Here is a 288,358-nt window from a genome sequence, read left to right as displayed (position 1 = left end):
TATGAAGGAGAAAAGGGGAGCACATTTCTGGTGTTCTAGCTTTTCAGAGAGCTTCAGAAGTGGCTGGTATCCCTCTCAAATGACCCACATGATGACAGCCAGCCAGCGTATTTTTGATGCCTAGGGAGTTCTGAGAGCAAAGAGTGGGTTGGCTTGCTGCTGGAACACCAAAGAACAGATTTTTCTCCAAAAAAATATACAAATGGTCAGCAAGCATACAAAAAAGTGCTCAACATGACTAATCATCAGGAAGTACATATCAAAACCATAACGAGATATCATCTCACATTCATTAGTGTGAAAAATGTTAAAAAAAATAGAAAGAAAATAAGTGCTTGTAAGAATGTGGAGAAATTAAAACACCCACTGTTGTTAGGATTGTAAAATGAAGCTAGTATGGATAACTATATGAAGGTTCCTCAAAAAATTAAAAGTAAACCTATCTATCATATGAGCCAGAAGTCTCATTCTAGGTATATAACCAAAATAATTAGAAACAAAATTTTAAAGAAGTATTTGCATATGCATGTTCATTGCAGCCTTATTTACAGTAGCCAAGACATGAAAGCATCTTACATCTACATGGATGAATATATAAGGAAAAAGTGATATACGCGTAGAATGGAATATTTTTTAGCCATAAAATGTAGGAAATCTGTGCTCTAACAGTAGATGAATTTTGACAACACTATGCTAAGTGAAGTAAGTCAGTGACATTAAGAAAAATATCACATGATTCCACTTATATGAATTATCTAAAGTAATCAAACCCATAGAGACAGAAAATAGAATGTTGGTTTCTATGGACTGGACAGAGAGAGAAATGGTGAAACAGAGACTGGTTAATAGGTATAGAGTTTTGGTTGTACAAGATGAAAAAGTTCTAGAAATCTGTTATATAACAACATGTATATAGTTAGTAATACCTTAAAATATTTTAAAAATTAAATGAGTATAATATATATACATATATATATTTCCATATATATATAAATGAGTATATATATAATTCCAAGTCTTTTGTTGAAAAATGTGTTAGTCACTCAATTGTATTTGACTCTTGGTGACCTCATGGACTCTGCAACCTCCAGGTTCCTCTGTCCATGGAATTCTCAAGGTAAGAATATTGGAGTAGGTAGCCATTCAGGCTACCTTCTCCAGGGGATCTTCTTGACCTAGGAATAGAACTCAAGTTTCCTGCATCACAGGCACATTCTCTATCATCTGAGCCATTATGTATATAATTCTAAGTCTTTGAATATATTATGGGCTTCCCTAGTGGCTCAGATGGTAAAGAATTTGCCTGCAATGCAGAAGATGTACGTTTGATCCTTGGGTTAGGAAGATCTCCTGGAAAAGGGAATGGCTACCACTCCAGTATTCTTACCTGGAGAATTCCATGGTCAGAGGTGCCTGGTAGGCTACAGTCCATGGGGGTCACAAAAAGTCAAACATGGCTTTTTATAATATATTATAAAGATTATACTTGAATGGGCAGATTTTCCCATTATATCGACATGCCATAAATGTCCATGTATGGACAAGCATGCTTTAAATACTGGAATTTCTCATATTCTCCAGTGTTTACAAGCTAAATAATAATTATTGTAATAATCTTGTACTTAATAATTTTTGTTTATCTCTGATGCTTTTGTTAATATACTTATAATTAAGTCCCCAAACTTCTTTTATATATCATATATTTATTTCATAATGCCTCCTTTTGTATCCTATAATGAAATTCACACAAACTATAAGAAATCTACATAGCAATTTTAAAAAGTCTGCATATCATACTGTAATATAGTGGAAAAATAAAGGAAAGATAAATTTTACAGAAATAATATAAATTTAAAATATGTAAATGCTAGAGAAATGATGCAATAGAACATAGGTGTACCCACTTTTTCAATAAAGGGTCAGTTACTAAATAATTTTTAGCTTTGTCAGCTGATTAGTCTCTGTTGTAACTGTATGACTCTGGCATTGTAACACATAAGAAAGTGATAGACAATATGTGAATTAACAAACACTGCCATGTTCCAATAAAACTTCATTTGCAAATTTAGATCACGGGCTTGATTTGGCTGGGATCTTAGTTTGCCTATCTCTGCACAAAAAGTTCGGAGAAGGCAATGGCACCCCACTCCAGTACTCTTGCCTGGAAAATCCCATGGACGGAGGAGCCTGGAGGGCTGCAGTCCATGGGGTCGCTAAGAGTCGGGCACGACAGAGCGACTTCACTTTCACTTTTCACTTTCATGCATTGGAGAAGGAAATGGCAACCCACTCCAGTGTTCTTGCCTGGAGAATCCCAGGGACAGGGCTGCCGTCTATGGGGTCGCGCAGAGTCGGACATGACTGAAGCGACTTAGCAGCAGCAGCAGCACAAAAAGTATAATTGAACAATCAAATTTATTACCTGAATATAAAATGATTGCATATTCAATAATTTTAAATAAAAATTGATAAAAGTGCATATGTGTACTAGTGTGTGTATTGGCAACTCAAATGACATCAACCTGGTGATCACCTGATATTTTGAAATTGGGATATATATATATTTTAAACCAAATAAAGTACAAATTGTATACATAGTCTTTGTAGTCACATGAGTACTTAGTAAAATTATTTGAAATTTCTGGAGCCATACCAATTATTGTGTCAACCAAAAATGATTCTATACATTTCCAAAAAGCTCCCTCTATGGTAATACCTGGAACTTTCTTTTTGAGCAAATTGTTGAAAAATGGAAACTCTGTATCAAAAAATAAATAGCAGGTTGTTTATTATGCTTTGTTTAGATACACATACCCAAGTACTTAACCCTCTTTTTGAACTAGAGAATGAGATTGCAACTTTCTTAAGCGTTCCTAGCAATTTCTTTCACAAAGCACTTAATTAACTTTGCTAGATTTGGTACTTAACCATCATATAAATTTATAAAAAATATGTGTTACTTTATTCACTATTCATGTTTAAAATTAAAAGTCATTTTATTCACATGACTGTAAATCTATTTTTACAAATATAGCTATATTCCTAGTAAAAATATAATTATTTATATCTTAAATAGAAATAAACACTAATAAACATTCCATATCTTCTCACTTATTGTAATTTACTATTAAGATATTTTTCATAAATACATTCTGAAAATTAATATATTTCTATTGAAAAAATTCAATGTATGATAATTATGCACAGTATAATTAGGTGAATCAAGATCTCCAGGATTATAATGCATTAAAAGGCTTGTAAAATATCATTGCCAAGCAAAACAAACTGTTAACATATTTATAATATCATCAAAACCTTGATACTGAACTGTGGGTATGCTGCTTTGATTGAAACTTGCTATAAGAATGGTTATTTCTAAGGAAGTTTTACTCATTATGAATTAATTTCTACTTAAACTTTTTGAAATTGTGGTTATAGATAAATTTGATAAATCAAGGAGTAAAACCCTCAGCCTTTTGCCATTTTCTATGATATTGATAAATTTGAAGATTGCATGCTGTAATTTTGCATATGCCCCTCAATTCATTTGTCAGATCTACTATCATCAGCAGTCAGACTTGAACTGTAGAAGGGCATAAGTTTCATTATGTTAATTCTTTGTTGCTATGGTATTACATTATTAATTTGATTCTAAATGTAATACCATACTTTGATTTTTAATTTTTCAATTTCGTTTTCCTCAAGCAGCTTTCCTCTGTTCTTTCCAATGCCTCATTGTATGGGCTCCAATAGGCTAACTGTTTTGACCATCTTGACAACATTTTATCCCTCTAGACAAATGATTACATATATTTCCTCATCAGTAGAGTCAGATCAAATATATTTGGCAGGAATAAATGTTTCTCAGTGTATCACATTCAAAAGGAACATTTTGTCATGATGTTAATTTTGATTGCTTGGTCAAATTGGCTCATTAGATTTTACACTATAATATTATCATTTTTATCTTTATAATTAATATCCAATGTATGAGAAATGCTTCAAGACTTTGTAAGTATCATGTTTCTCTTCAATTTTTTATCCAAATGGTTTATTAACTGTTGATGTTTCTTGCCTGAGTCAACTGATGCTGTGAGAGCTGCAAAATGATTATATTCTAACTCTGTTCTTCTAAATTTTGGTAACTTGAAATTCTAATATAATGAAGTTCTCTCCCTTCTTATTTATTCATGAATTCTTATGTTTTCAGTAAGAATATAATCCCCTACATGAGGCATTTTGACTAAACACAATGTGGATATTATATTGAATCATGAGTGAGTGAAAATTACCATGAAGAACATTGAAACAAACATGTATATTGAATATTAATAAAATTATTGTACCAAATATATAACAATTGTTTAGATTTTTTTAAATTCAGAACTATGGGTAAAGTGATGACATGTCTACAACTAGTTCAGTAATGTGCATGTTTGTGTGTACACAGAGAGAGAGAAAATGGTAAGAATGAGTGAAAACACCATGAGAAGTATTCCTGCAAATAGGAACTACATAAATGTAGTCATGAAGAAACGTTCAGTTCAGTTCAGTCGCAGAGTTGTATCGGACTCTTTGTGACCCCATGAATTACAGCATGGCAGGCCTCCCTGTCCATCACCAACTCCCGGAGTTCACTCAAACTCATGTCCATCGAGTCAGTGATGCCATCCAGCCATCTCATCCTCTGTCGTCCCCTTCTCCTTCTGCCCCCTATCCCTCTCAGCATCAGAGTCTTCCAATGAGTCAACTCTTTGCATGAGGTGGCCAAAGTACTGGAGTTTCAGCTTCAGCATTATTCCTTCCAAAGAACACCCAGGACTGATCTCCTTTAGAATGGACTGCTTGGATCTCCTTGCAGTCCAAGGGACTCTCAAGAGTCTTCTCCAACACCACAGTTGAAAAGCATCAATTCCTCGGTGCTCAGCTTTCTTCACAGTCCAATTCTCACATCCATACATGACCACTGGAAAAACCATAGCCTTGACTAGATGGAGCTTTGTTGGCAAAGTAATGTCTCTGCTTTTGAATATGCTATCTAGGTTGGTCATAACTTTCCCTCCAAGGAGTAAGCATCTTTTAATTTCATGCCTACAATCACCATCTGCAGTGATTTTGGAGCCCCCCAAAATAAAGTCTGACACTGTTTCCACTGTTTCCCCATCTATTCCCCATGAAGTGATGGGTCCAGATGCCATGATCTTCGTTTTCTGAATGTTGAGCTTTAAGCCAACTTTTTCACTCTCCTCTTTCACTTTCATCAAGAGGCTTTTTAGTTCCTCTTCACTTCTGCCATAAGGGTGGTGTCATCTGCATATCTGAGGTTATTGATATTTCTCCCGGCAATCTTGATTCCAGCTTGTGCTTCTTCCAGCCCAGCATTTCTCATGATGTACTCTGCATATAAGTTAAATAAGCAGGGTGACAATATACAGCCTTGACGTACTCCTTTTCCTATTTGGAACCAGTCTGTTGTTCCATGTCCAATTCTAACTTGCTTCCTGACCTACATATAGGTTTCTCAAGAGGCAGGTCAGGTGGTCTGGCATTCTCATCTCTTTCAGAATTTTCCACATTGTGATCCACACAGTCAAAGGCTTTGGCATAGTCAATAAGGCAGAAATAGATGTTTTTCTGGAACTCTCTTGCTTTTTTGATGATCCAGCGGATGTTGGCAATTTGGTCTGTGGTTCCTCTGTCTTTTCTAAAAGCAGCTTGAACATCTGGAAGGTCACGGTTCACGTATTGCTGAAGCCTGGCTTGGAGAAGTTTGAGCATACAGTGGAAGTGAGAAATAGATTTAAGGGACTAGATTTGATAGATAGAGTGCCTGATGAACTATGGACTGAGGTTCGTGACTTTGTACAGGAGACAGGGATCAAGACCATCCCCATGGAAAAGAAATGCAAAAAAGCAAAATGGCCATCTGGGGAGGCTTTACAAATCTCTGTGAAAAGAAGAGAAGCAAAAAGCAAAGGAGAAAAGGAAAGATATTAGCATCTGAATGCAGAGTTCCAACAAATAGCAAGAAGAGATAAGAAAGCCTTCCTCAGCGATCAAAGCAAAGAAATAGAGGGAAACAACAGAATGGGAAAGTCTAGAGGTCTCTTCAAGAAAATTAGAGATATCAAGAGAACATTTCATGCAAAGTTGGGCTCGGTAAAGGACAGAAATGGTATGGACCTAACAGAAGCAGAAGATATTAAGAAGAGGTGGCAAGAATACACAGAAGAACTGTACAAAGAAGATCTTCATGACCAAGATAATCATGATGGTGTGATCACTCACCTAGAGCCAGACATCCTGGAATGTGAAGTCAAGTGGGCCTTAGAAAGCATCACTATGAACAAAACTAGTGGAGGTGATGGCGTTCCAGTGGAGCTATTTGAAATCCTGGAAGATGATGTTGTGAAAGTGCTGCACTCAGTATGCCAGCAAATTTGGAAAACAGCAGTGGCCACAGGACTGGAAAAGGTCAGTTTTCATTTCAATCCCAAAGAAAGGCAATGCCAAAAATGCTTAAAATAGCACACAGTTGCACTCATTTCACATGCTAGTAAAGTAATGCTCAAAATTCTCCAAGCCAGGCTTCAGCAATACATGAAGAAACATTAGATAAACTGAAATCAAATTATGATATAGCTCACAAAACCACTCACTTGTATTCCCTCAAAAAGTCAATATTATGAAAGACAACTGGAGGATGAGGAGAGAGAGGGCATGTGGCAAAATATTAACAGTTACTGAATTTATTGGGGTAAGGAGTCTACAGAATTTTTTATACTATATGTATGACTCCTCTGAAAATTTAAAATTATTTCAAAATAAAAAGATAACAATTAGTTAAAGTTAAAACTATTATTGAAAAAAATAATCATTTCAACACAACAGAAATGTCCACAACTCTTAAAATTTTGATGTCTTATCATTTAGAAGTCCTTATTCTAAAATATTTTTATTATACTTTGTAATTTTATCAGCCTCAACCTTCCTATGCATTCTACTATACATTTAAACTATGATTCATTTGTCCAACAATTGAGCTGATGATGTAAAATACTTCCCCAAGCTAAGATACAGTTTTGTTGCAAAGGCTGATATGAAATATCATGACACCCAAAAATATCGATAAAATGTTTTTCCCCCTATAAAGATTCTCACCATTCCATCCACATTTTTCCTTCAATGCTAATCAAGTGATTTTCTTTTTTTTTTTTTTCTTTCTATTCTGTTCTTTTCCATTAAAAATTTCATTTATCCTTGCATGGCCTTTTTATTTTTTTCCAATAAATAAAATGAGGATATCAGACTTGTCCCACAATAATTTTGCTCATAGATCAAAGTTAGTATAGAAGACAATATTCTTCTAGACATGCACTGTAAGTAAGAGAGTCACCTGCTGTGCAAAATGCCTCGTTGCACATAGAGGTTATATTTCTGAAAAAGAGTCCCAAGGCAGAGAAGACCCTAATTTAGTAAGGAGAACAGTAAAATATCTTGACTTTAGATAGAAAAAAAAGTACATGTTCTTCTATGATAAGAAAAATAACTTTTGTTTTTCTGAGTTGCTAGGTAGGCATTTTAGAATATGATAACCCTGCTCATACCCAGAGTCTGAAAACATAGATAAGAACTTAAGTCTAGAGTTCCTCCCATCAGTTCCCATTTTGCTTTTCTCAGGGCACCTCTTAAAATACCTACTTAGATTTAAAGTCTCAAAAACCACCACCCCAACCATCTTCCAAATAGGAGGTAATTGCTACCCTGCTCTCTATCTCTTAGTCACTTGATTGTCCACACCCCCAGCTCATTGTGTCCAAATTCCTACCCCATCCCTTTCTGTAAGTAAAAACCACGGGCTTCTTCCTCTGTATGAGTGTGTGAAAACTGCACTTTAATCAAAGCCCCGTGAGTTTCATTTCCCCAAAGTGGGAACTCAGATGCTGGGGGAGCCACCTGTCCATTCTGTGTGGGTGGCTTGTGCCCTTTCATTCACCAGGTTCATAATTTGTATATTCTTAATTTAATATTCCAGATATAGACCTTGCCCCAGCATATCTTCTTATGAGAGCTGAACAAAGAGTGAAGCACCTTGGGTTGACCAGAAGCCCACAGGATGAGCTGGAGTGGGAAATGTTGAATTTAGGTTAAGGATAGCTAGAGAGACTTCTACTCAAGCTTGGAAGACAGGGAAAGAATTTCCACTCACAATTGCCTCTTCATCCACCCCTCCTTCTCTCCTAGTTTCACACACACACACACACACACACACACACACACATATATATATATATATATATACTTATACATATATGTATATTTGTGACTATATGTTCATTTGTGTATGTGTTTGTATATATATGTATACACACACACACACACAAGAAGAGGTTCAGCCTGGTACTTTGGAATGCTTCATGTACTCAAGTAATCTTTCTTGCTTTAGGTTGAGTGGAGTCCAGAAACTGAGTAGGAGGAAAAAGGCAACAACTGCCTTCTGCATTGGGTTACATTTAGGTTTAGTAGTAGTACTTGATTCAGATGATTTTGTGACATTTTCCTTTGCATTTTTACCTCTGTTGTGTCAGTCATTAAGTTGTGTCCAACTCTTTGCAACCCCACAGACTGCAGCATACCAGGCTTCCTTATCCCTCACTATCTCCTGGAATTTGCTCAAATTTAGGTCCATTGAGTCAGTGATGCTATGTAATCACCTCATCTTCTGCTACCCTCTTCTCCTTTGGCTGTCAATCTTTCCCAGCTTCTGGGTCTTTCCAGTAGGTCAGCTCTTTTCATCAGGTGGCCAAAGTATTGGAGTCTCAGCTTCAGCATCAGTCCTTCCAGTAAATATTCAGGACTGATTTCTTTTAGAATTGACTGATTGGATCTCCTTGGAGTTCAAGGGATTCTCAAGAGTCTTATCCAACTCCACAATTCAAAAGCAACAATTCGTCAGCACTCAGCCTTCTTTATGGTCAAGCTCTCATATCCATACATGCCTACTGGAAAAAAAAGAATAGCTTTCACTATATGAACTTTTGTCAGCAAAGTAATGTCTGTGCTTTTTAATATGCTGTCTAGATTGGTCATAGTTTTCCTCCAAGGAGAAAGAGTCTTTTAAATTTCATGGCTGCAGTCACTGCAGTGATTTTGGAGCCCAAGAAAGTAAAATCTGTCACTGCTTCCACTTTTCCCTCTTCTATTTGCCATGAAGTAATGGGACCAGATGACATGACTTTAGTTTTTTGAATGCTGATTTTAAGCCAGCTTTTTCAGTCTCCTCTTTCATTCTCATCAAGAGGCTCTTTAGCTCCTCTTCACTTTCTCACATTAGAATAGTATCATCTGCATTTCTGAAGTTGTTGATATTCCTCCCAGCAATCCTGATTCCAACTTGTGATTCATCCAGCCCAGCATTTCACATGATGTACTCTGCATATAAGTCAAAATAAGCAGGGTGAAAGTATGCAGGCTTGACATACTCCTTTCTCAAGTCCATTGTTCCATGGCTAGTTCTATTTCCTCTTGATCTGCATACAGGTTTCTCAGGAGACAGGTAAGGTGGTCTGGTATTCCCATCTCTTTAAGAATTTTCTGCAGCTTGTTGTGATCCACACAGTCAAAAACATTCACATAGTCAATGAAACAGAAGTAGATGTTTTTCTGAAATTCCCTTGCTTTCTCTATGATCCAGTGAATGTTGGCAATTTGATCTCTGTTTCCACTGACTTTTCTAAACCCAGATTTTACATCTGGAAGTCCTTGATTCATGTACTGCTGAAGTCTACCTTGGAGGATTTTGAGTATAGCCTTGCTAGGTTGTGAATTTTGCACAATTTTCTGGTAGTTTGATCGTTGTTTGCTATTAGCCTTCTTTCAGATTTGAATGAACACTGACCTTTTCCAGTCTTGTGGCTACTGCTAAATTTCCCAAATTTGCTGATGTATTGAGTACAGCACTTTAACAGAAGCATCATTTTTACCTCTATATAAGTCAATTATATTGTAATCTTAGCTAAGTCAGTTCATAAATTAAAAGTGAAAATGAAAGTCACTCAGTTGTGTCAGACTCTTTGTGACCCCAGGGACTATACTGTCCATGGAATTCTCCAGGGCAGGATACTGGAGTGGGTATCCTTTCCTTTCTCCAGGGGAGCTTTCCAACCCAGGGATCAAACCTAGGTCTCCCGCATTGCTCATAAATAATTAAGAAATGACCATTCTTAACTCATAGACTTAAGAATGACTTTTTCTTAAGGATAACATCATATTTGTTAGAGAGTCTATGTGGTCAGTGGTTGAATAATCTAAGACCCTGTTTTGGCAACATCAACAGTCTTATTTGTGTCCCCCACCTCCCGTAGAGAATATATATCCTTTGTATTTTTGTTTTGTTAGAATATTATCAAAATGTATACAAGTGTCCTAGTGTAATAACATACACTTATTTCCACTCTTCATTTTTATATTTTTAGCAATATTCCTCAATTCTTCCCATACTCACTCACTCTATGGGCTCCATAATGCAGAGATTTTGTCCACCTTTTTTAGCATTATATTTCTAAGGCCAATTCCTGCACAAAGGAGGTATTAATACTTAAATATTTTTAATGAAGTAAATGATTGTGTAAATGGCTGAATATTTTTTGCATGCCAATAGTTTTGATAATTTTGTGTTAAAATGTATCATAAAACAACATGCTGTGGGAAATACAATTTAAAATGTTGAGTGGATATTTTCTTAAGAATATAATGATGTGAGTGATATTAACAGTATATCTATACACATTTAAGAAGAATTTTAAGAGATCATTGATCATGTTGCAAGAGGTGAGAAAAACAAAGTTTACATAACCCTCATGGGTTAAAACTTTTGCTTCTTTTCCCCAGACAAATTACTTTCTGGGAAAGACTGCCATTTTTCCAGCAATTAAAAACAGCTTTGTCCAGTTTTGGAACTATGCTTGTATGAAACTTAGAAGCTATTGCTTCTTAAGATCTCCGATGTTACAATTCATCTGAAATACTTATTTTATATTGTCCTCTACCAATTGGTCTGAGTTGGTACAATGTATTTACTAATATTACTTTGCGGTTTTGTTCAGTGACAGTCCGTATGGCATATTGGTGAGGGCTATGGGCTCTGGGGACACATAACCTCAAACCAAGTTCCAGTTACCTGAGGGATGGTGAGTACACTATTTAGTCTCCTTGAGCCTTATCTGTAAATGGGGATAATAATTAATTATGAATAATTAGTTTGTAAAGCACATCAAGTATCAGAACCATGCCCAGCACTTCAGAAGTACTTACTAATATTGTAGTTTGTTAGTATGTGGAAAGAGTATATGAAGAATATCAATATGTGGAGAGAATTAGTGTGAAGAATTAGTGAGAGAGAAGATAGATTAATATTAATATGGTATGATGTTCTCTGGACGTTCTCTATTTCTCAGAATGAAAGTCCCTATGAGTAACCACTGAAAAAGTCGACAGAACTATGCCTATGTGGGTGTACGTTTGTTTTATTTTCCTACTCAGTGGAAGAGTGTATCAGGCTTTTAGGTTACTGGCACAATGCCCAATCCATTAGCTGATGATATAATTTCTTACTTTATTTTTAGATAATTTGGGGTAAACTTTTTTACTTATTATAACCTTTAAGTTTTATGACTGAAACAGAGTGTTCTGAATGTAATATTGTCCTATTGATATTTTTTACTCATCCTGAGTAGCATGTAATGACACTGAAAGCTCACAAAACAAACTTCCCCGACAAATTACCTCATCACTACATTTCTCCTTCTACCATTTTTCTAGGTGAAGTATTGAGATCAGGTCACTTTCAGTTGCATTGTGTAGCCTTTTAATTCTACTCTTTTCTATTTAACTTGATGCCTTCAACTCCTGTCCTCTCTGATGTTATTAGAACAACAGCAACAAAAAAGTGTCCTAAGCCTTTGAGCTTTACACACTTAACTAAAAGAAGAGCTTTTGCAAAGACCAGAGACATCTACAATGAAAAGTTGACTTTTTGATCAACAAAAAGTGAATGTCACTATGAGAGGAAAAAAGTCAGAATTTTAAAAGAAGTGAATAACAAAAATATATATAAAAATGATATAGGATATGTGATATTTGTGAAATTGTAGAGAAAATGTTTTCATGTTGCTGTACAGTTAGGGCTTTCTGAATAGAACTAAAATGGAAATTTGGGACCTGAATTAAATGACAATTATTTCATTGAATGATGACTGAATAGACAGTAAGGGTTTTTTACATTTGTGAAAGTGCATTTTTCACTAAATGTCAAAGGGGGATAAATCCAGAAATATTCCAAGGTTTGAAGGCCTTTCTGCCTATCTTTCCCTAGAAAGATTTATTTACATTGCAAGAGTAAGAACCAGGGTTCTTCCTCATTTTTCCCCCAAAGGCAATTTATTTTCATTAAGGAGATTGAGTTTCTCTACTTCCTTTAGAAGAAAAGTGGGACACTGCATACATAAGTTCACAGATGAATACCTATAGGGTTCCTCTGTTTCAGCTTAACCGTGTCAGTCTAGCTCTTTTTGCATTGATCCAGAAAGGAGAAAGATTGGAAGAAAAGGAATCAATGTGGCTATAAATCATGCATTTACCTTTAGGACAGTATGAGTATAGATATTCAAAACTGATCAGTATCAATTGAATAGAAATGGGAAAAGACCAAAGCACTTATTTATAATTATTACTTACAAATCATTGATGACACAAGAACTGTTTGCATTGCTGTCTCCCCTAAGGTAACTCATTTTTTTGAACTGCTAAATATGTTTTCTAATGAGAATAAAACATGGGGACATGTTGGATGGAAGCAGCTGAAGATAAACATTGTTACTTAAAATGTAGGTTAGGGATTGTTTGGGGGAAGAATTAGTTAAACTCTGTTCTTTGGAAGAAGAAAGAAGATTCTGTACCCTCTTCCTTATCTAGCTCTGGGCAGTATAAATTTTGAAACTCTGTTAAATGACTTGGTCATTTATTATCATACTTCTTGTCTGCAAAATTTTCCTCAGCTTTGATCATAAAGATTTCTTCTTTTAGTGTCCTGTGCTTTCAATGTTGTGTCTAACTTGATTATCTCCATCTCCTTTTCTTATACCGTATTTAAATATACATTTAGGAGAACTAAAGAGAATAATCTACTTGATCCTCTTTCATCCATGTAATTTCTCCTGTTCCTATAAAATAGAACAGAAAAGAAATTTATCACCCTATTCCAACAACCATGTAAAGCGTGATTATGAAAGACATTCATTCTGCTAAACTCTTATGTTTATTGTGATCAGTTCAGACAGGTTTCAGAGACAGATAGTAGATGTTAGAGATTTTATGAAATAAATGGGTCATCTTTGTCATATGAGTATCTACCTTTACATTTAGATCTAAAAGAATTAAACTGTTTTTTTTTTTTTTCCTGTCTTATCCATAGCTGATGAGTCTTGTTTGTAAATAGTTGTGTTCTCAGGCAAGATATAAAGCTCACAGACATTTTCAGTTTATTAGAGTTTTCAAAAATATTTCAAAATATAGGTACTTGTTAATAACTTTTAAAAGCTGGAGGATTTCTTAACTTATACCTAGGCATGGATAGAGTTTATATGTAAGGGACAGAAGAGAAAGAAGACATTTGAAAATAAGGCAAATAATGGGAAGACAGAAAAAATTTTAAAATAAAGGGATACATCAGCATGCATCTGCCATGGGTTGATGTATGGCAAAACCAATACAATATTGTAAAGTAAAAAAAAAAATAATAATAATAATAAAAAAAGAAAATGTGCAAAAAATAAATAAATAAATAAAAATAAAATAAAGGGATACAGAAATACAGATATAAAATTCAAAAGGAAAGAGGTGAAAAACTGAAATGCATACTGAAGTATCACAGAAATATATTATTATTCAAATTGCATTAGTTTGAATAATGACAGTGTTCTTTTAGTTTTGTTTCCTTTATAACATTCAAAGTAAAATATTATTCAGAATAAAGTACATCTGAGTTGTATATATGGACCAGAAGGAGAGTTTTAATGATAAATGATGATTATTTGATTAATACTTATTGAGAATTTACCATGTTACAGATACATTGGCTTTTAAAATATGTTATCAATATACTATGAGATAATGTGCTGTTCTATCCTCCACTTTTGGGATGAAAAATGAGGCTTAGCATCTTCAAACTGTGAACCAACAGTTTTATCACAAATCTGATAAAAAATGGTGGATTTGAACTCATATTGTCTCTTTTCAGAACCTGAGATTCTAAACTCTTTGTGAAACAAAATTTTTATGAAGTTTTTTTTTTTCCCTAGCAGACACAATATCATATTCAAGTAGAATTTTCCACTGAAATCCAACAACAAACTAGATTTTCTTCGCAGTAGCAGTACACTCAAAAAGGATGGTGCAAACCTAATATTGTATGTTTAAATCTCCTCATCCACACCGGACATTTAAACTGTGGTGACACTGGAGGAGGACAAAAATTTGTTCTGTTCTCTTTTGTTTTTTTAAGTGAAGTTTAAGTGAGAGCCAAATCTTGCCCTAGGTATGGGTTTATTTCTCTGTATACTCGTTCAAGAAACAATTTGACCTTTATAGGGACAATTCAGAAAGTTTCAAAATTGTCTTCTGCAGATTGCTGTTTAATTCATGCCTGAAAACACAATGGGGCAGGGAAATTTGCATACTCAGGGTAATCCTGTGCCAAGAATGTGTATGATCCTGTCTGGAGGAGAAATTGTGGCTTGCACATACCAGCAGGCTGTGTACAATACATTCAGTTGCTCTCCAAGAGTACAGCTTCCATGGCAAATGGGCCTCAACAAAAAAGAAGCTACATCTGACTCTGGGTGCTCACTGCCTAAGGCAAGAGTGAGCCACCAGCCATAGTAGACAATGGAACTACAAATGAGAGATCGATGCAAAAGAAAAACTCACAAATGAGTTCCATTATTAAGCTATCTTTCAAAAATATGGCATTTAAACATGTATAATATCATATATGAAACGATCGGCCAGTCCAGGTTCGATGCATGATACAGGATGCTTGGGGCTGGTGCACTGGGATGACCCAGAGAGATGGTACAGGGAGGGAGGTGGGAGGGGGATTCAGGATGGGGAACACGTGTACACCCGTGGCAGATTCATGTTGATGTATGGCAAAACCAATACAATATTGTAAAGTAATTAGCCTCCAATTAAAATAAATAAATTTATATTAAAAAAAAGTAGTCAACCCAAAGTTGATGACTTTGTACCCCTACAATTTTAAACAAGCTGGAACTTTTTGTCCACTTTTTTCTCCTGTTCCTCCCTGTCTCCCGCTGTGAATCTTTTATGCTCTTGTGCCCCTGTCTATCCTGGAGGGATATAAAATAGAATTTGGCAAGCAAATGAAGGAGCATATATTTGGAAAGTGGAACAAGATAAAATAATCAGCTTCCACTCCACTTTACCATACACAGTAAGGCTTATCAGGTCTATCTTGGGGGAAGGGGAAAGTTTTGCCTTGAAATGAAGTTCAAAATATTCATTATTTTAATAGTAATGGACATAGTCGTTACTTTTAATGTTTTTATTTTAGAGCAGTTTTAGATTCACAGCAAAACTGAGCAGTGATTATGGAGAGTTCCCCTAAACTTGCTGTCTCTACACACCTACAACCTACTTCACTATCAATGGTCCAAACTAGAGTCGTACATTTGCTACAGTTGACGGCCCTACAGTGACACATCATTATCACCCAAAGTCCACAAGTTCATTAATGTTCACCCTTGGTGCTGTATGTTCTATGGCTTTTGACAAATGTATAAGGATTTGCATCTACCATTATAGTATCATGAAGAATAGTTTCACTGCCATAACAATTCTCTGTGCTAATCATGTCTCCCTCTTCCTAACCTTTGGCAAGTACTGATCGTTTTATTGTCTCCACACTTGTCTTTTTTAGAATGTCACATAATAAGAATCACACAGAAGGTATATCTTTCAGACTGACTTCTTTCACTTAGTGACATGCATTTAAGGTTCTTTCATGTCTTTTCACGGCTTGATAGCCCATCTCATTTTAATGCTCAATAGTAATGTGGTCTGCATGTACCACAGATTATTTTCTATTCATCCAATGAAGGACATCATGGTTGCTTTCAAATTTGGGTCATTATGCATAAACCTTCTAAAAATATCAAAGTATTGGTTTTTGTATGGATATAAATTTTTAATTTATTTGGGTACATACTGGGAAGTACAATTTCTGGATCCTGTGGAAAGGGTACATTTAGCATTTTAAGAAATTGCCAAATTGTTTTCCAAGGTGGCTGTGTCATTTTGCATTCCCACCAGCACTGAATGAGAGTTACTGTTGTTCCACATTCTCACCAGAATTTAGTAATCCCAGTGTTTTGGAGAATTATTAATTATTGATCAGAGGATATTTTATACCAGGAAGTGATTAGAAACTATGGAATCTCCCCACAATTTCTTCTAGAAATATTCAAGAATTAGCCTAACAAATTAATTAAAATGAACAGGAGAATTAATAGTAGTTCCTAGATACTTATCCAAAGGTGATGCTTATTCACTGAATTCCAGAATTAATATATCTCTAGTACACATAATTCAAATTGCTTTAAATTCAATATTGTCAGACTATATATGTTTTAATGGAGATTTGCAGACTGAATTCAGTTTATCATTCATTAACTTGGGAACCTATAAAAGTATTCATCTAAGATGGTCTTAAGGACATTTATTAGTTTTATTCTTTGATATAACATTTACTAAGTACCTTACCTAAAATATGCTAGGCATTATGCTAAAATTTGGGATGCATATATAAATAAATCATGATTTTTGTTTTTAAATAATGTATTGGTCAAAGTTATTTTGATTAAATGTGACAGAAATACCACTCATACTACTTAAACATAAATGAGAATTTCATTCAAATAACTGAAGAGTCCAGCAATAAAGCTAACTTTAAGACCTCTGGGTCTCAGAAATAAACCTATGGACCTATGGGTACCTTATTTTGACAAAGGAGGCAAGAATATACAATGGAGCAAAGACAGCCTCTTCAATAAGTGGTTCTGGGAAAACTGGAAAGCTACATGCAAAAGAATGAAATTAGATCACTACCTAATGCCATACACAAAAATAAACTCAAAATGGATTAAAGACCTAAATGTAAGACCAGAAACGATTAAACTCTTAGAGGAGAACATAAGCAGAACACTTGATAACATAAATAAAAGCAAGATCTTCACTGACCCACCTCCTAGAGTAATGGAAATAAAAGTAAAAGTAAACAAGTGGGACCTAATTAAACTTATAAAATTTTGCACAGCAAAGGAAACTACAAGCAAGATGAAAAGACAGCCCTCAGAATGGGAGACAATAATAGCAAAGGTGACGACTGATATAGAATTTCTAAATATACAAGTAGCTTATACAACTCAATACCAGAAAAACAAACAGGCCAATCAAAAAGTGAGAAAGGGACCTGAAGAGAAAATTTCTCCAAGGAAGACATACAGATATCTAACTAGGACATGAAAAGATGCTTAACATCACTCATTATCAGAGAAATGCATATCAAAACTACAATGAGATACCACTTTACACCTGTAAGAATGGCCATCATCAAAATGGATACAAACAATAAATGCTGGAGAGGGTGTGGAGAAAAGGGACTACTCTTGTGTTGCTGATGGGAATGTAAACTGATACAGCCACTATGGAAGACAGTATGGAGACTCCTTGAAAAGCTAGGAATAAAACCACCATATGACTCAGCAATCACACTCCTAGGCATATACCCTGAGGAAATCAACACTGAAAATGACACACGTACCACAATGTTTACTGCAGCACTATTTAAAATAGCTAGAACATGGATGCAACCTAGACGTCCATTGACAGAAGAATGGATAAAGAAGCTGTGGTACATATATACAATGGAGTACTACTCAGCCATAAAAAGGAACACATTTGAATCTGTTCTAATGAGATGGATGAAACTAGAACCCGTTATACAGAGTGAAGTAAGTCAGAAAGAGAAATATAAATACCATATATTGACACATATATATGGAATCTGAAGAGATAGCACTGATGAATTTATTTTCAGGGCAACAATGGAGAAGCAGACATAGAGAACAGATCTATGGACAAGGTGGGAGAAGAGAAGGGAAGATTTATGAAGAGAGTAACATAGAAATTTACAATACCATGTGTAAAACAGATAGGCAATGGGAATTTGCTGTATGACTTAGGGAACTCAAACAGGGGCTCTGTGACAGGCTGAATGGTGGGGTGGGGAGGGATATGGAGGGGAGGTCTGAGAGGGAGGGGACATGGGCGCACCTATGGCTGATTCTTGTTGATGCATAACAGAAAACCACAAAATTCTGTAAAGCAATTATCCTTCAATTAAATTAAAAAAAAATCTTAAAAAAAAAACTTCTGCGTTTATTACAGGCCTTTCTCTGTTTCTGTCATCTCATTGTATCTCTCTTCCAGAATTTATCATTTCTTTGCATATTATCCTAATCACCCTTGATTTGCTACAGATAAATTCCATGAAGATGATAAAAGTGAGAACATTGCTGTAAAAGTATTCTAGAACTACATCATTGCTATTTATAATCCCAGAGAAGAAAATTTTTCTCTGTTTCACCATATCCTTTAAAATCTGATTGAAGTTTTGGGGTGATATGTTCTTCAGTGTTATTTCTCTCTGTTATTATGCCTTGAGTTAAGAGATGGGATCATAGTTAAAGAGCCCAATGACTGTATCTGTACAGATAATTGAAAAGACTCACAAGACTCTGCAAGATGTACTTATATAAAGACTTCAATCAAGATAAAGTTATAATGTATTAAGAGAAAGGAAGCACAGGCAAGAATTGCTGGCCCAAAGATTTCAGCATCCTTTAATAATTGCACAGAAAGTGTTTCACCTCTGGATTTTGTAGGACCCAGATATATCCAGGGAATCTTGGTTTAAAGAGACATGGGAAAAACCATACTCTATGGAATTTTTTTGTACCTCTGATTAGGTATCCGAGCCAAACTGTGAAGCATTAAAATAGGAATAAGCCAACATCTTCAAACAATGTAAAAAAAAACAAAACAAAAACACATACTCTCAGTGCCACCAGGGGAACTCTGAACTTTAAACAGAAGATTATAGATTTTTACCTAACTCCATAATCTTATCTTGGCCAAGAGTCTGAACTAGGCTTCCAGATATCCCCCAAAATAAGCATAGAACTCTCCCAGTTCAACTGAGAGATAATTTTATTTTACACAAAGAGTGTGTTATAGAGTACAAAGAGGCGATCTTATGATTGGGAAATGTGAACAACGTATGATATTGGGGGAAATGTCTAACTTTGTTCTGGGGAAGAAATAACAAAGAAAATGTCAGACTGTGACAAGCACTTGTCATTTTGAGTATGCACCTGGAGAAGTTCAAGATAGAAGTCAATTCCAGAAGAAAAAGATGGTTTATCCTTTGTTGTATTGTAAAATGGTTCTCTTGGCTCTCTTTGAGAGGAGACAGAGTTGTGAGTAGGTGGATCTGTCTGTCAAAAATGTTCTATCTGATTCAGTCTTTGTAAGTATAGACTGGCATATAAATATTTATACATCATGACTTAAAGATAGCAGTGAGAGGTTAAATGATAGATGGGCTTGAGACATCATTTTGATGAATCATTCTGGTCCCTCTTACAATATTAATAGTACACAGGGGTCCCAGAAGTCCTTGTGTTCCCCAGTAAAGAGACATGGAGAGGCTCAGACTAGAATAGGTGCAGAGTTTTGGGGTTAGAAAGAAGAGGCAGAAGTCTGAGCCCTGTGGAAAATATACCTACACATACTATATATACAGAGAGTGCAGGGCAGCGACCAATCCATGGAGCTCACCAGTCTACTTACTCTAATGTTGAGCTCACCAAGTGTCCAGAGAACAGGACATAGCCCCCTGCAGCCATGTTGTTATTGTTGCTCAGTCATTAAATCGTGTCTGACTCTTTGTGACCCAGTGGACTGCAGCACACCAAGCTTCCCCGTCCTTCACTATCTCCTAGAGTTTGCTCAAATTCATGTCCATTAAGTTGGTGATGCTATCTAACCATGAGAATACAATAAATCCCTTTCAAGCAAACATTTGCCATCCTATGGAAGAGAAGGAATATTGCAAATATGAAAAACTCATGATTTTCTTATAAACATGACATAAAAAGTCATGCAAAGATGTTATTTAAAGGGGTACTAAAGCTGTTCAAGTAAATATTTAAAATGAAAACTGAAAGTTGTTTGAACCAAGAGTGATATTTAGCAAGGACAATTTGCCTCTACATCTCAAATGATGAAATGGGAGAAAAGACTCTGTGTCTTAGCAGGATAATTGTCTGAGCTTTATGTTGATTGATCGTGTCCTCAGTTACTTCTGAAAACAAAGGTCTCAGTTTTGAAAGAGCTAAAATTCTTTACAATCCCCATGGACTGTAGCCTGCCAGGCTCCTCTGTCCATGGAATTTCCCAGGCAAGAATACTGGAGGGAGTTGTCATTTCCTACTCCATTCAGATATAATATGACTGTGTGTGTGTGTGTGTGTGTGTGTGTGTGTTAAGTCCCTTCAGTCAAGTCCAACTCTTTGTGACCATATGGACAGTAGCCCTCCAGGCTCCTCTGTCTATGGGAATTCTCCAGGCAAAAATACTGGAGTGGGTTGCCATACCCTCCTCCAGGGGATCTTCCCAACCCAGGTATCAAGCTCAAGTCTCTTAAATCTCCTGCATTGGCAGGCAGGTTCTTTACCATTAGCACCACCTGGGAAGCCCCAGTATAGCCCCATAAATACTTGAGTTTCAGGGATAGCTGAGTAATATCACAGACTTTTGTATTCTGAGAAAATTCAAATTGCAAAGGTGTCTCTGCACATCCTAAGAATTTATCACCTGTACCCTGTCTTCACTATTGTTCAAGACTCTCATAAATTACCTGTATATACCTCCTCATTTTACTTGTCTCTATAACATTTCAGGTTCCTTTCATTCTCTTTGAATTATTTCTCATTAATGAAAACCACCCTATTGTAATAACCCGAGTAAAATAATTTTCTTAATTGCCAAAGCATTTTTATGTCTCATAGCCTAACCTAAGAAATATTTTGATATAAAAATGTCAGAGTATAGAATCTGAGTTTCTTTGAAAAAGAATGAACAGAAGAAGTTGCAAAATGATTTTCTAAACTCAGATAGTGAGCAATTTTTTTCCCCCAAATCAGAAAGGCTCTGTACTTATCTCCCCATGAAACAAAATGTTGTTATAAGAAAAAAATCACTTGTATTAAAACCTAGCAGCTTGTCCCAGGTTGCTATGCAGACTATTTGGAAATTACCCTGAATTCAATTGAGTAATATATAACAGAGCCAAAAAAATGGATTTATATCATCTTTTGGCTTTTTTGTAAGGCACAGAAGCATAGGTACTAGGTCACAAAGGCTCTAATGATTTATTAATGTCAATAATTATTAATACATTTGTAGGAAGAAGTATGTATTTTCTATACATCAAATATTTTCTAAAAAAATATATTTTATAAAACCTCATCTTCTTTTAAAATTCTTGAATAGTTTGAAGAACTTTTAGAGAGTAAAAAGAAAGTTGGTGTGAATGATTAAATAATTTTAGCAAAGCTTTAGTGAATAGAATGTAGTGCTAGAAACAACCACAATTTTACAACATATGAGTTCAGCCATTGGTTTTTTGAAAAACATATTTTAATGAATTATTTGGATCCTAGAGAACAAATATAAATTTTATTAAAATGACAAGTTCAAAAGCAGTGTGGTATAATCATTCCTTTAACCCTGACAGGTCTTATTTTCATGATAAAAAATAAGCGGCAAATTTGAATTGAGACTTTCTGTTTTGGTTTTACATCCTAGATTTCAGATATTGCCTCCACTGAGGTAACTAGCTGCTTTAGACAAATTAAGATAAAATCATTTTTTCAGAGCAGACTTTTGATCTTTTCTTTACCGGCTATAATTTAGCATTTTCACAAAGTCACAGAATTGTAGCTCTATATAATTCCTGTTGACTCTGATAGCAACTGTATTGATCAGTTTCACAGTGTCTGTGACCTTTGGATAAAATGGAGAAATCTAAGCATAGCAAGAAGTGGCTTAAGACAATCCAGACATAAGAGGCAATTTTTTTCTAGATCAACAATAAACTGTCAGTTACTCTAAATAGATAATGATTTTACAATATAGGTAAATATACTCCTTTTAAAAACTCAGCTACCTAAACTAGATTGTTATCGTAACAGGTTAGTTGTTATTTGATAAAAATTCACACAACCAATGAGACTATCTATTTCAAACATGTGTCTTATTGCATCACTAGATATTCCTTCTCAAGGCTCAATAGTCAATTCTCCTTTCACTGAGGAGACAGCTGCTACGATAGTTAAGGGCTTAAATCAAGTAGCTTGCCTGATATCTTTATCTAAATGTCATCAGGTATGAATTTAGGTGTAACAAAATAAAAATAAAAGAGATGAGATCAGATTCAAGTAAAGAAAATAATACAAAATTACCCTTGGTATTTAAAAGGTTATTTAATCAGGAAGATAGTTATGTAAGTTGGGACTTAAGCTTTCCTAATGTTAAATATTCTCTGCATGTCCTCTCCTTTGTCATTTCAAGGAGTAAGCAATCAGCACTTAGAAAATCTGTTCTGAAAATTGGGAAGGGGAAGACACCAGGTTAGCTCCTGTATTTTTATATCAAGCAAAACATTCATCACTTAAACCAAGCAAAGTTTCTAAATGCCAATTTGAAAACCATGAAAAGTCTTCAACAAATATATTACAATCAAGAAAAGTGGGCTAAATATTTTTTCACATCATTTACCAGTGATTGTTGTAAATGTACTTCCACCTTAATTAATAAAAGATGATTTCAGAATGAATAAATCACAAAGGATTTCCTTCCAGCACTTGGCCTAATGATGAATAAATGAAGACAAGAGAATTCTATTGAAACATAAAGACATTTTTTTTTCCCTTAAAGGTGAGCTAAAGTGGCTTTTAAAATATACAAAGAAAATGTGTTTTACTGAAAAGAAAAATCTTCATTTTCACTGTGTTTGGCATTAAAGTTAAGAGGAAACTGTAGAAACAAAGTTTCTCAAAGACGTCTTTATTTGTAGGCATTCTGATTAACTGATTGAGAACAGGACAATAATATTTTTTCTTCTCAGATTAAAAAAAAGTTAAAAATAAATGCAGTTATTACAACTGCAACAAAGGAGTCAGTCAAGTGAAATAGTCAATACTATAGAACAGTAAGATAGCAATAATCACAACAAAAGAAATTTTAAAGCAGGGAAAGAAGTAAAAAATGAATTTATTATTGTATTAAGAGAGGACATTTTATATGCTAATGAAGGAAAATATCTCAGCATATTTTAGGCATTCATGTATATTTCCATGTTGAGGGTAACTATTCAGTTAAAGAGAATATTTTAAGGAGTTGGGATGTTGTTGTCTCCACATTAATATTCCGTGTTGTGATTAACCAAAGGTGAAATGAACATTGTACTTGGAATAGGAGGTCAATCTCCACTCTCTGTCTATTAAAATCTTGATGATCTTGTGCAAGTCATTCACATCTCAAAGCTTTAGGTTTATAGAAAAAAATAGAGCAGTTAAAACAATAATCACTGTTCTTACTAGAACTGATTTTTCACTTAAAAAAAAAAAATCCCATGGCATGATATCAAATAACAGAGAAACAAAGAAAGCTCCACACACCATAAGATACCAATGCAACCTTGTATGGCATCATTTAGTTATAGCAACTTTGCACTTCAACAATTACAGGAAGATTGTCAAAGCAAAATAAAGCAAAGCATCATTTGTCTACTTTTTTAAACATAAAAAGAGGAAAAAAGGGTTGAGCAAGCTCAGCAGAAGTATTTTCATTCTATTTAACTGAGATGCAGTTTTTAATAGAAATAAGTGATCTGAGTTGACTTGAGAAGAACTGCTGATAAAAAGCTGATAAAAAGAACTGCTAATAAAAAGTCCAGCATATGATGGAATGTCACAAATGAAAACACAAACTTGGTATCACAGTCACACAAACTCAAATTCTATATCACAGTTAAACTTTTTACATCATTTTTCAAAGACTAAGGAAGCATTATCAATCAGAATAGTGTAAAGATTTTTTACTAGGTCTGGATTGAAAAGCCTGTTGAAGGTTAATTAGCTACTTCATCTTTCTCTATTTCAATGACAACTGTTCTTTGCAAAAATAAAAGATTTCAGGTATTCAATTCCAAGTCTTCACTTTGTGGTTCATTGTATTTAGAAAGTAGTATACTTGAATAAAATTTCAGAATTTGGAAGAACTCCTCAGCCTGCTAATCCTCTACCTAGATATAAAAATTCAAATTTATCACATACTTCTTCCTTATATTGTACATTGCAAGAATTGTTTGGGGATCAGAAGTGCAAATTAAAAAAAAAATCTTATTTTTTATCCACTTTTACCCTATTCTAAAGTAATAATCTTAATCAATCTTTTGGGACATAAGTTGCTGAAAACTAATAGAAGAGAGTTGGCAGATACCTTTCAACACCTTTCACCTTTTCAACAAAACCTACAGTGTTGTGTTAAATCTGTTGAAAAACTTTCCTAAATAGAAACTAAATTAGTCCATCTAAAGAGACAAATAAAGACTCAGGCTTTGAAAGGTCCCTACTTTTGATATGTGCAACAAATTCACAATTTGGAATTGTAAGGAAAACAATATCTTAGCTTCCAAGTTGTTCTGTCTAGAATTAACTAATTAAACAACATTGTTAATAGAAGTTTTTGCTGAAATTTAGAATATAATTGATTTCTAGTCACATGTTAAAACTTTGAACAACCTTACAGTATAAAATTACTTAAGTAAAATAGATAATAACAGATAAAACTAATAGAGATCTGAGAGGATTCAGCAGTAAACATTTTACCATCACTACACACTAATTATTGAAGCAAAATTCCTAGACAATACTGCAGCTTAATACCATATATATATTTCCAATCTACCCATGAGTTTTACTGTATTCCAGAAATATAGGTGATTTCTTGACCTAGGATAAATTTATTTTAATTTATTCTGGGCTTTCATTTTGAGAATGTTTTATGCAGTTCCAATCTGATTTTTTCTTCTTTCATAAAAAGAGTCTTTAATTGTCTAAATTTAGATATACTGGGAAATCATCAGGAAGAATTCATCAGAAGTACTTGCAAGAAAAACAAAGTTTATTAGATTTGACTTTTGGAAAACTGGAATTTCTAAATGAAATCTTCTGAGATAAATATTATAAAATAATATTCACTAAAGTAATAAACTACAGCACTCTGGGAATTTTTAGAAGAAATGCAATCATGTACCGAAGTATCAACACTGTTCTTCCATTTTCTATTATTTGTTTTCTAATTTTCTATTTATTTCTCTTTCCTTAACATATTTGTTTTTGCACCCAGAGATTTCCATTAAAATATATACTGTGATTTTGTATAATAATTTATGTAGCTTTTTATTTTTTCCCCAAATTAACTCATATGATAGTCTTCTTGATTTCCTATTGACTGTCTAACTTCCTGTCTCCTCACTTTGGTGGGAAATACCATACTGCTTCTTTAAGGAAGGAAAAAAAAGAGCAGAAGATATTACAAGTAAACAGCAAAGTATCAGATGAGAAAAAAAGTGGTAGAAAATACTTTAGAATGTAAGCTCCATGAAAGTTAAGGTTTTGATTTTTTCCACTGTTTTATACCCATTGCACCATTTATATGGAAGATTTTCAGTAGGTGTTTTAAGAATAAATTAATTTATGTGTTACTATTTTGCTCATTTCCTGAGTCCTTCAGATTGTCTAGAAGTATTTAAGGGAAACACTGATTGCACTTAAAGTTTTAAAGGATTCCAACTTTTAAAGGAATTTTTGACCAAATACCAAGGGAGAATTCTATTTTCTAATCTACAAATAATTGGTAGATTTGTTTGTATAAGGCAGTGAATAAACATGATCAGGGATCTTAAGTGATAGACATCGTTTAGAAGGGCTTTTCCCCAATGCTTTTTTTATTTTCTATTCATGATAATAATAAATATGAATTCACTCTTTGCTGGGAGACTTCCTCTCCTGAACTGCTTCATGGGTCTGAGAAATGCTGTAAACCCTCCCCTTCCTTCCATATCTCCTTAAAAAAGGGATTAATAGATATGTTAGTCTATGGTCAAGATCCATGAATAGCAACTGTTCAGTGCTTCACTAATGTCTGGGATTAACATGCACCCATTATTTAGACTTAAGAATTGATGAAAATGGCAATCATAACAGTGTTTTATTTCTTATTCATGTACAAAGTTCTATTAATCTAATTGAATTATTACAAAATGGCAAACACAATAATTCTCATGGCATAGTTAAAGTATATAAACATTTCTGTTCTCTTTTTTTTATTATAGTTTTTGTATATTATTTCATGAGGATTGAATAGCTTAGCATCATGTTTTGCTCATAAGAGTTTTAAAATTCCATATGTTAAGAGACAAATAAGACATTGCCAAATGGTAAATGGCAAAAAAGCCTATTGGGTCTGTTGAAACTGGATTTGCCACATGTCCCTTGGCACATCAGCTGTTGTACAGGTACCACTTAGGTTAATAATATGTTTTGCCCCAGGTTTCCCCAAACTGCTTTGTTTCTTCAACTTAAAACAAGTGTTACAAAATTCTAATTTTGGAATATGGTTCTGCTCCATAGAGACCCAGCTAATTGAGTAGTAGAAAGCAGTTATATCTAGAAGCTTAAACATAGTAATCTCTAATGGTGAGAAGCCTTCATGATACTAAGAAGAAACATTTAAATAATCATTTCATGATCACTAATCAGTCTGACAATTAACAAGCATTGCTTTGTAGATAGGAAGATGGTGTATGTTCTCTCCTAGACCTAATAATGTATCTCTTTTGTTGACACTTGGTGATTTAAAAATTACATGTTATTTTGTTGCTCTACTAATTGTATAAGGAATGTAACTCAAGACTCTGCTAGCACATACTTTTATGTAAACATTAAAAAAAAAACTGAAAAATGTATTGATGGATACATACATTTTATAAGGTTTAGATATTAAAAATAAAGCGGTTTGTGAATATTTTCAAAGCGATTCAAAAATCTATGTGGAGAGGTAAAAGACCCAGAATAGTTAAAACAATGCTAAAGCAGAAGAACAAAATTAGAATACTGACACCCTTTCAACTTCAGGACTTGGTATACAGCTCTCGTAATCAAGACAGTGTGGTACTGGCAAAAGAACAGACAAATCAATGGAATGGAATAGGAAACCCAAAAACAGGTTTCCAAATAAACTGTCAACTGATCTTTGGCAAAGGAGCAAAGACAAAGCAGTGGGGTCAAGACAATCTCTTCAACAAACAGTGCTGGAGCAACTAGACATCCACATGCAAGAAAATGAATCTAAACACAGACCTTATACCCTTCACAGAAATTAACTCCAACTGGATCACCAACCTAAGTGTAAAATGTAAAACTCCTAGAAGATAACATAGAAAAAAACCTAGATGACCTGAGAAAAAGTCATCTTTTTTAGATACAACACCAAAGCCATGATCCATGAAAGTTCCATAATTGAAAATTGAAATCCATTCAAATTAAAAATGTCTGCTCTGTGAAAGATACTGTCAAGAGAATGTGAAGACAGGCCACAGATTGGGAGAAAATATTTGCGAAAGACATTTCTGATAAAAGACTGCAATCCAAAATACAAAAAAGCATAAAACATTTTTTTTAACTCAACAATAAGAAAATAAAGCAACACAATTATAAATGAGCCAAACTCCTTAACAGAGACCTCACCAAAACAACATACAGATGGCAAGTAAGCAAGTGAAAAGATGCTCCACATCATATGTCTTCAGAAAAATGCAAATAAAATAACAATGAGATACCACTATCTATAATGGTCAAAATCAGGAAAACTGAAAACACCAAATGCTGATAAAGATGTGGTGCAATGGGAACTCTCCCTTGCTGCTGGTGGGAATGCAAAATGGCACAGCTACACTGGAAGACAGTTTGGCAGTGTCTTATAAAACTAAACATACTCTTCCCATATGCTTCAGCAATTATGCTTTCTGGTATTTACTGAAAAGATCTGAAAAATTATGTCCACACAAAAACCTGCCCATGTATGTTTATAGCAGGTTTAATCACAATTGCCCAGAGTTGGAACCAATCAAAATGCCCTTCAGTATGGAAATGGATAAACAAACTCTGGTACTTCCAGGCAATGGAATGTTATTCACGGCTCAAAAGAAGTAAGCTATCAAGCCAGAAAAGACATAGAAGAAACTTAAATGCACATTACTAAGGGAAATAAACCAACTGAAAAATACTACATATTGCATGATTCCAATTGTATGACATTCTGTAAAATGCAAAGCTATAATATGAAGATAGTAAGGAACCCGCCTGTAAATGTAGGAGAAATGGGTTCGATCCCTGGATCAAAAAGATCCCCTGGAGAAGGAAATGGCAACCCACTCCTGTATTCTTGCCTGGGAAATCTCACAGACAGAGGAGCCTGGTGGGCTATAGTCCACATAGGATCACAAAGAGTTGGACACAACTTAGCAAGTGAAACAACAACATGAAGATAGTAAAAAGACTCGTCATGGCCAAGGCTTTACTGAAGTGGGGAAGGGTGAATAGATGGAGGATTTTTATGCAATGAGAATATTTTGCATGATACTATAATAATAGATACATGTCATTATACATTTGTCCAAGCTCATAAAATATACATCAGGGTTGAAAACCATGATTGAACTATAATGTAAACTACAAACATTTGGTAATTATAATGGAGGTTCATCAGTTGTAACAAATGTGTCACTTTGGTGGGGGGCATTGATAATGAGGAAGGCATTATATGTGTGGGAGCAGGGGGCATATGGGAAATTTCTGTATCTCTTTTCACTTTGCTATGAACTTAAAACTCTAAAAAAATTAAGCCTTTTGAAAAATCAAAGCATTTTGAAAGTAAAGTCACATAGAAATTTCATTTAAAGAAAGAGGCAATACACAGGAAAAATATTAAAAAGAGAGCTATTCTGTAGGCCCCCCTTTGGGGTTAGAATATTGTTGGGTTCAAAACAAAACAAGTTATGGCCAATAAAATGTCCACTAGCAGTGTGGCTTACAGTTTCTCATGCTGCTGCTGCTAAGTTACTTCAGTCGTGTCCGACTCTGTGCGACCCCAAAGATAGCAGCCCACTGGGCTCCCCCGTCCCTGGGATTCTCCAGGCAAGAACACTGGAGTGGGTTGCCATTTCCTTCTCCAGTGCATGAAAGTGAAAAGTGAAAGTGAAGTCGCTCAGTCATGTCCGACTCTTAGCGACCCCATGGACTGCAGCCTACCAGGCTCCTCCATCCATGGGATTTTCCAGGCAAGAGTACTGGAGTGGGGTGCCATTGCCTTCTCCGACAGTTTCTACATAGAGCTACGTTAAGTATGGGATGAACTGAATGGTATATCTCAGCATTCTATTTTAGGGAATCTCATCTTCTTAAAAAAACATCTATTGTGTACTTGGGGATGGTGGGGGAAAGAAAGTGATACTACTCAAAAACGCATATACTGGCAACTCAGAAAATAGATCTTAGTGCAAACCCAATAAGTAAGTGGAAGGGACCATATAAGGCAATAGCGGCCATTCTTACTAGCCAAGAGCACGTCATTTACTTCATACATTGAATAAAATCCTTCTTCAGGAAACATATTTGAAAGTGTCTTCCCTTACTCAGTCTGATCAAGGGCAAACTGCCCTTCTTGATTTCCAAGCAGTCAGTTTACTCAGAGGGAAAATAAAACAAAATGAACCAAAGCAAGACCTATTTCCACAGATCATCTGTGCATAAGCCTTTTAAACCAGTCTTTGCTGTTTTCTCAATGAGACAATCTACACAATTGATCTTCATTTGCGAGTAAACTTCAACTGCACTGTGCTTTATATCAGAGTAATTCTCTACATTATTATATGAAAATAGTAATTTCTGAGTTATCCTCTGAGCAATTCTTTGACTCTCTCACTATATGTATTTATTTATATACATATATATATATATATATATATATATATATATATATATGTATTATACCGGAGAAGGCAATGGCACCCCACTCCAGTACTCTTGCCTGGAAACCCATGGATAGAGGAGCCTGGTGGGCTGCCGTCTATGGGGTCGCACAGAGTCGGACACGACTAAAGTGGCTTAGTAGCAGCATATGTATTATACATATGTATACTGTAGTGAGTAGCCATTCCCTTCTCCAGGGAATCTTCTAGACCCAGGGATCAAATCTGGGTCTTCTGCACTGCAGGCAGATTCTTTACCGTATGTGCCACCAGGGAAGCCCATGTATATATTTATATATGTATTTATGTAAGCTTCCTAGATGGCACTAGTGGTATGGAACCGGCCTGCCATTGTAGGAGACATTAAGAGATGTGGGTTATCTCCCTTGGGTTGGGAAGATCCCCTGGAGGAGGGCATGGCAACCCACCCCAGTTTTCTTGCCTAAATAATTCTATGGACGCAGAAGCCTGGCAGATTACAGTCCACAGGGTCACAAAGTGTTGGACACGACTGAAGTGACTTAGCATGCATGTATGCATGGTGGTGGTTGTGGTGGTTTAGCTGCTAAGTCATGTCTGACCATTGCAAACCCATGGACTGTAGCCTGCCAGGCTCCTCTGTCAGTGGGATTCTCCAGGCAAGAATAGTGGAATGGGTTAGTGTGCCCTCCTCCAGGGGATCTTCCTAAACCAGGAATAGAACCCAGATCTTCTGCAGTGCACTCAGATTCTTTACCAACTGAGCTATGGGGGAAGCCCCTGTATGTATTTCTTAAAAAAAAAAGGTTCATCACAAAAACAGAAAAATATGTGCTAAGAAATTAATCTTTTGGAGTTGTGGATTCTCAGGAACATGGCTGGGAAACATCTTGAAAGCTAATTACTGTATAAGGAAATGGACAACTCTCTCTCTCTTAGTTCAGTTCAGTTCAGTTCAGTCGCTCAGTCGTGTCCAACTCTTTGCGACCCCATAAACCGCAGCACGACAGGCCTCCCTGTCCATCACCAACTCCCAGAGTTTACCCAAACCCATGTCCATTGAGTCCATGATGCCATCCAACCACCTCATCCTCTGCATCCCCTTCTCCTCCTGCCCTCAATCTTTCCCAGCATCAGGGTCTTTTCAAATGAGTCAGCTTTTAGCAACAGGTGGCCAAAGTATTGGAGTTTCAGCTTCAACATCAGTTCTTCCAATGAGCACTCAGGACAGATCTCCTTTAGGATGGACTGGTTGGATCTCCTTAGTCTTCTCCAGCACCACAGTTCAAAAGCATCAATTCTTCGGTGCTCAGCTTTCTTTATAGTCCAACTCTCACATCCATACATGACTACTGGAAAAACCATAGCCTTGACTAGACGGATCTTTGTTTAATACATATAAATAATAACTTCTACCTGTTCATGAAGTTGGACTGTCTGTGACCAGGTAGGCATGTCTGAAGATGACAGGATTCAGAATACAGCATGTTTAGTAAAACAATCAGCCAGGTAATTAAAGAAAGCTGTCCTTTATTTTTAAGATAATTGCTGAAGCTTATAATTATCCATAAGTATTTCCAACTTAATGAGAAGACTTTATATAAATAGAAAATATGTTTATAGACAAAAAGGTTAGTGGAAAGAGACTGTCTAAAGCGAGCAGATTTTATTTTAAATCCTGGCTTGACTTTTTTATGTGCTGTATGATTTGGGGAAAATAACATATTTCCTTGAGCCTCAATTTTCCACATGTGTGAAAGAAAAAGATTGAGAACTTACCCACTGACTTATGTTAATGATAGGAGACAATATATCTAAATGGCATTAGTGCCATTTTGCTTATAGAATCATCTTATTTATTGGGTCTTTAAAATAACTTTCTCTAACATATAAAGTAGTGATAATGTATATTATTTTTTCTGTATTACATGATTCAAGTAAGGCATTCTATATAAAAAGTACTACTCTGTATAATTATTTAAGCTATAATCATTTTAGTTTTTAATTTTTACTTCTATTACTACCTGCACATATTAGCATAAGATGCATTTCAATAGTATTCTATCACCTGCTTCTGGCATTATCACCACATTTTCTGTGAAATCTAACTAATCTTTCCTATCTTTTTTATCCTTATTGCTGACACTGACATATCTAATGAAGATTATATTCTGAAGCAATTTGAATGGCAAACATTAAAAAGGAAAGGGAAAAAACTAACTGGGTCAGCAAAAATAAATAACTCATCTACTCAGCATTGTCTTTTTCCCTATATATAATTCTATCAAAGATAATACTACTGTTTCATTTTTGAGACACTTTTAAATAGTTAAGGATTAAATGTCATGCCTCATTATTGCTTAATGTGATAAGGTTTTTATTCCAAAGACCATCTTAGTAATGATACATATTTATTTAAGTTTGTGTGTGTGTATAAGCATCTTAATTTTATATTTTCAACCTATTTTTTATCAGAAGACTCTTTGCTTTTTAAGCATACAATATTAAACAGAATTTACCAATATTAAAGTTCAACGGGAAATGCATTTAATATGTGATGCAAAATGCCCTTTATCTGTGACACATTTAAATTTGCTAAAATAGAAGACTCAATATCTTTTTCTACCTGAAGGGGAGAGAGGTTAGGTGACATAGCAAATTAACTTTAAGTCTGTCTCTTTTCATCTCTGAAGACCTGAAGGTCACATTTACTTATATTGACTTACAAATGGGAAGTATAGTGGTGCCAGAAATCACCCATGTACTGCACAAATTGCCAATCATGGAGATCTACATTCAAAAGAGTTCCAAAACAACAACAAGGGGAAAATGCCACAGATAAAAAATGATATACTAAATCTTTACAAGGAATTTTCATAGGAGGCATGATGAGTTTTAACTGCATTTCTTAATGCCCTCCCTAATGTTATATAGTGATAAGACTTAGTAATCCTTTTTCCATTTATTCTTTTCTTTTTAATTTATTGAGAAAACTATGAAACAAGAAAATCCAAGTAAGCTAGTCAAGGTCAAGGTCACAGAGTAAATTAGAGCAAGACTCAGAGGGGCCATGATGTCTGCTGAATCTCTTTGTTGAAGTTAGTGGAATCACTGCAATACACCGAAACTATCTGTTTTCTGCTTTGTTGATTTCTCTACCACTACTTGTCAATCTTCTAGTTAAAAGGTGAACTTTTTCTGTCCATCATTCTTTATTGTGAATTATTTAAATTAGCATTACATTTTCACATCCAGTTACATAGTAAAGATAATAGAATATATATCCATGATTATTAAGAAAATAAGATATCTTGAAGAGCTTCAAGTGTACAACTTTAGGATATATAAAGGACCATAAACCTGGAGTTTATTTTCTTTTCCTCTGAACCCTGAAAAACCCTTTTCTTAAATTCCCATTTTCTCTTCTTTGTGAATCAGAGACTATGCTGACTATGCTGTCCTTAAGCAACCTGACTTAGAATATCATCTCTTTATAGAGTTGTCTCAAGTGTGGGGACGATTAGGAACATTACCCTGGATACAATAATTTAGAAATATTCTCTTCCATAAGTAGCCTTTTGAGACTGACTCAGGAAATTTAGTGGTGAACTAGAGAAAATGATAGTGAATCTTCAAACTTGTGCTAATAATTCCAGAAGCTTATATATACCATAGTCAGAAAATAATATCCCCTCCCTATCCTCACACAATCATGAATATGAAGCAAAGACAAAATTCCACCCCTTCCACACATTTTCCTAAGGGAATAGTTGCTTTGAAATCTTACTGTTCTCTTTTTAAGTATAGTTGGTATATAATATTGCCTTAGCTTCAGAAGCACAGCATAGTGATTCAGTTACTTTGTATTTTCAGTTTCGTGTGAACTGTATTCTATCATAGGTTTTTAAAAGATAATGAATATAATTGCTTGTGTTGTATAGTAAACCCTTGTTGCTTATCTGTATTATGTATATTAGTTTATATCTGTTAATCCCATGTTCCTGATTTACTTCTCTCACTCTCCCCTTCGGTAGCCATACGTTTGTTTTCTATGTCTATACGCCGGTTTTGTGTATAGATTCACTTGTGTAATTTTTTAGATTCTACATAAAAGTGATATCATATAGTATTTTCCTTATTCTAACTTATTTCACTAAACATAATATTCTCTAGGTCCCTCTATGTTCCTGAAAATAATAATATTTCATTTTTTGTGACTGGGTATTATTCCATTGTAAATATATACCACATCATCTGTTGATGGGCATTTAGGTTGTTTTTATGTCTTGACTATTGTAAACAGTCTGCTAAGAATATGTGATTTCCTTTATTCAAACAATGAAATGAAATAATGCAATTTATCTTCTTTATCTATTCACCTTACAACTTTACCTGTGTTCTTGCTCTTTAATCACTTCAAATAATGAATGAATGTGTGTGTGTTAGTTGCTTAGTCGTGTCCGACTCTTTGCAACCCCATAGACTGTAGCCCACCAGGCCCCTCTGTCCATGGGATTCTCTAGGCAAGAACACGAGTGGGTTGCCATTTCCTTCTCCAAAAGGAACTACAGAAGGAAAGAAAGTGAAGTCGCTCAGTTCTGTCTGACTCTTTGCGACTCCATGGACTGTAACCTACCAGGCTCCTCCATCCATGGAATTTTCCTATCGCACAAGATAAATCAGGTTATCACTTTGCAATTGTATTAATTTTATTTATAAGAAAAATTTGTGCTTACTCATCTAAAAAGTCACTGTACAACAATGTTAATTGCAAAGGTAGAGCTTCACAAGAGAAGGATATGGATTTGAACATATATATTAAATATCCAGATATCCTCTATTTGATACAACTTTATATTTAATTGGAAATATACATATTGTTTTCATATTACAAAATTAAATAGCTTGAATTTTCCCTATTTTCTGAAACTAAACAAATCTGAATTTATGAGTGGGTAATCTTTCTTTTTTCCCCTCTACAAGTAAAGACAGACTGAAGAGTAAATAAATGATGATAGATACATACATATCCTTGCATGCAATTTTGATATTTTTATGTTTTCAACATTTTGACTTGTCCTGTATGTTAATAGACAGTTTGTCTCCAGCCTAGATCCTTGTGTCAGTCTTTATAAATAAAGTTTTTACTGCATACCGATTTTCTTTCAGTTACTACTTTTCTGCTTCCTTTATCATACATGGACTTATTTTTCTCTAAAGACCCACAGTTAATTCTCTAAATAATATATTGCAAGTACCACAGTTATTTACTTTTCTATCACTGATTATTTTCTAAGCTTGACACATTGTGTAACCCTGAATCTCCAGAGAATGCTTTTGCTTCCAGTCTGTTTCTGAATGTTTTTGTTTGTTTTTATTCTTCTACTCTTTATGTGTGTGTATGTATATATAAACATACAGAGAGAGAGAGAGAGTTATACGCAAAACTATAATGGTAAACTTCTTAGTGTCTTTTCCCCTAAAAAAAGATTATATTGAACAATGTATCTTAAAATTTTAAATCCCATCATAGTAATTTTCCCAACCCAAATCTTAACAATGTATTTATACCTATAAAAACTCAAATGTTTCGGAAACATTCACATAACAAGATACATTTATTTCTAGGGTGACTGCATCAAATTCTCTTATGACTAGAGACCTAGATATATTGTACTCTGATTCTTCCGCTTACAAACCTGAGAGGATGTGAAACTTCTAAATTCCCTGAATTTGTTTCATCCAAATTACATTCAGTGTTTATTTGAGCTGTGTTGCTACCCACCAAAGTGATTTGTTTTCCTTGAAATAAAAATAGGAAACTTACTCAATACAGAGAAAGGCACTTATATTTTCCCCTTAAGTTCCTAGTCAACATTGTATGCTCTTCATTTTTGTTTGTTTCTTTCAATGGTTACACAGTATACAATGTTTTTGACATTTATATAACTTTATTGAGTTATATTTATATAACTCAATTATGCTATAGGATATCAGAGTAATGCTCTTCTAAGACTTAAAATTTCAGATTTATTTAGTGTGTTTTTTAATACTGCTTACAGAAATCAATTATCTTAAGTTTATATATATATATATACACACACACATATATATATACACACTCTCTAATTTCTACCAAGTTCTTTGACTTTTGAGCACATTTGTAACATAAAAACCACTTTGCCTGAACCCCATATTCTTGCAGGTCATGGTGTAGAAAGATGTAAAATTGACTGCAAACTTATCAGAAAATTCAGATGTTCTGCCATTTTTAAAGTAGGCAAATTAATTTGTTTTCCCATTTCCTTTCTTGTTAAAAATATATTTATATTTACATTTGATTGAGCTATTTACTCACTAAAGCTGTCTGTAGGAATAAATTGTTCTTTTTCTCTTTCTTGCCAAATTGCAGATTAGAGCAATCCCTATTGAAAGTTCCTGGCTAAATCTCCTAAAAAATCTTTGATTATGGTTTAAAAGGATTTTTATTAGCCTTATAAGAACTCCATTTTTGGTACTTTTATTTCTTTGAAATACTCATAACTAGGTATATATAATTAAGTCTTTCATTAAAATTGTCTTAATTGCTTTGGTCCCAATAAAAATGACAAACAAATACCTTGAGACTATTTAATGCCTTAATTGTTTCCCATGAGTTATATTCCAAAGTAAGGACCAGATTCATAAAGCATTTTCTGCACCATTTCCTTCAGAACTTTAAATATTTTCCTCAAATTAGAGATTTATGGGCAAAATACAAATAATTCTGATTTACAACAATTCCTAGGGAGAATTTGCTGCTGCATTTACTTTTCCCTTATTATACACCTGATTGTGCTATGCATAAATTCAAAGGGCCAATTCATTGATAATGAAAAATTAATGGCTCAAGTAACATATTGCTGCAAATTCTTTCCTTTTAAATTGTAGGGTATTGTAGACAATAAAACATAGGCTTAGATATAAACATCAAAAGAGATTAGAGAAATTAAAAGAGAATTTGAAGATAAAATATCAGAGCAACATGGTGATGCAGGTTGGATTTCTTAAGCATTGACTCACCTCTGCAGGTTCAGAAACACTTTTCTAAGATGGAAGTAATATCTATCCTTGTTCTTGAATTACATTCATACTAAACTATCAGTTATTATAAAAGAATTCATTTTCTTTTCTCTTTTTTTCCTATCTTGCCTGTAAAAAATTGCTGGTTTCCTATTACCTTTGCTAGATGATTAGCTAAATAATTTGATAAACTCAATATGGCCTAGTTACCAATTCATGTTTGACTCTGTGCTCCCGTAGACTGTAGGCCACCAAGCTCCTGTGTCTGTGGGATTTCTCAGGCAAGAATACTGGAGTGGGTTGCCGTTTCCTTCTCCAGGGGATCTTCCTGACGCAAGGATTGAACCCACACCTCTTGTATTGCAGGCAGAGTCTTTACCAACTGCATGCTAAGTCACTTCAGTCATTTCTGACTCTGTGCGACTCTATGGACTATAGCCTACCAGGCTCTTCTGTCCATGGCATTGTCCGGGCAAGAATACTGGACGGGGTTGCCATGCTGTCCTCCAGGAGATCTTTCTGACCCAGGGACTGAACCTGTGTCTCCCATGTCTCCTGCATTGGCAGGAGGGTTCTTTACCACTGGCACCAGCATGGGAAGCCCAACTGAGCCACAGGGAAGCCCAAAACTAAGTGTAGAATTTCTCAATTACCCACTCCCCCCCTTTTTTTCATTGTAAGAAGGCTCTTCAATATTTCATGCCAAAATTAGGACTGCTTTTGAGACTGTTATGTAGGCTGGTAGAAAAAGAAACCTATTTGAAAGTGAAAGTTGTTCAGTCGTGTCTGACTCTGCGACCCCATGGATTACACAGTCCATGGAATTCTCCAGGTCAGAATACTGGAGTGGATAGGCTTTCCCTTCAGGAGATCTTCCCAATCCAGGGATGGAACCCAGGTCTCAGGTTTGCTGAGTAACCTATTTAGCAGAGTGCAATTTTGGGGTTAAAGTAGTTGTCTAATTGCAAAAGAAGAACTTCGATGGATGTGTCCCCTCCTTTCTTCCTTTGTCTGCCTCATTTTATTGTCTTTGCTTCTATCATTACCTAAAAACCATTACTTATACCAACTCCAGTAAAATGTGAATGATACTTAAAACAGAGATTTTTTTTTTCTGTTCAGTGCTGTAACATCAACAACTACAATAGTACCTGACATTCCTATAGGAAGTTAAGAGTTTAGAGTCTAAATAAACTCAACCTTGAAATAAGAGGAGAACAAGGCTCATGCATTCATATTGCCCCAAAAGAAACTTGTCTTCTCATAGTTATACCAATGTTGAATGCGTTTCTTCTCATGTTGAACTTCTAAATCTCATGTCTCATGCTTGTCATAGTCATGCTACTATATTTCCCATATAAGGACTTTCTTTCCCTAAATTCTCTTGAACTGCTGACTAAGTCCAACAGTACTCCTTATAGATTTGTATTTCCAGTATGACTTAATGAATCAACCAGAAATACACTTTCCTCCTTTTTCTCTAGGTTCAAAGAGAGCTTTCTTTGTTTTCTGTGTGAAATGTTGGAGTATCAAATTCTAGTGACAAGTGCAGGAGATTTACAGTCAGAGAAACTTGTATTTGAGTCTGAGCTATATCCTTTGTTTCCCACATAATATTGGGAAATCTGTATCTCCCCAAGAGGCTCAGTTACATCTTCTGTAAAGCTGGAAAAAAAATCCTCACTCAAAATACACCATAGAATCAAGAGAATGAGAAACGTTAAAACTGCTTTATAAACACTAGAGACCCATTTTTGTGTCTTTTTCCTATCATATCAACTACTGAAACATTTCTTTGAAACATGTGAGAGAGCTTCGATTTTGGCATTCAACTGATCTATATTGTAATTTGAATAGTTGTATTATTAAATGTAAATTAATCAAGGACTCTTATTTTGTATAAACATGTATATTAATTTGTTATCATTTTACAAAATTTTGCTAAGTGCTTTTGGGGAATGACAAAAAAGATGAGGATTTTCTTGCATAAAGTTTAAAATCTAACCTGAAAAACACAAGAGAAAATGAAATAAAAGTGACAGATAATCCAAGATGAATTTAAGAATTGCCATTTATCTTTCCAGCACTTTCTCATTTCAAATATAATAATAAAGAAAAACCCAATAATAAAGGAATTTTAAGTGCAAAGAATCCGAGGTAGAATCTAATGGCAGGTAGGTAGATCCAAGAGTTTTTAATTTTAAGGAATTTCAGATTGCCATTATTCACATAATAACTGATAAAAACAAGTTAATAAAGTCAACTTGGAATTCATCTTCCTGAAAATAAGTCAGACAAAACAAATGGAATAGTTATTGAGTTAAATACCACCTGTTTTAGTACGATGAAAGATGGTGATGATGATAAGTCATAAAAAGTTGATCATTCCACATGACTTTTTCTTAGTGTGATTTAAAAAGAACCATTGTGTATGCAGTTTTACAATAGTTATGTATAATAGCTATTATATATACAATACATTGTATCAGAGTCACAGACTACTATACCAGGCCAAAGGATATTGGTGACTTGGGAAATTATTCTGTAAAACTCTTTTCTATTTCAACAGCTAAATTATCTAGACAAAGATCAGGGAGCATTGTTAGGTCACTGCACTACTGAAAAATATAGCAGTTACCTCTTATGAACTGAATTGTTTGTCCCCCCAAATTTGTAGGTTGAAACCCTAATCTCCAATGTGACTATATTTGATGATTAAGGTTAAATGAAATCATGAATTTATGACCCTAATAGAATGAGATTTGTGTCCTTACAAGGAGAGGAAAAGACATCCAGTGTGTGCACAGTAGAAAGACCATGAGGACATGGCAAGAAGGTGGCCATCTGCAAGCCAGAGAGAGAAGCCTTCTTCTCAAGAGGGAAGCCAGTCATACAGCTTGATCTTGTAATTACACTCCATAAAAAAGAAAATTCACTTGTGTGGTTTAAGCCACCCGGTCTATGGTGTTTTATTTTAGCATCCCTTACAGTATAAAATATTACCCAACATATCATTGAAGTAATAATGACATTTGAGAAGCTGACATTTTCCTCAAAAGCAGAAGAGAAAAAGGCAGCAAGGCCAGTATCAAAAACTAAGGGAATAGGACAGCTGTGACCAGAGGTTTGGGAATAGCATCAGCAAGACTGGTTACAAGGAACTCTTGTCTAGGTTTCCCCAAACCACCTCAGCAAGATCAAAGCAAATATGTGATACAACACAAGGCAGCACAATAAAGGAAACTACACTTGCCTTGACATTTTCACAGTATTTTCATCCAAACAAGAGATAAAAGTGCTAAGCTCTAGAATTTTCCTCTTTGGATATTTGTGTCTTCAACTTTCTCCTTATTTCCCTGTTTCATTTGAACCTCTGAATATTTACTTATCTCTAGACTAAAAGGATCAGGATACTAGGGTAGAGCAATGGGGAAAATCTGCTCACATTAGTGAGAAAAAGTTACCCAAGTCTAGATAGAATTATAATTGATCATTAAGAAATAACCAGGGAAATACTGAAACATTTGTGAAAAATTCTATACCATAAACAAATAAGACACATAGAACTCAATAAGTGGTTGAAAACATACTTGTGAATGTATTTCCTAAAGGAATAAGAAATAAATTTAGACTGCAATATTGTGTACTCTAAAGTGAAACAAAAACTCTGAATTGTGAGTTAAAGACAAGATAATAATGTAGAATGAGAATGAAAGGTAATTGGCAGACTGTGTGAAAAACAATTTTAAAAGATGAAAATAAGGAAATGATAACTTTTATTAAAAGCACTAAGAATATTAAAAAAATGAAATTGGGACAATAAGTAGTCATCAACATAGTAAGTCACTTGCCTACAAGGTGCTCTCAGAATTCAAATAATCAGGGATATAATAACTATGGGAAGGGCATACTAGAAATACAATACACAAATAAATGATGCTGTTCATTCATCTCTTTAAGTCAAATCTCTATTGGCCATTGCCAATTTATAGAATGTGTAATCCAGGGACTATGCTTGTTACTGGGGCTTATGTTGTAAGCATTACCAACACAATTTTTCCTGATACTGTATTGCATAAAGTTCCAAGTGAACAAAAATATTAATCTAAAAATACACACATATACATACATATATATGTACACACATATATTCACACACACACACACACACACACACACCCTCAGTGAATGAAGCAGAGGTCTGGAATGACTTCACTGAGGAAGTGATAGTCTTAGTGTCATCTGAGACTAAGAAGGAAATAAACAAGTAAAGTGAGGGTGGTAGAATTTCTCGATAAAAGAGACTTGTTCAGTAAAAGCAAGTCTCAGTGATCAGCTATTACTACTTCTCACTGTTCATGTGAGGGACTTAAAGAAGTACAGTGGGTCTGGGTCAAAAAAAAAAAAAAGGTGTTAACATGATAGTAAATGAGCTGGAGGTTTGGATCTAAGCCACTGTAGGATATCATAGAGGTTGGTCCCTCCTTCAGGCAATAGAAAACCATCAAAATGTTTTAACAGAAGGAGGAAAAGGAGATGAGTTGTGGAAGCAAGGAGATGTAATTATAAATTTGAAAATATGTTTTTGGCTGAGGTTTGCAAATTTGACTAAGGAAGGGCAAAACTCATGAGTGGATTAATTCTGAGCATATTGCTAAAATCCATTTAAGTTGTGTGCTAGTACTTAGGTAGCAGCAGGAGAGAAAAGTGTATAGATTGGAGAGGTACTGAAGAAATAAAATCAATAGACCTTGGTGAAAAACTGTCTATGAATCTGATGGAGTAGGAAGTGTCAACCTTCAGTATCTTGGCTGTAGCTCTGCTGAATTTGATGCAGTGGCCTTGAAATTCTGATTCTATACCTTTGGATTCCTTTATCCTTGGGTACATTTATACCCAGTAACTTAGCACCTTCATCTTCTTGTCAGAGGGTTGCCCTCCAGCTCATGAAGAATTCCTCAAAATCAACCCACTTCTCCTGATTCTTAGATACAGTTTCTTATAACTCCTAAGAAATGAGATTGATTTGAGCATAGACTACGTCAGCTCAGATTGGATAAGAGTTGTCTTCCCTTTGACTTTTAAAACCCTAATCATACAGTTTCCTCAGGGTCATGTGACAAGCTTTCTTTTTTGGATGTGTTGCAGTTGCATTTATAGCAAACAATACCAACAGCTAGGTAGTACCATGTGCTTGGGTTGATTGCTGGAATAGCTCACAGAATATAGCACTCTCCACAAGACCTTCATTTACCTTAGTCCACACTCTGTTGTGGGGTTTCTCAGATGGCACAGTGGTAAAGAATCTGCCTGCCAATGAAGGAGACAGAAGAGACAAGGGTTTGATCTGTGGGTTAGGAAAATCCCCTGGAGTAGAAAATGGCAACCCATTCCAGTATACTTGCCTGGAGAATTCTATGGACAGAAGAACTTGGTGGGCTAGAGTTCATGGGGTCGCAAAGAGTCAGATATAACTGAGTACAGCACAGTACTCTCTGTTATATATCTCTCAAGTCAATGATGTAACCAACTGCTAATTAAAGGTCAAATTATCAGGTATTCCTGAGAGGGAAGGAAACAATGCTGCTTTTGATATTTTAATTAACTTTATTCAATCAGCATGTGTGAGTGCTCAGTCGCTTCATTCATGTCTAACTCTTCGTGACTCCATGGACTGTAGCCTGCTAGGTTGCTCTGTCCGTATATTTTCCAAGCAAGAATACTGGAGCAGGTTGCCATTTCCTCCTCCAGGGTATATTCCCAACCCAGGGATCAAACCTGTGTTTGATCCTGCATCTCCGGCATTGCAGGTGGATTCTTTACTGCTGAGCCACCAGGGTAGCCCTTATTCAACCAGATGACTGGTTAAACATTTATAATTTTCTCATGCATACTTATTATTTATGTAATAGCAAATTTTCCAATAGTTGATTCATGAAAAGAAGTATGGTAAAATATTAATAATCATCAAAATCTGAACCATACAATAAGGCTTTGGATTTCCCTGTATAGAAAATCAGTTTACTGTGGCCATATACCCTATACTGTTACAATTTTTCTGAAATGATTTTCACTCTTTGGATGACTCCATCACCACCAACACACACACACACACACACACACACACACACACACACACACACTCATACACATACACTCTCTTCTGCATTATTTCACCCAGGAGAGGATGCTGCTTCCAGTTTTTGCCCATCCATTTTTATTGAGCTACTTAATTATGCTTTGCAATCAAATTGGTACCATACCAGTGGCAGGACAGGTGATTGCCATTGATGTGTGCTTCTTAGTTAAGTTTTCGTACTGTGGAAGTGGTAAAATGTACATTTTTCTAGTGAAATGTAATCTTAAGAGGTGGTAGAATTTGTGCACAATCCATTATTGCAAACTCCTAATTATTCCTCTCAGCTGTCACTTGGATTACAGGGTAGGTGTTGTGCAAAATAGAATAAGTATCTATTCTGGATAAAACCAAAAAGAAGAGTCCAGTTAGGTCACACAACCAGTCTGATGCCTTTACTTATGCCTATTGTACAGAACTGCCATACCCTTTTCAACAAAGTTTCAGTGTCTGCACTGCAAATGATGAAAGATTTACCTCTTTCAGTCTCAGGAAGTTCCATCAATAAACTGGGCAGCTTTGTTTGGTCTGGAAGAAAGGGAATAACAGCATTTAGATTCACCTAGAGAGGCCATCAGCTTTTCTGGAAGTTCTATCATCAGTTCACAAGACAGCTTCTGCATGTTCATGGGTGCTATGTACGCTCCCAGACTGCCTATAGTGATGTCCTTCTTTGAATCCATTTCATCATTCAGTTCTGAGGAACTGCTCCATTTTAAAGACGTCCCTTATTATCAATAACATGCTATTTATTTCAATTTTCATAATTATTTTAAGTGTTCTCATGTTAATTGTTATAGAGAAGAAAACTGTGAGAATCAATGGCTGAACATTTCCAACAACACAAAAATTTTATTCATCTCAAAAAAATGATTCAAATATAATTCTACGTGTATATTAGTCCTCTTATTTGAATTCTCTTTATTCCTGATGTTGAAGCACATTGGGATATACATAATAAATATTAATTTGAAATAAAATACATAAGCTATTCAAACAGAGATAATTTTAGGAATTAGGGTTGTTATCATACATTAAAGTTAAAATTGTCGATAATCTCAATAATTCAACATTTTAGGTACCACACAAATGGATATTATTAAAAGTCAAAAGTTTGAATGCTATTCTAGGGCCATTCAATAGATGGTTTTGGAGAAACTTTCTTTCAAATTGAGGTATAAATTTTATTCAGTGAAATGCGTAAATAATCATAAATGTACAATTTGATTTTTGACAAATGCTTACATCTGAGTAATCTACATACCTATCAAGATGAAGATGTTTCTTCTTACCCTTTCACATTCAGTTCTTATCTTCTCTACTCTTCTGATTTTATCATACTGGATAAAATTTGCCTTTTCCAAAACATCATTTGTGTTCAGTCATATAGTGGGTACTATTTGAGGCTAGCTTCTCAGCATGAATGTGTGAGCATTCAACCAGGTTGGTGTATGTATTAGTATTTTATTCCTTTTTGTTTGGAAAGACTATTCCATGATATGAATTTACTACAGTTGTTTATCAAGTCTCCTGTAGGATTTCTGCTTCATGTTGGAGAGTAAACCTGACTTAGTTGCTGCATCTTGTTTGAAAAAAGTGACCTATTAAAAAAAAAAGGCCAAGAATCCCATTATGTGTAGCATCAATGCAATGGCAGTCTTGTGACTCTCAAATGTATCTCTAGAACCCAAGCAGACATTGTTCAGAGTTATGTTTTGTCTTGACAGATGAGTAATTGAGGCAAGATCTATCTCAGCTCAGAAAAACAAATCAGTGGTGTTCTTTCAGCTTTCACCTTTTGCTCTTCAATACAGGTTATAAAATAAACAACCTTGAAACCCTCAAGTACAGTGTGTTTGTGCTCTAATTTAGAATAGTGTAGACTACGTAGCAAGAAAAAAAAAGTCCTTGCTTATTTTAGATCTGCTTCATTTCTATACATTAACTGAGCTGATTCTGAAAGTTTAACCAAGACGCAAAGTTGCAGGCATCCTCAAGGATGGAGATATGCCAGTTATGGGGTTGTATCACTTGTGCATGCATGCTCAGTCACTCAGTTGTGTCCTACTCTTTGCAATCCCATGTACTGTAGACCACTAGGCTCCTCTGTCCATGGAATCCTCCAGGCAAGAATAATGGAGTGGGTTGCCGTTTCCTACTCCAGGGGATCTTTCTGACCCAGGGGCCAAACCCATGTCTCCTGCATTAGCAGGCAGACGGCAAGCTGCATCACTTGTATCACTGTGTCTTCCTTCATAGCATAGACTACTGTTCAGCTGCAAGGAGTTCAGTTAGCCTCTAAGTGTTTGCACCTTTGGGACCTGCTTTAGCTTTTGAGCAGGGGCTGAACTTGTCTGGGGCACCCCTAGCCATTTGGCCAGTGTGATAGGAATCTTCATGCTGGTTTATTTCTGCATAATGCTGGACTCTTCCATTAGGTCATCTTTGCTCTGAAACGTCCTTTGTGTTGACTGTCATATTGTCTACTGTCTTGACATCCATGCACATCTTGCCCACCCCTTCAACCTCTTGTCATTTTATCTAAGCCTAATTTTATCTACTTTATACTGTCTTTTCGATGCCCAATCTGTTCAAGTTTCTAAGTGTGTCAAAGGAATGTACAACACTAAAGCCTATAATCTTTCTTCCTGATTTAGTTGGGTCATGCAGGAAGATCATGAAGCATACACTGAGGCAGCTAGAAGTACATAAGGTTTTTTGGAGAGGAAGTAGGAAACCTATAAAAGAGAAGAGATAAAAAGCTGAAATGAGCATGGAAAGTTGAAATTTGATCCATAAATTTAGCACTAATAATTTAAAAAAATCTAATTACATCTGGAAGATGACTAACGCCTTTCTTCTGTATTAAAAAATCCAACATTTGCTAATTTCTACAAGATATTCTCCTAAGTATACTATTGTAAAATCTTAAAACTTGAAAATGAGTTTTGTATTTTCACTGTGAGTCTTACCCTGCTAACTAAACTTTTCCTCTAGTTCCATGGATACTTGTCTGACATATTGTTTTTAAAAACCAAAGAATAGCAAAATAGTTCAATTGTTTTTATTAGCCTGGGATCTTAGAAGACAAGGCAAAAGAAAGTAATACAACTAATACTGTTGTAAGTGGGTTTCTAAGCCTGGTTTTTACTTTAAAAGTCCAAGTGAAAGACCAGCGAGATTCTACAACACCCAAACAAAATTTCCCTTCATGAAACATTTAAAATAGTCTCTGATTCCCAGAGGTTTCTTTGTGTTTGTTAAAATTCTAAGAGGAAACTCCAAACTCATTAGCTTCCACTGTTTATCCCTTATTTTCTGGATGAGTACTGTAATCAATATTAAACTTGCTTTGAAATGCCTTAGTCATGTAATAATACATCACAAGGGTAAATTCCTCATAGCATACCTCTTCAGAATCTAAAAATCTCCTAGCATTTCCTGCATGTCTCTCATGACTAATAATTATATATGGTTCTGTGTAAAATATGATAGAAAGCCAGTTAGCATTCTTCCTTGTTCATTTGTTCCTTTATTCATTTATTTAATAAGCATGCATTGAGTGTTCATGATGTGTCAATTATTTAGAGATATAGTCCCTGACATCAAGAAGCAATTAAATACCACTACCTTTTCCTTTGGAGCTTACAATGCTATTTAAGCGAATATACTGCTTCTTTAATTTATATACAATTGCTTGAGTCAGTTGCATACAGCAGTCCTGTCATGTTTAATCATCTTCACTCTTCTTCATAGCCTTGAAAGAGACACAGATCTAGTAATGTGTTTCATATGTAAAATTCAGTCATATGCAAGATGTCTATGTTCTTCCAGCTCTCAGAAATCACAGCCTAATTTTTTTTCTGGTCCCAATCCTTTTTAGTCAAGGATTTACACTTATGTCATCATAATCCATTTAGGCACCTAGAGCTACATCCAGAGATATCAGAATTCCATAGTGTAATATTATGATTAGGTCTCAGTCTTCAGTGAATCTATGCCTCTGGACTTTGAATTTCACAAGAGTTTCTTAGTAATTTTTCCCTTTAAGTGAAACAGGATGGCTAGAATAGGCTAGAGTTGGGTATTTTCTTTCCCTCAGTTTAGTTAGGCTCTGATAATACCCCGCAGGTTAACTTAGGGCAGGACTTGTTAAGCACAGTGTGTGTTTCAGAATGGTTCTTTTTTTCCTTTCCCTTGCCAGAAACTGAGGGGATTTTTCTCAGATAACTACTGTGGGCATCTGGTCAGGCTTCTGGTGGTAAATCTCATGATAGTGTGAGGGTTCCCCCTATGCCTGGTTTCCCATGGAGATTTTAACTCTCAGACATGGGCATGCTGAGACTCCAGCAAATTGTCAATTACAGTTTGAGTTTCCCTACCTTGGCACTGGCTCCCACAGTGACTTCCACCTGTGAGCAGCTGTGCTGATAAGCCACAAATCCCAATGTTCTGTTGCCTTTCTGTCTCTCCAGTTTTAAGGATACTGGTTTGCCCTATGTTTTCCCTTCTTATGGATTTGAGTAGAGGTGTTTATTTTTCAGTCTGGTCAGTTTTTTACTTGTTTTTAGGACAGAGTGGTAAACCCCTAGCCTCTTATATAAGGAGCTGATAAATGGAAATCCACAAATCATAGAACTTTAAAACTTAGGGGGAAAAAAAGTGTCTACCTCTTGGTAAACAGTAATATTTCTTGGGTCCTTTGGACAGGAAAGCAAAGCATCTTATATGTATTATCTATATATTCCAGTCTAAAGTCTTCCCTTTATCAAATATATAGGCAATATTTCATAAAATATCAAATTTACAGCCATTTATCCAAATTTATATTCTTTGATATTTTTAAAATTTCAACTTGTTAATTTTTTTCCCAAAAAATTCCCTTATGGAGTTAGATATAGAACTAATGGAAAATAGAGACATAGGTTAATTTAAGATAAATAAAAATTAGTTATTTTGCAAGGAATTTTATTGCCTTTTAAACAGTCTATTTCTTGGTAAAAATAAGAAATGCACTCACTGAATGGGATCCTTTTCAAAAAGAAAAAGAAATGTAATTAAACTAGAAGTGATTCTGAGTAAAACACATTAAACTGATTATACTCATTATTCTCTCTCCAAAACTTACACAAAAAATAAAGGAATAAAATAAAGAGGGTGTTTATCCTTATGAAGAAAGAGTGAGGTTTCCCAGGTGACTCAGTGGTAAAGAATCTGCCTGCCAATGCAGGAGACAGGAGACACAGGTTCTATACCTGGGTTAGGAAGATCCCCTGGTGGAGGAAATGGCAACCCATCCAGAGTTCTTGCCTGGAAAGTTCCATGAGCAGCAAGCTTGACAGGCTACAGTCCATGGGGTCACAGAGAGTCAGATGCTGTCAGTCAGTTCAGTCACTCAGTCATGTCCGACTCTTTGTGACCCCAAATTGCAGCATGCCAGGCCTCCCTGTCCATCACCAACTCCCAGAGTTTATCCAAACTCATGTCCATTGAGTCAGTGATGCCATCCAGCAATCCCATCCTCTGTTGTCCCCTTCTCCTCCTGCCCCCAATCCCTCCCAGAATCAGGGTCTTTTCAAATGAGTCAGCTCTTCTCATCAGGTGGCCAAAGTATTAGAGTTTCAGCTTCAGCATCAGTTCTTCCAATGAACACCCACGACTGATCTCCTTTAGGATGGACTGGTTGGATCTCCTTGCAGTCCAAGGGACTCTCAAGAGTCTTCTCCAACACCACAGGTCAAAAGCATCAATTCTTCAGCGCTCAGCTTTCTTCACAGTCTAACTCTCACATCCATACATGACCACTGGAAAAACCATAGCCTTGACTAGACGGACCTTTGTTGGCAAAGTAATGTCTCTGCTTTTCAATATGCTATCTAGGTTGGTCATAACTTTCCTTCCAAGGAATAAGTGTCTTTTAATTTCATGGCTACAATCACCATCTGCAGTGATTTTGGAGCCCAAAAAAATAAAGTCTGACACTGTTTCCACTCTTTCCCCATCTATTTCCCATGAAGCAATGGGACCAGATGCCATGAACTTAGATTTCTGAATGTTGAGCTTTAAGCCAACTTTTTCACTCCCGTCTTTTACTTTCATCAAGAGGCTTTTTAGTTCCTCTTCACTTTCTGCCATAAGGGTAATGTCATCTGCATATTTGAGGTTATTGATATTTCTCCAGGCAATCTTGATTCCAGCTTGTGCTTCTTCCAGTCCAGCGTTTCTCATGATGTGCTCTGCATATAAGTTAAATAAGCAGAGTGACAATATGCAGCCTTGACGTACTCCTTTTCCTATTTGGAACCAGTCTGTTGTTCCATGTCCAGTTCTAACTGTTGCTTCCTGACCTGAATATAGGTTTGTCAAGAGGCAGGTCAGGTGGTCTGGTATTCCTATCTCTTGAACAATTTTCCACAGTTTATTGTGATCCACACAGTCAAAGGCTTTGTCATAGTCAATAAAGCAGGAATAGATGTTTTTCTGGAACTCTATTGCTTTTTCAATGATCCAGCAGATGTTGGCAATTTGATCTGTGGTTCCTCTGCCTTTTCTAAAACCAGATTGAACATCTGGAAGTTCACAGTTCACGTATTGCTGAAGCCTGGCTTGGAGAATTTTGAGCATTTCTTTACTAGTGTGTGAGTCAGATGCTACTGAGCATAAATGCATGGATGGATGAACAATATAATAAAGATTGAGTCTTAAACCAAAGAGTTTGGTGGAAGCTGTAAGTAATGCACAACAATGTCATTTTCCTTGTTCTACTCCTAGAATGCTACAATTCAAGCATCTTCTTTTCCAAAAAATACCATTGCTCTTTTTCAAATCAAGGTCATGGGGATTTTTTTCTTTTTCCTGAAGAAGTTGAAACTCCTGTAGAAGAACACATTATATCATCTGCCACAAATTATGGTGCAACACTTGATGTATCTGCAGTGAAGTCCAAAAGGTGATATGCACCTAAGAAAGCTTACAGAGATTTCAACCACATTTCTCATACATAATCTTAAATGTGGTTAGAGAATCCATTTTACTAAAAATAAAAAATGTAATGGGCCCAAATTTTGTAAATTAAGCTTAATCAGGTAGATTGTTAACAACATGGGCATTTATCTTGTAAAATGCACAAGAAATGCACAATGTAACTTATGATATGCATGTATACTAAGCTGCTTTAGTCATGTCTGACTCTTTGTGACCCTATGGACTATAGCTCACCAGGCTCCTCTGTCCATGGGATTCTTCAGACAAGAATACTGGAGTGGGTTACTGTGCCGTCTTCCAGGGGGTCTTCCTGACCCAGGTCAAACCCATTCTCTTTCATCTCTTGCACTGGCAGGCAGATTCTTTATCACTAGTGTCACCTGGGAAGCCCATAATTTATTATAGACCACAGACGTAATAGAGGGAAAGTAATAGAAATATCTTAGGTATCATACTAATCTAGCCTTTCTTTTTGACCCAAGAAACTTGAGTTAACATGCAAATATGAAAAGCCTGAAATTTGGCATAGCTATAATTCCTTACAGGTTTCCCTGGTAGCTCAGCTGGTAAAGAATCTTCCTGCAATGCATAAGACCCTAGTTTGATTCCTGGGTCAGAAAGTTCCCCTGGGGAAGGGATAGGCTACCTACTCCAATAATCTTGGGCTTCCCTGGTGGCTCAGACAGGAAAGAATCCACCTGCAATGCATGGGATTTGGGTTCGATACCTGGGCTGGTAAGATATGCTGGAGGAGGGCATGGCAACCCACTTCAGTATACTTGCCTGGAGAATCCCCACGGATAGAGGAGCCTGGAGGGCTACAATCCATGGGATTGCAAAGAGTTGAACACGACTAAGCACAGCACAGCACAGCATAATTCCTTACACAATTTACATTTATCTCTTAATATCATAATATTTTCAAGAATGGTAATTATATTAATAGTAAAATCAATCAAACAGATTCTTCTCTCACTTCCCTCCTCCATCTGGTTATATATTTAGTACAGAATTGATATAGTGCAAAAGAAGAAATAAGTTTAAGGAGGATATAAATAAGGACAAGAAAAGAGAAAATTCTCACTGTGAGCCTCACCAAGTTACTGAAAGTCCCCTTGCATTTAGATTGGAGGAGGCGAGATGAAATTATCATGCCCTTACACTTTAGAAAAGCATATTGAGAGCAGCAGTCACACTGTAGGCAGTCCTAGTAATTCCTGCCTGTGACATAAGGTTCTACCATTTCTCGCTGTCACTGTCTCCTGTGATTCAGGGGAGGAATTTGACAGCACAGTACAGACTCTCAAGGCACTGGGAACAGATGAAATGATATTGGCAGCCAAGGAAGAATTTGAACTGTTCAGTGGCACACGGATTCTGTACTTAGCTATGTGTGTGTATGAAGGAGATTCAGTTTAGCCACTCCTTTATTTGGAAAGAATAATTGAGAGGACATTGAAAATTAATGTCTGTTCATTTGAAGTTTTGCTGTGAATGTATAATGGCACCCTGTTAATTTATTTATAGGATAACCTAGATTATGCTGCAGTAATATACTCCAATATCTTAATAGTAAACACAGTAAACAGACTTGCTTACACATTTATGCCATAGGTCTGAGCAACTCTCCAGGGCAGCTGGCCTTGAAGTTATGGCTCATTGATTTAAGATGCTGCAGTCCTACAGCACCTGCGTCTCAACACATGATTCTGCTTTCGCAGCAAGATAGAAGGTAAAGAGAATTCTGGAGAGCCTCTTGCTGACAATCAAATGTTTTGACTCAGAAGTAATATACACCTCTTCCTGTCAGAGTCGGTTGTTCAGATATAGTCATATGATCACCTAACTTCAAAGGGTCAAAAAAGTGCAAGCCTTCTGTGAACAATGAAAGAGAACTGGAGTCAAGTAAGTGCTTGGAATCTCTACTATACCTACAGAAGTGTCTATTTCAGATACAAAAGCAAAGGTTTACCAGAAATAATTAATAGAAATTGTTGAATAATGGAAGGAATGGGTAAATGCATACTGCCTGTTTTTTTTTTTTTTCCCCAAATGATGATATTGTGAAGTTGCTGACATTATCTTGGGTTTGATAGGGGGAAAAAAGTGTTCCTGTGTGTTTCTGTGAGAAATAGAAAAATAAATAAGTGTTAGATAATAAATTAATAGAGAGAGGTTAAAGAAAAAAAATGAATCTTTCATCAAGTTTCTGAAATTCTGTAATGGATTGCTAAGTGATGTTATCAAATCTTTAACCAAGGGTTTTTTAAGAATTGCTGTAGAAGACAGTATTGCAAGGGACTTCCCTAGTGGCTCAGATGGTAAAGAATTCGCCTGCAATGCAGGAGACCTGGGTTCTATCCCTAGATTGGGAAGATACCCTGGAGACAGGAATGGCTACCGACTCCACTCTTCTTGTCTGGAGAATTCGACAGACAAAGAAGTCATGGGGTCACAAAGAGCTGGACACAACTGAACAACTAACACTTTCACTTTTTCACTTTCACAGTATTGCAAACATTCTCGGGCACAAGGATCACATACAGATTGCTCAATCTTTTTCCTGGAAATACTGATTCATAAATCTACCTTCAGGTCAGATTTTTTTTTCTTTAAAGAGTCTTCTTTAAAAAAAATATTTTTGGCTGTGCTATGTCTTTGTTGCTGCGTGGGCTTTCTCTAGTTTTGGTGAATGGAGGCTGCTCTTTGCGCAGTGTGGGCTTCTCTCTGGGGCGGCTTCTTTTGCTGTGGAGCACAGGCTCCATGGCCATGAGCTTCGGTAGTTGTGGCACATGGGCTTCCTTGCTCTGCGGACTGTGAGATCTTCCCAGATCACGGATGGATCCATTTCTTCCACATTGGCAGGTGGATTCTTTACCACTGAGCCACTGGAGAAGCCCCCCCAATTATTTTTTAATGAAAGTTCTGTGTTATTGAAGTTGAGTGGCAATGCTGCAATAAGGCATATGTATTTTCCTTTATAATTCTGTTGATCCCTTCTCATTTTAACTACGTAAATCTATGGATATGTCTCTATAGAGGGATAATTTTCAGCTTTATTATGTAGGTAACTTCGGTGGCAATTGTTTCTTGTAAATTAATCTCTAGATGCAAATCTTAAAAGGACAATATAATGATAGTAGACTTATGCTTTAAAACAATAATTGGCATCACAGGCTGGTGAGTTTTGTTGCTCTCATTCTGTCACATTTGCATCATAAACAACTATACACCCTCCTAATTGTAGATAATGAGTTATCTGCCATTAGCTAATCATACAAGAGATTATTGCTATAAATTAGAATTATTGCTCTACCTTTTTCAGAGGAGTTAAATTAAAAGAAATCAGACCTCTAAGTCCCTGCTTCAATATTTTCTCTCTCTACAAGAATATTTCTTGGAGAAATGCCATATCTGCCTTTAGCTGTTTAACTCAATGGTGATCTACTGTGTTACTGAAAAATTCAGTGTTTATTCATAGACCATGCATGTTACAATATTATAGTTATTACCTATTTTCTTTGTCTGTAGTCAAAATGCCATCTGAAAGAAATCTAGCTTTCATATGAGTGACATCCACAACATTATCTGTCAATATTCAAATTGTAAGCAACATATTTTGCCTACCATAAAAACTAATAAATACCACAATAAGTATCATATTGGTAGTTTTCTTCAACTTTCTTCATTTCTAAAATTAGAATAGTATTCTCTATGTGAAATAATTTAATTTGAATGATTTTTTTGCATTTGAACAACTAAAATAGTTATATCATTTAAATACTTTATATTAGAATATAGTAATATTAATGTTTAAAATTTTAATGGCTTGAGAATAAAATTCTTATTTTGAGAATGTAGAAAAAATTGTTTTTGTTCCTTATGTGCTAAATGTTAATAGAATTAAGTTAATCTGTATATTATTTTCAAAATTTAGTTTTAGATAATTGCCCAGTGTAACTCTGGATAAATATTCAAATCAGTTTACAGGCATACCTCATTTTAATGTTCTTTACTTTAGTGAGCTTCACAGGTATTGTATTTTTTCAGATTGGAAGTTTATGGCAACCCTATGTTGAGCAAGCTTACTAGTTTCATTTTTCACACAGCACTTGTTCACATTGTGCCTCTGTGCCATATTTTGGTAATTCTTGCAGTATTTCAAATTATCTGCCAGTAGGTTATTTAAAGATTATAACTCAGTGAAGGCTCAGATGATGTTAGCATGTTTTAGCAGTGATATATTTAAATTAATGTACACTCATTGTTTTTTTAAAGCATAGTACTATTGCACACTTACTGCTGCTGCTGCTGCTGCTAAGTTGCTTCAGTCGTGTCTGACTCTGTGCGACCCCATAGACGGCAGCCCACCAGGCTCCCCTGTCCCTGGGATTCTCCAGGCAAGAACACTGGAGTGGGGTGCCATTTCCTTCTCCAATGCATGAAAGTGAAAAGTGAAAGTGAAGTCACTCAGTCGTGTCCGACCCTTAGCGACCCCATGGACTGCAGCCTACCAGGCTCCTCCGTCCATGGGATTTTTCAGGCAAGAGTACTGGAGTGGGGTGCCATTGCCTTCTCTGGCACACTTACTAGACTATGGTATATTGCAAATAAAATTTGTATGGTTTACTTTATTGTGATATTCACTTTATTGCAGTTGTCTGGAACCAAACCTACAATCATTCTGTCAGGTTGGTTTATTTTTCTCCCCTAGTTCTTATCTCATTGTAACAAAAATTTGGAATGGTGGACTAAAGGGTTTAAAAAAAAAAAACAAAAAACAGACCAGTTATAGCTCAGTTACAGCTAAAGCAGACAAATCTTTTATTATACAGACCTTCCCAAGACATGGGCTTCCCTTGTGGCTCAGCTGGTAAAGAATCTGCCTGTAATGTGGGAAACCTGGGTTTGATTCCTGGGTTGGGAAGATCCCCTGGAGACCTGAAAGGCTACCCACTCTGGTATTGTGGATTCAAGAATTCTGGCAAAGAGTCAGACACAATTGAGCAACTTTCACTTTTACTTTTCCCAAGACATGGAAGCAGGCCAACCCCAAGGAATCATTTTAGCAATCCCTCTTTTCTTCCCCCTTTTACACATCCTCTTTCTTTTGGTTGTGCTCTGTGCAAAGCAGGGCTTGTTCCCACCACCAGTCAAGAAAGAGAATTCAAATGGGTGTATGCTCAAAGCCAATTGACAATTGCAGATTGTATAACAACAGACTCTGTTGTGTATGTCTTACCATAATTCAGTCTTACAATCAGATGTGTGTGTGTGTGTGTGTATAATATATATATATATATATATATAATATTTTAGTTCAGTTCAGTTCAGTCGCTCAGTCATGTCCGACTCTTTGCAACCCCATGAATCGCAGCATGCCAGGCCTCCCTGTCCATCACCAACTCCCGGAGTTCACCCAAACTCATGTCCATCGAGTCGGTGATGCCATCCAGCCATCTCTTCCTCTGTCATCCCCTTCTCCTCCTGCCTTCAATCTTTTCCAACATCAGGATCTTTTCAAATGAGTCAGCTCTTCACATCAGGTGCCAGAATATTGGAGTTTCAGCTGCAACATAAGTCCTTCCAATGAATACCCAGGACTGATTTCCTTTAGGATGGACTGGTTGGATCTCCTTGCAGTCCAAGGGACTCTCAAGAGTCTTCTCCAACACCACAGTTCAAAAGCATTAATTATTCGGCGCTCAGCTTTCTTCACAGTCCAACTCTCACATCTATACATGACTACTGGAAAAAACATAGCCTTGACTAGATGGACCTTTGTTGACAAAGTAATGTCTCTGCTTTTTAATATGCTGTCTAGGTTGATCATAACTTTCCTTCCAAGGAGTTAGCGTCTTTTAATTTCATGGCTTGAACACTTAATGGGCTCCTAGCTGCCTAAGGTTACTTGAGGAAGCCCCTGTAGTTAGTTTATATCCACTATGTGCCCAGGACATATGCGTAGGAGTTAGAAAAGTCTCTGCAGTTATTTTTATAGTGTATTTGTGAGCTCTCCTGGGTATGCCTGGGATGGGGTTTAGAGATTAGCTTGCATCCTTTTCCTCTAGGCCACCCCTTGTTGTTCATGCTTAACTTCATACGTAACAATTCTAACATATACCTATATATAATTTGATATTCTTTACTACTATGAGTTAAAATATAACATTGAATTGTTTAAAGTATGCTATATGTTCATATTTAAGCAGAAGTTATTCAATTAAAAGCATTTAATTCTATAATATGTGGAGGTGTATAGATTTTTTTTTTCCCCGATAGATTGGAAGAGTGTAAAACTATATATGCAAGCTTAGTTGCTCAGTCATGCCTGGCTCTTTGTGATCCTTTGGACTGTAGCCTACCGGGTTCCTCTGTCTATGGGATTTTTCAGGCAATAATGCTGGACTGAGTTGTTATTTCCTCCTCCAAGCGATCTTCCCAACCAGGGATTGAACCCTGTGGTTGTCTTCCCAGCCAGGGATTGTCTCCTGTGTTTCCTGCATTGCAATCGCCTCTCTACCTGCTGAGCCACCAGGGAAGTATATATACTAAAATATTAAAACTGGTTACTTCTGAGTTATAGAATGTACATAACTCTTTAGTTAATTTCTTAGATTTAAAGATTTTTATAATCATGTATTATTACATAATAATTGTAAAGAACAAACATACTAAGTATTTAGTATATTTTAGGAGTTTAACTTTCAATTTAAATTCCAGATATTAATTAATTAATAGATAATATTTCATTGTGCTGTAGGCTGGCACATTTTTTTTCTACAATTCAAACTTAAGTACTCTGTTTTCTTTTTCACAAAGATTTGAAAAGGTACAAGCATGTATATGTATTATGTGTATATAGCAAAAATATTCTAATTGTGCTACAATAAAACAATATCCCTACATTATGGTGGAAAGCCTATTTATCACACTCCTGCTATAGAAATGAAGCAAGCTGATTACTGATGAACAAACTGGTGGATGAGAGTTTTGACAAAAGACCAGCAAACATTCAAATTGTACTTAAATATTTAATTCCAAACATATGTAAATAAAAATGACTCTAGTTTCCTTTCTTTAATTGAGAAAAATACTTAAGGTTATACATTTTCTTCTGGGAACAACTTAAGAACTTAAGCTTTATTGTGACCCATTTTTATATGAAATATTAATTTCATTGCTTGCTAAGTTTAGATTGTATTTATGGATCAGATACTCTTTTTAGCATTTTGTATGTATTATTTTAGCAAATCCTTACAAAATCTTTTTGCAGTATGTATTATTTTTCCCAACTTGCCAAAATAAAACTAAAGCTTGGACATTTAAAAAAATTGCCCAAGCTCACACACTTAATATGTGGCATATTAGAACTTAGGAAAACCAGTGAGTGTGTTAATATCTAGGTTGCACTGAGATCCTAGATAGTACATATTTTTAGTTTTTATTGCAGCTTTGATTAGGCATAGTCAGAAACATATTCATTTTTTTTCCTTTTACATTTAAGTTCAAAATTCAAAATATATGAAAGGTAATATATTGACAATCCTCCCTTTTAAGCCTGTTCTCTGTAAATTTGTCTTCTATAAAGTATATATTCTTTTTTTCCTTACTGAGGTGTTCATATTTTTATTAGCCTAATGTGGGAACTCTGTACTAAAAGAACTTTCCACTCAGTATGCTGGTTGCATTTCAGTAGCAGCCTGGAATGGGGATAACAAGATTTATATGTATCTTAATTTTCTTGTATCCAAGATTCTTGGGTTCCTGGTAGAACCTCAACCAACTAGTCCATTTACCCAAGGGTGTTAAATATGGAAAAGTTAGAGACATAGCTGTGATGTAAGTGTGGTAAATAATTTTCCTAGTGTTTTTACTCATTTAATCTGTCTCATGATAATTTTTATGCAGAGGTTTAAAATTTTGCGCAGTTGTTTTTACCAGTCTTTTTGTAGCTTCTGGGATTTGTGTGGAAGCTCGAAAAACCTTTATTACCTGGATGGGATGATGGTGAAAGTTGCTCAGTCATGTCTGACTGTTTGCCACCCCGAGGACTGTAGCCCACCAGACTCGTCTGTCTCTGGGAATCTCCAAGTGAGAATATTGGAGTGTGTAGCCATTCCTTTCTCCAGGGGGATCTTCCCAACCTTGGGACTGAACTGGGGTCTCCTGCATTGCAGGCAGATTCTTTACTGTCTGAGACACTAGGGAGACTTATATAAAAATGCTGCCATGATTTTTTCTAGTATTTCATGAATGCTTTATATATCTAAGATTTAAATCCTTTTTGAATTGATCAGGTGTACTATATATGGCAGGGTACTTAACTTTACATCAGTTCTTGGATCAAATATTCTTATACCATTTATTGCTTCAATGACTTGTGCTTAGTCGTTCAGTCGTGTCCGACTCTTTTTGACCACATGGGCTGTAGCCTGCCAGGCTTCTCTGTCCATGGGGATTTTCCAGGCAAGAATACTGGAGTTGGTTGCCATGCCATCCTCCAGGGGATCTTCCCAACCCAAGGACTGAACTCAGGTCTCTTGCATTGCAGGAGGATTCTTTACCATCTGAGCTGCCAGAGAAGCCCCTCAATGATTTGAGGTGTGTTTATTAAAAAGAAAATGTGAAAGTATATGTTGGCTTTTTCATGGACTTTAAACTATGTTCCATGGACCTATTTGTTTATTCATATGCCATTAGAATGTTCTAAACATTTCTGATACTATAACTAATAGGACTACCCTTCTGTTTATCTGTTTATGAAAGGGAAGACTTTCATAATTTTCAAGGTATTTATGGTTTTCTTTTTCCATAGAAACTTTAGAATCTTTTCTAGCCCAAAAAACATACCATATTTTCATTTAGATTTTGTTAATGTTATGGTGCAATTTATTAGTAAATGGGCACCCTTGTCTTTAATAAGGGTTGTACATATCACATTTTTCTGATTTGTTCATTGTCTTAATTTTCTTAGAATAATTTTTCTGCATCGATTTTTCTTTCATCCAAGAAGATGGCCTGTTTTGTTTTTTTTTTTAATCTGTGAAAAGCATTTTAATCCTTCAGAAGCATTTTAAAATTTCACCTTTTTTTCACTTCTTGATATTATTCATAGGTTAAATAGCATGTTTATGATTTTTCAGAATCCTAATTTTCTTACAATTTGTGTATGTTTAATTTGAGTATATAACATATTGATGTCTATATATTGTTTTCACACCACTCTTTAAAATTACATTAGTTTCTCAGCTGATTCATTTGGATCTTCTAGATTTAAAATCATTATAAAGATTATTTTATTTGTTCCTCTGTTCTCTTATCCTAATCCCCACAAGCAGTGTTATTTTTCCTCTAAATTTTCCATTTCCAATGAAGTCTCATAAACATTTCTTTTGCTCAACTGTCTCCACACATCTCTTGATTGTCCAGAGTTTATCCCATTTTAATATCCTCAACATACTATTATAAGAGCAGTATTCATCAGTTCTTGTCTATCCAGTGCTGCTGTTTCTTGACTTCATGCCTGAGTGGTAGTTTAGGTATAAAATCTGTAGTAGATATACTTCTCAGTTGAAATTTTTATAAATAATTTCCCAGGTTTTCTTCAGGTATTGAATATTACTATGGAGAAATCTGAGGCTAGATGGATCTCCCACTTACATTTTGAAAGATTTGCATCTGTCTTTTCTTGTTTTACTTCCACGATTTGTTCTGTTATTCTGCTTTCTTTTTAAAGATCCCATTTATGTTCATATATGTAGGTCATTCTTTTCCCATCTTCTTTGTCTACCAGCTTCCCTTTGATTCAGTTAATCTTTTTAGGATATATATTTTGGGACACCTTGCTTTGTTTCCTATGACCTCTGTTTTTACTTATTTTCCTGTAATGTCAAGTTTATTTGTGGGGAATGTTTCATTTGTGTTCTACTTTTATTCTGAGTAGAATAAAACCATTGAACCATCAGGGACATGCTGACAACTATTCTTTAACTTGGTGGTAGTGAAGTATCAGGGTCATGTTTCAGGGTGGGATATTTCTTGGGCACAGTTATGTGTTTTGGTTCTTATTGGACTTCTCCTTATCCAGTGAAAAAAAGACTCTTGTTGGGTATTTCATAGAGCAAAGATTCTCTTCTCTACTGCTGCTGCTGCTGCTGCTTCTAAGTCGCTTCAGTCGTGTCCGACTCTATGCGACCCCATAGACGGCAGCCCACCAGGCTTCCCCGTCCCTGGGATTCTCCAGGCAAGAACATTGGCTCTACTGCTACAGAAGCACAATATTAAATCTGGAAGTAGTTTGTCAGTAAGATCCTTTATTTATAATCACCCACTTTGCCTTTTGGAAACCAACCAGATCTATGGTGATACTGTCATCAGCCAAGGAACTATTATTCATGCAGCAGACAACATGGGTATGAAATTTGTTCCACATCTTGGAGAAATGCAAATTTTATTACACAATGCTATTAAATCTTTTCAGTGTTGAGTTCTCTTTCCTTCATCTCTTTGTCCCACTTTTCCTGTGCAGACACTGTTGCTATTACATCTTTGCAGCTTTTAGAGCCTTAGCATCATTTTCTCCCATCAATATGTAAATATTTCACTGTTTTCTAGTTTCCTGTACTGTTGATGGGATGCATATCTGATTTCTTTCTTTCACAGTTACATTGTGTAGGAATTGTGAGCAATTCTCTCTCTGTCTTTGTCTTTCAGGATTGGATCTGAACAGGTTAGTTATCTAACAGTTTTGCTTTTTTTTCCTAATTGCTGTTGAGATGTTTAACTATTTTGTCTACATATGTCACTGTTTTCTGTTTAGTAATACTTAAAATTCATCTTTAGTATTATTCATTATTGCCTCTGCTTCTTTCATTTTATTTGAATTTGTCTAGTATCTCTTTATTTGGCTTGTATTTATAAACTTACTTCATCCTTTTTTCAGAATTTTCTTTTAATAGCATAGAGCTAGGTTTCCATTTTTTACTGAAAGTCTTTGTTAGAGAAGATAATCTATTTATATATACTGCAATGATTGATATATTTAACTTTTTGTTTTACCCTTTATTGTTTTGATTATTTTCTTTCTCTTTTTTCCTAATCCCTCATGGAGAGGACCTTTTTCCTCATTGTTTCCTTATGTTCATGCTGATAAATGGTGATTTTTACATTCTTTTGGCCCTTCTCTAGCTATTTAACCTTTTGATTTTATTATAATAATTTTCTAATTTTAGTTTCAGAGCACTTTATATTTCCTCTTGAACTATGTCTCTTCTATATCAAAAATCCTTAGTAAGCTATATTTTTAACACATGCTATGTCACTTTTCATATTTATTTAGATTTCAAACACACCAATATTACCAAGTTACTAATATTTTATATATTCAAAGTGATTTTATAGTTACTTATTTTGATTTATCTCTTTTTTATGAAGTTCATGCTCCCATTAATTTTTTGTCTTTTCCTATTTACCCATACTTAATTTGTTGCATATTTATTTTTAATTAAACTCTTAGATATTGCTCTTGGAAAGAGTGTATGTTGATACTTTCTCTTCTTCCTTACGTGTCTGAAAACATTTATACTTTAACTATATAATCAGATCAGATCAAATCAATTGCTCAGTCGTGTCCGACTCTTTGCGACCCCATGAATTGCAGCACGCCAGGCCTCCCTGTCCATCACCAACTCCAGGAGTTCACTGAGACTCACGTCCATCGAGTCAGTGATGCCATCCAGCCATCTCATCCTCTGTTGTCCCCTTCTCCTCCTGCCCCCAATCCCTCCCAGCATCAGAGTCTTTTCCAATGAGTCAACTCTTCTCATGAGGTGGCCAAAGTACTGGAGTTTCAGCTTTAGCATCATTCCTTCCAAAGAAATCCCATGGCTGATCTCCTTCAGAATGGACTGGTTGGATCTCCTTGCAGTCCAAGGGACTCTCAAGAGTCTTCTCCAACACCACAGTTCAAAAGCATCAATTCTTCGGCGCTCAGCCTTCTTCACAGTCCAACTCTCACATCCATACATGACCACAGGAAAAACCATAGCCTTGACTAGATGGACCTTTGTTGGCAAAGTAATGTCTCTGCTTTTGAATATGCTATGTAGGTTGGTCATAACTATAGTTGAATGATATTCTGACTAGATAGAAGTATTGGGAATTGACATTCTTTCCTCATAATTTTATAAACACTATTATTTATGCTATATCCATTTAAATGTATTGATACCAATTATTTATTTAGCTTTTTAAAAATTATTTGTCTGCATTGAGTCTTAGTTGTGGCACACACAGTTTTTGTTTTCATCTGTGGGATCTTTAGTTGTGGCCTGAAGAATCTAGATCCCTTACTAGGGATTAAACCTGTTTCCCCTGCTTTGAGAGTATGAAGTCTTAGCCACTAAACCACCAGGGAAGTGTTGATTCCTATTCTTTAAAAGATTATTCTTTTCTTGTATGGTAATTTGTCAGAAACCCTTTTTATATGTTTAGTATTATACACAGGGCTATATCATTTCATAATCTTCTTTGTTATAAATTTTGTAAAACTTTCAATCAGAAAACTTCGATATTTAATTATTTACTTATTATTAATTTCCTAACTTTTCTCTGTTACTTTCTTTCCCTCCTTATAATTTCATGTCCATTCAGTAGTACTTTGAATTCTGGTCTTCTTTTCTGATCCATTTGATATTAACTTATTTTTAAAGTCAAAATATAACTCCATGATGATACTTAAAAGTTGTATTTAGTGGGACAGACAAGGCAGAATGCATTTACTCTATCTATCCAAGATCAGGAAATTCTGCTGTGATTGATACACCAAAGGGTGGAGGTGGTGGGGGTTGGGGGGGGGACTAGTTTAAACAGTAATCAAAGATTAAAAAAGAATTGGTAGACTTAAAGATACACCTAAAAATTACTCCATATAATTCAGGCATGTTCAGATCATGAAAACTAAAATGGAGTACAATGTATATTAAATGAGAATTCCAGAACCGAATGGTAAAGAGAATTAGGGAGAACAAATTTCAAGAAGATAATAGCTGCAAAATTTCTAAAATGAATAAAAATCATTCAAAATAAAATAAATGAAATTAAAATTATTTATAAACAAAACTTGTGTTTATAGAACACCACACAAAAATGTGTGTGGCTGGGAGAAAAAGAAACATGTAAGATATGTAACTAATAAAAGTATTGTGTCAGATCTCTAAAGCTGTCCTACAAATAATATGAAAAATATATGGGAAGAGTCAAAGGATATGAGTTGTTTTTTATTTTTATTTTTTTTTCAGAAGAGGAAACCATAAAGGAGGATAAATATAACAAAGTTTACTCTCTTTGGTAATCAAATATATGGAAATTAAAACCATAAGGAGACCTCATTTTACATGTGTTTTAAATTTATTCAACATTTATCTCAATGAGTATTCATTAAATACAAGGCATTGTACTAAGAACTCCAGGGGCTTTAAAGTTGGAAAATACAAAGCAGGTTAACTTCCATCCCCAAGTTTGCAAAATGGTAAAGGAGAAATAATTTCCATAGAAACAAGTTAAGAAAATAGTATCCTGATTTGAGGGAACACTAAGCTAGTAAAGATAGTAAAATGACATATGAAAAAGAGATGCATTCTTTAAATAATTTATAGAAAACTAACCATATGTTCTAAACTTTCCCAACTAAATATGCAAGTCTAACTAAATTTTGTTGTTGTTGTTGTTGTTTGAAACAGATTTCATTATTCCCTTTATTTATAATAGTGGACTAGTGTTTATCATCTAAAAAGTAGCACTACATATGTCTGTTTCTCTCCATACATGTTAAAATTTTTAAGATGAATAATCCTATTTTTTCATCTTGGACAGCCAGAATCCATCACTCTATCTTTCCTGTAACAAATTTTGGTTACTTGAATAAAATGTAAAAAAAAAAAAAATCCAGTGTGATAGAAATTGAAAGCTAGGCAAGGAAATCTCTATTTGGTGGACAATGAAAAATCAAAGAAGTTGAAATGACAGTATCAACACCATATTTTAAGAAGATGAATTTACCTGCCTGTACTTGATAGACTGGAGAAGGGAAGAGACTGAGTTACAAGGCTATTATCACTGTCCATTAGAGAGAATGAGCATGTGAATAAGGGTAGCAACAGATGAGTAAAGATGATGGGGCCATTTAGCAGGCAAATTGAATATTAAAAGAATAGGACTTAATAGCCCATAAGGTAGATACTGATGGATAAGAGAAGACAGAGGAGGAAAGAATAAAGGATATTTGTTCAGTATGAAACTTCTCTATAGTGTGTTGAGCAGATCATTCCAATTGCATGTTAAAAGATGAAATTAATCTAGTAAACCAGTTATGGAGAAGCAAACACCAACACAATTGAATTGTGTGCCAATGATATCTAGGGCAGTTCAGAATTTTAAAAAGGGAAAAAATGTTGATTGTGCATGAAAATATGCAAATTATTCAGTGTGGAAATTATTTCTGGGAGAAGATGAATATTATAAAGGATCATATTAACAAAGAAGAATAGAATAGGGAAATAGGGGTAGCAGATGTTATCTTTTGTTTCCTACTTGTCAGAGCCAGCAAGTCCTACATTCTCAACGTTATAAGTTAAATTGCTATTGCCCACCATCCACTAGGCATCAGATGTTTGAGCTTAATCTCAATACTTGATAGGAAACCATCAAACAAAAAGTGATAATATACTCTGGAAGAATTGATATAGATGTTTAAAAAAGTGAAACTGTATTATCAAATTCTTCATGTACAACTTGTCAATCTGAACCAAGATATTTGTATTATGCTTTTAACTTTAAAGAAATGAAATATCCTTTTCATTTTGGTCAATTTGTCTACATATACATAATCTATGCCCCACAGTGTCTTCTGTGTCATCTTGTGTAATAATATATAAAAACAGACATATAAATAACATTGAAATTAGACTAACTTATTTATGAACATTCAGAACTATATTCTTCTTCAAGATTCAGAAAGTAATTTTCAAATGCTATTCTACATTTTCTAACATAAACAATATTTGTTTTATATGTAAGTTGGAACGGACATGAAATCATTTTGGAAATCTAAAACTACTTTCCAGTTTGGATATTGCTTTTATTTGCAAAGCTTCTTTTCTGTGCTTACTTTTACAGTGAAATGTGTCCTATTTCAAACTAAAATTGAACAAACTATGTTGGTGAATTTTCATGGTCTAAGATGCAATCACCTGTATATGTTAATAACTTTAATTCATAATACACTTCCAGAGATTTTATCAGAAAAAAAATTAATTTCAAGTCAGAAGATGTAATTTTTGTTAAAATACTATTTGATTTAGTAACCTTACCGTTCAATTTCTCTATTGCTTATGTATGAGAATGAAGTTTTCTTATCTATGCTTCAAAAGGAGAGTTAGTTGATGATTGGTATTTTTAATAGGACTTCCCATTGTTTGAAAGAATATTCGCCATGGTAGTATTTCTAGCATCATAATAATTGTTTAGTACTTTAAAAATATTTTTGGTTTTGATGGCTTGGGTATAAAATTATCTCTTTTCTTTACTCTTTATTTATAGTCACTATTGAGGTGATAATTGATTTTACTTTCATCCAGAATCTGCTCTTAGTTATTTCTGACCACATATTCTTATCACTTTTTGAATCATATTTCCCCCATTACCCGAAATATTATTTTCTTCTTTTAAGTGCCAAGACTTTCCTCTTTTAAATAACACCATGATGATACCATTGAACCAAATTCTTATCAATGATTTTTTTTCTAAACACACTAAATATAATTTCATTTTTTCTATCATCTGGAATAGGATGAGGCAATCAGGTTCAAGTTTTCCTGTTAATAGATTTAGCGTAAGTATAATCTATAACTGAATTATCATTTTCTAATGAATAAGAGATCATAAAAATATTGTAATACTAAGAACACACGTGGTTCATATACATTCTTACATACTTTATAAATTACTCTCAAATCTTACAATGTGTTGAGGTAATTAATAATATGTTTATAAAAATACTAGACCTGCATCTTTTCTCCCTTTTCCCTTCTGTCAATTAAATAAAATTGTTATTGTCATTTTTAACAGGAAGCATCTATTTTTTTTTAAATTTTACTTCAGTTTTAAACTTTACATAATTGTATTAGTTTTGCCAAATATCAAAATGAATCCGCCACAGGTATACATGTGTTCCCCATCCTGAACCCTCCTCCCTCCTCCCTCCCCATACCATCCCTCTGGGTCGTCCCAGTGCACTAGCCCCAAGCATCCAGTATTCTGCATCGAACCTGGACTGGCAACTCGTTTCTTACATGATATTTTACATGTTTCAATGTCATGCTCCCAAATCTTCCCACCCTCTCCCTCTCCCACAGAGTCCATAAGACTGTTCTATACATCAGTGTCTCTTTTGCTGTCTCATACACCGGGTTATTGTTACCATCTTTCTAAATTCCATATACATGCGTTAGTATACTGTATTGATGTTTTTCCTTCTGGCTTACTTCACTCTGTATAATAGGCTCCAGTTTCATCCACCTCATTAGAATTGATTCAAATGAATTCTTTTTAATGGCTGAGTAATACTCCATTGTGTATATGTACCACTGCTTTCTTTTCCATTCATCTGCTGATGGACAGCTAGGTTGCTTCCATGTCCTGGCTATTATAAACAGTGCTGCGATGAACATTGGAGTGCACGTGTCTCTTTCCCTTCTGGTTTCCTCAGTGTGTATGCCTAGCAGTGGGATTGCTGGATCATAAGGCAGTTCTATTTTTTAAGGAATCTCCACACTGTTCTCCATAGTGGCTGTACTAGTTTGCATTCCCACCAACAGTGTAAGAGGGTTCCCTTTTCTCCACACCCTCTCCAGCATTTATTATTTGTAGACTTTTGGATCGCAGCCATTCTGACTGGTGTGAAATGGTACCTCATAGTGGTTTTGATTTGCATTTCTCTGATAATGAGTGATGTTGAGCATCTTTTCATGTGTTTGTTAGCCATCTGTATGTCTTCTTTGGAGAAATGTCTATTTAGCTCTTTGGCCCATTTTTTGATTGGGTCATTTATTTTTCTGGAGTTGAGCTGTAGGAGTTGCTTGTATATTTTTGAGATTAGTTGTTTGTCAGTTGCTTCATTTGCTATTATTTTCTCCCATTCTGAAGGCTGTCTTTTCACCTTGCTAATATTTTCCTTTGATGTGCAGAGGCTTTTAAGGTTAATTAGGTCCCATTTGTTTATTTTTGCTTTTATTTCCAATATTCTGGGAGGTGGATCATAGAGGATCCTGCTGTGATGTATGTGAGAGAGTGTTTTGCCTATGTTCTCCTCTAGGAGTTTTATAATTTCTGGTCTTACGTTTAGATCTTTAATCAATTTTGAGTTTATTTTTGTGTATGGTGTTAGAAAGTGGTCTAGAGGGAGGTAAACTTCCAAACTCATTCTATGAGGCCACCATCACCCTAATACCAAAACCTGACAAAGATCCCACAAAAAAAGAAAACTACAGGCCAATATCACTGATGAACATAGATGCAAAAATCCTTAACAAAATTCTAGCAATCAGAATCCAACAACACATTAAAAAGATCATACACCATGATCAAGTGGGCTTTATCCCAGGGATGCAAGGATTCTTCAATATCCGCAAATCAATCAATGTAATACACCACATTAACAAATTGAAAAATAAAAACCATATGATTATCTCAATAGATGCAGAGAAAGCCTTTGACAAAATTCAACATCCATTTATGATAAAAACTCTCCAGAAAGCAGGAATAGAAGGAACATACCTCAACATAATAAAAGCTATATATGACAAACCCACAGCAAACATTATCCTCAATGGTGAAAAATTGAAAGCATTTCCTCTAAAGTCAGGAACAAGACAAGGGTGCCCACTTTCACCATTACTATTCAACATAGTTTTGGAAGTTTTGGCCACAGCAATCAGAGCAGAAAAAGAAATAAAAGGAATCCAAATTGGAAAAGAAGAAGTAAAACTCTCACTATTTGCAGATGACATGATCCTCTACATAGAAAACCCTGAAGACTCCACCAGAAAATTACTAGAACTAATCAATGACTATAGTAAAGTTGCAGGATATAAAATCAACACACAGAAATCCCTTGCATTCCTATACACTAATAATGAGAAAACAGAAAGAGAAATTAAGGAAACAATTCCATTCACCATTGCAACGGAAAGAATAAAATACTTAGGAATATATCTACCTAAAGAAACTAAAGACCTATATATAGAAAACTATAAAACACTGGTGAAAGAAATCAAAGAGGACACTAATAGATGGAGAAATATACCATGTTCATGGATTGGAAGAATCAATATAGTGAAAATGAGTATGCTACCCAAAGCAATTTATAGAGTCAATGCAATCCCTATCAAGCTACCAACAGTATTCTTCACAGAGCTAGAACAAATAATTTCACAGTTTGTATGGAAATACAAAAAACCTCGAATAGCCAAAGCGATCTTGAGAAAGAAGAATGGAACTGGAGGAATCAACCTACCTGACTTCAGGCTCTACTACAAAGCCACAGTTATCAAGACAGTATGGTACTGGCACAAAGACAGAAATATAGATAAATGGAATAAAATAGAAAGCCCAGAGATAAATCCACGCACATATGGACACCTTATCTTTGACAAAGGAGGCAAGAATATACAATGGATTAAAGACAATCTCTTTAACAAGTGGTGCTGGGAAATCTGGTCAACCACTTGTAAAAGAAGGAAGCATCTATTTTAGATGTTATATGGGATAGCAAGATTGACATGGTCTCTCTCCCAAGAAAATTCAGTTTTCCAGTCACTCAGATATTTCAATCATATTTCTGCAATCCCTATGTTGTATTCTAACAGCAGAAAGAGATCAGTTTTTTAACCCAAGTACATTTGTACCCTGTGTATAAAAATAACTAGCAATATAAGGTTTTGAGAAATGTCTTTTGCTTCAATTAGAATGGATTGGGTAAAATGTAATCTCCATTAATTTTTATCAGGCAGAAAGAGAGAGGCTGAAGAGGGAAGGAATATATGTATATTTATGAATCACTAATGTGGAAAACCCAGGTTCAACCTCTGAGTTGGGAAGATCCCTTGGAGAATGGAATGGCTACTCCAGTATTCTTGCCTGGAGAATCCCATGGACAGAGCAGCCTGGCGGACTACAGTCCATGGGGTTGCAAAGACTTAGACACAACTGAGAGACTAAGAGACACACACATTGTTATACTGCAGAAATCAACCCAACATCATAAAGCAATTAATCTCCAATTAAAAATAAATTTAAAAAATAAACCAAACATATGTCATCTAAAATATATAAAGATCAATTATATTTATGATCATGGTGAAACAAATATGTAAATATTTTTGTTCCTTAGTTATTTTGTGTGATTGATAGCCAAATAAAATTTAATTTGTATCATTGAGGATTATTAATATTAATTTAAAAATCAAAGAAAAACATGTATTTAAAATATCTAAATTCAAATTACTTTTAATACAGTGTTATACTTGAAGTAACTTAAAATCCAAAAATTGGACCATGATCACAGCTAAAGACTGTGACAATAAATACATTACCATCACTTATAGTGTACTGTCTTTGGCCTTTCTACTTATGGAAGATTAACCTTGATTTTTAAATAATTTTTATTGCCTTAGAACTTGGAATGAACGAAATCTTAAGTACCATTGATAATACCCACTCATCATTTTGTAAATTATATCAAAATACCTTAGATAGTTTATATAATTTTAAATTTTAAACACTTGATATATCATTTGACAGTTGTCTATTAGTGATTTAGCATTCTCGAGGTTTGTAGTGATTCACTATAATCAGGGACCACTGCTGAAGTTGAAAGGCAGAAGGACCATGTGTGGAAGCCCTGAAAACCATGGTTTAATTAGCTTGATTATTTTGTCTACATGTTTAAATGGTTTTTGTCTTCTTTTTAAGATTTTTAAGATACTTTTTAAAATAGTAAATTTTTCTAAATCAGAAAGATGTAGGTCATAGAAGATCCTGCTGTAATGTATGTCAGAGAGTGTTTTGCCTATGTTCTCCTCTAGGAGTTTTATAGTTTCTGGTCTTAGGTTTAGATATTTAATCCATTTTGAGTTTATTTCAGTGTATGGTGTTAGAAAGTGTTCTAGTTTCATTCTTTTACAAGTGGTTGACCAGATTTCCCAGCACCACTTGTTAAAGAGATTGTCTTTAATCCATTGTATATTCTTGCCTCCTTTGTCAAAGATAAGGATACTGGAAATAAAAGCAAAAATAAACAAATGGGACCCAATTAACCTTAAAAGCTTCTGCACATCAAAGGAAACTATTAGCAAGGTGAAAAGACAGCCTTCAGAATGGGAGAAAATAATAGCAAATGAAGCAACTGACAAACAACTAATCTCAAAAATATACAAGCAACTCCTACAGCTCAACTCCAGAAAAATAAATGACCCAATCAAAAAATGGGCCAAAGAGCTAAATAGACATTTCTCCAAAGAAGACATACAGATGGCTAACAAACACATGAAAAGATGCTCAACATCACTCATTATCAGAGAAATGCAAATCAAAACCACTATGAGGTACCATTTCACACCAGTCAGAATGGCTGCGATCCAAAAGTCTACAAATAATAAATGCTGGAGAGGGTGTGGAGAAAAGGGAACCCTCTTACACTGTTGGTGGGAATGCAAACTAGTACAGCCACTATGGAGAACAGTGTGGAGATTCCTTAAAAAACTGGAAATAGAACTGCCTTATGATCCAGCAATCCCACTGCTAGGCTAGGCATACACACTGAGGAAACCAAAATTGAAAGAGACACGTGCACTCCAGTGTTCATCGCAGCACTGTTTATAATAGCCAGGACATGGAAGCAACCTAGCTGTCCATCAGCAGATGAATGGATAAGAAAGCTGTGGTACATATACACGATGGAGTATTACTCAGCCATTAAAAAGAATTCATTTGAATCAGTTCTAATGAGGTGGATGAAACTGGAGCCTATTATACAGAGTGAAGTAAGCCAGAAGGAAAAACACCAATACAGTATACTAACGCATATATATGGAATTTAGAAAGATGGTAACAATAACCTGGTGTACGAGACAGCAAAAGAGACAGTGATGTATAGAACAGTCTTATGGACTCTGTGGGAGAGGGAGAGGGTGGGAAGATTTGGGAGAATGACATTGAAACATGTAAAATATCACGTATGAAACGAGATGCCAGTCCAGGTTCGATGCACGATACTGGACGCTTGGGGCTAGTGCACTGGGACGACCCAGAGGGATGGTATGGGGAGGGAGGAGGGAGGAGGGTTCAGGATGGGGAACACATGTATACCTGTGGCGGATTCATTTTGATATTTGGCAAAACTAATAAAATTATGTAAAGTTTAAAAATTAAATAAAATTAAAAAAAAAAGAAAGATGTAACATTTTTATATTAGCCATTATTTTTTATTTTCTGCCAGGAAAGGTCTTTCTAGTCAAGGTTATGGTTTTTCTAGTAGTCATGTATGGATGTGAGAGTTGGACTATAAAGAAAGCTGAGCACAAAGAACTGATGCTTTTTTTTCTTCTTCTTTTTTCTTTCTTTTTCTTAAATTTATTTTTTAATTTTATTTTATTTTTAAACTTTACCATATTGTATTGGTTTTGCCAAATATCGAAATGAATCCACCACAGGTATACATGTGTTCCCCATCCTGAACCCTCCTCCCTCCTCCCTCCCCATACTATCCCTCTGGGTCATCCCAATGCACCAGCCCCAAGCATCCAGTATCATGCATCGAACCTGGACTGGCGACTCGTTCCATATATGATATTATACGTATTTCAATGCCATTCTCCTAAATCATCCCACCCTTTCCCTCTCCCACAGAGTCCAAAAGACTGTTCTATACATCAGTGTCTCTTTTGCTGTCTTGTATACACGGTTATTGTTACCATCTTTCTAAATTCCATATATATGCGTTAGTATACTGTATTGGTGTTTTTCCTTCTGGCTTACTTCACTCTGTATAATAGGCTCCAGTTTCATCCACCTCATTAGAACTGAATCAAATGTATTCTTTTTAATGGCTGAGTAATACTCCATTGTGTATATGTACCACTGCTTTCTTTTCCATTCATCTGCTGATGGACAGCTAGGTTGCTTCCATGTCCTGGCTATTATAAACAGCACTGCGATGAACATTGGGGTGCATGTGTGTCTTTCAATTCTGGTTTCCTCAGTGTGTATGCCTAGCAGTGGGATTGCTGGATCATAAGGCAGTTCTATTTCCAGTTTTTTAAGGAATCTCCACACTGTTCTCCATAGTGGCTGTACTAGTTTGCATTCCCACCAACAGTGTAAGAGGGTTCCCTTTTCTCCACACCCTCTCCAGCATTTATTGCTTGTAGACTTTTGGATCGCAGTCATTCTGACTGGTGTGAAATGGTATCTCATAGTGGTTTTGATTTGCATTTCTCTGATAATGAGTGATGTTGAGCATCTTTTCATGTGTTTGTTAGCCTTCTGTATGTCTTCTTTGGAGAAATGTCTATTTAGCTCTTTGGCCCATTTTTTGATTGGGTCATTTATTTTTCTGGAGTTGAGCTGTAGGAGTTGCTTGTATATTTTTGAGATTAGTTGTTTGTCTGTTGCTTCATTTGCTATTATTTTCTCCCATTCTGAAGGCTGCCTTTTCACCTTGCTTATAGTTTCCTTTGTTGTGCAGAAGCTTTTAAGGTTAATTAGGTCCCATTTGCTTATTTTTGCTTTTATTTCCAATATTCTGGGAGGTGGGTCATAGAGAATCCTGCTGTGATGTATGTCAGAGAGTGTTTTGCCTGTGTTCTCCTCTAGGAGTTTTATAGTTTCTGGTCTTACATTGTGGTGTTGGATAAGACTCTTGAGAGTCCCTTGGAATGCAAGGTGATCCAACCACTCCATCCTAAAGAAAATCAGTCCTGGGTGTTCACTGGAAGGACTGATGTTGAAGCTGAAACTCCAATACTTTGGCCACCTGATGCAAAGAACTGACTCATTGGAAAAGACCTTGATGCTGGGAAAGATTGAGGGCAGGAGAAGAAGGGGACAGTAGAGGATGAGATGGTTGGATGACATCACTGACTCAATGGACATGAGTTTGAGTAAACTCCCAGGAGTTGATGATGGACAGGGAGGCCTGCCATGCTGCAGTGTTGGGGTCACAAAGAGTCGGACACGACTGAGCAACTGAACTGACTGACTATAATTTACATATACCAAAGAAATGTTTTATGATACAATTTTAAAAGTGAAAAATATTTGTGTGTTTATTTATTTATTTATTTTTGTTAATATAGATGCAGGTTTTTTTGGCAGTAAATCTGTAATTTTATTTGCAGTTTTCTTTACAACATGGCATGATATTCTGAGTAATTCCACTTTTTTTCAGATTATTACATGTAGCCTATAATGCAAGATTTACATTTTCCATATACTCTCCAATATGTTTATAAGCAAATTAATGTTTTTATTATACAGTTACCCTTGGAAAACATGGGTTTGAACTGTGTGCATCCACTTATACACAAAGTCTTTCAATAGTAAATACTGCAGTACTACACAATCCATGATTGTTTGGATCCACGATGAAGCCAAGTGGGTGAAGTATAAAGTTATATGTGGATTTTTGGCAGCACAGTCTGTGCTCCTAACTCTTGCATTGTTCAAAGATTAACTGTAGTTGTAGTTATATACTTGGAATATTATAACATTGTGTTTTAAGATAAATGTAGAAAAATGAATTACTTGATAACTGCAATGGCATAAATTTAAATGTTGGCATCTACTATTTAATTCTTAGATTTTTTTTTCTATTCAAGTAATATAAACAACCTCACACACCCACATACACAGCTATGTACACATATACAGAAATAAACATATATATACTTCTTTCATGTAGGTGTGAATGCACACAACATAAATACATTCTATACTATAAATATATATAGTATGTACAAACACACATGCATTTACTATACCCCTTATGGTATAAAATATATGTTCTATATCAAAAGATCAAAAATGTGCAAAGAGTAACAGACAATAAATTTTTCTCTTGGCTACTGAAGAAAGAAGAAGGTGCATCATGACATTTGTTTGACATTCTTTCTTTTTTATAAAGACAATCTTAATAGAAAGATAGAAGCTTACAAGATTATTTCCAAAAGTAGAAGCAGTAACAAAACTGATTTTTGCAGTATAAATAGCATTTCCTGGCAATCCTGAAATTGTCACAAATTCACTGTGTGAATTAGGGTATTTCTAAAATCTGGACTTTAGATGCTTTATTGGTATAATCAAAGCATTGAAAAAGAGCTGTGACATTCAATATATTTTTAAACTTCAACAAACTGTAGTAAATACATTTAAGAATGAAAGACTAGGTGACACAGACCAACTCCCTTTTAAAGGATGTTTAGAATAAAATGTGTGAAATATTAGAAATGCCTGCCTGAAAACAGGCAAACTAACCAGATAACAAATAAATACTGGTCCAAATTGAAAACTGGATAGAAATCCAAAGTTTTTGTTAATTTGGATTAGGGCCATTTTTGCCTTTGGTGAATTGCTGATCTCAAAGACATGGATTAAAATTGTGCAGTTCTTTTGACAGTCTTGAGGGTCTCAGTTCAGTTCAGTTCAGTCGCTCAGTCATGTCTGACTCTTTGGGACACCATGAATCACAGCACACCAGGCCTCCCTGTCCATCACCAACTCCCGGAGTTCACTCAGACTCACGTCCATCGAGTCATTGATGCCATCCAGCCATCTCATCCTCTGTCGTCCCCTTCTCCTCCTGCCCGCAATCCCTCCCAGCATCAGAGTCTTTTCCAATGAGTCAACTCTTCCCATGAGGTGGCCAAAGTACTGGAGTTTCAGCTTTAGCATCATTCCCTCCAAAGAAATCCCAGGGCTAATCTCCTTCAGAATGGACTGGTTGGATCTCCTTGCAGTCCAAGGGACTCTCAAGAGTCTTCTCCAACACCACAGGTCAAAAGCATCAATTCTTCAGCGCTCAGCCTTCTTCACAGTCGAACTCTCACATCCACACATGAGCACTAGAAAAACCATAGCCTTGACTAGACGAACCTTTGTTGGCAAAGTAATGTCTCTGCTTTTGAATATGCTATCTAGGTTGGACATAACTTTCCTTCCAAGAAGTAAGCGTCTTTTAATTTCATGGCTGCAGTCACTATCTGCAGTGATTTTGGAGCCCTAAAAAATAAAGTCTGACATTGTTTCCACTGTTTCCCCATCTATTTCCCATGAAGCAATGGGACCAGATGCCATGATCTCAGATTTCTGAATGTTGAGCTTTAAGCCAACTTTTTCACTCTCCACTTTCACTTTCATCAAGAGGCTTTTTAGTTCCTCTTCACTTTCTGCCATAAAGGTGGTGTCATCTGCATATCTGAGGTTATTGGTATTTCTCCTGGCAATCTTGATTCCAGCTGTGCTTCTTCCAGCCCAGTGTTTCTCATGATGTACTCTGCATATAAGTCAAATAAGCAGGGTGACAGTATACAGCCTTGACGTACTCCTTTTCCTATTTGGAACCAGTCTGTTGTTTCATGTCCAGTTCTAACTGTTGCTTCCTGACCTGCATACAGATTTCTCAAGAGGCAGGTCAGGTGGTCTGGTATTCCCATCTCTTGAAGAATTTTCCACTGTTTATTGTGATCCACACAGCCAAAGGCTTTGGCATAGTCAATAAAGCAGAAATAGATGTTTTTATGGAACTCTCTTGCTTTTTCGATGATCCAGTGGATGTTGGCAATTTGTTGTCTGGTTCCTCTGCCTTTTCTAAAACCAGCTTGAACATCAGAAAGTTCATGGTTCACATGTTGCTAAAGCCTGGCTTGGAGAATTTTGAGCATTACTTTACTAGCGTGTGAGATGAGTGCAGTTGTGCGGTAGTTTGAGCATTCTTTGGCATTGCCTTTCTTTGGGATTGGAATGAAAACTGACCTTTTCCAGTCCTGTGGCCACTGCTGAGTTTTCCAAATTTGCTGGCATATTGAGTGCAGCACTTTCACAGCATCAAATTTTAGGATTTGAAATAGATCAATCGGAATTCCATCACCTCCACTAGCTTTGTTCATAGTGATGCTTTCTAAGGCCCACTTGACTTCACATTCCAGGATGTCTGGCTCTAGGTCAGTGATCACACCATCGTGATTATCTGGGTCGTGAAGATCTTTTTTGTACAGTTCTTCTGTGTATTCTTGCCATCTCTTCTTAATATCTTCTGCTTCTGTTAGGTCCATACCATTTCTGTCCTTTATCGAGCCCATCTTTGCATGAAATGTTCCTTTGGTATCTCTGATTTTCCTGAAGAGAGCTCTAGTCTTTCCCATTCTGTTGTTTTCCTCTATTTCTTTGCATTGATTGCTGAGGAAGGCTTTCTTATGTCTTCTTGCTATTCTTTGGAACTCTGCATTCAGATGCTTATATGTTTCCTTTTCTCCTTTGCTTTTTGCTTCTCTTCTTTTCACAGCTATTTGTAAGGCCTCCCCAGACAGCCATTTTGCTCTTTTGCATTTCTTTTCCATGGGGATGGTCTTGATCCCTGTCTCCTGTACAATGTCACAAACCTCATTCCATAGTTCATCAGGCACTCTATCAGATCTAGTAGGACATAAAATACAGGAAATGCCATAGTGAATTCTCATCATTTTGGAATAAAATTCTGAAACCTATATTCTAGAAATAAGGGGGGATTAAAAATTGAGTGGGGTTTCTCCATGAGTCATCAGGGTGACCCAGGACAATTTAACCCTTTATTGTCTTTGGGCATTGGTCAGAAGCAAATTAAGAATCTTCTCTAGGGGAGTAAAACATCATCCTAGATCTCAAATTATTTCTAAAATTTCTTAAATACAGCATCTGTCCACAATCAATGGATCCAGATATTGGAATTTTCAGACAACTCACTTAAACATAACTCTGCTTTTTTTTTTTTTATTCAATGACTTAAACATTTAAATATTTCAACAGAAAGTTGGAATATATAAAGTGGTAATAGCAACTTTGAAATAGTATTAAATAAAAACTATACATTAATATATTAGCTAAAATTAAGACTTTAGTAATAAGTAATTGGAATACAGAGGTAAACTAAATTTAAATGAGCAAATAAAAATAGAAATCGATTACAGGTTTCAATATCAAGTTACTGTTTGAGCTTGTTGTTATTGTTTAGTCACTCAGTCATTGAGACTGAGGCTCTTGAGACTGTTTGGACTATAGTCTATCAGGCTCCTCTGTCCATGGAAATTTCCCAAGCCAGAATACTGGAGTGGGTTGTCATTTCCTTCTCCAGGGGTTCTTCCTGATGCTCAGTAACTCATGGCAAAAGAAAAAAGCACCATTGAAATTTGAAATAATTTGAAATGGATAGTTAATGAAAATACAACATCCAAATATTTTTTGCATGAAGGTAAATATAAAAATGATGATATATACTTAAAGCCTCAGATACATGTGTTAAAAAAATTAAAAACATAAAATTGATGTTATTTATATATATAAATAAACATACGTATACAAAGTAATAAAATTAATCATCTAATAAAAAAATTAACAAAACTGTATTATAGCTTCTTGAGCATACTGAGTCTGATGAACAGTGATAGGACAATACAATCAATATCAGGGATTAAAAGAGACTAATTCCTCTAGATCCTGAATATGTTAGCAGTATAATAAAAGAATACTTGGATAAGCCTAATGACAATATCTTGAAAGCTTAGATGAACAAATTCCCAGAGAATGTTACAACTTATCCAAGCTAGCACAATGGTATATAGAAAATCTAAAATTTTTTTCAATTTATTATGAACATTTAAAAATATGTAGAAAAGTAAAAAGAATTTTATAATGAACACTAATATACTCATCACCTAGATTCTATTACTAATATTTTACCATACTTTGTTTTATAATATAACTAATTATTCCTCTATCTAGCCATCAACCCATCTTATTTTTGATGCATTTGAAAGTGAATTTTAGACATCAGTATAGTTCTCCCTAATTAGCATGCATGCTGTTAACCAGAGATCAGTTTTTACATACATTTTTCTACTGGGTAAAACTTGCATTTATTGAATATTACAAACCATAAGTGAACATTCAGCAAGTTTTGACAAATGTATAAACCTGTGTAACTGTAATCCTGCCAAAGTACAGAACATTACTTATTAGCCCTTCTAATCAATCTTTGCTTTCTCCCAGTATAAACACTCTTTTTTTAAAATATTTTTAACTTAAATATAATTGACTTACATTATATTAGTTTCAAGTGTACAACAAATTGATTTGATATTTTTATACATTACAAAATGATCATGATAAGTCTTTGGCCTAATTCAGTTGTGTCCAACTCTGTGACTCTATGGACTTATAGTCCATCAAACTCCTCTGTCCATAGTATTCTCCAGGGAAGAATACTGTAGTGGGTTGCCATTTCCTCCTTCAGGGCATATTTCCAACCCAGGGATCGAACCTGCATCTCCTGTACTGCAGGCAGATTCATTTTTTTTTTTTTTTTAGCCATTTAAATCTATTTATTTATTTATTTTAAATGAAACAAAGAGCAAAGATGAATACCTTTAATGATAAAAGATAAAATTCACACAGATCGACATTATAAACCATTAGACACCTAACAACATAGAAACAAAGATACATAAAGCAAAAATCAGAAGAAACATAAACAGTGAAACATATTAACTATGAAAATAAAAAAAAATACATAAACAGACTGAGACATATTAACATTTTTCTGAGAATATTTATCAAGTCCAGAAAAAATAAGAATAGGAGCATCTTCAATGATATCACTAATAATTTAAATATAACAGAGGACTTCCTTGGTGGCTCAGATGGCAATCCAGGAGACCTGGGTTCAATCCCTGGGCTGGCAAGATCCCCTGGAAGAGGGCATGGCAACGCACTCCAGTATTCTTGCCTGGAGAATCCCCATGAACAGAGGAGCCTGGCAGGCTACAGTCCACTGGGTCTCAAAGATTTGGACATGGCTGCGTGACTAAGTACAACACAGATTTATATTTAATGAATTTATATTAATCTTATATCCTACACAAATAAATTTAAAATTTTGTGTCTCATATGTTGTTATTGGATATCCATAGGACATTGAGAAAAACTGGCAAAAAGATAAGCATTACTAAATTTCAAAAAGTAGAATTCTTTTGTGTGTGTGTGATTCAGTTATACATATACATATATATCATTTTTGAAATTATTTTCTATTATAGATTATCAGAAGATATTGAATATAGTTCCCTGTGCTATACAGTAAAGCTCTGTTGATTGTTGCAAATCTTTTTTTAAATTAAAACTCTAGCATTCTAGTCATAGGTTTTTTTCAATGAGTTGTGCAGGTGGTCAAAGCGTTGGAGTTTCAGCTTCAGCATCCATCCTCCCAATGAATATTAAGGGTTGGTTTCTTCAGGATTGACTGGTTTGATCCCCTGGTGGTCCAAGAGACTCTTAAGAGTCTTCTTCAGCACCACAGTTTAAAAGTATCACTTCTTTGGCACTCAAACTTCTTTATGGTAAAACTCTCACATCTACATATGACTACTGGAAAAACCATAGATTTGACTATACAGACTTTTGTCACAAAGTAATGTCTCTGATTTTTAATATGCTGTCTAGGTTGGTCATAGCTTTTCTTCCAAGGAGCAAGCATCTTTTAATTCCATGGCTCTTGTCACTGTCTGCAGTAGTTTTGGAGCCAAAGAAAATAAAGTCTGCCACTATTTCCAATTTTTCCCCATCTATTATCCATGAAATGATGGGACTGGATGCCATGATCATAGTTTTTTGAATATTGACGTATAAGCCAGCCTTTTCATTCTCCTCTTTCATCTTCATCAAGTTATTTAGTTCTTCTTAGCTTTCTGCCATTACAGTGGTGTCATCTGTGTATCTGAGGCTATTGATATTTCACCAGGCAATCTTGATTTGAGCATGAGCTTCTTCTGGCCTGGTATTTCACATGATATACTCTGCATATAAATTAAATAAGTAGGATGACAATATACAGCCTTACGTACCTCTTTTCCGATTTTGAACCAGTCCATTTTTTCATCCCCAGTTCCGTTGCTTCTTGACCAGCATACACGTTTCTCAGGAGGCAGGTAAGGTGGCTATTGAGAGATTCCTGGGCCATTTTCAGTTTTTGACTATGATGGACGAAGCTGATATAAACATCACTAAAAATTATTTCTAAAATGTATTAGATGAAAATGACAAAACATAGTTAAGGCATATTTGAAAAAGACCGAAATTTGAGGATTTGTTTTACAGGGCTTTAAGGCTTAGGATAGACAAATATATCCACTCCACACTGGAGTGGATATATGTCTTGCCTGTTGAATTCCATGGACAGAAGAGCCTGGCAGACTACAGTCCATAGGGATTGTACAGAGCTGGACGTGACTGAGTGACTAATACTTTCACTTTCATCAACAAATACACCCATGAATTGTAATAGAAAGCTGCAAAAAAAAAAAAAAATCACACACACACAGGAACTTAATTTATGAAAGAATTAAGTGAAAACCTTCATATTGAAAGAGATCTAAAGAAGAGTTAGAAAAGAAGGTAGAGAGGAAACTGTTGAAGAATATTGCATCAATCTATAAAAATGAGAATGCTCCCATAGATCACATCTGGAAAAAAAAGAATAATGTTTATACTATGAAATTGGCCACTTCCTACTTGGAAATTGTTATCTGGAAAAATCTGCTGGCATATCCAGAATTACTTTTTTTTTTTTAACCAAAGATTATGATGAGGATGTGGTTCCCCATTAGTTTGAGTAGATATAGAAGTTACCTGGACTCATGAAGATACTAGTCTTCCACTAAAGAGACTGCCTGGAAAGGTCTCCTAAGCTTCTCCCACATGTGGTCTCAATACAGAGGAAACACTGGTTCAGTCGTTTCGATCCATGAGAGTGGGACAGCAGAGCCTAAGCTCCTAAACATCACCCAGTCTTAGCTGGGATTTGATGGGAGCACTAGCAGAGAAAGCCCGCCAAGAACTGTAAGACCAGATGTGGGTCTCCTATGACCACTGTGTGTTCCATCAATCTGTCTCTATATCTCTCTCCCTGTTTCCTTTGGGGATGGGCCAGGAAGAGAGAGGATAGATGAGCAGAAGAGCTCTTCAAAAGTAGTGAAAACGCAGCAAGGGCACTTCTAATCATGACTTCACTGTTAGCTTTTTTTTTTTCATGCCAGTCGTTCTTTATTTTTTTAAGTAGTTTACTTATTTTAATTGGGGGATAATTAATTTACAGTATTGTGATAGTTTTTGCCATACATCAACATGAATTGGCCACAGGTATACATGTGTCTCCCCCACCCTGAACCCCCTCCCATCTCCCTCCCCACTCTATCCCTCTGGCTCATCACAGAGCACCAGCTTTGGGTGCCCTGCTTCATGCATCCAACTTGCACTTGTCATCTGTTTTACATATGTTAATGTACCTGTTTTAATGCTATAATGTTAGTTCTTGAATTTGATTACAGAGCTTGTCCAAGAAATACTAGATTTAGACTGAAAGATTAAAACACTTAAGTTAAAATTATCTATCTTACTGTCATTGCCAAAAGTAATAAGTACCTTTAGAAGAAGTTTGTGTAATAAAAATATTAATATGTGCATACATCTGGCTTGTAGGTACCAGTTGTATAAAAATAACATATAGTAAGATGAGAAAATTAAAAGACGCTTACTCCTTGGGAGGAAAGTTATGACCAACCTAGATAGCATATTCAAAAGCAGAGACATTACTTTGCTAATAAAGATCCATCTAGTCAAGGCTATGGTTCTTCCAGTGGTCATGTATGGATGTGAGAGTTGGACTATGAAGAAGGCTGAACGCTGAAGAATTGATGCTTTTGAACTGTGGTGTTGGAGAAGACTCTTGAGAGTCCCTTGGACTGCAAGGAGATCCAACCAGTCCATTCTGAAGGAGATCAGCCCTGGGATTTCTTTGGAGGGAATGATGCTGAAGCTGAAACTCCAGTACTTTGGCCACCCCATGCGAAGAGTTGACTCATTGGAAAAGACTCTGATGCTGGGAGGGATTGGGGGCAGGAGGAAAAGGGGACGACAGAGGATGAGATGGCTGGATGGTGTCACCGACTCAATGGACGTGAGTCTGAGTGAACTCTGGGAGTTGGTGAGGACAGGGAGGCCTGGAGTGCTGCAATTCATGGGGTCGCAAAGAGTCAGACACGACTGAGCGACTGAACTGAACTGAACTGAAAATGAGAAAAAATGTTGTTCCTTATTTGATCTCCTTGAGACTCATTTCAGCTGCTTTGCCTTCATGCATCTACTAACCTGGGGGCAGGAGGAGAAGGGGACAACAGAGGATGAGATGGCTGGATGGCATCACTGACTCCATGGACATGAGTTTGAGTGAACTCCAGGAGTTGGTGATGGACAGGGAGGCCTGGCGTGCTGGGATTCATGGGGTTGCAAAGAGTCGGACACGACTGAGCAACTGAACTGAACTGATCTACTAACCTGCATATATAAATTCTTTGTGACAGTGAGCATTTCTGATTCTTCCAGTTAGGTGGATCTTTAGCTAAGAGGATAGATGTGTAAGAAATAAGCCAGGATCAATCAGTGATGAGGGACTTCTGTGGAAGCAGCAGTGCTTCCAATATCTTATAAAATTCTTCTAGTATGATATGAAGAAGTCTGGAGAAAAATTCATGATGTAAGAACAAATGATGAGACAAAATGTAGGAAGCATGAGAGAAAATAGTGTTAAATGTGAAGAAGCAGAGGAAAAGAGAGATAAAATAAATAAAATATTTCATCAATAATGAAGAACTCCAAAGCACACAGGGTCCACAGCCTATAACTTTTATACTGTGAGCAGCACCATGTTTCACTGTGGATATTCTTAAAATAAATGGTAATAACTGTAATCCACAATAGTCAGTAAAACAGTGATATTCACCATGAGACAATCATCACCTACTTCAGAAGAGTTTCTCAAAACTTATCCTTCTTGTAGACTATTGGAAGGCAAAATATCAAAACTCCTCTGTGTAGCAAGTACAATATCATGATTCACCTCTGCTAAGAATAGGAAATCTTTACCCATGTCAATTGGCAAGGTGTTCCACAAATGTCAGCATCGTAGCTTGTTTTTTTAACTTTATCAATAATATCAATTGTACTCTACTTGATTTTAGCCATTCAGAGAAATCCAAATATACACTACATTCTCCAGGGCCTCAGGCCCTGAAGAGAAGACATCAGCTCTAAAAAAGGAAGAAACAGAAAGGTGAAAAGGGAGTTTTTGAGAATGTGTAACAAAAATGAGAATAAATAAATAAATGTGTGTGTGTTGGATATGAGTTAAGTTTCATCAAAATCACAGTATGATACAGTCACTTTAATACCAAAGACTTTTAAGTTCTATTGCTTTTATTATTCTAAATACACATTTTTATGATTAATTAGATTATTTGATTATGAAGCATATTCTGATACATCCTGTGGCTATCATACCTGAGTTACTGATTATGGAAAATTGTATGGATTCGTAGATAGAAATGGAATATCTTTCCCAAAGATTTTGTGTGAAGTTAATAGATAGTCCATGAAAAAGGGGATTATAATTGATAAGTTTGATAAATATTGGCTTAAAAAGTTCAATAACTATGTATTTCAGAATTTCTCAGAAAATTTACAATCTTAATGAGAACTGTAACAAAATACTAATGGAAAATAATGAGCTTAGAGGTTACTTTGGATGACCAAGAAACAAGATGCTTAAACAGGTGGAAACTGGTACTTAACAGGAACGTTAAAAAGTCACTAGTGTTGCGGCATACAGTGAGGTTGGAGAAACACCCAGATATCCAATTGTGTGAGGTTTGTAGGATATGTTAAAATTTTGTTATTTTAAGAGAAATGTTAAGGGTTTAAAAGATTTCAAACAGAGAGGCAAATAACCTGGGTGCAGCAATATAGAATGGATTTAGGCGTGGAAGGAACAAAAGAAGGGAGGTACAGGTCAAAAGATTGTGCTAGTATTTGAAATGGGGACTGCACGGAGATCCAACCAGTCCATTCTAAAGGAGATCAGTCCTGGGTGTTCTTTGGAAAGAATGATGCTAAAGCTGAAACTCCAATACTTTGGCCAACTCATGCCAAGTGTTGACTCATTGGAAAAGATTTTGATGCTGGGAGGGATTGGGGGCAGGAGGAGAAGGGGACGACAGAGGATGAGATGGCTGGAAGGCATCACCGACTTGATGGACATGAGTTTGGGTGAACTCCGGGAATTGGTGATGGACAGGGAGGCCTGGCTTGCTGCAATTCATGGGGTTGCAAAGCGTCGGACATGACTGAGACTGAACTGAACTGAACTGAAAAGATCTTTCAACCAGAATGGTGCTGAGACTTGAATACTTCGAAGAAAATTTTATTAATTGACCCATATATTGTTAAAAAATTAGTATGGACTATGAAAATAGAGCTGTTCTAGCCAGGAGCTGTATCTTTAAACAAATCATAAGAACTCTGGTTTCCTACAGCTTACATTCTACTAGCTCCAGAAAGACAAAAACACAAGTAAACAAACAAATGAATAAGTAATATAGTTAATATGGTAATAATGATTCTGCAGAAAAATACACAAGTACAAAGCTATTTGTAAAAAATCGATTAGAATACATAGAATGAAAATAAAAGTGTTGAAAATACAACTAAAGTGGACAAAGTACTATTGAGAATAAAACATAAAGAGAAAAATAAATTTTAAAAATATATGGAAAAAAGATGAGAGAAAAGAAAGATATTTATGATGATCAGTTCAGTTCAGCCACTCAGTGATGTCCAACTCTTTGCGAACCCAGGGACTGCAGCAGGCCAGGCTTCCCTGTCTATCACCAACACCTGGAGCTTACTCAAACTCATGTCCATTGAGTTGGTGATGCCATCCGACCATCTCATCCTCTGTCATCCCTTTTTCCTTTTACTTCAATCTTTCTCAGCATCAGGGTCTTTTCTAATGAGTCAGTTCTTACATCAGGAGGCCAAAGTACTGGAGTTTCAGCTTCAACATCAGTCCTTCCAATGAACACCTAGGACTGATCTCCTTTAGGATGCATTGGTTGGATCTTCTTGCAGTCCAAGGGACTCTCAAGTGTCTTCTCCAACACCACAGGTCAAAAGCACCAATTCTTCAGTGCTCAGCTTCCTTTATGGTCCAACTCATACATCCATTCATGACTACTGGAAAAACCACAGCTTTGACTAGATGGACCTTTGTTGGCAAAGTAATGTCTCTGCTTTTTAGTATGCTGTCTAGATTGGTCATAGCTTTTCTTTCAAGGAACAAGTGTCTTTTAATTTCATGGCTGCAGTCACCATCTGCAGTGATTTTGGAGCCCAAGAAAATAAAGTATGTTACTGTTTCCATTGTTTCCCCATCTATTTGCTGTTAAATGATGGGACAGCATGCCATGATCTTAGTTTTTTGAATGTTGAGTTTTAAGCAAGGCTTTTCACTTTCCTCTTTCACTTTCATCAAGAGGCTTTTTAGTTTCTATTCACTTTCTGCCATAGGGTGGTGTCATCTGCATATCTGAGGTTATGGATATTTCTCTCAGAAATCTTGATTCCAGATTGTGCCTTGTCCAGCCTGGCATTTTGCATATGTACTTTGCATGTAAGTTAAATAAGCAAGGTGATAATATACAGCCTTGATGTACTCCTTTCCCAATTTGGAACCAGTCTGCTGTTCCATGTCTAGTTCTCACTGTTGCTTCTTGACCTGCATACAGATTTCTCAGGAGGCATGTAAGGTGATCTGATATTCCTATCTTTTTAAGAATTTACAGTTTGCTGTGATACACACAGTCAACAGCTTTGGTGTAAATGTTTTTCTGGAACTCTCTTGCTTTTTCTATGATCCCACATTAGAAAACTGATCATGTTTTGTTGGGTGTTGATTTTAAGTGACGTAGTGATATCTGTTGGAATACTGAAACTGTGCCGTATCATGGATGTATACAAAACTGTTTGTATCAAGCAATATTCCCCAAATCACTCAACTTACTGTGTATTAGCTACATGCACACACAAAAAAAGAGAGAATAAACAATTGAATAATTTGTCTAATTATAGTTTTACATGCAGAGTAAGAAGTGAATGAATAAGAAGCAAGGAGAAAATTACTGGAAAATTTCCAATGATAGCTTTGTTCAACATTTTTTGGAAAATAATAGTCATGAAGAAAGAAGAGACTCTATAGGATTAACTTTACTGGGTGAGAAGATACTTTGGGTTTTGCTTATGTTAGCTAATTATTTTAAGGCTCTCTTCAATAGCCCTGTAGCTCCATACTGAATGTTCATGTTAGATAGTGTGAGGAATAATCTGTAACAGATGGGCCTCATGCTACATTTAGCATATTGGGTGTGAAAATTATTATAGTAATTAATTTAAAGACCTAAAAGAGAGGAAACAGACGGCTTACTAGAAAGTATATTAGGATTTGGAGTGTAAAAGGAATGAATACTAAAGCTCTAATACTACTTTTAAAGTAATTGGTGCCATTTAGAATAATCAGAATCATGATTCTTCTTTACATCTTATAGGACCATGTGAGAGGTATAAGAACATCTTCTTTAACTTGTAGATTAAAAATGTGAATTGAATACATGCTTATTAAAACAAAAAAGTCTTAAGCATTCCAGAGTTAGATTTTCAACTCTTACTCATTATTTCCTTTTACTCATCCTTCATTTTCATGACTCCATAGTTTCCCTGTGATATCCAGTTGTATATTCAATACTGACTATTGGAAAAGTCATATCATCTTTAAGCAAAGTGCAGTATATGATACTATACTATTCCTATGTATAATCCACAGCATTTTGCACAGTTTGCACCACAAGGATGCCTATAACTATTCCTTAACAGCTGATTATCTCTTTACTCATGAGCAAAAATATTACTGCAGATTCTGTCACAGGTTATGTTCTCTAGGAGATGCTTAGATAGAATTTCAGATACAAGATGTATGTTATGAAACCACACTGGGGCTTCCTTGTGGCTCAATGTAAAGAATCTTCATGCCAATGTAGGAGACATGGGTTCGATCCCTGATCCAGGAAGATCCCACATGCTGTGGAGCAACTAAGCCTCTACCTCCCAATGCAGGAGATGTAAGAGATGATGGTTTGATCCCTGGGTTGGGAAGATCCCCTAGAGGAAGCCAGAGCAACCCACTCCAGTATTCTTTCCTGGAGAATCCCATTGACAGAGGAGCCTGTTGGGTTACAGTCCATAGGGTCGCAAAGACTCAGACACAACTGAAGCAACTTAGCACAAGTATGACATGATCTTATGTGAGATTTCATATTAAAAGAGCAAACACTTCCACAGGTTCTCATATTGTAGTGCTGACTGGGCCCTGCAATTAGAGGAGACCAAGGCATAGATGGAATATGTGATGATCTCTATGAGAATAAAGTGCTACTAGTCCAGGATGGGAGATTCCAAATGTAGACAACTTAAACTATGTAATTGTTGGTCTCTTTAAGGAATTGTGCCATAACAGGGGCTCAGCACTGTTCTTTGTTGCTGGCACATTCGTATCAGCAGAAATGGTTCACTTTAGAAAAGCATGGATTCATGGTATCAAACATGGGAGAGTCCTTCTCTGTCACAGTGGCCACTTCACACTACATACATGTAATGTATCCATTACAATGAACTGGGTTGCACAGTGACTGGATAGTTTATTTTATTGGTCTAAATAATTTTACCTTTTCTATGATGGGTGCTTTCTAGTGGACATTAGAAAGGTAATGTAATGCCAATTTACTTTTATATCCACTCATATATGCCCATACTCATGATTTCACCCATCTTCCTTGTTTTCCAGTCTTTAGGAGAATTTCCCTTTGCTAATGCTTTTTATGGTCACCTCTTAGGAGAATGCAGCCTTTGTCTATGTCAGTTAGTACTCACATTTGTAAACTAAGATTGTTTCTTCTTCCTTCAATTGGCCATATGGCATTCTTCCATAAAAACATAGGCTGATATTAAGGGAAGATTACTGGTGCAAAGATGGTTGATGTCATAATATTTACAACAGCTTATTCTTGTTTATGCTTTTACTACTTTATCTTGCAAGAGATTATTTTGGGAACATGGCTTGGTACATCTGACAGAATCCAGCTTATGATGGCAACTGGTTTTTAGCGTCCCATAATTAAGTCTTCAAAATCACTGCAGATGGTGTCTGCAGCCATGAAACCAAAAAGATGCTTACTCCTTGAAAGAAAAGTTATGACCAACCTAGACAGCATATTAAAAAGGAGAGACATTACTTTGCCAACAAAGGGCTGTCTAGTCAAGGGTATGGTTTTTTCAGTAGTCATGTATGGATGTAAGAGTTGGACTATGAAGAAAGCTGAGTGCTGAAGAATTGTTGGTTTTGAGCTGTGGTGTTGGAGAAGACTCTTGAGAGTCCCCTGGACTACAAGGAGATCTAACCAGTCCATCCTAAAGGAAATGAGTCCTGAATATTCATTGGAAGGACTGATGCTGAAGCTGAAACTCAAATACTTTGGCCACCTGATGCGAAGGGCTGACTCATTTGAAAAGACTCTGATGCTGGGAAAGACTGAGGACAGGAGGAGAAGGGGATGACAGAGAATAAGATGGTTGGATGGCATCACCGACTCAATGAACACGAGTTTGAGTAAACTCTAGGAGTTGGTGATGGACAGGGAGGCCTGGCATGCTGCAGTCCATGGGGTCACAAAAAGTTGGACACGACTGAGCGACTGAACTGACTGACTGATTAAGTCTTCTATGCTTATCCAGGTCTAGGGCAGGGTTCCCCAGCCTCCAGGATCTACTGCCTGATGATCGGAGGTGGAGCTGATGTAATAATAATAGAAATAAAGTGCATAATAAATGCAATATGCTTGAATCATCCTGAAACCATCCCCACCTCATGCCATCCCACCCAACCCCTGGTCCATAGAAAACTTGTCTTCCATTAATCTGGTGCCTGGTGCCAAAAAGTTTTGGGACTGTTGGTCTCAAGACATACCAAATGTTGTTTCTCCAAAGTCATATAATTCTCTGGTGGAAACTTTATGGCCTTCCTTCAGAAACTATAACCTGTGTCATAATGTTTCTAATATTCTTGCCACAAACTCTCACCAAGTTCATAAGATGTGACAGATAATATGGCCACAGTGGCAGGAATGCTTGTATCATACCTTGGAGCTATTGCAGAGCCCTTTCCTTGTTTAGGTCCCACCCAAAGCTGGCAGTTTTTTGCTTGCCTGGTAACTAGCCAGAGCATATCCCTGGGTGTGAAATTTCTATCTCTAGCACTAGAAGAGGTCCACCAGAAATTGTGCTTCCTTCTTTGTGGTAGGAAGTACAAGGTGCAATAATTTGTCTTTTGTTTTGCAGATTATAGGTTTACATACCCACTAGACCCTTACAAATTTTATAACAGATGTTTGGGTATTCAAAAGATTAATCTCCTGGTCTCTGGAGTGTATGCATCTAACCAAGATTTTCAGTCTGTCCAATTATTGCTTGGCCTACCCAGTCAACACAGTGTCATCAATATGAGACCAATCTGATATTCTGTAAGATATTCAGACTGTCAGGGTCACTGTATTGTACTATGACAGAGGGCAGGGCAGAAAATTAACATGGCCTTGGGAGGAAAATGAAAATGTGTGCTGCTGGCTGCTTCACATCAGTGCTACAGCATCTAATTCTCCTTTCTTATAAGGATGGAAGAGTTCAGTTTTCAAATCAATGGCTAATATGATGTATCTGAATATTCTTAATATGCTCTAGCAAAAATACCACCTATAGCATGGTGGCTATAGTCAGGGATACAATATTGTTGAGCTTGAAATAGTCTATAATCATTCTTCAGCAGCCATCTTGCTTTTGCAGAGATCACACTGGTGAAATAAATGAAGAGTAGACAGATTACACCACCTGAATACTTTGGATCCTTAAAAGTACCACTAGTTTTTGCCAAAGACTTTATTCAGGATAAAATATGGTTTTTATTTACTATCTTGCCTGGATGTATGTAACCTCAAAGACTTCTTCCTGATTTACTCATTAAAATAACCTATACCCTAAGACTATGAACCCAGTATAGAGATTGTGCCAGTTATATATTTGGGGATCAGGAGAATGATCACCAGTTGTCTTTGCAAAATGAAAGTATACACTGCCAATCAGACTTTGGTCAGGACTCCCTTTATTGTCCCAGCCCTATGTACTCACACTCCAAAGATACCATGATAATGGTACTGGCTATGAATCTCCTCTCAGTTTAAGTATCTATGAATCTTTACAATGTCTGGGTATTTTCCCTTGCTCACTGTATACTTAGTGCCTATGTAAATGGCCATACAGAATTTTGAGGACATTACTGAAAGATCCATTATTTTGTACACTTGCTATATTGTAATAGGATCTCTCCTCCTGAATACCCAGCCACATGTTCAGTTGATAGATTCCACAGTAGTCAAATAGCTCAGTTGTGGAAACTGAACAAAAAATCATAGCTTTGTATTGGGTATATGGCCTCAGCTATCCAGTCACTCATCCTTGATTTTTTCCTGCATAGTATTACCCTTATCAACTGTCCATTTATTTTGCCATAAAGGACAATATCGGAGAAGGCAATGGCACCCCACTCCAGTACTCTTGCCTGGAAAATCCCATGGATGGAGGAGCCTGGTAGGCTGCAGTCCATGGGGTCGCTAGGAGTCGGACACAACTGAGCAACTTCACTTTCACTTTTCACTTTCATGCATTGGAGAAGGCAATGGCACCCCACTCCAGTACACTTGCCTGGAGAATCCCAGGGATGGGGGAGCCTGGTAGGCTACCATCTATGGGGTCACACAGAGTCAGACACAACTGAAGTGACTTAGCATGGCATAGCATAGCAAAGGACAATATGTTTCACTAGACATCTCCATAATTCTCTGTAGGTCAGAACTTTTTGGATGCCACTTAGACCTTGCAGGTTCTTACAATAATTATGACACCCCGACCTCTGGACTTCTGGACATTAAATATTTCTTTTGTTTCTGCATTCTATCATCCCTATCCTTCCTTTAAGCTATGTTCTATAATAGTCTCTCATATAAATTTTTTGGAGTGTTTTGGAATTGAAGAGCTTCCTAGGGATGTAAGAGAAAAAGATGTATAATTAGGTGCATGCCTCATTACCCAAAGTTTTTCACACCATTCTTTAGCATTTGCCATGGCAATTCTGGTGTTTCAGTTTACTCCATTAAATTAGCATCATTTTTTCTGTGCATCTAGGAGGCACCTTAACGATGAACTGACACCAGTTCCTGGGGTCTCTACCATGATGTTAAATATTTTCTCTTTGAAGAGGTTTCCCAAGTTAAAAAAAATTCTCTCCAGTTTTGTGGTTGGTATTCTTTATCCTTTGACTTCTCACTAGAGGAGATAAGCTTTGTGTGTAAGGAGGAGTCTGGCTTTTATTCCTGGCTTTCAGTTGCCAGTCACCCACCCTCTGTTCTTTGTTGTCTTTAAATAGAGAACTGGGGTGCCTCACAATATTCTTTCAACCCCTTATCCTTATAGCTACTATATCTTCAATACATTTCTAATGTCTAATATCACGTAGGCTAGTGCACTCTATTCCACAAGAATAGCCTCACAATTCATCACTGGTGAAAGTTTTAACAAGTGGACTGCCACCCTGTGCTAGTGGTTGCCTGCGCTTATACTGCCAACCACGTGGTGAATCACCCAGCTCTGAAACCTCATTTTATCATTTGCCTTCTTGAATCATATACTCCCAGTGCAAATATTGCAAGTAGCATTCGCTAGCAGCAGATACTAAGATTCAGTTTAAAGTGTAAAGTTGTTATTAGAGATCATAACCAATGGAAGGAAGAAGAAAGAAAGATTATTGGGCAGAGGAAGTAGTTGAGCTTCAGTTCTGCACCCCCTCATCTTGATCCATCTGACCAAGAGCCCATTAGATATTCCTACATCAAGCCAAGACATCAAACCCAACGCTTGTGGCACTCCTCTCAGACACAAGATGTGGGTTGCTCTGAGATCGCTGTAGCTGAGACAGTTCCAGGAGGGCCTCACATCTGGAGAGTGAGTATTTACTGCTCTCCTCAACTGTACAACAAATTCTTCCTTGAAAAGAGAGATGCAATTCTGTATTTAACACAACCTTGTTCTCTGATGTCATGCTATCAGAGAATACACTTTTAACAAATCATTTGTTTGCCCTATTGTCACTTGTTCCTATATTCTTAATAAGAACATTTATAGAAGTTAAATATATGTTAATAGTGAATGTAATTTTACATAAAATCAACATTGACATCATAGAAAAATTAATGATATATATAAGTAAAAATATATAAATGTATATAGACTATATATAAATGAAGGGTATTGAATGATAGTTTGGTCCTATGTGTACCAGATCAAAATAAAAACACAGATAAATTAGGATAGAGTTCAGCTGCCTATAATGAATACCTGACATAAAACGACAAACAGGGGTAAAATGGGTAGTTAGGTTTGTCTTTCTCATGTTACAAGTACTTGGAAGGTAGGTATTACAGGACTGGAAGAGCGGCTCAAAGTCCCAGGCTCCTTTTATCTTTCTTCTTCACTATGCTTAGCCTGCGTCTTTCATCCCCATGGTTATAAGATGGTAGCTACACTACAGGTGTGAGATTCTGTATCAGACACAAAGGGAAAAGGGTAAATGGTAAAGATGGTTGATGACTGTTTTCTTTTATCAGGAGAAAAAAAAAAATAGCTTTCACAGAAGCCTTCCTCTGGAGATTTATCCTTAGATCTTGATGTTTAGAATCATCACATGGCCACCGCTACCTGCAAGGATGCCCGTAGGTGCAGTTTTCTACCTGAGCACATTGGTACCCAAAACTATGCTAAGATTCCTTTGTTAAAGTAGAGCAGGATGCAACCTGTAGTGTTTGCCACAGGGCATGTTTAAATTTTTAATTACCGTTGACTCTTAATACTATTAATATTGTGGAAACACACTTGATAGAGAAATTTAATATTTTTAGCATTATTGATACACACTATGTTCAGTTTATTTTATTTGTAGATTGAGCCCAGGTTCACCAAATCATTTTGCCCTGAAACTCTTTCAGGTAGTTAACAAAATAAAGGCACATATACCTGATACAATCCTTTCAAGTTTAAAGCCATTCTTCCAAGATAAAAAAAGAAAGGAAATGAACGTTTCTATAGTTATCTATCAGAAAAACATGTTAACCTTTTAGCCCAGATGGTGTTGCAACGTGCTGTAAAATTCCCCCTTCCTTTCACCATGTATCAATAATAAATGATTTATTTTTAAAAAGAAAAAAGAATATAAGACCATACTCCAAACTAAGTTAAACATCCTAGTGGATCAGAAATAGAAACTCAACAAGATAAGGCTAATGCCTGAGGCGGAAGGGCAAGACTTGAGGCAGAAAAGAGGGGTCAGGAGGTCATTATCTGTGGCATAATTGACAACTGAAATGTTCCTTCCAAGATTATAGGTCACCAAAGTCAATTTTACCATGTGAAACTGGGGACTAGAGCCTGGATCTTCTATTCATGTAAAAGTGAAAGTGAAGGTGTTAGTCACTCAATCGTGTCCAACTCTTTGAGACCCTGTGGACTATAGCTCACCAAGCTCCTCTGTCCTTGGAATTCTCCAGGTAAGGATACTAGAGTGGGTTGCCATTCCCTTCTCCAGGGGATCTTCCTGACCCACAGCTTGAACCCAGATCTCCTGCATTGCAGGCAGATTCTTTACCACCTAAGCCACCAGGGAAGCCATTTTAAAATGCATGCAAAGTTGCTTAATGCAGTCATAGTTAGGGCTCCAATTCCTATCAAGTTTCTTCCTAGAATGTCAAGAGGAAGCAGTCAGAGTCTCAAAGCTAGAAGTTTACTGAAGTCACCTACTAAATTTCCCATCATCTGCAAGATCCCCAATAGGACTGGGGTCAGGGCCCTGAATCTGTTTTTATACCAGGGAATCCCAAAGCTAACCTGTTGGTGACAGGAAAACCACCGGACAGATAGACGAGTTCCAGAGTTTCTCCATAACTCCAGCCCCACTTGCAGTCATTCTCTAAATTGTTTGAAACCTTTCCCTGTCTCCTTTTATCTCTCTTCAGTGGTTTGAATCCTGTTTTCAAAAATACTGATCTTAGAAATTCTAATAACCCCATCACAGCAATTTACTTACATAGCAATATTTTGTTTCTTTAAAAAGATTTTAATGTCAATGTGTCACCTCTGCCACTATTTTAAAAATAAATGTCCTGCCCCACCATAAGATATACTAATGAAATTAAGCAGCATAAGACTATGCTTTCTCCTAGATATATCATTTATCAAATTAATACCACCTAACTATGTTAATAAGGAAGGAAATGGAAACTCATTCCAATATTCTTGCCTGGGAAATCCCATGGAAAGGAGTCTGGTGGGATACAGTCCATGGGGTCACAAACAGTCTGACACAACTTAGTGATTAACAACAACAAAATATGTTAAAAATAGACAGCTTTCTTATGTACCAATGAAATGTAAAACTGATTCAATGTAAGAGAAGAAAGCAAATAAATGAGGCAGGATTTCAACAGCATCTGAGCTTAGCAGAGGCAACAAACGTGCTGTAGAAGGCAAAATGTTTGATTAAGCTGAGACCGAGACTAATTTTTGACAGAAGTGGAACTCTCCAAACATTATCTTCTTAAGGATCCAGCCTGGAAATTCCAAAGTCATCTTTTTTTGACTCTCCTAAAAACTCTACTTATGCTTAAAAAATATAATAACTTTCTGTGAAAGAAAATTACATGATTTCCTCATCCAAATACCACCCTTTTTGAACTAGGTCTTATTTATTTAGCCCTACATTTTTTTGTATTTTCAGTAAACCAGAGCTAATATTGATGTTTCTTCTAATTTGCAAACCTATGAAACAGATAATACCTAAAGTTTAGTGAATTATTTTTAGTCAGACAAACAAATTCCCCTGTGATTTTGGCAGAAGATAGTAAACAAATTTCACTTTACTCTGGCTGCCAAAATGGACTAGTTAGAAGCATAAATTATTTGCTTTGTCTTTATAGCATATGCAGTCATAACAAAGTAAGAGAAGACTATAATATAGTTACTTTAATTATGTATACATAAGCAGATATTTAAGTTTTTCCTAAGAGAATTGAGAATTATAGATAAACATGTTTGCATGCGAACACACACACACAAAATGTTAAGCATGTAATCATTTTTGGTGGATCTGATATTCCAATTCTGTTCATTTCAGGGGCAGAGATAGTGCTTATGAAACAGTCCACCAGACATCATGTTTAGATTTGATATGAGAATAAATAGATTTTACTGTTACTTGTCTGACAAAATTGTAATATGTTCCATTGATAATTTGGTCTAGAAAGCTTGGATCATAACAAAGATTGTAATAAACCTTGAATTTTTTCTTGGTAGATGGGCACTGGAGTATATGAAATTTATTTCTGGCATTCTCCTTTCTCCTTATCAATCTCTCTCTCGTTCCTCTCAGACTACTTGCCTATACTACCCCAAACCTTTTTATAAATCGCCCCAACTCATGCAAATTATATCACTGTTGTTATTGTTCAGTCACTAAAGGCTTCCCTGTCCTTCACTCTCTTCCAGAGTTTGTTCAAACTCATATCCATTGATTTGGTGATGCCATCCAGCTGTCTCACCCTCTGTCACCCCCTTATTCTCTTGCCCTCAATCTTTCCCAGCATGAGGATCTTTTCCAATGAGTTAGCTCTTCGCATCAGGTGCCCAAAGTATTGAAGCCTCAGCTTCAGCATCAGTCCTTCCGATGGATATTCAGGGCTTATTTCCTTTAGGGTTGACAGGTCTGGTCTCCTTGCTGTCCAAGAAATTATATCATATTTCAGTGCTTTGTAAAAGAGGTCATAAACCATTGGCTCCACACTTCATACAGCTCTTAGATGTCTTGAGTGGTGCTTGCACTGTGGAAACACAAATTGGCAGCAAATACTAGTTCTTAAATCTAGATTTACAGCTTTTCTTGGAAGCAATTAGCAACTTTGAGCCTGTTATCTCTGCCTTCCCACATGACAGTGATTGTTCAGGGCTGACTAGAAGCTGCTCCTCTAGAAAGGTCATGTGGTCTCCAGTTTACAGAGCCTCTTCTAGCCTCCCTTGCATTATATTTGAACTTAGATGTTTCTGCAATTTGCATTAACAGCATGGTCCTGTGGGCATTTGAGTTTGTGACCCCTATTACATATCTTTCTCTCTCAACTGTCAGCTAAACCCAATTAACATGTTTATTGATAAGACAATATCTCCCACTGGTATGTATTAGTTCAAAATACTTGAAAATATTCAACACTTTAAATCTTTCAAAATCTTTATAAAAAAGAAGTGTTTAAATGGAACCTCTGTTTATATAAGTTGTTGTTTCTAGACAAGTCTCTTTCTAAAAACTTCTCAATCATGGGATGGCCATTCTAGCTTCACCATTTGGCCAAACAGTCCTCTTGCTGCTGCTAAGTCGCATCAGTCGTGTCCAACTCTGTGCTACCCCATAGACGGCAGCCCAGCAGGCTCCCCTGTCCGTGGGATTCTCCAGGCAAGAATATTGGAGTGGGTTGCCATTTCATTCTCCAGACATGAAAGTAAAAAGTGAAAGTGAAGTCGCTCAGTCATGTCCGACTCTTCGAGACCCCATGGACTGCAGCCTACCAGACTCCTCTGTCCATGGGATTTTCCAGGCAAGAATACTGAAGTGGGGTGCCATTACCTTCTCCCCATTGTCCTCTTACTCCTAACTTTTTGAAACTTTATGTCTATATCTGTAAGTGTAAAATAATTAGATGCTAAGATCTTCTTTCCCTACTTCATTACCTCCATTTTTATCTTGATTCCTTCTATCTATCCCTTACTTTCTCTTCATTTTAAAGTTGAGATTCATTTTTTCCTTTGGGAGGATATATTCTAGAATCACTCTTAGAGCTTTTTGTATTCCCAAGTTTTTATGTGGCTGTTTGTGTGACAGCCATTATACACTGAGTTATGTTTTTTTAAATATGTTAACTGTTTTGTTTCACATATATAGTGGGGATGAATTTTTTAAATTTGCAGCAGTAGTTCAGTTCAGTTCAGTCACTCAGTCATGTCTGACCCTTTGCAACCCCATGAACAGCAAAACTCCAGGCCTCCCTGTCCATCACCAACTCCCGGAGTTCACTCAGACTCATGTCCATCGAGTCAGTGATGCCATCCAACCATCTCATCATCTGTCGTCCCCTTCTCCTCCTGCCCTCAATCTTTCCCAGCAACAGAGTTTTTTCAAATAAGTGAGCTCTTCGCATTAGGTGGCCAAAGGATTGGAGTTTCAGCTTCAACATCAGTCCTTGCAATGAACATGCAGGACTGATCTTTAAGATGGACTGGTTGGATCTCCTTGCAGTCCAAGGGACTCTCAAGAGTCTTGTCCAACACCACAGTTCAAAAGCATCAATTCTTTGGTGCTCAGCTTTCTTTATAGTCCAACTCTCACATCATATATGATCACTGGAAAAACCATAGCCTTGACTAGATGGCCCTTTGTTGGCAAAGTAATGTCTCTGCTTTTTAACATGCTATCTAGGTTGCTCATAACTTTCCTTCCAAGGAGTAAGTGTTTTTTAATTTCATGGCTGCAATCACCATCTACAGTGATTTTGGAGCCCAGAAAAATAAAATCAGCCACTGTTTCCATTGTTTCCCCATGTATTTGCCATGAAGTGATGGGACCGGATGCCATGATCTTAGTTTTCTGAATGTTGAGCTTTAAGCCAACTTTTTCACTCTCCTCTTTCACTTTCATCAAGAGGCTCTTTAGTTTTCCTTCACTTTCTGCCATAAGGGTGGTGTCATCTGCATATCTGAGGTTATTGATATTTCTCCTGGCAATCTTGTTTCCAGCTTGTGTTTCCTCCAGCCCAGCATTTCTCATGATGTACTCTGCATATAAGTTAAATAAACAGGGTGACAATATACAGCCTTGACATACTCCCATTCCTATTTGGAACCAGTCTGGTTTTCCATGTCCTGTTCTAACTGTTTCTTCCTGACCTGCAAACAGTTTTCTCAAGAGGCAGGTCAGGTGGTCTGGCATTCCCATCTCTTTCAGAATTTTCCACAGTTTATTGTGATCCACACAGTCAAAGGCTTTGGCATAATCAATAAAGCAGAAATAGATGTTTTTCTGGAACTCTCTTCTTTTTCCATGATCCAGCGGATGTTGGCAATTTGACCTTTGGTTCCTCTGCCTTTTTTAAAACCAGCTTGAACATCTGGAAGTTCATGGTAAGAAGTGTTTAATTTATTTGTATCTCTAAATTTGGTCTTTAGGCCGTATCATTTGTTCCAGTGCTGCAACTTCTTATCCAGAGGGAAGTACAACTCTAGGCTTGTTAAAGTGCTTCCTTGTTTAAAGAACTTCCTCCTCCTTAAAGCTACAAAAGATTCCCATGAGATCAAACACATTGAAGAAAAATCCCTCTCTGTTTGCATTGAGAGAGTTTCCACTGCTCTCTCTCAAGCTTGGATAGGGTTGTCTTAGCTGAAGCCAGAAGCTTGATGCCTAAAATTCAGTTTCCTTTAGTAATTCATTCAACCTTGGTTACCTGGTTCTCATACAGGTCACTTCCCAGAAATTACTGAACCACATAGCCACCCTGCCTCAAGAAAATTACTTATTTATTTTCCTTCAAATAGACATCATTCTGTCACTTCTAAACTTCAGCATGTTTGTTTGCCTTCTTGAATCCCATCTCCTTTATTAATCTGGGTAGGGGTTAAATTTTAGATACTTTCTGAATTTTCCTTTGGTCCTCAAAAGTAGTTTGTTAACAACCTCTGTGGGGAAAGAAAAACAAAAACAAAAAATATTAGCAATCTTGTTAGGATGGACATTTTGAAAACAGAATTCTCAGATGACCCCATGATTCCTTCTCCTAGATGTGGAAAGTTGTGTAATTCTCTCCAATAATGTATCAGTGAGCCTGACCTCATCAGGTGAAAAACATTCCAAAATAAGTTCTATAATTCAGAGACATGGGAAATCAGATAGATTTAAAGTGGCATCCAATGCTCTTCTGCAGATCTTAAATGAGCAAATTGCTACGTTATGGAGAGGGCTGTATGGTGGGCTTCTGTGGGCTTTCTGAAGGATCTCAGAGTGATTCTTAGCTGATAGGCTAGGCTAGGCTAAGCTAAGTTGCTTCAATTGCATCCAACGCTTAGCCACCTATGGACCATAGCCCACTAGGCTCCTCTATTCATGGGGTTCTCCAGGCAAGCATACTCGAGTGGGTTGCCATCCCCTCCTCTAGGGGATCTTCCTAACCCAGGGAATGAACCTGCATCTTTTATGTCTTCTGCTTTGGCAGGCAGATTCTTTACCACTAGCACCACCTGGGAAGCTGATAACTAACAATAAAACAGGGACTTTCATCCTTAAACTTCAAGGAAATAAAATTTAAAGGCAGTTGATAAGCTTAGAAAAGACCCTGAACTTTAGAAGAGAAAATGACTTGTTTGACATTGATTTCACTTTTGTTGAAGTCTGACCAGAATACCTAGTTCCACAGGATACAGACATCTGACCTATGGAAATTGTGAAACAATAAATGGGTATTTTTTAAACTGCTGATTGTGGTAATTTGATATGCATTTTAAAAACTACCATAGAGATTTATATAAGAGCTGGAGAAAAAGACAGTATCTCAAAGAGTTACCCTGTACTATCTATCCCCGAGTGTTTCTTACTTAATTGTAATTTCACTCAGCGCAGAGATTTTTATTTTTTTCTTTGTAGTCTCAGTATTATTTTCATATCTGCATAATAGTAGAACACACATCTTCGAATGGATAAATTTATGGAAACATAAATTAACAAACATTATTCTAAGAACTTTTATTACTAAGTTCAGTTCAGTTCAGTCACTCAGTCGTGTCCAATTCTTTGGAACCTCATGAACCGCAGCACGCCAGGCCTCTCTGTTCATCATCAACTGCCAGAGTCTACCCAAACCCATGTCCATTGAGTCAGTGATGCCATCCAACCATCTCATCTGCTGCCATCCCCTTCTCCTCCTGCCCTCAATCTTTCCCAGCATCAGGGTTTTTCCAAATGAGTCAGCTGGTCACATCAGGTGGCCAAAGGATTGGAGTTTCAGCTTCAACATCAGTCCTTCCAATGAACACCCAGGTCTGATCTCCTTTAGGATGCACTGATTGGATCTCCTTTCAATCCAAGGGACTCTCAAGAGTCTTCTCCAACACCACAGTTCAAAATCATCAATTCTTCAGTGCTCAACTTATTTTATAGTCAAGCTCTCACATCCATACATGACTATTGGAAGAACCATAGCCTTGACTAGACAGATCTTTGTTGACAAAGTAATGTCTCTGCTTTTTAATATGCTGTCTAGGTTGGTCATAGACAACCTAGGAGTAAGCGTCCAAGTAACTTCCAAGGAGTAAGTGTCTTTTAATTTCATGGCTGCAGTCACCATCTGCAGTAATTTTGGAGCCCCCCAAAATAAAGTCAGCCACTGTTTCCACAGTTTCCCCATCTATTTGTCATGAAGTAATGGGACCGGATGCCGTGATCTTAGTTTTCTGAATGTTGAGTTTTGGGCCAATTTTTCACTCTCCTCTTTGACTTTTATCAAGACGCTCTTTAGTTCTTCTTCACTTTCTGCCATAAGAGAGAGAAACAAATATTGGGGATGATTTGAGGAAATAGAAGGATTGAATATAATTCTTTTATCAGAGCATATATTTTACCCAATGTATAAATTTAAGCAAAAGAGATGGAACTTCTATGTATAAAAGAACAAGTAAGGTAAACTATCATACACTTAATATGATTGTTATCACATAATGAGATGTGGATAGTCTTACTTTCCAGTTTTGTTTTAGAAAGACTGCCTGAGGACATGAGAAAACTTCTATTTCTTAGAAACATTTATATATAACACACAGTAAAGTCACTCACTCTAAGCTTTAACAGTATGAAAGTGCACACACATATGCACACACACATAAAATGAATTAACTGAAAACTAGTGCCCCTGACTGGAAAAGGTCAGTTTTCATTCCAATCCCAAAGAAAGGCAATGCCAGAGAATGCTCAAACTACCGCACAATTGCACTCCTCTCACATGCTAGAAAAGTAATGCTCAAAATTCTCCAAGCCAGCTTCAGCAGTACGTGATCCATGAACTTCCAGATGTTCAAGCTGGTTTTAGAAAAGACAGAGGAACCAGAGATCGAATTGCCAACATCCGCTGGATCATGGAAAAAGTAAGAGAGTTCCAGAAAAATACCTATTTCTGCTTTATTGACTATGCCAAAGCCTTTGACTGTGTGGATCACAATAAACTGTGGAAAATTCTGAAAGAGATGGGAATACCAGACCACCTGACCTGCCTCTTGAGAAACCTATATGCAGGTCAGGAAGCAACAGTTAGAATTGGACATGGAACAACAGACTGGTTCCAAATAGGAAAAGGAGTACATCAAGGCTGTATATTGTCACCTTGCTTATTTAACTTAAATGCAGAGTACATCATGAGAAACGCTGGGCTGGAAGAAACACAAGCTGGAATCAAGATTGCCGGGAGAAATATCAATAACCTCAAATATGCAGATGATACCACCCTTATGGCAGAAAGTGAAGAGGAACTAAAAAGCCTCTCGATGAAAGTGAAAGTGGAGAGTTAAAAAGTTGGTTTAAAGCTCAACATTCAGAAAATAAAGATCATGGCATCTGGTCCCATCACTTCATGGCAAATAAATAGGGAAACAGTGGGAAAAGTGTCAGATTTATTTTTGGGGGCTCCAAAATCATGGCAGATGGTGACTGCAGCCAAGAAATTAAAAGACACTTACTCCTTGGAAGGAAAGTTATGACCAACCTAGATAGAATATTTAAAAGCAGAGACATTACTTTGCCAAAAAATTCTGTCTAGTCAAGGCTATGGTTTTTCCAGTGGTCATGTATGGATGTGAGAGTTGGACTGTGAAGAAAGCTGAGTGCCAAAGAATTGATGCTTTTGAATTGTGGTGCTGGAGAAGACTCTTGAGAGTCTCTTGGACTGTGAGGAGATCCAACCAGTCCATTTTAAAAAAAATCAGTCCTGGGATTTCTTTGGAAGGAATGATGCTAAAGCTGAAACTCCACTACTTTGGCCACCTCATGCATAGAGTTGACTCATTGGAAAAGACTCTGATGCTGGGAGGGATTGGGGGCAAGAGGAGAAGGGGACGACAGAGGATGAAATGGCTGGATGGCATCACTGACTCGATGGACATGAGTCTGAGTGAACTCCGGGAGTTGGTGATGGACAGGGAGGCCTGGCGTGCTGCGATTCATGGGGTCGCAAAGAGTCGCACGTGACTGAGCGATTGAACTGAACTGAACTGAACTGAACTGAACTGAATGCCCCTGAAAATCCTACATTTGAAGTAAGGTATATGTGAACACGGAAGGCACAAGAGGCATTACAATATAATGTTATACAGCAACAAAATCTAATACAATTTGAAACTTCATATGGAGAGCAATCATATCAGGGAGTAGGAAGGTAATAGTTGCTCTTTACTAAATTCTAGCAACAGCATTGGGAATACATTGCACATTCAATACTAGGGGTCTCTGGAATGGAAAAAAAAAAAAAAGAAATTCATCAGCTCGAATTGGTGAAAGAAGAGGAATTGAGGATTGGGGTCTTAGAAGGATTGAGGCATTTTGGGAAAATAAGAAAATAACTTATAACATCTAATTGACCCAAACCATCTGGAGTAGGCGAAATTTTCTTCAGTTACATGGAGAATGTAGTCACAGAGGACACTGAAGAAATTACTAGGGCATTACTTCCCAAAGGTTACCTTGAAAACAATTTCCTTAGGAACCTGAGTGGATTCCCAGAAGCAGTTCAACCTTAAAATTTTTTCTCCCAAATGATATTTCTTATCACTTCCTACTCTTAATTTTTTATTTAAAATTTTTGTACTGTCCAGCGCTTTATCCTTTCATTTTTTGGAAACTGTCACTTCATATAAAAATTCATCCAAGTTTTGTTCTTCTTCTTATTATTACCTTTATTATTAACAGTGGAAAGACTGGCAGTTTTAAATTTTAGGAAAGTTAAAGATGCATACATTCTTAATTAGCAGATGATGAATTTGCTAATCCGATTATGCAACTAAAATATAGATAATATTGGTGATGACATATTAAATTGTTATGCATTTAAGTATGCTTTAGAGAAATCTAGAATATAAAAATACATTATAAAATGGCAGGGTGCTGTTCCTTAACACTTAAGTATTTCCAAATCCTAAAATAAATGCATTAAGCCATTGGCTTCATTTTCACAGTCACAACTCTCTGATGGCCATGTTTATACTGTAGTTTAATTTATTTCTTCTCTTTCCTAAATATATTCAATTTTTATTATCAATCATACCTCAACAAAGCTTGTAAAAATTTTTAAGCAACAAGAAATACACATAATTTTTTAAAAATATTTAAAAATTATTAGAATACCATACATTGAATGGGTTGTTATCAGAGTATTTTGTAAAATGCCTAAAATTACTTTAAAATGTTCAATTATTTCCCTCATGCTGTTTGCATTTAACACTTGGAACACTTGTTTTATTCTCACACGCTTAATGAGTTCTTCATCATGTCCCTTCTGAAAGAAGTAAGCCTACCAACAGGGACTTGCCCTTGTGAGGATCTTTCAGGTTTCTGTAAGGTGGATAATTCTTGCCTTCCAGTCTCCTAATAGAGCACTGTGTAATGCATGTCTCCCCTATAAAGCTCCTCCCTCCTCCTCCCAACTTCCTTTACAGCTTTATTCTTTGAAAGAAGCCATTCAAAAATGTTACCTCCTTGCTTGGGCCTTTAGAGCAACGAATCATTTCTATTGTATCTCTTGTGACTGATGTGAGACAAGTGTAAGAAATTGAATCACAGTCTTTCAAGAGCAGAAGGATTTGCCTGCCACAAGAGGGCTAAATGATAACCGTCAAGTCCTCTTACTGAGCAATTGCGTTTCCATTCCATAAGTAGGTAAAGGCTTTTTAAACTGTATTTTCTTTTTAATAACTTATTTTCCTTTAAGTCAGTTCATTTTTGTCAATAAGAGTTCAACCATGCCGGGGTCCAACCCCGGTGGATCCAGGGAATTCGAAGCAGGGATGGCGTCAGTGAGGATCAGGAAACAATTGCTTAATTAAATGTTAATTAAGGATATAAAGAGTGGTTAAATAAGGATAGCTCAGTGAGGAAATTCAGTGGAGAAAAGAGGCTGAATAATTCAGCCAGAAGGTGAGAGAAAGAAGGACATGGGGAGAACAAGCTTCAGTGAACAAGGCCTGCACTTTATTTTCAAAGTAGTTTTTATACCTTAAGTTATGCATAGAGGATAGTGGGGGAAGGGGTAGAGTCATGCAGTAAGCCAGGCTTTCTTCCTGCAAACTTATCATATGCAAAAGTTTAGGTGATTTGCATCATCTTCTGGCCTGGAGGCCTGTTAACATTTTAAGACCCTTTCTTCAGAAAACTTATTTTTCTCTAAAGGTGATTAGTCAGATGCCACCCTCCAAAAGCATTAGATAAAGTTGCATTCCTATAGGGCAAAGGTGTGGTGGGCTATAACAAGAAAAAGAATTAACTCAAGGGTCCAAGGTTACAAACATTAAAGCTACTACTTACATTCCTATACACCAATTATATTAATCAATACACTGCCAGGGACACAGTAGGTAAGGGCTATGGAAACTTAGTGCAAACATTGACCCAACAAGTGAAAAACCCTTCACCAATACAATTTCCAATCAATCTTTTAACTGCTCAAAGGAATCTGTATTTAGACAGTTTAAACACTCTTGTCACGCCCAGGAACTTTATTAACTAGAGCTGTAAGTTAACTCTTTTTTCAGAGAGAGGTGGTGGGGGAGAGCCCCCCGTAAAGTCAGAGGTGTAGGTGAGAGCACAAAGCAGAAAGTAGGCAGACTCTGGTTTTGGGGGCAGATGCTTGAGAATTTCCAGGGGGACTCCTGAGGCTCGATCCCACCTTTGCGTATGCCGAGCCTCCTTCCTCATGACCTTTGCCACGGGCAGAGTTCCTCACGCTGGCTCCCATATGGCACAACCCTATATCTTAAGACTGTTACCCAGTACATGATACTGCCATTTATGTTGTTGCTGTTCAGTCACCCAGTCGTGTCCTACTATTTATACCAGTTGTGAAATTGATAAATACAAGGGGTTGCAATTGGGATAAATGAAGGCAGTTAGTACTAATGATTCACCTCTCAGTAAATTCTTATAATTGGTTTCACAGAGGTCTTTCAACTCATTGGAGGCATCCATATAGAAATGCATTGCTTTTTCTCATATCATAGCTATCCAATGTAAAATTCTCTTTGCTGGTAGAAAATGAATGTCCTGGATAAAATTTCATTTTGATTCCCTTTTTGAAAGGTAACTTAGGTCTGAAATTTAGTGTGGTCAATTCGATTTCAATCTAATATTGATTTTTAAACTAATCCCTCCTACTCCAGCATAGGTGAGACCCATAGCTCTGGACTGAGGCTATGCAGTTGTTTATTCTCTTTCAATTCCTTCCATTTCTCTAGGATTTTCTCATGTCTACTGTGAGAGGAGGGGGAAAAGAAAAGATTTCTTATACCGGCACTCTTAGGGAGTAGGTTATCTTTCATGTCAGTAATAAATGTTGCTTACTTTGTGAGTAATTGCAAAGCTGTGAAGGCAGGTTGCTGACTCTTGGTATTCATCCCAGTGGTTTCATAGTTTATGGCTCAGTCCATGGCTGTGTATGGTGTAGAGAGGTCCTAACAGGTTTTGCTGGTGACCATCTCCCTAGGATGTGGTGGTTCTTTCAGAGATACGACTGCATTATCTGACTGTTTTCCACATGGTGACATCACACCACATTACTCAGATAGGCTCAATCCCCATGGATTCCATACTCCCTGATCTCGACCATCTTCCATGTTTCCAGTTCAGGGCACAGCCAGAAAAGGTAGAATACCTTTGTCGCTCAGTTGTGTCCAACTCTTCACGACCCCATGGACTGTAGCCTACCTGGCTCCTCTGTCCATGGGATTTTCCAGGCAAGAATACTGGAGTGGGTTGCCATTTCCTTCTACAGGGGATATTCCCAACCCAGGGATCGAACCCAGGTCTCGCCCACTGTAAGCAGATGCTTTACTGTCTGAGCCACCAGGCAAGTTCCAGTTGAGCTATTTCAAATCTTGAAAGATGATGCTGTGAAAGTGCTGCACGCAATATGCCAGCAAATTTGGAAAATTTAGTGGCCACAGGACTGGAAAAGGTCAGTTTTCACTCCAATTCCAAAGAAAGGCAATGTCAAAGAATGCTCAAACTACCACACAATTGCACTCATCTCACATGCTAGTAAAGTAATGCTCAAAATTCTCCAAGCCAGGCTTCAGCAATATGTGAACAGTGAACTTCCAGATGTTCAAGCTGGTTTTAGGAAATAAACATGCATCCAAATGGAGTAAGGTATTGATTCTAGCTTTTGAAAGGCAAGCGCAAATTCCAGATGTTTTTCTTAAAGTTCTTCTTCCTTGGGTGTGGGAGCATGCTCAGTTGCTCAGTGGTATCCTGTTATTTGCAACCTAATGGACAATGTCCCGCCAGGCTTCTCTGTTCATGGAATTTTCCAGGCAAGAATACTGGAATGAGTTGTCATTTCCTACCCCAAGGAAGTACCATCTACAATTTAGAAGTGCTGTTGCCAGTTTCTTTAGGGAAGTAAGAAAATAGGGTAGCTTTTTCCCATAGACATTATATTTTCCCCAAACCCCCTACCTTCTAAAAGTTAAGGACCTAGGTGGCACAACCCAATCAAGCAATCTACTAAACCTGTCCAAACTGAGCAGCTTACTAAACAGGAAGTTTAGATGTACAGCAAGATTTCTGAATCATTCCTGAGTTGGTGTGCATTCACAAATATCTAGTCTAAAACATTTATAACCCTATGTAATGATTTACAATTTAAAAAATATGGTTTTATAGATTTCTAGATGATTATATGGATTTCTAGAATTCTAACTCTAGAAACGTAGAGTTACTGGATTTCTAAAATTAATTTTCATCAAAATATATTTATCATACAATAATTATGAAGAAAAATTTAACTAAAGAAGAATATTAAGTACTAACAAATAACAAAGAAAGGTGGTGACTCAAGTGCCACCTACTTGGAACTTTGTTGTGTACTCATAACCTCCAAGATTAATATCAAATATGCCTCATAACTTAATCATTGTTCTCAGGCTTTGACCTCATTCTCTCACTCCTCAATATCTCATACATTGCCTGGTCCCAAAGTTTGATACCACTTCCCTTTTTCTTTAGAGTATTACTTGGACTTTTGTGACTAAGCTGCCTTTAGCCCACCCAGGGTAATTATCACCTTTTGATCCAATATAGCTCTTATGAATGCTTCATAGAAACCACTCTTAACAGGTGCGTCTGCAGTATCATGAGCAGGGCTTAGATAATATAGGAGACTCTCATATTTTCTTCCCTGAGATGTCATAATTGCCATCACAATAATGCCCCTCCCCTTACCAAAAAAATGCTTGGCACTAGTCCTTTGTAAACTCTTCAAATCTATCAAAATATAATTTGGACTTATAAATACACAAGTATGCCCAAAAAGTCTATAATTATGTTGTTCTTTTTTACTGCACTGGAATACACCATAAAAATGATTAGGATATAATGTGACAAAAGTTCAAATGTCATGAGAAATTAAAAATGCAAAATATAATCCACATTAATTAACCAATTATTCTCCAGGGTTCAACCATTGTTGTCTAAAACAAAAAATTAATAAGAATAAATGTTAAGTTTTATTTTCAAACTTTACTGTTAATTTGCAAACCATCTTTCCCATAATTTTCCCCCACCCACTCCCTTTTTAAACTTAATTTATTTCTATCCATGTGTGGTGGTATAGTGCTCTTAAGACTAATATGCTTTCAATTATCAAGTATGGAATTAAGTAAAGGTAGAGTTCTTGTGGGTCATGTGAGAAATTAGTATGATGTAATAGTAACCTCCAAGAACATTAATGGATATTGTATTTTTAAGATAATGGAACAAAAAACCTCTCCAACCCAAATTAAATCTTGAATCTTGTGGTTAATTGATGCAACTTAAATCAAGTAGCAAAAGGAAAGAGACTAGATAAATTAACATATTTAAAATAGGAGGTAAGGTAGGTAGAAACATCTTGGGATTAAACACACACACAAATTGATGAATAATCTCACAGAATCTGTTTAGGTATATGATCATTTAAAAATATCTAATACAATATACATATTATTTTCTTATCTATGTCTTTGTAACAAAATTGTAAACTATCTCTATGATTTAATGTAGATTTACATGATAATTTTAATAAGTTCCTAGAATTATGTTATACATATATAACATGATTCTTTTGGTGATCCCATATTCTCAAACAATTAGCTATCAATGCAATGTATAAATTGTTCAATTGTTGAATAATTTCCTCAGAACCAATTTCTTGATGTGTGATATTGGTAAAAGGATGTATGTCTTCTTGGGGTATTTGAAAAGAAAAAATTGAAGTTATATGTTGTATCGATTTACAAAGCCTGTTGTCATCACCAGCATAGCTCTTGGGAATGATTTATCACTGAGTGAACATTAATGGGAACTGCTCTTAATAGGTCCTTCTGAAAGGTCAGATGGATATATAATTTTAATTTAATTTGCATTCCTTCACAAACAATATTTCAAACTTAGCAATTAATTACTTTACAATAATGAACACTTGAACTATTCATACAAATGCATGCATCGTGGGGATCCTCTTCCCTAAGTAAAATCACTGGGTTCCAGCTCTCTGTTTTCATAAAATATTCAATAAAAAACTTTTCAATATTTTTTTGTCTTTTCCTCTTGCCTTCCTTTTGTTTCCATTATCTTTTTGTTCCTTCCTGTCCTGAACAATTCAGTCTTAAATGTATTAGTAGAAGCAAAGTAAGATAGATGTCCATGGTTCAGGGACATGGGGACAGAAACCACAGTGACCTAGAGCAGGTGGTTAGGCCTTGAAGAAGGTGGGGTGGGTGTCCACACTGAAGAATGGGCAGTCCATGTGAAAAAAGTAGAGTGAAGATGGTGGCCTGGTTTGAGGTGTCACATCAAAGCACCATGAGGAAGGTTTGGATGTTGGGAGATGGACAACTGTTTTGTGATACTGGAGTTCAAGAAGGGAGCATAGGGGTATCTATATGGAGTCAGTGACTTTGTAAGTTGTTGTAACTTGATCAAAAGAAGAAATGCATCCTAGAATTGTCAGATCTTGGGTTTTAATAGGGTGGGTGGGTTTAGGGTGTGATCAGACTGGTATGGTGACTTGGAGCTCAAATGAGATGAGAAAGTCATTCATACATTAGTGAGGCCGATATGCAGTGCCAGAGACTGAGAAAGGTGAGGAAGACTTTCCCATAGAGATTTAATGGCATGAATGTCAGGGTCCAAGCAAGGTCAGGAGGGTGTCTAAGTTGTGCGTGGTCTGCATAAGAGATCAGAGCCCAAGCAGAGGAAAAAAGTAACTACATGGGGGAAGTGGTGACAGTGAAAACAGGACATTTGTTACATATGAGAGAATTAATCAAGTAATTAAGTATAACATGTATAATGTAAGCCAGATTTCTTACTGTTGAAGGAAGAACTAGTAGATAAAGATATAAAAATATGTATTAATTGTGATAGTATATATTTGTTAGATACATATATTTGTTGGATATATTTCTATATATTTTTTAACACATAAAGATATACATATATGTGTATATTTGTACATATGGGTGAATATATGTAAATGGCAGCCCACTCCAGTATTCTTGCCTGGTAGGCTACCGTCCATGGGGTCGCAAAGAGTCAGACACGACTAAGTGACTCACTTTCAGACTTTCTTTCAGATGGATACACACACATATATAAAATATAAATCTGTTCATTCAGAAAGTTTGGGAATAATCTCAATAGCAATGAGTAAAAATATTTCATTGGAAAAGAAACTATGGCTTTATAAAAATGACTAATTTGGAGGCTGAGCCAGGGAAATAACAAGAAAATGAGGCTCTAACCTATTGTCATACCCCTAAATGTAAAGTGTTTAAAGAATTAAGGAGTTATGTTTAAATAACACAAAAACCAGTTTTTTGATTTTTTTTTTGGTTCCCTCTGGCCAATTGGGAATAACTTGAGTATCAAAATAATAGTAATAACAGATTTTATTTTGTATTGAATAAAACAGAAAATCATGAGTCTATACAAATGTAAGTAAGGGAATAAATAAGACTGTTTGATAAGCAATGGAATAGGAATGGTAATCTATATGTATAAGATTAAAAACATCACTTTGTAAAAAATGTATTAATTACAAAGGGGTAAAAAAATAACTTTATAGTGGAGAACCCTGGCAAGTAAAACCATAAGTGATCCAAGAGAACATCATCAGTAAGGAGACAAATTAATATTATGTATCACTTGATGGAAACAGTGAAAAAAATGTGCCATCATTGGTTGGTATTTCTTCCTAACTTGCATAACAAAAATCTTAAGGAAATATTAGACAAACCCAAGTAGAAGCACCTTCTACAAAATAAATTACCTATAGCCTTCAAAAGTGTCAGACTCATGAAAATCAAAGAAAGACTGAAGAAATATTCCATACTGAAAGAGACTAAGGAAACAAGATATTTAACTGCAATGGATAATACTAAATGAGAACTTTTTGCTATAAATGACATTATTTATATCCTTGACAAAACTTGAAGACAGTATAAGGATTAAATGATATGGGACGTACCCTCTAAGATGCTCCTGATCGGAGTATTAACATCCTAATTCAGTCCCTTCCTTTAAGTGTGACCTGGACTTAGAAACTCACTTCTAACGAAAACAATATGGCAGAGCTTTCCTGGTAGCTCAGACAGTAAAGAATCTGTATTCAATGCAGGAGACCAGGGTTTGATCATTGGGTTGAGATCTCCTGGAGAAGGAAATGGTTACCCACTTCAGTATTCTTCCCTGAAATATTCCGTGGACAGAGGAGCCTGGTGGGCTATAGTCCATGGCCAGTTTCCCTACCCACAGAAATTGTGAAAATAAAATACATTTAAGTCTTTAAGTTTCATGACTTTTTGATGCTATAATAGATAACTATAATAGATAACTATAATAGATAATTATTATGAATTGTTTTAATAATACATCATTGCTAATTTCTAGATTTTGATGTGGAAAATACATACCAGGATATACACTAATTATATTTTCTGCAGAAATTCATTCCTTCATTAGTACAGATAACCAAGAGTTAACTGAGTAGAAATAAAGTATAGGAGGTGGGAAGGGAGTATTCTGAACCCAAGGCAAGCTCATTTCTTTCCTAGTTTGACATTAATCATTGTTATTTAGGAGCATAAATTCAAAATTAATTATATTTGTCATCAGGTATCAATCTTCACATTAGATATTAAGATATTTTATTTTCAATAATTACATTTTAATTCATGCATTTCAGCCCCTCCATAATTTGATTTTCATTTATGCAAACACTTCTCTTTAAAGCTGTCCATTAGATGACCTGTTTTAATGTCTACCTTTTAATCATAAAATAGAAAAAGTACAATTGTTAACATATAATAAACATATATCTATAGAATTTTTTATTCCTATGCTTACACTATTTTGAAAATATTTTTATAAACAAAGTTTTATGTCAATGCTTTCTTTCTTCAATTGTTTTTAAACAATTTTACTAGGTGGTTGATAACTCATTAGTATACCTGCTGAGAGAAATATTCCTAGGCTGAATCCATGAAGACTGAATGAGACTCTTTGTGGTATTCATAAATCCATAGTATCTGTAAATAGAAGGAACAATCATGCAATATAGGTCAGATTTAGGCAACATACAGTTCTTATATTTTCAAAAGGAACATGGGTCAGTTCTGGGAACAATATGCCTTTACATTATGTGACCTTGATTTTTTCTTTTCCTTTCTACTCTTTTTTTTTTTTTTTTTTGGTACTCTATCTCCTGCTTTCTTCATTCAATACTTTCTCTCTGACTCTTTTATTCTGTTTTTGTTTTCTGAGCCTTCATATTCCTGCTTTTGCTCCATCATTCAATACTGTTCTGCAAAGACAGACTCAGGTCAGATGTCTGTCTTTTTCAAAATTACCTTTCTTAATGATATTGAAAGATTTTATGGAACTATATGATTTAAAAATCACTACAAAGCTTAAGAAAGTGAGCATTAATTGAGCCAAATGTAAGGTAAGATTTTGTTATAGTTTTTATTGACGTATAGTTGATTTACAATGCTGTGTTATTTTCAGGTGTACAAGAAAGTGAGTCAGTTATACATATATGTATTTCCACTATCTTTTTTCTTTTTTTGATTCTCTTCCCATATAGGCCATTACAGAGTATTGAGTAGAGTTCCCTGTGCTATACAGCAGGTTCTTATTAGTTATCTGTATTATATATAGTAGTGTGTATATGTCAATCTCAATCTCCCAATTTATCCCTCCACCCCTTATCTTCTGGTATCCAGAAGTTTACTGTTTACATCCATGACATTACTTCTGTTTTGTAAATAAATTCATCTGTACCTTTTCTTTAGATTTTACATATCAGTGACATCATATGATACTTGTCTTTCTGTGTCTGACTCACTTCACCTGGTATAACAATCTCTAGATCCAACCATGTTTCTACACATGGCAAGATTTTAGTACATGTTTCTATCCTGCTAATACCACCAACATTTTTAAACCCAATGATATTATCAGAACCACTTCTGATATCTAGGCTGCATGATGTTGCAGTCAGAGGGAAAAGTCACATGGAGTAATAAAAATGTACATCAGCATCAATGTCAGTTGTCTTGCTGTTCTCTAGAAGTACATAGTGATATGGGAGTTATGAAACCCTTTATTAGAACATCAGTCTTGAAAAATTCTTCTTAAAGCATATTAGAAGTCTGTGTGGCTTTTTGTAAACATCTTAATTTTAGGAAATTTGGCAGAATGTTTAATTACCAGAAGGAGATCATGCTATTAATCAAATTTGGAATTGCTACCATTACAAATAAACGATTGTAGGCAAATTGAGGATTTAATTACTTCTTTCAGATGCAACATTCTGTTTGCTTTCTCTTTTGAAATTGTCCCCAAATGAAGACTGTGCAATAACATCTTGAAGGGAGTACTGATAAACCTCTTTTAATTTGTTTCCATGCCTTTTAAGATTCTACTCCTATTAAAAAGGAATGGCTTGTTGATAAGAAAGCAGTTCAGTATTATGACAGATTCAATCTCCCCAAACAACTGACTTTCAGCTTGGCACCAGTGAAAGATTATTGCCTCAGATGATATTTATTTTGCTGGCTCTCATATAGTTTACACCCCATAGTTGAGTCAAGATGTTAAAAGAATAAAATGCTCAGAGAACTCTAAGAAATCTTATTAATTTTGTAATGGTGTTGAAAGCTTACCAAAGGTTTTTGTTCTCTAAAGCTACTGTTTTGAGCAAATAGAGGGGATTTCTTTTTAACTGCTAAAAACAAGCAGGGCTTTCTCTGGTTTGCTGTTTATAAAATGGCAAATGTGGAGTCTATGGAGGTCTTGTGGAAGCTTTTCTGACTAGTTGTGATTTTTTAGATACATACACATGTGTTCACACACACACACATATACGTATTGCACACATATGTGTACACATATACATGTATATGAGATGCACATATATGTAAACACAAACATGTGTATGTGTTTATATATGTATATGAAAGTAGAAAAGAAAGTGTTAGTCACTCAGTTGTGTCCAACACTTTGTGACCCCGCAGATTGTAGCCCACCCTCCAGGATCCTCTGGCTATGGAATTATTCCAGGCAAGAATACTGGAGTGGGTTGCCATTCCCTTCTCCAGGAGATCTTTCCAACCCAGGGATCGAACCTGAGTTTCCCATGGGGCACCAGGGAAGAACTTCAGCGGTCAATGCAAAGAAATAGAGGAAAACAACAGAATGGGAAAGACTAGAGATCTCCTCAAGAAAATTAGAGATACCAAGGGAATATTTCATACAAAGATGGACTTGGTAAAGGACAGAAATGGTATGGACCTAACAGAAGCAGAAGATATTAAGAAGAGATGGCAAGAATACACAGAAGAACTGTACAAAAAAGATCTTCACGACCCAGATAATCACGATAGTGTAATCACTCACCTAGAGCCAGACATCCTGGAATGTGAAGTCAAGCGGGCCTTAGAAAGCATCACTACGAACAAACCTAGAGGAGGTGATGGAATTCCAGTGGAGCTATTTCACATTCTGAAAGATGATGCTGTGAAAGTGCGGCAATCAATATGCCAGCAAATTTGGAAAACTCAGCAGTGGCCACAGGACTGGAAAAGGTCAGTCTTCATTCCAATCCCAAAACAGGCAATAACAAAGAATGCTCAAACTACTGCACAATTGCACTCCTCTCACACGCTAGTAAAGTAATGCTCAAAATTCTCCAAGCCAGGCTTCATCAATATGTGAACCATGAATTTCCAGATGTTCAAGCTGGTCTTAGAAAAGGCAGAGGACCCAGATATGAAATTGCCAACATCTGCTGGATCATCGAAAAATGAAGAGAGTTCCAGAAAAAACATATATTACTGCTTTATTGACAAAGGCCAAAGCTTTTGACTGTGTGGATCACAATAAACAGTGGAAAATTCTTCAAGAGATGGGAATACCAGACCACCTGACCTGCCTCTTGAGAAACCTATATGCAGGTCAGGAAGCAACAGTTAGAACTGGACATGGAACTACAGATTGATTCCAAATAGGAAAAGGAGTACATCAAGGCTGAATATTGGCACCCTGCTTATTTAACTTATATGCAGAGGACATCATGAGAAACGGTGGGCTGGAAGAAGCACAAGCTGGAATCAAGATTGTGGGGAGAAATATCAATAACCTCAAATATGCAGATGACACCACCCTTATGGCAGAATGTGAAGAGGAACTAAAAAGCCTCTTGATGAAGGTGAAAGAGGAGAGTGAAAAAGTTGGCTTAAGCTCAACATTCAGAAAACAAAGATCATGGCATCTGGTCCCATCACTTCATGGGAAATAGATGGGGAAACAGTGGAAACAGTGTCAGACTTTGTTTTTGGGGGCTCCAAAATCACTGTAGATGGTGATTGCAGCCATGAAATTAAAAGATGCTTACTCCTTGGAAGGAAAGTTATGACCAACCTAGATAGCATATTGAAAAGCAGAGACATTACTTTGCCAACAAAGGTCTGTCTAGTCAAGGCTCTGGTTTTTCCAGTGGTCATGTATGGATGTGAGAGTTGGACTGTGAAGATAGCTGAGTGCCGAAGAATTGATGCTTTTGAACTGTGGTGTTGGAGAAGACTCTTGAGAGTTCCTTGGACAGCAAGGAGATCCAACCAGTCCATCCTAAAGATCAGTCCTGGGTATTCTTTGGAAGGAATGATGCTGAAGCTGAAACTCCAATACTTTGGCCACCTCATGTGAAGAGTTGACTCATTGGAAGAGACCCTGATGCTGGGAGGGATTGGAGGCAAGAGGAGAAGGGGACGACAGAGGATGAGATGGCTGGATGGCATCACCGACTCGATGCACATGAGTTTGGGTGAACTCCGGGAGTTGGTGATGGACAGGGAGGCTTGGCATGCTTCAATTCATGGGGTCACAGAGTCTGACACGACTGAGCGACTGAACTGGACTAATTATATATATATATATATATATATGTGTGCGTTTGTGTGTGTGTCTGTATGTGTATTCATACACATATGTATATGAATATTTAACAGTACAAATATGAGTAAATGGAAAGTATAAATAAACCAGTTGAGGGAAATCGTGTTTATGACTGTGATGAACACATACATGACTTTAGCTATTATTAAAGTGATAGAAATGCCACAAGTGGTTGTTTATGAAAAAAATGTGTTGTATTTTTAGGAGTAAATATAGGAATTAATAGCAAGTGAATGCCAGCAGATAAAGGAGTAGTAATATTAATAAAGAATACATATTGTCTTAAATATCTGTAGATAATACAAAGTGGAAACCTCCCTATTTCTGTTATTTTGTGTTTTCATGCATTGTGTCCAGTCCCACCTCTTTGTCAAAAGAATCGCCTGTTGTCATCAGGCCTTGGATACTGAGAATGGATTGAAATCATGTAAATCCATGGTCTTCCTCATATCTCTCAATATTTTTTTGCATATATTTTATTTCTGTTTAGAATTGACCCTTGTGAAAATCCCAGGTGGCCCTAGTGATAAAGGACCAGCCTGCCAATGGAGGAGACATAAAAGACATGGGGTCAATCCCTGGGTAAGGAAGATTCCCTAGAGGAGGAAATGACAGTCCACTCCAGTATTTTTTTCTTGAGAATCCCATTGACAGGGGAGCCTGGAAGGCTACAGTTCATATAGTTGCAAAGAGTCAAACACTTCTGAAGCATGTGTATGCATTGTGAAAATTAGATGATAAAAGTAATTTTATTTTGTTCATTTCTTTGTTTTCTTCCCAATGCCTCAAGGCTTTCTCTGCTCCAAGTCTTCTAGGTTCATTCATCTAGTCCACAAATATTTACTGAGCATATCTTATGAGCCAGACACTCAACTAATTTCTAAATATACTTTGAATAAACAAAAATTTTTTTAAGTAAAATTTCTTTCCTTTTGGAGGGAAGAGGGCTGGATCCCAATTTAATCAATTGCCACCTATAATATTTAGATACACTTAGAATAAAGGAATGTGTCCTGCTAATTTCTAATAAAATGATTTATTATCATTGTAATATTATTATATTTATATCTTTTGATAACAATGTCCTAGAAATACAGTATTCTTTAATTTCTAAAGTGCTACTTGCTATGTATGTGTTTATGTATACATAGATATAAGTATTAAATGGAACATATATCATCTAAAAATTATTTATTTTGGGGCCCAGAATTTTTTAAAGAATACTTCAATGAAATTTTTCAAAAAAATTTTTAAACAGAAACTCCAAATATTAATATTTTTATCCCAGAAACCTATAGACTTTATTCTCTTTCTCCAAAAAGTAGGTACAAGACATCATCCCCTGTAGGTTTGTTGTTGTTTTCTGAAATTCTGTACTTCAGGAAGCTTTTGGAATTCTATTTGCATTTATCCATCATCTATGGGGCTTCCCTGCTGGCTCAGATGGTAAAGAATCTGCCTGCAATGCAGAAGATCAGGTTTGATCCCTGGGTCAGAAAGATCCCCTGGAGAAGAGAATGGCTACCCACTCCAGTATTCTTGCCTAGAGAATTCCATGGATAGAGGAGCCTGACAGACTGCGTCCATTGAGTCATAAAGAGTTGGACACAACTAACACTTTCACTTTTCAGGGTCTGTAGTCTCCTCTGTGCCTTTGTCCATGCATCTTTCTCATAGTTAGAATTTACAAAACCATACTATAAAAATGTATCATTCTCATTTTGCTAAGTTTTTGGTAGAAAATAAGCTGATAAATATAAGATAAATTATGACATGTAATACACAGTATTTAGTCTCTTAGACAATTGTTTATAGCATGCTTTAATTTTGAATATAGAATTTTACAATTTCTTATGTAGTTTCTCAATAACTGTGTAAATATTTCAATATTTCAGATATACTTTTCCTTTTATGTTATACAAAGGATTATTTTTCAGTTATTTATCTGATTTTGTGATCACTGAAAAAATAATGATTTGAAGCAAAGCTCCTACTTTAAATGTTGAATGTAATCAAAGAAGGAAATAAAATATGAAAGGAAATAAATGATAGAAAAATATGTAAAGGACCATAAAATCTTGAAGAATGGCCCTACCATTTTCCAAGTGCCTCAGTAGTGAGTATGCTGTTTCACAGATACACTGTATGGAAGAGTGATAAACAATTTCCTCTCCCCATCCACACCTTACTTCAATGATAGGTAGGGTAGAATTACTATACGGTTTAGCCTGTAAATTCCATGAACAGAGGGGCCTGTTAAGCTGCAGTCCATGGTGTCACAAACAGTTGGATATGACTAAATGACTAACATTTTCTCACTTTTTTCAGTGAAGATTCAAGTTTGACCAAAGTTCCAAATGATAGTTCTCTGTCAGGGAACCCTCTAAAGCTCACAGAATGTACAGAATAAACATTTAGTATTTAAATTATGAAAGAAAACTTAGAACATATTGTAAAATATGTTCTGAGTAATCGTGTTTGTTTGAAATCAGGGAACAAGACACAAAGCAAATCTGGAAAATGTTTTAAAATATTCTAAAGTTATATTAGCAAATTTGCACCAACAAAGAATTGGCATAATGTGAATAATTTGAATATGGTGTGATTAAAATAGTGACAAAGCCATTACTTTGAAGAGTTCATGATTATTTCTCTATTCTTTTTGGGAATTACAGAAATAATAATAAGGATGTATGTTTTATATACAAGGCATAATAGAACTTCTGACTCATCCTTCTGACTCATCCCACTATGTTTTGTCAGCAGTCTAAAACAGTAGTCACAGATGGGCATGAAATTAAAATAAAAGAGAAATAAGATGAGTGGCAAGATAGGCACTAATAGTACTGGTAGGTAGGGAGAGCTACAAAAATAAAAATATGATCCTGGTAGACTGTGTAACAATCATCCAGGAAATGATAAGAGAAGAGTAAAATACTGCTTTTTAAAAGTAGATTATAGACACAATTATAATTATGTATAAAGAATGCATGTCTAACACTCTAGATAACTTACCTGTGAATTTTTGTTTGATTAATTATTCAAATATTAAGTATGTGCTTACGAGGCACCACACCCTACTCTAGGTACTTCAGAAAAAGACAAGGAGTAACGCAAACCAAAGCACATGTTTTTATGGACCTTACTTTCTAGATGGAGGACTGACAAGGAACAAGCTAGTTAAGCAAAATGAATAGTAATTTATATACAAATACTGGTTTGGTCAAAAAGTTTGTTCTTGTTTTTCCATACCCTTTTACAAAAAACCCAGACAAACTTTTGGTCAACCCAATAAAGCCTATATTATAAATTTATATAGAGTTACTATACACAGCAAATATATCGTAATATAGATGGTGCTATCTGTTAAGCAGAGACACAAAAGTAGAGAAAGGGAATGAGAGTTCAAATTTAATATGGTGGTACCAGAAGGTATCATTTTGAATAAAGACATGGGGACAGTGAGGAACTAGCTCTACATATGTGGGAAAATAGTATTTTAGGTGCTTGAGCAGCAAGGAGATGGCCTGTGAGTGAGTAGAGCATGTTTGAGGAAGAAGAGTGGGCAATTTTGTTACAGCCACAGAGGAGGAAGAGTGACCTAGGATGGGACATGATTCAGCAGTTGTAAGTCAAATGATGCAGTCCTCTGAGCTCAAAGGATTCTGACTTTTACTGTGTGAAGAGGAAAGCGCATGAGGAACACAATTTATGTTTTAAATATAAATTGTTGAAAATATTTGAAGTTGATTGTGGCATGTTGATTTTTGTGATGTTTTCATGAATGTATACATATGCTATGTGTTTTGCCAAGAGAATGCACTGGTCATAGCAAACACCCTCTTCCAACAACACAAGAGAAGACTCTACACATGGACACCACCAGATGGTTAATACCGAAATCAGATTGATTTTATTCTTTGCAGCCAAAAATGGAGAAGCTCTATACAATCAGCAAAAACAAGACCAGGAGCTGACTGTGGCTCAGATCATGAACAGCTTATTGTCAAATTCAGACTTAAATTGAAGAAAGTGGGCAAAACCACTAGACCATTCAGGTATGACCTAAATCAAATCCCTTATGGCTATACAGTGGAAGTGACAAATAGATTCAAGGGACTAGATCTGATAGACAGAGTGTCTGAAAACTATAGAGGGAGGTTCGTGACATTGCACAGGGGGCAGTGATCAAGACCATCCCCAAGGAAAAGAAATGCAAAAAGGCAAAATGGTTGTCTGATGAGGCCTTACAAATAGCTAAGTAAAGAAGAGAAGCTAAAGGCAAAGGAGAAAAGGAAAGATATACCAATTTAAATGCAGAGTTCCAAAAAATAGCAAGCAGAGATAAGAAAGCCTTCCTCAATGAACAATGCAAAGAAATACAGAAAAAACAACAGAATGGGAAAGACTAGAGATCTCTTCAAGAAAATTAGAGATACCAAGGAAACATTTCATGCAAAGATGGGCACAATAAAGAACAGAAATGGTATAAACCTAGCAGAAGCAAAAGATATTTAGTAGAGGTGGCAAGAATACACAGAGGAACTACACAAAAAGATCTTCATGACCCAGATAACCATGATGGTGTGACTAGTACCCAGAGCCAGACATCTTGGAATGTGAAGTCAAGTGGTCCTTAGGGAGCATCACTATGAACAAAACTGGCGGAGGTGATAGAATTCCAGTAGAGCTATTTCAAATTCTAAAAGATGATGCTGTGAAAGTGCTGCATTCAATATGCCAGCAAATTTGGAAAATTCAGCAGTGCCCACAGGACTAGAAAAGGTCAGTTTTCACTCCAATCCCAAAGAAAGGCAGTGCCAAAGAATGTTTAAGCTACAGCACAATTGCACTCATCTCACACACTAGCAGTTATGCTCAAAATTCTCCAAGCCAGGCTTCAACAGTACATGAACTGTGAACTTCCAGATGTTCAAGCTGGATTTACAAAAGGCAGAGGAACCAGAGATCAAATTGCCAACATCTGCTGGATCACAGAAAAAGCAAGAAAATACCAGAATAAATCTACTTGTGATTTATTGACTATGCCAAAGCCTTTGACTGTGTAGGTCACAACAAACTGTAGAAAATTCTTCAAGAGATGGGAATACCAGATCATCTTTCCTGCCTCCCTAGAAATCTGTATGCAGGTCAAAAGTAACAGTTAGAACCGGACATGGAACAACAGACTAGTTCCAAACTGGGAAAGGATTACATGAAGGCTTCATACTGTCATCTTGCTTATTTAACTTATATGCAGAGTACATCATGTGGAATGACAGAATGGATAAAGCACAAGCTGCAATCAAGATTGCTGGGAGAATTATGAATAATCTCAGAGAAGCATATGAAACCACCCTTGTGGCAGAAAGCAAAGAAGAACTAAAGAGCCTTTTGATGTAATTAAAAGAGGAGAGTTAAAAAGCTGGCTTAAAATCAATATTCAAAAAACAAAGATCATTGCATCCAGTCCCATCAGTTCAGTTCAGTCACTCAGTCATGTCCAACTCTTTGTGACCCCATGAATCGCAGCACGCCAGGCCTCCCTGTCCATCACCAACTCGCGGAGTTCACTCAAACTCACATCCATGGAGTCAGTGATGCCATCCAGCCATCTCATCCTCTGTTGTCCCCTTCTCCTCCTGCCCCCAATCCCTCCCAGCATCAGAGTCTTTTCCAATGAGTCAACACTTGGCATGAGGTGGCCAAAGTACTGGAGTTTTAGCTTTACCATCATTCCTTCCAAAGAACACCCAGGACTGATCTCCTTAGAATGGACTGGTTGGATCTCCTTGCAGTCCAAGGGACTCTCAAGAGTCTTCTCCAACACCACAGTTCAAAAGCATCAATTCTTCAGTGCTCAGCTTTCTTCACAGTCCAACTCTCACATCCATACATGACTACTGGAAAAACCATAGCCTTGACTAGATGGACCTTTGTTAGCAAAGTAATGTCTCTGCTTTTGAATATGCCATCTAGGTTGGTCATAACTTCCCTTCCAAGGAGTAAGTGTCTTTTAATTTCATGGCTACAACCACCATCTGCAATCCAGTCCCATCACTTCATGGCAATTAGATGGGGAAACAATGGAAACAATGACAGACTTTATGTTTTGGAGCTCCAAAATTACTGCAGATGGTGACTGCAGTCATGAAATTAAAATACACTTGCTCCTTGGAAGAAAAGCTTTGACCAAACTAGGCAGCATACTAAAAAGCAGAGGCATTACTTTGCCAACAAATGTCCATCTAGTCAAAGCTATAGTTTTTCCAATGGTCATATAAGGATGTGAGAGGTGGGCTACAAAGAAAGCTGAGCACCAAAGAACTGATTCTTTTAAACTGTGGTGTTGGAGAAGATTCTTGAGAGTCCCTTGTACAGCAAGGAGATCCAACCAGTTCATCCTAAAGAAAATCAGTCCTGAATATTCATTGTAAGGACTGATGCTGAAGCTGAAACTCCAATACTTTGGCCACCTACTTTCTTCACCTACTGTGAAGAATGGACTCATTGGAAAAGACCTGACGCTGGGAAAGATTGAAGGCAAGAGGAAAAGGGGATGATAGAGGATGAGATGGTTGGATGGCACTGATGTAATGGACATGAGTTTGACCAAGCTTCTGTTGGTGACAGATAGGGAAGCATGGCATCCTACAGTCCATGGGGTTGCATAGAGTCAGACATGACTGAGCAACTGAACTGAACGGATACATATGCTGAACTTTATCCAGCTGAACACTTTACATGCAGTTTTTTAAAGTGTAAATGCTTTAATAACAGCTGACAAAAATGATCTCTGGCTTCAGTGTTGAGAACAGAGTGTACCAGGAGCAACGTAAATTCAGGAAGACCTGTTGGGGGCTCATTCATTAATAGAATTGTGAGATCACAGTGCTTTGGACCAAGACGATAGCAGCAAGGATGCTGAGAAGTGTGCATGTGCTGGTTGTTTTTGTTTTTAACTGAAGTATAGTTGATACAGGGTTTCTCTGGTGGCTCAGATGGTAAGGAATAAGTCTGCAATGCAGGAGACACAGATTTGACCCGTGGGTTAGGAAGGTGCCCTGGAGAAAAGAATGGCTAACCACTCCACTATTGTTACCTGTAGAATTCCATGGACAGAGGAACCTGGCAAGCTACAGGCCGTGGGATCATAATAAGTTACAGATGTACACTCTAATGATTCACAGTCAGTTTTTAAAGGTTCTATTCTATTTATAATTATTATAAAATATTGGCTATATTATCTTCCCTGTGCTTTACAATATATTCTTATAGCTTATTTTATACATAATAATTTGGGCCTTTCTGGTGGCTCAGATGGTACAGAATCTGCCTGGAATGCAGGAGAGCCAAGTTCAATCCCTGAGTCAGGAACATCCTCTGGAGAAAGAATGGGAATGGCTACATTACCCATTCAGGTGGTGCCAGTGGTAAAGAACCTAGCTGCCAATACAGGCAGACACAAGAGATGTGGGTTTGATCTCAGGGTTGGGAAGATCCCCTGGAGAAGGAAATGTCAACTGACTCCAGTAATCTTGCCCTGGAAAATCCCATGGACAGAAGACCCTGGAAGGCTACAGTCCATGGGATTGCAAAGAGTCAGACACAGCTGAGCAACTAACACCCTTCACTTTCACTTTTGCATCTCTTAAATCTCTTACACCGTTTTTGGCCTTCCTTTTTTCCTCTCACAGCTGGTAACCAATAATTTGCCCTCTACATCTGTGAGTCTGATCCTTTTTTGTTATACTCACTAGTTTGTTTGTTTAGATTCCATATATAAGTGTTCTCATGTAGTATTTGTGTTTCTCTGATTTATTTCATTTAGCATAATACCCTCCAAGTCCATCCATGTTATTGCAAACATGAAAGTTTCATTTTTTTTTAATGACTGAGCAATATTGCACTGTGTGTGTGTATGTGTGTGTATACCACTTCTTATCCAGTCATGTATTGGTGGACATTTTAGGCTGCTTCCATATCTTGGCAATTGTAAATAATACTGTCATGAACATTGGGGTACACATATCTTTTGACTTTGCTTTTTTTTCGTATATATACCCAGGAGTTGAATTGTTGGATCATACAGTAGTTCCGTTTTTAAGTTTTATTTTGAGAAATCTATATACCATTTTCCACAGTGACTGTACCAGTTTACATTCCCACCAACAGTGTACAAGTGTCACTTTTCTCCACATCCTCACCAACATTTGTTTTCATTTTCTTTCTCATGACAACCATTCTGATAAGTGTGAGGTGATATATATTTGTGATTTTGATTCACATTTATTTCTCTGGTGATTAGCAAGATCAAGCATTTTTTTCATATGCCTGTTTGGCCAGCTATTTCTATTTCTTCTTTGGAAAAGTGTCTATTCAGATCTTCTGTCCATTTTTTAATTGAAACTTTTTTATATTGAACTATATGAGCTATTTATATCTTTTGGAAATTAATCCCTTGTTGGTAGCACCTTTTGCAAATATTTTCTCCCAGTCTATTGTCTTTTCATCTTGTTTATGATTTCCTTTGCTATGCAAAAGCTTTGAAGTTTAATTAGGTCCCATTTGTTTATTTTTGCTTTTATTTCCACTACTCTAGAGGATAGATCATAAAACATATTGCTGCAATTTATATCAAAGTGTTTCCTTCCAATGTTTTCCTCTAAAAATTTGATAGTATCTGGTTTTACATTTAGAACTTTAATCCATTTTGTATTTATTTTTATATATTTAGTTAAAGAATGCTCTAGGTTCATGTGTATATATACATATTTTTTACATGTAGCTGTCCAGTTTTCCCAGAACCACTTATTGAAGAGACTGTATTTTCTCCATTGTAAATTCTTGTCTGTTTTGTCATAAATTGATTGACCATAAGTGCCTGAGTTTATTTCTGGACTCTATTCTGTTCTGTTGATCTATGTGTCTCTTTTTTGTCTGTGCTATGCTGTTGTGATGATCATAGCTTTGTCATATAGCCTGAAGTCAGACAGCCTGATTCCTCTAGTTCTATTCTTACTTGAGATAAGTTTGGCTACTTGGAGTCTTTGTGTTTCCAGACAAATTTTAAAATTATTTGCCTATTTATGAAAAAATGCTACCAGTATTTTGATAGGGATTGCACTGAATCTGTAGAATGCCTTGGGTAATATGCTCATTTTAGCAATATTAATTCTTTCAATCTAAGAATATGGTATATCTTTTCATCTGTTTCTGTTTTCAGTTTCTTTCATCAATCTTATAGTTTTCTGGATACAGAATCTTAGGTAGGTTTATTTCTAGGTAACTTACTCTTGGTTGTAATGATAAATGGGGTTGCTGTCTTAATTTCCCTTTCTGATATGTCATTGTTAATATATAGAAATGCAACAAACTTCCATATACTAATTTTGTATCCTGAAACTTTCCTGAATTCATTGATGTGGTCTAATATTGGGTATATTTTGAAGCTGGTGCTAACAGAATTTGCTGATATCATCATGAAAGGAGTGATAAGATGGTATATAACAAGATTTTTAGCCTAAACTAAAAATTTTATATTAACTAAGATGTGAAAGGTTGAAAGCATGCTTGGATATGGACTAATGGGAGCTCAATTGTCGAAGTGTTGAGATTTCTATTAAACATCCAAGTGAAGCTATCTATGTGGATAAATGTGTCAAGTTCAGCAGAGCATTCTATTCCGGTGATATCTATCAATTGTTTCTCTCTCCCTCTCTCTCTGCTGCTGCTGCTAAGTCGCTTCAGTTGTGTCCGACTCTGTGCGACCCCATAGATGGCAGCCCACCAGGCTCCCCCGTCCCCAGGATTCTCCAGGCAAGAACACTGGAGTGGGTTTCCATTTCCTTCTCCAATGCATGAAGGTGAAAAGTGAAAGTGAAGTCGCTCAGTCCTGTCCGACTCTTAGCCACCCCATGGACTGCAGCCCACCAGGCTCCTCTGGTCCGTGGGATTTTCCAGGCAAGAGTACTGGAGTGGGATGCCATTGCCTTCTCTCTCTCTCTCTCTCTCTCTCTCTCTATATATATATATATATATATATACATACTATATATAGTATATGAAATCCACCTATAAAATCACATGTCTATATATCTACTTCTGTGATGTTTACAAGTATAAAATTATGTTTTATTACTTAGACTGTAGCCAGTGAAGGGGAGACAGAAGTATGGCACTTTTTGGCATTTGCAGTTAGAGACTGGGGAGATGGTATAGGGTCAGTACATGAAACTTACAGAGAATATCCAGAATATAGAAAGAAAACAGAAGAAGATACAGTGATTAATCATGTAAATGTCTGCTAATATGCCACATAAGATGAACCCTGAAAAACAACCTTTAACAACACAGAATTAATGTGAATCCTTGGTAGTTGGGAGTGAAAACCTTATCAAAAGAAGTTTAAAGGAGACAAAGAAGGGAGAAATTGGGAACAGTGAATAAAAAAGAACTCTTTCTCAGTGTTTTTCTCCAAAGGAATGAAAAGAATTATGAATTAGTTGAAGAAAGAACTGGAACAATTTGTTTTAACATGGGAACAAATAATATATTTCATTATTAATAGGAATGAGTTTCTAGGCTGGAGAATTTTGAAGTAAAACAAAATTTAAAAAGAGTTGCTGAAATCATGACCTTAAGTCAGCAAAAAGAGATTATATTCAAGTGCACAAATATAGAAATTTGTCTTAAATAGAATGTGGAAAGCTCATCTAAAGATAGGACGCGTGCATTCAAATCAGATAAGTCGATAGATATGGCTGCAGATTATAAAAATCCTTATTTGATTTCTTTTTTTCTAATATAATGGGATGAAAAAATCATTAACAGAGATTAAGACTGGAGTAAAGGAAGCTGGAAGTTTGAGGAGAGAGGAGAAATTATAAAATAGGTATTTAGGAAGGTGAAGGAACTAGGGTTATATGATTGCCTGGAGACATTAAGACCTACTTGAAACACATGATAATGGATATAAGTGCTTATAAATAAATACCAGTCAGCACAGTATTATCACTTTTTGCTTTAGCCATGTTTCAAAGCATGCACATACTTACTGGATAGGAGGAGAGTTGGATTTAATCAGGACTGTGGTTTAGTCAAAATAAAAGTAATACAGGGATCAGAGATCTAAATCCTATTTCTCTGGCTTCAAAAGCCTTTTGCCTAGTTTTTCTACTAGATCCTTCCTTTCTATAGCAACCATATAGATCCTAGGAGGAAAGCAAAATAATGCTCTAAATGCTTAGAAGATGTAAAAATATCTAGATGCTAGAAATTTAAAAAATTAATTATAACCAGGTGTTCGCATTTTTGTTAGGTTAAGGTAATGCCTAGGTAAATATTTTGCAAGTTTTTTTCAATATGGTTAGATAAAAGTAGATAAATATTTTAAAGGGCCTCTTATCTACTAAATTTTTCAGCATATAAGGAAACATTTTAATAATTTTCTTCAGAAATACTGTCAAAATTGTTAATAGTAGAAAAGGCTCACTTGTTATAAATTTGATATATTCTGAAAACGACTGCTCTTAAGATTACTTTTGATCACGTATATAACAAAAATAATGCCCAGTGAAAAATAACCATGATATTTTAGGTTCAATTATACAAATTATTTTATTTCAAATAAATTGTAATGTTTAACATAGCTATGGATTATGTGATTCAAACTGAACCAAAATATTTAAATTTTAGTTAATATGAAGACAAAAATGCATTTTTATATCAAATGTTAGAAGTCAGCCTGAAACACATTATAAGAAATGAAAATTTAAGGGTTATATTTGACTACTCACATTTAGTACATTCTTATATTCCAGGTGCTATTTTCAGTTCCCACTTGAAGTTCACAAAAACTCTGAAACAAAACTAAAATTATTCCCATTTTACAGATAAAAAGATATGAAGGTTTAAAAACAAAGTCCTACACATAGTAGGAATTCATGTGCAAATGTCATTTATCTCTATAATGGTGCTTTACTTTGTATAAAATAGTGCACATATAATTTGAGAAATCACCATGTACTTATTTGGAATTTTGACATTTGCTATTTAAAAGAATGTTTCACCTTAATACAGTTGAAAACTCTTTGATTTAGGAAAGTTCAGATCATGGTCCAACAGAGAGGGTGGGGGGAAAAAGAGGAAATTTTTGTAGAGTTCATTTGTGATGTTGACATTTTGTATATTAATGACAAAATATTCCCATATATATCAAAGTTCTTGAAAGGACCTCTATGAACCTCCACTCCTCCCCTTACCTCACTGCTTTTTAAGTTCACATGACTCCACCCAGAATGTTCTGTTTTCCCTCAGACATGACAACTAGATTTATTTTTTGGACCATTGGACTTGACGGTCTATCTGCTTTTCTTTACATGATTTTTACTTATTTTTTTAATGTTTTACTAAATTCTACCTTCTCAGTGCTATCCAACTTGATCACCTGAATTTAAGTCACAAAATTCCCTTTATGGTACTGCTGCTGCTGATGCTAAGTCGATTCAGTTGTGTCCGACTTTGTGCGACCCCAAAGACGGCAGCCCACCAGGCTCTCCTGTCCCTGGGATTCTCCAGGCAAGAACACTGGAGTGGGTTGCCATTGCCCTCTCCAAGGCATGAAAGTGAAAAGTGAAAGTGAAGTCACTCAGTCGCGTCCGACTCTTAGCGACTCCATGGACTGCAGCCTACCAGGCTCCTCCGCCCATGGGATTTTCCAGGCAAGAGTACTGGAGTGGGGTGCCATATTCTCTTTATCTACACTTTGTTTTTGACACATTTAGTAGGCACATTTCATACCTATTTACATAGTATGCAAATTACATATTTAGTATTTTTATTATTATTATATTTTTACAATGTCACCTACACCAAGATTTTAAGCTACATAAAATCAGACATTTTCTTCCTGTTTTTTTTTTTTATTATTATTCATGTATGCCAAATGCCAAAAGTAGTGTCTCACATATAGTGATTGCTCAATAAATACTTATTGAATATACAGCAAAGTAGCAGCCATACGACAGTCTGGAAAATTGAAGTGGCTGAACTGGTAGAATACATGAGCTGGAGTATCAAGACTGGAGAGAAATCACTCTAAAATAGTACAAAGTCCATTCTGACTCCATGTGCCAAATACAAGGAATACATTTATCTTAAATAAATAAAAGAAAAACCCAAGGCTTACCTTAGAATATGAAAAATGTATGTCAAGTGACAAATATTAATACTTTTAAATAGTAAGTGTTACTCAGAGGCGTAAAACTGTCACATGAACATCTAAAAACCTCAGCTTGCTTAACTATGGTCAGAGAGAAATATTTAAAATGTGAACTCCTTTCCCTGTAAGAAAAAAATACCCTAAGGATAATTAAATGTCTGGCCTCATACAGAAGTCTTAAAAAAACAGATTTTTTTTTTCTCCTTGGAGCCCTTGCAAAGAGCTAAGTGTATTCACGTTAAAATAAGTCTATTATGTCCCTGCAGGACTCAAGTTAATTGTAATAACAAGCTATATATAATTTTATAATAGTAAAAAAAATCCTTGCTCCCTGTGAGGCAAAAAGACAAATACATAGACAAAGAAAGTTCCTCTTCATATGGATTCTCTATCTCTGTCACTACCTCTGTCTCTGTCTCTCTTTCTCTTGTACTTTTTCTATTATAAATTAGAAATAAAGTTTAAATCACTTAGAAGATTATTTTTTATACCCAAGAAGCCAAGCAGGAGTATAATCTATTCTGAAATTCATGAGAAAATCCTTTAAAATGTCAGACAACATTTAAAACATTCTATGATTAAGGCATATTTTAATTTTCTTAATGTCAAAACTCTGCTGTGGGAAAAGCTTATGAACACTCATTTGATATTCACATGAGCTGATATTAAAATGGAGCCACACTCTTAGAAGTATCAATATCAGGAATTGAGAGTATTAAAAAAAAAGAGAGAGAGAGAGACCAGCCTGACCTTCAGAAAAGACAGTGCAAAATAAGATGAACCAGAAATGAAACAATTTTGAAACAATAATTTTTCTCGTGGATGTTACTCATTAAGCACACTAACATTCATTAATTCACACTTACATTCACTAACAGACCTGGGACAGGTATGCGTGAGTTTGGAATCTAAGATATTTCTAGCCTTTTAAACAAAATATGGAGGAAAATGAAGGGGTGAATGGCTGCTTCCCAGGCATTGATAGTGGTTGACTCATTGAGTACATTCAATATTTTACAAATATTTCTTAAGAATATTCGTAAGAGTGTACCAAATTCTATATATTAAACAATTTCTTCCTCCATTAGGCATAGGTTTCTTTAGTGGATTTTTGTAGGGCACTGAGCTATGTGCTGTGAATACAGGAGTGCCTGCCCACAGAGGGTGGCAGTGTAATGAAAAATACACTAAAAATATAACTCAGAATTGAATGTCATGTAGTGAACTGTGTTATGGAGGAAAAGCAAGAGAAAAATATGGGGTACAATATGATGGGGAGGTGCTTTTCTTGATGATGGTCAGGAGAGTTCTTTTAAAAGAGGGACGCTGAAGCAATGAGTGCAGTAATCTCGGAAGTTGAAGATGTAGGAGTTAAATATATGGAGAAGAGCACTTGTGGAAAGGGCATAGCAAGGTCAGCAGTGTTGAGTTGGAAAAATGCTTTGCCTATCTGTGGAAAATTACTGGAGCAGAGAAAACAACGGCAGGAGAATTGTAGGTGTGAGGTTAAGTCCAAGAGATTTATTTCCATGTCAGGAGGAACGTTGTAAGCCAATGGCAAGAGTTTTAGACGTTATATTAATTGTGGGGCGGGGAGCCATTTGGGACTTCCCTGGTGGTCCAGTGATTAAGACTCCACACTCCCAATGGAGCGGACGTGGATTTGATCCCTGGTCAGGGAACTAAAATCCTGCATGCTGTGTGGCATGGCCAGAAAAAGAAAGAGGCAGAAGACATCCACTACATCCATGTGTAATAAATCCATCATGTTAAAAAAGGAAAAGCGATTAAAAGGTTTTCAGTAGGGCAATCACAGAGTAAAATAACCCGAGTCGCACTTCAAAAGGCTGCCAAGAGTAAGTGTACTCTCTTCTATTTTGACTATGAAGAAATGCATTTACTCTGGGTTTGGTAATAGCAGCAACCAACAGCAAACTATATGTTATCTCCTATTCTACAGCTGACTTGCCAGATGCCAAATCTTACTAAACGAAATATAAGAAGTCATAGTTTATCAGGGAAATATCAGTGTCTTTTGCAAATTCTCTTTTTACCCAAGAGAAGCTTTTGACCATGGTCTGCTTAAGAAGGGCAAAAGAAATCCAAAAGCAATACATTTTGCTTGAAAAGTAGTGAAAAAGAGAATAGAGAAGACCTGACATGTTGAATGGTTATCAACATAATTATCAGGATGTTCAAATGGAGCATATAAAAAACAACAAGGAGATAGAAAACAAAAAATCTTTTATCCCTAAAATATGTTTAATATAAACATTGCAAAATGAGAATACCACAGTCAATTTAAAATAATGCACTTTTATCCTAACTCTTCTCTGAAACATCTGCCTTATTATGATACACATGTGTGGAAAATACTTTGCCAAATGGTGGACAGATTTCTTGGCAAAATGCTGGTTTAGAGGTCTCTGGAAACTGTACCAAAATAGTAACTTTATGAATAACAACTTTTAGAATACACTAACTCACGTTATATGCTACTAGGAATTAGTCTTTGGTTATACATAAAATTGAAATTCAGGTAATTTTTATTTACTTACAAGAATACAGGGAAGGACTAGAATTTCTGGATGATTTTGTAGACCAACAGGAAATATTTAACCTACTGAAAAACACAATTCAAGTCCAAGAAATTTGGAATAATATCTTGACATTTAAAAGGAAACATTACTTTAATGTTTGTTACTACCATAAAAAATTAGGTAATGGGAACATTATGAATATTTAAATGAAACCTTAGATGAAAGTACTTTTTCATGTAAAATTAAGGACAATGATTTTGTTGAATCTTCACTTAACATACATAGCATTCATTTATTGTTTTATTTGGATTTGTTACCTTGTTAAAATCTTTATTTTCCCTTAAAAAAAACAACAAAAGCAGTTGAACTGAAAGTAAATATGCTTAATCAGACCTAGGATCATATATGTTCAAATTGATGTTATATTTATTTGATGTTATTTGGATACACAATACTATATTTTTAAGTTCTTTAAATGCACAGTAAACTCAGAACTTGAACAAAAGTTTAGTCACAAGTATCCCTATTTTTCTTAAATGTAGTCCTTAACTTCTCCATAGCCTAGCTTTTTGTGTTACTAATTTTACTGCATTAGAAAAACATTTAACATATTGGAGAAGAATACTGCTAGACAGATTTTTCTAATTGTATCTTCATCTGATATATATGTGGATATAGGGTGACACATAATTTACATAGCCAATTGTTTGACATGAAACTAAATCCTCCATATTATATTTGCACTTTAAGATACAAAAATGACCCCTTATCTGCAGTTTTGTTTTCCACAGTTTCAGTTGCCAATGGTCAACCAAGGTCTGAATGTATTAAATGAAAAAATTCTAGAAATAAATAATTCAAAAGTTTTAAATTGCTGGTTGTTCTGAATAGCATTTTTCTCTATACATATTTTCCTTCCAGAGATGCTTTCTTTTTTTGATTCTGCTTCGATATTACATCCATTCAAACAACTTTAAGTATTTTCTATGCATCATTGACTTTCAAATTTTTAATTTCAGCCTGTTCACTCTTCTAAGCTCCAGACTTTTGGCCATACCACTTGCTTGTTATATCCACTTAGATGTTTCATAGGCATGTCAAATTTGCTAAGGTTAAATTAGAATATTTGACTTTATCCAACTACCTAGAATATTTCTCAAGTCTTCCTTCTCTCAGGGCTCAAGATAGAAACTTTTTAAGTCTCTTTTGAAGCTGAAGTATCTCTCCTCTTAGCCAAAATATCAGCAGGTTCTATTGACTACTTGCCAGTGTATCTTGAACCTATGTGCTGTGCTTAGTTGCTCAGTAGTGTCTGACTCTGCACCCCTGTGTACTGTAGCCCAACAGCTCCCCTGTTCTTGGGCATTCTCCAGGCAAGAATACTGAAGTGGATTCCCATGCCCTCCTCCAAAGGATCTTCCCATCTCAGGGACTGAACCTAGGTCTCCTACATTGCAGGTAGATTCTTTACCAGTTGAGTTACAAAGGAAACCTCTATCTTGAACCTATGCATGCTTTATATTTTTACTGTCACTAACTTTATCCATGGTCATCATCCATCATCTCAGTATCCATGATATACCTCTAACTGATTCACTTCTTATTCGTCTTCTTGCCTCCCTACTGAAGGAAACCAGAATATGTCATCCAGAAATATGCCTCTTTGACATAGAAATTATTTTGAGCTGAAGGCAAATAAGCAGCAATAAACACAGACAAAGCTCCCCTTTTTGTGCTTAAAGGTAGGATTTTTTTTTTTGGGGGGCGGTGCCTAGACTCTTGTTAGGAGTCTAGAAAACTTCCTTGGTGGCTCAGATGGTAAAGCGTCTGTCTACAATGCGGGAGACCCGGGTTCGAGCCCTGGGTTGGGAAGATCCCCTGGAGAAGGAAATAGCAACCAACTCCAGTACTATTGCCTGGAAAATCCCATGGACAGAGGAGCCTGGTAGGCTACAGTCTATGAGGTCACAAAGAGTCGGACACGACTGAGTGAATTCACTTCACTTGTTAGGAGAGGGTGTCAAGGGAATCTGAAAGGAAGAAATCCATGCTAAACTCACTCTTATCTTCCTAGTTAAGTAAGACTCAGACTACCATACCCATAGAGCAAACTGCAGCTGCTGCTGCTGCTAAGTCGCTTCAGTCATGTCCGACTCTGTGTGACCCCACAGACAGCAACCCATCAGGCTTCCCTGTCCCTGGGATTCTCCAGGCAAGAACACTGGAGTGGGTTGCCATTTCCTTCTCCAATGACAAAAGTGAAAAGTGAAAATGAAGTCACTCAAAAACTGCTAGATCTTGTCAATTCTTCACAAGTCTATAATTTCTCTGTCTTAAAAAATGTAAAAGCTTCCTGAGCTGGTCTCTTCTTTGGGTCCTCATTCTATGAAGGCTTCCTTGTACATGTAAAACTTTAATAAGATTTGTATGCTTTTCTTCTGTTAATCTGTCTTTATCAGTTTAATTTTCAGACCCAGTCAAATGAAAATGTTCAGAAATATAGGGTGTAACTTCACTCAAGTAATAGTATTTGCTATGTATTTGTACTCGGTCTCCCAGTTGGGTCCAACTCTTTGCAGTGCCATGAACTGTAGCCTGCCAGGCTCCTCTGTCCATGGAATTCTCCAAGCAAGAATACTGGCTGCTGCTGCTGCTGCTAAGTCGCTTCAGTCGTGTCCGACTCTGTGTGACCCCATAGACGGCGGCCCACCAGGCTCCCCCATCCCTGGGATTCTGCAGGCAAGAACACTGGAGTGGGTTGCCGTTTCCTTCTCCAATGCATGAAAGGGAAAAGTGAAAGTGAAGTTGCTCTGTCGTGTCCGACTCTTCGCGACCCCATGGTCTTCAGCCTGCCAGGCTCCTCTGTCCATGGGATTTTCCAGGCAAGAGTACTGGAGTGGGGTGCCATTGCCTTGGAGGGTATGCCATTTCCTACTCCAGGGGATCTTCCTAACCCAGGAATCGAACCTACATCCCCTGAATTGCGGATGGATTCTTTATCACTGAGCCACCTACTGGCATATGCTATGCATCATAATAATGTGCTAATTTCTTGCTTTAACATTGATCTGTGCATTCTTAGTAGAACATGATCACAGTGCTGCAAATGTAACCTTCATCAACTTGTGATGTATATCATACACAAATAATCTGTGCCTGTACTTAAACAACTATTATTACTTTTGGGATATGATCTCTGAAATATTTTCTGCCCTATTAGTAAACACGAATGTCACAGTCATCAGTGTTTGCAACCTTCCAGTGTAAGCTGGTGTGCCCTAAGGGCACTTTCAATGGAGAAAAATATCAGCCATCAGACTGCAGCACCCTATGGTGAGCCCCAAGAAAGCTCAGGATGTTACAAACACAGGATACTGGCTCCAAAACCTGAAGTGAATATGAAATGGATGATTTCAGTGAGCTCAGACTCTTGCATACTCTCATATATAGAAAAGCACTAAACTCCTTAACTTGGGATATCTCATTTTCTTTAACTAACAATAACATTTCGATGTTAAGACTACCTGCCCTTTGCTACAAAACTTCTATATAACCTGGTTCCTCCTCTCACCTCCTTGGAGCAGTTCTCTCAGGGTCACTTGAGATGCTGTCTACTGGGCTTGAAGTCTTAAAAATTCCCATGGAATAAAATATAACTTGCACCTTTTAAATTAAACTTAATTTTAAAAAATTAAGTCGACAGAAAATATAGAGAAAAATACATATATAAGAAGGTTTTTAAGATATAGGTGCCAAGTGTAAATTTGAAAAGGATAATAAAATGCAAGTATTTTTGTGGGTTGAAAATAGTAAGAACATGGTTGATATGTGTTTATTTTGGTAAATAATAATCTCTGGTGGCCTTGGCCTGCAGCAACTTGAAGCAGGGCTTCAGTCCACCAGCCAGAGATTGAGGTTGGGTCACAGTGGTGAGAGCACCATTCCTAGCTGCTAGATCAATGGTCAGTAACAAGGTCCTGGCCCTCCGGCTCTGCATAAAAAGAATTCCTGCAAAGACAGAGAGTAGTAAAACAAGTAAAGTATTTATTAGGAAGAAAAATAGTACAATATGTTTGGATAGATACATTGGCAGACTCAGACAGAGAAAGAGTCACTGAATCATGCCCTCGTGGCAGTTTGAATTATTTTTATCAACTATTTCTTCTGGTTTTCCTCTGACCAATCATTTTGATTTACCTGATTCAGAATTCATATCTGATATATCTCAAGATTCTCCCACTCATCTCTTAGCCAAGATGGATTCTACCAAAAAGGCATATGGGTAGAATATGCCTTGGCATCACTCACCTTTTGACCTCAAAGGAGCCTTTCTGTGCATGTGTAGTCTGGGAGCTCCCCTGTCTCTGAGAATGAGAAATATATGGGAGCAGGGGGCAGGGTCAAGCCCCCTTTCTCAATTGTCCTGCTATCCTTGTACTAAGTTTCCATCCACAAGGAATGAATCTCCATTCACCTTACCCTGAGGTGTTGGGGGGGGCGGTATCTACCTCCTGCCTCAATAGTATCATGAGAAAAGAGTTGGGGACCATGAAGAATGAAGGATACAAGTAGGGACAACAAAAGGTATGTGAAAGAGTTGGTCACTGCTGGGATAAATGGGTTCATCCCCATTTAGATCTTCCGAAGAGACTTGTCATGAACTTCAGAACTGTCTACACAAAGAACAGAAAATGTATCTAAGTTTCTATTCTTTTCTACTCAGGGAATGCTTATAGGTGTGAATTCCCTTACACTTCCAGGCTTGCTCAAGCAGAAGGGCTTCCCTAGGCACCCAGGAGGGTCATTTTCCAAAAAAAGATGTTGTTCTCTGCTCTTGACTCAATTTAGACTTTTCAACATTTGGATTCTTATGATTGTATGCTTCAGAGGGATGGTCTGGGAGCAAGGGGCATTGATTTCTCTCTTGGCTTCAGTCTCTGGAGTGCTCTTAAAATTATGCAATATTCATTCAGCTGAGTTTTCTTGAGTGAAAAATTAATCTAGATGCCATTAGAGTAAAATATACTTAGAAATGCATTTCAACTTGAATATAAAACTGGTAATTAGAGAACTTTGCATATAAAAAAGAAAACTCTTCACCTGAAATAACCCACTGCCTGCTGTTCATTTGCATATCCTCACTTTAACAGTTAGATTCAAGCAGTCAGAATATGTTAATAGCTGCACCCATTTCATATCCTAATGCAGGAAATCCAATAGCTCAATGATAGGCATATATGTGCTTTGCAGAGAATCTCTGAAATTACTTGGCAAAGAAAAATATTTCTTGCAGCTCCGCACAAGTTCTCAGAAAGCCCTTTCAGGCACTTCAGTGAGCAGTCCATCGGCACCAGTTTTAAACTGCAGAAATGGCATCTTTCTACCACAGGCACTATGTAATCTGAATTTTAATCATCTGCTTTTCTTACCATGTCTAATCCTTCTCTATCTATTCTCAAACAGCCAATCAATATAGCTTTACCTTATAAAGAAATCTGTTACATAAGTTCTTCTTTGGGAGAGAAATTCTGTGGCAGCTAATGAAATGTTCTTGGTTCAAATTAGGAGGTAGAAATTTAAAACTTAGTTAAGTAACCTTATATGACTCCCTGTTACTACACTAAATCTCTGTTTAATTTCATACTTCAGATTGCCTAAGCATCACTCAAGGCATTGTTTGGAATGAAGGTCTCTAATACCTACACCTGGAAATGTAAATTTAATTAGTACAGATGTGATCTGCATTTCAATACTTTTAGCAATCACATGGGTTATTCTTATACCATCTTGAGAAATTTTATTTTAGACTGTTGACAAAAAATACATGAATTGTGTAGCAAATGTCAATGGTATGCAGGAGTTACAAACACATACCTATATATGCTTAGTCGTTCAGTCATGTCCAACTATTTGCAACTCTGTGGACCATAGCCCACCAGGTTCCTCTGTCCGTGAGATTCTTCCAGGCAAGAATACTGGAGTGGGTTGCCATGCCCTCCTCCAGGGGATCTTCCCAACCCAGGGTTTGGACCCAAGTCTCTCCCTTGCAGGTGGATTCGTTATGGTCTGAGCCACTGGGAAGCCCATCTATATAATAAAATCTAAATCAAATATTTTCATGTATTTCAATAACTTCCTTCTCCCTAGTTCCCAAATATGTATATATAATTTTGTTTCTCTCTATGTGTGTGTATATATGTATGTATATGTATGTATGTGTGTGTGTGTATATATATATATATATATCCAACAGGAGAACATAATTGCAGTTGTAAATTAGAACATTGAATCCTAACTAGAAAGTATTAGCTCAAGTTGCCAAATGCTCAACACCTGCCTGGTTCTTTGGGATAGTATATAATAAAGTCAACAGATGTGATTTTTCACTGGACCAGAGGAGGATAATGTCAATTAGTTAATAAACTCAGCTTTATAGACCACTTGGAGATAATTATCCTAGAATGTGAAAATGTAGTACATGCTTTCACAATATATAATAGTTTATATATAATTAATCCCAACTCTGGTTTCTGTTTCATGTTCTATTTGCTTATTAATTTCTGAATCTGCAGTTCCTAGACCTAGAAAGTACTCAGTCAATGTTAGTAATTGAATAGATACTTGCCTATGAGTATATTTTTGGAAACTACAACAGTTAACTGGTATACTCGGACCCAAATGGTATCTCTCTTTACTTCCTTGTTTTGCTTGTCATAACCATTTGTATTAAAAGCCAATTTTGGGGGGAGGGCTGGTGGCAGCATTTCAAACTGAAGAGCCCTGCTTGGTGAGATAGTTTTAACACTTCATTTCTTGAGCGATATTTTGGAATACTTCCCAGTACTACCTTGAAAACAGGTGGGACAGGGAAAAGATGAGTCTGTCAACAGGGCTCTATTACTACTTCAGTTTCTGTCAAATAGTCCACTGGCACATTTACTTTTCCTTCTTAGCTATTCAAGATCCAAACATCAGGCTGTTGCCTGATGAACTGCTCCCTGTCAGTGTAGGCAGCAGTCTGGACAGAACACCAGTACCTCAGCAGCCTACTCAGATGAGAAGCACACAGCAACGTTCCATGTAGGAGGAATAATTAGTGGCGACCATTTGAATGCGTCAAACTTAATCCACATGGAAGTAGAATGAGCTTTCCATTGTGTCTGAATCCCCAGTTTAAAGTCAAGTTCACTTTTTTAAAGAATGCTTACTGTTGTCTGATTGAGTTTGGTTGTATGACGGAAACATAAATCTGGCATATAATGAACAGCATGCTAAATATACAGAAACCACTGTTTGAGCAGTTTGATTCAGAGGTTTAAATAGGCCACATTTTATTCATCTGCCGTTCACTGAGTTAAATAAAACACCCATGTGCCAGGAACCTTCTCGAATAAAGGACAGTGTATTAGTATAAGTTTAATAAAAAACAAGTGCTACTGTTTTTATCATATTTGTTTATTAAAAATAGCCCGAAAAATAATTTAGGAGTGCTCCCTGAGAGACTGTTTTGTAGGTATTTTCAACTGTTTTTATATATTTTTGATTTACTCTTCTGCTTCTTGTTTCACATTCATTATAAAGTTGTTTTATTGTATATATTGCATGAAGATAAAAATAAATTAGAAATTAAAGTGAACTTTAAGTATAGGCTTCTTTCTGATTTTGCTTAGCTGAAAAGGTAATATTTAATAGGTATCAAAGGATTCACTTTTGAGAAAATTCATTCAAAAAACACTTCTTTTGATATCTAATCAATTCCCAAGTATACACTGACAAATTTTGAAAAGTATGCAAAAATAGAAGTGATAATATTGTATATTTCCAAAAGTGATTTATAAAATTGTTCACTTTTGTCACAGCAAAACTATTTTCTTTTTTACTTATACTTTATAAAATTACTGTAATAATGTTGATTTGCCATAAGTTCTGCCCAGTAAAGTTTTCAATAACTTCTAGAAAATGGTCAAATCTTACAAAATTATTTTTCAACTTCAATTCAAATTAATTGAAAGAATTGCCCTGAAATAGTCCAACATAATAAGTTGGAATAAACTAGAAACGAAGTAAAATTTTAAAAGAACATTTCTATTTAAATTGATATTAAGAAATAATATCATTTTACCAGTCAACACTTTCATAATGCAGAGATATAAAAGAAGCTTCTTATCTGTAAGGAGGCAGATGCTCCTGAATTAATTTTTGTATATCACTTGGAATTTACTCTTTAGGTGACATAAAATTTATCATACATGGTATAAGGCAGAAATATTACAAAGAACCTCTGTGTCATTTATTGGACTCTTTTAAGAAAATAACTGAAAAAGACAAGGATCATTCTCTTAAGTATTCTTGTTGATGAGTTATTTTTATTCTATCAAAGATGTCAGCATTCTCAATTTTTAATAATCTTAAAAATTATATTTAAGTAAAAATTTTTAAATTTGGAAAATAAGTAAAAGGTTTAGGAAAGTTAACATCTATTGAATACAATATCACATAAAATATTAGAATTACTCAAACTAAAAACTATTCTACAACTAACTCTAATATGCTCAGATTTTCATAGAACCAACGCAGTATCCTCTACTCGATAATTTATAATCTAGTTGGATAACCAGGATAAGAAAATTAAAAACACAATAAAATTGTGTATTATAGTAATTTCATTTTTGTTATACATTTTTCTGGGCTCCAAAATCACTGCAGATGGTGATTGCAGCCATGAAATTAAAAGAAGCTTACTCCTTGGAAGGAAAGTTATGACCAACCTAGATAGCATATTGAAAAGCAGAGACATTACTTTGCCAACAAAGGTCTGTCTAGTCAAGGCTCTGGTTTTTCCAGTGGTCATGTATGGTTGTGAGAGTTGGACTGTGAAGAAAGCTGAGTGCCGAAGAATTGATGCTTTTGAACTGTGGTGTTGGAGAAGACTCTTGAGAGTCTCTTGGACTGCAAGGAGATCCAACCAGTCCATTCTGAAGGAGATCAGTCCTGGGTGTTCATTGGAAGGACCGATGCTAAAGCTGAAACTCCAATACTTTGGCCACCTCATGTGAAGAATTGACTCATTGGAAAAGACTCTGATGCTGAGAGGGATTGGGGACAGGAAGAGAAGGGGACGACAGAGGATGAGATGGCTGGATGGCATCACCAACTCAATGGACATGAGTTTGAGTGAACTCCAGGAGTTGGTGATGGACAGGGAGGCCTAGCGTGCTGCAATTCACGGGGTCACAAAGAGTTGGACACGACTGAGTGACTGAACTGAATTGAACATTTTGTTAATATTATATATTACTGTATATTAGGTGGTCTTCACAGATGGCAGGTAGCCATTGCTGGATATTCAAGAGATTCTGGGTTTGATTCCAGGGATCGGGGAGATCCCCTGGAGGAGGAAATGGCAACTTCCTCCAGTATTCTCACCTGGAAAATTCCATGGACAGAGGAGCCTGGCAGTCTACAGTCCATGGAGTCATAAGAGTTCTATAGGATTTAGCGATTGAACAACAATTATATAGTGTATTCTTGCCTGGAGAATCCCATGGACGGAGGAGCCTGGTCGGCTACAGTCCACGGGTCGCAGAGAGTTGGACATGACTAAGCGACTTCACTTTCACTTTCACACTACTACTCAGTGAAGGATAAGACCTCTAAGTAAAAGCCTGCTTGGTGAAGAGTAGGAGTGCTAAGTAGTGGCTTCATGAAGGAAATGGACTTGATAGGATGGTTTGTTGTCGTTCAGTTGCTAATTTGTGTCTGACTCTTTGCTGCCTCATGGACTGTAGACTGCCAGGACTTCACTAACTCCCAGAGTTTTCTCAGATTCATGTCCACTGAGTCAGTGATGCTATTTAAGCAACTTATCCTATGCCTCCCCTTTTTCCTTTTTCCTTCAGTCTCTTTCATCATCAGGATCTTTTCCAAAAAAGAAGAAGCAAGGTCATCTCAGAGATAGAGGACAATATATTAGCGGGGTGGGGGGGGGGGTGGGGGAGGGAGCGCAGAGAAGAAAACTTAATAATTGAGTATGGAGATAAGGAAACTGATCTGACTAAATATACCTAACATTTCTTTAAGGACTTCTTTTATGTATAAAGATATGAAATCATCTAGGAAGAGAACCAGTCCATATAGATTTTGAGAATTTAGAAAACAAAGATGTTTTTGCACAGAGTATTTCAGAAGTGAAAGGGTGAATTATTTTTCTTTGTTTCATAAAACATTGGACTGGAATGAGCTTGAAATGTTGCCAAATTTGTTATGAGTTCCTATAATTAGTACAAAAAGACACCAATAATCTGAAATTGCTGTGATCTTTACCTCTGAATGTATAAAGAAATTTTCAATGATCGTTTCTTCCACCCAAAGTTGGAATTAAATGACAAAAATCATAAACATTAACAGGCATATCTTCTCTTTCCTTCTTCCAATCCATTTTAGTCCAGCAGAATATATTCTTATCCTTCCAAATATACTTCCATATATTAACACTGTAAATGAAATAAACTAATCTCTTCTTATTTTATGGAGACAATTCTCTTCTTCTTATGGCTTTATCTCCATATTTTTTCTACTTTTCCTATTCCAAAGTATTAAAAAGTTATTTTTCTCAGAATGTTATTTTATGGTTTTGAGCATTCACAAATTTTAAGAATCAAGTAGAAGAGTGATAAAGAAAAGAAAAAGGGGGGGTAGTGAACCTGATTTTTTCTCTTTGTGATTCATTTTAATAAGGAGCCAGAACCATTTACAGTAGTTCTTTAATACAACAATCAAAATTAGAATTTGAGAAATACTTGATGACAAAACAAAAGAATGACAAAGAGGAGTGAAAAAGATAAATGGAGAAATTTTAGTTGAAATAATCTTGTTTTACATTCTTCTAATGCTTAAGTTAAACACATGGTCCTAATTTTGTCTGTTTTGTTCAGATACACAGCAATATTCTAAAATTGAAACAAAGAGCAATAGTGAAATATCCCTCATTAAAAGATATCTGTTTGCAACTACTCTGTTTCTCTACTCAACAAAAGGAAAACAAAAATTCTCAGATTTCTAGAAGTGGAAGAAATAAAAGAATTAGTCAATCAAGTGATATATATATAAAGCCTAGAAGATTTGTAATTTTGAAGAACATACATGCAATACAAAGCTTACATTTATTAATATAACTATGTCTTTTATGTTATTTATTTTTAATTGAAGGATAATTGCTTTACAGTATTGTGTTGAAGTGAAGCGAAAATCTCTCAGCCATGTCCGACTCTTTGTGACCCCATGGACTGCACAGTTCATGAAATTCTCCAGGCCAGAACACTGGAGTGGGTAGCCATTCCCTTCTCAGGGGATATTCCCAACCCAGGGATCAAACCCAGGTATCCCTCTGCAGGCAGATTCTTTACCAGCTGAGCCACCAGGGAAGCCCCACAGTGTTATGTTGGTTCTACCAAATATCAACATAATTCAACCATAGCTTTATCTATCTTATATATATATCCAATTCTATATATAAATATATCCTCACATATCCATCTATCAGATCTATATTTCCATTCTAATATTTTTTCTAATATGCCGAAACAATTTTATCCCAAACAGCATAACTACTGTAATATATAATATCACATACGTATACATGCTCACTGAAGAAGAATTAGAAGCATGAGAAAGATGAAGAGAATGAGGAGAAGGAGGAGGAAAAAGTGGAGAGGATGGGGGAAGGAACGAAGAAGGAAAGAAGAGAGGAAAAATAAAGCTTAAAAAATCCTTTAAGGTTTCTCAGGATATATGAAAGATCACCTACTATGTTTGCATAGTGTGAAAAATTTTTACCTTGATTCAATTTACCTTGATTCATGGATTTAACATTCCAGATCCCTATGCAATACTGTTCTTTACAGCACTGAGCTTTACCTTTGACACCAGACACATCCACAACTGAGTGCCATTTGTACTTTGGCCCAGGCTTTTCATTCTTTGTGGAGCTATTTCTCAGCTCTTCCCCAGTAGCATATTGGATTACCTACTGATGTGGGGGTGGGGGTGGGGGTGCAGAGCGGGGCTCAACTTCTGGTGTCATTTCTTTTTGCCTTTTCATCCTGTTCATGTGAATCTCAAGGCAAGAATACTGAAGTGGCTTGCCATTCCCTTTTCCAGTGGACCATGTTTTGTCAGAAGAGGTGGTAAGAATACACAAAAGAACTATACAAAAAAGATCTTAATGACTGGATAACCACAATGCCATTGTCACTGACCTAGAGCCAGATATCCTGTAGTGTGAAGTCAAGTGGGTCTTAGGAAGTGTCACTGCAAACAAAGCTAGTGGAGGCAATAGAATTCCAGCTGAGCTATTTCAAATCCCAATAGATGATGATGATAAAGTGCTGCACTCAATATGCTAGCAAATTTGGAAAACTCAGCAGTGGTCACAGGACTAGAAAATGTCTGTTTTCATTCTAATTCCAAAGAAGGGCAATGCCAAAGAATGTTCAGATTGCCTCACAATTGTGCTCATTCCACATAATAGCAAGGTAATACTCCAAAAATTTCAAGCTAGGCTTTAGCAGTATGTGAACCGAGAACTTCCAGATGTGCAAGCTGGATTTAGAAAAGACAGAGGAACCAGAGATCAACTTGCCAACATCCATTGAATCATAGAAAAAGCAAGGCATTCCATAAAAATATCTAGTTCTGCTTCATTGTGCTAAAGTCTTTGACTGTATGGGTTACCACAAACTGTGGAAAACTCTTGAATAGATGGGAATAGCAGGCAACCTCACCTATCTCCTGAGAAACCTATATTCAGGTCAAAAAGCAATAGTTAGCACTGGATATGGAATAACAAACTCTTCCAAATTGGGAAAGGAGTGTGTCAAGGCTGTTTATTGTCACCTTGCTTATTTAACTTAGTGGAGAGTACATCATGAGAAATTCCAGGCTGGATGAAACACAAGCTGGAATCAAGATTGCTGGGAGAAATATCAACAAGATATGCAGATGACACCACCCTAATGGCAGAAAAAGAAGAAGAACTAAAGAGCCTCTTGATAAGGGTGAAAGAGGGGAATGAAAAATGTTGGCTTAAAACTCAACATTCAAAAAACTAAGATCATGGCATCCAGTCTCATCACATCATGGCAAATAGATGGAGAAAAAGTGGAAACAGTGACAGATTTTATTTTCTTGGTCTCCAAAATTACTGCAGATGGTGACTGCAGACATGAAATTAAAAGACACTAGCTCCTTGGAAAAAAAACAGCTATGACAAACCTAGGCAGCATATTAAAAAGCAAAGACATCACTTTGCCAACAAAGGTCCATATAGTCAAAGCTATGCTTTTTTCCAGTGGTCATGTATATGGCTGTGAGTGTTGGACTATAAAGAAGGATGAGTGCCAAAGAATTGATGCTTTCTAATTGTGGTGTTGGAGAAGACTCTTGAGAGTCCCTTGAATTTTAAGAAGATCAAACCAGTCAATCCTACAGGAAATCAACCCTGAATACTCATTGGAAGGATTGATGCTGAAGGTCCAATACTTTGGCTGCATGATGCAAAAGGCTGACTCGTTGGAAAAGTACCCTGATGCTTGGAAAGATTGAGGGTAGCAGGAGAAGGGGGTAACAGAGGTTGAGTTTGTGCAAACTCTGGGAAATAGCGAAGAACAGGGAAGCCTGGCATGCTGCAGTTCATGAAGTCACAGAAAGACAGGACTTAGGAATGGAACGACAATAATAATTTTTGGAAATCTCATGTGTAGTGAATTGTTTTTTCATATAGAAAGGTATGGGGAGGGGATGCTTATTCAATGCCTTTCTGCATATCTTGTGATAACTTTTTGCCTAGAATATCTTTTTAAGAATGTTTTTTATAGCATTCTTCTGATTTTATCTGCACCGCTCCCCACCATAGGACTATCAGGTAAGGGAAACCCATGTGAACATAAAACATACAACATTTGTTGTGTTATAGGTAATGAAGTCATTTGTCTCTGACCCAGAAATCTCATGTCCTCTGCCATCTCATGACACCACGGTGGGATAATTTGTTAGTTTGCAAGTATGGTAAAATCTCAAAGACTTCAGTTTTTGACTGAGGGAGATTTCTCTTTTGGGGGAAAGTTTCAATGAGGACCTTATAGACATGCATGGGGATATTAGATTAGTTGTCAATTCTACTTAATGAAACTGTGATTAATTTACTCTGTAGTCCAATGTAGTCAAATAACTGTATAGTAAAATATAATCACATCACAAAATCTTGCTCAAAAATGAAGCATATTCTGTAATGAATGAATTCTTCACTTTACCGAGATGATGGGCAAGCTTGGCTTTTGTTGTTTGGAGAATGAGGCAGAGCTTCAACCTCCACATTTGTCAATCTGTGCCCGTTTATTAGCACTGAAATTGTTCTAGAATCTAGCATCTAGTTAAGAGTAATTGGTAGATGATTTGATTGAAACTGCTGTCACCCATGTACCTGCTTTTTACAGCAAGACTGCAGATGTTAGAATATTATTTGTCAAGCACACAGTGAGTTAGAGAATTTAGAGATGCTATTTTTCCATGCCACAAAAATTAGAGAGGATATGCTGAAAAGATAATATACTGTACAGCTGGGTCAATCTTCCAGGCCAAAATGGAATGTCAAAGTGTCAGTTGTGATAATTATAAGATACATTATGATTAAATGGACTTCCATCTGGAGCTCTGGCAGAAGAATTATGCCTTGAGAAATTATGCCTTGAGAGATATAGCTCAAAGGGTTGATGGCACTTAGTACTGAGTAACCCCTGAACACATTCAATTGGCTATACAGCAGAATTCAGATTGATGGTCACTGACCAACTTTGGCACTCTGCTGAAATATTGCTACAATAGACATATCTTAATTGACTGTTAAAAATAAAATAGGAGCTTCCATATGATGTTAATAACCAAAAAAAATAAAACTTAGGATATGAATTTTTAATATTTAACTTAATTCTAAACATATTCTCTTTCTACTCTCTTAATTAGAATAATTAATGTTTTCTTTCCAAAAAACAGAAATTGCCTTCATGTCTAAATAACCTCAAATGATTGTAGTGTATCTTTCAAATAAAACCTTCATATCTTTGTACTGAATTAACACTGATGTGAGATTTAGGTGATCTTGCTCTCCCCTAATAACTTAATGTGATATTAACAAAATTTGTACTCAGAATTTGTGAAAATGTTCAAAAATTTAGTATCTAATTTCACTCAAGTAATAGTATTACTATTTGCTATACACATACTATTTCCAAAACATTTAATAGAGGTAATACAAAAGGAAGATATTTTAAGGACATTGATATTGAAACACTTACAAACAAATTAGGGATACAAAATTTATATGTTTGAAAGGAGGCAAGCAGTTAAATTAATTTAGAGATTACTAATTTGGGTATATATATGTGATTTGAAATTTTAATGCTCAGTACACTGAATATTATTTGTAGCAGTTCATTGAAAGTGCATGAATAATGAAATAATCAGAATATAAACCTTCAAATCATGTTAATAGTCATGATTTTCTTCTCTGGATACTACTGTGACATTATCTTCCTGGCTGGAAGGTTTAATTTTATGTATAAATTTAATATGTAAAAATATTAAATACTGACCTGTACATAGAATTTTAGAAGGCACTGAACTTAGCAATCTCACCAATGTGACTGTGATTCATTGAAGAAAAAAAATTGTTTTTTTACATTAATCCCTACTCTTCCTACTAAAAACCTGTGTTTAGAGAAAGTCAGTATATTCTTGGCTTTTTTAGTCTCACAGAAAAGTATAATTCATCTATACAGTTTACCTCAACTCTCTTCTTTCTGAGTACTGAGTACGTATTTAATACAAGTCTATCTGTTTCAAATGGTTTACATAAATTTTCACTGAAGTTAAACAATAAACTCTAACCTACTAGGTCTTATTGCAAAGAATTAAAATCTCAAGTTTTCAGTGAAAAATAATTATTGAAGTATAATTAACAAATTTGTAAGATATTTAAAGTGTACATTGTAATAATTATATATATATGTATGTATATATATATAGTGAAAGAATTTCCTGACTAGTTAATTAATGCATCCGTCAGCTCACATTTCTCACACATTAATCTTTGTGTGTGTGTGTGTGTGAGAACATTTAAGTTCTATACCCTTAGCAAATCTCAGTTATATAATACAGTGTTATCAACCATGTGCTGTGCTTAGTATCTCAGTCATGTCTGACTGTGACCCCATGAACGATAGCCTTCCAGGCTACGCAGGCCAGTGGATTCTCCAGGCGAGAATACCGAGGTAGGTTCCCATGCCCTCCTCCAGGGGTTCTTCCCAACCAAGGGATCAAACCCAGGTGTCCCACACTGCAAGTGCATTCTTTACCACCTGAGACACCAGGGAAGCCCGGTTATCAACTATAGTCATCATGTTAAACAATCATCATGTTATACATAAGTCTTGATTCATTCTACAGCTGAAAGTTTATATCCTGTTACCAACCTCTTCCTAATTCTCCCACCACTAGCCCTTGGCAATGCACTTTTCTAATCTCTGTTTTTATAAATTTTACTTTTTTCAGATTCCATGTATAAGTGATACCATGCAGTATTTGTCTTTCTCTATATGGCTTCTTTAACTTTGCATAAAGCCCTCAAGATCCAGCCAGGTTGTCACAAATGGAAAGATTTCCTTTTTCCTATGGCTTAATAATATGCTATTGAATACATATGTCTCACATCTTTATTCACTCATCCATTGACAGACATTCAGGTTGTTTCCATACCTTGGCTATTATAAATAACGCTGCAACAGATATGAATCTAGATACATCCTCAAGATATTGATTTTGTTTTGTTTGGTTATACACCCTGAGGAATTAATGAATCATATGATTGTTCTATTTTTAACTTTTTTGAGGCACCTCAAAACCAGCATTTTTTTTTATAATGTTTATAGTGGTTGCACCAATTTACATTCCATCAACCATACACAGTGTTTCCCTTTTTCCTACATTCTTGCCAACACTTGAAATCCCTTGTCTTTTTGATGATAGTCTTCCAACAGGTGTGAGGTATGGTTTTGGTTAACATAAAATCTCATTTTAATAAGCTAATATTTATGACTAATTTTCTTTCTAGATGTTTACATTTTCTTCTCTATTCATCTTTACTTACATTAGAGCTTGGGATTTGATTTCTGCTGATGGTGATATCTTGTTTTTCAATTTTTAGTTTTGCAAATGATATTTCATCTGGGGAAAGTGATATATCCACTGACAGATGAAAACTACATAAAGTGCATCAAGAGATTGGCATATTTTCTAATATCTCTTAAGTATCTTTTTTATCCACTGCTTTTTTTCAGATATGTGCTATCTTCTCATCAGATATTTTTACTTCTCAGGCATATTTCCCCTAGTCTTTATTTTAAATTCTCACCTTGTTATTTTGAATTTAGCTTCCATTGCTGATTTTCTAAAGCTTTTGAGAAAGGCTGGCAAAATGGAAATGAGGTCTGGCACAGGGGTGTTGAGATCTCCTGCTACTCAGAGAGATATAAAATAGATAAGACCATGAAACAAAATGTCCTTCTGGGTATTGGCAATTGTAGTGCAACTTTCATTGCTGTTAAAATAGTTTAGCCTCTAAGTACAAAGACCATTTTGTGGTTCATGCAGCTGTTTCAACAGATTGTCTTCTCCAGTGAAGTACAAGAAGAAATAAGAAGTGGATATTTGTAAATGACATCTGAATTTAATTATTTCTTAATTAAGAAAATGTTGTTGCATGATACCAAAGCACAACACAAAGAAATAGAATCAAATGGCTAAAGAGATTTTTTTTTAACCAATACAATATGAAGCAAAATGTAGAAAGAAAATGTCAGTGAAGATAAAAAGCAATAAGAGATTTAAGGAGAGACCTGACAGAAGATAAGTTATATCAGGAGCAAGACTCGTCATTTTGTTTTATTGCTTTTCTGACATTAATTATAAATGACAGGTGACCCGTCAGCTAAGTACAGGGTGTTCACAGAGACTGAGAAAGTTTTAGATCCTCTAGCAACTAGCCTGGGAACAAAGCGTACAATTTCAAGTTAATTTTAGCAAGACTACATTATAAATAGTGGTGTTAGCACTAATCAGCTATTCAAAACATTACAAACATTTGCTAATTAATTCTTGCACTGTTGATAAATAATGCTTTCATTTACCAAGGCATAGAAAAAACAACTCTCACAATGTTAAATCTCCGAAGTTTCTAAGTTTCAGGCAGTACAAAAGCCTATCTTTTTCATTTCTCAAATCAGCATACATGAGAAACACACATATACATGGACTTAAAAATATACTTTCATAATAAAAATTAAATAACATTTTCATCACAAAAGAATGTTCCATAAGACCTAGTATAGGCATAGGGTGCAAACCTGTAGCCCATAAATTTTCAGTTTCCACTTCTTCATCACCTGACCTTCCTAAGTCCACATTAGATTGCTTCTTACTTCTGCAATTTAGTATTATCTTGATTATTCCCTCTCTGCAATTTATATTAATTTTCAAATTTGTTTTTATTTGAGATTTTTGACTATTTTATGTCTTCTCTGTTAGAAAGCACAATCCATGAAAGTAAGGACCATGTTTATTTCATTCATCACGTATCAGGTAGTCAAATATTTATTAAGGCAATGGCTTATCTAGAGGCATATGAAAGTATTATACTTTATACAAAGTGAGATTCTTGTATATTCTAAAACAGAAAACATACTTTTATTAATGTGTTTGTGTCTCACACGTGTACAGCTCTTTACAACCCCATGAACTGTGGCCTGCCAGTTTCCTCTGTTCATGGGATTCTCCCGGCCAGAATACTGGAGTGAGGCGCCATTTCCTCTTTGAATGTGTTTACACCTTTGCAATATTTAAGTAAATATGCATGTACATTTTAGAATCAATGTGAGTAGAAAAGTGCAATTTAATTTTAAAATATTTTCAAAGACTTCCTCTGTCCCTTGATTCTAAAACAGATCATTTCAACCAAACTAAGTACATTATTTGTTTCTTCTTTCTTGGCTGTGGAAGATGTTGAATTTTGAAAAGAAACACAAGAAATTGTAGGTGAATAATGAGAGCTACCATTTATTGCACCCTTATTAAAGGTCAGTATACTTTCTTAATGGCAGACGTATAAACTAGGTATTATTAGTATGCCTGTTATGGCCACTGACTCCAGTATTCTTGCCTGGAAAGTCCCATGGACAGAGAAGCCTGGTGGGCTGCAGTCCATGGGGTCGCAAAGAGTCGGACACGACTGAGTGACTTCACTTTCACTTTTCCCTTTCATGCATTGGAGAAGGAAATGGCAACCCACTCCAGTGTTCTTGCCTGGAGAATCCCAGGGATGGCGGAGCCTGGTGGGCTGCCGTTTATGGGGTTGCACAGGGTCAGACATGACTGAAGTGACTTAGCAGTAGCAGCTATTTTGCATATTTAGAGAGTTAGGTAACTAATCAGAGTTATAAAATGAAAATACTTGTTTTTACTAGGGAATACACCTTCTAGCAAAACATTGCTGAAGGTCCTTTTTTTTGTTTATTGTGACACATCATCTTGGTAAGATAAAGAGTGCCATCTCTGCTGACAGTAAATAGCCAACAGATACAGATCTGGCATTTCTATCTCAGACCAGTACGGAGAGAAATGATGGCCAAAACTGTCCAGGAATTCAAGCAGCAGATCATTCTAGTTCTTGTTCACAGTAGCCATGATACTAAGTAAAATCTCAAATAAGATTTATGCAGTAAGGTCAGTATTGCTATAGGCATGTAATCAAAATCAAAGTTCCTTAAATACCTATAGCAAACTATCAAAGAATAAAAACTATGTAAGAAGGGATCATAGTTACGCTCTTTTAGTACTTCAGCCTCATCTCCAAAAGACAGCTCTTCATAATTTGGTATATAACTAAAGTCTCATGGGCTTCAGCTCTTAGTGAGGACAGGTATTCTATATTTGTAGGAACGTCTACATCTAAGCAATACTCTCAACACCTACACATCTGCACTAACACCACCTCTGCCCATCCCCAAAGATATCTGCAAGTATAATTTGAACGTTCCCTATACTCCATCAGTTCAGTTCAGTTCAGTTCAGTTGCTCAGTCATGTCCGACTCTTTGCAACCCCATGAATCGCAGCATGTCAGGCCTCCCTGTCCATCACCATCTTCCGGAGTTCCCTTAGACTCACATCCATCGAGTCGGTGATGCCATCCAGACATCTCATCTTCTGTCGTCCCCTTTTCCTCCTGCCCCCAATCCCTCCCAGCATCAGAGTCTTTTCCAATGAGTCAATTATTCACATGAGGTGGCCAAAGTACTGGAGTTTTAGCTTTACCATCATTCCTTCCAAACAACACCCAGGGCTGATCTCCTTCAGAATGGACTGGTTGGATCTCCTTGCAGTCCAAGGGACTCTCAAGAGTCTTCTCCAACACCACAGTTCAAAAGTATCAATTCTTCGGTGCTCAGCTTTCTTCACAGTCCAACTCTTGCATCCATACATGACCACTGGAAAAATCGTCACTTGGGTGCTATCCAAGATCACTTTCCCTTTAAAAGGTCAGATTAATTCCAGTTTTTATAAAGACTTCTGATTAAGCCCTTGACCATGTAACCTATGTGCTTCTGCAAGATTACAGGCAAACTTCTCTGCCTTTAATCTCTGCCACTGTCAACCTCTGTAGGAGATATTTGAAAAGACAAGTATCACAGTTTATTCCTTTGTCCCAGAGATTTCCTTTCCCCATTCTTTATTGGGGCAAGGGAGCCTCTTAACATAGTATATTATGACACTATGCAGTTTTTCCTTGAGAATAAAGCTGCAAGGGCTAACATCAAATGCTTGCCTGTTAGACAGTGGCTCAGCATATACAGGTATAGTTTAAAAAAATCACAAGACATTGAAATAATGCCAAGAAGACTAAAATAAAATGTGATTATGTGTTCAACTACTGGGAAAGTTAATTGTATTTGTAACATGAGCAAGAACTACTCAGGGAAACATCATTCTTTAGAAGCCCATGGGATTAAATACTGAGTGACTGAGAAACACCACCTATTTTGGGGATCATTTTAAAAGATGTTCCTTAGATTTAAATATTAGAGCAGATGGACATAGAACTAGACTGAAATTTAGAGATTTTTTTACAATATAAAGACCAAAATCCTTTCCTGATTTAAAAGAAAGAAAAGTAAGGAAGAATACAGTCTAAATTATCTGAGTTCATTTTGTACTTTTATCCTCCACATAAGCCATATTCTGCCAAACTATATTGTTTTCTTAAGTAGTAGTGAAGGATCCAGAAGAAGAATAAGACGCTATAATTTTCAGAGAAGGATATGGTGATTTCAGTAAATTGTTATTCTTCTATAGTGAAACTCTAGAATTGTTCATCAAATGGAGCTTATGTGACAATTGGGGAACATGGTAAAAATATGAAATAGAAAAGAAATAGGAAAACTGTAAGTGATCAAATGCATTCTCAAAAGCTATGCAATTTTTAGTCTCCTTTCCTTTTTTATTTTTCAATACATTATCAGATTCCTAGTCAAGAGAATGTTTGAGGTATGAGACAATGATTTAAAAAATCTTCATGTTTGGGGGTGTATTTTGTACATATGCATGAATAGTTAGATATACTCATAACGTATTAAACGGCTTTTAAAAAAGAAGGTTTTTAAGGATGAACATTAACCTGAGAGGAGATCTCTATGTGTACGTTCTTGTGCTGTCATGATAAATGTATTCATTGTGTTGAATTAAAAAAAGATAAAACATGCTCCTCAAATTTTTATATTTCTTTTCTTATTCAACAAACATTTATTAGATTATCAAATTACTATGTCCAAAATGAATAAGACATAGCTCCTACCTTTGAGAAACTCACAGTCTACTAGGGAAGACAGATGTAAATAACTACCATAAAATACGAAAAGTGCTATAATGGATGTGTATGTCAATGATTTAAAGGGAAATCTAATGGATGACAGAGGGTTGCATTGATTACAAGATCAATGAGTCAACAGTGTGATGACTGCCAAAAGATTAAACAAAAAATCTAGCTTAGATTTGCATATATTTAGGGCTCCAAATGAAGGAAATTATTTTATAATAGTTTAAAAACTTGGCCATATTTGGACCATTTCTCACTTTGGGCTATTACATTTTAAAAATAACTCAAAGTAGGACCATTCTAGAAATGGAATCCAGGATAAAGATTTATGATGTTCTGATATTGAAATACATAGAAAATGATAGGACTGTTTAATGTATAGAATTTAATGAGGAGAGTACATGGGTATATAAGTGCAGACTTCAAATATTTGAAGAGTTGCCACATTAAAAAATATCCAGATAGTTTGGAAGTGTATAGCTAAGATGATTTGAATCATTGCAGGAAGGAAATTTCTGTTATAAAACAAAAAGCTGCTTTCTAATACCAGAACTACTCAGAAATTGAAGGCAATATCTTAAATTTGCTCTTTTTGACTTCCTCAACTTAGAGGTGGTGAATGAACTGCCAGAACTGTTGCAGTGTGGCTTGGTATACTGGGTGGATGATGAGTGAACTGGGTTACTTCATGTTGTTTCTAAAGCTCATCTCTCTCAATTTCTCTGTCACACACACACACACGCACACATACACACACTCATCGAATCTGCATTATTTCTCTCAATCTTCCTCATAAAATTTCCCATCATTCAAATACACATTTATATATATGCAGTATATATCTGTGTAAATATTGATAGAAAAAAACAACTATCTGGATTATTTGGAACAATTTTTATTTGAAATGAGGCGAGGGAAAATCCTTTAACTATGGAGCATGTCAACAAAGACACATTAACCAATGATTATACATAACAATGAGTATATGCAAAAGAGATTATTCTAAGGAACTGCTTAATCTTTGAAAGTGGAACTATTTTTAAGTGGAGAAAATTATAAGGACCTTAATATCAGTAGCTTATAATGTTAGCATCTAATTTATTTTATAATAGGCTTGGCCTTCATTTTTTAACCTGGTTCTTATAAATAGGCTTTTGCAAAGATCCCCAGTGCCAGACCCATTCCTTGCACTCTAATTTCCATGTGCAAACCTATTTTTCATTTGCTTGTTTGTCTAGCATGAGGATGCTCAGTGGTTTCCAAATCTTTGTGACCCTATGGACTGTAGCCCACTAGACTTCTCTATCCATGGAATTACCCAGGCAAGAAATACTGGAGTGGGTTGCCATGTCCTTCACCAGGCAATCTTCCTAACCCAGGGAACCCCCAACACAGGGATTTAACTCGCAGCTCTTAAGTCTCCTGCACTGGCAGGCAGATTCTTTACCAATTGCATCACCTATTTTTCATTTGCTTGTTAATTTGTTTTTAAACTTTTGTCTGCATCCTTACCTTTGAGTTCTGCTTAGTTCCCCACTATTTCTAAAATCCCCACACCACTTTTCTCACACCTGTTATCTCCCAAGGACTTAGTTCCTGCATTGTTAGACTATTGATGATTGCATCCCACTTGCTTTGTTGCTGGGCTTACCTGGAATCAATTCCCTGGTTTTATATCTTTGTGTTGATTTCTGAGCAGATCTCCCTGAGACTTGAGCCATTTTTTAAAGTTAGACTTACCTTTCAAGTCTCTGTTGTTGACTTCCTATTACAAACTGAGCTACAAATATGACATTATTGTTTTTAACGGAAACAGTTGTCCTTACAAAAGTTGAAGGCTCATAATGTATTAGACGTCAAGTTAGTTCTTTAAGAAACATTTTATCATTCACCGCTCATAATACCATCCTATAAGCTGAATTGTAATTCCTCCATTTAAAAGAGATAATGACTAAGTCTCCAAATAAGATTTCTGTCAATGTCTCACACACTTTTAGTATTGAAGATAAAAATTAAACCCAAGTCATGTATTTTAAAGTGAAGCACTTTATAAACAAGTTAAAATAGGAATATTCCTCCTAAATTTTAGAGTTTAGATTTCCATCATGTGCCAAAAATTAATTTCCTAGATAAGCACAATAAAAAATTAATACAGTAGCACAAACTTAAAAATGGAATGGGCAAAGTAATAATATAATATCTAATATCATAAGAATAATCTATTAGGGAAAAATAGACTAGGATTTAGACATTAAACTATGTATAGTTACAAGAGATGAAAAAATGAAAGAAAGTTAATAGATATGAAAGAATATTACATCTAAATCAAACTTATTTTAAGAGCACTTATAATTTGGCTTTCTCAGTTATTACTATGTTCTCCATATTGTTTATCATGTATTTTTATATCAGTTTTCCAAGTAAATACATTAATATTATTTTAATGGTAAATGACATGTGCCAAAACATAAAACTGACTGAGATTAAGTAGGGTTAAAGAAGCAAAATTATTTCTATAACAGAGAAATAATTCTTTTTTTGTGCACTAACAAAATAATTATTTTGCTATTTTCCATAGTACTCACGGAGAAAGTGACGGCACCCTACTCCAGTACTCTTGCCTGGAAAATCCCATGGATGAAGGAGTCTGGTAGGCTGCAGTCTATGGGGTCGCTAGGAGTCAGACACGACTGAGCGACTTCACTTTCACTTTTCACTTTCATGCATTGGAGAAGGAAATGGCAACCCACTCCAATGTTCTTGCCTGGAGAATCCCAGGGACGGGGGAGCCTGGTGGGCTGCCATCTATGGGGTCATACAGAGTCGGACACGACTGAAGTGACTTAGCAGCAGTAGCAGCATAGTACTCAGGGCCCAGAATCCTGTGCCTACTCTGTCTATAGCATTAGAATACTCAGTAGAGAAAGGTCAGGAAGTTAGTTTCTTGTAATTTCAATTTTTTATTTTTTGTGACATTTTTAATAGAAAGAGACAAATCCCTAAAATTAGTACTTATTATAGATATGATTTTATTTTTTAAAGAGGCAAAGATATTAGGCTATGGTAACAATCTTAAATTTCAGTATCATACATTTAGCAGATATTTGAAGCTCATTCATATGACATGTTGACTATACATTGGCTGCAGCTTTGTAGCTTTGATTTCTCTTATCCTTTAATTTGTGATTCAAGCTAAAGGTATAACTGGGTTTTGTGACAGAAGGAAAAAAAGACATTAATAAAGCACATAACGGCTCTTAAATCTACTGAGTGGATACGGCATAACTTACTTCTACTTTCTCTTTTCTATTGGCCACTAAATCAAGTCACATGATCACGAGGGGGAGAAGTATATTACATGAATGTGGGAATGACCAGGAATATATAATCTCTTTTAAGGTAAGAAAGTAAATAACTATTAACAATAATATAATATACTATCTACTGTTTTATTTTCATATATTCATTTCCTATCTCTGTATACAAAACACATCTGCATATATTCAAGGAAGATGCCAAAATTTCCACCTCATCAAGACTCAGATTAAAAGTCTAGAATTTCAAGATAATCCATACATCAGGTCTGAATGTATCTCCACTCGATTTACATACCTAGGAACTAAAATATGATAACACAGAATGGTTCAGGAGGGTCAGATAACTACCATAAACACTTTGTTGTATTCTATAAAAGAGTAGACAATAGAGATGCATAGCAAAGTTAAAATACTGCTGGGCAGATGTTTTGAAGACCCTCTCTCTTGGTGGTATAAACTATTGTTTTATAACGCCCAGATTTTATTCTCTGTGATCAGCTCTTGGTTTTGACCTCTGGAAGATTTTTTTTTCCCCCCATTACCTTCTTTGGATAAAGCTGAAGAAGACATTGGAGATTGTCATTCTTAGGTTTGAATATCTTTCCAACTAGCTTTCTGCTCATAAAGATTAATGTATCACATAAAGTTTGCTTTCATCACCCAAAAGAATGCCGATGAATGTATCTTGTAGTCAAGGAGGCAATGCTGCCTACTACCCCTGACCATGATTTCAAGTTACCCTAGGGGCAGAAGTCACAAAGCTGAGATCAAGTCATAGGTAAAGCAGTTATTACTGGACACATTTAAAGTCCCAGGCCACAGTCAGTGGCCTATTAAAGAGCAGTAGACCCTGAAAGAAGAATCCCACAAGGGATATTCTTTATAGTATCCATTTTAGAAGATGTTATGGATTGCAAAAGAAACTGATTTTTCACAGATCAGAAGCTTATGAGAGTCAGGTTTTCTGCCATTTTCAATCAAAAAATACTAAATGAGATAAAATTCCCCCCTTTCTACATATTTATATTAATGGTGTGGAAATTACATGATTCATCAATTTGTAAGGAGTCATTCTTTAAGAATGCATTTATTATTTTTTGGAAATATGTTTTACATGAATATTTATATGAATCTATTTTAATATTCATTATTTTTATAGGGAAAAAGTACACTTGTGTAGGTAAAGGGTTATTGGTGAATATTTCTACTTCCTTCCATTGGGCACATGCTGGGTGTGGTAGATTACAAAAATGGTTGCCATTTTTTACCTCTTCATATATTTGCAACCTTTGCCATGTGATGTCATTTTCTCCTACTAAATAGGAAGAACATATTTTCCAGTTTCTGAATTTATATTTGGGCTTATGACCTGTTGTGGACATTTGAATAAAATAGAAATGTCATTGTGCCAGTTCCAAGTCTAGGTGTTAGGGGGACTTTCATACATCTGCTTATCTCCGTGTACTTCTACTATTATTAAAAGCAGAACTTGCCTGAAGAGGCCTTTGACCCAGGACAAGGAATGGAATATCTGAGTGAGAGCTGATGTCTGAGATACCAATGAACCCAACATAAACAGCAGAGCTCCCAGGTCAGCCAGCCTAAATCAGCCATCACCCAGCTGATACCCAGACTGATAAGCTCATTGTTTGCATATTTATAAGGCTCTAGTTATGTGATACAGTAGAGTGATGTTCCCTTCCACTTAAATCTAGCTGTAGCCATGTGTCTGCTTTCCCTTTGGAAATTTAGGAACTGATATGCAATTTGCAAATCTCTGTGTGTCATAACAAAAGAAGTACTCTGAAGAAAGAAGGCTCCAATAATTCATATCTTGAGTGCAGACAAGTTATACTAAAACTGTAAGAGAATCAAGACAGGCAACAGACATAAATGAGAAATAATACTGTTGTTCTTAGCCCCTTGTAACTGGTAAGTTGTTGTTTTTTCCTTTGCAAAATATTTAAAAACAGAATTAACAATAATAAAATAAATTTTTTAAAAATACTTATTCTAACATACATTGTAAATCAACTACACTCCAATAATTTTTTTTTGTTTAATTTTTTATTTATTTTAATTGGATGTTAATTACTTTACCATATTGTGGTGGTTTTTGCCATATATTCACATGAATCAGCCATGGGTGTACATGTGTTCCCCATCCTTACCCTCCCTCCCACCTCCCTCCCCATCCCATGCCTCAGGGTCATCCCAGTGCACCAGCCCTGAGCACCATCTCATGCATAGAACCTGGACTGGACATGTATTTCACGTATGATAATATATATGTTTCAATGCTATTTTCTCAAATCATCCCACCCTCACCTTCTCCCACAGAGTCCAAAAGTTTGTTCTTTACATCTGTGTCTCTTTTGCTGTCTCGCATATAGGATCATCATCACCATCTTTCTAAATTCCATATATATGTGTTAATACACTGTATTGGTGGTTTTCTTTCTGACTATACTTCGCTCTGTATAATAGGCTCCAATTTCATCCACCTCATTAGAACTGATTCAAATGCATTCTTTTTAAAAGCTGAGTAATATTCCATCATGTAAATGTACCACAGCTTTCTTACCCATTTGTCTGCCAATGAACATCTAGGTTGGTTCCATGTCCTAGCTATTGTAAAAGGTGGTGCAATGAACATTCGGGTACACGTGTCTCTTTCAATTTTGGTTTTCTCAGTGCGTATGCCCAGCAGTGGGGTTGCTGGGTCGTATGGTAGTTCTATTTCCAGGTTTTTAAGGAATCTCCACGGTGTTCTCCACAGTGGCTGTACTAGTTTGCATATCCACCAAAGAGGGTTCCCTTTTCTCTGCACCCTCTCCAGCATTTATTGTTTGTACACTTTGATAGCAGCTATTAGGACAAGTGTGAGATAGTACCTCATCATGGCTTTGATTTGCATTTCTCTGATAATGAGTGATTTTGAACATCTTTTTATGTGTTTGTTAGCCATCTGTATGTCTTCTTTGGAGAAATGTCTATTTAGTTCTTTGGCCTATTTTTTGATTAGGTCACTTATTTTTCTGGAATTGAGCTGCAGGAGTTGCTTGTATAGTTTTGAGTTTAATTCTTTGTCAGTTGCTTTATTTGCTATTATTTTCTCCCATTCTGAAGGCTGTCTTTTCCCCTTTGTTATAGTTTCCTTCGTTGTTCAAAAGCTTTTAAGTTTAATTAGGTCCTATTTGTTTATTTTTGCTTTTATTTCTGTTACTTTGGGAGGTGGGTCATAGAGGATCCTGCTATGATTTACGTCAGAGAGTGTTTTGCCTATGTTTCCCTCTAGGAGTTTTGGTCTTACATATAGATCTTTAATCCATTTTGAGTTTATTTTTGTGTATGGTGATAGAAAGAGTTCTAGTTTTATTCTTTTACAATTGGTTGGCCAGTTTTCCCAGCACCACTTGTTAAAGAGATTGTCTTTTCTCCATTGTATATCTTGCCTCCTTTGTCAAAGATAAGGTGTCCATAGGTGCATGGATTTATCTCTTGGCTTTCTATTTTGTTCCATTAATCTATGTTTTTGTCTTTGTGCCAGTACCATACTGTCTTGATGACTCTTGCTTTGTAGGATAGCATGAAGTCAGGCAGATTTATTCCTCCAGTTCCATTCTTCTTTCTCAAGATTGCTTTGGCTATTCGAGGTTTTTATTAATTTCTATACAAATTGTGAAGTTATTTGTTTTAATTCTCTGAGAAATACCTTTGGTAGCTTGATAGGGATTGCATTGAATCTATAGATTGCTTTGGGTAGTATACTCATTTTCATTATATTGATTCTTCCAATTCATGAACATGGTATATATCGCCATCTATTTGTGTCATCTTTGATTTCTTTCATCAGTGTTTTATAGTTTTCTATATATAGATCTTTTGCTTCTTTAGGTAGATTTATTCCTAAGTATTTTATTCTTTTCGTTGCAATGGTGAATGGAATTGTTTCCTTAATTTCTCTTTCTGTTTTCTCATTGTTAGTGTATAGGAATGCAAGGGATTTCTGTGTGTTAGTTTTATATATGGGACCCTTACTATATTCATTGATTAGCTCTAGTAATTTTTTGGTAGAGTCTTTAGGGTTTTCTATGTAGAGGATGATGTCATCTACACACAGTGAGAGTTTTATTTCTACTTTTCCAAACTGGATTCCTTTTATTTCTCTTCTTCTCTGATTGCTGGGGCATAAACTTCCAAAACTATGTTGAATAGTAATGGTGAGAGTGATTATCCTTGTCTTGTTCCTGACTTTATAGGAAATGCTTTCAATTTTTTACCATCGAGGGTAATGTTTGCATTATGTATGATATTGCATTATGTTTGCAATATTTGTATGATAAGGTTTATCATATATGGGTTTTATTATGTTGAGGAATGTTCCTTCTATGCATGCTTTCTGGAGGGTTTTTATCAGAAATGGTTGTTGAATTTTGTCAAAGGCTTTATCTGCATCTATTGAGATAATCATATGGTTTTTATCTTTCAATTTGTTAATGTGGTGTATCACATTGATTGATTTGTGAATACTGAAGAATCCTTGCATCCCTGGGATAAAGCCCACGTGGTCATGGTGTATGATCTTTTTAATATGTTGTTGGATTCTGTTAGAATTTTGTTAAGGATTTTTGCGTCTATGTTCATCAGTGATATTGGCCTCTAGTTTTCATTTTTTGTGGCATCTTTGTCTGGTTTTGATATTAGGGTGATGGTGGCCTCATAGAATGAGTTTGGAGGTTTACCTTCCTCTGCAATTTTCTGGAAGAGTTTGAGTAGGATAGGTGTTAGCTCTTCTCTAAATTTTTGTTAGAATTCAGCTGTGAAGCCATCTGGTCCTGGGCTTTTCTTTGCTGGAAGATTTCTGATTACAGTTTCAATTTCTGTCCTTGTGATGGGTCTGTTAAGATTTTCTATTTCTTCCTGGTTCAGTTTTGGGAAGTTATACTTTTCTAAGAATTTGTCCATTTCTTCCAAGTTGTCCATTTTATTGGCATATATTTGCTGATAATAGTCTCATGATCCTTTGTATTTATGCATTGTCTGTTGTGATTTCTCCATTTTCATTTCTAAGTTTGTTGATTTGATTCTTCTCCCTGTTTTTCTTGATAAGTCTGGCTAATGGTTTGTCTATTTTAATTATCTTCTCAAAGAACCAGCTTTTAGCTTTGTTGATTTTGGCTATGGACTCCTTTGTTTCTTTTTCATTTATTTCTGCCCTAATTTTTATAATTTCTTTCCTTCTACTAACCCTGGGGTTCTTCATTTCTTTTTCTAGTCGCTTTAGGTGTAGAGTTAGGTTATTTATTTTATTTCTCTCCTGTTTCTTGAGGTAGGCTTGTATTGCTATGAACCTTCCCCTTAGCACTGCTTTTACTGAATCCCATAGGTTTGGGGTTGTTTTGTTTTCATTTTCATTCATTTCTATGCATATTTTTATTTCTTTTTTTATTTCTCCTGTGATTTGTTGGTTATTCAGAAGTGTGTTGTTTAGCCTCCATGTTTGTATTTTTAATAGTTTTTTTCCTGTAGTTGACATCTAATCTTACCTCATTGTGATCAGAAGCAATGCTTGAGATGATTTCAATTTTTTTGAATTTACCAAGGCTAGATTTATGGCCCAGGATGTGAACTATTTGGAGAAAGTTCCGTGTGCACTTGAGAAAAAGGTGAAATTCATTGTTTTGGGGTGAAATGTCCTATAGATATCAATTAGGCCTAACTGGTCCATTGGATAATTTAAAGTTTTTGTTTCCTTGCTAATTTTCTGTTTATTTGACCTATGCATAGGTGTGAGTGGGATATTAAAGTCTCCCATTATTATTCTGTTTCTGTTAATTCCCCTTTCATAACTTGTTAGCATTTGCCTTACATATTGCAATGCTCCTATGTTGGGTGCATATGTTTATAACTGTTATATTTTCTTCTTAGATTGATCCTTTTATTATTATGTAGTTTCCTTCTTTGTCTCTTTTCACAGCCTTTATTTCAATGTCTATTTTTTCTGATAAGAGTATTGCTACTCCTACTTTCTTTTGGTCTCCATTTGCATGAAATATCTTTTTCCAGCCCTTCACTTTTAGTCTGTATGTGTCCCTTGTTTTGAGGTGGGTGTCTTGTAGACAGCATATATAAGGGTCTTGTTTTCATATCCATTCAGCCAGTGTTTGTCTTTCGGTTAGGACATTCAACCCATTTACATTTAAGGTAATTATTGATAAGTATGATCCTGTTGCCATTTACTTTATTGTTTTGGGTTCGAGTTTATAAACCTTTTTTGTGTTTCCTGTCTAGAGAAGATCCTTTACCATGTGTTGAAGAGCTGGTTTGGTGGTGCCAAATTCTCCCAGCTTTTGCTTGTCTGTAAAGTTTTTGGTTTCTCCTTCGTATTTAAATGAGATCCTTGCTGGGTACAGTAATCTGGGTTGTAGCTTCTTCTCTTTCATTACTTTAAGTATGTCCTGCCATTCCCTTCTGGCTTAAAGAGTTTCTATTGAAAGGTCTGCTGTTATCTTATGGGGATCCCCTTGTGAGTTATTTGTTGTTTTTCCCTTGCTGATTTTAATATTTGTTCTTTGTGTTTGATCTTTGTTAATTTGATTAATGTGTCTTGGGGTGTTTTGCCTTGGGTTTATCTTGTTTAGGACTCTGTGGGTTTCTTGGACTCGGGTGGCTATTTCCTTTCCCATTTTAGGGACGTTTTCGACTATTATCTCTTCAAGTATTTTCTCACGGCCTTTCTTTTTGTCTTCTTCTTCTGGGATTCCTATGATTCAAATGTTGGGGCATTTAACATTGTCCCAGAGGTCTCTGAGGTTGTCCTCATTTCTTTTAATTCTTTTTTATTTTTTCCTCTCTGTTTCATTTATTTCCACCATTCCATCTTCCACCTCATTTATCCTATCTTCTGCCTCAGTTATTCTACTGTTGGTTCCCTCCAGAGTGTTTTTGACCTCAGTTATTGCGTTATTTATTATTGATTGACTTTTTTTTTTATTTCTTCTAGGTCCTTGTTTTTGCATCTTCTCAATCCTTGTCTCCAGACTATTTATCTGTAACTCCATTTTGTTTTCAAGATTTTGGATCATCTTTCCTATCATTATTCTGAATTCTTTTTCAGTTAGACTCCCTATCTCCTTCTCTTTTGTTTGGTTTGGTGGGCTCTTATCATGTTCCTTTACCTGCTGAATATTTCTCTGCCTTTGCATCTTGTTTAGGTTGCTGTGTTTTGGGTGGCTTTTCTGTAGGCTTGAAGTTTGTGGTTCCTCTTTATTGTGGAGGTTCTTCCCTGGGGTGGGGTTGGATGAGTGGCTTGTAAAGGTTTCCTGGTTAGGAAAGCTTGTGTCGGTGTTCTGGTTGGGACAGCTGAATCGCTTCTCTCTGGTGTGCAAAAAAAGTGTCCATTAGTGAGTTTTGAGCTGTTTATGGGTTTGGTGTGACTTTTGGCCACCTGTATTTTTGTACTCAGGGTTATGTTCCTGCTTTGTTGGAAAGTTAGTTTGGTATGTCTTGCTCTGAAACTTGTTGGCTCTTGGCTGGAGCTTGGTTTCAGTGTAGGTGTGGAGGTTTTTGGATGAGCTCTTGTCAATTAATGTTCCCTGGAGTCAGGAATTTTCTGGTGTTCTCAAGTTTTTTATTTAAGCCTCCTGCCTCTGGCTTTAAATCTTATTTCTACAGTAGCCTTAAGACTTCTCCATCCATACAGCACTGATGATAAAACATCTAGGTTAGTGGTGAAAAGATTCTATACAGTGGGGGACACCCAGAGAGGTTCACAGAGTTACATGGAGAAGAGAAGAGGGAGGTGGGAGATAGAGGTGACCAGGAGGAGAAGAGGGGGAATCAAAAGGGAGAGAGCAATCTAGCCAGTAATCAATTCCCTATTTGCTCTCTACAGTCTGAAACACTCAGAGACGTTTCACGGAGTTCCATAGAGAAGAGAAGAGGGAAGAAGGAGATACAAAGGAGATACCAAGAGGAGAGGAGTGGGATTCAAAAGGAGAGAGACCAGTCTAGCCTGTGATCAGTTCCCTAAGTGTTCTCCATAGCCCAGAACACCCAAAGAGATTCACAGAGTTAAGTAGAGATGAGAGTGTCAAGGGAGGAGATAGAGGTGACCTGGGGGAGTAAAAGGAGAGTCAAAAATGAAGAGAGCAATCAAGCCAGTAATCACACTCCTAAGTAAAAATGGGTATGAAGATTGCATTCTTAAAGGTACAGAATTGATAACAAATACCAAAAAGCAAAGATTAAAACTCTAGAGTAGAGGTTAGACTTTCAAATATACAATATTAAAAAACAAAACAAAATCGCAAAAGTTATTACAAAATATGAAATTTGCTTTAAAAATAGGGTCTGTTTTTTATAAGGTAATGCTGCTGCTGCTGCTGCTAAGTCGCATCAGTTGTGTCCAACTCTGTGCAACCCCATAGACGACAGCCCACCTGGCTCCCCTGTCCCTGGGATTCTCCAGGCAAGAACACTGGAGTGGGTTGCCATTTCCTTCTCCAACGCATGAAAGTGAAGAGTGAAAGTGAAGTCGCTCAGTCGTGTCCGACTCTTAGCAACCCCATGGAGGGCAGCCTACCAGGTTCCTCCGTCCATAGGATTTTCCAGGCAAGAGTACTGGAGTGGGGTGCCATTGCCTTTTCCATTATAAGGTAATAGTAGGTTTTAAAAAATGAAAATTAAAGGAGTAATACAGAACTTAAAAATTAAAAAAATAAAATAATTAAAAAATGATAATAGTGAAATGTATCTAGGAGTTTCTCTGGAGCTGTTGAGGGCAGTGTGTGGTCAATTCAGTTTTAGACAGTTTCTTGTTCCAGCTTATACTTCTTCTCAGGGTCTACAGGTCCCTTCCAATGTAGCCAGTGCTAACTACAGGGTTTTAATCTCTTGCACCTGTCACTTCCAAAGCGATTCCCTTTTCTTTGTTCATTTTGGCTTCCTCTGTTTGCAAGTCTCTTCAGTATCTAACTTCCACCCTGACACAAGGAGGTGAAGGTGATCATTTATTTAGGGCCACTTGTTCAATTGTGTTTGCAGGGAGGGAGGAGCATTGCAAACCAATATCACTGGTGGGTTTGGGGAGTCCTCTCAGTGTCTGGGCCATACTGGGTTTGTCCCCGCTCATGGAGTATGCTCTTTCCCAGTCTACACTTCTCAGGCTCCAGAGTGCTCTGCAGGGGAACTAAGGAGGGGCCTAGGTTGCGTGCACTTCCCAGGTGTATGCTGCTGAGGTTCAGGTTCTTGGGTACTCCACAAAGGCACAGACTCGGTTGAGACTGTGTTTTGTGCCCTTCCCAGGTCCAGGCAGCTCAAGCGACCAGGTGCTTGGCGAGCACACTCTCCCCAGGTGCAGTGCATCTTATCACCTCCCCGGTTCCAGCCACTCGGTTTCTCGGGTGTGCAGTGGGAGCACCATCTCAGGTGTGCTGTGTGTCTCCTCTGGGGAGCTGATCTCTGGCTGCGACCCTCCTGGTGGATGTCAACGATCCAGGATCCTAGGAAGACTTGTTTACCAACTGGGAGCCTGCTCGCAGTTTGGTACAGAATGCGATCTCTGGGGCCAAGTTTGCCCCTTGCCTTCAGGCTCTGGCTGTTGCCCACCTGCCTCTGGAGGGTGGGTAGTGGGTTGATCTGCGGCAGGCTAGCTCTCCTCTCGTATTTGCTCAGTCCTTTGTTGTGTGAGCAGCCAGCAGTGCCTTAGGTTAGAGTTTTTTGCAGGAAATTTCTTTCTCTTTCTTTTTTTTTTTTTCCTCTCTCTCTCTGGCTATCCCACAATTTGGGTTGCTGTCTCACGTTAGCTCCCTCAGATTGTCCTCAGGGCATTCAGGCCCGTTCCTTACCCTAAGCAATGCAGCCCACGACTTCCTGTTCAGCCCCTGCTTGCTGGTGGCGGACGCGAGCATCTGGGTTACCTCTTTGCTGGGAGTTGCAGTTAGGTGTGTAATCTGTGGACTTTATTTATTTATTTATTCCTCCTGGTTGTGTTGCTCTCTGAGATTCCAAAACTCCCCACAGACCCGCGGGTGAGAGGGTTTCCTGGTGTTTGGGAACTTCTGTTTTACCACTCCCTCCCCAGGATGGCTCTCTGTCCCTAACTCTTTTGTCTCTCTTTTTATCTTTTATATTTTGTCCTACCTCCTTTCAAAGACAATGGGATGCCTTTCTGGGTGCCTGGTGTCCTCCTCCAGCATTCAGAAGTTGTTTTGTGGTATTTGCTCAGCGTTTAGATGATCTTCCAATGAATTTGTGTGGGAGAAGTTGGTCTCCTATCCTATTCCTCCACCATCTTCTATTCTACCCTCCAATAATTAAAAAAAAAAATTTAGTCAATTGGGAATAGCATAAAATAAAAATAAGTATTCAGTTTTCTCAGACTCTGATAAAGTATTGAAATTTTGATCTCATAGTTGTATATTTTGAACAAATAGCAATAGTTTCTAAACAGGCAATTAAAACATTTTAATGGCATAAAGAGCTTTATTTTGTTTATAAAATTCTCTCAGATGTTGAATTTTGATACCCGTTCTCTTACAAAATCCAAACATTTTCATGTAAGTTTTATTATATTATGTCCTAAGTCTTATAACTAGAGGATAAAAATAAATCATACTGCAATAAACATATGGATGTTTAAAGACAGTTATCCAGAAATAAGAACACACACCTAAATAAATCAGGTGTGAAAATACGCTTTTATTTGATAAATATTTAATATGTATCATTCCCTGATATTTCAGTTGGTAAGAATCTGCCTGCAATGCAGGGGACCCTGGTTTGATTCCTGGGTAGGGAAGATCTGCTCAGGGAGGGATAACCTACCCACTCCAGTATTCTTGGGCTTCCTTTATGGCTCATCTACCTGCAGTGTGGGAGACCAGGGTTCAATCCCTGCGTTGGGAAGATCCCCTGAAGAAGGGAAAGGCTACCCACTCCAGTATTCTTGCCTGGAGAATTCCATGGACTACAGTCCTTGGGGTTGCAAAGAGTCGGACACGACTGAGCAACTTTCACTTTCATTCTCTTATAGCAAGCATTTTGAATCCATTATCTCATTTATTATTTCAGAAATTCCTTGAGTTAACTATAACCATCACCATTTTGTGGGGAGGGGACCTATATTCTGGGGCCTGTGCTTTGCCAGGCTCTACTGTCCCTCTTCTGGACACACCCCTCTCCAAAGGGTAAAGGGTCTGAGGCCTTAGTGGTATATGGCTACCTGTAGCTCATGTTTCCCATCCCAGACTATGCTCTGAGGAAACCCAGACTCTGAAACTCTCTCTCCGAAATTACCCATGTTCACTTTTAAGGTAAGTGTAAGCCTTTTTCTGGTGTCCATTCTCCCAGTACTTACTATCTTGCCAGATTTGGGGTGCACATGAGGATGAAGGGGCAGCTTCTTGAGGCAACTGTGGATGGAGATTGGAGGTTCTGGCTGAGGTATTCCTCACATCTTGAAAGAAGCTACAAGGTCTGAGACAGAACTAGGTGTCCAAAAGAAGTGAGGTAGGCTGAGGACCAGCTTTCCTAACCTACTACAAATGGCATAGAACTCTTGAGAGACCTCAGAATTTTAAACAGAAAGCTGACCTTGCAAGCTGTAATCATGTACTGTGTTTATGATGGAAGAGAATAAAACATGTTATTTAGCAGTTTTTGAATTTTATGTATCACTTTTAAACTAGATATATGGCAATTAGATGCCTATTTTTACTCCTGCCCCACTGTACAAATGAATTGATTGGGGCTTAGGTTAGGTCACTTTTTCAACTTCATGTAACTGGTAAATAGAAACCATAATGAAAACTCAGAGCATTTTAAAGCTCTACATGTTACTCATTTTAATTTCTCACTTCCCAGAAATGAAATGATACAGCTGAGCAGCAATAAATATTCAGGTTATGAGAAGAGTAAAATGTTACATAATTTAGCTAATACAAGGATATGTTATACATGTTTACTGGGGACCACCCAAACAGTTTGGTCATTTATCATTTTTATTGCAAAGGATCTAATATGTCTTAAATTTTTAGTAAAACTGTATAAATCCTTTGATCTTAATACCTTCAAATTAAAAAAGGAACATTGTATTTCCAATACTATATACAATGCCAAACATAAGAATAATTATTAAATAATAATATCTCATCTCTCTTGAAAAGATATAAGCTCCTTGAAGATATTTGTATATGACTTAATACTTATATGAATGAATTAAAGATTAAATGAAAAAGATTTCTTAGTACTTACTTCTATAATTGGCTCTGAAATCATTAAAATCCTGTAAGTAAAACAATAACCCTGGGCAAGGATTACAATGATTTCATTTTTTATCAATAATTGATTATAAATTCATAAGTTTGATGTAATTGTATCACCATTTGGTAATGTGAGAAAAGGAAACAAAAATCCTAAATAGAAAAACTATTTCTAATAAGGTAAATATCTTATTTTGTTCACATATTAAGATTAAATTCCATATCATTTTTCCATTTCTACCATTTAATATTTTTCAGTTTTAAACATATATTATGTGTGGTCTTTCTATATACATTTAAATGAACTAAAGTTTCATCCAAGTTTCTTATCAAAATCTTTTAAAAGCAGAATGAGTTTCAACATATAGTAAAAATATTCTATCATTTAAAATTTTAAGAGATCAATTTGCTTTATTAAAGCATATAGAATCTCAGAAAAGTTCTCATTTTAAACTATATTTAATGATTTATTAACACCGGGCTGGATGAAGCACAAGCTTGAATTAAGATTACCAGGAGAATTATCAATAACCTCAGACATGCAGATGACACCACCCTTATGGCAAAAAGCAAAGAGGAACTAAAGAGCCTCTTGAGGAGAGTGAAAAAGTTGGCTTAAAGCTTAACATTCAGAAAACTAAGATCATGGCATCCGGTCCCATCAGTTTATGGCAAATAGATGGGGAAACAGTGGAAACAGTGGCTGACTATTTTTGTGGGCTTCAAAACACTGCAGATGGTGACTGCAGCCATGAAATTAAAAGACGTTCACTCCTTGGAAGGAAAGTTATGACCAACCTGCTGCTGCAGCTGCTGCTAACTCACTTCAGTCGTGTCTGACTCTGTGCGACCCCATAGATGGCAGTCCACCAGGCTCCCCATCCCTGGGATTCTCCAGGCAAGAACACTGGAGTGGGTTGCCATTTCCTTCTCCAATGCATGAAAGTGAAGTGTGAAAGTGAAGTCGCTCAGTCGTATCCGACCCTTAGCGACCCCATGGACTGCAGCCTACCAGGCTCCTCCGCCCATGGGATTTTCCAGGCAAGAGTACTGGAGTGGGGTGCCATTGCCTTCTCTGATGACCAACCTAGACAGCATATTAAAAAATAAAGCAGAGACATTACTTTGCCAACAAAGGTCCATCTAGTCAAGGCTATGGTTTTTCCAGTGGTCATGCATGGATGTGAGAGTTGGACTATAAAGAAAGATGAGCACTGAAGAATTGATGCTTTTGAACTGTGGTGTTGGAGAAGACTCTTGAGAGTCCCTTGGACTGCAAGATCAAACCAGTCCTAAAGGAAATCAGTCCTGAATATTCATTGGAAATACTTATCCTGAAGCTCCAATACTTTGGCCACCTGATGTGAAGAGCTGACTCATTTGAAAAGACCCTGATGATGGGAAAGATTGTAGGTGGGAGGAGAAGGGGACGACAAAGATGAGATGGTTGGATGGCATCACCAAATTAATGGATGTGAATTTGAGTAAACTCTGGGAGTTGGTGATGGACAGGGAGGCCTGGCGTGCTGCGGTCCATGGGGGTCTCAAAGAATCAGACACGACTGAGCGACTAAACTGAACTGAATTTATTTTTACAAAGCTTTTTGTAAATATTATTTACAATGTTTCAAATGTTATAATGAAATTATTTCAAATGAAATAATTTACAATTATTTCAAATGTTATTTGAAAATTTATTAACTAAATAAGTTGTATTTACAAAATATTAATCTAAAATATTTCAAAGCTAATTCTAATTTCACAAAACCACTTCAGAATATTTCCATAATAGCTTTCAATCAAGTCAATTGTTTTCATCTCATATGTGTAATAGTTGTCTTGTTGTTTCTGGTTCTTGGAACATTTAAACAAAATTTTCACAGTACATTTAAATTAATACAGTGTCAAATTTATGAGATTTTTATGATTGCATCTCTGTGTTGGCTAACTGGTTTACCAACTCAGTTTGAAATTACTCTCAAATTAATACTGCCTCTGAAGGTTTCATGTACACTTCTTCCATATTGTCTTTGGAATGTATTTCTGACATAGTCAACTTATTCTCTCTTGATAATGTTTTAAATATAATTTTCCCAAAATAAAGCTTTTCTTGTAAATAAAATACAAACAATGGTTACTTGTAGCTTTTCTGCCCACTGACATACATTTATATCTTTCAAAGTGTAGCTGCAGATGTCAAAACAATGACATGCAGAGTAAAAAAGGGAAAAAAAGATTTCCCCATGATTCCTTTAAAAATAGACAGGAGTCATGGGAAATAAAAGCGATAGGCATTGCCCACAAACTGGATGTGTGTATAATAAAACTGAAAATAGTTAAGGTATTTTTTAAGGCAGACATGAGTCAATTAATTATAATATCTCAGTGGTTTTGAAGCAAATCACAGAGGTCAGTGTTTCCAACCAGGAGTACAGATGGGACACTTCTACAGAACTGTTAACAAATGTATGTGCTTAGGTCCCACCATAAACCTACTGAATAAGCATCTCCTGGAATCCATAAAGAAAAGAAACATGTATTATAAAGACTATTTAAATTATAACTTAGGAGTGTTACATTTTATATAGTCACTGACTGTGTCTATTGAGTGGGAAATAAAACATTCATATACATTATGAAGTTAAGTGTTATCCAAATAACAATGTCTTAAAAATCTCACTGTGATATTATAGTGGAAGCTGAGAAACCAATTCAATGTTGATATCATATGTTTTATATTTTCAGGAAGTAAGACATCTTTTCTATACCTCAGCTTTCAAATGTATTTGACCTTGAGACTTTGGATAGAGTGATGTTGTGATTTCTGAAACCATCCAAGAAACTGCATTGCACTGAAATAGTAGCTTAACAAAAGTTCAATTGCAGCATTTCTCATCTATGAGTGTAAAGTCAGTTTGAGTAAAGCCAGAAAGTCAATGCATTGTCTAATCATCTTCAAAACCATGCCTAGACAGAAAACTAAGGAAACTTCATTGATAATTCCTTGTTTGATGATCACTCCCTGTAAGTCTCCCAGAAGTGCATCCTGACATTTTATTAATATCTCAGATTCATAGAAACATTGATCATGAATTGAAGGCAATTTCAAGAAATTTTCTGACCAAGACTACTCATAAAATAGCTAATATTTATTAAGTGCTTATTGGATGCCAGGTATTCTTCCCAGCACTTTAAATGGATAAACATTTAATTCTTCTCACCTCCTTGTGAAATACCTTTATTATTATCTCACATTGTGGAGAAGGAAACTTATGTACAAAGAGCTTAAGTAAGGTGCCCACAGTTGTTCCAGTGGTAAGATCTGGCATTTGGACGCAGGCTGTCTGGAAGTTTTTGCACATAATGGTTATGCAATGCTAAATGTTACTATGTGTACTTTCCACATGGCTAGAAAAACCCAGGAAAATTAATCACTATACCCGAGGTTGAGTGACGTGAATCTGGTGTTTCCTTTCACTACATGTTTGAAGCTGTAGCACACTACCTCTCTCATTAATCCTTTATATCAGGCACTGTATCATCCAAGATCTGGATATCCTCCCCACCACCTTGGCTGTGCTACAGCACTGAAGATTTCTTATTTTCATTCTTGTATGTCTGGCATTGAAACATACCTGTTTTGAGTTTCTAGTTTCTAGCCCTCAGAGCTTCCTTGCCTTCAAAAAAAAAGACTTTGGATATACCACTATTATTGAGAAAGAAAAGACAGAAGAACTATTTCTTCATAAAGAAGCAAATGCACAGTCTAAACACAACCTGCTGGACTTTGTTAGCATGGTGAATAAAACATGCTTAGCAACAAGGTAATTCCTTCAGAGGGTTATCTCTCTATTGTTATTGTTATTGATCTCTGGCTGGTGGTGGAGAAAAATGAGCATTTCCGAGTTCTAAGTAACTGTTACTACTATCTCTTGAGGCGTAGAATAACAATGTTGTTTGCAAATGAATGGTTAAGAAACCAAAGGGAAAGTGTGAGGGTCTCTCAGAATTCTGGAAGAACAGACTGAATAATGATCTTATTTCAAGGCACTTTACAATGCCTTTTTTTGTTGTTGTTTTATGAAAAACTCATGCTATTTAGTCACTTACTTATTTTATTTTGCCATTTCTCCCAACGTGAATGTTCTATTCTAAATCATTCTTCTTGGTTTTAAATATATTAATTTAATACAAGATATCTAGAAAATACATTTTTCATTGCTGGTAATGTGGACTTTTCATCCTTTGTTTCAAATGAGGTTTATAATATATTATTAATAACTATTTATGATATATATTAGCAATTTTAATGTATTACACACATTTTATAAATATTTTTGCTTTTTCCCTCATCTTCTATTTTCAATTTAGATGTTCTTATATATAGTTTAATATTTTATAGCCCCAAACAGATTGTATTTTTCTTGATTTCACACACACAATCTCCCTTCCTCTTTTGGGACTGGATGAATATTTACCTACATCATCTTTTAGTAATTTTTATTTAATTTCTTAACATTTATCTCATTAAACTATCTTGAATGTGGATTGTGGATTGTTGGATTGTGGCCATTTGCTTTACCTGAGGATTTTTTCCTCTATTGTACTCCATAGAGACAAAGAAAAAAAACAACTTATACCTTTTATTTTGTCTCTTATTCACAGATATCTTTATTTACAGAAGTACTGTAGCTAAATCTGAAGTTTATATGAAAAAATTGTTTCTAATGTACTTATCTGAGACCAAAAAAAAAAAAACTTTTGTAATTGAAGAGCTACTTATTCTTTACATTTTGAAGTTAAGTTGAGGGGAAAGTGTGAAAATGTTCTACTTTAAATTCATTGACGTGAATGTGATTATTTAATGCAACAATATATAAAGGGAATATTTCATTTGGAAGTAAAACACTTCATACTACTTATATATACCTAAAGGTTTTTTTTTTTTTTTTTCTGGCAGAAAACATAGAATTATTCTATTATAGCATATTAATTTGGTAACTTTGTTTTTGTTGTTTAGTCTCTTAGTTGTTTCTGACTCTTTGTGTTGAAATGGTGATGCCATTCAACCATCTCATTCTGTCATCCTCTTCTCCTGCCTTCAATTCTTCCTAGCATCAGAGTTTTTTCTAATGAGTCAACTCTTCGCATCAGGTAGCCAAGTGTTGGAGCTTTAGCTTCAGCATCAGTCCTTCCAATGAATATTCAGGGTTGATTTACTTTAGGATTGACTGATTTGATCTACTTGCTATCCAAGGGACTCTCAAGAATTTTCTTCAGCACCACAGTTTGAAGGCAGAAATTCTTTGGTGCTCAACCTTCTTTATGGTCCAACTCTCACATCTGTACATGACTACTGGAAAAATCATAGCTTTGACTATATGGACTTTTGTAAACAAAGTGATGCCTCTGCCTTTTAATTTGCTGTCTAGGTTTGTCATAGCTCTTTTTCCAAGAAGCAAATGTCTTTTAATTTTATAACTGCCATCACTGTCCCCAGTGATTTTTGGAGCCCAAGAAAATAAAGTCTGTCACTGTTTCCATTGTTTCCCCATCTATTTGCCATGGCGTGACAAGATCAAATGCCATGATCTTAGCTTTTTGAATGTTGAGTTTTAAGCCAGCTTTCATTCTCCTCTTTGACCTTCATCAAGAAGTTTTTTAGGTCCTCTTCACATTCTGCCACCATGCAGGTGGTGTCATCTGCATATCTGAGGTTATTGATATTTGTCCTGGCAATCTTGATTACAGCTTGTGCTTCATCCAGTCTGGCATTTCATTTGATATACACTGCATATAAGTTAAGTTAAATAAGCAAGGTGACAATATACAGCATGACACACCCCTTTCCCAATTTGGAACCAATCCATTGTTCCATGTCCAGTTTTTTTTTTTTTTTTCCATGTCCAGTTCTAACTGTTGCTTTTTGACCTGCATATAGGTTTCTCAGGAGACAGGTAAGGTGGCTGGTATTCCCATCTCCTTAAGAATGTTTCACAGTTTGTTTTGACCCACACAATCCAAGGCTTTAGTGTAGTCAATGAAGAAGTAGTACACGTTTTCTGGAATTCCCTTGCCTTTTCTATGATTCAACTGATGTTGGCAATTTGATCTCTGGTTCCTTTGCCTTTTCTAAATCAATCTTGTACATCTGGAAGTTCTCAGTTCACATACTGTTGAAGCCTAGTTTGAAGCATTTTGAGTATTACCTTGCTAGCATGTGCAATGAGTGCAATTGTGCAGTATTTTGAACATTCTTTGCCATTGCCCTTCTTTGGGATTGGAATGAAAACTGATCTTTTCCAATCCTGTGTTGCCACCATCAAATTATCCAAATGAATCATTTTGTGATCAAATAACCTTGCATTCTTATAAAGCTGCTCATCTATTATTTTAAAATAAGGCTAAAATAAGGCTTAAGAAAGTACTCCACCTTCCTACCTTCTATTTTCTAAGTACATACTCTGTAAACATTATAATTTGATTTTTTGCTGAGAAAACTTTTATATTTCTAAGTAATTGCTCTCTGTTTCCCTTCTCCCAAGCACATATACTCCCTCATGCTAGAGCCCCTGGCACAGTATCTGGTGTCTGGTTTCCATTTTAAAGAAAATAATGAGAATGAGAGCCATAAGACAGGCTTCTATCCACAAAATACTGTGTTTTAATGATCATATCCACTTACTGTCCAAAAATATGATGTACCAATATTTTAGGGCTGTCACATTCTTATTGACTCTGTTGACTGAAAAGTATATTTTAGTAAAAATAATTTTCTTCTGCCCAAACACATTTGGAAAGTTAAAATATTTAGATACAGTCTGAGTTAAACAGCTGCACTGAATTTTAAAAGGCAGTCTTTTTTTCCTTAGGTGCAAAATGGTTCCCAAAAATTCTGAAATATTTCTACAAAATTGGAGGGAAATTAAGACAATTATCCAGATTAATTCAGGATAACAAATTGCTTTTTAGGAAGAAAATGGTTGCTTAGATTTCTGTTATCCAGCTTAGCTATCTATATGGAAATTCTCCAGAAAATTTTTTTATACATTTCCTTGCTTTCAATATTTATATTAGTGTTTTATATTTAAAGGCAATTTTCTTGTAGCAAAATGTGACAGTGTGCTAAAAGAGAAAGTTTGTAAATTCACATTGGTAAAAAACAAACTTATGCTGATATTTCATACCTCAGCAATGAAAGTGAGCTACCTTAATTTTACATAAAATTTAACCAGTTAATGGATGAAAACACCTCTCTGTAATATAAAATGCTTCATTTTACAGTTTTTTTCCCTCAAAAAACTCTGGGTGTTAGCAATGGACAGGGAAGCCTGGCGTGCTGCAGTCCATGGGGTTGCAAAGAGTCAGACACGACTGAGTGACTGAGCTGAACAGTGAAGTTTTGTTCTTTTGTTCCTACAATCTAAGCACTGTTAAAACAACAAAGGAAAATAGCGTTTTAATTTAAACTAGGAATCATTTTATAAACTCCTCTTCATTTTGATCTATGGTTCTTTTATTGGCAGTATAAATAAAAAAAGAGTTCTAATGTTTTAAGGAAAAATAATTGTTAATATTTCATTTTTTTTCTTTTTTTCCCCAACAAACTCTGCAATTATTTTGTGAGAGCAGCCTCCTTTGCCTAATGCTATCTATTCTCCTCATAGTAAGAACTATAAAATTCTCATATTAGTTGCCTCATAAAGCAAAAGCTGTGTCTGAATATGATGGATATCAGGATGTGCTTCTTAGCATTACCAAGACAGACCAACTTTAATTCTTTCAACTATTTTCATAACCATGGGAATTGATTTCTTTATTTTCAAACAAAATGGGTATTGTCACTGAAATGTTGGATTTATCTTCTGTGGCCAGGTACAGCCCTGTACAAAATTTGATTCCACTTATTTAGAAGAGAATTTCATAAAGACCTATCACCAAAGAATAATTAAATGTGACCTAAGAAAGAGATTTACATGAACTTCTGATAATTCAAAACACTTACTAAGTATTGATCCACAATTATACCTCATGTAGTTACTTTCAGATCATTTTTAATCAAAAGTAAACAGATAAAGTTGGTATATCTTAAGCAATATACTATTAATGGTTGATTTCCTCTATTAAACTATATTTAGCTTTTCTCATAATGAGTAACTATGGACTATGAAATCATTAATATATGAGTGCTTGCTTAAAATACTAAATGCATTACTGATTCATCTAAAAACAAGACAAACATATGTAAGGAGAAAATCTTTGGAACAATCAAATAGCCGCTGGTATACTTTTCTTATTATCAAAATTCTAAATAGAATCCTTTACTGAGCATTAACTTATAAAACACATTTACTCCTCAAACATACTTTCTCTCAGGATACACTGGTGAAAATTGGTAAAACATGAGTCTAGGTAGCTCATGAGAATTGAGGTGGGTTTTTATGCATATGATCTTTGACCCTGGTGGATTTTCTCTGAATTGATTAGGTCCATGTACATGTTGCAGAGTACATCAGAATATAAATAATACAGAAAAAAGCTTTGAACAATTTTTAAGTTGTAGAAATTATTTAAGAAGTGGAGACTAAAAATAAGGATGATACATCAAGGTATGTGAAAGCTTAAAATTTTAAAATGAATACTACTACTAACCTGAAATATAAACCACTGTGTTATCAATTAAAATGCCAGGAAATATAAAAAATGTATTAATCTGCAATCGCAAGTGCAATTAATAAATCATCTATAGATCAAGACATGAAAGTCTAGTTAGTTAAGGCTGATAAAAAGAATTTAATATAATTAGTCTGGATTCATCAAATACATTTACCAAATAAAATAAATCACAGTATTAGTAAATATAAACATAAAAAATATAATTTTATATTGAAGACAAACTTTTCTCTCTCTCTCTCTCTATATATATATATATAAACAAACCATAATTGGAATGTTATGTAAAGTTCAGAAAGATTAACTAGAGATAAAGAGTTCCTAGCTAGCAAAAACATATCAGCATATATTTGTAAAGAAACATTTTCTATTTGCTAAGAGATTATACATGTTTTAAATAGAATGTCTTAATTTCATCTAAAACCAACATAAAGATAGAATAACAAATTCATATTCAGAGAAATTATTATTTTACTATAGATCTTTCTTGTAATATAAATTGTGTTTATAAATTCTATTTTCCATTTTGTTTATGAATTCTCATTAAGAAAGTTAAAACATAAATGTAAAAACATTTCTCTACACTCAGAGCTGAATGGTCTCTGAAGTAGCTTGCAAAATTTATTTGCATATTTACATTATATGTAATTTATACTATGGATACCATCTAAGGTACAATATCACTAACTAAACTTCTTCTTAAGCTCTAACAAATACATTTCATTGGGTTTAGCTTCATTATCTCTATGAACGTTGATCTTCCATAAATTAAAACACAACCAAATTACAGATAATTCTAATGGTAACCAGTTCAGTTCAGTTCAGTTGCTCCGTCATGTCTGACTCTTTGCGACCCCATGAACTGCAGCATACCAGGTCTCTCTGTCCATCACCAAGTGCCGGAGTCCACCCAAACACAAACCCATGTCCATTGAGTCGGTGATGCCATCCAACCATCTCCTCCTCTGTCATCCCCTTCTCCTCCTGCCCTCAATCTTTCCCAACATCAGGGTCTTTTCAAATGAGTCAGTTCTTCACATCAGGTGGCCAAAGTACCAGAGTTTCAGCTTCAACATCATTCCTTCCAATGAACACCCAGGATTGATCTCCTGCCACCCTTATGGCAGAAAGTGAAGAAGAACTAGAGAGCCTCTTGATGAAAGTGAAAGAGGAGAGTGAAAAAGTTGGCTTAAAGCTCAACATTCAGAAAACTAAGATCATGCAAATAGACAGGGAAACAGTGGAAACAGTGGCTGACTTTATTTTTATTTTTCTGGGCTCCAAGATCACTGCAGTCGGTGATTGCAGCCATGAAAGTAAAAGACGCTTACTCCTTGCAAGGAAAGTTATGACCAACCTAGATAGCATATTGAAAAGCAGAGACATTACTTTGCCAACAAAGGTCCATCTAGTCAAGGCTATGGTTTTTCCAGTGGTCATGTATGGATGTGAGAGTTGGACTCTGAAAAAAGCTGAGTGCCGAAGAATTGATGCTTTTGAACTGTGGTGTTGGAGAAGACTCTTGAGAGTCCCTTGAACTGCAAGGAGTCCAACCAGTCCATCCTAAAGGAGATAAGAAATAAAAGGAATCCAGATTGAAAAAGAAGTAAAACTCTCACTGTTTGCAGATATGAGCCTGGTCAAACTCAAGTCCATTGAGTCAGTGACACCATCCAACCATCTCATCCTCTGTCATCTCCTTCCCCTCCTGACTTCAATATTTTCCAGCATCTGTGTCTTTTATAGTGAGACAGTTCTTCACATCAGGTGGCCAAAGATTTGGAGTTTCAGCTTCAGCATCCATACTTCCAATAAATATTCAGGACCAATTTCCTTTAGGATTGACTGGTTTGATCTCCTTGCTGTCCAAGGGATGCTCAAGAGTCTGCTTATAGCTCTTCCATTTGCATTCTTTATTATTATTTTTTTTTAAAGCAGGCAAAATTGTACCTTTCTTTTAATGGATACATCCATCATCTATTTAAGTAATCCTGTTTCTAGAGATGTCCTTTTAAATGTTTGAATATATAATTTAAAAATTCCATTTCAATTTTAAGTATCACTAAATATATGTATATGTATATATTCTTTTTCAGGTTCATTTCCCTCATAGATTATTGCGAAGTATTGAGTATAATTCCCTGTGCTATACAGTACATCCTTGTTGGTTATGTAACATCATCATTATGCTCAGTCACTAAGTTGTGACTGACTCTTTGCAACCCCATAGACTGTAACCCACCAGCTCCTCTGTCCATAAGATTTCCAAGGCAAGATTATTGGTGTGGGTTGCCATTTTTTCTCCCAGAGATCTTCTCAACCCAAGGATCAAAGTCTCAGACTTGTATCCCCTGCATTGGCAGGTGGATTCTTTACCACTTAGCCACCAGGGTATTATGTACAGTAGTGTCTATATGTTAATCCCAACCTTCTAATTTATCCCTCCCCAGATTCCCCTTTGGTAACCATATGTTTGTTTCCTAGATGCATGGCTTTTTTTGTATGAAGCTCTGGTGAAAGTCTTTGTTCAAGAAAAAAAATATGTATCTAATATGATTACTTGGTACTATCAACACAGTCAGCTTTCTATCCTTATGCATATTCTTCTTTGTCTCAATCAGCTTGTCTTGTTTTTAACAAAGTAAGAAAATGTCTTTTCCTTAGGTGGAGTATTCAAAATTATATTTAATTGCCTTCTCTTTTTGTGACTTTGAAAGCTCACCTAATTTTAGCTGAATGTGTAAGACTTAATTGGCAGGATGCTCTAGTAAAAAGAACAAGGATACTGGATTTAGTGGATTTAGGTCACCTAAGCGTTATCTTTTAGTAGGTAAATGGTTTTAAGCATGACACTTAAACTGCCTGAACGTCAATTTCATTATCCCTCAGTTTAAAATATTAATGTGTTTCCAATCTATACCAAAAGGTTATGTTGAAGGTAAAATTGGACAATGCAAACAGAGTACTTATGAACAGTAAAGTGTTATGAGAACATTTGTTCCCCTAAACTGTTATGTCTACTTATGGGGCTACGTAAAGCACCGTGTTTGAATTTTAGAACTACAATGGAATGCAAGTTTTAAAAATCTCTTTATTAGCATTCCCTCCTCACTGTAGATGAAAATAACTAATAAATCATCATGTTTTTGTGATCTTTGTTATTTGAAAACTATTGGTTTTTTTAAAAATATTTTTTTAAACTTTACTTTTTATGTGAATATTTCATAGGTTGCAGAAATTAGAGCAGTGCCAAGCAAGTGTCCGAGAAAGAGAGAAGAGGCCTACTGAACTGATACAGATAACATTATGCTTTTTATAGTAAACATGTATCTAGGGAATATTCTGAAGTGAAAAAATAGCAGTGTAAACAAAATACTGGTAAAATATTGGCAATAAAAAGTCACAGAGTTGAACATATAGTCAACTGAGGCTGACACAGGATAAGAAGAGAGCTCTGAAAAAATACATGAAATGAGATAATGCCCTTGTTCAGACTAACCATGTTACTTGCCATGGTTATCACCACCTAGAGATGAAGTGGGAGAAGGCAGTGTCACCCCACTCCAGTACTCTTGCCTGGAAAATCCCATGGATGGAGGAGCCTGGTAGGCTACAGTCCATGGGGTTGCTAGGAGTCAGACACGACTGAACGACTTCACTTTCACTTTTCACTTTCATGCACTGGAGAAGGAAATGGCAACCCACTCCAGTGTTCTTGTCTGGAGAATCCCAGGGACGGGGAGCCTGGTGGGCTGCCATCTATGGGGTCGCACAGAGTCGGACACGACTGAAGCGACTTAGCAGCAGCAGCAGAGATGAAGTATCCACCTGTTAGAGGTGCCAGATGGTTGGAAGTATCACTGGACAGAGTAAGAAGTTAAAGTGCTGCTATAGCAAGATTAATTACATTTTGAGTTAATAATATCAGTAATTAACATTGAAAGAGTGCTTCCTATGAGCCAGACACCTTCTTAAAAACTTAAACTCAGTATCTCATATATAATAATTATTATTCCCATATGTTGAAAAGCAGGATACATTTTAGAGTGTGGATTATTTACCAAGATCACACAAGTGGTAAATTGTAGTGTAAGAATTTGGATCAGTTGAACCAATGTTCATAATTTCTTTACAGTACTCTACTTCTTTTTAAATTCATGAGCAATTTCAATATATTATTTCAAAATAAAATTATTGTCTTTTTTTCAATCTCCTTAGACTCAACATGCAATGGTTCTTTATAGTTTTAAGGAATTACATTGAACAACAGTTGTCATTGTTGATCAATTTTTAATTGAGTGTTCGAAGACAGCATAAGCTCAGGGTTTACTTTTAGGAAGACCTGGTTAAAATCCTAAATCCCCCCCCCCTTTTTTTCCATTCTTACATGTAATATGAGGACAAGAGAATCCACTGTGAAGGATGGTTTTAAGGGATAGATGATGCCCTATATAAAAGTGCTTAGTTGTGGGCTGATAGCTGGCTTTGTGATTGTTTATTCCCCTTTATTTCTATTTCATATTCACAATATCTTTGTTATTTACATTTACATATATATATAACAGAGAAGGCAATGGCACCCCACTCAAGTACTCTTGCCTGGAAAATCCCATGGATGGAGGAGCCTGGTAGGCTGCAGTCCGTGGGGTTGCGAAGAGTTGGACAGGACTGAGTGACTTCACTTTCACTTTTCCCTTTCATGCATTGGAGAAGGACATGGCAATCCACTCCTGTGTTATTGCCTGGAGAATCCCAGGGACGGGGGAGCCTGATGGGCTGCCGTCTCTGGGGTCGCACAGAGTCGGACACGACTGAATCGACTTAGCAGCAGCATATATATATATATATATATATATATATATATATATATATATATATAAACAATTATAGAAGTTATTTAGAGCTACTGTTTATTCTTAAAATTCTGAATAGAATTCAGACATAGATAACTCCTATTGTCTCCTAACAGATAAGATTTTCATAGCAGTTGGATGAATACCATAGATTTTTTGGTCTGTGGTCTTATACTCTTTTAAAATATTAACATTTCCTTTTGTCTCAGAAATATTCTGATAACAGAAACCCTATCTCATTTAGGAAGATGAGAGGAGAGGGTGTCTATGCTCACTGGTCTTGATTGTTACATTATATTTTGCAGAGAAAAATAATAGGTAATATTGAATTTTGACGTTTAAAAGGTCTAAACAAAAGGCAATCTTTCCCTTCCACAGATGAAATCAGATTCTAGAAGATGAAAGCAAAGGGCAAAAATCAGATATACTTAGATGCTGATGAAAGTCCCCTAGAAGAAGTTCTGGAAATGATTTTGTGACTCACAATGAAGTAAAAAACCCAAAGATAGGATGAAATCCTCAATTAAATTTTGGAGTCTGTACAGAGGAATTCTGAGCATTGTTTCCCATATAGGATTGAGAAAATCAGCAAGGTTCCAGAATCCCCTCACAACTTGTGTGATTCAATAACACTAGACTACATATGATATGGCATGGTCGTCTGTCTGAATTTATTACGGACCCATCGTTACATAAGAGTGCTCAAAAATTCCCCATTGTTTACCAAAACGGTGTCAGTGTTACATGGAGAGTGTCTGTAGATTTGAAGAGTTTCATAGTCAGGATAAGGAGACCACTAAGTGATACATACAGACTCTTGACCAGATAGGAAATAAGACCCTGAGGAATTCAGAAGATACATACAATGAATATTTTTAAATTAATTTATTTATTATAATTGGAGACTAATTACAATATTGTGGTGGTTTTTGCCATACATTGACATGAATCAGCATTGGGTGTACATGTGTCCCCCATCCCAAACCCTCTCTGACCTCCCTTCCCATCCCATCCCTCTGGGTCATCCCAGTGCACCGGCTTTGAGTGCCCTGTTTCATGCATTGAACTTGGACTGGTCATCTATTTCACATATGGTAATATACATGTTTCAATGCTATTCTGTCAAATCATCCCACCCTTGCCTTCTCCCACTGAGTCCAAAAGTCTATTCTTTATATCTGTGTCTCTTTTGCTGTTTTGCATATAGGGTCATTGTTACCATCTTTCAAAATTCCATATAGACGTGCTAATATACTGTACTGGTGTTTTTCTTTCTGACTTACTTCACTCTGTATAATAGGCTCCAGTTTCATCCACCTCGTTAGAATTGATGCAAATGTGTTCTTTTTAATAGCTGAGTAATATTCCATTGTGTATATGTACCACAGCTTTCTTATCCGTTTGTCTGCCAATGGACAACTAGGTTTCTTCCATGTCCTGGCTATTGTAAACAGTGCTGTGATGAGCATTGGGGTACATGTGTCTATTTCAATTCTGGGTTCCTCAGGTGTGTATGCCCAGCAGTGGGATTGCTGGGTTGTATGACAGTTCTGTTTCCAGGTTTTTAAGGAATCTCCACACTGTTCTCCATAGTGGCTGTACTAGTTTGCATTCCCACCAAAGTGTAAGAGGGTTCCCTTTTCTCCACACCCTCTCCAGCATTTATTGTTTGTAGACTTTGATAGCAGCCATTCAGACCCGTTTGAGATGATACCTCATTGTGGTTTTGATTTGCATTTCTCTGATAATGAGTGAAGTTGAGCATCTTTTCATGTGCTTGTTAGCCATCTGTATGTCTTCCTTGGAGAAATGTCTATTTAGTTCTTTGGCCCACTTTTTGATTGGGTCATTTATTTTTCTAAAATTGAGCTGCATGAGTTGCTTGTATAGTTTTGAGTTTAATTCTTTGTCAGTTGCTTCGTTTGATATTGTTTTCTCCCATTCTGAAGGCTATCTTTTCCCCTTGCTTATAGTTTCTTTCATTGTGCAAAAGGTTTTAAGTTTAATTTGGTCCCATTTGTTTATTTTTGCTTTTATTTCCATTACTCTGGGAGGTGGGTCATGGAGGATCTTGCTGTGAATTCTGTCAGAGAGTTTTGCCTATGTTTTCCTCTAGAAGTTTATAATTTATGGTCTTACATTTAGATCTTTAATCCATTTTGCATTTATTTTTGTGTGTGGTGTTAGAAAGTGTTCTAGTTTCATTCTTTTACAGGTGGTTAACCAGTTTTCCCAGCACTACTTGTTAAAGAGATTGTCTTTTCTCTATTGTATATTCTTGCCTCCTTTGTCAAAGATAAGGTGTCCATAGGTGTGTGGATTTATCTCTGGGCTTTCTATTTTGTTCTGTTTTTCTATATTTCTGTCTTTGTGCCAGTATAATACATCTTGATAACTAGCTTTGTAGTATAGTCTGAAGTCAGGCAGGTTGATTTCTTCAGTTCCATTCTTCTTTCTCAAGATTGCTTTGGCTACTCGAGGTTTTTTGAATTTCCATACAAACTATGAAATTATTTGTTCTAGTTCTGTGAAAAATACAGTTGGTAGCTTGATAGGCATTGCATTGAATTTATAGATTGTTTTGGGTGGTATACTCATTTTCACTATACCTAGTCTTCCGATCCATGAGCATGGTATATTTCTCCATCTATTTGAGTCATCTTTTATTTCTTTCATCACTGTTTTATAGTTTTCTATATATAAGTCTTTTGTTTCTTTAGGTAGATTTAGTCCTAAGTATTTTATTGTTTCATCGCATTGGTGAATGGGATTGTTTCCTTAATTTCTCTTTCTGTTTTCTCATTGTTAGTGTTTAGGAATGCAAGGGATTTCTGTGTATTAATTTTATATCCTGTAACTTTGCTATATTCATTGATTAGCTCTAGTAATTTTCTGGTGATGTCTTTAGGGTTTTCTATGTAGAGAATCATGTTATCTGAAAACAGTGATAGTTTCACTTCTTTTTCAATCTGGATTCCTGTTATTTCTTCTTCTTCTCTGATTGCCATGGCTAAAACTTCCAAAACTGTGTTAAATAATAATGGTGAGAGTGGGCACCCTTGTCTTGTTCCTGACTTTAGGGGAATGCTTCTAATTTTGACATTGAGATAATGTTTGCTGTAGGTTTAACATATGTAGCTTTTATTATATTGAAGTATGTTCCTTCTATGCCTGCACTCTGGAGAGTTTTCATCATAAATGGGTGTTGAATTTTGTCAAAGGCTTTCTCTGCATCTATTGAGATAATCATATGGTTTTTATCTTTTAATTTTTTAACGTGATGTATCACATTGGTTGATTTGCAAATATTGAAGTATCCTTATATCCCTAGGATAAAGCCCATTTGGAAATGATATATGATCTTTTTAATATGTTGTTGGGTTCTGTTTGCTAGAATTTTGTTAACAATTTTTATATCTATGTTCGTAAGTGATACTGGCCTGTAGATTTCTTTTTTGTGTGACATCTTTGTCTGGTTTTGGTATTAGGGTGATGGTGGTCTCATACAATGAGTTTCAGAGTTTACCTTCATCTGCAATTTTCTGGAAGAACTTGAGTAGGATTGGTGTTAGCTCTTCTCTAAATTTTTGGTAGAATTCAGCTGTGAAGCCATCTGGTCTTTGGCTTTTGTTTGTTGGAAATTTTTGATTACAGTTTTTATTTCTGTGCTTGTGATATGTCTGTTAAGATTTTCTATTTCTTCCTGGTTCAGTTTTGGAAGGTTATACTTTTCTACAAATTTGTCCATTTCTTCCAAGTTCTCCTTTATATTGGCATATAGTTGCTGATAGTAGTCTCTCATGATGTTTTGTATTTCTGTGTTGTCTGTTGTGATTTCTCCATTTTGATTTCTAATTTTGTTGATTTGATTCTTCTCTCTTTTTTTCTTGATGAGTCTGGCTAATTGTTGCCTATTTTATTTATCTTCTCAAAGAACCAGCTTTAATTGTGCCGATTTTTGCTATGGTCTCCTTTTTTTTTTTCATTCATTTTTGCTCTAATTCTTATAATTTCTTTTCTTCTACTAACCCTGGGGTTCTTCATTTCTTCTTTTTCTAGTTACTTGATGTGTAAAATTAGGTTCTTTATTTGATTTTCTTGAAGTAAGCCTGTATTGCTGTGAACCTTCCCTTTAGTTCTGCTTTTACTGAATCCCATAGGTTTTGGGTTGTTGTGTTTTCATTTTCATTTGCTTCTATGCATGTTTTATTTTCTTTTTGATTCCTTCCATGATTTGTTGCTTATTCAGTAGCATGTTGTTTAGCGTCCATATGTTTGTATTTTTAATAGTTTTTTTTTTCCTTTCCCCTGTAGTTGACATTTAATTTTACCACATTGTGATCAGGAAAGATACTTGAAATGATTTCAATTTTTTTAATATACCAAGGCTGAATTTATGGCCCAGGATGTGACCTGTCCTGGAGAATGTTCCCTATGTACTTGAGAAAAAGGTGAAATTCAATGTTTTGGGGTGAAATGTTCTATAGATATCAATTAGGTCTAATTGGTCCATTGTATCATTTAAAGTTTGTATTTCCTTGCTAATTTTCTGTTTAGCTGATCTATCCATACTATTAATTTCCCCTTTCTTATTTGTTAGCATTTGCCTTACATATTGTGAAGCTCCTATGTTGGGTGCATATATATTTATAACTGTTATATCTCCTTCTTGGATTGACCCTTTGATCATTACATCATTTCCTTCTTTGTCTCTTTTCATGGCCTTTATTTCAGAGTCTATTTTATCTGATATGAGTATTACAACTCTTGCTTTCTTTTATTCTCCATTTGCATGAAATGTCTTTTTCTAGCCCTTTACTTTCAGTCTGTATATGTCCCTTGGTTTGAGGTGGATGTCTTGTAGACAGCATATATAGGGGTCTTGTTTTTGTATCCATTCATCCAGTCTGTCTTTTGGATGGGTCATTCAATCCATTTACATTTAAGGTAATTATTGATAAGTATGATCCTGTTGCCATTTACTTTGTTGTTTTGAATTCAAGTTTATATACCTTTTCTGTGTTTCCTGTCTAGAGAAGATCCTTTAGCATGTGTTGAAGAACTGGTTTGGTGGTGCTGAATTCTCCCACCTTTTGCTTGTCTGTAAAGCTTTTGATTTCTCCTTCATATTTGAATGAGATCCTTGCTGGGTATAGTAATCTGGGTTGTAGGTTTTTCCTCTATCATCACTTTAAGTATATCCTGCCATTCCCTTCCCGCCTGAGGAGTTTCTATTGAAAGAGCCACTGTTCTCCTTAAGGGTATCCCCTTTTGTGTTATTTGTTGCTTTTCCCTTCCTGCTTTTAATATTCTCTTTGTGTTTGATCTTCATTAGTTTGATTAATATGTATGTTGGGATGTTTCACCTTGGATTTATCCTGTTTGGGACTCTATGAGTTTCTTGGACTTGGGTGGCTATTTCCTTCCCCATTTTAGGGACGTTTTCAAATATTATCTCCTTAAATATTTTCTCATGACCTTTCTTTTTGTCTTCTTCTTTTTAGACTCCTATGATTCAAATGTTGGGGTGTTTCACATTGTCCCAGAGGTCTCTGAGGTTGTCCTCATTTCTTTTAATTCTTTTTTCCTCTATGTTTCAATTATTTCCACCATTCTATCTTCCATATCACTTATCCTATCTTCTGCCTCAGTTATTCTACTGATGGTTCCCTCCAGAGTGCTTTTGATCTCAGTTATTGCATTATTAATTATTGATCAACTCATCTTTATTTCTTCTAGGTTCTTGTTAAACATTTCTTGCATCTTCTCAATCCTTGTCTCCAGACTATTTATCTGTAACTCTATTCTTGTTTTCGAGATTTTGGATCATCTTTCCTATCATTATTCTGAATTATTTTTCAGATATACTCCCTATCTCCTTCTCTTTTCTTTGGTTTTATCATCTTCTTTTACCTGTGGAATATTCTCTGCCTTTTCATTTTGTTCAGATTGCTGTGTTTGGGGTGCCCTTTCTCTAGCCTGGAAGTTTATGGTTCCTCTTTATTTTGGAGTCTGCTCCCTGTGGGTGGGGTTGGACTAGTGGTTTGTCAAGGTTTCCTGGTTAGGGGAGCTTGTGTCTGTGTTCTGATGGGTGGAGATGGATCTCTTCTCTCTGAAGTGCAATGAAGTGTCCAGTAGTGAGTCCTAGGGTGTCTATGGGTTTGGCATGGCTTTAGGAAGCCTGTCTTTTAATGCTCAGGCCTGTTTTCTAGCTTTGCTGGAGAATTATCATGGTATGTCTTGCTCTGGAACTTGTTGGCTCTTGGGTGGAGCTTGGTTTCAGTGTAGCAGTGGAGGCTTTTGGGTGAGCTCTTGTCTATTAATGTTCCCTGGAATCAGAAGATCTCTGATGTTCTCAAGTTTTGTAGTTAAGCCTCCAGCCTCTGGCTTTAAGTCTTATTCTTACAGTAGCCTCAAGACTTCTCCATTCATATAGCACAAATGATAAAACATCTAGGTTAATGGTGATACAACTTTGCTACGGGGAGGGACACCTAGAGAGTTTCACAGAGTTACATGGAGAAAAGGGAAGAGGGAGATAGACATGATCAGGAGGAGAAGAGGGGGAGTCAAAAGAGGAGAGAGCAATCAAGCCAGTAATCACACCCCTGAGTGAAAATGGATACTGAAGATTAGATTCTTAAAGGAACAAAATTGATAACAAATACTAAAAAGCAAAAATTAAAAATCTAGAGTAAAGGTTAGACTCTCAAAATATTAAAAACACAAAACAAAATCAATCACACAAATTATAATATATATATTTATATATATGAAATTTGCTTTTAAATATAGGGTCTTATAATTTTTGGAAGGTAATAGTAGGCTATAAGGGAGAAGGCAATGGCACCCCACTCCAGTACTGTTGCCCAGAAAGTCCCATGGATGGAGGAGCCTGGTGGGCTGCAGTCCATGGGGTCACTAAGAGTCAGACACGACTGAGCGACTTCACTTTCACTTTCCACTTTCATGCATTGGAGAAGGAAATGGCAACCCACTCCAGTGTTCTTGCCTGGAGAATCCCAGGGATGGAGAAGCCTGGTTGGCTGCAGTCCATGGGGTCGCACAGAGTTGCACACGACTGAAGTGACTTAGCAGTAGCAGCAGGAGTAGACTATAAAATGAAAATTAAAGGGATAATAAGGAACTTAAATTTTTTAAAAAAGTGATAATAGAAAAAATATATCTAGGAATTTTTCTGAAGCTGTTGAGGGCAGTGTGGTGTCAGTTCAGTTTCAGATAGTTTCTTATTCCAGCTTGTACTTCTTCTCAAGTTCTATAGGCCCCTTCCAATGCTTAGTCAATGTTAACTACAGGGTTTTAATCTGTTGCACCTGTCATTTCCAGAGCAGTTCCCTTTTGTTTGTTTTGGCTTCCTCTGTTTGCAAGTCTCTTCAGTGTCTAATTTCTGCCCTGACATGGAGGGAGAAAGGTGGTCACTTATGTAGGCTCACTTATTTGGTTGTGTTGTGTGGAGGGAGGGATACTGCAAACAAATATTGCTGTCATATGTGAGGTGTGCTCGCAGTGTATGGACCACACTGGGTTTGCCCCAGCTCGAGGCAGTGTGTGCTTCCCAGGTCTACACTGCTCAGGCTCCAGGGTGCTCTTCAGGGTCACTGTCCAAAGTGGGCCCTGCTTTTAGTACATTTCCCAGGTCTAAGCCACTCAGGTTCTCAGGTAATCCGCAAGGGCACAGACTTGGTTGGGTGTGCATTTTGTTTCCTTCCCAGGTCCAAGCAGCTCAGGCAACCAGGTGCTTGGCGAGCCCACTGTCTCAGGTGGGCTGTGTGTCTTAATCGCCTCCCTGGGCCCAGTCACTCGGTTCCCCAGGTGCGCCAGTAAAGCACCATCTCAGGTGTGCCATGTGTCTCCTCTGGGGAGCTGATCTCAGGCTGTGACCCTCCTGATGGATGTCAACCATCCGTGATCCCAGGAAGAAGTGGTTAGCAACTGGGAGCCTGCTTGCAGTTTGGTGGAGAATGCAGGTCTCTGGGGCCGAGACTGCCCCTTGCCTTCCAGCTCTGGCTGTCACGCACCTGCCTCTCTGCCTCTGGCGTAGGGAAAGGGCCTATATGCAGCCAGCTAGCTCTCCTTGGTATTTGCTCAATCCTTTGTTCTGTGAGGCTGCATGTTAGAGCCTTTCACAGGAAAGTTCTCTCTCTCTCTTTTTTTTTTTTTTTTCTCTCTCTCTCTGATGATCCCACAGTTTGGGTAGATCTCTCACGTTAGCTTGCTCAGATTGTCCTCAGTGCATTCAGGCCTGGTCCTTACCTTAAGCCCCGATTATACAGCCTGCACCTCCCTGTCCAGCCCCGCATGCTGGTGGTGGATGTGAGCATCTGGGCTACTTCTCCTCTGGCACCTGCAGTTAGGCGCCTATTCTGTGTTTTGTTGTTTTTGTTGTTGTTTTTTCTCCCGGTTATGTTACCTTCTGAGATTCCAAAACTCCCCACAGACCCACCTGTGAGAAGTTTTCCTACTGTGTGGAAACTTCTCCTCCTTCACGACTCCCTCCCCAGGACCGGTCTCCATCCTTAACTCTTTTGTCTCTCTTTTTGTCTTTTATATTTTATCCTACCTCCTTTTGAAGAGAATGAGCTGCTTTTCTGGGTGCCTAGTGTCCTCCACCTGTGTTCAGAAGTTGTTTTGTGGAAGTTGCTTAGCATTCAAATGATCTTTTGATGAATTTGTTGGGGCAAAAGTGGTCTCCCTGTCCTATTCCTCAGCGATCTTGGGATCGCCCCCGCATACAGTGAGCATTAAGCAGTAGAGCAGAAGAGAGAAAGAGCTAGGGCAGTGAATCCAGACAGGACTTGAATATGGGTAATTGTCTTTGATGAAACTTTTTGGAGCCAGACAGATAATTTAAAAAAATAATAATAAAAAATAAAAACCTGAATTCACTGAAAGAAACTAAGAGTGTGAGTAATTTTTCCACTTTAATAAAATTATTCTATTGCCACTAAACAGCAAAAAAGCTTGTGTTGGTTGTGTGTATGTGTGTACTCAGTCATGTCTGGCTCTCTGTGACCCTATGGACTGTAGCCCACCAGGATCCTCTGTCCATGGAATTTTCCAAGCAAGAATACTACAATAGGTTGCCATTTCCTATTCCAGGGAATCTTGCCAACTCAGGGATCAAACCACGTCTCTTGTGCCTCCTGCATTGGCAGGCAGATTCTTTATGTGTTGGTTAAGTTTAGTTTAAAAAGGTAAAGAAAATTAAAATGAAACCATCTCCACTCCTCCCTTGTATTTCTGCATAGTTGTAATTTATAACCAGTGTAATATTTTCCCCATTTTACTTGATGAACTTTCATCATCTAAGTTCATCAATTAAGAATACAGTATACCCAGATTGTCTCAGTTAAAATTCTGGCTTGGCCATTTATTAGCTGTGTAATCTAAGACAGATTTACTTGGGGGCCACTTCAGCTTAGTTTACTCATAAATAAAATGGAATTACATTTCCTACATTTCTATGTATTATAAAGGTTAAGTGAGATAATGTATGAAAGGACTTAGAAAGTATCTGGTGTCTGGCAAGTACTCAGTAAATGTTTCCTATTGCTGCTGTTACCAGTACCTTCACTATCAGCAATAACACTCTTGTGATAACAATGATCAAAAAGGAAGAACGCTTTCAAGAGAGCACAGTAAACTCTTTGCAGTTTTCCTCATGCATTTGGAACAAACCCTTAGAGTGATTCTGATGTTTAGTCTCCTTCATGCATTTATTCAATTATTTATTCCACAAACAAATTGAATACACTTAATCAGTACCTATTACATGCCAGACAGTGATATAGTAATGAACAGAAATAGATCATGGCTTCATGAAGCATATATTCTACTTATGGGAGCAAATAGTGAAGTAATAAATACATACAATTTCAAGTGGTAAACATTGGGGTAGGGCATCAACTGACAAACAACATCATCATCTCAGAGCTTGAAACAAAACAGTTTATTTTTCAATTATGTCACAAATAATACTGGGCAATGGTAGGCAAGGTGAAGTATGCTCTCTTCTCTGAACAGTCATTTAGTGCCCAAGCTCTTTAACTGTGTGGTTCTATGATTTTTATAGGTTACTCATTTGCTTGGTAGATAGGAAAAGGAGAAGGCATCTGCAGAATTGTGCCTTCTAGAATTGATTCTAGAATCCAGCCCTGAATAACTTCAGCTGTATTTCATTAACCAGGACTCAGTGACTCATTAAGTGCAAGAAACACTGAGAAATATGATCTTCATACCCACAGGGAACAAGAAATAGATTTGGTGAACATCTAACTTTGTCTTAGCAGTATGGTGACACTTTCTATATATATATATATCCAATTAAGATGATACAGAAATGGGGCAAGTGTGTAGACAATATTTTAAGTGTGATCTTTCAGGAAGGGCTGACTGGGAGAATTTTGTGGTGACTTGAATTAGGAAGCAAGTGAGCTATTCAGATAGCTGAAGAAAGAGCAGTTCAAAATAACTTCAATAGAAAGATGGAAACCAAGGGTAGTGTTCCTGTAAGAATGCAAGGGCCATACTTTTAAAAAGGCAGTTTTAGTCCAATTGAGGGATACCCTTTAGATCTCTTTTCCTCAGATTCTTACCATGGGTTTGGCAAAATATTTTTGTAAATAACTGATAGTAAATATTTCAGTCTCTGTGGGACACATATGGTATCTGTCTTACCTACTCAATTGTGTCAGTATAGTATGAAAGCAACTATAGGAAAATAGCAAATTGTATGCATATGACTGTGTTCCACTAAAACATACTTTAGCAAACCAGGTAGAAAGCCAGATTTGGCTGGTAAGCTGTAGTTTTTTCTATGCATAGCAACATCTGCAGGGAACACAGAATTATTTTTTTATTTTTCATTATTCCCTACCAATCTAATTATTTTCTGCCTAACTTTTCTAACAAATGCATATTTAAGAAAATGCTACTTACTTTGTAGATTGACATGAATTGTTGTTGTTGTTCAGTCACTAAGTAGTGTCCAACTATTTGTGACACCAAGGACTGCCACATGACAAGCTTTTCTGCCCTTCACTATCTCTGGAGTTTCCCCAAACTCATGTTCATTGATTCAGTGATGCCATCCAACCATCTCAACCTCTGTCACTCCCTTCTCTTCCTTCCCTCCATTTTCCCCAGCATCAAGGTATTTTTTCCAGTGAGTCAGCCCTTCACATTAGGTGGCCAAAGTATTGGAGCTTCAGCTGCAGCATCAGTCCTTCCAATGAATATTCAGGATTGACTTCCTTTAGAATTGACTGGTTTGATCTCCTTGCTGTCCAAGGGACTCTAAAGGTTCTCCTGCACCACAATTTGAAAGGATCAATTCTTTGCTGCTCAGCCTTCTTATGATGGAAAGATCACTTTAATATGACAAATATTTATGGAAAGAATATTTTCAAAATTATTTCAGCATAAAACCTAGGAAAACAAGTCAATAGAGAGACTAAGAATTGTTAAAGATATTAAAGAGTGATTTTTCTTGTGAATATCTACCTGTGCTATAAATTTTTGAAATGCTGATACCTTAGATTTTTAAACAAAATACAGCTTTCTTTTCCTTTTAATATGATTAAATAGGTGGCTAATTTTAAGCTTGACTGAGGGAATCTCAAAGTCCACCTCCATTCCACTTAACTCAAGGTGTTCCTTGTAATTGCTGTTCATAAACCTTGATATGCCCTCAGAACTATGGAGACACATTTCATTAAAATAACTTTTGTTGAAAGTAGTGTCATAGAAACATAAACTTACTAAATTAACACTTGATTAATCAACTGCTTATAGTCTGATGAAAGATGTTACGATTTTAATTATATATTGCAAAAAAAACATTAAACATATACTTGTGTAATGAGATTTGTTTTATTTAACTGATAAGAGCTTAACAAATTGATAATAACTTTGGAAACTCTATTGTGCATAACCACTATTCACACAGTTAAATCATGGTCTTGATTTAATATTATTTCAGAGAAAGTAATCAGTTTTTGCTTGCTTTTAGTAAAATACATAGCATTCTCTGTTCTCAAATTGATGTGTCAATAATAGCAAAAAGAAATGATAAACAAACTGTGTGTATGTGTTTGTGTGTGGGGGGGTATGTGTATAAACACACACACACACATCTATTATACCTATATAATAATCTATCAGTCTAGATTAGAAACTTTGACAACTAAGACTATACTCTCAAAAATAAGAATAACATATTCATGTTTTTTATTTATTTTATTTTTTTAAGTAACCTAACAGAATCTGATGCAAGCAGCTGACTCACTGGAAAAGTCCTTGATGCTGGGAAAGATTGAGGGCAGAAGGAGAAGAGACTGAAAAAATGATAAATTATTCTAGAGATCATATATCTGGAAAATACTTTCTGCTTGTAAAATTCTTTAATTTTACCCACGAATGAAGGTATACAAAGTTGTCTCTGCTTGGAGAGCAATTTTAACAAAGGTTGGTTTCTCTGCTTAAGGTTATATTTTTGCCATTAAATCAAACGTCTAGATTAAAAATAAGTAAGGGTTTTTTCCAAGTCAAATATATTTCTTTTCACTGATATTGGTATGGGGAGGGAGGAGGGAGAAGGGTTCAGGATGGGGAACATGTGTATACCTGTGGTGGATTCATTTCGATATATGGCAAAACCAATACAATATTGTAAAGTTAAAAAATAAAATAAAATTTAAAAAAATAAATAAATAAAACAAAAAAAATAAAGTTCCACTTCTGTTTCATAATCTAATCAATAGTTTAAAAAGGCTTAAAACAATAGGAAAAGTAGAATTTCAAAAATTTCAAAGCCCTAAAGAAACATCATTGGAACGGCATATCTTTACAATTGTAACATGAGAAAAATCTAAATACAAACAAATCTTTGCATATAACTTTGCAAAACTTTGGATTATAACTCAAATAATTTAAGTATATTCATAATTTATTCCAAAATATCATGTAGCAATATGGGATTTAAAATTAGTCCTAGGTCAGTTACTTACTGACCAAATTAATTTGGGCAGGCCAGAATTCCCTCATGTGTCTGGGTTTTAGCATATAATCTTTTGGGTTTGTAAAATTAATGACTTGTGGTATGACATATGTGGTCCATTTGAAGACCTCTCATATTAACATCTCTGAATTCCCCTTGCTCTTGTCCAGGGGCAACCATTTTGTAATTGCTGTTGTTTGTAATTGTATAAACTGGAGAAGGCAATGGCACCCCACTCCAGTACTCTTGCCTGGAGAATCCCGTGGACCAAGGAGCCTGGTAGGCTGCAGTCCATGGGGTCGCTAAGAGTCGGACACGACTGAGCGACTTCACTTTCACTTTTCACTTTAATGCATTGGAGAAGAAAATGGCAACCCACTCCAGTATTCTTGCCTGGAGAATCCCAGGGATGGCGGAGCCTGGTGGGCTGCTGTCTGTGGGGTCACACAGAGTCGGACATGACTGAAGTGACTCAGCAGCAGCAGCAGCAGGGTACTTTTCACAAATGGATAAATGCAAACTTTTATAGATTCAGTCAACACACAATTTAAGCATCATCTGAAAAAGTAACATGAATCCTGGTTATTGTTTAAATACATTATGATGAAATTTTCTGGTCTGATAAGTAAAGTGATCTTCCAAAATTGGCTGAATGAGAGTTACAGTTTGGAAAAAATTCCAGTTGACAGTAATGTAAAACTTTTTAGAAATTATGCATCCTGATGCACAGAGAATATCTTCTGAAGAAACATAAATTCAGCAACACTAAGTAGAAAAATGTTTAGAAGATAAGATTCAAAAGATGTTTTAGGGATTCCTATCCAATTTATTACCCATCTATATTAATGATATCTACTTATATATGTCTAAAATTATGCAAATAAAACTAAAATAGTCCTCTTGACCATATATTAATAAGACAAATGTAATTACTTACAATTACTTTCTAATGAAAGCATCATATCACATTTTAATTGTCATATACGATGATGTATTTTACAATTTAAAGCATCTTTGATGTTATTAAAACAATTGAATTATATCATAAATTAAGGCCATATATGGGAAAAATAAAGTTAAGTAGTTATTTCTGAAAGCATTGTGCTGTAGTAACTTTCAGATAAATAATAAGTTACTTAATTTTAAATATGAAGAAGAGACAGTATAATTGGTTTAACAATGTATGTTGGGAGTAGTTGAGTGCATTACATCTTAAGAAATATAATAAAATAATTTACTGGACCAAAATTTATAAAGAAATTTGACTGCACCACCAAGCAGAGAATAAATAGATGTGATATTGATGGGGATTTCTAAATTTATTACTTCATATCTAAAAGCTAGGGTCTTCCTAGGTAGCAGTAGTGGTAAAGAACTTGCCTTTCAATGTAGGAGACATGAGAAGTGGGTTCATTCCCTGGGCTGGGAAGATACCCTGGCAGAGAGTATGACAGCCCACTCCAGTTTTACTATCTGGAGCATCCCATGGACAAAGAAGCCTGGCAGGCTACAGTCCATGGGGTTGCAAAGAGTCAGACACGACTGAAATGACCAAACACATCTAAAAGCTATCTCGTATTTCATTCCTTACACTTATTTTTTGAATATACAAAGTAATATTAGAATACCATAGGGAGATTAGAGAGATATATAACAAAAATAAATACAACCTCAATGCTCTCATGTATAGAATTATTAACTTATGAAGGACATATTAATATTTGTCATGTATTGTAATATGTTCTAGATGCTAGAGTTTTGGCAACAAACAAAAATGAAAATGTCATTATGAAGCATGTATTCTAAAAGGGTCAAAAAACAAGTAAATAAATCTAAGGTGTATATTTGAAGATGATAAAAGTTCTGGTGAAAAAGAGTAAGGGGAAAGAGAGCTCTTTGGGGGTTACTGTTTTATAGAAGATGGTCAGGAATGTTCTCTAATAATGGGACAATTGCACAGATATCTGAAATTACAGGTAGAAGACATTTGACTCTCAGATGCAGAAATGTCCCAGACAGACGGAGGATCATGTGCAAAGAGTTTGAGATTGTGAGATCCTTTGATATAAGTGAATGTTTTGATAAATCAGCATAGAAGCTGGCATGGTAACACATCCTGTAATTTATTTGGATGAAAAGAGAAGTTACACAAATTGATCACCAGTAAATAAAAATAAAATGCCTTTAGTTCTCTTATCAGGCTTCCCTGGTCGTGAAGTCGGTAAAGAATAGACCTGAAATGCAGGATAGCTGGGTTCAATCCCTGGGTCAGAAGATTCCCTGGGAAAGGAAATGGGAAGCCACTTCAGTATTCTTGCCTGGAAAAATTCCATGGGCAGAGGAGCCTAGTGGTCTACAGCCCATGGGATCACAAGAGTCAGATGATGTGAGCAACTAAATCACCAGTGCTCATGTCAAGTTGAGGATTACCAGGAGGGAAATTCACTCCAACATCTGTGGAAGAAAACAAGAGAAGGGTAGCATCAGAGTTTTGATTGCAGGCAGGAAGTGGAACCAAAATGTGGATTCTCAGCTGTGCTTTCTGACCTTACCCCCTGCCTGGAAAGGCAGAGGGCATGCATGGGAGGTCTTTCTTATAAGTCCCAAAGATGGTAAGGTGAAAGAGTGCAAGAGGCAGAGAGGGAACCAGGGAGTCAATTTAAGATGAAATGATCAAATATCAGTTCAGTTCAGTCGCTCAGTTGTATCAGACTCTGTGACCCCATGAACTGCAGGAAACCAGGCCTTCCTGTCCATCAACTACTCCCAGAGTCCACCCAAACCCATGTCCATTGAGTTGGTGATGTCATCCAACCATCTCATCCTCTGTTGTCTCTTCTCCTCCTGCCCTCAATCTTTCCCAGAATCAGGGTCTTTTCAAATGAGTCAGCTCTTCACATCAGGTAGCCAATATTGGAGTTTCAGCTTCAACATCAGTCCTTCCAATGAACACCTAGGACTGATCTTCTTGAGGATGGACTGGTTGGATCTCCTTGCAGTCCAAGGGACTCTCAAGAGTCTTCTCCAACACCACAGTTCAAAAGCATCAATTCTACAGAGCTTAGCTTTCTTTATAGTCCAACTCTGACATCCATATATGACCACTGGGAAAACCATAGCCTTGACTAGACAGAACTTTGTTGACAAAGCAATGTCTCTGCTTTTTAATATGCTGTCTAGGTTAGTAAATAACTTTCCTTCCAAGGAGTAAGGGTCTTTTAATTTCATGGCTGCAATTACCATCTGCAGTGATTTTGGAGCCCGGAAAAATAAAGTCAGCCACTATTTCCCCATCTATTTGCCATGAAGTGATGGAGCCAGATACCATGATGTTAGTTTTCTGAATGTTGAGCTTTTAGCCAACTTTTTACTCTCCTCTTTCACTTTCCTCAAGAGGCTCTTTAGTTCTTCTTCACTTTCTGCCATAAGGGTGGTGTCATCTGCATATCTGAGGTTATTGATATTTCTCCTAGCAATCTTGATTCCACTTTGTGCTTCCTCCAGTCCATCATTTCTCATGATGTACTCTGCATATAAGTTAAATAAGCAGGGTGACAATATACAGCCTTGATGTATTCCTTTTCCTATTTGGAACCAGTCTGTTGTTTCATGTCCAGTTCTAACTGTTGCTCCTGACCTGCATATAGGTTTCTCAAGAGGCAGGTCAGGTGGTCTGGTATTCCCATCTCTTTCAGAAAATTCCACAGTTTATTGGGATCCACACAGTCAAAGGCTTTGTCATAGACAATAAAGCAGAAAGAGATGTTTTTCTGGAACTCTCTTGCTTTTTTGATAACCCAGTAGATGTTGGCAATTTGATCTCTGGTTCCTCTGCCTTTTCTAAAACCAGCTTGAACATCTGGAAGTTCATGGTTCACATATTGCTGAAGCCTGGCTTGCAGAATTTTAAGCACTACTTGACCAGCATGTGAGATGAATGCAATTGTGCGGTAGTTTGAGCACTCTTTGGCACAGCCTTTCTTTGGGATTAGAATGAAAACTGACCTTTCCAGTCCTGTGGCCACTGCTGAGATTTCCAAATTTGCTGGCATATTGAGTGCAGCACTTTCACAAAATCATTTTTCAGGATTTGAAATAACTCAACTGGAATTCGATTACCTCCATTAGCTTTGTTCATAGTGATGCTTCCTAAGGCCACCTTGACTTCACATTCCAGGATGTCTGGCTCTAGGTGAGTGATCACACCATCGTGATTCTCTGCGTCATGAAGATCTTTTTTTTTGTACAGTTCTGTACATTCTTGCCACCTCTTCTTAATATCTTCTGCTTCTGTTGCTGCTGCTGCTGCTGTTAAGTCGCTTCAGTCATGTCTGACTCTGTGCGACCCCATAGATGGCAGCCCACCAGGCTCCCCCATCCCTGAGATTCTCCAGGCAAGAACACTGGAGTGGGTTGCCATTTCCTTCTCCAATGCAGGAAAGTGAAAAGTGAAACTGAAGTCTCTCAGTCATATCCAACTCTTAGCGACCCCATGGACTGCAGCCCACCAGGCTCCTCAGTCCATGGGATCTTCCAGGCAAGAGTACTGGGGTGGGGTGCCGTTGCCTTAGGTCCCTACCATTTCTGTCCTTTATTGAGCCCATCTTTGCGTGAAATGTTCTCTTGGTATCTCTAATTTTCTGGAAGAGATCGCTAGTCTTTCCCATTCTATTGTTTTCCTCTATTTCTTTGCATTGATCACTGAGGAAGGCTTTCTTATCTCTCCTTGGTCTTCTTTGGAACTCTGCAGTCAAATGGGTATATCTTTCCTTTTCTCCTTTATTTTTCACTTCCCTTGTTTTCACAGCTATTTGTAAGGCCTCCTTAGACAGCCATTTTGCTTTTTTGCATTTCTTTTTCTTGTGGATGGTCTTGATCACTGCCTCCTGTACAATGTCATGAACCTCCCTCCATAGTTCTTCAGGCACTCTATTGGATCTAGTCCCTTGAATCTATTTGTCACTTCCACTGTATAATCGTAAGGGATTTGATTTAGGTCATACCTGAATGGTCTAGTGGTTTTCCCTGCTTCTTTCAATTTCAGTCTGAATTTGGTAATAAGGAGTTCATGATCTGAGCCACAGTCAGCTCCCAGTCTTGTTTTTGCTGACTGTACAGACCTTGTCCATCTTTGGCTGCAAAGAATAGAACCAATCTGATTTTGGTATTGACTATCTGGTGATGTCCATGTGTAGAGTCTTCTCTTATGTTGTTGGAAGAGGGTGTTTGCTATGACCGGTGTGTTCTCTTGGCAAAACTCTATTAGCCTTTGCCCTGCTTCATTCCATACTCCAAGGGCAAATTTGCCTGTTACTCCAGGTGTTTCTTGACTTCCTACTTTTACATTCCAGTCCCCTATAATGAAAAGGACATCTTTTGGGGGTGTTAGTTCTAAAAGGTCTTGTAGGTCTTCATAGAACTGTTCAATTTCACCATCTGCAGCATTACTGGTCAGGGCATAGACTTGGATTACCGTTATATTAAACGGTTTGCCTTGGAAACAAACAGAGATCATCCTGTCATTTTTGAGATTACATCCAAATACTGCATTTCAAACTCTTTTGTTGACTATGATGGCTACTCCATTTATTCTAAGGGATTCCTGCCCACAGTAGTAAACATAATGGTCATCTGAGTTAAATTCACCCATTCCAGTCCATCTTAGTTCACTGATTCCTAGAATGTCGATGTTCACTCTTGTCATGTCCTGTTTGACCACTTCCAATTTGCCTTGATTCATGTACCTAACATTCCTGGTTACTAGGCAAATTTGTTCTTTACAGCATTGAATCTTGCTTCTATAACCAGTCCCATCCACAACTGTGTGTTGTTTTTGTTTTGGCTCCATCCCTTCATTCTTTCTGGAGTTATTTTTCTACTGATCTCCAGTAGCATATTGGGCACCTATTATTGATCAAACATCAATGATAGACTATCTTTTTTATAGTTTAGTGGCTTCAGTCATGTCTGACTCTTTGGTGACCCCATGTTTGTCAGACTCCTCTATCCATTACAGATCTTTATTACAGGAAATTAATTCCAAAGCACATATGAACTACCTTATTAATATAATATTCTAGAAAGCATTAAAACATGAAAGATGTATAAGTATTGCAGAGTAATAAATGAAAAACAATTTGTTATAAAACATTTGAAATAAAATGTCAAAAATACTAATAGCTTGAGTTAATGAACAAAACAATTTAGTTTGTGCATGTTTCCAAGTGTTTTTCTTTTTAAGGAATTCAACACTGTCTAATTTTGTCTAAAATGTTTCTTTTTATCACCTGATATACAAATAGTAATCTCTTGCATCTCTCACATAATGAGAAATAATCTAAAAGTAAGTATATAAATGAACTTCCCAGGTGGCTCAGTGGTAAAGAATCCACCCGCCAGCAGAAGATGTGAGTTCGTTCCCTGGGTCAAGAAGATCCACTGGAGAAACAAATGGCAGCCTGCTACAGTATTCTTGCCTGGGAAATCCTGTGGGCAGTCACCTGGAGAGCTGCAGTCCCTGAGGTCACAAAAAGTAGACGTGAGTCAGTGACTAAATAGCAGCCGCAGTACATAAATATATGTGTTTAAAAATACATAAAATGTTCATAAAAGTTTACAGGCAGTTGGTCAAGAAGTTGTCAGAATAGGACTGAATCCAATCCAGAAGTTTCCAGGGCCTGTGCACTAAATCCAATATGTCTTCTGCTTTTGTAAATAAACTTCTAGCGAAACACAGACAGACCATTTGCTGTGGTATTGCCTGTGGCTACTCTAAGCTATAATCATGGAACTGAATACTTATGACAGAAACCTTATGATGAGCAAAGCTTCAAATATTTACTCTCTAGCTCTTTATAGAAAATGTTGGCCTACTCCCAATCTTGTTTTATTAATTTGATCTTTGCCATAAATTCATAGAAATAAAATTATGTTAAAGAATAATTAATGTGACACAGAATATTAGAGAACTCAAAAGTTTTTAAAAGCTGTGAAAATAAATATAGGAATTTCACATTAGGCTGTTCAGTATTCTGCTACTATTAAAACCTGTCATATAGTTTAAAAAGAAATTTAAAAATCTGGTTCACATCAGAACCAAAATAGATTTTTAAATCAATACATTAACTACTTCATAGTATTTAGAGGACTCTTCCATTTCCAGATCTAGAAAAATTTATGAATGACCGTTAATATTATCAAAAGAATTTCTTTTTCTAAGAACAAACGCTCACTAAAAATAATGCTTTTAATAGTCATTGATACTGTCAGCTATTCTTACTTTATTTTCATACTCGTCTCAGTGAACTTGCTGTGCCTCCAACAGTTCTTTATAATGTTGTATCTTGGGAAATCAGAAACAAGAAAATAGTAAGTGGTGATATTATAAATAAAATTGGAAAATCTATATATCAGGTAGCATTATATTAGATATCTTCCTACAGAATTTTCATTTCAGCTTTGCCCTAATCCTTAATCACTACCAATCTTTCCCAACAAATTCTCTCTATCCCTCTTCCTCTCTCTTTCTCTCTTTCATCCATGTCTCCTGCTCCTCCTTCTCTTTCTATATTTCTCTTTATTCCTTTCTCTATGTTTCTATCTTTTCCTTAAGGCTCTTTTCCAACATCATTTCTTTCTTCACTTTCTTTCCAATCCTGAAAGTAAATGAACCAGTCCCCACAGTCCCCAGGGTTCTAGAAACAAGATGACTAAGGAGCAATCATGCTTCAGAGTTTTAGCCTCATGATTATGACTCTTTATATGAATTAAATTCTGATTGATTCCAGACATTTCTGGTATATTAGAAGTCCCTCAAAAAATCATACAAAACATTTAAGTAATGGAAAGTTATTTTTGGTGAAACATACCCACAGGTTATGATGTACACACAGGTTACTGCTAATTGAAACAAATCTTTCTGATGAATCCTTTTATAAAACAAGAATCTTTGGGAAATAAACTCTGCCCTTAAAAATGTTTTCTAAGTTTAGTGTTTCACAAATGGCAAAACTATAAAATTAGATTCCTATAATTATAAAAATGATAATATCAATGGTTTAATTTTAATTGTACTACTTAACACTAAGCAGATGGCTAAACTACTTTCATTGTATGTAAGGGAAGAACCAACTAAAAGTGATTAAAATAATAAGGATGTTCTAAGCCAACTCAATGAACATGAATTTGAGCAAACTCTGGGAGATAGTGGAGGACAGAGGAGCCTGGTGTGCCACAGTCCATAGGGTCATAAAGAGTTGGACAGACTTAGTGACTGAACAACAGCAACAGCAAACCAATTCAACAAAAGCAAAGAGGCAGGGAGGCCCAGAGTGGTTCATATACTGGCCAGTTCTCTAATACCATCTACTTCCAAATCCCATGTGAGAAATCACCTCAGCCAGTAAGTTCATTCTTTCTAATTTCTTCCATGATTCCATAATCTGTGCAGCTATAGTTTTTCATAATATTGAATTGAAATAGTATTAATACTTATAATTTTTGAATGTTTAAATTTGCAATTGTGTATTCATACTTTGAGTTTATGTTTACGTCATTTATAAGCTCCCATAAGGTAGGTTTTTGCTGCTTCTGCTCATTCTTTTCTCCCTAGCACCAAGTTTAAACACCGAAATGATTTGTTTGCTTAATTAAAAAATGCATTGCAAGAATTTTTAATGGTATAAAGAGTATTAAAACATTCCATGTGATTGACTATTTAGTCCCTTACAATAGAGCAAGAGATGAGAAAGCATAAATAATAAAATCTGAAAAGGACTAGTTCAGAGTCACATACATAGGATGAGAGCAAGTGAGGTATTCATCAGACTCATTAAATAAAGGAGGTGATTGGAAAAATGCCCTTTCTATTTCCCTTGTACGTGAAAGGCACCTAGGCTCAGATAATTCTTTTATCATTTTCTGGAAAATATTCATATATGATAAATTATCTTCCTATCCTCTCATTCAAATTGAGTATTTCTTAAGATCATAAATCTTGTTTGTTTCTGCTTTTTAAAGAAATATGAGCTTTTAGTCTTTCAGTCTATTATTCAGATAAACTTAAGTGAAGGCCACAGCAATCATCTGGGTAGTTCTCTTTAGGTAGTTTTTCAAGCTGGATCATTCAGGTCAAATACAAATGTTTTTCATTTGTGCAGTTTTTTTTTTTTTCCTTCCTTGATTTAATTTCCTCATCATTCCACTTCACATTGCCTATGTAAATTAAGCTGTCGTGCTCTAAACCACAGTTCCCCCTTGTCTATCTCCTCAGTAACAGCTTCAAAGTACTAAAAAGCTAAAATAGCTACAAAAGAACAATTAATTTGTGCAAAATCACAGAGGCGCTGTAGGTATTAAAAACACTACAATAAGGCTTTTATCAGCAAGCTAAACTGCACAGCATTAAGCTCAAAACTAATAGGGCTGAACATGCAGCACAATGATGCGGATGATAAAGGAATCTCAAGGACATGCAGAGAACTAGGGTAACATGATTTAGAAGTGAGGCAGTTATTTCAAATAAACATCTATATAAGTACATAGGAAAAACGCTGATCTGTTGGGAAAAGCAAGTTTGGACCAGTAAGGAAATTTACATCTATTTTTGGAGAAACTTATATTTTTATGGAAATTACTGTTGAAGATTCTGATAATGTACCCTGAGGTCATTCTGTATATACTTGTTGATTAGCAATTGGCTGACAGTTTGATATTTAAAAACGCAAATCTCTGAACTGTTAAAAAAAAAGAGATGGCTTATTAAATCTAAAACTGCCTGAAAGGATAACACTAAAACATAATCAAGAGAACCACCTCCTCTGGTGTTGAAATAGCAATGGAAACAATTACTTTAATCATCAATTGTTTATTTAATGGCTGCTCTTAGCTCAGTTCTGTGTTAGGTGCTATGGGCTGGAAAGGAAGTTAAGCTATTGCTGTAATTTCTAAGCAAACACATTAAATGCTTTCAGAACTAGATAGAGAAGAATGAATTTCTAATTGTGAAGTAAATACAGTATGCACTAGGACCTAAAGGGACGGATGATTTTATGTTATAGAAACTATGTGAATATACGCCTTTATTCCTTTGCAACCAGATACATTCAGGTCTAAATTCCAAGCCCTCCACTAACATACTGTGAGATTTTTCTGCAAACTATTCTTTTTCTTTGCAATTAAGTTTTCTTAACTGGAAAATGAGAATACATAGAACCCACAGTTGTTAAAAAGAGGACATAAGACAAAATACTTTGAAGTGTAGCACATAGTAGGTTTTCAAAGATATTCTCAGTTTATATTGAATAAAAATCTTCCCATAATGGCAAGTGAAGAGGGCACAGAAGCCCACTCCAGTGTTCTTGTCTGGAGAATCCCATGGACAGAGGAGCCTGGCAGGCTACAGTCCTGCTGCTGCTGAGTCACTTCAGTTGTGTCCGACTCTGTGCGACCCCATAGATGGCAGCCCACTAGGCTCCCCTGTGCCTGGGATTCTCCAGGCAAGAACACTGGAGTGGGTTGCCATTTCCTTCTCCAATGCATGAAAGTGAAAAGTGAAAGTGAAGTCACTCAGTCGTGTCCGACCCTCAGCGACCCCATGGACTGCAGCCTACCAGGCTCCTCCGTCCATGGGATTTTCCAGGCAAGAGTACTGGAGTGGGGTGCCGTTGCCTTCTCCAGGCTACAGTCCAGGGGCGTGCAAAGAGCTGGACAGGACTGAGCGACTAAGCACAGCACAGCATAGCAGCAAATATATGCTCACTATTATTACTATAGCTCATAGGATTAAATTTATTAAAAATCGAGGTTTTCTTTTTTTAATAAGAAATTATTTGGTCTAATGCCTGAATTTATAAATACAAACATTAAGATTCAACAGCAGACCTCTGAGATTCCTTTCAAAAATATACACTATGTTCAGAGTGCTCTGTAAAGAGCTAACAAATGTTGCAATGCTTTTTGGAATAATAGTTCCTAGTCTCCATCTAAGCACAGGAGAATATTACCAGCCTGTTATTTCAGTCTCTCCTTCTTATTCCAATATCAAACTCCAAGAAAATCTGACTTATTTATTACCTAGATTTAATGCTTTCATTATAATGTGGCCATGTGTCAAATGTCCATCTGCCTATAATGTAATGGGTAACTTAATATATACAATAGACTTCCAAGTTTATTTAGACTGACTTGTGTGAAATACAGTGGGGGATTATGAAGAGTGATTTCTCTAACAGTTCTTAAATATTAGGAAAGAATATTAACAAAGTGTAAGGTATCTATACCCAGAATTGTGGAAAAAACCCACTGCTTACTTTCTGCAATAACTATTGTGCTAATTCAATATATATTATAAAAAAAAAATTCAGTAGCACTCCTCATTAACAGATTCTGTGATATGCAAACAATTAGTAAATGTTACCAAGCAAATGAAAAATTAATACAACAGTGGCCCTCATTTTCACACAATATTCTAGATAAATGATTTATGCTTTTCTACACAACATTTTACTCGAAAAATTTTCAAACCTGCAAAACAATGAGGAAAAAAAAGTGTAAGTATACCTTCACTGATATTCACACTTACTCTTTCTCTCTTTATTTCTTGTTGTTTTTCTGGATCATTTGAAACTACTTGCAAACATCTTAACTTAATACTTTAGTATTTAAATTATACACTACTCAAAGGGGAAAGTGGGTGAGAGATAAATTGGTAGATTGGGACTGACATGTACACACTACTATATAGGAAATAGATAACTAATAACCTACTGTATAGCACAGGGAACTCTACTCAATGCTCTATAATGACCTATGGGGAAGAGAATCTAAAAAGAAAGAGTGGATATATGTAAAACTGATCCACTTTGCTGTACAGCAGAAACTAATAAAACATTGTAAATCAACTATACACCAACACAAAATATTAAAAATTATATATTATTTTATACTGTTGGTGGGAATGCAAACTAGTACAGCCACTATGGAGAACAGTGTGGAGATTCCTTAAAAAACTGGAAATAGAACTGCCTTATGATCCTGCAATCCCACTGCTGGGCATACACACCCAGGAAACCAGAAGGGAAAGAGACACGTGTACCCCAATGTTCATCACAGTGCTGTTTACAATAGCCAGGACATGGAAGCAACCTAGATGTCCATCAGCAGATGAATGGATAAGAAAGGTATGGTACATATACACAATGGAGTATTACTCAGCCATTAAAAAGAATACATTTGAATCAGTTCTAATGAGGTAGATGAAACTGGAGCCTATTATACAGAGTGAAGTAAGCCAGAAAGAAAAACACCAATACAGTATACTAACACATATATATGGAATTTAGAAAGATGATAACAATAACCCTGTATATGAGACAGCAAAAGAGACACTGATGTATAGAACAGTCTTTTGGACTCTGTGGGAGAGGGAGAGGGTGGGAAGATTTGGGAGAATGGCATTGAAACATGTATACTATCATGTATGAAACGAGTTGCCAGTCCAGGTTCGATGCACGATACCGGATGCTTGGGGCTAGTGCACTGGGATGACCCAGAGGGATGGTATGGTGAGGGAAGAGGGAGGAGGGTTCAGGATGGGGAACACATGTATACCTATGGCGGATTCATTTCAATATTTGGCAAAACCAACACAATATTGTAAAGTTTAAAAATAAAATTTTAAAAAAGGCAAAAAAATTGTATATTATTTTATAAACAGAAAATTCAGTTTGTCAGATCAGTTTTCAAAACCATTGTTACACTGATATTCAAAGCTATGTATTATTTATATTCAGTTCTTCTGTGTCTCTCCTACAATAGCTGCTGCTGCTGCTGCTAAGTCGCTTCAGTCGTGTCCGACTCTGTGCGACCCCATAGACGGCAGCCCACCAGGCTCCCCCGTCCCTGGGATTCTCCAGGCAAGAACACTGGAGTGGGTTGCCATTTCCTTCTCCAATGCATGAAAGTGAAAAGTGAAAGCGAAGTCGCTCAGTCGTGTCCGACTCTTAGCGACCCCATGGACTGCAGCCTACCAGGCTCCTTCGTCCATGGGATTTTCCAGGCAAGAGTACTGGAGTGGGGTGCCATTGCCTTCTCCGCCTACAATAGCTGGATGATATTAATTTCATATAAACTTTTTAATGACATAATGAATATTTTCTCTTCATATCAGGTTTTGTTTTGATGTATTATAAAAGGTGAAGGAAAATTACATATTTCGACTGAGCGACTTCACTTTCACTTTTCACTTTGATGTATTGGAGAAGGAAATGGCAAGCCACTCTAGTGTTCTTGCCTGGAGAATCCCAGAGATGGGGGAGCCTGGTGGGCTGCCCTCTGTGGGGTTGCACAGAGTCGGACAGGACTGAAGTGACTTAGCAGTAGCAGTGCTCCAAATAATTACAGGCAAAAATTATCAAAAAAAGGTTGGGGTCAAGGTAAAGAAACATAATGGAGAAAATAAAATATAAAATATTTTATAAATATTTATAAACAAATATAATATTAAACAAATATTTATTATTTTTTTAATTTAATTTAAATTTTATTTTTTAACTTTACAATATTGTGTTGGTTTTGCCATATATAAACATGAATCTGCCACAGGTATACATGTATTCCCCATCCTGAACCCTCCTCCCTCCTCCCTCCCCATACCATCCCTCTGGGTCATCCCAGTGCACCAGTTCTAAGCATCCAGTATCGTGCATCGAACCTGGACTGGCAACTCATTTCATACATGATAGTATACATGTTTCAATGCCATTCTCCCAAATCTTCCCACCCTCTCCCTCTCCCACAGAGTCCAAAAGACTGTTCTATACATCAGTGTCTCTTTTGCTGTCTCATATACAGGGTTATTGTTACCATCTTTCTAAATTCCATATATATGTGTTAGTATACTGTATTGGTGTTTTTCTTTCTGGCTTACTTCACTCTGTATAATAGGCTCCAGTTTCATCCACCTCATTAGAACTGATTCAAATGTATTCTTTTTAATGGCTGAGTAATACTCCATTGTGTATATGTACCATACCTTTCTTATGCATTCATCTGCTGATGGACATCTAGGTTGCTTCCATGTCCTGGCTATTATAAACAGCACTGTGATGAACATTGGGGTACACGTGTCTCTTTCCCTTCTGGTTTCCTGGGTGTGTATGCCCAGCAGTGGGATTGCAGGATCATAAGGCAGTTCTATTTCCAGTTTTTTAAGGAATCTCCACACTGTTCTCCATAGTGGCTGTACTAGTTTGCATTCCCACCAGCAGAGTAAGAGGGTTCCCTTTTGTTATATTATATAATGTATTTTATAAAATAAAATATTTGTTCAGGAAATTGAACAAAACATGGGAGAAAATCAATAGTAGCCATGCTTTTGAAACTTCTTAATACAAATACAAAGGTATAAATGGAAGGACATTGTCTCCTTTTTTTCCTGTTATATACTGTCGTTCCTCTTGGTCTGTTCTCATAGACAATTCAGTGGCAATAATCCTGCCCTGTGAGGAGCCAGAAGTATTGAGTATAGCAGAAGGCAAACAAGAGCAGCAAGAGTAATAATAGCACTTTCCTACTGAACCAAGTAAGAGGAGACTGATGTGGCAGGATGGCATGCCTTTCTGTCAAAGTTAAAATTGATTTGACAAGAAGAGAGCAAAGCTGGGTTGAATACACTTCTTGGGTGGCATAGCAGAGTTCCTTATTCTGATTACTATCCCAGAAGCAAATCTAGGTGTTTCTGAGTATCTTTCATGAAGCAATTTTAACTTTCTTGCCACGCATTATTCATTTCCCTGCTGGTAAGGAAACCAGGGGTGCTTTCCTACAGAAACACTTTAAATGAGTGAAAATGTTATAGATAACATAGTGGACACATAACTAAAGAGAATATACTAGTGATGATCACACTGTTCTGGGTTTTGGCATGAGAGTGTTAATCTCTTAGGCCTTGATTGCAAACACCATTTTTAATTAAAAATCAGAAGAGCTCACACCCATACATTCCTGTGATGTATCAATGACCACACACAAGACTAGAGAATGGTACACAGATAAGGTGGAAACCAGGTTTCAGAGAGAAAGCCACTAAGAAGGAAATACAATTCTTGAAGAGAAAAAGCAATTATGTGAAAATAGAACAAAGCATTCTTAAATAAGAAAACCAATTTCATAACAGGGAATTGTTCATGTTATTATCATCTCTCAATTTTGTGTTAGTTTTTACTTCCACACATACAGAAACAACAAAAACAATTTAAAAAATATTTTAGTAACTAAAATGTTGGGTTCAGATCTGTCATTCCACTTATTAGCAACTTAGAAAATTACATGTTTTCTGAACGTTAGCTTTCTCTTCTCTAAACTTGGGAAAATAACATAATACTACTTATATATTAAGAACCTAGCATGATGCCTGGCATATTAGGGTTCAGTATATTTTGGTTTCCTTTCTTCCAAACTGTTAAAATTTATTCAATTAATAAATTTCATTGAAAACCTAATATGAAGCTAGATAATAAAGAAGACAAACTCAAATACATGTATGAAGGCTCTAGTATAGAGAAAAAGAACCTAATGTACACAAAATTTTAATACAAAATAAGCACTATAGGTAAAACACTAACTTTATGGTTCTTTTAGTAAGAAAGTGCACAAACTGTTAAAATAAGACAGTATGTAGTTACATGGCAAATAGTGAAATAATTATTTGTGTAAGATCCCCCAAAGTGGAGAATAATAGTAACTGTGCTAATCAAGAAATATTTCATAAAAGTGGTGAGTCTTAAACTCGAAAAAGTGCAGGGTGTGGATAAAAATAGTGTGAAGAAACTATTCACACTGTGGTTAATGAGTAAGAGTGAGGTAAGAGTGAGTAAGAAATTATCCACACTGTGGTTAATGAGTAAGAGTGAGGTCAAAGCAAGTCTGCCAATAGCAAAAACCCAATAAACGTGTGCATCAGCATTACAGTACAGTCAAGAGTAGTTTCACTAGCTCTCTATTCACAACTTACATGACCAGTAGTAATTTAAAAGCAAGCAATTAAAGTGAATACATGGCAAGATATTATGTCCTTATTTTCTTAACATTTTTATGAACTCTTGTTTCTACAGACTTTGTCTATAAATTTCCCTAAATGCTGTTTTTTTTTTTTTCCCCCTAAACTCTAATCCTGAAATGTGGACATACATCTCTGTGTGTTAACTTGAGTAACACTACGAAGATGCAACTTTAGAAAGATGTGCCAATAGAGGTACATCTTGATTCTTAGTTTCATATTTTCTATTATATTTTGTATATTTTATAAAATTGTAAATTAGATAGGAGTACTGTGAACCCTCATCACTCAGCTTTCACAGTTTTCACCATTTGCAAATCTTCAACAAATACCAATTATTATTATTATCATCATTTTGATATTTTGGTCCTAAAAAAATAGATATGATTTTATTTTTCCCATGAATATTGCAACATTCACCTCAAACAAATATAGATTTTGTTAAAACAGTGTCAACAAAGTTATTGAACTGAGCTACTTAATATTTACTCAACACTTTCTAAAACCTTGTTTCCATTCAAATTTCTATTTTTCTTTTATTTGTGAAAATTTATTTGCAGTAGATATTTGAAGTTAGAGCTAAATGAGTTGTGTTTGCTTGATATGTATCTTTTTCTTCAGTTTTATTGAGATATAATTGACAAAATTATAAGATATTTATATATACAGCATGGAAGTGGGATATAAATTTATTTGGTGGCAGTACTCCCCCCATTGAGTTAATTATCACATCCCTCTTCTCACATATTTACTTTTTTCTTTTAGTGAAAGCAAAAAATTTCAATTATACACTACAGTATTTTCAACTGTAGTCACCATGTTATATATTAGACCAGGGAACTTATCCATCTTGTATATGAATGTTTGAAAGCTTTTACAGTCTCCTCCTATTCCACAACCATCCAGTCCCTGGTGACTACTTTTCTACTCTCTATTTCTATGAGTTCATCTGTTTTTTCTTTAAAAATATTGAATTCTATATATAAGTGATACTATGCAATTTTTTTTTATGCCTGGCTGTTTTAGCTACATAATGCAACCTGTGTCAACCTATTTGTCACACATGACAGGATATCCAACTTATTTAAGGCTAAAAAATGTTTTATTTATATTTCTATAAATGTATTTGTATATATTTATATAAATATTTATATATCCACATACAAATATCTCCATTCTCATACCTGAACTGGAGAAGGCAATGGCACCCCACTCCAGTACTCTTGCCTGGAAAATCCCATGGACTGAGGAGCCTGGTGGGCTGCAGACCATGAGGTCGCAAAGAGTCGGAAACGACTGAGTGACTTCACTTTCACTTTTCCCTTTCATGCATTGGAGAAGGAAATGGCAACCCACTCCAGTGTTCTTGCCTGGAGAATCCCAGGGACGGGGGAGCCTGGTGGGCCGCCGTCTATGGGGTCGCACAGAGTCGGACACGACTGAAGCAACTTAGCAGCAGCAGCAGCAGCAGCATATATGAACATTATATATATAACATATATATCTGCACATATATACATAGTAATTTTCTTGATATATTCATCTATTGAATACTTAGGTTGTTTTCAGACCTTGACTATCATGACTATTACAGTGAATATGGGCATACAGATATATCTCTGAGATATAGTTTTGTTTCCTTTGAATATATACTCAGAAATGGAATTGCTAGGTCATATGCTAGTTCTAATTTTAACTTCTTGAAGAACTTTTATATCATTTTCCCTAGTGGCTGAACCAATTTGCATTCCCACCAGTGTACAAGGATTCCCTTTTCTCTATATCCTCTCCGCATTTGTTATCTCTTATCTTTATGACAATAGCCCTTCTGAAAGGTGTGAAGTGACATCTCATGATCATTAATATCTGCATTTCTCTGATGATTAGCAATGTTGAGCACCTTCTTATATACCTGTTGGCCATTTATATGGTTTCTTTAAATGGGTCTCATGTATTTCATATCTCTTCCATCCTGTAACATCTTCCCTTCCTCTTACTCCTAGTTTTTGGTTGAAGAAGTTAGATAATTTGTTGTGTAAAATTTAACGACTTTCAACTTGGTGGAGTTTTCAAACATATACTTCTATTTTCTGTATTTATTATAAGCCAATTTTTTTATGGAGGCATGATTAAATTTTTTAATAATTTTAGCAGTAAAACACTTTAACAAATCTGTTTATACTGTGTCTCAGCAAATCAGATGGCACATCATGTCTGATTTTCTGACACTTAGTCAAGTAATGTTTGATCAATAACTTCTGATGTTGATATCCTGATTCATCCATTGTCCTTTCACTTTTTCTCCAACTAGTTCTGCTAACTATTGATGTGTTTGCCTAGATTAATTATTTTGTTGTAAATGATGCAATGATGATTTTCTAATCCTATCAGTGCTTCTGCAATTATTACCAGGAGTCCTTCATTTAAGAACTCTCACTCATCAGCTATAGTTATCCTGAAATTGAGTTGTACAGGAAATGCAGTATCAATGCTTGATTAGAGTCATGCATTTATCATTTTCAGAATTGCTAATTGCATGTGTTTCAGTGAGTTTCAGTCTTTATTTTGTTTGATGCTCTGCCTGTCAGCCTTGGCCAGTGACTACCTCTTCAACTTGGCTTTTATATTCTATTAGAGACATTGATATTTTCCATACTTTCTGACAAAATAAAATACTCCAGGCCAATCTTGTATATTTTCTGACATAGATCCAGAATCATCCATTTCTTGTTCTTTTGGTGAAAAATCATATTTAGAGATCTCAATCTAAATTTTCTATGTGCTTATTGTCTATCATGATTCTAAAATGTTTATAAAGACAGAGATAAAAAATTATTTTTTAGAAAATAGGAAAAATGTGTTTATGTTTTTTTCTAATTCAGATCTAAGTTTAATTTCTTCTATTTTATATTTGTTTTTGTGCACACACAAAATGTTTTCCCTTAATGACATTTACTTAATTCCTATTTACTTTAACTTGTAACATTTCAGAATATTATTGTCTTTACTAAAATTAAGAACATGATGCAGTTTAAGAATTTTTTTAGCTATTGCTTTAGTGTAAATCTCAATAAGAATATGCAATCATGAAATAATTTTTATGTGTTATTATGGTACTATTGATTTAAAAGTTATGTTCATTGGTTTCCATTTAATTTTTTCTTGTAGTTACTGTGCAAAATGGATCATGTTAGAAATCGTTAAACTGGTGAAGGTAGAGTTTTTTCCATATGAGTTTAAAAGTTTATTTCAGATATGATTTTTTTCCTGTGGTTCTCAATTCTTTTCCAGCATTATCATCTATAGGCTTACAGAAATGCCTTATTCATTGCTATGGTATCTCATAACATTGCCTCTGTGAGTGCAAATAACACATTTTACAAAGCAAAATGTCAGCTATCAATGGGTCCGTGGAATTCACAGGTCCTACCACATGTTCCATTATCCAGTAACATCTGTCTTGACAGAATAATGAAGTGTTCTGCTGAAAGCTCAGTGATTGCACCAGCCAAGAGACAGCTTCTTGTTTGGCTAGGATGTGGCCTTATACCAGTGTCCACCATTTGATATCATTTTCCCTAAAGTCTGAATGCATTAGGGAAAGGTTAAAGGGCTCGTCTTTACCTTCCCTTAATTATCCTGTGCAGTGTGGATCTTACTGGTCTCCTTGTTGTAAGTGATTTAGAAGACCCCCCATTCCTTCTAAGGTACTTGAGCATACTATGCCACTAGTTTTATTGAAATATTTTTCTTTATTGATGTCCTAACTGATCGATTGTTTCTGTAAGGGGATTTGAGGAAATTTATAAACACAAATTGAGTGATCATTTTTCTCCAACTGTCCATTTGCTTTTTAAACTAGTGTGCATATGTGTGTGTGTTTGTGTGCACTTGCACACCCACACACATGCACTCAGTCTCTCAGTTGTATCTGATGCTTTGCAGCCCCATGGACTACATAGCCCATCAGGTTCCTCTGTCCATGGAATTTCCCAGGCAAAAATACTGGAATGAGTTGCCATTTCCTACTGCAGAGGATAGTCCCTTATACCAGTGTCTTTTATGTGCAGATTCTTTATCACTAGCTCCACCTGGGAAGCACTTTCCAACTATGGGCTCATTGGTAACGAATTGCCTGTAATGCAATAGCCATGGGAAACACAGGTTAGATCTCTGGGTCTGGAAGATTCCCTGGAGGAGGGCATAGCAACCCGCTCCAGTAATCTTACCTGGAGAATCCCATGGACAGAGGAGCCTGGCTGACTACAGTTCATAAAGTCACAGAGTCGGACACGACTAAAGAGACTTAGCACACACAAGGTACATTACTCACTCAATTCTAGCTTTAAGTCCAAGATGTTATCAGATCTTTTCTGTTATGTTTTTTTAGGAGAGAACTCATTAATAATTTTGGGTTGGAATCAGCAAGATTTGTGTTTTGATTTTTGGCTCTGCAACTAGTTTGAAAATTTTAATAATTTACTTAATTTTGAAAAATTTTAGTTGCCCTTTCTATAAAAACGTGATCATCATATTTACCTAAGGGAGAGAGGGATACATACATCAATTAATGTCTTAGAGAACTAGCCATAGTATTGAGACATGGACATTTATCTTTTCTTCCCATTATAATTTAATTTTCTATTCACTCACATTTTAATTTGTTAAAGACATCAATTAAAGAACAATGTATGCTTTTATTTTTAAATTCTGTACCTTAAGAATAAACTCCTTAAGAAGAAAATTGTCTAGCATCCAAAAATATTGAAGGAAAGACATTTGGTTTATTTATTTTTTTGATGAAATATTTACCAAATTAATGCTGTCCAATATCAGTTACATCAAAAATATTTTGGCAGCAAGCCATCAGAAAGTTTAACTGCTTTGGCTGAAAAGGTTGGTTTCATTAAAAATATTGACCACCCATTTTTTCCGAAGTACTTATGCTGATTTGTCATATCAGACAAATACACTTTACAAATAGTCACTGACAAAAAAGAGTAGAGCATGTTTGTGTCTTTAGTATTTATTTATAACCAATATGTATAATAGTTTCAAATATAAATTCCTAGAAATTGAAGACCATGTTGAAAGTATTTTCTGTATCACTCCTAACATATTGTGAAAGATCAATAAATATTAAACCAACACATTGTGCTTTCACAAAACTAGACATGAATCCATAAAGTGACAATCCAAGCACCAAGCAAAATATCGCATTTGGAACTAACCATGTAAAGAGGCAATAGGGAACAGATTAAAGGGCACAGCTGTCTCGTTTTGCCAAGTTTAGTTGGAAAATAGCCCAGAGGATATGGGAATATATGACTGTACATCTTTCCTATAGACTCATCTCTTCCAGGCTCCAGGGGTTTTTAACAACAGCACCTTTCCTCTTTGCTGCAGATCTGTGATGCTCACACATTGACAGCAGTTAGTTATTCTAATGATTGAACTAAAATTTTAGTGTGGCACTCACCCCCCAGTGACTAATGAAGATTCTGAAAAACATGCTGCTTTCAATTCAGTTTCACACAACCTTAGTTGCTTATATTTGAGATGATAGTGGAGAAATTAAAGAAAATGAAAAACATAGTTTACCTTTTCTTTAAATATTATTTCACCGATTTTTTTTCATCTAGTAAAGCTATATCTTTAGTCTTGAACTGCATTAAGGTGCAACTTATATCTTCTCATGTATCAGATATCACCAGACACACTGGTCTTTTAAAAATTACCATTATATATTCATTATCAGTGTTCTTATGTACTTAACATTGCGGAATGCTTCTAGGAATTCAGGAAAATAGTATCTGGGATTGGGTAAGGGGGAATTGGAGGAGAGTAGTCAAGGGTACAAACTTTCAGGTACAGGATAAATAAGTAGTAGGGATGTAATACACAGCGTGATGAATATAGTTAATAATGATGTGTAATGCAGAGGAAAATTAACAAAAAAAATCCAAAAATTTTTTATCACAAAGACAAATGAATCTTTTTTTCTCTTTTTATTGTATCTATGTGAGATGATGAATGCTAGCTAAGCTTGTTGCGGGAATTGTGCAATTTATTGATGTATGTCAATTATATCTCAATAAGACTAGGGGGAAAATCAAAACAGAATTGGAAAAGTTGCCATTAAATTAGTTAATAAGAGGTGATTTTAAAATTTCATTTTAAAATTAAATTAAGGATAACACACACAAGTTTACTCATTTCTCTGACTGCTGCCCCCACCACCTGCCTTTCAAAACCAATGATCTGTTCTTTATTATCTATTTATCTTGTTATTTCTTTGTTTATTCTACTCCACATATAAGACAAAACCCAGTCAGGTCCCATCTCTGGGTGGAAGAGGAGTTTGATCACCTCCTATGGTCTTCAGTAAGCAGACCACAAGTTAGGGACCATCCCATAGAGGGGAGGCACTGTGATAAACTCTGGTGTGAATGTGTGTGTGAGTGAGTACCCTGGTTTGTCCTCATTCTAGGGTACTTGTGTGGCTTCACGGCCTTCACAGCTACAGAGTCTGAGTGGGCCCTAACCCGTGATATTGTGGTGACCTCATATGGCTTAAGACGGTATCTGTCTCTGGGGGACCCGATTAAAATGGAAAAAGTCACTGTCTCCCTGGGCCTTTGTAATCTACTGAAGTAAATATATAAACAAGGCAATCACAAGATGTGCTAAGCACAATAAAAGCAATACCCAGGGTGTGATGCAGGAGGCCAGAGAAGGCCTCTGAGAGTTGGATAACCAGATTGAACAAATAAAATACAGGTCATCATTTAAATTTAATTTAAAACAGCCAACATATTTTTTTATTTGTATATATGTGTCCTGTGCAATAGTTGTAGCATTTCTACAGTAAAAATTATTGTTACTCTCAAATTCAAGTTAAACTAGGCATCCTGTATTTTAGCTGGGAATTGTAAAGTGACATTGAAACTAAGACTTGAATGAAATGAAAATGCTGACTAAACAATCCACACACAAAACATCCAATAGATGATCAGCTAAGTGTCTGAAGATATGCAAATGACACCACCCTTATGGTAGAAAGAGAAGAAGAACTAAAGAGCCTCTTGAGGAAAGTGAAGCAGAGAGTGAAAGTTTGGCTTACAACTCAACATTCAGAAAACTAAGATCATGGCATCCGGTCCAATCATTTCATGGCAAATAGATGGGGAAACAATGGAAATAGTGAGAGACTGTTTTTTTGGGCTCCATAATCACTGCAGATGGTGACTGAAACCATGAAATTCAGAAACCATGAAATTGCTCCTTGGAAGAAAAGCTATGATCAACCTAGACAGCATATTAAAAAACAAAGACATTACTTAGCCAACAAAGGTCTGTCTAGTCAAATCTATGGCTTTACCAGTAGTCATGTATGTATGTGAGAGTTGGACTATAAAGCTGAGCATGGAAGAATTAATGCTTTTTTGAACTGTGGTGTTGGAGAAGACTCTTGAGAGGTCCTTGGACTGCAAGGAGATCCAATCAGTCAATCCTAAAAGAAATCAGTCCTGAATAGTCATTGGAAGGACTGATGCTGAAGTTGAAACTCCAATACTTTGGCCACCTCATGCGAAGAGCTGACTCATTTGAAAAGACCTTAATGTTGGGAAAGATTGAGGGCATGAGGGGAAGGGGATGACAGAGGATGAGATGGTTGGATGGCATCACTGACTCAATGGACATGAGTTTGAGTAAGCTCTGGGTGTTGGACAGGGAAGCCTGGTGTGCTGCAGTCCATGGGATCTCAAAGAGTTGGACATGATTGAGCAGTTGAACTGAAGTGAACTGAAGTGTCTGAATCCAGAAAGGTTTTGATTCAGACTAAGCCATGAAATTAAAAGACGCTTACTCCTTGGAAGGAAAGTTATGACCAACCTAGATAGCATATTCAAAAGCAGAGACATTACTTTGCCAACAAAGGTACATCTAGTCAAGGCTATGGTTTTTCCTGTGGTCATGTATGGATGTGAGAGTTGGACTGTGAAGAAGGCCGAGTGCCAAAGAATTGATGCTTTTGAACTGTGGTGTTGGAGAAGACTCTTGAGAGTCCCTTGGACTGCAAGGAGATCCAACCAGTCCATTCTGAAGGAGATCAGCCCTGGGATTTCTTTGGAAGGAATGATGCTAAAGCTGAAACTCCAGTACTTTGGCCACCTCATGCAAAGAGTTGACTTATTGGAAAAGACTCTAATGCTGGGAGGGATTGGGGGCAAGAGGAGAAGGGGACGACAGAGGATGAGATGGCTGGATGGCATCACTGACTCGATGGACATGAGTCTGAGTGAACTCTGGGAGTTGGTGATGGACAGGGAGGCCTGGCGTGCTGCAATTCATGGGGTCGCAAAGAGTCGGACATGACTGAGCGACTGATCTGATCTGATCTGATCTGAAGCTGGCTAAATAAATGTGCCATTGTGCTTTGATCTTGGTGAGTGAAGATAATGATGGTTCAAGATAATGTTAGAGAGATAAGTAGAGTCAGAAAGTATAGGTGAACCTTGGAGATATCATAGATTTTATTCCAGACCACCACAATAAAGCAAATATCACAATAATTTGAGTTCCAGGAATTTTTGGTTTCCTAGTGTATATAAATGGAGAAGGCAATGGCACCCCACTCCAGTACTCTTGCCTGGAAAATCCCATGGACGGAGGAGCCTGGTAGGCTGCAGGCCATGGGGTCGAGAAGAGTCGGACACGACTGAGTGACTTCACTTTCACTTTCCACTTTCATGCATTGGAGAAGGAAATGGCAACCCACTCCAGTGTTCTTGCCTAGAGAATCCCAGGGACCGGGGCGCCTGTTAGGCTGCCATCTATGGGGTCGCACAGAGTCGGACACAACTGAAGCGACTTAGCAGCAGCAGCAGTGTGTATAAAAGTTATATTCACACTATCTGTAATCTATTAAGCATGCAATAGCATTATGAGTAAACAGTAATGTACATGCCTTAATTAAAATACTTTGTTACTAAAACTGCTAACCATCATCTGAGCCTTCAATGAGTCATAATCTCTCTGCTGGTTGAAGGGACTTGCCTCAGCGTTGGTGGCTACTGACTGATCAGGATGATGGTTGCTGAAGATTGGAGTGGCTGTGGTAATTTCTTAATATAAGACAGTACTGAAGTTGGTTGCATGGATTTGTTCCTTTCACAAATGATTTCTCTGTACCAAGCAATGCTGTTTGATGCCATTTTACCTACAGTGGAACATCTTTCAAAATTGGAGTTAATCTTCTAATTTTTTGCTATTGCTTTATCAAGGAAGTTTCTGTAATATTCTAAATCCTTTTTTTGTCATTTTTACAATATTCATAACAGCTTCACCAAGAGTAGATTTCATCTCAACAAACCACTTTCTTGGTTCATCCATAAGAAGCTATTCTATAATCCATTCAAGCTTTTTCATGAGATTGTAGCAGTTTAGTCACATCTTCAGACTCCAATCTAATTATACTTCTCTTGCTGCATCCACTTCATCTGTGGGTACTTTCTCAACTAGTTTGAACCCTTCAAAGCATCCATGAGAATTAGAATTAACCTCTTCCAAACTCCTATTATTGTTCATATTTTGAGCTCCTTCATGAATGTTCTTAATGATCTTAGATGGTAACTCATTTCCAGAGGTTTTCAATTGACTTTACCCAGATTCATCAGAGAAATCACTACTGTAGCAGCTAGAGACTTATGAAATGCATTTCTCAAATAACACAACTTCAAAGTAATAATGATTCCTTAATTCATGAGCTGCAGAATGGATGTTGTGTTAGCAAGCATGGAAACAACATGAATCTTATTGCATATCTCCATCAGAGCTCTTGGATGACCAGGCACATTGTCAATGAGCAGTTATATTTTGAAATTTTTTTTTTCCCTGACTAGTAGTTCTCAACATTGGGCTTAAATATCCAGTAAACTGTGTTGTGAGCAGATATGCTAGCATTCAGGGTTTGTTGTCCCATTTATAGAGCACAGAGTAGATTAGCAAAATTCATAAAAACCCTAGGATTTTCAGAATGGTAAATGAGCATTGATTTCAACTTCAAATCAATAACTACTTTAGCCCCAAACAAGAGAGTAAGCCTGTCCTTTTAAGTCAGGCATTGGCTTCTCCTCTCTAGCTATGGAAGTCCTATATGTCATGCTCTTCTGATATAATGCTATTTTGTCTGCAATGAGTATCTCTTGTTTAGCTTAGCCACCTTCATTAAATATCTTATCTAGATCTGCTGGATAACTCCCTAGAAATGCTTTGCACTTTTGTGTTATGGAGAGGGCTTTCTTTTCTTATATCTCACAAACTAATCTTGGATATCTTCAGCCTTTCTTCTAACTGTCTCAGCTCTTTCAGGCTTCATAAAACTAAAGAGAGTTAGGGTTTTATTCTGGATTAGACTTTGGCTTAAGGGATTATTGTGACTTATTTATCCACTAAAACTTTCTCCTTATCAGCAATAAGGCTGTTTTATTTTCTTACCATTTGTGTGTTCACTGGAGTAGCCCTTTTAATTTCCTTTCTTTGGAATTAACAATTTGACTGTTTGGCACAATAATCCTAGTGTTTGACCTCTCTCTGCTTTGGATGTGCCTTCCTCATTAAGCTTAATCAATTCCAGCCTTTGATTTAAATTGAAAGATGTGTGTTTCTTCCTCTTGATTGAACACTTAGAGGTCATTTTAGTTATTACTTGGCCTAATTTCAATGTCAATCTGTCTCGGGAATACGAAGGCCTGAGAAGAGAGAGACAGATAGGTTAGTTAGTGGAGTAGTCAGAACACACACACACAATTTTATTAATCAACTTCACCATATTATATGGGTGTGGTTTGTGGTGCCCCAAAGCAATTATGCTAGTAACATCAAAGATCACTGATCACAGATCACCATAACAAATACAATAAAAATGAAGTTTGAAATATTGCAAAAATTACCAAAATGTGACACAGAGACAGGACATGATCAAGTACTGTTAGAAAAATATCACCAATAGACTTGGTGCAGAGTTGCCTTCAATTTATAAAAAAACAATTCTGTGAAGTACAATAAAGCAAAGTGCAATACAATGAAATATGCCTGTATTGAACCCTCCAGGTAAGGAACATGGACAATATTCTGAGTGTATCATATATCTCTTAAGAGGTTGTAAGCTAGAAAGATACTGTCTGATTTATACAGTAAATTCTCTAGTCTCTATATAGAAAATAGGTCGAAGGATGAGGCAAAAACCGAAGCAGTGAATGTGACAATGACAAAGTTTCTAAGGTTAATGTGAGAAACATTTTAACTTGAGTTCATTGGTAGTGGCAGGACAAGAGAAGGAGATGGATTTGAGTTTGGCATTTAAGATAGAATCTAGAAGACTTGGTAGGAGGAATGAGAAAAGGTGGAAATTAAGAATGACTCCTAGGTTTTAATCTCAAACAACAGGATGTATAGTGACGGCATCTCTTGAGATAAAAAAATGTTTAGAGAAAACATAAGGGGTGATCTTGGTAATCAAATGATCTTTTTTTTTTTTTTTTTCCCCCAATCATGGTAAGTTTGAGAGACATGTTAGACTTAGGAATAGAGAGGTCAAATCAATTTTGTTGCTATCTGAAAGAGGAGGGTAAGAGTCATCAATGAAAATGACTTCAATTCAGTTCAATTCAGTCGTTCAGTCCAACTCTTTGTGACCCCATGAATTGCAGCATGCCAGGCCTCCCTGTCCATCACCAACTCCCGGAGTTCACTCAAACTCACATCCATCGAGTCAGTGATGCCACCCAGCCATCTCATCCTCTGTCGTCCCCTTCTTCTCCTGCCCCTAATCCCTCCAAGCATCAGGGTCTTTTCCAATGAGTCAACTCTTCACATGAGGTGACCAAAGTATTGGAGTTTCAGCTTCAGCATCAGTCCTTCCACCGAACACCCAGGACTGGTTTCCTTTAGGATGGACTGTTTGGATCTCCTTGCAGTCCAAAGGACTCTCAAGAGTCTTCTTAGAGCAAGGCTAAGAATGATTCCAGAAACAAAAATAATTTATATAGAGAAAATCAAAAGGTTCATAATAAGTCCTGGTGCAATGCAACATTTAACAGAGTAAAAGTCAGCAACAGAGGCCTAAAAGAGCCTAAAAAGTTAAGTCAAAGATGCTAAGATAAAAAATATTTAGAAAAGACCAAATGACTGCTCATCTATACTGTAATAGATTGGTGAAACATATTTACAACAGTAATTTATTTGTTTGATTGGCTAAATGGGATCTTTGTTAACTTTGAGAAGAGATCTCCAAAGATATTAAGTGAAAAATTCAAATACAATTGTCAAATATTTTGTGACTGAAATCTAGATTTAAATAATATTTATATTGCTATTTTTTAAGATTAAAATACTAGAAAGTCTCTAATATAAACTACCCATCTCCAAAATATCATTCCCTATTAAATTTTCTTCCTTAGCCTAGGTTTTATATGCACCTATTACATAAAATCACTGATTTAATTTTTATGAATTCAAAGAAATTAGGGATGTATTTCTTAATCTCAGAAAAGAAAGTAGAAGAAACTGAAAAGTCTAAACAAATTATATAATACCACTTCATAAGTGCAAACATAGAAATATCAGTAAAGTTATACAAAATTCTGTTTGGGAAGTTTGGTGCATCTGCCTTTAAATCAGAGCACCTAACAATATGCTGACCCTTGAATTCCAACTAAGGAGTCTTTTTGAATTATTGCTTCTTCTTCCTGTTCCTAGATACCAAATCTAGTATATTACTTGCATTAAAAAAAAAAAAAACAATTATCATCATATTTCTTACTGTCCTTTGGCATTCAAATGAAAATTTAGTGCTACATTATTAAAGAAGATGATATTAACATCACCCTACAAGTTAATTAGTTGTTTTAGAGCAGACAGAATATTATGAGAGGAATTTTAAAATATACTAAATATATCAATTATAATACACTCCTACTATTTTTTATCTGAAAGATCCAAATGCATTCTCTAAACTTTGTTAATTTAATCTTGCCAAATTTGCTGAAAAACAACTAAAATAATATGCATTTTTATCCTCTATGAGTTAGTCCATTAACATTGAACTTTATGAGTCAATCTATATTCTTGCCTTCCCTAGAGGCAAGAACAGCTCATATTCATGATCCTGATGCATATTTATGCTTCATTGTTTTGTATCCAATTAAAATGTGTTATAGATTCCACAAAGATGTGTTGTTTCATACTGATATTTGTAAAAAAAAAAAAAATGTGTTCGGTCTTTCCATAATGCTTAATTGGAAAACGTTCCTTAATGAAAATAGTCTGAAAAGAGGAGTTTGAATGACTGGAATTATCATTACTAAGTCTGAAGTGAATGAAATACTATGCTGAGTCATATGTAGGGAGAAAAATATTATCAAATTTAAAATACTAGATGTATAATTCTCCCCCACATTAAATTAATGTCTCCAGAACATTGCAAATACCATCTCTATTCACCAGTGTCTTCAAAGAGAGTTACCAATTGAGCATTTTTCATTATAGTAAACAGCACAACTGATAACTATACTGGAATATTAATGTTATTGCTAACAAAAAGTGATAAATTATAAAAATATGATTTTTCTTCATAAGTTGGAGAAAAACACAAAAACTATGCTATATGATCATTATCATCAGCAACTAAATATCATAGACATACTTGTGGTCATCAATGTAAATAAGGAAATGGCAATATAATTCTACCAAAACATTTTCAAATGATTAGCTCATCATTGGAGTCAATTTCAGCTGAGAGTTTTATTATTGTGGGGAAAAAACTGGAAATAATCCTGTTTCCAGTTTAAAGAAAAATTAACTACTAGTTCAGTGACTTATGCTACTGGTGCTAATGAACAAATATTATAAAAGTTGCTTAAAGTAAATCTTGAAATTTATTATAGTCCTATGCTGTGAAAGTGCTGCACTCAATATGCCACCAAATTTGCAAAACTCAGCAGTGGCCACAGGACTGGAAAAGGTCAGTTTTCATTCCAATCCCAAAGAAACGCAATGCCAAAGAATGCTCAAACTACTGCACAATTGCACTCATCTCACACACTAGTAAAGTAATGCTCAAAATTCTCCAAGCCAGGTTTCAGCAGTATGTTAACCGTGAACTTCCAGATGTTCAAGCTGGTTTTAGAAAAGGCAGATGAACCAGAGATCAAATTGCCAACATCTGCTGGATCATCGAAAAAGCAAGAGAGTTCCAGAAAAACATCTACTTGTGCTTTATTGACTATGCCAAAGCCTTTGACTGTTTTGCATCACAATAAACTGTGGAAAATTCTGAAAGACATGGGAATACCAGACAACCTGACTGGCCTCTTGAGAAACCTATATACAGGTCAGGAAGCAACAGTTAGAACTGGACATGGAACAGCAGACTGGTTCCAAATAGGAAAAGGAGTACATCAAGGCAGTATATTGTCACCCTGCTTATTTAACTTATTTGCAGAGTACATCATGAGAAACGCTGGGCTGGATGAAACACAAGCTAGAATCAAGATTGCTGGGAGAAATATCAGTAACCTCAGATATGCATTGACACCACCCTTATGGCAGAAAGTGAAGAGGTACTAAAAAGCCTCTTGATGAAAGTGAAAGAGGAGAGTGGAAAAGTTGGCTTAAAGCTCAACATTCAGAAAACTAAGATCATGGCACCTGGTCCCATCACTTCATGGCAAATAGATGGAGAAACAGTGGAAACAGTGGCTGACTTTATTTTTCTGGGTTCCAAAATCACTGCAGATGGTGATTGCAGCCATGAAATTAAAAGACACTCCTTGGAAGGAAAGTTATGACCAACCTAGATAGCATATTGAAAAGCAGAGACATTACTTTGCCAACAATGGTCTGTCTAGTCAAGGCTATGGTTTTTCCAGTGGTCATGTATGGATGTGAGAGTTGGACTGTGAAGAAAGCTGAGCACTGAAGAATTGATGCCTTTGAACTGTGATGTTGGAGAAGACTCTTGAGAGTCCCTTGGACTGCAAGGAGATCCAACCAGTCCATCCTAATGGAGATCAGTCCTGGGTGTCATTAGGACTGATGCTGAGGCTGAAACTCCAATACTTTGGCTACCTCATGTGAAGAGTTGACTCATTGGAAAAGACCCTGATGCTGGGAGGGATTAGGGGCAGAAGAAGAAGGGTATGACAGAAAATAAGATGGCTGGATGGCATCACCAACTCGATGGACATGAGTTTGACTGAACTCCGTGAGTTGGTGATGGACAGGGAAACCTGGTGTTCTGTGACTCATGGGGTCGCAAAGAGTTAGACACGACTGAGTGACTGAACTGAACTGAATCTTAATAGTATAGTATTTGCCCTTTTGTTCTGCCTTAACAGTTACATTTTTACTATTTTACCAAATAAAATATACAATGATTTAAAAATTTGAATAATATTTATGAGTTTTGTCCATTCCACTCTATTTTCACTCCCTGGATGGAAAGATTCTCATCAGTTTTAGTTATTTTTTGTTAGTATTGCCTTCATTTTTATAAATAATGCTTCAGTATTTTTTTTAAATTGAAGTGTGATTAGTTTCTGGTGTACAACAATGTGAATAAACTGTATGTAAACATATATCCCCTGTCTCATAAGCCTCCTTTTTACCCCCATCCCACCCCTCTAGAATCATAGAGCTCGAAGCTGAACTCCCTATGCTATGCAGTAGCTTGCACTAGCTGTGTGTTTGACACATGATATGTGTATATGCCATTGCTTCAATATTACTATTTCCCCAGTTAACAGGAGCATACAAAGCCCTGGCTACAAGGGAGCTTCTATGAAGAGACCAAAGTTACTTCATATGAGAATTCATTTGTTCTGGTTTGGTGTTCAGTTATTTATTTTTTTTCTGCTAATTTCTTTATGTCATTATCATTGCCCCAAATATTACTCATATGTTTTTATATTCTCATACATTTGGCAGGGAGGAGAGTTTTTTTTTTTTCTTTTTTTCTCTCAACTTGAGTATCACAAGGGAATAAATAAAAATAGGTATTCAATTTATTGTTAACTTGGAAATCTAAATTCATTTTCAGGATCAAGTTAAACAAATATACTTTTGTCTACTGTTATACGGGATTCTATATTAAACTTTCTCTTTCATCTCAGTGTTTATTCTATTACATATTAGATCCTAAACAATAGAGATGGATTGATATATATAGTAAACAAAATCTAGTTGCCCATTATTCTGAGTAGTCTGTTCATTCATTTAGTCAACAAGTATTTATTGAATGCTTGAACTATGAATTAATAAAAAGCAATGATTTCTCCTCTCAGTGAGATTACATTCCAATGGGGAAGACAGGTATTAAACAATAGACATTATTATCCACAGTAAGTCTTTTTGTAAAAGCTATAGGATAAGTTAACTGTTACGTATGTAGTATGTTATACAGTGATACATTCTATTGAAAAATAAAACATAGAACAGGAAAATAGGATTAAGAATGCTAGTCAGGGTGAGGCAGGTACAAGTTGAAATATTAACTGATGGTCTTCATGGGTTTTATTTTAGAAGTTAATATCAGCAAATTCCTGAGGGAAGTAATAGAGTAAATCAAATGGATATTTGGTAGAAGAGGGAGCATCTAACTAAAGATGCCAAAGCAGGAGTGTCAGTTCAGTTCAGTTCAGTCGCTCAGTCGTGTCCAACTCTTTGGGACCCCATGAATTGCAGCACGCCAGGCCTCCCTGTCCATCACCAACTCCCGGAGTTCACTCAGACTCACGTCCATCGAGTCAGTGATGCCATCCAGCCATCTCATCCTTTGTCGTCCCCTTCTCCTCCTGCCCCCAATCCCTCCCAGCATCAGAGTCTTTTACAATGAGTCAAGTCTTCGCATGCCTTCCAACTAATATGTTCAAGCAATAATTAGGAACCTCATGGTTGAAGAAGGGTATAACAAATAGTGCTATGAATTTCAATGTGTACCTAGGGTATTGTATACAAAGCAATGGATTTTGAATTTTATAAACAGAAGACTTCAGTAGTTCATTATATTAGTGAAATTGCCTTTTTATTTATTGAATGTTGAATGGAACTGAATATTTATTCTACAAACATCAAAGTTACACTTATGTTAATTTTTCTGGAATTTTGCCCTCAAGAATACAGCATTGTTTGCTCCTAAGACTGCTTAGCATGAACACACATTTTCCTTGGCAACTTAAGTTAATTGCTAGTTTTACAGTTTTTTTTGTGCTAAAGTGATGACCACCTCTCACTTTTTAAACTTTGTTTCTAAAATATCTGGTACAAATTAAAAATCCATTAAATGTATAAAATACTTCCATAAATTTTAGAGGAAGAAATTATGATCCAACCCAAAATATCCAAATGATTTTAGCCAAGAGAAATAAAAATCTGTTGAACAGTAAAATATTTTAAATAAGAAACTAATACATTGAAAGTAAACAATTCATTGTCAAAATGTAATTAGTGAGTATTTATGCTACTTTGGAACTAAAAAAGGGGGAACTTAATATTGATTGGGTGAAGGAGGAATGTGAGAGAAACTTTCATTGGAAGCTGATAGAGAATTAGGTGATCAATTTTCAGCCAGACTACCTTTGTGACTTGAAGCTGATGGGTGTCTTGCATTCAAACTGTACTTGAACATAAAAATGCTGTGCTGTGCTTAGTTCCTCAGTCCTGTTCAACTCTTTACAACCCCATGGACAGCAGCCCGTCAGGTTCCTCTGTCCTTGGGGATTCTTCAGACAAGAATACTAGAGGAGTTGCCAAGCCCTCCTCCAGGGAATCTCCCCAACTCAGGGATAAAATCCAGGTCTCCCACATTGCAGGTGGATCCTTTACCATCTGAGCCACCAGGGAAGCCCAAGAATACTGCAGAAGGTGATGGCACCCACTCTAGTACTCTTGCTTGGAAAATCCCATGGGCGGAGGAGCCTGGTAGGCTGCGGTCCATGAGGCCATGAAGAGTCGGACATGACTGAGTGACTTCCCTTTCACTTTTTGCTTTCAAGCATTGGAGAAGGAAATGGCAACCCACTCCAGTGTTCTTGCCCGGAGAATCCCAGGGACAGGGGAGCCTGGTGGACTGTCGTGTCTGGGGTTGCAGAGTCGGACACGACTGAAGCAACTTAGCAGCAGCAGCAGCAGCCTATCCCTTCTCCAACTTGTTGCAACCACATGGACTACAACTTGCCAGGTCTCCCTGTCCCTCACAATCTCATTGAGTTTTTCTAAGTCTCTGCCCTCAGTCAGTTCAGTCACTCAGTTGTGTCCGACTCTTTGTGACCCCATGAATCGCAGCACACCAGGCCTCCCTGTCCATCACCAACTCCCGGAGTTCACTCAAATTCACGTCCATTGAGTCTGTGATGCCATCCAGCCATCTCATCCTCTGTCGTCCCCTTTTCCTCTTGACCCCAATCCCTCTCAGCATCAGAGTCTTTTCCAATAAGTCAACTCTTCTCAAGAGGTGGCCAAAGTACTAGAGTTTCAGCTTTAGCATCATTCCTTCCAAAGAACACCCAGGGCTTATCTCCTTTAGGATGGACTGGTTGGATCTCCTTGCAGTCCAAGGGACTCTCAAGAGTCTTCTCCAACACCACAGTTCAAAAGCATCAATTCTTCAGTGCTCAGCTTTCTTCACAGTCCAACTCTCACATCCATACATGACCATAGGAAAAACCATAGCCTTGACTAGACGGACCTTTGTTGGCAAAGTAATGTCTCTGCTTTTCAATATGCTATCTAGGTTGGTCATAACTTTCCTTCCAAGGAGTAAGCATCTTTTAATTTCATGGCTGCAGTCACCATCTGCAGTGATTTTGGAGCCCCAAAAAATAAGGTCTGACAAGGTTTCCACCGTTTCTCCATCTATTTGCCGTGAAGTGATGGGACCAGATGGCATGATCTTTGTTTTCTGAATGTTGAGCTTTAAGCCAACTTTTTCACTCTCCTTTTTCATTTTCACCAAGAGGCTTTTTAGTTCCTCTTCACTTTCTGCCATAAGGGTGGTGTCATCTTCATATCTGAGGTTATTGATATTTCTCCCGGAATCTTGATTCCACCTTGTGCTTCTTCTAGCCCAGCGTTTCTCATGATGTACTCTGCATAGAAGTTAAATAGGCAGGGTGACAATATACAGCCTTTATGTACTCCTTTTCCTATTTGGAACCAGTCTGTTGTTCCATGTCCAGTTCCAACTGTTGCTTCCTGAACTGCATATAGGTTTCTCAAGAGGCAGGTCAGGTGGTCTGGTATTCCCATGTCTTTCAGAATTTTCCACAGTTTATTGTGATGCAAAACAGTCAAAGGCTTTGGCATAGTCAATAAAGCAGAAATAGATGCTTTTCTGGAACTCTCTTGCTTTTTCGATGATCCAGCAGATGTTGGCAATTTGATCTCTGGTTCCTCTGCCTTTTCTAAAACCAGCTTGAACATCAGGAAGTTCATGGTTCACATATTGCTGAAGCCTGGCTTGGAGAATTTTGAGCATTACTTTACTAGTGTGTGAGATGACTGCAATTGTGCGGTAGTTTGAGCATTCTTTGGCATTGCCTTTCTTTGGGACTGGAATGAAAACTGACCTTTTCCAGTCCTGTGGCCACTGCTGAGTTTTCCAAATTTGCTGGCATATTGAATGCAGCTCTTTCACAGCATCATCTTTCAGGATTTGAAAGAGCTCAACTGGAATTCCATCACCTCCACTAGCTTTGTTCATAGTGTTGCTTTCTAAGGCCCACTTGACTTCACATTCCAGGATGTCTGGCTTTAGGTGAGTGATCATATCATCGTAATTATCTTGGTCATGAAGATTTTTTTTTGTACAGTTCTTCTGTGCCCTTAATACTCTCTGCCCTTGCTGCTGCTGCTAAGTTGCTTCAGTCGTGTCCAACTCTGCGCGACCCCATAGATGGCAGCCCTCCAGGCTTCCCCATCCCTGGGATTCTCCAGGCAAGAACACTGGAGTGGGTTGCCATTTCCTTCTCCAATGCATGAAAGTGAAAAGTGAAAGTGAAGTCGCTCAGTCATGTGCAACTCTAGAGACCCCATGGACTGCAGCCTACCAGGCTCCTCTGTCCATGGGATTTTCTAGGCAAAAGTACTGGAGTGGGGTGCCATTGCCTTCTCCGATTCTCTGCCCTTAATATTACTCAAAAGAAATCCTTATCATTGTCCTCTTTCCAGTCATATTCATGTGACACTCTATCTCCCAAGGGATAACGTTACTGTCGTTGTTGGTCTTGTTCAGTCACACAGTCATGTCTGACTCTCTGCAACCCTGTGCACTGCAGCATGCCAGGCTTTCCCGTCCTTCACTGTCTCCCAAGGACTGCTTAAACTTGTGTCCGTTGAGTCAGTGATGTCATCAAACCACCTTGTACTATTACTATTTAATATTTTATGACTAACATATACTTTCATATTAAAATTCAGTTATGATAAGAGAAAATAGAGAATGGCATGACTGTACCTCATAGCATATCTATTAAAGTGTGTTGTTTCTTCCTATGATTATGTTATCCTTTTATAATATTTTAAATGGTTTACTCTGGATTAACTCTAAAGCCTAGTTCTCAAGTAAGTTTACCTGTCAGCAGTCACTAAATTTGTATTTAACCTCTCAATTTAACAATAACATAAGTTGTTAACTGTTTTTTAATAATGGTGTGTTTTAATGTTTAGAAAGGCCCTATATGCATGTGAGAGAAAACCAAGACATTCATAATCTCTCACCACAACAAACGTTCTGTTTCTCAAATCAACATTTAATATTAGCACTAGAATTCATTAATATTGATAATTATCTTAGAAAATGTGTACAGTTCTCTTGAGAACTCTCAGTGTATTTGAGTCCAAATTAAGGAAACAGAGTTTATAAGGTTTATGACCATTTTTAAAAGCAAAGTTCATTAAAATATATCAAAATGATTTGTTAAGATATCTGAATATATTTATGCTTATATTTTAGGTAAAACAAAAAGAACACTTTGAACAAAACAAGAGTGGAGAAAATTAGATATCCAAAATGGATTTTTTTCCCTCTTCTCCTTTAGCCAAATTAGAGATGTGTAATGATGCTGTGTAAAACGATTCAGTGGGAGTTATTTATTCTCACCACTCATTGAACTACACAATTGTCCTGCTTTCCTTGGGACTTGCCTTTCCAAAGGTAGCTGGGTAAGCACCCAGAAACAATGAATAGGCTAAAAAAACAGTAATTTATTTAATGAGATCCAGGGTAAAAAAAAAAAAAAAAAAAAAACCTCTACAAATAGGCACTCAAGCAATTTAGAATGTTGCAAGTATCTACTTTCTTTACTTAATCACACAACTGCAATTTTCAAGAGACTGAGTTAAATGTACTTAACCTATGCCATGTTAATTCTTATAGTTTGTAATACCGCTAAATGTTGCAATATTATAAATGAGTGGCATGAACAAACACATAAACTTCTACACATTCTTGTAAATTTTTATCCCCTTCAAGTAATTGTTATGGGAGCTATAAGTATGCTAACTTTATAGAACTATTTTAGAGACTGGCCCTTTGGAAGTGTTTGTTTTGTCAAAACTTACCGGCTACCAGAATGTTGTTCCCACCAGCTTTTTATTTTTGAAAGATGACTTTCACTTTTTCAAATAGCTAAGAGTTCTTACCAAAATCCACAATCCTATTTCAATTCAAAAACAATGCCTCTAAAGTTATGAGACTGTTTACTTATGTGGATCAGAATTCTCTGTAATGTTAATTGTCAATGGTTGTAGACAATCTCAGGAGCAGTGACATTAACTTTGTAATAAAGATGATCCAAGACACAAAAGGCAAGTTGTTATTTAGTGATGTAGAGTTTTTAATTTATATGAAAGTTATATGCAAATTATTTTTTAAATAACCTCATTAAATATACAAAGGTAAACTTTGTGTAATCACAAATGAGAAAAATATAATACCTGAAGATCAGATCAGATCAGTTGCTCAGTCGTGTCCGACTCTTTGCGACCCCATGAATCGCAGCACGCCAGGCCTCCTTGTCCATCACCAACTCCCAGAGTTCACTCACACTCACGTCCATCGAGTCAGTGATGCCATCCAGCCATCTCATCCTCTGATATAGTACAATATAATGATAACCTAGAAATTACCCCAGAAACTCCATCAGATTCTAAATGACATGTACAAATTTTCCTATTAAGAAAGGGATGTAGAAATGAAGATTTACAGGTTATCACAGGTTTATTCATAACATTGGAAAATGAAAACAATCTAAGTGTCCAGAAATAGAGGATGGATAATTGTGCAGTCATTAAAATGTTTGTGAAACGTATACATGCTGTAAGAAATTGTCATAACAACTGTAATAATCAGGATATAAAGTGAATGTACCATATAAGTGCAACAATTATTTATGCTAGAGTGGAGACACACAATAATAGCTATTTCTGTGGTGGCACAGGGAAAATATTGTCCGGTGACTAATTTTCTTTTTATACACTTCCTATGATATATTACTAATAGCAAGCATGTCTTCCTTGTATGGTGAGACGGAAGGAACTGCGGTTGTGATTTACTACATTTTTAAAAGGAGATAAATAAGAGGGTCAGGACACAGATACTGACTCCAGGAGTTCAAAACCTTGTGCTGGTAAACGATTTGTGGATAGTGCTGCAGATTTTCTGAGAAATGCAACTCAGTAGACATATTCTTCCTGTCAAAGTTCCTGGAAAAGTTGTGAGGTTTAAAACAGACTTTAACCCCCTTCATGGATTTCTATCTAACCTCTCTAATTCTCTCCTTTACCTGCCCAAGCCCACATCTGTGGCTGCTTGCAAAAACAGCCCACTCTTCACTGCCTCTCTCCTTGACAAAATTCACTTCATTTGGTACTACATTAAATTAATTTTCAAAAAAAATTTATTATTTTTATGTGCAGTAAATAATGAATTATCATTTAAGTGGCAAGAAATGATAGGTTTAAATATCTAGGATATGTTTGGTTATTTAATGAGAAACAGTATTCTAGCCCCCAAAAATCTTATATTGAATCTGGGTAATTTCCTGTGTCCTTGAAATTATGCTCTAAGCACTTCCTTTTGTGCTATTAAAATTCATTTCTGAAAGCTAAGCTTAGCTGAATTTAGCCATCCAGTCTTTATGCATCTTTCATATATATCTCTTCTCAATAAAATGTATACATTTTATTGCCAAAGAGTTTTCAAACAGGTCTTCAAAAAATTCTTCTTTATAGCAACATTAAAGGAGCTAATGTCTTCCTTTCTTTCAGTGAAAACATTTACTGGGACATTTCTGGTGTCAAGTGGTTAAGACACCACATTTCTAATGCAGGGGACGTGGGTTTGATCCCTGGTTGGGCAACTAACATCCCAGATGGCATATTACATAGCCAAATATATATATATATATCTCTCTCAAATGAGTTACTTATTTATTTTTTATAGTTAGGTCTATTGAATTATAATTTACCTATAGAAAAATTCACAATTGATTTCTTCTTCTGGCCAAGATGGAGTAACAGGGACCAGATTTACATTTTGCATGAACCCACTTAAAATTTGGAAAATTTGTAGGAAAAAATGATTTTTAGATATGACTTATCAGGCAGTTCAGGACTGTAACCCATGACAAAAGCAAACCAAATAAAATGAATGCTGTGATCGGCCCAAGATACTGATGCAGAGAGCTCCAGGTCACATCACAGGAAGGTGGAAACCAGGAGGAACCTGTTAGGATTTATGTGTTAAGGGGACGAAACTGAAAAAAATTCAGGGAGGATGAATAGATAATGTTTGCAAGACATTGAGCCAGAAAGCAAAGAGCTCCAGAAAGAGTTTGTGAGATCGTCAGGGTTCTTCTCTTAATATTCAGTTAAAAAGTATCAGCACATGTAGGTCAGGACATGAACCAATACTGAAGAAATAAGCACCCAAAAGCAGCAGATGGAATCACCTGGCTCACACAGAACCAGCAGTCATGTACAGATGTGAAGCCAGGACCATAAAAATGGCTAAGCAGCAAAGAATTGATGCTTTCAAACTGTGGTGCTGGAGAAGACTCTTGAGAATCCCTTGAACTGCAAGGAAAAAAATTTCCCTAAAGGAAATCAACCCTGAATATTCACTGAAAGGACTGATGCTGAAGCTGAAGCTCCAACACTTTGGCTATCTGATCCAAAAAGTCGACTCATTGGAAAAGACCCTGATACTAGGAAAGATTGAAGGCAAAAGGAGAAGAGGGTAGCAGAGGATAAGGTAATTGGATGACATCACTGACTCAATGGACATGAGTTTGAGCAAACTCTGGGAGATTGTGAAGGACAGGGAATCCTGGCATGCTGTAATCCATGAGATCGCAAAGAGTCGGACACAACTTAATGGCTGAATGATAACAACTTAGATGTATTGCCTAATAGTGGGGCAAATTGCACCCTAAAATTCTTCTGCTCCATCTAATAAAACTAAAGCAAACAAGAGTTTATAACTCCTCATTGCCTGAGATCTTATCAAGAAAGAAGAGGAAGTTTTTTCCTGGTGGGCTCTTCTATCGTTATAGGGTGCCAAATCTCTCTTCTAGTCTCTTGACTCTTTAATTGAGGATTCTCTTTAGAAATATTTGCATTAATAAAGAAACCAAAAGAATTCAAGGAACATAGGAAACATTAAGAAAATATGGCTTGTTCATAAGGAATATTCCTTCTAAAATCAAGCTTAGTTGTATGAATAACACAGATAAATCTCAAAATCATAACATGAGTGAAAGAGCATCTTTCAGAAAGACATATATGGTATGATAACATTTATGGAAATTTGTATAATATTAATAGTGTTATCAGTTCTTTTCAAATTTGTACATGTATGTGTACATGCAATATCACACAAAGCATAGACTTCACACACCAAATTCATAACAGTGATAGACTATGGTAACGAAAGAAGGGAGAAAAAAACGAATTGGTATAATTGAAAATTTGATTTCAACCTTATCAGCAATATTTTACTTTTTACTATTAAAATAACATAAAGCAATCATGACAAAATTTTCTTTTTTATTAAACATTTATCAAATTACACCATCATTTAGTTTACTCTATTTTTATGAATATTATGTTTAGAAGTTATAAAAATATTATATTAGTTATTTGTATTCAGTTTTAAAACTTTCTTGCTTTATTCTTTACTATGCTCTGCCTGTTCTAGGTGGAGAAGGAAATCGCAACCCACTCCAGTATTCTTGCCTGGAGAATCCATCTATGGGATTGCACAGAATTGGACACAACTGAAGCGACTTAGCTGCAGCAGCAGCAACAGCCTGTCCTAGGTGATATTTAGGTGTCCTAGGTGATGTCCTGTTTTTAAATAGGTGACCTTGTGTTTATCTCTAATGGATTTTATTTGTTTTAGTTTGAACAGTTAACTAAATCTTAAAGGCAATGTAGGTTAGTTTTTTTAAAGCTTTTAGAAACATTAGCTACATAAACAGTACTATTATCTATGAATTTAGCATATTGGCAATTCCTTTATCCATATCATCTAGATATTGTTACTGAATGAAAAGAAATAATGTTTCCTGTTGAATGCTACACAATTTTTCACCTTGAGGTGATGCTTGGCTACTGGCAACCACTCTTGCAGTTCAGCATTAATACCCATTGCTAGTCTAATCACCAGAGTCACTATTCTCAGAACTAATAAGTAGAGATCAATACTAAGGACTTTATTGTAATAGGGCACAGATTTACATAGTGATTTCTGATTAGCCATACAAAAATGCTATTAAACTTCCAAGTAGGGGACTAAAACCATGTGTGAATTCTAACAGAGTCTGAAACATTAAGTGTGAAAGTGAATGGTATATGAAGGTGTCTCTTCTCTTTTTATGAACAAAGCATAAGAGTGTGTGTCAGAGCAATCTGAGAGGCAAGAATGCATCATAGTCATCATCAAGTGTTCCCACAATCTTCTATAAGCAGACTTAGAAGCTAGGTCAAAAGTTTGTTGATAAAATAAAAGGAGTTTGAAACAAAAGTCAATATGAAAGCTACTAAGAAAAAGTTGGCTTAAAGCTCAACATTCAGAAAACGAAGATCATGGCATCCTGTCCCATCACTTCATGGGAAATAGATGGGGAAACTGTGGAAACAGTGTCAGACTTTATTTTTCTGGGCTCCAAAATCACTGCAGATGGTGATAGCAGCCATGAAATTAAAAGACGCTTACTCCTTGGAAGGAAAGTTATGATCAACCTAGACAGCATATTCAAAAGCAAAGACATTACTTTGCCAACAAAGGTCCATCTAGTCAAGGCTATGGTTTTTTCCTGTGGTCATGTATGGATGTGAGAGTTGGACTGTGAAGAAAACTGAGCACCAAAGAATTGATGCTTTTGAACTGTGGTGTTGGAGAAGCCTCTTGAGAGTCCCTTGGACTGCAAGGAGATCCAACCAGTCCATTCTGAAGGAGATCAGCCCTGGGATTTCTTTGGAAGGAATGATGCTAAAGCTGAAACTCCAGTACAAACCTCATGTGAAGAGTTGACTCATTGGAAGAGACTCTGATGCTGGGAGGGACTGGGGGCAGGAGGAGAAGGGGACGACAGAGGATGAGACGGCTGGATGGCATCACTGACTCGATCGATGTGAGTCTGAGTGAACTCCGGGAGTTGGTGATGGACAGGGAGGCCGGGCATGCTGCGATTCATGGGGTCGCAGAGTCAGACACGACTGAGTGACTGAACTAAACTGAACTGAAGAGCATCAAAGTAAGCACCTATTCAGATTTCTAGAATTCAATTAAATTGATTGCTTTGTTCTTGTCTATGTTGTCTGACAGTTATCATAAAGGAAAAAAATAATAAAAATCATCACCATTTAGTTAGTTACCGGCATGCTTCAGTTTATTGCACTTGACCTGGTGCTTTGAAAAAATTGAAGGTTTAGGGCAACCCTACCTCAAACAAGTCTCTTGGTACCATTTTTCCAACAGTGTTTGCTCACTTCATGTTTCTGTATCATATTTTGGTAACTCTCACAATATTACAGACTTTTTCATTATTAGTATATTTGTTATGGTGATCTGAGATCAGTGATTGTAGATGTACTATTGCAAACAGATTATAACTTGATGAAATCTCAGATAATGGTTAGCATTTTTTAGCAGTAAAACACTTTTAAAGTATGTGTATTTTTAGATAAAATGCTGCTGCACCCTTAACAGACTACAATATAGTATAAACATAACTTTTAAATACATTGGGAAAAGAAAAATTTTGCATGACTTGATTTAGTGTAATACTTGCTTTACTGTGGTGGTCTAAAACCAAAGCTGTGACACCCTCATGTATTATTTCATTCAATAATCAAAATCATGATTACAATAAATGCATTTTTTTTTAAACTTAGAAAGTCAACCTATGTAGTCAACTATGTAGTTCCTTTGACTCTAAAATATTATCTGAATTTAGTTTTGTGTTCTAGATTCTTTCTGATTTCTATATCCATTTTAAGGAAACATTCTTTTGTATGATATGTATTTTCCAAGGCCATATGTTTTGTGGCAGTTTCTAATATACATGAAGATATTACACATTTATATTACTATCATTGTAAATATATTTTTACATACATACTTAGCTAATGTAGGGATTCACAGATCATATCTCACTTTAGTTTCCCTTATATAAATGCATTTAATTAGCAGCTTCTAAAATCTATAAATTTATTTTAATGATTGCAGGAATTAGGTTCAGACATAATTCTTAGTTTATTTGCATTTTCCTATTATTTGCAGTTGGGTTTTTGTTAATAAAATTTACAACTAAAACATCTGTGTTTTTAAAGTTTTCCAAAATATAAGAATTGTCTGCTTATTAATCAACCTATAAACCTTTGATGCATTTTATAAATTTTATTTGAAAGTTCAGATTACGTCAGTCGGAATATTTAGTGCAGATATATACGTCTCTCAAATTCTTTTCAAAAATTACTTTTAAAGACATTTGTCTCACAAACCATGCTCTTGCACAAAATATCAAATAATAGAATTTTTTAGTATTTATCTTGTTAGACATGCAGTCTATGATTTTCCAAGAAAACTTGACTGGAATATTTGGGATTAATGATTTATTGTGGAATGGATTTTAAGCTGACCGATATATAATAAGATCATTAAGAAAAAAATAAGAATGGACACAACATTTTCCTTTCTCCAGTCCTCAGGGACTCCTTGTCCTGCATGGTTTCCTCAAGATAATGGCAAATGGCTCATCAATGACATCTGACATTTCCTTAATTACCCTCAAGACACATGACATGGGGAGGTTCTGATTTGAATTTTTCCAGGAGATATTTTCTCATTTTAGCCTGATTCTCATTCCATGCTTCAGGTAACAGGTTTCTTCCAATGTTAAAAGCTTTATTGCTGGCTATTATCAGTTTTTCTCCTTACCTGTCAAAGTAAGGTAATTTCCTCTGATTCTCTTCCTTTTTTTTTTTTTTTTTTGCCTAATATAGTCACATACTTTAATTTTCTGGAAAGGCAGGTAATTTTTATGCACTGTGTGAGAAAAATGTGCTATCTCTGGCTTTCCTAATATTAAAACTACATATGTCTACTGATTAGACATTTTGCTTTTTTATTGATTTTGAATTATCTGTTTTATACATAGTTTTTAAAATCAACAATCAATTATTGCATTTCTAGGGACAGTTTCACATTCCATTTAGTACTACAGTGGGATTTCTCATCAAAATGAATTCCCAGTAAATGAGAATTTTAAATATTTTTTATTATATTCAAGCTAGAATTTTGCCCAGGCAAGAGTTAGTGGGAGAGTTACATCAGAAATATCTCATTCATGGGGGAGAAGTATTGAATTTGAAACCAAAGGATATAAGTTAAATAATTTCTCTTTGTGACTCTGAAACAATTTGATCATCCTTCTGTATTCTGTTCCAGTGTATAAGAAGCATGATTAAGAATCCCTGCCCTACGTACTTCACAAGGGAAAGTGCCTATGAAAACACTTGGTAGACCATGAATGCAGTCAACTGTTAAAAATATAGCCTGTAAAATACAAATAAAGAAAAGACACTTTTCTGAGGAAGTAAGAACTCCTGAGGTCATGCCTTCCAAACTTAAGCATTCCACGGCATGTACAGTAATCTTTCAAAAACTCCACTGTATATACTTTGTTTAGTCAGATCTTAGAGGGTATAGAAAATCTCCTGGTTCTGTAGCTTTATATTGTAAAAATGGATAATCCCTAAGTCATTCCCTAAGGGAATATGAGGCTATCAAAAGCTCTTCCCACACAACTCTCTCCAGCTGAGTTGATACACATACCTTTTCAGTTCAATGTCAAGCTCCCATTGAACTCTGTGTCAGTTGAACAGCTCCTTGAGCTTCCTTATAACCTTCATTGTGGGTTTGCTCACTGATGCTGAGATGTTGCCACTTGAAGCGCTCTCACTGCCTGTGCCCAGGGCTAAAATTCCAGCACACATATCAGACAACTGGAAAACATGAAATGTTCAAGTCTTACTGGGAGGCTGTCTTTCTTTAATATTTCACATTTGTCATTCTATCTTATGAGGTCGGACATTGTAGAAAACAAAGAGAAAAAGTGGCTTCGTATTTGCCTTAAGGTAGGGGATAAAGTGGAAAAGGAATAATGTATTTTATATTTGACACATTCAATTTTTAAGAAATTGATATTAACAGTTAAAGTGCCTAAAATTAAGTCCTACATAAAACTAGGTTTATTTTTTTTTCTTCCAGTGAACACAGTGACCTTTGCTTTTCTAAGATGATTACTTGGAATGTAATTACTTATTGGCTAAGTTCTAACCCTAGGCTCTGGGTAATTCACTCAACTTCCTTCAAGCTCCTTCTAAGATATAGAATGGAATTGATATTACTAACCTGGCCCAAATTTTGTGGAGAATAATTGAAATAATATACAGGAAAATATATTTTAAATGAGTAGACAACATTATAATTGGTATATTATTCACCTTCAGCAAGATCTGTACAATGCATATAGACAAATCTCCAGACAAAAAGGTAAGACATGAGACTGTTATATTAAAGAGCATAATATATAATTTTGGATCCACCAACCACTTACACTATTCAAGAACAGAATAAATAGATATAAATTTGCTAAACTTTGTGCCTCAATTATTTTAACTAAGTATTCAGGGAGGTGAAGGTTAATAAGCACTGAATTAGCAGGAAGGGTTACATAGAGATGTTCTGGGAGGCTTGGGAATATATAGGATTTATATAGGCAGAGGGTTGGACAGAGAAACTCACAGATGAATGGACTAAAACTCATGAGTGTATGATGAGGAGGTATATGTCTAGAGCAAGAAGGATATTAAGCTGTTATGAACAAAAAATAAGTCTGAAATATATTCAGGTAGGTAAGGTGAAATAAGGTTAGACACTATGTTAAGAGTAAAGATGTACTGAAATTAGTGACTGGACATAAAAATTAAATAAAAGTTTCTGAGCAATTAAATTTTTATAATTTTTCTGAATTGTTCTTTTTTTTATTATTTTTAAAGAAATAGTCTAGCAATGACGAAAAAGAGAAATTGGATTTGGGGATTAGCTATGAGTTTGTGGTACCTATTTATGTTAAAGGTGATGATGTTATATACAGAAGTACTAAGGCAGAAATAAAGAAAATGAAAACAACTCACAGGAAAACAATAGTATGGTAGAGACTAAGCATCAGCTCTAAGAATGAGCAAATCACACTGTGAAGATCCTGAGCATTCCTCCTACCCTACCTATTGAATATGAGTAAAATCTAGTTAAAATTAACATCAGTAACAACTATATAGAAAGAAAATAATTCACCAAGAGGGAAATCTGACATCTATGTATTAACAAGAAAGAGTTTCTTTGTTCTCACAATGATAGCAGTTTCTGAATTGATTTTAAAAACGTTCAGATAACATCCACCTGATTTTTTTTTTTTTTTTTTTTTTTACCGTCAGCTTGCAAAGCTGTCTTTGCAAAGTGACTTTTTCAGTGACTAGGATTCAACAACATGGAGCTCTCAAGAGTCTGGGGTCTGAGCTGATTTTGCAAAATTGCTCTCTGCTAGATATACTTCTGAAAGCAGTTGTCAAATCAAACAAGGCTGCATTGGCTGCAAGCTATTGAAAGCAAAAAGACAAACATAAAATAAATGGTTGACCTGGCTCAGCACTGCAGTGAAGGAAAGCTAAGCATGTCAGTCAGATCACTGTACAATTCTTCCTGGAACAGATAAAACACATAGGAGGAGAAGGAAAAAATAAAACCTGAAACCTGGAAAAGGATGAAAGACCAAGGAAAGTAATAAAACCCTGTGGAAAACAAAAGGTAGGCACAGCACAGGAGAAAAGCCAGATTCATTTTTATTTAGTAGAAAATTTAAGCATTCATTTCCCCTTTCTTTCAAGTTGATCACCTTAAGGCCATAATGGTTCACAGAAACAACCCAAAAAGCACAGGAGAGCAGCAAGAGCAGCTGATGGGGAAAAGAATCAATGAAGACAGGCTGGTTTACCTTTGAAGAATTATTAACCACCAGAAAAGTCAAAATGCTTAAGAAACAAGGTGATGTAAGTCAAAGAGGAGAGTGTGAAAGATTTATTTTTAAATCCAGTTGACATGTCAGTTTACCCAGTCAAGAACTAAGGTAAGAGCTTAAAACATCTTGGGAACTTTTCTATGAAGTATGGTAAAGCAAGAATAGAAAGGGCTTGCCAGCTCTGTAGGTATTCACATACTTATCGAATTTCTAATTACCCAAAGGCATCCTTTTTTATTTTTTAAAAAATCTGATGATCTTTGTTCACTGCTGCTAAAAATTTAATATCACTCTAAAAGTCACATTGACTGTATGATGAATTAAATTGGAAGAAATAATCCTTTCTGATGAGTCTCTGAGTTTGCTTTCAATGACATCCTTTATGTAATTGGACAAGTGGTGATTTTACTGAGAAACAAAGTCTGTGGCCATTTTCAACTTATTTAAAGAGAGTTTGAAAAATAATTTAATCATAATAGAAACCACCTCAAATTGTAACTTCATTCTAACTTACGTAATTATGGCGCAAGTTGCTTATGTACATAGTTTAGCTTCAGCGTATTTGACAATGTGCTAAAGATAAACACAAACTATAATGTTTCCCAGGTTTCCTATTACCTTTCAGTAATTAAATACCTAGAATCTTAAAAGTGCATTACAATTTTCCGAAGTATTTTACATACAGTTAATGTTTTGGGGAAACATAAAGAGACAAAAATGATAGCTAGACAGCCCTCATACACAGGCACACCAATATCTCCTTTGTAGCCCTTTGAAGACTAAAAAAAAAGCCTCACACAATGTAAGCATTGTGAGTTGTTTTATTTGAGGCAAAATGAGGACTATACAACAAAAGACAACATCTCATAGCTCTGAAGGACCGCTCCCAAGAGATAGATGGGGGAGGTCAGTACATAAGTGATTTTGGTGAAGGGGGTACATACAATCAAGCATACATCTTTGCAGAGAAGTGCTGCTGCTAGCCTCCTGAAGGGTATTGCTAGTCACAAAGAGCAGGTGCCATCATTTATGATTTTCGTGCTTTTCTCAAAATGAGGAGATGCAAGGATTGGGCTCATCAAATCTCCTGGAAATACCTAAATATTGGAAGACCTGTTCTGTCAGTTTTTGCCAGTGTACCCAGCACCTCATTCTTGTTCTCCATCCTAAACTCCTTTCAGAATGTGTTGAAGATCAGTGACTATAGTATATTATGACTTAATCCTAATAGAGGCAGGTGGGAGTCTATTGTATGTAGTTTCTCTTCCTGCCATCCCCGTTTCTGGCATAGAGTTTCTAAGACCTTAGAATCTTCTGTAATGAGAGTGATTAAGGTGTCCCTTGTTATGTTAATGACGGCTTTTGGGTCAAATAGAAAGATGAAGGCTGGTTGTCAGTGGAACCAATCACGTCACCAGAAGGTTGAAACTTTCAGTCCCACCTCACCCCCAATCCATTCAAGAAGAGGGGAAAGTCTGAAGATTGAGTTCAGCCACCAGGAGCTGATGATTTAATCAATCATGTCAGTGTAATGAAGCCTCCATATAAAGGAGAACAAGGATGGTGTTCAGAGCACCTGGTTGGTGAACTCTTGGAGATTTGGGGAAAGCTGTGCTTTTGGAGAAGATATGGAAGGTCCTCAGTCTTTCCCTTTCCTTGCCCTATGCATCTTTTCCATTTGGCTATCCCTGAGTTAGATCCTTTTGAAATAAATCGATAATCTAGAAAAAATATTCTCAGAGTCTGTGCAACTCTCTAGTAAATTAATCAAGCCCAATGAGGGATCTCAGGAACTTCCAGTCTATAGCCAGGCAGTCAGCACAAGTGATACAAGGAAGTGCAAGTGAAAATCTGGACTTGAGATTGGTGTGTGAAGTGGGTGAGAGGGAGCCAGTTTTATAGGACTAAAGCCTTAATCTGTGGGGTCTCAGAATGGAATTGAATTATAAGACAGACCACTGGTGTCTAAGAATCGCTTGGTGTTCATTGAGTTGGGGGGGAGAGGAAACACATTGTAATTGGTATCAGAATCACATTACCTATCTCACTTGAAAATTTCATGTCCTTTTGGCTCCCTTAACTTAGTTACTCTGTTCACCTTTTCTTCTACCTAATAATCTTCTCTAATCCCGTGACAGCACTACTATCTTATTAAATCATTTTTCACTTTTTTAAACTTCTAACCCTGTGATATCCCTATTGATTCTCATCCAATGATTTACAGTCTTAATTCAAAAATAGTAAGGAAGTAATCAAACAGAAAAGCCTTCAACTTTCTCTCATTAAGCTAAAACTCTTACATCTTCCCCATCTTGACATGGTTCTGTCTCTCTGTTCTACCTCTGTAATCTTCTGTCTGATGAATTTCTTCTACTCAGATTGTAATCATTTCCTAGCATTGATATCCTGAGCTCCTAACCTCCATCCAACGACTGTTAATTGCCCCTTCCAGTTACTCCCAAGGTTTTTCTCCTTATGTTTACTATTTCTTTCAGTTTATCTATTAACTTATTTCAATAGCATGTTGAATTAGATGAACCCTTCACCCTTCCAAACAGAGGCTACAATATTCACTTATATACATACACATATGAATACATATATATGCATGTATACACATAGAACACATACATATATGTATATATACATATAAACATACATTTTTTCATTTAATATTCCAGTAAATCATATATAATTCATTCTCTGTGTGAATCCAGTCTTTCAACTACTTTATGAAGACCTTAACCAAAAGAACATCATCTTTTTGGTAGACTTTGTTTAGTACAATCCTAAATTACAGGAAAATAGAGAAATAATTATAGTTTTCATAAACAGAAAATCCAGTTTATCTTATTATTAACATCTTACTTTAGTATAAAAAATTGCTACAATTGATGAACTGGTATTAATACATTCTTTTTAAAGTTCATGGCTTAGATTTCCTTAGTTTTCTGTTTCTTCAATTTTATTTTTCTTTTATAGGATCCCATCCAAAACACCATATTACATTTAGTTAGTTTAGTCATATTTCCTTAGGCTTCTCCTGACTGGAACAGTTTTTCAGAATTTCCTTGTTTTTATGACAGAATTAATTGCTATTAGAAGAGGAATGGAGAGTGCCCCAGATCCCTAGTCTTATCAAGGCCTTATGTACATTTACCAGACCCACTCCCACAACATAGATCTTAAACTAACAACATTAGGACTAGCAATAGAAAGGGCTTACCAGACCCACTCCCACAACAAAATCTTAAAATAATAAGATTAGTCAGAAGGTGCTTGTTAAGAAGGAGAAACTTGTCCTCCTCCAGCAAGATACATTGTTGTTATATAATCATTAGTACAGAGCTTAAGGAAAAACATAACCTTGAGCAAGATGAGTTGTTTTGTTGTATAATCATCAGCTCTGGGCTTAAAATAAGCTTATGTGACTAAGACAAAGCAATGTAGAAAAAAAGCATTTGTCCTTTTCCTTGAGAGGCCCAGACCCCTTTCCCCTCCCCTCCTCTGGGACCCTGGACTTCTTATCAACCTACCTAAGAATTAACTCTCACTACCATATGGATCATTCTAGCCTATTACCTTTACTTATCTAAAAATTCCCACACCAATACTGAGTACCTGGCTCCCTTAATCTCCCATCCATTTCCTTGAGTCTGCACTTCTAGTACATTTATATATCTGTATCAGAATTGTCAATGATTTCACCTGTGGAAAACAATTGTATCTACTAGAGTACAGTGCTTGTGTGCTACTCATGTTGCCTTTCTTCTTACTGACATCACTTGTTTCCAGATAAATAAGATTCTGATGGAAACTTTTTCCCCGAACAGTAGAGCTTTAGTATGGATAATGCTCTGGGTATATTTTAAAGTGATGTCCCTACCCTTTCCAGAAATATAAGGATATTTTTCAAGAGCTGATGGGATTCCTGGAGATAGGACTCATGAATAAGTGGAGGTCCCCCTAAGACTGAGGCCCCCAGAATTTTCTCATTTTCATACTAGTCCAGACTCAGTTCAGTTCAGTTGCTCAGTCTTTTTTGACTCTGCAACCCCATGGACTGCAGCATGCCAGGCCTCCCTGTGCATCACCAACTCCAGAAGTTTACTTGGACTCATGTCCATTGAGTTGGTAATGCGATGCAACCATCTCATCCTCTGTCATCCCCTTCTCCACCTGCCTTCAATCTTTCCCAGCATCAGGGTCTTTTCAAATGAGTCACCTCTTCTCATCAGATGGCCAAGATATTGGAGTTTCAGCTACAACATTAGTCCTTCCAATGGATATTCAGGACTGATTTCCTTTCGGATGGACTGGTTGGATTTCTTTGCAATCCAAGGGACTCTCAAGAGTCTTTTCCAACACCACAGTTCAAAAGTGTCAATTCTTCGGTGCTACAGACTAGTCCAGACTCAGCCTTCAGCAAATTGTCAAAATTAGTATTTCAGTATTTCCACAATTTAAGCTGCTTTAGCAGCTGCTTCTCCAGGGAAGCAGATCTCAGTTGTGAGTCTCTGTATTCACCTGACACTCCAGATTTTGGGGTGACAGTTTGATAAATCTGAGAAAAGTAGTTGATTTATAGTTTGTCAGCTTTTCTGTTGTTGTTGTAAGAACAGGAGTGATGACTTTCAAGCTGACTTTACATATTGTAGCTGAAAACAGTTCCTCATGTAATTTTAAGGAAGCATCTAGACTAGGTAGACTTTCCTGACTAATTCAGATAAGCCTTTTTTATATGCCCCCAAAGCCATCTGAGAGCATTATGAATTCAATTATTGTACAAACTTACTCACTAGTTATCGCCTCAGGCCAAAAATTAGAATCAGAATTTATTCACTTGACATGTATAATCGTGAGGTAAAAAGTGTTATGGTAAAAGTTCCAGAGGTAGATGTTTTAACAACATGAATAAAAGCTGGAAAAAAAAATAGAGAAGACTGGGGAAAAGTAAAAAGCTGTTTCAAATACCAAACAGTGATGCCTGTGAGTCAACTTTTAGTGAAGGGACTCATAGTCTTATAAAATGCTATGTAGACCCTGCGGTGATTTGTATATTTTCACAGAACATAATAATTGAGACTTACATTTATAATCTCAAGTTATGAAAATGCCAGAAATACAAAACTATGTGTAATATATTAAATGTAATAAAGCAGGGATGCATCCCAATGTATTTTAGAGCAAACCCCATACTTATACATTAACACATACAAACTATTTGGGACTTAGTCAGTTTCTATCGTCTGAAAAATCACTTATACAGAATAACTCAGTCCACCAGTGTTCTCAGTGGTGGTGCTGGTTTAGTTGCTAAGTTGTGTCTGATTCTTGCAACACCATGAATTGTAGCCCCCCAGGTACCTCTCTCATGAGATTTCCCAGGTAAGAATACTGGAGAGGGTTGCATGTTGTTCTCCTACTGTCCTCAGTAGGTGAATCATTTCTGCATATTTTAGGTATGAACTATCTAGTATCATGTATAATTATAGAAAGCAGCAGCCATTTAAAATAAATATTTTTCTTATCCAGGTAATATTATTATGGATAATTCTCTACCAATATCTTGAAGATATGCATGCAATCAGAACTGGCTTATAGTTGCCTTCTTTTCAGTAAGAGTGAAAAGATAGCACTGGGATACTACCTGATGATAGATTTTCTTTTAGGTACATGGAAAAGTATTTGATTGTTAGTGACAGAACCATCCTTTACCCTTGACAGAACAACAAATGCTCACATTGTGACTGTATCTTGCAGGTATTGTTCAAAAGCACTTTGGAAAAGGTAACTTGCATTTTCCTTGTGAAGCTGTTTCTAATAGGTACTTGCAGTGCTTATGAAGCTGATTATTGATTCTTAGTGGAAGCCTTATGACTGATTAATGGTTCTTAATGACCAATAATTGATCAAAAGATCCTTCCAGATTGCACACAAACAAGGCATTTTTAGTAGAGCAGACACAAGTTACAAAGCTTATCATAGTTCAGAGTTATACTCCTTTACTTCAAAATCTGGCCTGGTGTACTTCAGAATCTTAGTAAAAGACTGACATTATCAAAATGATACTCTCAGGAGATGATTTTTGTTGCTGCTGGGTATAACAGGTTAGAGGAGCAGAAGCTGGTGCTGAAGAGGTTAGAAAGGAATCACTTTATAGACTTTTAGATTCAGGCTGAGTTTGGCTGAATAAGAACTCTGGTTTATGGCTAAAGCAATGCAGACTAATGGCAGGTATGTGAAAAATTAAGAGGAAAGCTTTAGCAAGATTTGGAGACACCCTGAAAATAAAAAGAAAGATGATAATATTTACTTGTCATCTTACTGAGTAGAAATATCATGAATTATGAATTTGGGAAAAATTTTATACAAGAAATGAATCATCTATTGTCTGTCTGAATCAAGGACTGGGCTATTTTACAAAATAATGAATGCTTCAATATGGGGAGATATTGTACATTCCAGTGGGATATGTGAATATATTGTCCAGTAATCACAATTAAAGCACAGTGCTGAGGGGGATATCTTGAATGGCCCTTTTTCCAAAAATGGGAGTTAGTCACTCTGTTAAAGGCCTTATTGGGAGTTGACAGAAATAGCTCTATTACTAGTCATATCCCTAAGCTCTCCTCAGAAAATAAGGAGTGAAAACAAACCACGTTGCTCTTTTTTGAAGAATACTAATATCACACAATGTATAGTATTTCCTTTTCTTATGTGATCTTTTTCTGTCCAGAACCAACTGAAGAAAGATCTAAGAACATCATCTGCAGAAATTAGAATATCCTGGAGAAAAGATGATAGTAGGGTTGTCAGATAAGATACAAAAAGCCTAGTTAACTACGGTTTTCTGATGAACAACAGAATGTTTGTATTTCAAACATGTCCTATGCAATATTTGGGGCATGCTTATAATAAACAAGCTATTATTCACCTAAAAATTCAGGTTTATCTGGGCTTCCCACATTTTAATTGGCTGAACATGGCAACCCAAATAGGGTAAACTGGATGATAGATGTCTTTCTCCTGATTGGCTACTCGAGTGACAGAGCATCTAGTTTTATTCTGATATTACTACCTGCCTCAAGCATGATTAGAAAAATTAGAAAAAATAAATAAGAGGGGCAGGGCTGGTTTTACAGTGGGAAGCTCCCCACCCTTGAAGAGACTAAAGAGAAACTGGCTACTAACCCATAGCGACTTCCCTGGTGGCTCGGACGGTGGGGCGTCCGCCTACAATGCGGGAGACCCCGGTTCGATCCCTGGGTCGGGAGGATCCCCTGGAGAAGGAAATGGCACCCCACTCCAGTGCTCTTGCCTGGAGAATCCCATGGACGGAGGAGCCTGGTTGGCTACTGTTCATGGCGTCACAAAGAGTCGGACACGACTGAGCGACTTCACTATCTAAAAAAAAAAAAAAATTGTTATGGGAGGATCAGAGTGTGGTATGGTGTTGGGATACCTCCATGAACCAGTTGAAATATCCAGTGAGCATGCTTCTGAGATTTTTGTGATAAATGAAATTGTATTCCCACAAAAACTGGATGCCTGTCAAGATATTTCAAAGAATATAACTGTTTCAGAGAAGAACTCCTAAAATGTAATGTGCCAAAGAATCCCCTGGGGATCTTGATTCTTATCAAGAATATTTTTCAGAATATTTCAAAAGGTCTAGGATAGCACCTAAAATGTTACATTTCAAATAAATTCAAAGTTATTTCCCAGGCTGAAGTCCCATTTACCATACTTTAAGTAGCAATGTAGTTGACCATTATCTAGAGTCCACAGTCTGACTCACAAAATTTCACTAATGAAAAGTTGGTCTTATCAATGACCTTAGAGAGTTTTGTGAGCTAGAAACACTAAGATTTAATTAAACAAACGATTGATATAAGAATCCAGAATGCTATGCTATTGGCCACCCTCTTTCTCAATAATAAATTAAAACCTCACATAGAATGTCAGTTCTCTACTTAAAATGCCCTGAGCCTCCTATTACTCTCAGAGTAAAAACCAGTCTCCTCAGGGCATCTGAGGCTCTGTATGCCCTGGCTCTCCTTCATCCATCCTGACCTCATCTGTTGAGAAAGACTCTCTACTCACCCTCTCCATCTCCTCTCCTGCTGCCCTGGGTTCCCTGTTGTTAATATGAACACCAGACACTCACCTAATATACATTCTCCTGATCCCCAGCCTTGTTTTGCCAAACTCTCTTTCTTCCAACATCTACATGGCTTTCCTTCCCACTTACTTTAGGACTTTACTTAAAATGTACCTTTGGAATGAGAACACCCAGACAGGCTCATTTTATTATTTTTTTTAATTCTAATTTTATTTTATTTTTAAATTTTACATAATTGTATTAGTTTTGCCAAATATCAAAATGAATCTGCCACAGGTATACACGTGTTCCCCATCCTGAACCCTCCTCCCTCCTCCCTCCCCATACCATCCCTCTGGGTCGTCCCAGTGCAATAGCCCCAAGCATCCAGTATCGTGCATCGAACCTGGACTGGCAACTTGTTTCTTACATGATATTTTACATGTTTCAATGCCATTCTCCCAAATCTTCCCACCCTCTCCCTCTCCCACAGAGTCCATAAGACTGTTCTATACATCAGTGTCTCTTTTGCTGTCTCGTACACCAGGTTATTGTTACCATCTTTCTAAATTCCATATATATGCGTTAGTATACTGTATTGGTGTTTTTCCTTCTGGCTTACTTCACTCTGTATAATAGACTCCAGTTTCATCCACCTCATTAGAACTGATTCAAATGTATTCTTTTTAATGGCTGAGTAATACTCCATTGTGTATATGTACCACAGCTTTCTTATCCATTCATCTGCTGATGGACATCTAGGTTGCTTCCATGTCCTGGCTATTATAAACAGTGCTGCAATAAACATTGGGGTACACGTGTCTCTTTCCCTTCTGGTTTCCTCAGTGTGTATGCCCAGTAGTGGGATTGCTGGATCATAAGGCAGTTCTATTTCCAGTTTTTTAAGGAATCTCCACACTGTTCTCCATAGTGGCTGTACTAGTTTGCATTCCCACCAACAGTGTAAGAGGGTTCCCTTTTCTCCACACCCTCTCCAGCATTTATAAATTGCAGCTCCTTACCAAACCACATCCAAGATGATCCCTCGTTCTGACCTCATTTTTTCATAGCACTATTATCTAAGATGGTATATACTTTACTAATGTATTTAATCAATTGCTTATTACCTATAATCTCATGTTAGAATATAAACTACATGAAGGCAAGGATGTAACACCACTGCCTTGAATAGTATCTGCCTCGTAGTAAGCTCTTAGTACATAATTTTTCATTTGATTTCAACTAAATTATTTGAGAGGAAGAATTATTGAGTGGGAGGTTACTTTGAAAGACTTGAACAAGGGGGAGGATGTTGGAAAGTCATAAAATACATTTAATCCATGGAACAGTAAGTCTGACAAATCGTTCCTCATCCTTATCATGTCTTTATAAGCCTGATTGTTATTCCACTGGAGTCAATGTGCTTTTTAACTAATGAGTTCTAAAAAGTCGCTTTTCATATACTTGTTTTCTGTCTTATTCTCCTTTCTCCTTAATGGGAATACCCATTTTGTTAAATCAATATTTTTAATAATAGCATGGCAGAGTTAGGTATTATGTGCAAGCTGTCCATTTTTTTCCAGATTGTTTGGCAATTATTTGATATGATCCAGTATAAGCTGATTTTATAACCCACATTCTAAGAGATTTAGGAATTCAGAGTTTAAATAAAAATTTTTATTTTGTTTATCAGTGTCTGATAACATAAGATGTTTTAAAAAACTAATGGTAAAAACTAAGGACATAGAATTGTTCTTTGTGTAATACTCTCCATTATGAAAGAGGAGGAAAAAGTAATAGACAGTCCATGGTGTATAGGGAAAAGTTTACATAGAAAATTAGCATCAAACATTTCAACTGGCCCATATTTAGTAGTACAGTATATTTTTCTTTATTCCAATTTTCTTGAAATGTTTGACATTTAAACATATGAAAAGGAACTACTTAAAAACAATAATGGTTGGTTAAGAAAATTAGGAAATACAGATGGGATACAGATTTTTATAAAATAATAAGGATAAGGGTTAGACAATAACATTGATTCATCAGGAATTTATTGAGCACATTCTATGTGCCAGCTATTTGATTTGGAGTACATTAACATTAAATGGAAATTTTAAAGTTATATTAAAGATAGAAAAATACCAAGGTTGTGGAAAAATATGCCTAAATTCTAAGGCAAGGAAATCATATGAAATATCATGTTTTTCCCCAAAAGGATTTTATACAGTTTTGGATTTAAATATCTTTTGTAGTGTCTTTTCTTAAATCTTTATCAACATGTTCTGTATAAAACTTTTTAAAAATTTTACTAAATGATTAAAGCAGTTATCAAAACTGCATTGGAAACAAACTTTTAGCAATAAAATTATTGAAAATGATTAAAATATCTTCTTTTTGTATCTTAAATCTAAAGGTAAGCACTGGCATGTGTTTTAATATTACTTTCAAGTTAAGACATAATCTTGAGAGCAAATTTGTGTTGTTGTTGATGTTATTGTTACTCCTTTATAAATAAGCTCAAACTCTTGAAAAATATATGATGAGTAGTTTCCTAATGGTCTATAATACACATATTTTATCTTATATTTAAAAATTTGAAATTGAGCATGTATTAGAAACTTTTTCTTTCCTCTATCAAATTTTAAAACAGCCTAAGTTATTATTATGGTGGAAAATATCATTCCCATCATGCTGAAGTGAATTATTAATACTATTCATGTAATGTTATAAAGAAATTTAAGGTTTCATATAATGTTCAAAGAACCGATTACTTTTCTTTTCACTATGGGTGTCAAAGCATTGCTATCTAACCTGGCCATATGCCAATTCCTGATCTGCAAGTGTTGCTTCTGCAGTAGAAAGACTTTGTACCATAAAGTTATCAACTCTTCACTCCCAACCACAGCTAATTAATTAAACTAGAAGGCAAAACCAGACCTATATCATCTAGCTACTTCATCCTCACTTAACAAGGTAAGTTGAGACAATCAGATTCTCTAATTCAGAAATCTAAATTCAGAGTCTAAGAAAGAACTGTCTACTTAAAAGTAAGAGGATAAAATAATATGTATAAATGCATGATTGGGCAGACTATGATACATCGTGTAAAAGACAACCTAATGGAAAACAGAGTCTGTGAGTAAGCAGAATAAGTCAATTCAAAGTGTGATGAATAAAGCAGACATACATATTGTGAATAGAAACATATATGCAAAAAACTAGAGCAGAGATTGGTGACCTTCTCCCTCTAGAGTGACTTGGGCCAGTGTAATCTAATACTGCCCTCCTGCTCGATTCTCTTCAGCTTACCCTATTATAGTCTTCATGTTAAAACTCTCATAGCTTCATATGTATCATTATAACAATACCTTCCCATTTGATTTAGTTTGACTGCTTTCTGTGCTTCTTTTACTATCTAAACTATATCACAGTGGCTTGGATAGTGGCCCCCAAAAAGATTTGTCCACAGGAACTGTGCATGTGACCTCATTTAGAAAAAAGGTCTTTGCAGATGAATGAAGCTAGAGATCTCAGGATGAGATCAATCTCCATTGTCCTGGTGGGTCCAAAATCCAATGACAGGCATTTGTATGAGAGACAGAAATGAAAACACAGACCCAGGGGAAGGGCATGTGGAGACAGACGCAGAGATTAGAGTGATATAGCTGTGAGAAATGTTTTTCGTCAACCAGAACCTGAAAGAGGCACAAAAGCTTCTCCCCTCGGCCCTTTGAAGGGAGTGCAGCCCTGCTGACAACTTGATTTTGAATTTCTGGTCCAGAATCATGAGACAATAATGTCTATTATTTTAAGCCACTGAGACTGTGGCTACAGCAACCATAGGAAACTCACATGGATCTTAAGCATTTTTCCCCAGTAGGAAGTGAGTGGCAGGGGTTTTCATTAATAGGTTTTGAATGTATAAACCTTGCCTCTATTTTCTTAAATAGAACATTGAGGATGTAATTTAAACTGTTTCCTCAACTCTGGATATACTTTATAAACTTTGCCTTCATATTTTACAAAGATAATGATGTGCCAGGGACTGTAGATGTTGATAGAGCTGTTGGCCCCTTACACCAAGTGGCCCTAGGTTACCAGATCTTCTTGAATTATTATTTCTCATTTATGGCAGTATTTTAGTTTATTCATCTACTCTCTAATTGTTATGATATTATTTCTCATGAGTTAAACCATATTCTAACAAGAATTATTCATTTAGGAATTTACTATGCATAATAGTGTCTATCTTTTATAGACATGCAGTACCTTCTAAAGCTACTATCTATAAGATAGTAGAACAAAAAAACAATTGTGATTTTTTTGAAGTTATTTTTAGATTTGTTTTGTGTTTGAAGAGAGACATTAAACATTAGGTCTTGTCTATGGAATTTGGACCAAATTATTTAGCATCTTGTTACCTTAGTTTCCCTATTTGTAAAATGGAGATAAGGTTAATTACATCATAGATGTGTAAGAAATTATTAAATATATATAAGCATTTTGATCAGTATAGTTTTATATTAAACATTCAATAAGTATGATTTAGTATTAACCAGTCAAAGCTGTTATAACTATTAATATATAGGAGGCTTCCTTGATGGCTCAGTGGTAAAGAATTCAACTGCCAATGCAGGAGACATGGGTTTGACCCTGGGTCCAGAAGATCCCCTGGAGAAGGCAATAGCAATCCACTCTACTATTCTTGCCTGAGAAATCCCATGGGCAGTGGAGCCTGGCAGGCTACAGTCTGAAAGTGAAAGAAAGTGAAAGTCACTTAGTTGAGTTCAACTCTTTGAGATCCCATGGACTGTATAGTCCCTGGAATTCTCCAGGCCAGAATACTAGAGTAGGTAGTCTTTCCCTTCTCCAGGGGTTCTTCCCAACCCAGAGATCGAACCCAGGTCTCCCACATTGCATGAGGATTCTTTACCAGCTGAGCCACAAGGGAAATCCGAGAATACTGGAGTGAGTAGCTTGTCCCTTCTCCAGTGGATCTTCCTGACCCAGGAATCGAACCAGGGTCTCCTGCATCTCAGGTGGATTCTTTACCAACTGAGCTATGAGGGAAGCCCACAGTATATGGGGTCCTAGAAGAGTCAGACATGACTTAGTGACTAAACAACCTTAATTATTTAGTTATTAACAATTTTAGTTTTTTATATTTACTGGTATTTTCATCTCCTAGAAATGTACTTGTAGTAGGAACAACATAATTGCATTTTATATCTATCTATCTTCATATATATATTTTAAAGTATAAGTACATAGTCTCAGACGAATAACCAAAAGGGAGTAGAATTTCTTCTACCTGACTAAATTTTTGTGCTTGCTTTTATAGTACATATTTTTATTTCTGAGTCATTTTTTATATAGGCTATTCAAAACTAAGCTTGTTAATTCCCCTGACATCCTTCCTTTGATATACATGGACAAAAACATAGCTAGATTGTATCTTCCTCAAACTCAAACACAGAATTTATCTTCAATTTTTCTTCTCACCTTAAGATTATATCTAATTTGTTAACAATTCTTTCAATTCCAGCTCCAAGCCCCACACTTTTAGACCTAATCCTACTTCCAATTCTGTAGCTCAGGTCTTATTTTCCGTAGCATGAGATATGGAGAAAGCCATCTACTTTGCCTCCTCTAGAGCATGTGTGTGTGTGTGTGTGTGTGTGTGAGACTAAAGAAAAACAACATAATATATTCTCAACTTTGTGAATGATACATTTTAAAAGAAAGAAGCTGTTGCTAGCTCTCACTCACCTCTAATGTTTCAGAAGGCTTGCCATTCCTTGGTACTGAAAAACTTAAGTGTGATTAACAATTTTGACACAGTAAAGGTTAAAAAATCACCTGTACTATCCACAACTCTTCTTTCAAGTATTATTCCAGCTGCTAGCATCAGTCAAGTTCCTGGTAAAGGTCCCAAACCAAGCGCTAGAGGAAAACAGGCCCTTCCTTCTTTTTAGATACTCGGCTCTTAGAGTTTTTTGCATATTAAAATTATGTATAATGACAAAGTCCTAGAATTTCTACATTTCAGCAATAATTTGGTTAAAATAGGAGTTTATGGCAAAACAATGCATTTAAGAATTTTAAAAACTATTTCTGAAGTTAAAACTAATGATACATAGATGGAAAGTTCAAGTTCAAATGATAAAATACATTTCAACAGACTGTTTCTACTTCATTTATGCATGTACTAACTGCATACATACACACATACACAAACATATGATTTCACAGACTAGTATGAAGTACTTGTCCCTATTAGAGCTTTTTATGCCTCCCCAATATTCTTTGGCGGAGAGAGGATTTTTACAAGATAATCACCAGTATTATACCATGAAAGAATACTAATATTGGCAAGATGAATTTATCGTCTTTGCGTAGTCACGCTGCAGAATCTAATGATCCAGTTACCTATCCAAAGTGCCCACAACAGGATCAACAATGATACTCTAAAAATGTGAGAGTTGGGCACATCCTTGGCAGTCTAGTAGTTAAGACTCTGCTTCCAATGCAAGGGCACAGGTTTGATCCCTTGTCAGGGAACTAAGATCATACATGCTGCCTGGTGCAGCAGCCACAAATACAAACAAAAAATAATGATAAAATATTGGTAATTCCTTGGGACCAGTGGTTAGGACTCAGCACTTGAACTGTTGTGAGCCTGGGTCAAAACATAAATAAAAAATGAGATCTTAAAAAAAAAAAGAATAAAAAGTGAAAGTTAAGGCAGCATGTAAAAGGCCCAGATAAAAGAAATTTCAGAGCCCCCATGTGAGGTTCTCTCTCTAAGAAGTGAATGTATATTTCATTGCTTTCAGAACTTCCTCACAGGCACTTCATTTCCTTGCTTTGACACTTTTAGATGGAGTGAACATCCTTGGCAACTGCACCCAAAAATGTTTGCCAGGAGAGATAAGAAGGATCTATTCTCTTTAGAGACTGCTCTGCAATATTGAGAGAAACCTGAGAGGGCTGGAGCTATAACCGAGGGAATGGACTTGGGCTCTAGGATCAGGCAGCTGAGCCAATAGGCACAACAGTCTCAGTTCTTGCTGCCAAAACTACTCCAAGAAAGCCCCACCTGGCAACTCGAGGACTTCTCTTGGAGTCTTGGATCACAACAAAGATAAACTAGGAATAAACATGAGTGTTTTGTTGGTATGCAAGGCTGAGCCAAAATGGAAAGGACACTTTCCCATTTCAACCACACAGAATTGATAGTAGAAAAATGTCACTATCAGGAAAACTCTACATACACACAAATTCTTGGTCAATCTTCATAGCAGGAAATAAGAAAAAAACTACACTGAAAAAAACAAAAAGCTGACTCCAAGTCATAATAGTCAGGGAGAATTGAAATCAGCAATGACGCAAAACTGACAACCATCTAGCTATGATCTCAGGGTTACAGGGCATTGAGAGTTCAGAAAGCAATCCCAGATGCTCAGAGAGTTAAAACAGAGGTCCCTTTATAAAGCTGGGACCTGTGAAAAGTCAATCAGTTGGCTTAGAAAACTCTACAACTGTGTCTGGGAACACATCACAGAAGTATGCCACCTGGCTGGGCCATAAGAAGAAAATGCCTCTTGCTAGAAATCTGACCCACATAACAATGCTGTTTGCAGTGAATGGTTTGGATTTTAGATGTCTATGGATGGTAAAACCTAGTGCTCAAATTCACATGGATTTGGTTCCCATTGTAAGTACCAAGGTAGTCATGTTCAGAAGGTACTTCACTGCATTTGACTTCAGCTGTGTTAGATGCCTCTTGCTTTCTGCTCTAGGGCTTCTCTTGGTGGAATACCTGTAAGAACCTATTCAAGAATTCCAACTCATTCGTTAGCCTGGAAATTCCGGGGAATTGACACTGTAAGGGGCAGCCATTGACCAATTGAGAGCAGAAGCTCATATACATCTTTTGTGTTTCTTGCAAGCAAGCTTGCCAAGGGTAGCAAATAAAAATATCAGATACCAATTAAATTTAAATTGTATATAAAAAGGAAATTTTACTATAAGTAAGTTCCATGCAACATTTTGGATTTATTTTCAAATTGTTGTTTATCTGAAGTTCAGATTTACCTAGTACTCTGTATTGTATCTCCCAATCCTGCTTGAGAGAAAAAGTATAAGACACATTCAAAATCACTCCTCAGAGAATCCCCGTGGAGAGTAGAGTCTTATTTCCCCACAGCTGTTACCAGCTTGATTGCCCACTTTTCAACTGGCTTCCTTCTTTCTCATTTTATGCTGGCTGGTATCTCATTCTTCTATGTAAGGATCAGTTCTCAAAGTAATAACACACAGATCTTGTTTACTTTGAGAGAAACCATAAAAAAGTGACTCTAAAAAATACACCTTCAGGATGGAATTCTAGAACTAGATAGTTCATTGGGAAGCAGCAACTGAGCATTTGTATTCTCCTAAAATTCTGAAAGAGATGGGAATACCAGACCACCTGATCTGCCTCTTGAGAAATCTGTATGCAGGTCAGGAAGCAACAGTTAGAACTGGACATGGAACAACAGACTGGTTCCAAATAGGAAAAGGAGTACATCAAGGCTGTATATTGTCACCCTGCTTATTTAACTTATATGCAGAGGACATCATGAGAAACACTGGGCTGGAAGAAGCACAAGCTGGAATCAAGATTGCTGGGAGAAATATCAATAACCTCAGATATGCAGATGACACCACCCTTATGGCAGAAAGTGAAGAGGAACTCAAAAGCCTCTTGATGAAAGTGAAACTGGAGAGTGAAAAAGTTGGCTTAAAGCTCAACATTCAGAAAACGAAGATCATGGCATCTGGTCCTATCACTTCATGGGAAATAGTTGGGGAAACAGTGGAAACAGTGTCAGACTTTATTTTTTTGGACTCCAAAATCACTGCAGATGGTGACTGCAGCCATGAAATTAAAAGACACTTACTCCTTGGAAGGAAAGTTATGACCAACCTAGATAGCATATTCAAAAGCAGAGACATTACTTTGCCAACAAAGGTGTGTCTAGTCAAGGCTATGGTTTTTCCAGTGGTCATGTATGGATGTGAGAGTTGGACTGTGAAGAAGGCTGAGTGCCAAAGAATTGATGCTTTTGAACTGTGGTGTTGGAGAAGACTCTTGAGAGTCCCTTGGACTGCAAGGAGATCCAACCAGTCCATTCTGAAGGAGATCAGCCCTGGGATTTTTTTTGGAAGGAATGATGCTAAAGCTGAAACTCCAGTACTTTGGCCACCTCATGCGAAGAGTTGACTCATTGGAAAAGACTCTGATGCTGGGAGGGATTGGGGGCAGGAGGAGAAGGTGATGACAGAGGATGAGATGGCTGGATGGCATCACTGACTCGATGGATGTGAGTCTGGGTGAACTCCAGGAGTTGGTGATGAACAGGGAGGCCTGTTGTGCTACGATTCATGGGGTTGCAAAGAGTCGGACACAACTGAGCAACTGAACTGAACTGAACTGAACTGAAATGGACTGAGGGTGATAATTCTTAGGATCATTCTCATTGAATGGTAGTAGAATTATTAAAATTTTCATATATGATAGATTGGGATGGAGCACTGAGGAAAGTGGGTACTGATTTATCTCTCCACAGACTGTGTAATTAGTTAACTATTGTTAATGGTTTAAAAATCCAGTGTCTGTTAACTGCCTTGAAATAGAAAAAAAAAAAAAAATGAACAAACAAAACTATGGGCCAACTCTAAACTTGAGGAAATCTGCAAGAGGTATTTATGTTTTTATCTTTGTTTCTGTTATTGTTGCTTGTGATGTAAGGCACTCTTCAAGTTACATATTATCACATGAGGAGAATCAATTCCATCATTTCATTTATTGAAAAATTTGTCTTGTCTTCACTGGTTTGTGATGTGGTCTCTGTCTGATGTTGTTTTCATATCCCTGGGTGTCTATATCTGGGCTTTTTAATCTGTTCTATTTATTTTTCCCTGAACCAACGCCAAGGTATGTTAATTATTATAGTTTGGGCTTCCCTGGTGGGTCAGAATATAAAGAATCCGCCTGCAAAGCAGGAGACCTGGGGTTCCATCCCTGGGTTGGGAAGATCTCCTGGAGAAGGCTATGGCTGATCTGGGCTTTTTAATCTGTTCTATTTATTTTTCCCTAAACCAGCACCATGGTATGTTAATTATTATAGCTTAACACTAAGTATTTTAGCTGATAAAGAAAGTGAATATTCCATGTTGTTCTTCAAGAAAGAATATTGGATATTCGCTTAAAAAAAAAAAAAACACTAGGTTTTCTATGGGATTGCACTGTACTATAAATAAGTTTGGAAATAATTTTAGAATCCAAAAACATGCTGTGTTTGTCTATATAATTAGGCCTTTTTAAATGTTTCTCAATAGTTTTATGATTTTTTCCATTGAACATTCATACATACATGGTGAGATTTATTTCCAGATAATCCATATTTTCTCTAGTATTGTAAATAGTATCTTTAAAATTTTCATGGGTAGAAAACAAATAGACATCTATATTGATTTTGTATCTAGCATCTATGATAAACTTTATTATAATAATAATTTATCTGCAGATCTTCGGATTTTCCTCTGAACAAAACCATATTATCTGCAAATAATGACAGTTTTCTTTCTTTCCTGATGTTTCTTATATTTCCAATTATTTTCTTGCTTTACTTTACTGCTTAGGATTTCCAGTGAAGTTCTGAATAGAAGTAGGGGAAGTGGCCCTTCTTGTTACATTTCTGATTCTTTCAGTGATCCATCACAATTATGTTTGATGTAGGTTTTCCACACTTGGGAGTTGAAGTTAAATAACCTTGTAGTCAATGTTGTTAAAATTCCGCATTTCTTTAAATTGGACTAGGCAAAATGCAATCCTAATTAAAATTCTGGAGGCACATTGAAGAAACTGGCAAGATGTTTATGAAGTTCATATTAGGAATGCATTTCTCCCCGCCTTTCTCATCTCTAAGCAATAGATTAATTTGTTCTTCTAGAGCTTTATATAAATGCAGTCCTTTGTGTGTACTCTGTTTTTTTTTTTTTGAATTCTTCCATTCAGCATAGTTATTTTGAGATTCATCCATGTTGTGTGTACAGTCAGTTCCCTTACTTTTTTAAAAACTTAAGCATTATTTTTTTATTTTTTAGAGAAGCTTTGCTGCTGCTAAGTCACTTCAGTCGTGTCCGACTCTGTGCGACCCCAGAGATGGCAGCCCACCAGGCTCCCCCGTCCCTGGGATTCTCCAGGCAAGAACACTGGAGTGGGTTGCCATTTCCTTCTCCAATGAATCAAAGTGAAAAATGAAAGTGAAGTCGCTCAGTCGTGTCAGACTCTTTGCGACCCTGTGGACTGCAGCCTACCAGGCTCCTCAGTCCATGGGATTTTCCAGGCAAGAGTACTGGAGTGGAGTGCCATTGTCTTGGTTCACAATAAAATTGAGCAGAAAGTACAGAGAGTTTCCATATCTTCTTCCATATATTCCTAGTCCAACAGATACATAGTCTCCCTCAATATTGATATCCCTCACTGTTGATACATTTGGTATAATTAACTAATAGATACTGATAAATCTTTATCACATGAAGTCCATAGTTTATATGGGCTCACTCTTGGTTTTGTAGATTTTATGTGTTTGTATAAATGTATAGTGACATTATACCACTGATATAGAATAATTTCACTGTCTTAAAAATTCTCTGTTCTCTGACAGTTAATCTTTTTCTCCCCTGTAACCCTAAGCAACCACTGATTCTTTTATTGTTTCTATAGTTTTGCCTTTTCCAAAATGTCATATAGTTGGAATCAAGAGATATGTATTCTTTTCACATTGATTTATCTGACTTAGCAATATGAATTTAAGGTTCCCCCACATATTTTTATGACTTGATAGCTCATTCCTTTTAGTGCTGAATAATATTGTAGTGTCTTGGTGTATCACGGTTTATCCTTTCACCTACTAAAAACATGTTGATCACTTTTAAGACTGAGCAATTTAAATAAAGTTTCTATAAACATCCATGGGGCAGGTTTTTAAGTGTATATGTTTCCAATTCATTTGGATAAATAACAATGATCATGATTTTATGGTAAAAGTATAGTCATAAACTACCATTCTGTTTAACAAAGTATCTGTACCTTTTGCATTACCATCATCAGAGAATGAGAGCTCCTGTTAATTAAAATCCTGACAGCACTTGGTGTGGTCAGTGTTTTTGGATTTTAGCATTTTCTATCTTTCCTTTTTATTTTTTAAATTATGAAAATATGATAGCACATTTTCAGGAGACTTGGAAAATACAGAACAAAGTTACATATAGTTCCACTATATATTACAATTGCTTGTTTTAAGTAGAAAAATTAAGATCTTTAGTTTGAGTTTTAATATCAAACACTTAGAAAATAGTAGAATAAATGTATGGACAAGTAGAAGAATATAGTAGATCTGAAAAGCATTATGATGCAATATGACATAATTAAGATTTATACTATTTTCACATAACAGTGGGATACAAATTCTATTCAAGTTCCCATAGACTATAAACTAGGAGACACTGGAACATATCTAGAGACATAAGACCAGGTGCAAAAATTTCACATTCTAAAGGTATTGAAATCATACAGATTCTGTTCTCTTTTTAGGATTTTATCCTTTCTAATAGGTGTTTCGGTTTCCCAGATGGTGGTAGTGGTAAAGAACTCACCTGCCAATGCAGGAGACATAAGACACTAGCGTTTGATCCTTGGGTTGGGAATATCCCCAGGAGAAGATAATGACAACCTACTCTAGAATACTATTCTTACCTGGAAAATCCCATGGACAGAGGAACCTGGTGGGCTACAGTTCATTTGGTTGGTCAGTGGGACACAACTGAAGCAATTTATCACAATAGGTGTTCAGTGATATCTAATCGCTTTAATTTGTGATTCCCCAATCATTTATATTTACTTGCCTTCTATTAATATATATCTTCCTTGGAGTGATACCACTCATATCCTTTTATTTTTAATTAGGTTGGTTGTTTTCTTACTGTTGAGTTTTAAGATTTCTTTGTATATTTTAGACACCAATCTTTTATCAGATGTGTCTTTTGCAAATGTTTTCTCCCAATCTATGACTTGTCTTTTTATTCTCCTGGTATTGTCTTTTACAAAGCAGAAGTTTTTAATTTTAATAAAGTCCAGCTTATCACTTCTTTCTTTCATGGTGCATTTGTTATGATATTTTAAAAGTTATTGCCATACTCAATTTCATACAGATATTTTCTCCAATATTATCTTCTAAGAGTTTCATAGTTTGGTATTTTACATTTAGGCCCATGATACCTTTTGATTTACTTTTTTGTGAGGGTTATAATATCTGTATCTAGATTTCTTTTCTTTTTGCATCTGTATGTTCAGTTTTTCTGACACCATTTTTTGAAAAGAATGTCTTTGCTCCATTGTATTTCCTTTCCTCTCATATCTGGGTCTCCGATTCATTTTGAGTTACTTTTTGTATATAGTATAAGATAGAATCCAAATTCATTATTTTGCATGTGGATTATATATTTATTTTTTCATATTAATTTTTTTAATCTGAAATGTTGTCTAAAATCATTTCATCAGAATTTATCCTTAAGGAGCTTTCTTTGTGGAGAAATCTCAGGTTTTCTTGGTGAATTTTCTATTTGCTTTAATTTGTGAATGGTACTTTTCTGGAGTAAAGTATTCCAGATTGATAGTTAATTTATTGTTGAATATTTAATTCTTTTTATTCACTTTTTGTTGATTTTGAGTCTTAGTTGTCAGTTTGCTGTGTATCCCTTGAAGATAATCTTTATTTCCTGCCTGTTCTCAAGATTTTCTCTTTAGCTCTGGGTTTTATCATTTTTATTACAATATGATCACATGTGTGTTTCTTTTTACTTTTCTCTTTGAGATTAACTTGATTTCTCAGGTTGTTGTTTGGTGTTTTTTAATAGTCATGGAAAGACTCAGCCATTGTAATTTCTACTATTAACTCTTTCCTCCTTATCTGTCTCATTTTTTGGAATGTCCATTAAAACTAAACTCTATTTTTTTGTGCACTATCTTTCTTCTGATGCAAACTCTAGTATAAATTCTCTTCTTCAATTGCATCTAACCCCTTGTTAAGTCCAATTTTTAAATGTTTCATTTTGAAAATTGTAGTTTTTTATTTCTAGAAGGTCTATCTGATTCTTTGTCTTTCTACTATTGGCTTTTATCCTGTCAGATTCCTTATTGATATTTTGAAGTTTTCATTTTGCTTCTTTTGCCATATTCAATGTAAAAGTTTATAAGATGTGACTGATAATTGTACATAAAGTCTTTCCCTGGAACATTTCTGGTTATCTTGATTCCTGGCACTTTGTTTCCATGTATGATATATCACTTTTCTGTTTCGGTACACTTATTACCTCTGAACAGTAATTTGAAACCTATTTCAGAAGTACTTTTCTCCAGAGTAGATTTTTACTTGCTTCCACTAAGCAGCTTGGCACTACCAATTCAGTTGGGTCCTCAACCCAGCTCAGAGTTTAAGGTCACCTGGACCTCCCCGGTGAGGGAAATCAAAACTGCTAATATGTAGCAGAGCCAGTTATTTCCACAGCATTTCAGAATCCTTTTTCCTTCCTTTTTATGGCCTCTGTTTTTCTCAGTGACAGGGCAAAATTATGTTTTGGTGTCAGAGATCAGGTTTGCTTGTCTTTTATCATTGTCTTGAAAACATGCATTAAGATCCCGTTTTAATATGTTGTAGTCTTCTATTAAACTAAACTCTTTGGGAAGTTGCATAACCTTTATGCCATCTCCTTTTCTCATGTAGACATCATATTAAGTTCAAGATAGCCTATTCAACAGATGCTCTCAAGACAAAACAGTTTATTATTCAGATCTTTTCATACAATCCCCATGCTTATAGTTTTCTTCTATTTTGACAAATAGTTTCTTAAATGCAGGATATTTCTTAAATATGCTTAAAGAATTTAAAAAATATTTTATTTAGCATTCCTCATTGTTTTCAATAGAAGTGGTTCAAATAGTCTTTTGTCTCTGGTAATAGAAACCCTTCCTTTATGATACTTAATGCAGGAGGAGATGTTGGGTTGCTTACTAATCTCCCATTTTGGTGTTAGTATTAAGGATGAAGACTTGAAGAACTTTACCTAATGAGAGTCAATCTTTATTAGTTGATAGCTTTAACAGTTTGACATAGGACCACAAAGAAAAATACTCTGTTTCAGATAGATGGACACAGGAAAAATCTTTTCAGTAGACTCATGCTCTAGGCAATAATTAGATATATGTTAGTGGTTTATTAGAAGAAAGCACAATATGTATTGCCAGTATATAAAGTCCCACCATACATAACTGCTAAGATATTGCATTGTAACATTTCCCTTAGAGAATTAAAGGAAAAAATAGAACTCACCTAATCACTGCTAAAGGATTAGCAAACCATGTTTAGTGAAGAGAGCAAGAGGGTGAAGGAAAAGCACAAATACCATATTCTCCAAGTTTGTGGGAATTTGAGTCATTTGTGCTGTTTTACTCGGAGAAGGCAATGGCACCCCACTCTAGTACTCTTGCCTGGAAAATCCCATGGATGGAGGAGCCTGGTGGGCTACAGTCCATGGGGTTGCTAAGAGTCGGATATGACTGAGCCACTTCATTTTCACTTTTCACTTTCGTGCATTGGAGAAGGAAATGGCAACCCACTCCAGTGTTCTCGCCTAGAGAATCCCAGGGACGGGGCAACCTGGTGGGCTGCTGTCTCTGGGGTCGCATAGAGTCGGACATGATTGAAGCGACTTAGCAGCAGCAGCAGCAGCAGCAGCAGTGCTGTTTTACTGGAGTATCAGTTCAGTTCAGTTTAGCTGCTCAGCTGTGTCTGACTGTTTGCAACCCCATGGACTGCCATACGCAAGGCCTCCCTGTTCATTACCAACTCCTGGAGTTTACTCAAACTCATGTCCATTGAATCAGTGATGCCATCCAACCATCCCATTCTCTGTCATCCCCATCTCCTCCCATCTTCAATCTTTCCCATCATCAGGGTTTTTTCAAATGAGTCAGCTCTTCACATCAGGTGGCCAAAGTATTGGTGTTTCAGCTTCAGCATCTGTCCTTCCAATGAATATTCAGGACTGATCTCCTTTCAGATGGACTTGTTGGATCGCCTTGGTGTCCAAGAGACTCTCAAGAGTCTTTTCCAAAACCACACTGTGGCATATCAGTACCTTTCCCTTAACCTTAATCAGAAGACCTCAAACTTTCAAGGTAATGGTATGAGAGTGAAAGTGCAGATAATCTATTGGTGTCCAAACAAAGACTATGGAGGACTACTTAGGCAGATGCAACTGGAGATTCCTTAAGATTCATTATCACCTAAAACCAGTTGTGTCCACAGAAGGCACACCTGTACAGCTAAATACAGCCTCGTGTGGAGAACACAGTAGTATTACACTCCTGACTTCTGTATTTAAAAAGAAAGTAAGAAACATCACTCTCTTTTGCTATGATTTGAATTATTCTACCAAAGGGAAAGTGTGGCATATACTCTTTTTCTCAGCACCTTCAGTTCCAGTGTGAAGGAGACTTTTTCTTTAATAATGTAAGGATTAGTGATCAACATTAGCAAATGAGAAGTTGATTTTTTTCTCTATAAACACTTCAGTCTGAAACAACTGGATAGTGCACCACTACCCTCTGAAATTGGAAAAGGGAGTAGGTCAGCTCTCCCTATGGCTTGAATAGAAGGTGATAGAATAAAGAAGCAGTAACCTCGGCAGAGCATGGAAAATTAGAAAATTGGAGGGAGACCAAGGAAAAAAAGATGTCTATGGGTTCATGATTGGCTCTCTGTACAGCTTGTTTTTCTCAGGTCATCCATCATACCTGCATCAGCATACTCTCTCAGTGACTCCAGACCCTCAATACATGAATATATTTATCTAATACCAACATATAAAATTGCTATTTTGAATTTTTTGTTTGTTCATTTATCCAAAAAAAGCTAAAGCATTAGTTACTCAGTTGCGTCTGACTCTTTGCAACCCCCTGGACTGTAACCTACAAGGCTCCACTGTCCATGGAATTCTCCAGGCAAGAACACTGGAGTGGGCTGCCATTCTCTTCTCCAGGAATCTTCTGGACCCAGGGATCAAACCCAGGTCTCCTGCATTTCAGGCAGTTTCTTTACCATCTGAGCCACCAGGGAAGCCTGCTATAAAATAAAGCTATTGCAGGCTATTCTTCATATTTGATGATTATTTTAAAAGTGAAACAATCCTAGGATATTAAATAGATTTTTGAAAGATAACCTAAACATAGATACATTCATTTACTATAAACATATTCAGTATAATATATATTTGATCTAAATGTCAGAAATAAAATAAATTAGGTACTAGCAAGTTCAGGAGAGTTGACATGAAGAAAGCATTCTGATACTTAGAAAAGTAGTTTCTCAAACCTAAATTACCTCTAATTTCTAACAAAATTAAGTAACTCATTTCATCTTGTTTATTTAATTATCTGATGAAAATAAAAAGTCAGGGAGCATGGCTCAATCAAAGCAAAGAAATATTTAATTTTCATTTTACGGTAAGGCATACAGTTTACTTGTTAACAATAAAATGTTTTAAGCCATATGCTACTTATGGTTTTCTTTAAAGCTAGATTAAAATGTGCTAATTAGAGTGTAGGCTGCATATATAAATATACTGCTCTATTGCAAACCTGCTCTGATAAGGACCTATTTTGAATCCCAATAGAAAAAACTGCTATAATTGTCAGACACCCAAATAAGTAATTCACCTCAATCATGTTTTAATCTATCAAATGCCTGGTTCACAAATGGCTTAATCATATTTTATGTAAACTTTTTGTAATAAAATGTATGATAGATAACAATAGTGACATGTGTACCAATGATACATATTTTTTCCATATTCACCAGCTCTTAAATTTTCAGCACAGATTTATTTGGGGTTTCTCAATACTGTCTTCACATTGGAGACCATTTCATAAAATGAAGCACAGAAGTCTAGTTTTAATCTTAAGGCAGGTATTATGATACTTTGGCTCACCTACTAACCACTTAGCAAATTACTCTACACCATTCACTGTCCTTTTTGCTGAAATTACACTTTAACACAGATTTATCACTATTCCATGGGGTCGCAAAGAGTCAGACACAACTTAGCAACTAAGCATGCACATCTTTGTGTGAAAGGAAGATATTTTTGAAAACAGTATATTAATATAGTAAATGTATCTCAATAGTAACCCCTTATTTACTTCTGGAAAATTTTAAAAACTTAATACACAGCTTTAAAAGGTAGCAGAAAAACACAGATAATTTTGTTTCCTTCATACTTTAAGTTCTAAATTGAAGTCTAATGGAACAATGAAATTACTATTGTTTTCAATTGTTCCTGGATTGTGGAAAAAATAATCTTAAATATAAAAGGTAGAATTAAATGCACATTGAAGAATTAAAGATAAAAAATGAGAGAAGAATACTTAGAGGAAAAATTCATTTAAAAAATAAACAGCATTTTTTTAATGTTAAGGGAAAACTTTTTAAATTTCTATGAAAACTTTAAGCTTTCTAGTCAGAAAGGAAAAGAGCAGAAATATAGAGTCCAAAAAGGTGATTTTACCAGGTTTAAAAATGGAATAAAGCTTTAAATGATTTAATTTCTTTACCGTTTTGCGCTCCCTATTTCTATATGCATTTTCATATATCTCATTTCTTTTCACAGCTCCAATCCTTCAAATCTTAGAAGTAGGCTATAAAGGGAGTAAGGGTACAAGTATGCTACATGAATATTGGATTGAATTAAGAAAGGGATTCCTAGAAAAATGGTGTTGGTTACCTGGTCTTATTTTCAGAGCGATTTCTTCCTTTCTTCTCTCTTTCATAACTATCTTCAACCAGCTCTCTTGTAAAATACCCATGCATTTTTCCTGCTCAGTCAGACTTTATTAAATCTCAGTACGTTTTGATGTTATTGCTGCTTTGCCGTAACTGTGTTCATAAACATGGTGGATTAGTTCAAAGAGCTTAATTTTGTTAACATACAATATTGTGTTTCCTTATGACTTCAAATTAGCTTTGAATATAGAAATTAACTTGGTTGATCATACAAGTCATGAAATACCACATTATTTTTAACAATCTCTCTTGTCATTGGCCAACAGTTAACTAAATATGGACTTGGACAGAACGTTATTAGATTTGCACCCAAAGAAGCTTGCAAGGAAATACATGTCTTTTCACTGATGAATGGGAAGCATTGCTTGTTATTCTGGCAAGGATTTACCATGTCATTTTCTGGAAAGCCAAGTGTTGACATTGATCTTAATTGGTACCCATCAAATGCCATATCTTCTTGACGTAAGATTGAGTTATGGCCATCACCAATCATTAGCACTCTAAATATTTATATAACATTCCTTTACATTGGAGTTTAAAATTAAGTAAATATGCAAGAAGTAGAAGCAGGACTATCCAGATTTAAGTTACTAAAGAATTCTGTGCCTGAGAACAAATTTGACATACAGAATTGAGTGACATCTTCCTTTAAAATTCTAAGAATAGTTTTTACATTCCAAGGCTAAAAAGCAGTTTCCTATGGTTCCAACCTAGTAAATTTCCATGCTGAACACAAAGGAATTATAGAAACAGATACTATTAAGTTAATGATGAAAAATACATTCTAATTTTTAGCACTTATCTTTAAGTAAGTAAGAGACCCTACAGATTGTGTTTTGTTATTTCTAAAGCATTTATTTGCAGGAGAAAGATGAATTTTTAGAGATGTCTTATCAGGAAAAAAAAAGAGAGAGAAGAGATAAAAATCTATGTAGCGTCTCTCTCCTAAATAATAGGTGATTATATTCTAAGTCATTTTTGCTCCCAAAGAGATACTGAATTAGGGGGCCTATAAATATACTCTGAGGATTCTTAGCAGGCTTGTTTATTTTACCAGGAAAATATCCCATGCACAATCTTCTACCTGAGAAAGATGGGATAGAAATTTCTGGGAAAAAAAATGACCTTTTTATTCTCCAACTCTTTATTCTTCTCTATAATCAATATAGTTTAAAATCAAAGGAAAAATCAATACTTTTCTTTATAAATTATATTTTATATATAGTATAGGATTTTGTAACAATGAGACCTAATGACTTTTAACTGAACTCTCATACTAAAGCTTATTTAATCCTTGTGATGCCTGTTAAAATGCCATATTTTACAGAAAACATTATTCATTTAGGTTAACAAACTTTTCCAAAATCACAGACTTAATAAGTATTGAAGCTAAATTTCAAACCCAAGGCAACTTAACATAAAATTCTATATTCATTCCCATGCTTTCTAGTCACCTGAAAGCTTGTATAATAGTGCAGCTCCATCAGTCCACAGAAATGAATACCATTTACACTAAAACACTGCCTTGCATTCTATCAGGTAAAAAAAAAAAAAAAAAAAATGGTTTTCAAATACATTGGCAAATACATAGAATTTTTTTTCTTATTTAAGGAAGAAGTATTTTGCCTAAGGTCACACAGCAAGTGACTGGCAAAACTTAAATGAAAATATAAAAGTAATTTAAACATATCTAACAGTGAATATTATAATTTATAATGCACACTATTTAAATGTCTCTCTCCTGCTGGGAGCATTTGATTAAAAAAAGACAAGGGGAAGTGTAATCAAATTATCTATTTAAACTACCTTGCCCTACAGAGTATATAGATTTAATAACCTAATAGCAGGTCCAGTAGTAAAATATGATCTATGATTTTTTATTAATGGAAAACCATTGCTGCTTAAGTGTACACTCTTCTGTCAAAAAGACAAAAGTTGAAACAAATAAAAAATAAATAGGAACAATATAAATGCCTACTGATATTTCTGTAGAAATCATTCATAAACTTTTTTTAAAGAAATCACACATGAATCTTTCAGAATAGAACAATATCCTAAACACCCCATCAGAAGAAAATGTTGACCCTTGCCTTATAGGATTTTACTGCAGCTGAACCACAACTAGCAAAGAATCTGGCAGAAAATAAGTAGTATTATATTTATAAATTGAATTTTACTTTATTTCAAGTGACCAGTTTTGTTTATTTGATGTCTCAGGTGATGTATGAATGGTATTTGCTTGACAACATCTGATTTTAATGTATCATTGGTAAAGAAGACAGTATCCTTTTAACAATTTTCCCTATTGCTTAGGAACATAGAGCAACAATAGTACCTATTTTTCTTCTTTAGAATTCTTCAGACTCCTTATTTTGTACTCACATAACTTTTTTTCTTGTGTTCTGCAGGTAATTCTACCTCTCTATTACCTCCCATTCTCTTAATATTCTTAATTTTGGTTTTAGTCTGATATCACTCAACAGTTTTAGCTGTTAAATACTTTGTGTGTCATTTCCTCCATATTAAAAAAAAAAAAAGATATAGCACACTGGAAAGTTCTAAACATTTAATAAAAATTTCATTTGCCCTGGAGAAATATGACACAGCAGTTTAGTTAGAAAGAAGTCAAATGAAATGACATCCCTACCACCCTGGTGAAATTGAAAATTATTTACTGTGTATATACTAATAATATTCTTCAAATGAACTCACTTAAATGGTGGTAAATCAAAGATGTCACACAAATAAGTTCCTCATTTTATATCCTTAGCAGACTCAATACTGGAATAGTAGTAAATCAAAGATGTCACAGAATTATGTCTCTTGTTTCTATCTTTACCAAGAGCAGCATTGGAAATTACATTATAATCTGCTCTCAAGCAGCCAGAGTTTTGGGGAAATACATAGCTTGAGAAGAGCAGTCCTGGGACAAAATAAATGATTCCCACAGAAGCAGACATGACCCCGAGTTAGCAAAATTCAAGCTTCAGTTGTATTTACATGTTCGTATATTACTAAAAATTATCTGGCAAAAAATACTTTGGCAAAATTTGCAATGTATGATATTTTTGAATTGTTTTCACTTAAGTTGTACCAAATCTCAGTTCAGTTGCTCGGTCATGTTCAACTCTTTGTGACCCCATGGACTGCAACATGCCAGGCCTCCTTGTCTATCACTAACTCCGAGTTTACTCAAACTCATGTCTATCAAGTTGATGATGCCATCGAGCCATCTCATCCTCTGTTGTCCCCTTCTCCTCCCACCTTCAATCTTTCCCAGCATCAGGGTCTTTTCAAATGAGTCAGCTCTTCACATCAGGTGGCCAAAGTATTGGGGTTTCAGCTTCAGCATATCTCTCTGATGTATATTCAGGACTGAATATGATTCTGATTCAGCCCTTGATTCCTTGACATATTATCTAGGGTATGAAAGTAACACTTTTTAGTCAAGTAGCAACATCATACACTCTTATCAGTGTAAAAGGCAGTAAACTCACCCATTCAACCTTACAATAAAATGTTTTAAAACCCTTAAATTATGTCACTAAACTACTAAAGCAGTGCACCTTTATTTAAATAATATCCTTGCCTTTCCTCTTAAGCTGATAATTTAAAAAATATTTAAGTAAAATTTATTAAAAATATATATGAATTATTCCTATATATATGAATTTAACACATATACATTAAAGTTATATTTTAATAATTTATCTATAGTTATATTTTTATCCCTATTTTATACCTGAGGAATCTGAAACACAGTTTCTTCACAGAAATTCTTGGTATTATACATAGATTAAGGGCTTCCCAGGTGGCTCAGTGATAAAGAATCTTCCTGTAATACAGGAGACACAGGAGACACAGATTTGATCCCTGGGTGGGGAAGATATCCTGGAGGAGGAAACGGCAACCCATTTCAGTATGCTTGCAGGGAAAATCCTGTGGACAGAGGAGCCTAGCAGGCTACTGTCTATGGGGTCACAGAGTCAAACACCACCGAGTGACTGAACACATGTACAGATTACTATGGTATGAACACACATAATAAAATTTCAAGGTGCTATGATATAAACTAATATAGGTTTTTATTGAGAACAGAAATCCAGATCTTTTCTTTACTTGAAATGATCATTGGGGAAAAAAAAGAAAAAAGGAAGTATTTAAAATGTGAGGACAAATTTATTTAAATTTGTGAAACTTTCTAATTTATCTCTTCTAGAGCTTGATTTATTAATCATCCTTCTCTCTTTTGTATCTGTAATCTGTCTTCCATGAATTCCTCACTCTCAGGTTACTTGTATATTCAAGAAACTTTTATTCTGAACAATAATAATTATAGTAACAATAATAAAATTAACAAACTTTACATTTAAATTTTACTCTACACCAGTATACAATGAATTGTATATAAATTTTAATGCTTACTGTTAAATTTCAGAAAGGATCATGTACTTTGATTTCTCCACCTTTCAACTGCTGATCCTCAATATCTACCACCATGATGAGAACATTCCAAAGGGCTCCCCAGTGCTCTCTTTAATTATCATCCCACTCTTGGTTCTCTGCATATGTAGAGTTCTGCTTCTAATATTTATCTTTTCTCTCTAGATTCCCTAGATAATTATATCCATTCCCAAAGTGCCATGTAGTTATCATTATGAAGGAAAGTTTGCCAAACATATTATCAAGTGCCTACTTTAAGGCACACTGTATTTTCAACTGCCTACTTGCATCTCCACCTAACTCTTTTCAAACTCAAACTGTCATTCAAACTCAGTGTATCAAAGACTAATTTCCTTCATCTTGCCCCCACCTCAAACATTGTTGATGATAATGAAGAAGATGAAGTTGCTGATTGAAGAGGATTCAAAACAAACCTGCTACTTTCTCTATCTCCTCTTTAGTTAGAAGTGTTACATATCCATTTACTAAGTCCTGCATATTTCTCTAGTCCTTACCTTCTCTTTTTTCCCCTCAGATGTTTCCTGTATTTCTTGTTTCTGGAAAAATATCTTTTAATTGATTTACATACAACTACCCTTTTCTTTTCTCTCAGCTCAGTTCTCTAGACAACTACATTGTTATTAAAACCAAATCTAATTTTGTCACATTTTTGTAAAATTGTTTACAATTATCTTTGGAATAAAAACCGAAGTTTTTAGCACTGAGTATAAGCCCCTTCCATCATATAAAGTTAACCTGTGCTTATAACTTATTATCCCATGCTTTATCCAATCACACTAAGTTATAGGCCACACAATACAGTAGGAAGCCTTCAATAACACTGATGATGCATGTAGTTCCTCTTCATGAACTTCTTTGTACCCCTTATAGAACAGATGAACAACTTGGGGAAATGTTTCCATTATCTGACATAGGATAGACATTCAACAAATGATTGTTAATGTGGAAAGATTAAATCTAGAGCCATATTTTCTATAAATCTATGGCAACCATGAAGATGCAAAGCATAGAACTTTCTTCAAGAGATAACCTGCTACACAGATTGCAATTAGACAACAGTCTTCAGCTGTAGCACTTTGTGGATTCACTGCAGCATTGCAGGTGAGGCCATCCTCTCCCCAGTTACCAATCAATGATTGTACACAGTAGGAACTCTAGTTCCTGGCCCCACTGACACTCATGGACAATCTTTGCACTGGAGCCAACTATTAGGGTGGTTAGGGCCTTCTCAGACATGCACTCAGTACTGAAGCTCCTCCAAACCAATCTTCCTTTCTTCCCCCTCTACTTCACAGGGGTCAGATCTTCATCACAGTCTGAAGCTCTCTCTAACAACTTCTGCCCTATCTACTCATTAATTTTTATCAGGTATAATCCCCAATAAATCTCTTGTACTTCTAACTCAACTTTTTCCTTATATTTACTTCATTGAAGTCTCAGGCTAACTAATACAAAACCTTTCATGATTTACAAATCAAACAGTCCTCATACTCACAGAGTTCTGTATACATAACACTATTTTTTTTCCAAATTATATTTTACATATTTATGTTGCTTTTTTCACTAGGATGCAGATTGTATCACTGATACAATAAATGAATATTTATTGTTAAATGAATTTATCCATTCATGGTTTTAAATTTTTAATGAAAATGAATTATGTCTGTGTGTAGATTTTTTTTTTTTTTTGCATTTGCACACACAAACACACTAATTTGGTTAAAATCATATTTAAATTCTCATTCAGGGAAATTTTCTGAAACTTCTGCCATTTACATATTGTAATAAATATCATGTAGGATGCATTTTGAGCATACTACAATACTCAAAGAAATTTAGTACTTTGGGCTGAAACTAATTCTCCCATCTCTTCATTTTCAAGTCAGAGGATAATTATGACTATTCCTTTAAACCACACAAAGAACAAATATACTGAACTTAACAAAATTAAAAATGGAACCCAAAAAGAAGTGTTAAAAGTGAGAAGATAGTTGTAGTGTAGCTTTATACTCTTGACCAATGGTATTGATTATACAGTTAATAACTAGCTATGAAGAGAACCTGAGCAATTTAATTAATGGAACATATGAGTCATACTAAAACAATTGGGAAGAAGCTAGAGTAATAACCTATAAGCTTGCAAAGTGATACGATTTCAATAAAATTATATTTGCAATATGACTGTTTTTTGCACAACAGACTACTTTCCAAAAGTCAATTCTAAACTTACAATTCATACATATTAAATTAATGTGCTAGATTTTTAATTTCTAAAATAATTTCTTGTTGAACTAAATTAATTCTAAATTATAATAAAATCAACTAAGAATTACAGCATTCACTTTAAAAGACCACCTACATTTGATAATGTATAATTCATTTGCATTTCAATTTCTCAGCTTAAACCTTAAATAAATGCTATTCAAATTTACTCTCATGGTGTCTTATTTACATAATCATGACAGACACAAAGATATCACACCACTTTGTTGCTGTGTGATTTGGTGTTACTTCTGACAGTAGCTGTGAAATTTGTTACCACATTTTAGCTAAAATCCTGTGTATCTGCTAGTATTTTTCTATATGTCAATACAATTTTCATGTGACCATTGTTTACCAAGAAACAGAAGGAATAAAAACAAAATTAAAGATATATCTTATATCTTTAATGAACTTCAAACTAATGAAAAGACTACAGTTGTGTATCAGACAAAAAGAGCATAATAAAAGTTGAAGCAATGTGTTCCTAAGATGAATATTATCTACATCTGCAAATGCTTTATTCATAAAGAAAACATTGCTGTGCAACCATTGGAAATTTACAATAATTATGTGTTCTTGATGAAGACTTTACAGATAGAATTAATAGAAAATAGAAGAAAATGATTAAAAATAGGAAGAAAATAAGAACTGATATGATATGATATTATGATATGGTAATGAATATGATATTGATATGATAGAATATCATAATATCATATGATAGAATATGATATTATGTATGGAAATGAAGGGAAAACTAGAGATGAGTAATCAGAAGTGTAATTAAAAGCAGTGGAAATCAATGCATAGAACCATATTTATAGGAGTGTAAGAATATGACAGAATTAAAAGGTAAATTAAAAATTTCAAGAAAAAGATTTATAACAGGGTTAACATATATTTAAAAGATACATTTAGAAATCAAGAAGAAAGATATCAACTCTCTAATAATATAGCAAAAACCATAAATAAAGCATTCACAGAAAAAGTACAAATTGAGAGTAACATATGCCAAATCTTTAGCTTTACCAGTGTTGATAAAAAGAATAGTGGCGCTCCCCAAAAATGTCCACTATCACTGGGACCTGGGAATATGTTGTGGTATGGGTTGAAAGGTGATGGAATTTGTCACCCTAAAATATGTCACTATGGCATAAAGATTATTTTGAGCTAAAGGCACTTAGAAAACAGCAGGTACAAGACGAATTCTCTGAACTATCCTTTGTCTTCCTGAAAGCAGGAGATAAAACCCTTGTGAGAAAGATGCCCTCTTAATACCAGATGGCAAGACACATTCTTATCACCAAAGATGGGGAGTTGAGGCCCAGAATGTACTATAGAGACTCAGGTTGGTAAAATAACTTGTAGCAAAGTTTCTGAAATAACTAGAAACACAATTTTCAATTCAAGCAGATTTAACTGCCTAACTTCTGGATTCCACTTTTGGGCAGTGAGCCATAGCCCTTGTGGCTGCTCTGGTGTTCTTTCATCCCTAATCAGCATCCAGGGCAGAAACTCAGGAGTACCTGTCCTACATACTCATCTCAGTGTACTTGTTCTTACATCCGAGAGATCTTTATCTTCTGATATTGTCACATACATTTTCTTTGTTCATGTTTGACTGTTAAAATTCTCTCCAATCCATACCTTGCCAAAGAGAGAACACTTTTTAAATAGATTCTGTCATTTGAGTGCTTTCTGAATTATTAACATAGGAGTAACAATGGCACCCCACTCCAGTACTCTTGCCTGGAAAATCCCATGGACGGAGGAGCCTGGTAGGCTGCAGTCCATGGGGTCACTGAGGGTCGGACACGACTGAGCGACTTCACTTTCACTTTTCCCTTTCATGCATTGGAGAAGGAAATGGCAACCCACTCCAGTGTTCTTGCCTGGAGAATCCCAGGGACAGGGAGCTATGGGGTCTCACAGAGTCGGACATGACTGAAGTGACTTAGCAGCTTAGCAGCAACATATCTGAGGACTGCAAAGCATTTTTTTTCCCACTTTGAAAAACTTTTGTGTCATAAAAAAACTTATTTTTTTTTACTGTTCAACAAGTTGTATTGGCACTTCATAAGCAAGTTTATTTATAGGACTTGTGTGGGTAAGAATTCCATTGGAAATGACATTGCTTAAGAGATTTAAGGAAACATTTTACATAGAAGATGTGAAAATACCTCCTCTTTGTCCGCAGATCACCCAAATCTAGATAAAGACACCAGAACTCAGTGAAAAGGAGGGAATCAAATTAATTATCAAAGTTCATAGTTTCTAGAAAAGTTGTCATTCTTTTCAGATTATTGAAACTTTAAATCACACTGATAGATTTCGGGAATATTTTACTCTGTGGAAACAAAGGAAAACTTAGTTTTACAGACTCATAAATTACATTTTTAACTTGTTTCAGGTTTCTCTAAAATTGAAATGAATTTGTATGAGAAATGTGCTAGAGTTATGAAAAAAGAGGGTTTGTCTGTTGACTTGTGAAGCTTAATTTTTCTCCCAGCTAAAAAGATTTTTCCTTGAAACAGATAAAATATTAAATATGTCAAAAATAGTATTGATTCAATAATTCAATAAAAACATTGAATATCCACTATGTACCAGTTATTGTTCCACTGACCTTGGATATAAAAGTATACAATATAAATAAAAATTCTTTTTTATTAGAACTTGCTCTCTGGCATAAAGCAAATAAGTAAGAATCATAAAATTAAATTCCTTTTATATTATAAATATTACAATATAAAATATTATATTATTTATATAAAATAATTATATCATTTACATAACATATATTTATATTTTATATATTATTTATACTTTATATTTATGATTTATTATTTGTTAGCCATGGAAATTTACTTTAGAGTACTGTAATTATTGAATTATGTTGCTGTATCTACAGGTACTAATTAGAGTAACACTTTTTTTGGTCTGGGTGATTATACCAAAATTAATAGGTCCACTATACATAACTGATCTTTCTTTCTCATCTTTCTTCTCTTTTATAAGTGACTAGGAAATTTGTACTATGTCTACTCAATGGATGAATCAGAATGAGAAATATCTGGTCTGTCTGTTGTTCTGGACTATAATAAACTAACTGCTTTTATTTTTGTCTCTCTTTCAAACAAGTCAATTGAGAAATAATTTCAGTTGTGCTCTTTGGGTGTGATTTCAGTAGCTTTATTGAGAGAAAAGTAGAAATATATCTCTGACTCTGCAATATATCTCTCATTTGTACTAAGTGACCTGACAAACACAGATACAGTTAACATGTAGTGGAAGGATTTCTAAGATAGCCAATAGTTCACTTGGGCTGAGAAGACCATTCTGAAAGCTAAGCAGATGACAAAGTCCAAAAATAAAAGGAGAGAAATTTTTTGAGGAATGAAAACAATGTTCAAAACATCAAACATAAAGTAGTAAAACCAGAAAACACTAGATAACTATAACAGAGAAATATTCAAGAATTATTTATTGAATGTCACCCAGCTGTTGTGCCTTAGGCCAGGTCTTGGCAAGGAGTTGGGGATGGTGCAGGCCAGACTTCGTTTTTTTAAGTTTATGGTCTACTCTGGGATGTCTCCTGGGGTATATTGACATTAAATAAAGAAACAGACACATATAAACAATATTATAAGTTATATTAAGTGCTGTGGAGGAAAATAATAGAATGTTATGAGAAAAAAATCAGTGGAGTGATTTAATGCATATTGGTCAATAAAATAAAGCACTTTTCCTTCTCTGAAATTTAATTTAAGACCTGAAGCATGAGCAGAAAGAAGGCTCTAAGGAGTAAAAAGAGATTAGATCATTCTAGGAAGTAATAGATGGACAGGGTACCTTAACTATAGTTGAGTGAGGAGTGAAATATGAGTAGGTTTCAGGTTCAGAAGCTTGTAGGTCATCCTCATCATTTTAATTTTATCCTAACAACAACAAAACCCACTTAAGAGTTTTAAGCAAAGAGAAGTGAAAACATCAGCTTTGAATTTTATAAGGTATATATTGGCTTTCTATGGCAATAGTCAGAGGATTACAAAGTGGATGTGTAACAGTATATTTGAAAGACAATATTGGTTTCAACCTGATTCTTAAGAGAGGAAATGAAGGGTAATATAGAATATATATCTATATCATCTCTACCTCTATCTCTACCTCTACGCCTACCTCTATCTCTATCTCCACCTCTATCTTTTGTCAAAAGTTATTCTGTTTCCCAATCAACCCTAGACAGGATCAGGGCAGATTTTTTTTTTTCATAACTGCTTTACTATGTTGTATTAGTTTCTGATGTATAACAACGTGAATCAACTATATGTATACATTTATCCTCTCCATGTTGATCTTCCCTCTCACTTCCTAATCCCACCCCTTTAGGTTATCACTCAGCACTGAGTTGAGCTCCTGATGTTATACAGCAAATTCCCACTAGCTGCCTATTTTACACATGGTAGTGTGTATAATTGTTGATGCTACTCTCTCAGTTCCTCCCAGCTTCTCCTTCCCCTGCTATGTCTGCAAGTCCATTCTCTACATCTATGCAGATCATGAGACCTGAAATGATGATAGAGTACAGTGGTACAGATAGGAATAGATACAAATTTGCCACTTGCTTGATTGATAGCTTGGACTTAAGCATATTTAACTACATTAAGCTGTTTTTACTACTTGGTGTTAATAAATTATACCTTGGCATCAAATATAAGATATGTATATATATGCATATGTATATATACATATATATGCATATGTATAAGTGTGTCTAACAAATACAGTTTAAATGCCTTAAAAACATCACTGCCTACTCACTGCTGAGATTCAATCCTTTTAAAAAAGGATCAGCAAAATTTCTGTAAAGGACCAGATAGAAACTATTTAGATAGATGGTCTCTGTTGCAACTGCTTAACTCTGTCTCTATAGTGCAAAAACAGCCATGGTCAATATTTAAACAAGGGGTCATGGGAAGAATTGGCCAGTCTTTAGTTTGCCAAACTGTGAAACTTTTAAATAAACATAAGACAGAATGGAAAGAAGAGACATTGATATTCAGGTTGAAAGTGCTCCTCTCCACTAATAACAGAATGGTAAAAACTTAGTATGATAAATTGAGAAGCTTATCAAATATATGATTTTGAAATACGCCTGAACCACTGTTATTTTTAAGTGATTTTATCTATGACTTGAAGTTGAGCAATTTTGATACCGAAGTTTTTCATATGTTTCTGCAGTATTACCTATTGATATGTGTTGCAGTATATGATTGTCAAAATAACAAACAAATGAAAAAGTGTGAAAAATTGAAATGACAAGATTGTTGAAGTAGCTTCAACATGGTGATGTGCTGAAATCTAGGAGCTGAGATACACCATGAGTTTTGATATAGTGAAATTTAATCAATACCAGACAGTGACCAATATGTCTGACTATCCAGTGTGCCTAGCAGGCAACACTAAAATTCTCCCAGCACAAATAAGAAAATTGTCAATGAGACTGTCAGAGACCAAAAAAAGAAAACAGAAAATCATTTACAGACTAGCTGATTCTAAGAAGAATGCAAAAGGTTTTGTACAGAACTCCCAAAAAAGATTATCTGTTTTTGGCATTTTTATCTGCTAGTACCCCATAATGCAGCTGAATCAACTGAATATATCCAGTGCTTCACTGGGGGCAATTTGATATATATATCCATAAACAGTTATACATACACATGTGTGTGTATATTCAAATTTTATTTGCTGTGTGGTGGACAGAATATATTCTTCCCAATGATAGCCACCTTCCACTGCCTGGAGCATGTGAATATGTTACCTCAGTGGTAAAAAGGACTTTGCAGGTACGAGGGATTAAGGTAAGGATTGGAGATACAATTTTCCTGCATTATCTAAGTGGACCCGATGTAATCAGTAGCATTCTTTTAAGAACGAGACAACTAAGTCAGTTGGTATTAGAAGCTAGGACTCAAAGTTGTAGTGATGCTAAGGAGCAACTAGGAGTCAAGGAATACAGGTAGCCTGGAAGAACTGAAAAAGACAAGGAAACAATTTTTCCCTCGAGCATCTAGAGAGAATGCAACCCGACTGACACTGTGATTGGAGATTTCTGACTTTCAAAACTCTAAGAAAATAAATTTGTGCTGTTTTAAGTCATTAAATTTGAGATAATTTGTTACAGTAGCACCAGGAAACTAATGTAATATGCGAAGTCGGTCATGCCCTGAATTACTTAGGAGTCTTTTTTCTAGGAGTCTTATATTTTGGCTGCTGTGATTGTCATAATTTTGTGGGCGATTAATTATGGAACTCATTTGTCATATTGTGTTTGATGTGGCTGAGCTTTCAATCTGAAAATTTAAATTTTAACTTCTGAGGGATATTTTTAACTTGCTGCTTATATAAGCTATTTTATTTTTTATCATCCATGTGTAAAACTCAGTGATATAATGCAGTTACAGGATGCAACATTATTTGAAATGTGAAACCAAATAAATTAGATAAAAATGATTCATGTTTGTTATTATGAAAGCAAGAGATCAGAATATCATACAGTAATACCAGCAAAACATTTGCTACTTTTGATAGGCTAAGAATTTAATTTTCAGCAAAAGTACATTCCCGAGTTTCACTTTTGTTTTGTAATAAAATCTCAATTTCAGGAGATACTGAAATGTAAACAGGAAATAGGTGTCAGCCTCAGGTCAGACCTGCATTACACAGTATATTTACTTGCACCAAGTATTTCACAATTGTTATCTTTAAACTAAATAATCATCTCTCGGATTTCTTCTTAGGATTAGACACAACTTTTGTATGTGCAATACTTTTATATTTCCTTTAAGGGATACTAAATACAAGTAAGGAGACATGTGCCAAAAGTGACGGATGTTGGAAACAATCTTGAGCTAGGAAGCAGCATGAGGAAATTGAAATATTTGAAAGATAGGTTATATCAGATGATATTGGATGAAGAGAGAAAAGGAATATATTATATTTTAGTTAGCTATCTCCAGTCTCTCCCCATTTTCTGTCCAATCAAATGCTTGGTATCTTTGGAAGAAAACAAAAGAAATGGGCAACAATAGCAACATCAAAAATAGCCAAAAGGAATAGAACTGAAAAAAACTATTTTGATGATAAATATTGTTACAAAATAAATTTTAGATAATTAAATGAATGAGAGTTAAGGTCATATTTTACAGTTACTAGTAATTGTGACTGAAGAGACAAGCAATACCAGGAACAGATTCTAAACTGCTACAGAAGGAAAAAAAAAAGACTATGTAAAAGCATGAAACTCAACACTAGAAAAAATAGAAATAGGAAGGGGGAAAAAACTACTTAGTAATCAGACTACAGAAGTAAGGGCAGGCTTAACAACTAAGAGAAATAGGCCAAACAGTAAACATGGTGATCTGTATTGATACGTATTCTTGAGAAACTATTTGGATAATTTATGTATTTGACAATGGTATTTGTATTGGTGGTGCTAAGTCATGTCTGACTCTTGAGACCCCATGGTCTCTAACACACCAGGCTTCTCTGTCCATGGGATTTCCTAGGCAAGAATACTAGAGTGGGTTGCCATTTCCTTCTCCAGGGGATCTTCCCAACCCCAGGGGTGGAACCTGCATTTCCTATATAGCAGGTAGATTCTTTACTGCTGAGCCACCCTATGTGCTATAAACTACACTAAATATTGGAAATGCAGCTTATGTTTGGTGATGGAAGAGTCCAGACACATGTAAATATTTTTGCTGTGAAGGTAATGAACTGGAAAAGAAGTATAAAATGTGAAGTGGTATAGAAAGGAAGATATTTTAAAGAGAATTGTCAGGAAAGGTCTCTCAGATAAGTTTATATTAGAATAGAAATATGAAAGAAGGTCAAGGTGCAGAGTATGGAAAACTGTGGGAAAAGAGTCAAAAGCAGATAGAACCATATGTGAAAAGGCCCTCAGATAAGAGCATGCTAGATGTGTTAAAATAATAGCTAGCATTACTGAACCAAAGTATTTCCTTGATAGCTCAGTTGGTAAAGAATCTGCCTGCAATGCAGGAGACCCCAGTTCAATTCCTGGGTATGGAAGATCCGCTGGGGAAGGGATCAGCTACCCACTCCAGTATTCTTGGGCTTCCCTTTTGGCTCAGCTGGTAAAGAATCTCCTGCAATGTGGGACACCTGGGTTCAATTCCTGGGTTGGGAAAATCCTTTGGAGAAGGGAAAGGCTACCCACTCCAGTATTCTGGCCTGGAAAATTCCATGGACTGTATAGTCCATGGGATCTCAAAGAGTCAGACATGACTGAGCAACTTTCCCTTCACTTCACTGAACCAAACCATTGTCTGCTCACAGTAAAATCAATCTACTGATATGAGGTTTTGGTTAAGGAAAGTGTAGCATTTATTGGAGGGTGCCAAGCAAGTAGCGCAGGCAACTAGTGCTTAAAAGACCCAGCTTTCAGGGAAAAGTTTCTAAAGATGAGGTGAGAGGGGTTGTGTGTGATCAGCCTGTGGACATTCTTCTGATTAATCAGTGGTGAGGTAATTGGGAATCAAAATCATCAACCTTCTAGTTCCATCCAGAGTGAGGGTCTACCTACTGTGGGCAGCATACAGTTAACTTGTTCCACCAGGTGGGGTTTTCAGTATCTACCGAATAGCTCAGAGGATTTGGCTCAGAAGATTATCTGCAGCCCTAGAGGAGGATATGAAGCCCTTGACTTTGTTTAGTGACTGAACTATTACTTTGTCTTGCTTAACTCTTTTCCTTTATTTCTGCCTTTTCTCCCTTCTCTAACTAAAAGCATTCGGGGAACTTGGAAAGGCCTAGGAAACTAATGTTTTTCTATAAACAAGAGGCAGGCAGAGAGCACAGAGGGATCTGTCCTTGGAAGGCCCTGTAGGATCCTTCTTGGTTACACTAGGAATCCATTGTGGTTTGTATAAGTAGAGGAGGGGGTCCTGGAAGAAGCCTAGGCCAGAGAAGTAGATCTGGGAAAGAGTAAACACACCAGAAATTCAAAGGGATAAATTACAGATTTTATTCTGAGTGAGATGGGAAATACTTGCACCCCCTTGAGCTGAAAAGTCCTGTGTTAAAAGTTGTTTTAAACGAATAAATGTAGATATTGTGTGGTGAGTAATATAGAGTTCCAGAAAAACAGAAGCAGCAGGCACCATTGCAACAGTTGGTTAGCAGATAATAGTGTCTGTATTAGTTTGCTGCTGCTGCTGCTGCTGCTGCTGCTAAGTCGCGTCAGTCGTGTCTGACTCTGTGCGACCCCATAGACAGAAGCCCACCAGGCTCCTCTGTCCCCAGGATTCTCCAGGCAAGAACACTGGAGTGGGTTGCCATTTCCTTCTCCAATGCATGAAAGTGAGAAGTGAAAGTGAAGTCGATCAGTCGTGTCCGACTCTTAGCGGCCCCATGGACTGTAGCCTACCAGGCTCTTCCGTCCATGGGATTTCCCAGGCAAGAGTACTGGAGTGGGGTGCTATTAGTTTGCTAGGGCTGCTATAACAAAATACCATTATCTCACTGTTTCACACTGTTTGGTGAACCCAGGGTAGGCAAGGTGGTAGGCAGGAAAGCTGGAAGAAAACTCGAGGAGATGTAGGAACCGTAGATATGTTTATTCTCTCCAGGCAACCGTAAAAAGGGCTTCCTCAGGTGAGACTTATATACTTGTACAGAAAAAAAGTGGCCATGGCCAAGCAAGTATAATGTGAAGTGCATGCACAGTGGTATAAGTGATCTCAGCTATTACATAACTATGCAAAGTCATTGTTTACATATTGTGGGTGATTGATAGGGCGTGAGACCATGGGGTGAGACAGCTTTACTGGCACCGTTTAGCCACATGCTATTTTCCCCACAACAACAGATTGGTTGGTTTGTATGACAAAAATTTATTTTCTCACAGTTTCAGAGGATAGATGTCTAAAATTAAAGTGTTGTCAGGTCTGGTTTCCTCTGAAGTCCTTCCCTTGGCTTGCAGATGGCCACTTTCTAGCTGCGTCTTCCCAGGGATTTTCCTTTGTGCTCATGCATCCCTGGTGTCTCTTTGTGTGTTTTATCTTCTTTTCTTATAAGGGCACCAGTCCAATTGAATTACAGCCCAGACTAATGGTCTCAACCTAATTTTGTCAAATCTTTAAAGCCCCTCTTCCCAAATAGAGTCATATTCTGAAGTACTTGGGGTTGGGGCTTCAACATAGGAATTTGGAGAGGACAGAGTTTAACCCATAAAAGTACTGTAAACTCAGGAAGTGGTAGTGGAAAAGATGAATAGTCAGATCTAAG

This window comes from Bos grunniens, chromosome 1 (genome assembly GCF_055505025.1).
Source record: "Bos grunniens cultivar Pamir isolate PY7600 chromosome 1, Bosgru_T2T1.0, whole genome shotgun sequence".
NCBI lineage: Eukaryota > Metazoa > Chordata > Mammalia > Artiodactyla > Bovidae > Bos > Bos grunniens.
The sequence above is the reverse complement of the archived record's forward strand: the minus strand, read 5'-3'. Positions refer to the sequence as shown.